The sequence below is a fragment of the Salmo salar genome, chromosome 02 (genome assembly GCF_965601325.2).
Source record: "Salmo salar chromosome 02, fSalSal1, whole genome shotgun sequence".
In the NCBI taxonomy this organism is placed as follows: domain Eukaryota; kingdom Metazoa; phylum Chordata; class Actinopteri; order Salmoniformes; family Salmonidae; genus Salmo; species Salmo salar.
Window position 1 is genome coordinate 43,225,722 of NC_138292.1, and position 274,279 is coordinate 43,500,000.

Here is a 274,279-nt window from a genome sequence, read left to right on the forward strand (position 1 = left end):
CAGTATACATGTCAATCAGATCAAATCAAAATCAAATCAAATGTATTTATATAGCCCTTCTTACATCAGCTGATATCTCAAAGTGCTGTACAGAAACCCAGCCTAAAACCCCAAACAGCAAGCAATGCAGGTGTAGAAGCACGGTGGCTAGGAAAAACTCCCTAGAAAGGCAAAAACCTAGGAAGAAACCTAGAGAGGAACCAGGCTATGACGGGTGGCCAGTCCTCTTCTGGCTGTGCCGGGTGGAGATTATAACAGCACATGGCCAAGATGTTCAAATGTTCATAAATGACCAGCATGGTCAAATAATAATATTCACAGTTGTTGAGGGTGTAACAAGTCAGCACCTCAAGAGTAAATGTCAGTTGGCTTTTCATAGCCCATCATTGAGAGTATCTCTACCACTCCTGCTGTCTCTAGAGAGTTGAAAACAGCAGGTCTGGGACAGGTAGCACGTCCGGTGAACAGGTCAGGGTTCCATAGCCGCAGGCAGAACAGTTGAAACTGGAGCAGCAGCACGGCCAGGTGGACTGGGGACAGCAAGGAGTCATCATGTCAGGTAGTCCTGAGGCATGGTCCTAGGGCTCAGGTCCTCCGAGAGAGAGAAAGAGAGAAAGAGAGAAAGAGAGAATTAGAGAGAGCATACTTAAATTCACACAGGACACCAGATAAGACAGGAGAAATACTCCAGATATAACAGACTGACCCTAGCCCCCCGACACATAAACTACTGCAGCATTAATACTGGAGGCTGAGACAGGAGGGGTCAGGAGACACTGTGGCCCCATCCGACGATAGCCCCGGACAGGGCCAAACAGTCAGGATATAACCCCACCCACTTTGGCAAAGCCCAGCCCCCACACCACTAGAGGGATATCTTCAACCACCAACTTACCATCCTGAGACAAGGCCGAGTATAGCCCACAAAGATCTCCGCCACTGCACAACCCAAGGGGGGGCGCCAACCCAGACAGGAAGACCACGTCAGTGACTCAACCCACTCAAGTGACGCACCCCTCCTAGGGACGGCATGGAAGAACACCAATAAGCCAGTGACTCAGCCCCTGTAATAGGGTTAGAGGCAGAGAATCCCAGTGGAGAGAGGGGAACCGGCCAGGCAGAGACAGCAAGGGCGGTTCGTTGCTCCAGAGCCTTTCCGTTCACCTTCACACTCCTGGGCCAGACTACACTCAATCACAGTTTTATTTGAGACGACTGTACAACCATGTAGATTAATTGTCAGATTTAACAGAAGATCTCTTTGTTTCTTGGGACCTAGAACAAGCATCTCTGTTTTGTCCGAGTTTAAAAGTAGAACATTTGCAGCCATCCACTTCCTTATGTCTGAAACACAGGCTTCTAGTGAGGGCAATTTTGGAGCTTCACCATGTTTCATTGAAATTTACAGCTGTGTGTCATCCGCATAGCAGTGAAATTTAACATGATGTTTTTGAATGACATCCCCAAGAGGTAAAATATTTAGTGAAAACAATAGTGGTCCTAAAACGGAACTTTGACGAACACCGAAATTTACAGTTGATTTGTCCGAGGACAAACCATTCACAGAGACAAACTGATATCTTTCCAACAGATAAGATCTAAACCAGGCCAGAACTTGTCCGTGTAGACCAATTTGGGTTTCTAATCTCTCCAAAGGAATGTGAGTTTAACAGTCAGATGAGAGTTTAACCTGATTAGAATAGAGATGACAATTCATTCTCCAGTAACAGTTCTACGTACAGGATGTATTTTTAGATGCCATTTAAATGAACCTAAGCATTGTAACAAAGTGACTTGCCCAAACTTGATACACAAAAATACACACAGACACACACACACACACACACACACACACACACACACACACACACACACACACACACCAACACACACCACACACACACACACACACACACACACACACACACACACACACACACACACACACACACACACACACACACACACACACACGCACATGCACACGCACACAGTGATGTAGACCCACAAGTTTATTTTCCCTTGCTTAGATTGGTAGATTTCCATGTTCTCTGTGTAATATCACTGGTACATGATTAGTTAACCGTTCATAAATCAAACGTGTCTCTCTTTCCGCTCAGAGTTGGTGTTACATAGCAACGTGGTGTGTGTGTCTGTGTGTGAGTGTCGGGAAATGGTTGGAAAGTACAAATTGTGGAAATAACGTTATGCTGGACCTGAATCAGATTTGAATGGGGAAAGTGTAGCAATAGATGTGGTGCAATAACAGAAAATCTGTCACGGAATTAAACCCAGCTGGCCATGCAGAGTTGGATCAGTAGTCTCAGTGAACAAACAAAGTGGATTTGTCACAGAGTTTGAACATTATTTGCCAACGGTCGGAGCGATCAAAGTTCTCTCTCTCTCTCTCTCTCTCTGTCACTAAACATGACAGTGCAGTTTCATGAGGTTGACAGAGAGGTTTACTACAAAAGCATGACATTGCACTTTAAGCCAAATGCTGTGTAACGGCATGGGTTTAATTGTTTTGTTTTCACAAATGAGCAGCTGCATCAATTCCACGTGTATATGCACACACACACACACACACACACACACACACACACACACACACACACACACACACACACACACACACACACACACACACACACACACACACACACACACACACACACACACACACACACACACACACACACACAAATCCAGTACTTGTCATAGAAACACACACAGTATGATGGACCCTCCTTCCATTTCCTGCCAAACTCTCCCCTCAGTTCCAATATCTTGAGAGTTTTTGCTTAAAAACACACACACACACTGACACTCACACACTCTCCTGACTTATCCCCCTGTCACACAGTCCTTCTTGCCAGAGAGAGAGAGAGAGAGAGAGAAAGAGCAGGTTTGATGCAACACTAAAAGAACCACCGGTGAATTTCTGGAGGAGCAACAATAAATACTGCTAAAAGGATACTGGGCAAACAATTTGTGGAACGGAATTGCAACTTTAACTTTATTTACAGTTAGTTACGAAGTTGGGAGATTCTGCAATAGTTGGTATTAGTAAGTTAACTAGTGATTGTAGTGAGAAGAGCTGGTGAAGAACCGAATCTTCAATCATGGAGAAGGTAGAGAACTATACCAGCCTACACGAGTTTACTGAGGATATCTCCAGCAGAGGAAACAAGCCTATCCTAAACAACCAAAGTAAGTGTTTGTGTGTGTGTGCGTGCATGCGTACTAGCGTACGTGCATAAGTGTGAGATTGACCATAACTCTAAGGACATGGTGTCTCTTTAGGGAATAGTCAGTGTGAGTTTTACAGATAGTCTTTCAGTTTATTGGCTATCATCAGTTCCTTTGGAATCCTTTAGAGCTAATCCTTTTACATATTTTTGAAGTGATTGTCACCTTATGGTTCCATGTTAGCCCACTGTAAAATTGTAGACAGTTACAGATAGATTAGAGAGAGGTTGTTCATAGTCAAAGGACTTCTGAAGCATGAAAGGTGAATGACAGGTGAAAAACAGTCAACTCTCACACTCTGATTTTCTTACTGCCACTGATTTGACAGATTGTTATTTTGAAGAAGGTTTGACTTTTTTATTTTAAATTGAACCTTTATTTAACAAGGCAAGTCAGTTAAGAACACATTCTTATTTACAATGACGGCCTACCAGGGAACAGTGGGTTAACTGCCTTGTTCAGGGGCAGAATGACAGCTTTTTACCTTGTCAGCTCAGGGACTCAATCCATGCAACCTTTCGGTTACTGGCCCAACGCTCTAACCACTAGGCTACCTGGCGACTTGCAATGACTGTTATATGTGGTTATTTTTACCTATAGTTTAATGCTAAATGACTCCAATGTAAATGAAATGTAAATGTGTCACTCTTTGCATTGAGCTGTAATCTGTCCAATCAGATACCCAGGGGCTGAAGAGGGGGTCAGAGTGTCTCAGAGGTCAGACTGCCCTCTTTGTGCTGATTGGTCTATTGGCATCCATCTGTGCCAACATCGCTCTGAGCGTGCTCTGTGAGTAAACATCAATCTCTCTCTCTCTCTCTGTCTCTTTTTCTCTCTCTCCAACCCAGCACCCCCCCCTCTCCCTTACTCTCTTCCTCGTCATGCCTTCTTTGGCATGCAGAATGGTAAAGATAGTTGTGGGAGTTGTGCAATCCAAGAGGAACAAAAGTCCAGAATTGTGAAATTTTCTCCCTCCCAGAACTCTCACTCTCTGGCAGCCCAGGCTGTTCAGTCGTTATAACACACTGAGAGCATTCACTATTTTTAAAGAAACACCAATTTGTCCCAATCTGACCTCTCAATTCTGTATATATTCCTCTTTTTCATTCTCTCTCTCTCTCTCTCTTTCTCTCTCTCTCTCTCTCTCTCTCTCTCTCTCTCTTTCTCTCTCTCTCTCTCTCTCAGTATTTAGCAGGCCGTTACCTAGTGTTCCCCTGGAGGCAGCAGCTCTGACCCTGAAGCTGAACTCAGTTCGAGGACGTTATGTCCGTCTCTGTGATGACTACTCCAAACTGGGCCAGAGTTGCTCAAAGACAGGTAAAGGGGGACTAAGTGTAATTCAGAGTGGATAGATACTTTAGACAACTGTCGTTCGCTATTACATTATTTCACGTAAGAAATGGTGCACTGTAAAGGGGTTGCCGTGAAGTTAACAGTTACTTACAGGCATCTGTCAACTATATATTTTAAATTGATGCGGCACTACTACTACTACTACATACCAGTTAAGTTGGTACAGCACTCTCACTAAAGGGTGCAACAGAAATAAAGCCAGAAACAACAATACCATGCACCCACTAGTGGTCAAAAGGTTTTTGGTGCTCCAAGAATACGGTACAGTACTGTATTCTATGGGACGGAATTACAGTACCATTCCAAATACAGCAATTCTTTCCCTGCCCACAAAATGTTCCCACAATGCAAAATATTTTACAGTATGCTGCAGTAAAACGTTTCACAGTATTTTACTGTTGATAATACCCCAAATGACCATATCAATTACAGTTTTACTTTAGTGTAAACTATACAGTATACATAAAACATTAATTACCCATGCATACTCACTCATCTGTCTCTCTTTGTCCTTTTCATCCTCACCTCTTCATCTCTTTTACCTCTCTATTCCTGTTCTCCTACTCTTCTCTTTCTCCTCTCCTCTTCTCACAGTAAGGAAGTGTAGGGAGTGTCCTGAGGACTGGATTCATGTAGATGAGAAATGTTACTCCTTCAGTAATGACAAGATGGACTGGCCGAGCAGCAGAGACAGTTGTACTTCCCTGGGCAGCCACCTAACCATCCTGCACAGCAAGGAACAGCATGTAAGATAGTGTGTTAGTGTGTGTGTGTGTGTGTGTGTGTGTGTGTGTGTGTGTGTGTGTGTGTGGTGTGTGTGTGTGTGTGTGTGTGTGTGTGTGTGTGTGTGTGTGTGTGTGTGTGTGTGTGTGTGTGTGTGTGTGTGTGTGTGTGTGTGTGTGTGTGTGTGTGTGTGTGTGCGTGTGTAACCTCATTGTAACCATAACTGTGCTTGCTTGTAGGACGCTCTGGAAAAAGAGGCCCGGAGGATTGGCGGGTTTGACTACCACTTCTGGATTGGCCTATCAGATATAGAGAAGGAAGGGGATTGGAGATGGGTGGACAACACAACACTGACAAACAAGTATGTGAAGCCCATTCTAAATAACCCACTATCACGTGTTACAATGAGAGGGAGGCAAATAGTTACTTTTCTACACTCTCATTCCCTTGCTCCCTTTCTCAATTGTTATTTTCCTTCTTCTTTCATTCTATTCTCTTGTTCCCTCTTTTTCTACCTCTTTCCCTAACTGCCTTCCTCCTTTTGTTTTTGGCCTTTCTATTTCTCTCTCTCTCCCCTACCCCTCTCTCTTTCTCTCCCTCCATCCTTCTGTCTCTCTTTCTCTCTCTCTCATCTCCTCTCTCCCTGTCTCTCTTTCAGGTATTGGAATGAGCATAGCTCTGAGCCTGACAATCATCAGTCAGGAGGATCACATGGGGAAGACTGTGCCACCTTGGACAGCCATTCGCTGACCTGGTTTGACGTGCCGTGTGACAACATCTACAAACGCATTTGTCAGATGGATGCCATCCGGCTAGACTGAATCACAGGACTAAAACCAAGCCATGAACTTCCCAGTCATCTAGATCTGCCATCCATGTATTCATAAATGATGGCAATGTTGTCTTAAATAGTTGATCCTTTTTATGTTTTTCAAGCGATTTGAGATGTTTTAGTGCAATGAAAAGCGCTTTAAAAGTGAAATTACAGTTCTTACTGGAAACATCAGAACTGGAAACTGAACTAGGTTATGGATCAGCATTTTTCAGAAACCATAAAACAAAATGGGACAGGAGAGGTTAAGGGAAGGACTAAGATATCGAATGACAAGAGGAGATAAAGATAGTTTTATGGTATAGCTAGTTTCATGAAATGTTCATTCCGTACTGAAAATAACAGATGCAAACATCTAGCAAATCTGGCACCTTCTGCAAGGAGAATTTAAATTCATGCACTCAATTTAGTAAATCAGCTACTGCAATCAAAGAGGTAGATGCTCTAATCAACTCTGCTGCTTGCCAAACTGATTGCTGTGATACTATTGAGCAATCTGTATGCCTTTTTTTTATGTGTGTGATCTGTACAGAAATCTCCGAAATATACTGTATTGCTGCACTAACCATAAAAGTGTATTCCTGAGAGTTAATGTGTCAATAAAAACTGTATTTCCAAATGAATTACTCTTCCTCTGATGTTTCTTTCTGGTTTGTGTCTGGGTTTTTTCCAATGCATGTTACATTTTACTGGAATAAAAAAAAAATGTTTGAATTGACTTTGGCGAACATCTTTTGCTTTCTCCCGTGTCTTCGCTCATCCACTGTTTTATTGTTCAATGATGTAGCCTGAAAAATGAATGCGTTTTCATGTTTTTTTTACACATTTAAACACATTTATTTGCTGAAATTATGTTTTTTCATTCGTAATCTAGAAATCATATTTTTATTTCTTTAAGACAACACTGTTTCTTACATCATATTTTGCCTTGGTGTTGTACAACAGAGGGTGGGAGGAGGGGAAACTTCCATGCAGCTGGAAGGAGGAAGTAGTGTTACCAATCCAGAAGCCAGGGAAGGACCCAACGAGGCCAACCAGCTATCGGCCAATAGCTTTAACATCACATGTATGTAAGATTATGGAACGTATAATTACGGAGAGGCTAAATTACTTTCTGGAGATCAGGTGGCTAGTATCGCCACATTAGAGTAGGTTCAGGAAGGGTAGGGGAAATATGGACCCAGTGCTCTGCTTAGAAGCAGAGGTCAGGAAGGCTCAGGTGAACAAGGAGACTGTTGTAGCTGTCTTTTTTGATGTGGAGAAGGCGTATGATATGATGTGGAAGGAGGGGTTGTTCATCAAAATTGATATTATTGGGGTAGGAGGAAGAAATTACAACTGGATAAAGGATTTCCTGTTTGGTGAGGGTGGGGAAATCTCTGTCAGGCAGCTACCTGGTGGATAACGGCACACCGCAGGGGAGCGTGATTAGTCCTCTGTTGTTCTCAATCATGATCAATGACGTTAACTCTCAGGTACGGCCGGATACTGGGAGGTCGTTATTTGCAGATGATGGAGCCTCATGGAAGAGAGGAAGAAATGTGCCATACATAGTCAGGAAGGTACAGGAAGAAATCGATGAGTTAGAATGGTGGGCATTAATGTGGGGATTCAGGTTCTCTGTAGAGAAAACTCAGTGTTTTTTTTGCCAGGAGGAAGGTGGGAGATGAGGAACGCTTGAGGTTATAGGTTATATGGGAGAAACTTGGAGAGGGTTGGGGCCTTCAGGTTCATTGGGGTATACTTTCCTTCTTCTTTCATTCTATTCTCTTGTTCTCTCTGTTTTGACTGACCTGGGTGGGTAATACCGAGGTGACTGTATGGAAGGGAGTTTAGTCCAACGGTAGCTGTTCCTGTAAATCCACCATGGCTACTCCCGCCTCCAAATCAAATCAAATCAAATGTATTTATATAGCCCTTCTTAGATCAGCTGATATCTCAAAGTGCTGTACAGAAACTCAGCCGAAAACCCCAAACAGCAAGCAATGCATGTGTAGAAGCACGGTGGCTAGGAAAAACTCCCTAGAAAGGCCAAAACCTATGAAGAAACCTGGAGAGGAACCAGGCTATGAGGGGTGGCCAGTCCTCTTCTGGCTGTGCCGGGTGGAGATTATAACAGAACATGGCCAAGATGTTCAAATATTCATAAATGACCAGCATGGTCAAATAATAATAATCACAGTAGTTGTCGAGGGTGCAACAGGTCAGCACCTGCTGTCTCTAGAGAGTTGAAAACAGCAGGTTTGGGACAGGTAGCACGTCCGGTAAACAGGTCAGGGTTCCATAGCCGCAGGAGCACGGCCAGGTGGACTGGGGACAGCAAGGAGTCATCATGCCAGGTAGTCCTGAGGCATGGTCCTGGGGCTCAGGTCCTCCGAGAGAGAGAAAGAAAGAAAGAAAGAAAGAAAGAAAGAAAGAAAGAAAGAAAGAAAGAAAGAAAGAAAGAAAGAAAGAAAGAAAGAAAGAAAGAAAGAAAGAAAGAAAGAAAGAAAGAAAGAAAGAAAGAAAGAGAGAATTAGAGAGAGCATACTTAAATTCACACAGGACACCGGATAAGACAGGAGAAATACTCCAGATATAACAGACTGACCCTAGCCCCCCGACACAAACTACTGCAGCATAAATACTGGAGGCTGAGACAGGAGGGGTCAGGAGACACTGTGGCCCCATCCGATGATACCCCCAGACAGGGCCAAACAGGCAGGATATAACCCCATCAACTTTGCCAAAGCACAGCCCCCACACCACTAGAGGGATAACTTCAACCACCAACCTACCATCTTGAGACAAGGCCGAGTACAATCCACAAAGATCTCCGCCACGGCACAACCCAAGGGGGAGGAGGCACCAACCCAGACAGGAAGACCACATCAGTGACTCAACCTACTCAAGTGACATACCCCTCCTAGGGACGGCATGGAAGAGCACCAGTAAGCCAGTGACTCAGCCCCTGTAATAGCGTTAGAGGCAGAGAATCCCAGTGGAGAGAGGGGAACCGGCCAAAACCTAGCAAGAAACCTAGAGAGGAACCAGGCTATGAGGGGTGGCCAGTCCTCTTCTGGCTGTGCCGGGTGGAGATTATAACAGAAAAGGAGGTTCGTTGCTCCAGTGCCTTTCCGTTCACCTTCACACTCCTGGGCCAGACTACACTCAATCATAGGACCTACTGAAAAGATGAGTCTTCAATAAAAACGTAAAGGTTGAGACCGAGTCTGCGTCTCTCACATGAGTAGGCAGATCATTCCATATAAATGGAGCTCTGTAGGAGAAAGCCCTGCCTCCAGCTGTTTGCTTAGAAATTCTAGAGACAATTAGGAGGCCTGTGTCTTCCATCCAGTAGTTGATCTAGAAGTGTTGGAGAGACTACAGAAAGATAGGGATAGTGTTGATCCATCTGATTTGTTCAAGAGACGTCTGGATACTGTGTTTCAGGATTCTGTGGCCATTTACACAGATGGTTCAAAAGATCAAAGGACAGGAAGTACTGGGTCAGCATTTGTAGTGCAGGAATGTGGGGTGGCAGTCAGGAAACGTATTAGAGATCATCTGGCTGTATATACAGCGGAGCTGATGGCCATACTGTTGGCCTGGCAGTGGTTGGAAGAAGTCAAGCCAGACAGAGTAGTTGCTCTGATTCATGTGCAGTGTTGATGCGTCTCCAGTCATTTAGCTCACGGAGTAGCCAAGTCCTGCTTTATACAAACCCAGTACACTAGGTGGCGGCAATGCAACATAACGTTGGATGCCAATCGCCGATTAGCCACATCGAAGAAGATAATATTTCGCCTCAAGATGGCACTACTTTAAAAGCAACCATCTGGTCCGCTCAGTCCCTTGTCAGTCAAGATAAACACTCCCCTCCTCCTTTTCACGTTTCGCCCAATGAGCAGTGATGTTCTCCTTTGTTGTCAAACGTGCACTGACGGCGGAACTGAGGGATTCGGGGGACAGGCTATCAACTTGAGTTAGCTTACCAATAAGGTAATTTGTTGCTTTTTTTCCTATGGACATATTTGTAAACTAGTTTTAAATAAAGGTAATCGCATGGTTGCCCTCGCATCATTTAGCTACGTTAGAGTTGAGTCGGTAGACAACTGAAAAACAGGAAGAGGCCTAACGTTACCGCTTTACGGTCATGCCTCGAGCTGTAGTGGTAACGTTAGCAGCAGCTAGCATGACTCCTCATAGTCATACTGCTGTAGTAAGCTAGCTAGCTAGCTCCCATGTGCTAGTTTTGCTACAACAGTTCGTCAAACTTTAGCAATCTTTTTAGTTTGTGATTTTTTTGGGGGCCAGTTTTTAAATATCATTTCTCTTGAAAATGTACCACAAAGAGCTAGTGTACTAGCTCCCTTCTAGGCTAGCATGCAATCGGTTGTTCATGACTGTGACATAAAAAAAAATACAGAAGACTGTGACGTTAGCTAGATAGCCAATGTTACTACTATTCAGAAAATCGGTCCCTGCCCTGGGACTCAGCATTGAATGAACTTGACTCAAAACACTCCACACTAGTAGGTCGAACGATGCAGATAGAATTGGTCTGACATGATTCCTTATTTTACATGTCTGTCAATATTTTCCACAACATTGTGCCCAAGCTAGCCTATAGTAGCCGACTAGTTGAGTTTAATAGGCTACCTAAATAGCTACGTTGTGAAGTAGTAGCTAAGTGTGCAAAGTCATGATTATCTTACAATGGCATGGAGTGTCCTAGTGCCCAGCCTAGGAAGGTTACTACTACGTAGCTAGCTAGGCTATTTATAAGTAATGTTGTGTCTGCCTATTATTCTCACCAAATAGCACAGTATATCAAATAGGATACATTTAAAATAATACATTCTCAGTGCTTTTAGTAGGGCCAATTTCATATTCAAATTAAGCAAGGCCTATTTAATTATGTAAAATAATAATCTGTGACTGGCTTTGACCAGAAGGGTGTTTTTCAAAGCACTTGCCTACATATCAGTTTATGAGAGGGAAAATTGAATTACTGACTTGGAGTCTTGCCACAAGGGCTATTTGTGTAATTGTTTTGGTTAGACAGAGCTACAGGCATACATTAACAAAGCATTAAAGTTGTCTTGCTATTAAAAAGAAGCTGATCAGCCTGTTAAATGTAAGATATGCTGTATTAACGGTTCATTCGAAGGTCAACAATTTTATTCAAGACAATTTTAAGTCTTCACTTTTTTCCTTTCCTCCCTCCCCTCTCTTCTACCATTATCTGTCATTATTTCTCTTATCCTCATTTCGTCTTTCTACTGACTTCTGTTTGCCTTCTGTCTTTTTTTGCTTGTTCTCTCTCTTGCACACTTTCTCTCACTCTCTGTCTCTCTATCTCACAGATGGAGGTAGAGCAGCTCCTCTCTCTCTCAGGCCCGGCGTTGGCCCAGGCCATAAGTTCTCTGCTGGAGACACCAGGCCTCTACGTTTTCTCAGACATCCTTGAGCTGCCCAACGTCAGAGAGGTAACGCACACACTCGCATGTAAGCACGCATGCATGCATGCACACACACACACACACACACACACACACACACACACACACACACACACACACACACAAACAAGCACACAAACAAGCACACAAACACAAACAAGCACACAAACAAGCACACAGTCACAGCCGTTCTCAAGGCACAGCTCTCACTGGAGGTGGTATAGCAAGAGACCCTAACAAGCCCCCCCCCCACCTTCTTCTTCTACTCTACCCCAAGCTGGAGACAGGTCCGCACGCTCCAGTGTATCAGCTGCTCAACCTCTTCGCCTATGGAACCTACTGTGACTATAAAGGTACGACAGTGGCAGGCAGCGGTGCTGTGTGAATAAGTCATGTAGTGGCCCTGGAGCTGTTTTATTATTAGCAGTATTTCTCTCCCTGCTCGTCAGCCTTGTAGGCAAGGCAACTCATCAATGTTGTTGGTTTTCACAGCCCCCGATCATTTACAGAGTCAACCACAAGACTTTATTTAATCCTATACGAGGAGCCAAGTGACAATGTTTGGCACGGCAGAGATTGCGTCCCCAATAACCTCTCCTTTCTCTAGAAGTGTGCACTTGTTCACTTTCCTTTGTGGATTTGGAATTAAATAACTGGTATATGGAAACTCCCGCTAGCATTCCTGGTGAAAAAAAATGGGGTCCCCAGAACTTCTGGTGGAAGAAATGGGGTGCCCGCTGAAACAGTTGACTTATCACTGCTCTAGCCTGCCAACACCAATCCAATGCTTTTACATTTGTGGGGAATAGTGAACAAGTGCACACTTTAGGAGGAAGGAGAGCTCATTGGGACTCAACCAGGGACAGACTTCTCTGACGTTTTGTTAGACATTCTTATTGGTTGTAAGTGGTTGCATTGTCATCAAACTGACAAATGAAATCCTGAATACCCTTTGAAATACCCGAATATGTAAAGGACTTGTCATTCTTTAGCAACACATTTAGTAACAAGACTTCATAAGAGACGAGCAAAATGGAAGAGAGAAATACAAATCTTGTTATGTCAACACATACCGTATTCACTTTCATAGTGCTTTTTAAATTGCAAAATGGAGCACAGAGGAAAAACTGTCAATACTCTTTTTTAAAGCATCCACATCCGCAGGCACACACACACACTCAAATTATTTTTCATTGTATTCCCTTGTGGAATTCAGCAGGCTGCAGCAGTTTCTGCCTGGACAGAGCCTGTACCCCTGTGTTTGTAAGGGTGTGTCCCTGTAATGATGTGTCCCTTTTCTGTTGCTCTCTCGCTGTCTGTTTTTTTTCCTTGTCTGTTTGTGGTATGTTATTCTTTCAGAGAGGGCAGCCTCTCTCCCAGAGTTGACCCCAGCCCAGAGGAACAAACTCCGTCACCTCTCCATCATCAGTCTGGCATCCAATCTCAAGGTAGAGTACCACCCATTCATCTGGTTTTAAATTCCTTACCCTGCTAGCTTTAGTACGCTCAATGGGGGTCACTCACATTATAATTATAGAAATAGTTTATAATGATATGTAATATAATGATAGCCATCATCCGTTTGCCATTTATTCTGAACGTAACGCTCTCTGGATTTATCTTGTCTAGTTTTTCTGTTTATTTTGTTATTAAATGATTGCTGGTCAAATAATACTTTTGTGCAGTATTTCCGTGGACTCTAATAGCCTACCTACAATGGTAGTCCTAACAATACTCAGCAAGCTTCAGTACCAAAAATAGCAAGTAATTTGCTGAACTTTGATTTTAATGATATGGTTATGAGACAACTTGCTTTGTAACTCTTGACACATGAACAAGATAAATGACTGTGTTGTGAAGGACTTTATTAAGAGCCTGTCTGTGATGTGGTTTAACTTTATTTATATCACATAGATGAGAATGATAGCGGCTGAGATTGAAATCATTATGAGATTCTGGCTAGATACTTTTAAGTATTCTGTCCTTTCTTCTTTGAGCTCTCTGTCTCTTTATGTATTTGTTGCTCTCTGTTGTCCATTCATCTAACTCTCATTTCGAGCCCATCCACATTTCATTTTTTTTCTCCCTCTGCCGTCTCTCTTCCTACCTTGCTTTCACCCATACCTCATTCTCTCCACTCTCCCCAATAAATAATTGATTGATTCATTTCTCTCTTTCTCTATTACTCTCCCTTTTCCCTCCCTCCCCCATTTCTCTCTGGTCTTTCTCTTCCCGTCTTATTTTTTATACTGTCATAGTATAAGTATGCCACATTGAACCTCTGTATGGGCACACCTTAACACAAAGATTCACCCATTCAAATGTTATATCGGTATACCTCTGCGCGATGTTCTGTTGATTCCCGGGGTCATTTCAGGTTTTCATGTGTATCTGAGTTATTGGCCGGCTGTATTTTTGTCTGCTTTAACGGCGAATAGCTTCGATGCACATGAAAACATGAAATGACCCCGGGAATCGACAGAACATCGCTCAGAGATGCACAAAAACATTCAAAATGGGTGAATCTGTCCATGAATTGCCTAATAAAGACTTGTTAAAGCCCCCATGCAGTCTTTGTAATTTTATTTTTAAATCATCACTCTATGTCTAATAAATCACTGTTTATTTAATGAAAATAACTACAAAATATATTTTTTATAATTTATTTCCCTGAGCCTCCTTTGGCCCTTGAAATGCTCAGTTTGATCGTGTGGGCGTTAGGAAACAAATTTTAAGATATTTACATACACCGCCCTGATTGGCTGATAAGATGGTCTAGAGCCTACTCCCTTACCCAGATGAACAGTCATTGGTCTATATAATCATATCACATTGTGACATCATGATGTGGGCCAAAAAATACATCCCACCTGAACAGGCTGAAATTCCAAGCTTTTTTTTCAAACAGCTTTTACACAAAGGTCATTATCATAATTTTCACAATGTCAGCATTTCTGACGTCATAGTGTGGAAATATATATATAAATAAAAGTTACATCCAATTTTTTTTCTTCTGCACTGTCCCTTTAAAACTCTAAACTCCCTTCTATCTCTGGTAGCTATTTTGATGTTATGGTTTTGTACATTTATGTTGACCCGCCCTCCCTTCCTCTACCCCTCTCTCTTATCTTTCCATTCCTCACTCTTACATCATCTCTTCTCTCTCCTCACTGAAGTAAAGAGCATCTCAAATTCACCATCTTTCTCTCTCCCTCTCTGGACCAGATAACTTCTATTGACCCAACATAGAAGAATTTGACATTCTCTCTTGCCCTCTCTCTGTCCCCACCACCCTTGCTCGACTCCCTCCTCACTAACGTCATAAAGAGCATCTAAAATTCAACATCTCTCTCTCTCTCTCTCTCTCTCTCTCTCTCTCTCTGTCTCTGTCTCTGTGCCTGTTCACTTCTATTGACCCAACGTAATATAATTTGACATTCTCTGTCTCCCTCTTCCCCCAGTGCCTGCCCTACTCCCTGCTCCTGCAGCAGCTGGAGCTGAAGAACGTGCGGGAGCTGGAGGACCTGCTGATTGAGGCGGTCTACTGTGACATCATTCAGGGCAAGCTGGACCAGAGGAACCAGCAGGTGGAGGTGGACTGCAGCGTGGGCCGAGACCTGGGGCCCAACGAGCTGCCCAACATAGCCAACACACTGCAGGAGTGGTTAGTTAGTGATATGTGTGTGCGAAGAGCGGTGCTAGAAGTGCCTTTTCAGTTTACTTCATGAATTGAAATGGAATTGACTCGAACCCAGCTCTCTCTCTCTCTCTCTCTCTCTGTGTGTGTGTGTGTGTGTGTGTGTGTGTGTGTGTGTGTGTGTGTGTGTGTGTGTGTGTGTGTGTGTGTGTGTGTGTGTGTGTGTGTGTGTGTGTGTGTGTGTGTGTGTGTGTGTGTGTGTGTGTGTGTGTGTGTGTGTGTGTGTGTGTGTGTGTGTGTGTGTGTGTGTGTGTGTGTGTGTGCGCGCGCGTGTGTGTGACGAAGTTAGACTTTATTTATAGAACACATTTCTTACAGTGGATGCATAATAATGACCAATACGCTTTTTAAATGAGACAAATTAAAATAGTAAACAATAAAATAACAGTGGACATGATAGATGCAATAAATAAGATGTATAGAATGGGATAAAATAGATAGTATGATCATTCATATCAGTGTCTAAATAATTATCTCTCTCTCTCTCTCTCTCTCTCTCTCAGGTGTTCAGGGTGTGAGGCGGTCCTGTGTGGGATCGAGGAGCAGGTAACCAGAGCTAACCAATACAGAGAGAGCCAGCTGAAGGTCAAAGTTCAGGTGGAGACAGAGGTTAGTACCAGTAGCCACTTTTCTCTGGGTAGAGTCAAAGATGATCTATTATGTTGACAAGATAGTTGAGTGACACCTCTAACAATGGAAATACATGTCCTCAAAGATGGAAGGCAGGCAGGAGGAGGCGAGATCAGGTGGGTCCATTCTAGCTAATGAGAGGGCAGATGCGCGTATCAACAACAGGCACAACTCCGTTATAAAGTCGTTTTGCCAAAATGCCACGTGTATCCACTTACATCAGTGCATTCGTAACAACTTAGCAATTAAATGTTTCGTTGACCAAATTTGACACTCATTAACCTCAATACAAAAATTCCTCACTTTGTGGTCTTTATTTTCGAGGACAGGTTTTGGCTGGAGTAAACCCTCACGCTAGAGGTGAAGCCATAAGAAAAACGTATACTCATTACTCAATGACCTATTTCAGTGTCCAATTTAGAGCTCTGTCCAGTGTCTTTATTGAGGCTGTAGGCCACAGGTTGCTTTTCTGTCCTCTGAGTCAGTCTTCTCCAGCTTGGGGTAGAAGTTACTCTCTAACCTCTTCTTATTAGAAATATTAACAGCACCTTAAGCTTTTCACACTACTGAGCCAAACCAGTGCCAAGCTGCATTGGGGCTGGCCTGATTAGGCATCCACCATAGCTGCTGGAAAGGACCTTGTAAGAAGAAAATATCCAAGCCATCCCAGTACATTCCCAAGTCGGCCTTAGTTTGAATCAGGCACATCTGTTCTGTCCTAACTTCATTAGTTTACCTTTCCTTATCTCTCTCTCTCAGGTGTCAAACCTCCAGAAAACGCTAAAGGCCAGCTCCGCCTTACCGTCGTCCGGCCCCGCTGCCGCTGGAGCCGCATCCAATCAGGATGCAGACCAGCCGGCCGAGCCACGGGACCCCGCCTCCTCTCAGGAACCACGGCAACCGGGCAAGAAGAGTTCAAAGGTCAAAGGGTAAGTAAGGTGATATTCCTTAGGTCAATCCCATATTTTCATTGTTTTATTTATTTTATAGGTGCTACCATTTGATGTTGGTGAGCTATCCTCAGGGTCTTGTTCATTAGGGCAAGAAACAGAAACCATTTTTTTTTAACATTTCGCATCAAACCCCAAAAATAAGTCCAGGTAATACCTGTTTCAGTCCAAGGTGCCTTCTGAGCATGACCTCGTCCTTCCAGGTTCACGGCAGGGTCACGACAGAGGTGTGGTTCAAGCCGAGGCAAGAAGAAACATTTGTGTGTTGCAAAAAATATTCCAATCGCTTCAGATGAATTCAAACGACACGGAGTCGATTATGTAACCACTGCGTTACATGTCATTTCGCAGCGTCTTCAACTCGAACACAGTAATATTTTGGTTGTTTTTACAACAAACATCAATTTAAACGCCAGCTGCCAGTGGAAGTTGGAATAGTGACTGTGTGTGTGTGTCTGCATAGCGTATCTTCATTAGCCAGAGAGGCTGTGCTTTGTAGCGGTACTCACAGCGCTACCTGGGGCCCTCTCTCTCTTCTGGGCCAATTACAACACTAATTCATCATGTGTCCTGGATTTTAAAAAATGTCACTGAAGTGAATTTTTAGAAAAAGCTTCAGGTGCTAAAAGGAAATGTTTATTTATTTTTTATTACATGACAGGATGAGTTTTTCTGTTTCAGTTAAGAGTCATTATAATTCACTTACTGGGTGACAGTAAGTGGTAGGAGAGTAGTACAGTAATATAGTCATTCGTTTGCCAACATTGTAATCGAAACATCCCTGCAATAATATGTGACATAATGAGTTGGACCAAAGGTGACAAAGGCCATCATAAACAGACCTGGTTCATAACTGTGTTGTGTTACAACTATCGTAAAACTTGAACTAAAACAGTCAGGAACTTATTTGCTTGATTTGGGAAATTGCCCAAGGATATCATAAAGTGAATGCACCAATTTGTAAGTCGCTCTGGATAAGAGCGTCTGCTAAATGACGTAAATGTAAATGTAAGTCGGAAGTTTACACACACTTAGGTTGGAGTCATTAAAAATCTTTTTTCAACCACTCCACAAATTTCTTGTTAACAAACTATAGTTTTGGCAAGTCGGTTAGGACATCTTCTTTGTACATGACACAAGTAATTTTCCCAACAATTGTTTACAGACAGATTATTTCACTTATAATTCAGTGTATCACAATTCCAGTGGGTCAGATGTTTACATGGACTAAGTTGACTGTGCCTTTAAACAGCTTGGAAAATTCCAGAAAATGATGTCATGGCTTTAGAAGCTTCTGATAGGCTAATTGACATCATTTGAGTCAATTGAAGGTGTACCTGTGGATGTATTTCAAGGCCTACCTTCGAACTCAGTGCCTCTTTGCTTGACGACATGGGAAAATCAAAAGAAATCAGCCAAGACCTCAGAAAACAAATTGTAGACCTCCACGAGTCTGGTTCATCCTTGGGAGCAATTTCCAAATGCCTGAAGGTACCACGTTCATCTGTACAAACAATAGTACGCAAGTATAAAAACCATGGGACCACGCAGCCGTCATACCGCTCAGGAAGGAGACGCGTTCTGTCTCCTAGAGATGAATGTACTTTGGTGCGAAAAGTGCAAATCAATCCCAGAACACCAGCAAAGGACCTTGTGAAGACGCTGGAGGATACAGGTACAAAAGTATCTATCTCCACAGTAAAACGAGTCCTATATTGACATAACCTGAAAGGCCGCTCAGCAAGGAAGAAGCCACTGCTCCAAAACCACCATTAAAAAGGCCAGACTACGGTTTGCAACTGCACATGGGGACAAAGATTGTACTTTTTGGAGAAATGTCCCCTGGTCTGATGAAACAAAAATAGAACAGTTTCACCATAATGACCATTGTTATGTTTCGAGGAAAAAGGGGGATGCTTGCAAGCCGAAGAACACCATCCCAACCGTGAAGCACAGGGGTGGAAGCATCATGTTGTGGGGATGCTTTGCTGCAGGAGGGACTGGTGCACTTCACAAAATAGATGGCATCATGAGGGAGGAAAATTGTGTGGATATATTGAAGCAACATCTCAAGACATCAGTCAGGAAGTTAAAGCTTGGTTGCAAATGGGTCTTCCAAATGGACAATGACCCCAAGCATACTTCCAAAGTTGTGTCAAAATGGCTTAACGAAAACGAAGTCAAGGAATTGGAGTGGCCATCACAAAGCCCTGACCTCAATCCTGTAGACAATTTGTGGGCAGAACTGAAAAAGCGTGTGTGAGCAAGGAGGCCGACAGACCTGACTCAGTTACACCAGCTCTGTCAGGGGGAATGGGCCAAGATTCACCCAACTTATTGTGGGAAGCTTGTGGAAGGCTACTCGAGACGTTTGACCCAAGTTAAACAATTTAAAGGCAATACTACCAAATACTAATTGAGTGTATGTAAACTTCTGACACACTGGGAATGTGATGAAAGATATAAAAGCTGAAATAAATTCTTCTCTCTACTATTATTCTGACATTTCACATTCTTAAAATTAAAGTGGTGATCCTAACTGACCTAAGACAGGGAATTTTTACTAGGATTAAATGTCAGGAATTGTGAAAAACTGAGTTTAAATGTATTTGGCTGAGGTGTATGTAAACTTCCCGACTTCAACTGTATACTCCAAAGCAGGATCAATGAGCTTTTTCCCCCCAGAATATTTAACCAATTTATCCAGCGCCCTATACTATGAATCTGGTTTGACGAATTAGCGAGGTAACTTTGGTCAACTCTGACTTCAACTCGGGATAACCGGTGACATGAATGTGGCTGTATTTCTATAGCCAAGAATCCTTCAGAACTAACCTGCTCTGAGGCAGACTAACTCGGGGCTAACTCCTTTTATTTGAATATATTGTCTGAGCCACGAGTTAAGGACCAATGAAATCACATTGCGTTGTCATCCCCTTCATTTGCAGAAGACGACTGATTAAAATATTTTATTAATCAATTTTGTTTTTGTACATTTTTTAAAAATGTTAAAATACCTATCACAGTACACATTTAGTAATGACAGAATGCATTTGAAACTTCACGCACAATAAAAAATTTTTTTAGACTTAATGAAAATATGTTACCGATAATAGTGGGTAAAAGGCGCTTGTTGTTTGACAAGCACACCAAAGACGGCATTACGATACGTAATAAAAGAAAGACGGCACTTCTAACAGCCTATTCCCCACCATAGCCTGCTACATTTGCAAGATAACTCTTTCCATTCTGATTTCGACACAAATGAAAATGTGACACTGACTAGCCCATGGATTGATGTTTCAGCGTTGTCGTAGTAAAGAGTTCGCCGTTCGACATGAACAAGCTCAGCTCGAGTAAGCGGCGGGTGCGCGATCAATATCCACCTTGCACCTTCGTAACATGGATAAAGCCTGAGCTGCAATGGGAAGCTAACTGAAGCTGACTGGCTTTATAAAACCCGGAGTAGATCTAGCTTGCATCGTAGTATACCCCACTTGTACAGGATGCGAACAGGGTGACTGACGTCAAGCTGACGTCATCCTCATACCCCTCTTCTGTTTATTGAACACAGGCGTGTATTGGAGATGAGCCTTTAAATGCCGTTTGAAGTGGGGACTGTGGACATGCACTACCTGTTACATAATATCCTGATCTGCTCCGACCTGTAGATTTTATTCAGACAGCGTGAAATGAGTGGGGAGACAGAGACGGGGAGATGAAGATTAACGGTGGGGTCGGGATTCATACCCACGTTGGGTCGGCGTATGTGTTCTGCAGGCCGTGGTCTTACACACTAGACCAGGCATGCATGTATTTGTAAAAAAAAAAATGATTTTGTGATTTAGGGGACTTTTTTTCCCCACTGACATTTAGGGATCAATCAAGTAAAGTATTGTTTCTCAAACTCGGTCCTTGGGACCCCCCAAGGGGTACATGTTTTAGTTTTTTTGCACTAGCATTACACAGCTGATTCAAATAATCAACGCTTACTGATGAGTTTGGGAAAACACTGATCTGGCGCGAGGTACAGTGTGCGAAATTACCCTCGGAGCAGAGCGGCAATCTGCCGTCGCGAAATTACACTGTGACACCCGCTTGTGTCTGTTAGAGACCGGCGTTTATTTGCTACAATGTGAAGCGATACCCGGCCTTTATAAGAAACGGCCGCTTGTCAGGGACGTCATCTTAGGGTAATGTAATGACTGTTGTCTGTTTGTTTTTTTTTTGTCTCAGGCTCCGTGGAAGTGGGAAGATCTGGTCCAAGTCCAACTGAAGGCAGAGAGACCCCGGAACACCCCCGCTGATCCACTGTCAGATGGACGGACTGACACACATGTTGACAGACACACAGACCCACACAGACTCATAGACCGATAACGTGACCAATGCACAGACAGACACTAAGATTTACACACACGTTCACACATCCATGCACGCACGGAAACACACACACACATATATATACAGACACTGAGTCCAGACACACTTGCAGTGAGTGACAGACTTGACGCCCATTCTGATTTGATAGGTGTGTACACACAACCAGACAGACGGACTATCTGCACTGTGTATATACACAGACCCAAACCCATTCTAACATGTACACAGAGAGAGAGAGACAGACAGAGAATAATCTGCTCTGGGAAGAGCTTTGCTGCTGTCTGTTTTATCAGGAGAAGCAGAGCCACAGGCAGTGAAACTGAATGTGTGTATTTGATGTGTGTATTCTATTGTCTTACACTTTTTGTTTGTTTGTATATTTTTTTCTGCTGAGGATTGAGTTGAAACGTATAAAATCAGGATATGAATTGTTGGTAATAAATTGAACCCCCTCTATTCATTTAGTATCTGTCAGTGTTACTGTTTTTTGTGCATGCTTTAAAGTGCAACTGGAGGTTGCATCACTAGCTAAATGTTAACTCACAGAAGGGGGGGTATCTGTGTTAGGTCAGACCCTTAATTAGGTTATCCCCAAAGAGACTAATATATTAGAGCGCTGGAACTACCCCTGTGATCAGTTGGCTTGGTTACACACACCTCATTTTCCCTGTCACATACACGCATCAGAGAGATACACACAGGGCGTTCATATTTGATATTGCTATATTTTGCCGAAAGCTTCTATTTCACCGTCAAAATTGCCTGTCGGAATTGTCTGCCCCCCCCCCCCCATCACACGCTCCACATTTAATTTTTCACATTCATCCTGTCCGTGTCTCTTGCTCGCTCGGTCTCTTTCGTTCTCTCTCCTCAGCCTCCCTCTGTTTTCTCTAAAAACCCTCTCTCTCCCTATCCTGCATGACGTTAATGGTAGCTATTAACTCCCATGGCACCCACAGAGAGAGAGAGAGAAGGGGGATGGAGAGACAGGGAAATGATCCTATTCCGTTAACCCCATTTCCTCCCTCTTCCCAACTTTCTTTCTCCCCCTTTCCGTCTCTCGTTCTCCCCCTCTATAAATAGCTGTGTTAATTTCAGTCAGTGTGATTGAGCTTTACTGTTTCACAGTTTGCTCGGTTCCTACCAGATGGGAGCTGTGAATTCTAGTGGCTGTACACCTAGGTGTCGCAGCGGTCTAAGACACTGCATCTCAGTGCAAGAGGCGTCACTGCAATCCCTGGTTCGAATCCAGGCTGCATCACATCCGGCTGTGATTGGGAGTCCCGTAGGGCGGCGCACAATTGGCCCAGTGTCGTCTGGGTTTGGCCGGGGTTAGGTCGTCATTGTAAATAAGAATTTGTTCTTAACTGACTTGCCTAGTTAAATAAAGATAAACACACTTTTTTTTCATAAAAAAAGAATGTTATGTGCACTTGGCTGTGAGAGGGATACTGTGTGTGTGTGTGTGTGTGTAAAACTTCAGATGTGACTTTGCTTGTGTATACCTAACTGTGTGTGTCCTTCCTTAAACACAGAGACTATGGAGTACTACAGGGTCAGCTGGTTGGACTCATAATCAACCAGTAGTTAACTTTGGAGTGGACTTCAGCCAATCAATTACTTTGATTGATCATTAAAATGCTCAGAGGAAATGAAAAAGGAACAGCAGACACTGTCCATCTCTGTCTGGTCTCTCTCACGCCGCAGCTTCTAATACTTCCAGGAAATGTGGGATTTTCTATGGGTACGTCTCAAAAGTGTAAAGTGGCTTGCTCTCCTGTGTCTTATTACAGAGATGAAAACACATTCAAGTTTAGGATGGTGTAGTGTAGCCCTGACAAGCATCACCTGACCTAGGATCAAATTTAGAAGAAGAGAGATGATGTCATAATTAGGAAGTATAACTCCACCAGTGCCATATATTTATATTTCAATACATGGCTCTGATATCTAAATATATGGCTCTGATCTGCCGTAGAAGGCAAATAGAACTTAAGTTAATGGATTTGAATGACACAATTAGAACACATAGCTCTCGTGTATTTCCTGGTCTCTTTTCCCCTTCTCATCCTAAAGTTTAGTACAGATGCTAGGTTGGAAATAAAGGTTAAGACAAAAGAATTCTAATATTCCGTATGTCTTTGCATAAATGAGGAAGGATTCTAAACGAAGGGATCAGGGATGCTAGTTAGCAACAGCACTGGTCCCATGAATCTGTTTGATTGTTCATAAATCTCCTCATGGAATTATTAGGTTGTCGTAATCTGGGTATCTTCAACCTAGGACAGATGAAGGAAAGGAGGCAACTCAGGACAGTTGAGATTCATCCACTGTTCTCCTGTAAGGCTGGCCCTCGCACATTGTCAATTCTATCTTGTCCCAAAGCCACTGGCTAATAAAGTCCAGTCGGATACAGTGCTAAAACACCAGTGTTGAGTTTTTATTGTTGTTCCATCGTACAGTGGAGCCACACGTCTACAGGAATGCTACTGAGAACCAAGAAACACTAGACTGCAGAAGGACACGAGTCACGTATGACGTCACAACACTATGTGTAGTGGAAGTCCAGAGGGTAATTGCTCAAAGCTGGTGGTCAAGTTGGACAGGTACATTACCCTAAGATCCTACAGTAAACACTAGTGTAAGCCTTGAAGTCGGAGCAGAAACAACAGATGATGGTAAAATGACTCATTCATTCTGGACTGTATCATTTATACCCATTATGTTTACCTGACACCACCATTGATTGTACCACATGTGTCGTTTGATTGTACTGATTGCAATATATGCAAACATGTATTGTACATTGTTTGCACCACTATTTTCATATACAACAAGGATAACTTTCCCCCAAATTCCCTGGTTTTCCAGAAATCCCAGTTGGAAGATTCCTGTATTTCCTTCCTTCCGAATTCCAGGAATCTTCCAACCCGGGATTTCTGGAAAACCTGGGAATTTGGTGAAAAAGATAGAATTTCACAACCCTATATAGAGCAGTAATATATAAATCCTGCTCATCCCCATGCTCCAGAGACAAGATAACACACTCACAAATGCACAACAGAGAGAGGTGGCAAAGAAGCAAGACAATTAAAGGAAGAAACGAAGAATACAGTTTAGGGAATAAAAACACCCAGAAAACACATTGCGAATGTGGAAGCTGCAGTGGGCCTATTTGCATTTCAAGCTTCCAAGCGGGAGTAAACAGCGATTTTTGGACCGTGTCGTGTTAAGTACATTGGCGGCTGGCGACAACATTGCTAACCAGCTTTGTGAAATACCCCCTTCAGTCCTAGGAAACAGGGATTGTTTTAACCCTTCACCAGCTAGCTGAACACCTATATTTCACTTTCAGATAACACACATATTTCACTTTCAACTAAGTTTCAATAACCAAGTCCACTATTTCATCATAGTTCAAAGTTCAGCTACACAAGATATCTGTATGAAATATTCCAAATAGCCTCATATAGCTATGCGGTTTTGGCACCGGTGGGACTAAAACGTTCTATTGATATCTAACACTGTTTGCTTGTGAATTAGTCAAAGCAGATAAAGTGGAGGGACCTGTACGTGTGTTGCTGCTACAGCCTGGGGCAGTACAGACAACGGAATATAAAACAGAGCGAAAGGTTTGCTCAGTCTACAGTGACACAGAGCCATAGAAAAGTGGAGAAAAGAGGCGCAGGAGGATGGCAGCAGGAAGGAAGGGATGAGATTGGGCTTTTCTCCTTCGGGAGGAAGGGATGGAGGGAAAAAGAGGTGTTTGCCATGGCTGGATACCTGGTTTCCTGATTTTCATTTTCACAGTCAAAGATAAATAGAAGACCACGGTGGGCCACGGTGGGCACACCCTCTGGCGGTGTTGATGTTCTCCGTCGCATCCCGTAGGAATGTGTATCAAATCGAGAACGTTCGCCTTAGAGGTTCACCACGGGGATCCTGACGGAGAGAGAGAGAGAGAGAGAGAGAGATGATATCGTATGTGTCGAACTAGAAGAAGGGGAATAGAGAGCGAGAGGGCAGAGGAAAAGGGTTAAGGGACAGGAGAAGGGTAGAACTGGAAAAGGGGAGGAGGAGAGGGAAAAGAGAACAGAATGCGTTATTAGTATTATATAACACTAGAGTAGGGAGAATTTGGAGTAGGTGAAAGAAAAGTACGAAAACGAGAGTAGGGGAAAAAAAGAGAGAGAAGTAGAACTGGAGCAGGGTGGGGGGAGAAAGAGGAAGGGAGGGGATAGAAAGGACGAGAAGGAGAGGAGAAACGAGGAGTCCAATTATCCTGATTGAAATTAACTTTAAATCCCCGGCTATAAAAGCATAATTTCATGGATTGTGCGCTCACTGCTTCCAGAGCTGTGTGACTCATAGGAGAGGAAGTTCTAAAACACACATACATCTCACATCCCTAACACTTCAGGCCTGTGTACTCCACAGAGACTAACACTATCGCCTAATTATGCACATATACCATTATTATGCTCGTACACCATACAGGGAGAGGCACCAAGCACTCCTTGACACATCATCCACTCACTGACAAACAAGAGCGCACACGCACGCACGCACGCACACACACACACACAACACACACACACACACACACACACACACACACACACACACACACACACACACACACACACACACACACACACACACACACACACACACAAATCAATGTACTAACAACTCCACACAAATACACACACAAACACTCTCCCTCTCTCCAGCGAGCTGGTGAGGCGACTCATTACCTCTCCCTGTCGGTAAAGGAGGGAGTGCCGTGCAGCGTCTGCCGGTTGTCCTCCAGAGCCAGGGAACGAGGGAGGGCGAGAGAGAGGGGGGGGGCCACGCCACGGGAAAGTGGGGGTGGGTGCTGGGAACAGCTGCGGTCGTAACTGGCAGAGAGAGAGAGAGAGACGGAGGGCGAGGCTGAGTGAGAGGAGAAGAGGGAATGACAGAGCCATTTAGCAGCGGCGAACACATTACACCGCCTCTGAGAGAGAGTTAATGCACTCATTTGACTCGTTAAAGCACTATCAGACGAGAGGGAGAAGAGGAGAGAGGTTGCGAGAAAGGGAGGGCGGGAAAGAAAGAGTGTGGTGGTTGAGGTTGAAATAGCGGGTAGAGAGAGAGAGAGAGAGAGAAGAGAGAGAGAGAGAGAGAGAGAGAGAGAGAGAGAGAGAGAGCGAAAGAAAGAGCGAAAGAAAGAGAAAGAAAGAAAGAAAGAAAGAAAGAAAGAAAGAAAGAAAGAAAGAAAGAAAGAAAGAAAGAAAGAAAGAAAGAAAGAAAGAAAGAAAGGGTAAAGAGGTGAAGGAAACAGAGGGTGTGAGAGAGAGGGTAAAGAGAAAGGGGGATAGGGGGGAAATGAAAAGAGAGAAAGAGGGAGAGATGAAACGAGAGAGCAAGAGGAAGGGGATACAGGGCTGATGTGGAGAAACATTATTCCAATTACGTGTATGAGTTATGATGATGTTGGCACAGTGAGAGTCACAGGTAACAGCTCTTCAGAGCACTCACACACAACAAAGCCTTTTTCACAGTCACAGACACGCAGTTCCAGTCAGGCAAACTATCCACATATGCATGTATACACGCACGCACACGCGTCTCTCCTCTATTCAATCCCCCACTTTTACCCGTCAAACACCTATTGAATTCCCACTGTAACCTTCCCTCCATTCCTCACCACAATTTACCCCATAGGTATATTTACAGTCATAGTGAAACGGCAACATAAGCCCACACATACACAACACAGAGAAAGATACTGCTGCTCCAATTAAGCACTCCAACAACACTTGTTTCCAGCACACACACTGTAAAGCCAGCACACACACTTTCAACCAGCGTACAGTGGAGGTTAATTAAGTTAGCTAAACACAGAAACACTTAGAGCAGGTTTCAGAGAGAGAGAGGGCGAGAGAGAGAGAGAGACAGAGAGAGAGAGATAGCGGGAGAGAGAAAGAAATAAAAGAGAGAGTGAGAGGGAGATGGGGCTTATCGTGTATCGGCATACAGTGAGCAGAGGGATTATTTGGGGATCTGGAGCTGGCCCGGGCAGCGCTGGGAGTGATAGGAGACTGGCGAAGAAGATAAGAATGCTATGTGACGATCAAGGATCAACCAGAACCCAGTATTACTGAAAGGCGATGAAGCTAAATTAAAGGATGAGGAATGGGGTTGAGAAAGAGAGAGAGAAAGAGAACGAGAGAGAAAGAGAGAGGGGGGGGGGTTGAAAAGAGAGAGGGGAGACAGGAACGAGGGAGAGAAATTAAGAGTGACAGAAGGTAAGACAAATAGAGCAGGGGAAAGAGACAAAAAGAGGGCAAGACAGAGAAAGAGATTGAGAGACCAACGGGAGAACAGGAGGAGTGAAATAGTGAGAGAGCAGGTGGAAAGAAGAGACCTCCATTGTCAAATAACTGAAGCGATTAGCACGAGCCCTGCTCTACATTCCAGAGAATACAGTTTTCATTTCATGTTAGAGTTTGCACAACACACACCCAGCTGATTGTATAGGTGAACGGTACATCAAATATCATATGAAAACAAAATAGAAAACCCTCAAACTGTTTAGATGCTACCGGCATGTAGCAACAGAGCATCATGGCTATCAAGACCTCAAGTGATTGAAATTGCGCCACCTTAAACCTCTGAAAGCCTTTAAACATTGGGAAGGTATTTTCATCCGCTATCTAGATCCGACTTTTACCGTTCCCACGTTCAAACAAATGACACCGTTGAAGTTCCCTGATGTACATAAAAAAAAAATATGCATCAGAGAAGGGGTAGAAAGAGAAAGAAAGGAGGTGGGCGGACGGGGGAAAGAGAGAGGGATTCTTACCAGAGTTTGACTGTTATGATGACAGCAGTCAGGATGAGCAGAGAGGAGATGGTCACTGTGACGTAGAACTGAGGGTCCACTGGAGGACACACACACACAGAGGAGTTACCTTTCACATGGTTGGAAATCAGAACAATAGAAGGAACAATCAAATCAGCACAACAGAAGAAAACCAGGGTCATGTGCATTAGAGCATGCAACGGAGAACGCTTTGAAATGTTTTGCAACCGGAAACAAAAATGAGCGTTTCTTATTGGACAAGTCCAGGTAGACCGTCCCTGTTTCAGTCATTTTTCTTCCGTTTGGTGCCTTATGAATATAACCCAGGTCAACTGCAATGATGTAAGAAAAAAAACACAACTCTGCTTTAAGAGAGTTACCATACTGTCAGTAAAGCAACTCAAAAGAGAATGAGCCGATGAAGTCATCCATTCCATCGCTTGGTGTGTGATGTCACCCATTTCCTTTTTGTGTGTTTTTGTGAGTTCAGAAAACTCTATTAAGCATTCTCCATCCCCAAAACGCAGCCATCCATTCACACAAAGACAGCCCAGCAGGAATTGAAGCTACTCCCTGATGCCCCCAGAGTTCTTCTGATGTCTTTATTCCAAAACACTTTGTTCTCATGCCCACCAACACAAATCCTTTCTTTCTTTAATATTTACTGATTTCTACGGTGCCCACCTTCCTCAGGCTCTCTCTCCTCTGCCTCACTTCCTCCATCCTCCACTCCCTCTGCGTCCGGGGCCTCCAGCAGGTCCAAGGGCTCCTGGGGTAAAGCGCTGCCCGGTGCACTCTGATGATGCGGCCAGGCCTCGGCGGTTGTCGTGGGGAATTCATGGCCATGGTGGTGCAGGTCTGCTTCCTGGCTGGACAGGATGTGATGCGTCTCGTCCTCCAGGGCTAGTGTGGGGGCCCCAGTCCACGGACCAAATAGGGGTGGGTGTGACCTGTCCTGGGATAGACAGCTGGGCCGAGAGGGCCTCCACCTTCCCCTCGCCCTCGTCGTCACGGTTACAGGTAGAGGGTTGCGTCACCGCGGCAACCATGAGGAAGAAAAGGCAGTGGAGGGTGGTCAGTCGTTTGACAGGAGAGATGGAGCTGAGAAAGAGAAAGAGAGAGAACGAGAGAGAGAGAGAGAGAAGGAAGGAAGGAGAGAGAGAGAGAAAAGAAGAGAGAGACGGTGGCAGAAATAAAGAGAAGCAGAAAGAGGTGGGAGAGAAAAGGAGGGAGAAAGAAAGAGAATTAGAGCACGATTAACATTACAAATGCATTGTCCACTGTCTAACTGGACTCCTCATGCAACATTCATACAACCAGAGGGTCTGACTCTGTGTCTGTCTTAACATCAGCTCACTCTCTCCATCTTACCATCTCTCCATCGCTTCGTTCTGTTCACTGAGCCCCCAATCCTCCGATCATCTCTCTCTCTGGGAGGAAAGAAAAAAAAGAAGAGAGGAAGAGCGAAAGAGAGAGAGAGAGAGAGAGAGAGAGAGAGAGAGAGAGAGAGAGAGAGAGAGAGAGAGAGAGAGAGAGAGAGAGAGAGAGAGAGAGAGAGAGAGAGAGAGAGAGAGAGAGAGAGAGAGAGAGGGGTGGGTGGGTTCACTTCTCTTCTGACACTGACTGTTATTGAAAACGTAAACAGACACTCATAGGCGACAGTACAGGAATACTCACACATCTCTCTCTCTCTCTCAGTCCTGGCTGTCCAAAATGAGCGCTTAATTATGCCACATGCTAATACAGTTGGCACATCAGACTTGCACGCACACACCTGTGCACAAAACATTCCTCATAGGCACGCATGTAGCCAACATCCCATATGCTGCTACTTTTAGCTCGAGAAAGATTGACTTCATATTTACTACCACTGTCACTCAGTCAAACACAGACAGGAACACACGCTCTATCGCTCTCTCTCTCTCTCTCTCTCTCTCTCTCTCTCTCTCTCTCTCTCTCTCTCTCTCTCCCTCCCACACACACACACACACACACACACACACACACACACACACACACACACGCACACACACACACACACACACACCACACACACACACACACACACACACACACACACACACACACACACACACACACACACACACACACACACCAGAAGACAACTCACTGTCACACCAGCACGCACACCACATTCACTCAGACAGATACCAGTTAACATGCCTACCTCTGGCTGAAGAGAGAGGGAATGACCGAGACAGTGAGAAAGGGGGAGATATAGAGAGCGAGTAGGAAAAGGCATTGGTTGCCTTAGCGACAGAGACATGTAGAGTCAGAGAGAGAGAGAGTGGAGGAGGACGGAGGGAGGGAGACTGTAGGAAAGAGATTGAAATGCTTATTACGCTTTCAACTCGTTCAATTAAATGGACAGCAAAAAAAAAAAGATGAAATGTATTTGAGGACGGAAATAACGAAAATTACATGAACACTCTCATTTTGGGAGCAGAGGAAAAAAGGTATTCTGTTATGTTTCGATAAAACTGAGACGAGCCAGAGAGTGGCAAGACAGAGAGGTGGAGGAAAATGAATATACATTCATTTACTCAAGGACAGGTTGAGTGGGGTGATGAACAAAATAACTGGTGTTCATAATAAACGAGGTGACACCACAATGTGAAGGAGAAATATTTGGAGGCAGGAAGGTCACAGTATGACAGCTTTATTGCATACATGAAACAACAACATTTACATAGAAAATGATCTGTCTCTCGCTCGCACTCACTCCCTCTCCGTATGCTCTCTTTCCACCTCCGCCACTCTCTCAATCTGTCACACTTCACTCCCCTCTCTCTCTCCTTCTCCTCTGTCCCCCTCACTCCCTTCCTCTCGCCTTCATTGCTCTTCATGCTGTGAGGCGCAGCGTCTTGGGCTTGGTGGTGGTGGGTGGCGTGAAACTGGCTCTCACTGGAGAACACAGCGAAGCCCCGACGTTGAGCCCGACTCTGATGCATCTTGGGATGTGTAGTCCTCTTCTTTGTCATCATCGTAATCGACAGTAACGTGGGGAGTCATAGTTAAACGTGTCTAAAGGTGGATGAATAATGGATTTGTGATTGATATAGATATACATTGATATAGATAATTAAGAATACAGTAGGAACCTGTTGATAGTGAGTATTTCCTTAGAGAAAATAAAACAGCAACAGCTAACAATGGACCAAGACTCTCCTTTTTCAGTTCATGCTCTTTTAATAAGTTGACATGTTCAATCTTTAGGGCTCGATTCAATCCGTAGCGCTACCGATTCAACGCTACCGTTTGAATCAGGTCCATATCTTTATCAAAGCGATCAGTCTTGAAGTTACTTAGCTATATTCTTACAGCTACTTTTTGGGATGTGATTTATATAGATTTGTCTACAGCTGGAGCAAAAGAAGACACTTTGAACCAATGGCTTCTTGCAGTAGAAACCCTTTGAGACGTGTATGTACAGTTGAAGTCAGGAAGTTTACATACACCTTAGCCAAATACATTTAAACTCATTTTTTTCACAATTCCTGACATTTAATCCTAGTAAAACTGACTTAGGCCAGTTAGGATCCCCACTTTATTTTAAGAATGTGAAATGTCAGAATAATAGTAGAGAGAATCATTTATTTCAGCTTTTATTTCTTTCATCACATTCCCAGTGGGTCAGAAGTTTACATACACTCAATTAGTATTTGGTAGCATTGCCTTTAAATTGTTTAACTTGGGTCAAAAGTTTTGGGTAGCCTTCCACAATTTTCCCACAATAAGTTGGGTGAATTTTGGCCCATTCCTCTTGACAGAGCTGGTGTAACTGAGTCAGGTTTGTAAGCCTCCTTGCTCGCACAGGCTTTTTCAGTTCTGCCCACAAATTTTCTATGGGATTGAGGTCAGGGCTTTGTGATGGCCACTCCAATACCTTGACTTTGCTGTCCTTAAGCCATTTTTCCACAACTTTGGAAGTATGCTTGGGGTCATTGTCCACTTGGAAGACCCATTTGCGGCCAAGCTTTAACTTCCTGACTGATGTCTTGAGATGTTGTTTCAATATATCCACACAATTTTCCTCCCTCATGATATCATCTATTTTGTGAAGTGCACCAGACCCTCCTGCAGCAAAGCACCCCCACAACATGATGCTGCCACCCCCGTGCTTCATGGTTGGGATGGTGTTCTTCGGCTTGCAAGCCTCCCCCTTTTCCCTCCAAACATAACAATGGTCATTATGGCCAAACAGTTCTATTTTTGTTTCATCAGACCAGATCATTTCTCCAAAAGGTATGATCTTTGTCCCCATGTGCAGTTGCAAACCGTAGTCTGTTTTTTTATGGTGTTTTTGGAGCAGTGGCTTCTTCCTTGCTGAGCATCCTTTCAGGTTATGTCGATATAGGACTTGTTTAACTGTGGAGATGTTTCCTCCAGCATCTTCACAAGGTCCTTTGCTGTTGTTCTGGGATTGATTTGCACTTTTCGCACCAAAGTACATTCATCTCTAGGAGACAGAACACGTCTCCTTCCTGAGCGGTATGACAGCTGTGTGGTCCCATGGTGTTTATACTTGCGTACTATTGTTTGTACAGATGAACGTGGTACCTTCAGGCATTTGGAAATTGCTCCCAAGGATGAACCAGACTCGTGGAGGTCTACAATTTGTTTTCTGAGGTCTTGGCTGATTTCTTCAGATCTTCCCATGATGTCAAGCAAAGAGGCACTGAGTTTAAAGGTAGGCCTTGAAATACATTCACATGTACACCTCCAATTGATGCAAATTATGTCAATTAGCCTATCAGAAGCTTCTAAAGCCATTACATTATTTTCTGGAATTTTCCAAGCTGTTTAAAGGCACAGTCAATTTAGTGTATGTAAACTTCTGACCCACTGGAATTGTGATACAGTGAATTTATAATCCGTTTGTAAACAGTTGTTGGAAAATGACTTGTTTCATGCACCAAGAAGATGTCCTAACCGACTTGCCAAAACTATAGTTTGTTAACAAGAAATTTGTGGAATGGTTGAAAAATGAGTTTTAATGTCTCCAACCTAAGTGTATGTAAACTTCAGACTTCAACTGTATATTACTTGTGCGTGTGTTTCAGCCCGCTGTCAACCCACTCCTCACTGTCCTCCTCGGAATCTCCCTCTGATTTTATCAGGGAGGCATCCAATCAATTGTCTCGCTTCGTTGTGACATCACCCCTGTGACAACATCACCATTATAAACTGGGTGGGTTGAGCCCTGAATGCTGATTGGCTGACAGACAGTGTACCATGGATATGGCAAAACATTTATGTTTACTGCTCTAATTATGTTGGTGACCAGTTTATAATAGCAATAAGGCAACTCTGGTTTGTGTCGTGGGTCTCGTGGGTCTCCTCGTTGTGTCGTGCCTAAGAACAGCCATTAACCGTGGTATATTGGCCATATACCACACCCCCCTCATGCCTTATTGCTCAAATAGACACCGACAGTCCATATTGTTCTTGTTATACTGTTGCATATATATTACTTTTAATTAATATTCTTTAAACTGTGGCCTGGGGTGGTCTAATGATTAGCACCACCCCCTCAGCACAAATATGGAATTGAATTGATTTGATAATTAAAAGTGTCAGGCTGCTCCAGACAGAGACAACATTGCATACATAAAAAATGATGGAGGATTAAAACGGGATAAAGCCTGAAGGCGTATTTCCATTGTGGCACTACTTGTGGTACTCATGTCAGTGGCCTGCACGCATGGGATCAAATCCCAGTTCCATCACTACTTCGGAAGAAACTCTCTTCTCTCTTCCCTGTTATTCTACACTGTCCTACATGTTAAACAAACCAACAACAAAAAAACACACACAAAAAAAGAAGGGAGACCCCTCTCTTTTACAAAAACTACAAATAAATATTATTCAACTGACATTGGTTTAGTGTAAAGTACATGAAGAAGTGAGGATAGGGACACATGAGTAATAGTGAACTTTTTGTCAGGTGCACCCATAAAGAAGTTCTATTAAACTGCAAATCATTAAATCATCAGATCAGTATTCATTCATCTAGATGAGTACTGACAGAAAGGTGCTTCCCGGAGCTGGGGAGCTGCTCCCACACCGTAAGGGCACGACCCCCGGTGACCCAGCGGTGACCCCCACTGCCCGTGAGCCATGCCGCAAACCAGACGATTCTCGGAGCATCAGCACAGGTCAGCGAGGCCAGGTACCGGCACTGAGGTAGAGAGAACACTGGGAGAGATGGAAGGAGAAAAGGGGGGAGAGAGAGAGAGAGGGGAAGGAGAGAAGTAGAGAAAAAAAGTTGATGAAAACCAAAATAGATTTAGGGAACGATGCATTCTACGAACAGCGTGGCTCTATAGGTTGGCAATTGTACCATAATATTGAGAGAACAACCAGTTGTGTTAGCTTTACTCACAGTTCAAGGTGCTTTCCCCATCCGCCAAATCGTAGCATGAGCCAATGAGGAGTGTCTGATGTACACAATCTGTTACTCCAGCGAAGCTGCTCTGATTGGTTAGCCTGGACACAGTGCCTGTGGTGATTGGACAGCGGAAGGGTAAACATCAGATAGTACACAGATCTGTAAGGTCTAGCACAGTACCATATTAAACTAGCTCTTCTATATAGTGCACGCACGCACGCACGCACGCACGCACGCACGCACGCACGCACGCACGCACGCCGCACGCACACACACACACACACACACACACACACACACACACACACACACACACACACACTGCTTCTCACCTATCCTCCAGTTGAGGATCCCGAGGTTGTCTCTGCTGTAGGCAACGGAGAGCCTGTCACCACGGTCCCCAGCCCGTTACCGTTGCATCCCAAGGATGTAACAGCTGCAGGGGTCGCGGTTGGTGCAGAGCCCCTCCCACACAGACACCCAACCCTCTGCCGAGCTGCTGAACATCAGGAGACCCTGGGACTGTGGAGGATAGATAGGGGGCAGTTGTCATGGAGACAGAATGCAGTGGCTGAATACAATGCATGGATACAGTGTGTGTGTGTGTGTGTGTGTGTGCGTGCATGCATGCTTGCGTGCGTGTGTGCGTGGTTTCACATGGTTTTGCATGATTGTGGGGATGGTGCTTTCACTGCTTTGGCCTAACTGTGTTGAGCCTGTAACACTACATAAATGTAAGTCTTAAAGGCCCAGGGCAGTCAAAAACGTGATTTTCTTGTGTTTTATATATTTACAGACTATGATGTTGGAATAATACTGTGAAATTGCTCAATTATGATAATGCCCTTATAATGCTGTTTGAAAAGGCCGCCAAAAATGTCAGGCTGTTTTGGTGGGATGGTGACAAGTTAGTTAACCTCACTAGGGTAGGGGGCACGCTTTTCACCTCCGGATGAAAAGCGTGCCCAAAGTAAACTGCCTGCTACTCAGGCCCAGAAGCTAGGATATGCATATAATTAGATTTGGATAGAAAACACTTCAAAGTTTCAAAAACTGTTAAAATAATGTCTGTGAGTATAACAGAACTGAAATGGCAGGCAAAAACCTGAGGAAAATCCATCCAGGAAGTGCCATTATTTTGAAATGGCTGTTTTTCCAGTGAAAGCCTATCCACCATTTAAAGGGATAGGACCCAGATTTCGTTCCCTATGGCTTCCACTAGTTGTGAACAGTCTTTAGACATTGTTTCAGGATTTTATTCTGAAAAATGAGGGAGAATGACAACTTTGAGTGAGTGGATAGTGGGATGTCCCCAGAGCTGTTTGCTGCGCACGACCGAGAGCGCACCTATCTTGTTTTTCTTTTATATTGACGACGCTGTTGTCCGGTTGAAATATTATCGATTCTTTAGGCCAAAAACAACCTGAGGATTGATTATAAACATCGTCTGCTATGTTTCTACAAACTTTACCGGTACTATTTGGAATTTTCGTCTGCCTGTTGTGACCGCATTTGAGCCATTGAATTACTGAACAAAACGCGGCAACAAAATTGAGTTTTTTTTATACTTTGTTTTTATTGTAGGAACACAAAGAAAGTACAAATAAAGTAAAATAAAAGAACAACAAAAAAGATCTGGCAGTTATAGTGCACGTCATACCTTCATCATATTAGTTACATTGACATCTTTGAATTAGACCTTTTCCAAGTACGAAACCCATTTTTCCCAGTATTCCTGACCTCTCTCAATCAAATCAATCAAATTTATTTTTATATAGCCCTTCGTACATCAGCTGATATCTCAAAGTGCTGTACAGAAACCCAGCCTAAAACCCCAAACAGCAAGCAAAGCATGTGAAAGAAGCACGGTGGCTAGGAAAAACTCCCTAGGAAAAACTCCCTAGAAAGGCCAAAAACCTAGGAAGAAACCTAGAGAGGAACCAGGCTATGAGGGGTGGCCAGTCCTCTTCTGGCTGTGCAGGGTGGATATTATAACAGAACATGGTCAAGATGTTAAAATGTTAAAATGTTCATAAATGACCAGCATGGTCAAATAATAATAATCATAGTAGTTGTCGAGGGTGCAACAAGCACGTCCGGTGAACAGGTCAGGGTTCCATAGCCGCAGGCAGAACAGTTGAAACTGGAGCAGCAGCACGGCCAGGTGGACTGGGGACAGCAAGGAATCATCATACCAGGTAGTCCTGAGGCATGGTCCCAGGGCTCAGGTCCTCCGAGAGAAAGACAGAAAGAGAGAAAGAGAGAATTAGAGAGAGCATATTTAAATTCACACAGGACACCGGATAAGACAAGAGAAATACTCCAGATGTAACAGACTGACCCTAGCCCCCCGACACATAAACTACTGCAGCATAAATACTGGAGGCTGAGACAGGAGGGATCAGAAGACACTGTGGCCCCATCCGATGATACCCCCGGACAGGGCCAAACAGGTAGGATATAACCCCACCCACTTTGCCAAAGCACAGCCTCCACACCACTGGAGGGATATCTCCAACCACCAACATACCATCCCGGGACAAGGCCGAGTATAGCCCACAAAGATCTCCGCCACGGCACAGCCCAAGGGGGGGCGCCAACCCAGACAGGAAGACCACATCAGTGACTCAACCCACTCAAGTGACGCACCCCTCCCAGGGACGGCATGGAAGAACACCAGCAAGCCAGTGACTCAGCCCCCGTAATAGGGGTAGAGGCAGAGAATCCCAGTGGAAAGAGGGGAAACCGGCCAGGCAGAGACAGCAAGGGCGGTTTGTTGCTCCAGCCTTTCCGTTCACCTTCACACCCCTGGGCCAGACTACACTTAATCATAGGAACTACTGAAGAGATATGTCTTCAGTAAAGACTTAAAGGTTGAGACTGAGTCTGCGTCTCTCACATGGGTAGGCAGACTATTCCATAAAAATGGAGCTCTATAGGAGAAAGCCCTGCCTCCAGCTGTTTGCTTAGAAATTCTAGGAACAATTAGGAGGCCCGCGTCTTGTGACCGTAGTGTACGTGTAGGTATGTACGGCAGGACCAAATCGTAAAGATAGGTAGGAGCAAGCCCATGTAATGCTTTGTAGGTTAGCAGTAAAACCTTGAAATCAGCCTTTGCCTTAACAGGAAGCCAGTGTAGGGAGGAGTAATATGATCAAATTTTTGGGTTCTAGTCAGGATTCTAGCAGCCGTATTTAGCACTAACGGAAGTTTATTTAGTGCTTTATCCGGGTAGCCGGAAAGTAGAGCATTGCAGTATTCCAATCTAGAAGTAACAAAGGCATGGATTAATTTTTCTGCGTAATTTTTGGACAGAAAGTTTCAGATTTTTGCAATGTTACGTAGATGGAAAAAAGCTGTCCTTGAAACAGTCTTGATATGTTCTTCAAAAGACAGATCAGGGTCCAGAGTAACGCCGAGGTCCTTCACAGTTTTATTTGAGACGACTGTACAACCATCCAGATTAATTGTCAGATTCAACAGAAGATCTTTTTGTTTCTTGGGACCTAGAACAAGCATCTCTGTTTTGTCCGAGTTTAAGAGTAGAAAGTTTGCAGCCATCCACTTCCTTGTGTCTGAGACACAGGCTTCTAGTGAGGGCAATTTTGGGGCTTCACCATGTTTCATTGAAATGTACAGCTGTGTGTCATCCGCATAGCAGTGAAATTTAACATTATGTTTTCGAATGACATCCCAAAGAGGTAAAATATATAGTGAAAACAATAGTGGTCCTAAAACGGAACCTTGACGAACACCGAAATGTACAGTTGATTTGTCAGAGGACAAACCATTCACAGAGACAAACTGATATCTTTCCGACAGATAAGACCTAAACCAGGCCAGAACTTGTCCATGTAGATCAATTTGGGTTTCCAATCTCTCCAAAAGAATGTGGTGATCGATGGTATCAAAAGCAGCACTAAGGTCTAGCAGCACGAGGACAGACACAGAGCCTCGGTCTGACGTCATTAAAAGGTCATTTACCACCTTCACAAGTGCAGTCTCAGTGCTATGATGGGGTCTAAAACCAGACTGAAGCATTTCGTATACATTGTTTATGTTCAGGAAGGCAGTGAGTTGCTGCGCAACAACTTTTTCTAACATTTTTGAGAGGAATGGAAGATTCGATATCGGCCGATAGTTTTTTATAATTTCTGGGTCAAGATTTGGCTTTTTCAAGAGAGGCTTTATTACTGCCACTTTTAGTGAGTTTGGTACACATCCGGTGGATAGAGAGCCGTTTATTATGTTCAACATAGGAGGGCCAAGCACAGAAAGCAGCTCTTTCAGTAGTTTAGTTGGAATAGGGTCCAGTATGCAGCTTGAAGGTTTAGAGGCCATGATTTTTTTCATCATTGTGTCAAGAGATATAGTACTAAAACACTTTAGTGTCTCCCTTGATCCTAGGTCCTGGCAGGGTTGTGCAGACTCAGGACAACGGGGCTTTGGAGGAATACGCAGATTTAAAGAGGAGTCCATAATTTGCTATCTAATGATCATGATCTTTTCCTCAAAGAAGTTCATGAATTCATTACTGCTGAAGTGACAGCCCTCCTCTCTTGGGGAATGCTGCTTTTTAGTTAACTTTGCGACAGTATCAAAAAGAAATTTCGGATTGTTCTTATTTTCCTCAATTAAGTTGGAAAAATAGGATGATCGAGCAGCAGTGAGGGCTCTTCGATACTGCACGGTACTGTCTTTCCAAGCTAGTCGGAAGACTTCCAGTTTGGTGTGGCGCCATTTCCGTTCCAATTTCTGGAAGCTTGCTTCAGAGCTCGGGTATTTTCTGTATACCAGGGAGCTAGTTTCTTATGACAAATGTTTTTAGTTTTTAGGGGTGCAACTGCATGTAGGGTATTGCGCAAGGTTAAATTGAGTTCCTCGGTTAGGTGGTTAACTGATTTTTGTCCTCTGACGTCCTTGGGTAGGCAGAGGGAGTCTGGAAGGGCATCAAGGAATCTTTGGGTTGTCTGAGAATTTATAGCACGACTTTTAATGCTTCTTGGTTGGGGTCTGAGCAGATTATTTGTTGCGATTGCGAACGTAATAAAATGGTGGTCCGATAGTCCAGGATTATGAGGAAAAACATTAAGATCCACAACATTTATTCCATGGGACAAAACTAGGTCCAGAGTATGACTGTGGCAGTGTGTAGGTCCAGAGACATGTTGGACAAAACCCACTGAGTCGATGATGGCTCCGAAAGCCTTTTGGAGTGGGTCTGTGGACTTTTCCATGTGAATATTAAAGTCACCAAAAATTTGAATATTATCTGCGATGACTACAAGGCCGATAGGAATTCAGGGAACTCAGTGAGGAACGCGGCATATGGCCCAGGAAGCCTGTAAACAGTAGCTATAAAAAGTGATTCAGTAGGCTGCATAGATTTCATGACTAGGGGCCTGTTGCACAAAACTAGGATAAGGGATTAAGCCAGGATATCTTGGTGATCCTGGCTCAATTGATCCGTAATCCGGTTGCACTAAAGATGGATAGGGGGCAGGAGGATATGTTATGGTATAAATTACCATGGAGATTTATTCTGTGGAGCTAGCCTGCTCCAGACCAGGCTAAATTCCAGGATCTATTTAATCTCATCCCTAATGTCAGTCAGCAGTCACCACAAATGGAAACCAATAGTTATTTCACTGCTCACTATACATTGTTATCACATAACTAGACCCACTGTCATTATTTAAACGTTTGTGATCATTAATTTCAATGATTTTGGATAAAAAATAATTTTTAGATTATGTTGCTATCATTAGATAATTTACAGTTTCCCATAGACTATAAGGCTATATATAAAATGATAGAATATTAGGGCCACAGAGGGGAAAAAAACACAAGTAATAATATTGTAACCGGTTGTTTTAAAGGAGGACAGTTGTTAAAATGACAGATGTGGGGCATTTCGTGAAATTGTACTTCAGTATGGTTTCATAAACAAAGACATGCTGATGTGCCAGAATATTAAGTATCACATTGTCATAAGTATCAAAACTGTAAAAACAATATGTAGCTTTTCTGCAGAAAGAACCAGCCTCATAAATTTATGACTTTATCCTTTTTCTTCAGTGTGGCCCTAGTACTCTGTCATATAAACAAATACACATTCCATATGAATATAAAAACACAATGTGTAACATTATGTTCCTTTATTGAATAAGGACAAAACAAAGCAGGTAAACCATCAGCTCCTTTCGAAACTGAAGTCACAGTGACTACAAGATGGAAAGCACAGAATCCAAGCATATTATACAAAATGATACATACACATTCAAAGGTCTGTATATAACACACCCTGCATGGCTGCACACTAAAATAAATGCAGGACAAATCCATACACATCAACTGAACAGACAAATGAATGGATGCAGTAGCCTCCCTGCAGCCTTGTATTACACACAGTATACCGCACAAACATCATAAGAGGCCAAATTCGTAAAAAAACGAACCCAAAAAAAACCCAATTCCTCTGCCACCGCAGGACATATTTAACCAAAATTGAAAGCACACATACTAACTAAAATAATTCAACACATATTGGTCCCTCAGCAGCCGACCACTGTCGTCATCAGGGAAGATTGCCGGATTGTCCCAGTCCATGGCTGGTGGCACTCTGGGGGCCCTCTCCTTCCTCAGGCAGGCCACATTGTGGAGGACAGCACAAGCCACAGTAATATCACATGCCCTAACAGGGCTGACCCTTAATTTGTGAAGGCAGTGAAAGCGTGCCTTCAGGAGGCCAAAGGTCATTTCAACTCTGGCCCTGGTCCTGGCATGGGCATGGTTGTAGGCCTGCTGTGCTTCCTGGGGGTCTGTGAAAGGTGTCAGGAGAAAAGGCTGGCAGCCATACCCCCTGTCTCCCAGCAGCACACCAGAGAATTCACCTGTCAACACAAAATCTCATCATTACTACCTCATAAACACAGTGATATTCTTGACACAGCCATGATGGTTATAAATAGGGGTTGTGTGGCTTACCTTGTGATAGGCACTGATAGATTTCAGAGGCCCGAAAGATTCTGGAGTCATGGACTGAGCCAGGCCATTTTGCCACAACATTGCTGATCACACAGTCAGCATTGCAGACCATCTGAAATCATAAGATGAGGAATATTACACCAATCAATGCACATCACTGGCAATGCAGAGTGTTCGTCAATGGACAATATCAAAAAGTTATGTTCACCTGAACATTAATGCTGTGAAAGGATTTCCTATTCACAAAATCGGCCTCATGGGCACCTGAGGGGGCTTTTATCCTTATGTGTGTGCAGTCCACTGCACCAATGACATTGGGGAAACCTGTCACACAAAGTAATGAGTATCCTACTATGTGTTAACAGTTGTCCTGTAATTTGTAGATCCTCTTACCTGCAATCCTATAGAACTCCTCTTTGATGTCACAGAGTCTTCTGTGGCCAGGGAAGGAGATGAAGACATCTGCTAATGCTTTGATAGCCAGACACACACTCCTTATTGTGCGGCAAATTGTGGCCTTGTTCAGCTGTTCTGCATCCCCCACTGAGTACAGGAAGGCTCCACTAGAAAAAAAGCGCAAGGCCACACAAACCATTTGCTCCACACTCAGTGCATGGCTCCGTGCAGTGCGGTGCTTAATCCTGGGACCCAGTAGTCTGCATAGATACCTGATGCCATCTGCAGAAAACCTGTATCTTTCATATAGATGGTCATCAGGGAAGGCCAGTGGGTCCAACCGGTCCCTGAAGACCCTTTCTCGCCTGAAGGCTCTCCTCAGCACAAGTGCTTCTTCATCCACCACATCTCGCACGAATGGGCATGCCATTGTCAGAGCAGAAAGGAACACACAATTTTGGGCCTTCATATAGGCTAGTGGCCACACCTGGTGCTGGGGGGGTGGGCAAAAGAGGGCGATGCCTTATAACGATGACTTGGTTGTACTGATTGCTGGGAAAATAAAAAAAACCTTAGAAAGATGCCACCGTCCTGTGTGCTCACAATAAGAGCTCATATGTCATGGCTCACTTGACTTTACGAGAATATACCTAATTTTTATTTTGAGCTGTGTCATCTTCTTGGAGCTGGGGGAGGAAAGAAAAATAATGATTAATACATTTGTGTTACAGTTAGCATACAGTGTACATTGAAGGCATATCTCACCTCCCTCTCAAGTTTTTTTATTTCAAGGTCCAGTTTCCTAATTGTCCTCTTTTTTATTTCGGACTCCAGTGCAAGATTTTCCATCTTTTTCTTCTTGTACTGAATGTCTATGTCTGCCAGTTCTATTTGGCGCCGGAGGTGGTTGCCATACAACTTTCTGATAGCTTGTGAGCTCTGTGAACACAATACAATTAGCGCAGCTGGAATTTGGCAGGATGTGGTGTCCTTTTATTAATACGCACTATGTTGCCAGGCTGGTTTTCCCACTGTATAGCATCTGGGTCCTGTAAAAGAAATTAGATTTTTTGATTTTGATGAGGACTCCTCACCATTGTAGAGTAAATAGTACTTTCACAGTCTTAACATGATACCTCATGCCTTCTGGAATCCAGAGAGATGGTCTCCTCCTCATCATCGTCTCCATCATGTGCTGTTGCTGCTGCACTGGGGCCTTCACCCTATCACATTTAATCGGATTCATATTGAAGCTAGTAGACAAGACATGCCAGGCCTACAGTATGCCTTTGATGGAGTACTCACTGGATCAGCATCGTCTGGTGCTTGTGCTGGTGGCTCTAACAGGAACACAGTGCTGCCAGACACTGCAAGGCAATAGGTAAACCAAAGTCAGACAGTCCAAATTGATTCAATATGAATGTGGTTGTATCCCATGTAGAGATGGAAGGACATACCTTGAATGAAGCGGGTGGCATCTTGGGAGGAACCTATGCTCGTCTCTTTCCCCCCAGGGATCCCCTCTAAGACGGGCCTGCCTTTATTTAGCTCCAAGGCCATGTCCTCTGCTGGGGTAAGGTCAGCCTTTGGTGACCCACCACCCGTGCCTTGTCTGTGGGTATTCTTTTTCACTGCTAAAACAGTACAGACAATGTGTGAGCAGGCACCTTCTGGGTACAATATATGCTTGTGCTTTGTTAAATATTAGTCAGGGACCATACCATTCTGCAGAATGTTCTTGTATTTGATTTTGACCTGCTGCCATGTCCGTTTTGGCCCGTTCATGTTTAATCTACACACACACACACACACACACACACACACACACACACACATTTAATGGAGTCACACTGCAAAAAATTACTTGGTATTTTTGTCTTGTTTTCAGTAAAAATATCAAAAAATCTATCATAGCTTTATACAGTGTGATGGAGTTACTTTACACAATTTCACTCATATCTGCAGTGCATTTCAATTAAAAATTTAACCGTTTCATAATTACAGTACAACTGCATTTTTGGAGATGTGAATTAAATATTTGAATTGTAATTGTGATGTTTCAGCGGAGCGGTGACTGTGTAATTGTGCACTACTTACGCATTCAGGCGGTCTGCAATACTTTGCCACGCTTTTTCTCTTTGCTTTATCACTGTGGCGGTGTTGCCTTTCTTATTTATTATATATTTTACCTCCTCGTATGCCTCCATGAGGATTTGTGCTTCCGACGGGGAAAAGTACGCGGCTCTAGTTGCCATGGTAAATCAGTTAATCTGTGATCTGTGGCGGGGTCTATTTGAGTGAGCCGTGAGCGCGCACCTATCCAGGATTGGTTTCACCTGGCTTAATGAATCCGTGTCTGCTCATCCTGGCTTGGTCTTTGTGCAACCAATTAAGCCTGGACGCACATGTTTTGGCTTCATTGAGCTCAGCTGAGTCATTTATCCCGGATGTCTTAATTCTACTTTTGTGCAACAGGCCCTAGAAGCTGAAAAGACGAAAACGTTGTTGTTGTGTTTTTTGTTGGTAAATTTAAATTTGCTATCATAAATGTTAGCAACACCTCCGCCTTTGCGGGATGCGCGGGGGATATGGTCACTTGTGTAACCAGGGGGTGAGGCCTCATTTAACACAGTAAATTCATCAGGCTTAAGCCATGTTTCAGTCAGGCCAATCACATCAAGATTATGATCAGTGATTAGTTCATTGACTATAACTGCCTTTGAAGTGAGGGATCTATCATTAAGTAGTCCTATTTTGAGATGTGAGGTTTCACAATCTCTTTCAATAATGGCAGGGATGGAGGAGGTCTTTATACTAGTGAGATTGCTAAAGCGAACACCGCCATCTTTAATTTTGCCCAACCTAGGTCGAGGCACAGACACGGTCTCAATGGGGATAGCTGAGCTGACTACACTGACTGTGCTAGTGGCAGACTCCACTAAGCTGGCAGGCTGGCTAACAGCCTGCTGCCTGGCCTGCACCCTATTTCATTGTGGAGCTAGAGGAGTTAGAGCCCTGTCTATGTTCGTAGATAAGATGAGAGCACCCCTCCAGCTAGGATGGAGTCCGTCACTCCTCAACAGGCCAGGCTTGGTAGTCTCAATGTCTTTCCATTTGGATTCGTATTCTGAATTGCACCAACACACCAGAGGTCTCAATTGGGCTGACACATAAAAATCTTTTAGGTTTGGTAAGGCCACACCCCCACAGTTTCTTGGTAATTGTAATGTTGTATATCTAATTCTTGGTCTCTTACTGTTCCAGATAAACCTTGATATCCGTTTGTCCCATTCCCTAAACTGTTTAGGTGGGATTTCTATGGGCAGTGATTGGAACAAATACAGTAACCTCGGCAGGATGTTCATTTTGATTGTTTCAATTCTACTACTAAGATCTAAGGGAAGTGAATTGCCTGTGCTAATGGTTCGAGGTACAAGGAGAAGAGCGTGGGTGAAAGATTACAGCCTTGTCTTGCCCCTCGCTCTAATTTTATCGTTCGTGACAAATGTCCATTTATCTTTATTCTAACGGTCGGACACGAATACAGTGTTTTGATGCACTGTATCACTTCTTTGTTGAAACCAAATCTTTCCATAACTTGGAATAGGTAATCCCATCCCACTGAATCAAATGCTTTTTCTGCATCTAGACTGATTTAATATTGCACTTGTCTTATTCTGAGTAATGTGGTCCATGACATGTAGTGTTCTCCTTATATTGTCCTGTGTTTGCCTATTTTGGATGAAACCAGTTTGATCTCCGTCAATCAATTCTGGGATTATGTTCTCCATTCTTTTGGCTATTATTGATGCATATAGTTTATAATCCGTGTTAAGAATTGCGATAGGTCTATATGAACTGCATTCCTTCTTATCTTTACCCTCTTTTGGGATTACAGATATGATGGCCTCCCTCCATGACTGTGGGAGACCCCCCTCCCGCAGAGTCCAGTTAAAACAGGCCTTAAGTAGAGGTGTTAGTTGTTCTCTGAAGGTCTTGAACCATTCTGAAGGGAAGCCATCAGTGCCTGGAGACTTGTTTACTTTTAGTTGAAATATTGCTTTATTAATTTCTTCGGTGGATATTTCTAAAGTTAGTCTATCATTTTGCTCTGTCCCAATTGAGGGGAGATCAAGTGAGTTCAAAAAATGCTCTATTGTCTGTGCATCTGCCTTCTCTGGTTGCTTGTACAGATTTGTGTAATATGATTAAAATGCATTCTGTATTTCATCTAATTTTCATGTGATCTTCTTTGTTTTGGGGTCTTTTATTTTGAAAATGGTATTCTGTGCTTGTTGTTTCCTGAGTCTCCATGCTAGTAATTTGGTTGCCTTTGAGCCTGCTTCATAATATCGTTGTTTCAGGAACCTGAGCTTTTTCTCTACTTCTTCTCTATAAATCTGGTAAATTTCCTGTTTTACCTTTTGAATCTCTCATAATATAAGAGGATCTTTGTATTGACTATGAGATCGTAATTTCATTATCCTGTAATTTCAGCAGTTTCTGTGCTTTAATCTTTTTCTTGAGAGATGATGTGGCTATGATCTTTCCTCTAATAACCGCCTTAGCTGCATCCCACAATGTAGCAGGAGATACTTCCCCGTTATCGTTATTCTCCAGATAGATGTTCAATTCTGTCATAAAGAGGGACTTTATCGAACAAAACAAACATTTGTGTAACTGGGAGTCTTGTGAGTGCAACCATACGAAGATCATCAAAGGTAAGTGATTCATTTTATTGCTATTTCTGACTTTCGTGACTAATCTACTTGGCTGGTAACTGTATGTAATGTTTTGTGTGCTGAGCTCTGTTTTGTGTGCTGAGCTCTGTGCTGAGCTCTGTCCTTCACCGCAAAGCTTTTTTGAAATCTGATATGGCGACAGGATTAACAACAAGTTAAGCTTTATTTTGATCTATTACACTTGTGATTTCATGGAAGTTAAATATTTATAGTAATTTAATTTGAATTTGGCGCTTTGCAATTTCACCGGATGTTGGCCAGGTGGGACGCCACAGACCCAAACCCCCTAGAGAGGTTAATAGCCCAATAAGAAAGACAGTTCCAAAACTCTCTAGCAATAACAGCTAGTTTTCAGTTTTCCCCTCCAGTTTTCCCCTCCTTAGACCATTGCCAGACAGAATTGTCTCTTTGCTAAGAAGCAATTTTTGTTTCTATTTCACCATTTTAATTGAAAACAATCACAGCAAGGTACTTAAATGTTACCAAGAAATGATTTGATATTGAGATAAACCAGCTGCATTGGACCTTTAAACTATGTATTTAAACAGCTTACGCCCCCAAGGAACCTTACAAAGTATTTTAGCCAAACATGTGTAGACCATTTCTGATCCTCTATCCTAGCAAATTTAACGCATTTGTATTTGAAGGTAATGAGGAAAAGAGCACTGAATACTCTTTTGAACTTCTTTGGAATCTATATATCTTCTTAATAATTTATTTTAAATAATAATTTATTTCCACACTGCCTAGAAGTGTGTAGCCTATAAGGAGAACAAGATATTTAGTCCTTCAGGCAGCATTTTTGTTTCTGCCTCAGCTAATTTATTTGGCGTGACAACAACAGCTACGTTGGGTAAAGCACACACAGATCTGGCAACAGTGCGAAAATATTTGCTTTAATTTCAGCAAGGCCTTGATGAAAACACAAGTTTATGTTCATTGGGGCGCACAACAGAAAACCAAAATGTTTGCTTGTTATTGGACCAGTTTCAGTCCCTTTTCTTCCATATGAACACAGCCATAGTCATAGAGGCACCATAGCTTAAAAGCCTAGACACTATTGGCTCTTGATAATGGCAGCCACCTGTCGGGAGGTCACAGCCTCCTCGTTTGCGTTGATTGATTGACCGTTGTCCAGCTCCAGGCCTGAACTTTACCCTCATCTGCAGACAGACAGACAGACAGAGAGAGAGAGAGGGGGGTGAAGGGAGAAGGAGTGAGTGAGAGAGAGAGAGAGAGAGAGAGAGAGAGAGAGAGAGAGAGAGAGAGAGAGAGAGAGAGAGAGAGAGAGAGAGAGAGAGAGAGAGAGAGAGAGAGAGAGAGAGAGAGAGAGAGAGAGAGAGAGAGAGAGAGAGAGAGAGAGAGAGAGAGTCTGACTACACTTACTGTCCACTGCAGGGTTTGGCAGCCCTGGTCCTGGAGGGCCACAGGCACTTCATGTTTTTGATTTAACCAACCTGGAAGACCAGGTGGATTGAATTTAGACAATCGCTGAACTGATCAATTAGCTCAGTTGGTCAGGTGTTTGGCAGCCCTGGTCCTGGAGGGCCACAGGCACTTCATGTTTTTGATTTAACCAACCTGGAAGACCAGGTGGATTGAATTTAGACAATCGCTGAACTGATCAATTAGCTCAGTTGGTCAGGTGTGGTGCCCAATTGGAACAGAATCCTGCAGTACCTGCGGCACCCCAGGAACAGGGTTGTCTACCCCTGGTCTACCGAGTACACACACACACATCCCCCCCCCCCCCCCCCACAGAAACTGCATCCACACAAACCTGATCCAGTGATGATGTAGCCATCGCCTTCAGGCACGAAGCAGAGAGCAGTCACCACGTTAAAGGTATAGATAGACTTTACACACTGGCCTGGACGGAGAGAGGGGAACACAGATTTAATTGTCCACAACACAAATACGTAGGCCCACGCAAACACGTAGGCCCACGCAAACACGTAGGCACACACACACACAGACGCATACAAGCACTCACCCAGACAAAGCTGTAGGGCTCAGACTGTGTGTGTGTGTGTGTGTGTGTGTGTGTGTGTGTGTGTGTGTGTGTGTGTGTGTGTGTGTGTGTGTGTAGTGAACTCACCAGTGCTTAAGGCCCAGATCCTCACACAGCAGTCTGCTGAGCCACTCAGGAGGAACCTCTCCTTGTCTCCCAGAGACAGATCCCTGGCTAGAGAAAGAGACGGAGAGACAGAGAGAGAGAGATTGACAGTAGGGGGGAAGAAGGGGAAGAGACAAGGGGGGGTTGAACGGAAGAAAGAGATGGAGAGAAATGTGGGGGAGTGAATAATAATTATTTTATTTGTTATCATTGTACAGTTCATAGTCAGTACGCATATAATTATCATCCACGTTGTTATTTTATTTTATTTTATTTAATATGATGTTCCCGAGTTCTCGTCTTGACAATGTAAGCCTGAGCAAAAAAACCTGGAGAGAGTGAGATAGAGATACGGAGAGGGGGAGCGTGGGACGAGAGACAGAAAGGGCAGAGACGTTGAAGTAGTGGAACGATCCCTCCTTCAGTCAGAATGAGAGTAACCCAGTGTCTGCTGCTGCTAGTTCTCTCCGTGGATTTTACCTGATGAACTAAAACTATAATTACACTGCCTGAAATCAGGATGCCTGACTGATAATAAGGGTGTGTGTGTGTGTGTGTGTGTGTGTGTGTGTGTGTGTGTGTGTGTGTGTGTGTGTGTGTGTGTGTGTGTGTGTGTGTGTGTGTGTGTGTGTGTGTGTGTGTGTGTGTGTGTGTGTACACGTTTTACTATACTTGTGAGTACTGGAAATCCTCACACAAATAGTAAACCGGTCCTCACTTGTATACAGGCTATTTTAGTTTTAGGCTTAGGGATTAGGGTTAGGGTTAGAATTAGAATCAGGGAGTAGTGGTTAGGTTTAGGGGTAAGATTTAGGGTTAGGAGTTAGGGTTAGGAGTAGGGTTAGGAGTTAGGGTTAGTATAGTAAGACATAGCTGTGTGTGTGTGTGTGTGTGTGTGTGTGTGTGTGTGTGTGTGTGTGTGTGTGTGTGTGTGTGTGTGTGTGTGTGTGTGTGTGTGTGTGTCCATTCCCTACAGTATTCAGGCGGAGGAGCAGACAGACAGGTGACTCCACCAGTGTGACCTCCGAGATTCCGCTGCTCTGTTGCCGTAGGAACGGGCCACAACTTTACTGTTGTGTCTCGACTGAGAGAGAGAGAAATAGAGAGAGAGAGAGATGGCGAGAACAACGGAGAGCGATGAAATGGGTGTGAGAGAGAGAGAGACACAGAGCGAGCCCACGAGAGTGAGAGCAGACAAGGTAGCTCAATAACACTCTGTTCAGGCGAGAATGGCTCTCAGTGGTAGGAGGAGAAAGTTAGCATGTCAGAGTTACAGAGAGAGAGGAGGAAAGAAATTGATGGAATTATTCACAGTTATGAGATCTATTATTAAATCGGAGAATGACTCACTCACCAGGTTGTCAACAGCAACCACACAGGTGATGATGTCACTGTGACCCTCCATCGACCTCAAGCGAAACTTGGCCTTCTCCCATGATGCTTTGAGAGATGTAAACTTGGCATCTGAAAAAAAAGGGACCCATCATAATCACCATGAACCCAAGTCTTGGGTGAACTTTTTTACAAAGGGACAAATTCAGACTTGTACGCCTTTCCTACGCACTTCTCAGTAGTTGGTATTCAGATGTGTGTGCGTAACGGGCTTTGTGCAGGTGCGTAACAGGCTTTATGGGTTTGGTTCCTTTGCGTGCGCTGAATCAATTTAAATCAACCGCTGAAAATCCTTCCACTTAATGGCTGACAGATTTCCCCTGGAGTTTTCATTCAACAGGGGTTTCAGTACATTTATATAAAGCCATCCCTTTAAATTTGGTGTACCTTTTAATTAGAATTTAGTCGACAGACTCAGTAGAATATATTGAGAGAACTGTTCAGAATATTAGGGATCAATGAAAGAAAGCCGTGTAAGTACACACATATTCATCTCCCTTTCAGCACCAATTGGTCAATTTAAAAATACTCTGATCTTTTTAGAGTTAGGAAAGCATTTATGAATAATAAAAAAACAGGTTTGGAGAGCCTTTACGCCAAAAAATATATTGGTGAATCAAGAATACAGTTGTTTGATTCATCCTGAAAGTTGCCATATTCAATTAATCAATCCATGAAATATTGAAAGGTGAGAAAAGTGTACAATAGGGGTTGAATAGTAGTCCTATAAATCTACCCTAATAATCCACACTAAATCATGGAACTGTGATGAGAACAGTCCAGTTGTCGTGAAGTGTGCCAGTCTCCAGGTTTAACCTGCTACATGTACTGTATGTATGGTCCACAGTTCATAATGGTTCCAATAGGCTACATGTCCCAAATGATTGCACAACTTGTAATACGTTAGCCCGATATGATCCACTATTGCTAGAGATCCTCAGGAACAACCACACCAACGTGACCGAGGAACTGACTATGTAATGGAATGATGCAAAATGTAAGGAGAGGAACACTAAAGTGACCGTCATAAATGTAAGGAAACTAACACTAAAGTGACAGTTATAAATGGAAGGAAACTAACACTAAAGTGACAGTTATAAATGGAAGGAAACAAACACTAAAGTGACAGTTATAAATGGAAGGAAACTAACACTAAAGTGACAGTTATAAATGGTAAGGAAACTAACACTAAAGAGACAGTTATAAATGTAAGGAAACTAACACTAAAGTGACAGTTATAAATGGAAGGAAACAAACACTAAAGTGACAGTTATAAATGGAAGGAAACTAACACTAAAGTGACAGTTATAAATGGTAAGGAAACTAACACTAAAGTGACAGTTATAAATGGAAGGAAACAAACACTAAAGTGACAGTTATAAATGGAAGGAAACTAACACTAAAGTGACAGTTATAAATGAAAGGAAACTAACACTAAAGTGACAGTTATAAATGAAAGGAAACTAACACTAGTGACAGTTATAAATGGAAGGAAACTAACACTAGTGACAGTTATAAATGAAAGGAAACTAACACTAGTGACAGTTATAAATGTACAGTGAGGGAAAAAAGTATTTGATCCCCTGCTGATTATGTACATTTGCCCACTGCCAAAGAAATGATCAGTCTATAATTTTAATGGTAGGTTGATTTCAACAGTGAGAGACAGAATAACAACAAATAAATCCAGAAAAACGCATGTCAAAAACATTATTAATTGATATGCATTTTAATGAGGGAAATAAGTATTTGACCCCCTCTCAATCAGAAAGATTTCTGGCTCACAGGTGTCTTTTATACAGGTAACAAGCTGAGATTAGGAGCACACTCTTAAAGGGAGTGCTCCTAATCTTAGCTTGTTACCTGTATGAAAGACACCTGTCCACAGAAGCAATCAATCAATCAGATTCCAAACTCTCCACCATGGCCAAGACCAAAGAGCTCTCCAAGGATGTCAGGGACAAGATTGTAGACCTACACAAAGCTGGAATGGGCTACAAGACCATCGCCAAGCAGCTTGGTGAGAAGGTGACAACAGTTGGTGCGATTATTCGCAAATGGAAGAAACACAAAAGAACTGTCAATCTCCCTCGGCCTGGGGCTCCATGCAAGATCTCACCTCGTGGAGTTGCAATGATCATGAGAACGGTGAGGAATCAGCCCAGAACTACACAGGAGGATCTTGTCAATGATCTCAAGGCAGCTGGGACCATAGTCACCAAGAAAACAATTGGTAACACACTACGCCGTGAAGGACTGAAATCCTGCAGCGCCCGCAAGGTCCCCCTGCTCAAGAAAGCACATATACATGCCCGTCTGAAGTTTGCCAATGAACATCTGAATTATTCAGAGGACAACTGGGTGAAAGTGTTGTGGTCAGATGAGACAAAAATGGAGCTCTTTGGCATCAACTCAACTCGCCGTGTTTGGAGGAGGAGGAATGCTGCCTATGACCCCAAGAACACCATCCCCACCGTCAAACATGGAGGTGGAAACATTATGCTTTGGGGATGTTTTTCTGCTAAGGGGACAGGACAACTTCACCGCATCAAAGGGACGATGGACGGGGCCATGTACCGTCAAATCTTGGGTGAGAACCTCCTTCCCTCAGCCAGGACATTGAAAATGGATCGTGGATGGGTATTCCAGCATGACAATGACCCAAAACACATGGCCAAGGCAACAAAGGAGTGGCTCAAGAAGAAGCACATTAAGGTCCTGGAGTGGCCTAGCCAGTCTCCAGACCTTAATCCCATAGAAAATCTGTGGAAATAGCTGAAGGTTCAAGTTGCCAAACATCAGCCTCGAAACCTTAATGACTTGGAGAAGATCTGCAAAGAGGAGTGGGACAAAATCCCTCCTGAGATGTGTGCAAACCTGGTGGCCAACTACAAGAAACGTCTGACCTCTGTGATTGCCAACAAGGGTTTTGCCACCAAGTACTAAGTCATGTTTTGCAGAGGGGTCAAATACTTATTTCCCTCATTAAAATGCAAATCATTTTATAACATTTTTGACGTGTTTTTCTGGATTTTTTTGTTATTCTGTCTCACTGTTCAAATAAACCTACCATTACAATTATAGACTGATCATTTCTTTGTCAGTGGGCAAACGTACAAAATCAGCAGGGGATCAAATACTTTTTTCCCTCACTGTATGTGGGTATAACTGACATTGGCTACCAATAGTGGCTAATATTTAACATGATACAAATTGTAAAACATACTGTCAAAAGTCTGTTTATATAATTAAAACATTCTAGAAACCATAAATCAACTCTCTAGGTTTGGCACTGTACACTCATTTGCGCATGGCTCCAGAAGCCTATTGTAACGGCTGTCGAAAGGAGTAGACCAAGGCACAGCGTGGTGAGTGCTCATCATTAACTTTTAATAGAACACTTTCAAACAAAACAAGAAAACAAACGACAGCTAAACAGTTCTGTCACGAACATGAACTAAACAGAAAGTAACCACCCACAAAACCCAAAGGAAAACAGGCTGCCTAAGTATGGCTCCCAATCAGAGACAACGATATACAGCTGTCCCTGATTGAGAACCATACCCGGCCAAAACAAAGAAATACAAGACATAGAAAAAAGGACATAGAATGCCCACCCTAGTCACACCCTGGCCTAACGCAAAATAGAGAACAAAACCTCTCTATGGCCAGGGTGTGACACCTATAGTTTGTGTCTCCAAATGTCATTCTTGCAAGTTACAAGGCTTACATTTTATAAACATCACTGTGGGAAAGTTGATATGTTGATATGCTTTAGTTTGCTGCCATATGACTGGTTTCACATTTGTCTCCAGCGATCATAAGATAAAATAGATCTGAAACAATTGTCAGTAATATTTTCAATCCCCTTATCTAAGCGGCTTACTTTACCTATCTCTTATCAATAGCTCTTATCAATTTCTAAATTACAGTGCATGGGGAATGGTTTTTTATCTATCAGAAAAAATAACAAAGATGTTGTTCCACTTGGAACCGACAGGTTGCATCAACCTTATTCATCGTTTCATCGCGAGTAAAGGCGGTGGCATTATGAGGGAATGAAGTCAAAATAGACACTGATCTAGGATCTGTTTTGCCTGTAATAAGGGGGCTCCCGAGTGGCGGAGGGGCCAAAGGCACTGCATCTCAGTCCAAGATGCATCACTACAGTCCCTTGTTTTGGTTTGTCGTTGTGAAGCGTTTTGCTTCAGTGTGCCTACAGTGGACCCTAATGAACACAAGCCAGGTGGGAAGGACAGATCGAAATGTTAACTTTTTGTGATATGATTTCTGGGAGCCTACCAAGCTGTTTCCATATTTCCTTTCCTTCAATCACAGTGCATTTGTGAGATACCAATGAGTATGAGAATGTGTCTACATAATCTAACAAACCCTAGTTTAAAGATAACCCCACCTTCCTGGTTCTCCTTGGGGCTTGTGTCAGTCACAGCTAGACAGGAGCTCTGACTGCTCTCCCCCTGCTCCTGTCTCTCTCCGTCCTCCCGTCTCCTCCTTTCTTCCTGTCTCTCCCCCTGTTACCGTCTCTTTCTGACTGCCTGTCTTCTTCTGTCGGCCCTGCTTCTCCCTTGGGGATCTTGGGGATTTGGGGGATTTTGGGGGATCTTGGTAGGAAAGGGGCTGTGCGAAGGAAGCGCCTCAGAGGTGGCTTCACTGTGCCCGAGCAACAACAAAAAACACACCAAATACCAAGAGTGAACTGACAGTGCAGTCACATTCAGTAAAACATCATGTGCACAGACATACAGGACAGTACATAGGCTAAGACACAGACACACAAGCAAGCTTACAAATAATGCTAATAATTTATTACATTTCTATAGCACTTTTCATTACAAGTATGATCTCAGAGTGCATAAATATACATTTGTAGCCATGGCGTGGAAAACAGATTGATGTTGTCGTTGTTTAACGTTGATTAACAGATTATCACTATCATGTCTTTATACTACTTTGTGATAATGACATTTCCCCTGCTATTCCCTTGATATTCCAAAGCCCTGGGAGAGTGTGCCCAGTCGTGACTGTGTGGAAGGAATCCCTAAGTGATGGCTACATGACGTACTATCCCCTCTACTACTCCAATACATTAGGATGCCTTGAAAGAAAGACTGACTGACTTTGACCTATGTCGGCTAGACTCAAGCCAGATCAAAGCATCAAAGTGAATGTTACAGCTTGTAAACAGGGATGTGAATCTCCCCTATCGCCCTCTAGCTCTCCCTCCCTCTCTCTCTCTTTCCTTACACTTTTTCATCTCCTCATGTTTTCCTTCTCCCACAATCCCCGGAGTTTGCTGGGGGCCAGAAAGCTGCAGCAGAAGTTCAGCCAATCTGGTGCGGAGCTCCGCCTTCCTGAAGATCTGAAGATGGGGAAAGGGGGGGGTTGGGCTTAGATTTGTTTGAACATCATTTAGGTTAATAATAACATGCATGACCGTAGAAATCTCCCTGGGTACGTCTCAATAGTCTAACGTCGCTCCTCCTTCATTTGGACTGATCTGAGAAGAGATGGACTGATAAAAGACAGTGAGCAGACATCCATCCATTATAGTACTGTCACCGATCCTATGTGTTTCCAGATCAGAGCAGATGAAGGAAAGGAGACAAAATGACCACTGTAGACTATTGATATGTGCCCCCTAACGATTCGTATAAACCCTGAATGGCTGACAGGGGGCGCTGTATTGAAGCCACCGCGCAGCCATCTTGGCACTCCTCAATTGTAAAAGTATATTTTGGAAGCTACAGAAATGTATTTATTAATGTCTACATTAGATTCTGACACGATTATTCTATTACAGGCATCTTAATGTATATTTTAAAATTATATTATGTAAGCTAAACATAAAAAAATCTAAATAAAAGATCTACAAAGTATATATTTTTGCGAGTACCGATGTTCCTGTCCCCACTACAACAACAAAAATACTTAAATACATGTCACTTTGTCGTAGAAATATTTAATTGTATTTAAAAAAATATGTAATAAAATGTATGCACTCTTCTGTAAGTCGCTCTGTAAGTCGCGTCTGCTAAATGACTAAAATGTAAATGTAAATGTAATTGAAATACTGTAGAATTCCATTAATTCCTATGGAGGTCTCCTGCTAGGGAGTGCCAATATGGCCAACTGGTGGCTTCAAAGCCTCTCATAGCATCAGCAATACAGGGTTTATAAATGCAACCCCCCCCCCCCCCCCCCCCCCCCCCCCTTACATGGTGATTAATTCATTGCCAAAGCCCCTATGAAAATGACACTCAATCAAGATTAGAAAGGCATGATACATTTCGACACAAGAGAAGGGTATCATGTTATGCTTACATTTGATATATTCAATTAGTGCCAGTGTAGATGAGGTTGATCTAAAACCACATCTAAAACTCGGCCAAAACCCAGTGAGAACGCAAGTTGTTTACCACTATGTTTCTAAAGATTATGATCTAGCGAGCCAATTCTCTATCTCACTTGGGTGAAATGATTTAATGATCAGCTGTTCAGTCTTGTTGTGCTCCAGCTAGGTTGCGGTGTTTGAGAGTGGCCTCAATTGAACCCACTCACGATCGAGAGTGTAATAATGTCAAACGTAACCTGCAAGATGGTATTGGGAGATTAAGGTGCTACATCAAGATCTCTCGTGGGAGCGAGTACAGTCATATCCGGGAGTATTAGTACCAAGGGAAATCTATTCAGGATTGTGGAATAAGCAACGGTGCGCTCACGACACGCCTGATATTAAAACTATGGATGAAGATGAGAAGTGAAGTCGTATTCTGTGCCTTAACTCTTTCTTCTGGAGTGAGAGATTGTGAAATGTTGATCTCCAGATGCTCAATCTGTCTCAGTTTCTTCTGGAGCTTTCTCACCTCCCCCCCATCTGAAACCCCTATTCTACAAGCACCAACAACTGTTCCAGATTATTCTGTGTACAATGTTTCACTAGGTTTGTGGGTCATGCAACTTGTATTTTTTAAGTGTTTCTACCGTGTTTCACTAGTTTGCTGTCCTTTCTCTGTACAGTCAATTGTTTCCATAGATGTGTCTCATCGCTGATTGCAACAACGGTAGATAGCAGAGGTGTGGACTCGAGTCACAAATATGATGACTTGCAACTCGACTTTAACACCAATGACTCATGACTTGATTTGGGCTTGAGCCTTATTACTCGACCTGACTTGATATCCTCCCCAAGCCCAAATGTTAAAAATGATGCTATTAAAAGAAGTGTGCAGCGCATCAACTCTTCATTTAACGGATTACAGTTTGAATCGGGCAGCAGCCAATCAAATTGGGCGTGGCAGTGCAGAGGAATGTCGGCGGGTGAATTCAGATGGAGCCCTTGGAATGATGATACCCCAAATTATTATTTTCGGATATAAAGATGACACTGTATCAACAAAAAAACGGATTGCAACTTGCAAAACATGCGGGAAGAAAATTACAGACGGAGGCGCAACAATTTAAAACTTTGTTCGACATTTCAATCTGCACAAAGAACGGTAAGTCGTGGCTAATATAGCCGACAGTGATCCATCACACGAGGTTGTGTGTTTATGAGTGTGTGTAACTTGTTTCATGAGTTTCTTTTTGCTGTTTTGTGATGTCTGGAGCCTGTATTGTTACGTGCGCTCCTCACTGCTTGCCTAGATTAGACTTGCAGATTGACTCGCCACCACGCTGTTTGGAGCTGGAAAAGATCAAATGAGCACATTTGTGGCAGAGTGCCTCCTAGAATGGTTGTGTACTCTTCCTAACCTGCTGATTACGGCGAGTGCTTGAACCTCTGATTGTGCTTATGCTTCACACAAATCCCACCATCCCCCTCTCTGCTGTCCTCCGCAGTTTTGAGCTTTCTCCATTGATAATGAATAAAGAACGGTGGCTTATTTCATCTGAGGCACCGCATTCATACACAGTTTTCCAGATAGAAATGCAATACATAGCTCTGTACTCGATTCTCTATTCTACACGGCAAAGGCTGTTGTAGGTGATTTATTTCTATGCAACCACCCCACACGACCCGACACAGCCTAGCACGCCTCTCCCGCTGTCACAGAGAGAGAGAGAGGGGGGGGGGGTCTTGACTTGAGACTTGACTCGGACTTGCCTGTCTTGACTTGGGACTTGAGTGCTAAGACTTGAGACTTACTTGTGACTTGTAAAACAATGACATGGGCGCAGATACGCTAATCTTCACCACATAATTAGTAGTTGTTTTACCCAAGATGATTTCTGTAGATCAGTGATTCTGCGCAGTATGACTGCAATGTAGTAGATCTCAAACAAGCACAGGCGCTTTATTAACTTCTTCTCTGGTCTTCCTGACGGTTACAGACATTGCTCTGGTTTACAGTGACACCAGGTGGAGAGGAACTTAATTTACTAAATCCAAATACCAAGGCAGCGTTTCATTCAAATAAATGTGCTCCCTCATTTCTACCCTCGTTCACTTCTCCCCTCCAGTGACTGATTTGATAAGATTTAATTTCTGTGCCAATGTGTGCCATTTGTTCTAGCCTAACAGTGTTTGGTGTTATAACTTAATAATTACTTATATTCAGTGTATGAGAATGGGACTTGGTCTACAATAATTCAGTTTGTGAGATAAAACATTTAAATAGTCATTTAATTCAATAACAACTAAGTGCTCAACCATAAGGCCAATATGCACCATTTGTTATAATTAGTTGTTATAACTTTATAGTAAACATGATTTCCTCGGCATACACATCACGGACAAAGTGAAATGGTCCACCCACACAGACAGCGTGGTGAAGAAGGCGTAACAGGAGGCGGAGGCGGAAGAAATTTGGCTTGTCACCAAAAACACTCACAAACTTTTACAGATGCACAATCGAGAGCATCCTGTCGGGCTGTATCACAGTCTGGTACGGCAACTGCACCACCCTCAACCGCAAGGCTCTCCAGAGGGTAGTGAGGTCTGCACAACGCATCACTGGGGGCAAACTTCCTGCCCTCTAGGACACCTACACCACCCGATGTCACAGGAAGGCCAAAAAGATCATCAAGGACAACAACCACCCGAGCCACTGCCTGTTCACCCCGCTATCATCCAGAAGGCGAGGTCAGTACAGATGCATCAAGTCAGCAGGAGCTTCAGCGCCAGCCATGTCCATGGAGGAAACCGTCGACCAACACTCCACCCTGCTCCACCGGCTGGGGAACGCCATGGATCAGGTGTTGGCGCGCCTGGAGAGCTGGGACCGACGCGCTCTCGGCCCCCTGAACGCGGCAGGCCAACAGCCTGCGCCCCCACCAGCACCCACAGCACCCAGTACCAGTGGGGTGAAACTCGCTCCCCCCAGGGAGTACGATGGAACGGCCGCTGGGTGTAAGGGCTTCTTGCTCCAGTTGGAGTTATACCTGGCGACCGTTCGTCCCTCTCCCTCGGGGGAGGAGAGCGTCAGCGTCCTCGTCTCCTGCCTCACGGGTAAGGCCCTGGAATGGGCAAACGCCGTGTGGGACAGTCCGGACTCAGCCAGGGACAACTACCCAGAGTTCACCCGCCGCTTTCGGGCAGTATTCGATCATCCCCCGGAGGGGAGAGCGGCGGGTGAGCGGCTGTTTCACCTGAGGCAGGAGACGAGGAGCGCGCAGGACTTCGCTCTCGAGTTCCGGACCCTGGCCGCGGGAGCAGGGTGGAATGAGAGGGCCCTTATAGATCACTACCGTTGTAGTTTGAGGGAGGACGTCCGCCGGGAATTAGCCTGTCGGGACACGACCCACACACTGGACCAACTGGTGGATCTGTCCATCCGACTGGACAATCTGCTGGCCGCCCGCGGACGTCCGACCCGGGCCCTGCTCATTCCACCCTCCAGTCCTCCTGCTCCCACGCCTATGGAGATAGGGGGGGCAGCAGCCAGGAAGACTGGAGGGGGAGGTCGCTCCTGCACCTCATGTGGTCGCAGAGGGCACACTGTGGACCGGTGCTGGGGAGACTCCCCTAGGAGTCCAGAGGGCAGGCAGAGCGCTCCTTTGACACCTCAGGTGAGTCAGCACCAGCCTCACCCAGAGCCCCCTGTCCGTCACATGTATGTGTCAGTGTCCTTTCCTTGTTTCTCCCCTCACTCCCGGTTTAAGGCGCTAAGGTCCCTCCACCCCCCCTGGACATCGGGGGGCCCCCGGCGTACACAGTCCGGTCCATCTTGGACTCCAGACGCCGGGCGAGGGGCCTGCAGTACCTCGTGGACTGGGAGGGGTACGGCCCGGAGGAGAGGTGCTGGGTACCGGTGGAAGACATACTGGACCCAGCGCTCATCCGGGAGTTCCACAGCCTCCATCCGGATCGCCCTGCGCCTCGCCCTCCGGGGCGTCCTCGAGGCCGGCGTCGGCGCGCTGCGGGAGCCGCGCGTCAGGGGGGGAGTACTGTCACGACAGTGACGGATGGTGGCGCCCCTCCTCGGCCGGGCGGAGCTCGGCGGTCGTCGTCGCCGGCCTACTAGCTACCATCGATCCCTTTTTGTTTCACTTTCGTTTGGTTAGGTCTAGGTAGGCACACACCTGTTTTGGGTTAGTCATTAGTAAGGGGGGGTTATTTAGGTTAGCGTAGGATGTATGTGGTTGTACGTGATTGTGTTGCTTGTCCGGGTTTTGTGTGTTCGTAAGAACGTGTATTTAGTTTTTCCTTCTGCCAGTGGTTTCTTTTATTTTGTGTACACCACCGCAGAATCGTTCAGGGCTGCGCCCCTATACCTTGTCGACCACGTACAGTGCTTCAAATAAAGAAGGGTGGTCACGAACTCTCTCTGTCTCCTGCGCCTGACTCTACCTCTCCTGTTGTTCCTCGAGCCAGCCCGTGACAGCTGGGACCGAGAGACTGTAAAACATCTTCTATCTCAAGGCCATCAGACTGTTAAACAGCCATCACTAACACTGAGTGGCTGCATCCAACATACTCACTCAAATCTCTAGCCACTTTAATAATAAAAAATTGGATGTAATAAATGTATCACTTGTCACTTTAAACAATGCCACTTTATATAATGTTTACATACCCTACATTACTCATCTCATATGTATATACTGTACTCTATACCATCTACTGCATCTTGCCTATGCCGTTTGGCCATCGCTCATCCATATATTTATATATACATATTCTTATTCATTCCTTTACACTTGTGTGTAAAAGGTAGTTGTTGTGAAATTGTTATATTACTTGTTAGATATTACTGCATGGTCGGAACTAGAAGCACATGCATTTCGCTACACTCACACTAACATCTGCTAACCATGTGTATGTGACCAATAAAATTTGATTTGATTTATATGTCGAGTCTGTGTACAGTGCCTATAAAAGTCTACAACCCCCTTGGATTTCTTCACATTTTATTGTGTTACAAAGTGGGATTAAAATAGATTTAGACTAATTGTCCTTTTTTGGCAACTATCTACATGAAATACTCTACAATATCCAAGTGGAAGAAAAATGTGATATATTTTTTAAGATGAATGAAAAATAAAACATATCTTGATTAGATAAGTATTCATCCCCTGAATCAATACATGTTAGAATCAGCTTTGGCAGCGATTACAGCTGTGAGTCTTCTTGGGTAAGTCTCATAAGAGCTTTGCACACCTGTATTGTGCCATATATGCCCATTGTTCTTTTCTCAATTCTTCAAGCTTTGTCAAGGTGTTGGGTATCATAGCTAGACAGCAATTTTCAAGTCTTGCCAAGCAGATTTAAGTCAAAACTGTAACTTTGGCCACTCAGGAACATCCACTGTCTTCTTGGTAAGCAACTCCAGTGTAGATTTGGCTTTGTGTAGTAGGTTATTGTCCTGTTGAAAGGTGAATTCCTTTCCCAGTCTGTTGTAAAGCAGACTGGAGCAGGTTTTTCTCTAGGAGTTTGCCTGTGTTAAGCTCCATCACATTTATTTTCATACTGAAAAACTCTCCAGTCTTTGTCAATGTCAAGCATACACATACCATGATGACGTCACCACAATCCTTGACAGTAAGGAGGCAGTTACTGAGTGATGTGTTGTGTTGGATTTGCCTTAAACATAAGGCTTTGCATTTAGGCCAACATTTTTATTCCTTTGCAGTGTATTTTTTTTGCACTATTACTTCAGTGTCTTGTTGCGTACATATTCATATTTTGGAATATTTTGGTCTGTATATTTGTATTATTCTTTTCACTCTGTCAGTTAGGTTAATACAATGCTGTTGATCCATCCTCATTTCTTTTAAAATCACTAATGGCCTCATAGCGACATCCCTAAGCAGTTTATTTCCTGTCCTGCAGCTCAGTTCAGAAGGAAGACTGCATCTTTGATGTGTCTAAGTAGTTTAATGCATCATCCACAGCATAATTATTAACTGGACAATGCTTAAGATATATTTAATGTCTGATTTGTTATTGTTACACATCTACCAATCACTGCTCTTCTTTATGAGGCTTCGAAAAGCCCCCTGGTCTTTTTAGTTGAATATGTGCTTGAAATTCAATACTTGACTGAGGGACCTTACAGATGTTGTATGTATGGGGGACAGAGGAAGGGCTAATTATTCAAAAATCATGTCGAGCCCTATTATTCCACACAGAGTGAGTCCATGTAACTTATTAATATGTGATTTGTTACATTTTATTTTTCTCCCCAATTTCGTCATATCCAATTACGATCTTGTCTCATCGCTGCAACTCCCCAACGGGTTCGGGAGAGGCGAAGGTCAAGTCACGCGTCCTCCTAAACATGACCCGCCAAACCACGCTCCTTAACACCCGCCTGCTTAACCCGGAAGAATGTGTCGTGGAAACACTGTTCAACTGAAGACCGAAGTCAGCCTGTAGGCGCACGGTCCGGTACAAGGAGTCGCTAGAGTGCGATGAGCCAAGTAAAGACCCCACCCAGCCAAACCCTCCCCTAACCCGGACAACGCTAGGCCAATTGTGTACCACCCTATGGGATTCCCGGTCACGGCCGGTTGTGACATATTGTATGTGTGAAAGCATTTTTGAAACCAGGTGGAGGTATTGCTGTTCATTCGACATCTTGTCTCTTCTATGTCCTGCTGTGCGTTTTCCAGCACTATCAACGTTTTGTCAATTTTTCAAGGCTAATGCCTAGCCTATCCCTAGCCCACAATATGTCATAGGCATAGTCTGCACATGGCTCCATCTATTAGACAGAGATAGAAAATATCAAGAAGAGTGTAGATACACAACTTTATTTCTGTTTCTGTATGATTATTACAAGATCATTTGGGTTAAGAATTTCATGGTGTTCAATCATGGAAACGGGTCAGCTAGGGTCTACAGTACAGGTAAATATAGTAGGCCTAGTCATTAAAGCTATTGTTATGTTGTTGCCCCCGTTCTTGCAGAAGTTCTGCAGAGTCTTGTGGAAGGAGAGCATAGCAAGTGCTACAGCAGAGTTTGAAATAAGGCAGGTGCAACCATCAGCCCCAACTGCAGCAAAAACGGAAGAGTCAAGGTGCTTGCCCCCGATGCCTACAGAGAAGATAGAGGGAAGAGAGAGAGAGAGATAAAGAGAGAGAAGGAACTGAATTTCTACACCATAAAGGGTTCTTCTGCTGTCCCTGTATGAGAACCCTTTTTGGCTCCATGTAGAACTGATGTAGAACCAATGTAGAACCCAACTTACCCAACAAACCATGGTATAACCTTATAATAACCCTTTGGTGATAAGACCCTACCTGGAACCAAACAGGGTTCTCTGGGACAGCCGAAGAACCCTTTATGGGTCGTTCTTGAACTGCAGTTGCATTCACATCCACGAAAAAAACACTTCAAAATGACAAATAGTTACACATTATACATGTTTTCTGTTTAAAAGACTGTTTATCACTCATAAAACATACTGCAAGTGCTTTATAATGCAAAACGTTATGTTTATGCATTGTTTAAAGTACAGTTATAGTGACATATTTTGGGGGATTTAAAGCTATCAATATATGTATTATTTTTGAATTCTAGAAAGAAAACAAAAGCCTTACATACAGTTGAAGTCAGAAGTTTACATACACTTAGGTTGGAGTCATTAAAACCCGTTTTTCAACCACTCCACAAATTTCTTGTTAACAAACTATAGTTTTGGCAAGTTGGTTAGGACATCTACTTTGTGAATGACACAAGTCATTTTTCCAACAATTGTTCACAGACAGATTATTTCACTTATAATTCAGTGTATCACAATTCCAGTGGGTCATAAGTTTACATACACTAAGTAGACTGTGCCTTTAAATAGCTTGGAAAATTGCAGAAAATTATGTCATGGCTTTAGAAGCTTCTGATAGGCTAATTGACATCATTTGAGTCAATTGGAGGTGCACCTGTGGATGTATTTCAAGGCCTACCTTCAAACTCAGTGCCTCATTGCTTGACATCATGGGAAAATCAAAAGAAATCAGCCAAGACCTCAGAAAACAAATTGTAGACCACAAGTCTGGTTAATCCTTGGGATTAATTTCCAAATGCCTGAAGGTACCACGTTCATCTGTACAAACAATAGTACGCAAGTATAAACACCATGGGACCACGCAGCCGTCATCAAGAAGGAGACGCGTTCTGTCTCCTAGAGATGAACGTACATTGGTGCGAAAAGTGCAAGTCAATCCCAGAACAACAGCAAAGGTGCTGGAGGAAACAGGTACAAAAGTATCTATCTCCACAGTAAAACAAGTCCTATATTGACATACCTGAAAGGCTGCTCAGCAAGGAAGAAGTCATTGCTCCAAAACCGCAATAAAAAAGACTACGGTTTGAAACTGCACATGGGGACATAGATCGTACTTTTTGGAGAAATGTCCTCTGGTCTGATGAAACAAAAATAGAATTGTTTGGCCATAATGACCATCGTTATGTTTGGAGGAAAAAGGGGGAGGTTTGCAAGCCGAAGAACACCATCCCAACCGTGAAGCACGGTGGTGGCAGCATCATGTTGTGGGGGTGCTTTGCTGCAGAAGGGACTGGTGCACTTCACAAAATAGATGGCATCATGAGGGAGGGAAAATTATGTGGATATATTGAAGCAACATCTCAAGACATCAGTCAGGAAGTTAAAGCTTGGTCGCAAATAGTTCTTCCAAATGAACAACGACCCCAAGCATACTTCCTAACTTGTGGCAAAATGGCTTAAGGACAACAAAGTCAAGGTATTGGAGTGGCCATCACAAAGTCCTGACCTCAATCCCATAGAAAAATTGTGAGCAGAACTGAAAAAGCATGTGCGAGCAATGAGGCCTACAAACCTGACTCAGTTACACCAGCTCTGTCAGGAGGAATGGGCCAAAATTAACCCAACTTATTGTGGGAAGCTTGTGGAAGGCTACCTGAAATGTTTGACCCAGGTTAAACAATTTAAAGGCAATGCTACCAAATACTAATTGAGTGTATGTAAACTTCTGACCCACTGGGAATGTGATGAAAGAAATAAAAGCTGAAATAAATCATTCTCTCTATTATTATTCTGACATTTCACATTCTTAAAATAAAGTGGTGATCCTAACCTAAGACAGGGAATTTTTACTAGGATTAAATGTCAGGAATTGTGAAAAACTGAGTTTAAATGTATTTGGCTGAGGTGTATGTAAACTTCCCGCCTTCAACTGTATATTGTACTTATCAATAAAAACAAGACAGGCTATTAAAATTACTATTATTTTTACAAATATAATACGTGTCCCTAAGTTTTATCCCCATTGGTGTAACCACCTTGAAAATCACTCATTACAAAGATTTACAAGTACCTTGCATTGACCTCCAGTGGAAAAGTTTTGCACTGGAGGGATCTATATTAAATACAATTATTAGCTAATCACACCCTTTTAGCAACTCATCAATTTGAGGATTCCATTGATCATTTGGTGTGTCTAAATAGTGTAATTGGTGTTACAAATGTTAAATGAAGGGAAATTACACTGTGAGCTAAATTATGAATCATAAACACTTTGGTCAATTATTTTTAAAGGTTTAATGACCTTAGATTCGAATGTCCTCAATTACCAAAATGTTGTCATTGGAGTTACCATCACTGGTGTAACTACTTCTGCTGGTGGCACGATGTTATCATAATAGTAAAACATTATTAAAAGTCACTAAGCTACCATATTAGTTCATTTACAATGGGAAGATATACCCAATACATTTTATTAAAAAGAATAGAGAAAAATTAAGTTCATTTTTTTCTCCAAAATGCCACACCCAAATACCGCCGCAATTCAAGAACAACCCTTATGGTAGGTAGGCCTATAGACACTTTCTTAGTTTACAATTCCCCCCTCTATCTTCAATTCACTGATTAGCTCAATCAATTTGTAAAAATATGAGAATAACTTGTTTGGGGTGTTGGTTGTAGTCACCTGAAAGATGAAGGACATAGGACCATTTTAGACATTTCACAACACTTTAGGCTGTTACCTAAATGTTAACACAATACCTGGAAACGAATCACCACAGGTTGGTGCTATTGATGATATGTATACAATTGCTGAACTCTACAATTAATGTTTAATCTCTACTTAATACTTTACTAATACTGATATGTGGGTTCTTACCTTGTCCTTTGGGGGATCAGCATTCCCCTCCATGGCCTCTGTGAACACAGAAAACACCAGAAAGATGAAGACAGCACAGACCAGAGCTTTGTTCATGTTGAATAGGGTTGAGTCTCTGAACAGCAAAAGTGTATCTGTGTCTATTTCAGCTAGAAGAGGATGGGTGTGAAAGGGGTGTGTGCACTATGACTGTATGTGCACAAGAACAGATATTTGTTTTACAGTCATGAGCAGTGTAAATTAACTTTAATAGGGCCTACAAACTATTTGGCACGAATGAAACAGATGGTTATTTTTCCATATATGCAGATAGCCTATTTATTGCACCGTGTTGCATTGTATTGTAGGTTATTGTATTGTTATGTTTTGTATAGCATGCCTAGTATGTGTTCTGATCTAGGGCTAGGTGTGTGACAACTTTTGAAATAAAAAAGTAGACTGGTGTTTGGATCCATCGTTCAATCTATGTCAAGGTTTGTCGATGGATGATTACAATGTCATACTTTGAATTACAACGTATCCCTTTGGCGTGTTCTTCACAGTGGGAACGAGGGTGCATTGAATTCTGGAACCAGCAACAAGCCACTGAAATGTCACGATCCACGTTACCAATCGCAATGAACTCCAAACAATCATTTAGTAATAATATTCCAACCTACGGAATCTAGAGCCATTCACTTGTAAGTCATTTATAAATTCCTAGCATGGCAAATAAAAGTTACTTTTGTTTATTAAGTCTAATAACTGAACCAAGTGTAGACTTTCAGGACATTTATTTAGCGTTTTTAGCTGCTATGTGCTTGCATGTAAACCATGTCAATGTCAGCCAGGTGCTCATAAATATTGTATTTTTTACGTTCATTGTTGAATCACAAACTGACCTCTGTAAACTAGTCTGCTAGCCATTTGTGCATCCTATCGACCCCAGGTGTTTTATGAATGTGAGGAGATGAGCTCACCACTTTCAATGTTGGGGAAAAACTGATGGGTTCCTCTTCCTGGGCCCATGAATCATCATGGGTATGTTCGAGAGAAAACAAAGTGGATCTTTTCCAAAACAAAAAGTATAGCAATTAGATGGATGTACATGTTTATTTGCGTTACTGATGATTGATAATTTTGCTCAAATAAGAGATGAGTGCCTTTCAAGGAGAATCCATTTGCAGGTATGGAATTAAGGTGTTTAAAAGCATATTCTTTTCTAGAGCAGATGGTCAGGGGGGCAGAACATATTGCAAATCATTTGTAGACTGCAAATTGACCACAAGAAGATATACTGTTTTACTAATCATAATAATTTCAAACCTTGTTTACATTTGTATACGATCACATATCTCTCTATGGTGCGTGGGGATACTTTGGAATAGATTTCCAAAATGAAAATCACTTGGATCTGATTTGCTGGTGTTTTTAGTCGTTTATGACCAACAACAAAAATAAAAAAACATTTTAGTATTATTTATTGCTCATAAAACTTGGATGGCCAAATAAAATCACCCACGGGCCGAATTTGTCCAGCGGGCCGCCAGTTGGGGAATCCTGCTATAGTCTAACTATGAGATATCCAATGATTTGAAACCTAAGCTGCCTCTGGATATAGTTCTTTAAAAACCTGGGGTCATTCTGGTTGTTTTTTTTCCTTTTTAAATTTTTTCTTTAGAATATGAAGCTACTCTGCTGAATGATGTATCTTCTTTGAATCACCCTACGCCTCAGACTCAAGCCACTGATATTGCCTGTCCTTCCAAATCAAAGGCCAAACAAAGGAAAAGCAACTCCTTTTGTATGTTCCTTTGATGTCCTTGCAACTTGCCCTGTGCTGAAATATTCACAACCACAACCAACGTCACATCCGTCATGTTCAAAATAAGTGCTGTGAGCACATACAACTTCGATAACACTGGAAATCTCATGCATGGTTGTTAGATTAGTATGTTGTGTGCATGGACCACAAAATAAAGTGTCTCATTTTCTTAATACAGCACTGTGGTCACAAATGTCAGTTTCTGATAATGTACAGGAACATTGAAACAGAGTGTTCTCAGAATCAGCAACAATGTATGCATCACTGTACCGTAAGACGCTTTGGAGAAGAAAAAAACATCTGCCGAGTGTCATACAGTAGCCTTTATTATAGAGGTATTACGCTGCCTGATCTAGTGAATTCTGACTGAACCCTCCAGGTGCACCCCATAGTGATTTTGAGCTGATGCCCTCCATGATACAGAGGCTGACCCTGCTGGAGACCAAGGTGAAGACCCAAGCCCTGGACGTTGACCACAAGGGGAGCCAAGTACGACACACCTTCAGACATCGAAATGACATTGTACATTACATTTGAGTCATTTAGCACACACTTATCCAGAGCGACTTCTGGTGCAATCGATGGGAGAATCGGTAACAACTCTGCATCTAGCTTCTGTGAACACCTCCAGCAAGACAAGGGTTTTGGTTAGATCTGAAATCGACCTCAACCACATCAACCTCTGTGATCTTCCGCAACACCCAATCAAAAGCATGCATTTTAAAGGAAAGCTCAACCACAGAATGCTGATGAAGTTGTACATACAGGATGCCTGTCATACAAGTGTTAAGTCTACACATATTCCTGCTACAGTATGTGTGAGCAGTAGCTAAATGGTGCCGGTAAATATTTTCTACGCAAAATCTGCCAAATGTGTGGATGTTGCATCGGTATTCTATAGTTGACATTTGTTCCTTATAGTTTGCTTGACAAGAGATTCCTTATTTAAACTATAGTTTGTATAAGAGACTTCTCATATTTTGAATGACAAGATATTTATTATAGTTTGTATGATGAGGTAATAAGAGACCTCCTCAAACAGCAACATATTTTCCAAAGTTGTGCTGTCGAGTTGAAAACAGACAGTGTTTGGGAGTAGTTCCACTATGTCATTGAAATAGTCATTTACCTACATTTTGCAGTAGCTTGGTGGTAGTTTACCGAAATTCAAATCTTCGTAGTCTTTTCAGTAGTTAGCTACACTGCAACATGGCAAAAAAGTAATTAACTACTGCAACTACCCATTAAATGTTTCGCCAAAAGAATATACGGTATACAGTGCATTCAAAAAGTATTCAGACCTCTTGACTATTTCCACATTTTGTTACATTACAGCCTTATTTTAACATTTATTCAATTGTTGTTTTTTTCTCATCTACACACAATACCCCATAATGACAAAGTAAAAAGAGGTTTTTCGAAATGTTTGTAGAAAATACTTTATTTACATAAGTATTCAGACCTTTTGCTATGAGACTCGAAGTTGAGCTCAGGTGCATCCTGTTTCCATTGATCATCCTTGAGATGTTTCTACAACTTGATTGGAGTCCACCTGTGGTAAATTCAATTGATTGGACATGATTTGGAAAGGCACACACCTGTCTAAATAAGGTCCCATAGTTGACAGTGCATGTCAGAGCAAAAACCAAGCCATGAGGTCGAAGGAATTGTCCGTAGAGCTCCGAGACAGGATTGTGTCGAGGCACAGATCTGGGGAAGGGTACCAAAAAATGTCTGCAGCACTGAAGGTCCCCAAGAACACAGTGGCCTCCATCGTTCTTAAATGGAAGAAGTTTGGAACCACCAAGACTCTTCCTAGTGCTGGCCGCCCGGCGAAACGTTGGAGAAGGGCCTTGGTCAGGGAGGTGCCAAGAACCCGACAATCACTCTTGAACTCTTTGGCCTGAAAGTCAAGCATCACGTATGGAGGAAACCTGGCACCATCCCTACGGTGAAGCATGGTGGTGGCAGCATCATACTGTGGGGATGTTTTCAGTGGCAGGGACTGGGAGACTAGTCAGGATCGAGGGAAAGATGAACGGAGCAGAGAGATCCTTGATGAAAACCTGCTCCAGAGATCTCAGGACCTCAGACTGGGGCGAGGGTTCAGCTTCCAACAGGACAACAACCCTAAGCACACAGCCAAGACAATGCAGGAGTGGCTTCGGGACAAGTCTCTGAATGTCCTTGAGTGGCCCAGCCAGACTTAAACCCAATCGAACGTCTCTGGAGAGACCTAAAAATATCTGTGCAGCGATGCTCCACATCCAACCTGACAGAGGTTCAGAGGATCTGCAGAGAAGAATGGGAGAAACTCCCCAAATACAGGTGTGCCAAGCTTGTAGCGTCATACGCAAAAAGACTCGAGGCTGTAATCGCTGCCAATGGTGCTTCAACAAAGTATTGAGTAAAGGGTCTGAATACTTACGTAAATGTGATATTTCAGTAAAAAAAAAATGTTTTATACATTTTCTACAATTTCTAAAAACCTGTTTTTGCTTTGTAATTATGGGGTTTTGTGTGTAGATTGATGAGGGGAAAAAAAGCAATTTCATCTATTTTAGATTAAGGCTGTAACGTAAGAAAATGGGGAAAAAGTTATTTCAGCCTATCGTATATCTCATACAGTTCTGGAACCACAGAGCTCCAGTCACAACACACGTAGGTCTAGTATTCATATATTTCTAGAAATACAGCCCCATGTAGGCCTATTGTCACAGTATCCACAGAAAATGGTGCCCCTCCTCGGCCGGGCGACGCTCGGCGGTCGTCGTCGCCGGTCTACTAGCTGCCACCGATCTATGTTCTGTGTTCGTTGTGTTTTGTCTGTTTAAGTCCGCACCTGTTTCCGTTTCTGTAATTAGTAGGGGGGGTATTTAGTTTGTTCCTTGTGGTTTGTGTTTTGTGCGGGATTGTTTATTCGTCAGCGGGCAGGTCTGTGAACGTTTTATGTTTTTTGCACATTTTTCCCCAGCGGATTCTCGCTAGAGGGATGTTATATTTGCCGGGCTGCGCCCCGTGCGTATCTTTGTTTTCTCGGGGTTAACTGTGTTCCCGTGTGGTCTCTGGGCACACCCTATGCCCTTTTGTTACGCCGAGTGTTTTTTTCGGTGAAATAAATATACCGTTCTACGGCACAACTGGACTACGTCTCCTGCGTTTGACTCTGCCTTTTCCTCCTGCCTTACGGAATCGTGACAGAATCCCGCACCAAATAAAATATGGAGTCAGCAGGAGCGGAAGCACCGTCAGTGGCCGAACAGGTGTCACAGCACTCCAACCTCCTCCACCGCCTGGGCTCGGCGATGGACCAAGTGCTGGCCAGATTGGAGAACTGGGAGATAGGGGCTTCAATCACCAGACCAGCTCTGGTTCCTCAGCCGGCGCCTCTACAAACCCCACCTGAAGCGGGCGCGAGCGGCATCCGGATTACGCCACCGAGGGAGTTTGACGGGACAGCTACGGGATGTAAGGGGTTTTTACTACAGATTGAACTCTACTTGGCGACCGTTCGCCCCTCTCCCTCCGACGAAGAAAAGGTGAGCGCCCTCGTCTCTTGTCTTACGGGTAGAGCCCTGGAATGGGACAACGCGGTTTGGGATGGCCCAGACTCGGCTCGGGGTGACTACCTGGAGTTCACCCGCCGCTTCCGGGCGGTATTCGATCATCCCCCGGAGGGCAGGGCGGCGGGTGAGCGATTGTTTCACTTAAGACAGGGGACGAGAAGCGCTCAGGACTTCGCCCTGGAGTTCAGGACTCTCGCCACGGGGTCGGGGTGGAATGAGCGGGCCCTGATGGATTCTTATCGCTGCAGTCTCCGAGAGGATGTCCGCCGGGAGCTGGCCTGCAGGGACCACGCCATCACACTGGACCAGCTGGTGGATTTATCTATCAGACTGGACAACCTGCTGGCTGCCCGGGGACGTTCCAGTCGGGGCCTGTTTGTTCCACCTCCCAGCCCTCCTGCTCCACAGCCCATGGAGATAGGAGGAGCTGCATCAAGGAGGACCGGGGGGAGGGGCCTCTCCTGCACCCACTGCGGGCGCAGAGGACACACTGCGGACCGGGAGTTCGGATGGCAGGCAGAGCACTTCATCGACCCCCCAGGTGAGTCAGCACCAGCCACACCCAGAGCCCCCTGTCGACCATCTGTACATTTCAGTTTGTTTTCCTGATTTTTCCCCTCACTTCCAGTATAAGGCACTAGTCGATTCAGGTGCAGCTGGGAGTTTTATGGACCGTGGGGTCGCTAAAAGGTTAGGGATTCCCCTGGTTCAGCTGGACCACCCCTTCCCTGTGCACGCCTTAGACAGTCGACCACTAGGGTCCGGCCAAGTGGGGGAGGCTACTGTACCACTGGTTATGGCGACGTGGGGGGGGGTCATGTGGAACATATCAGCCTCTTCCTCATTGACTCCCCGGCGTTTCCAGTGGTACTGGGTATCCCCTGGCTAGCCACTCACAACCCTCAGATTTCGTGGGGACAGAGGGCTCTTAAGGGGTGGTCGAGGGAGTGCTCAGGTAGATGTATAGGAGTTTCCATCGGTGCAACCACGGTGGAGAGTCCAGACCAAGTCTCTACTGTGCACATTCCCTCTGAATATGCCGATTTGGCTATCGCCTTCAGTAAGACGAAGGCGACCCAATTACCACCCCATCGACAGGGGGATTGTGCGATAAACCTCCAGGCTGACGCGGTCCTTCCTAAAAGCCACATGTATCCTCTGTCTCAGGAGGAGACAGTGGCAATGGAAACATATGTCGCTGAGTCCTTGAGACAGGGATACATTCGGCCATCTAAATCCCCTGTCTCCTCGAGCTTCTTTTTTGTGAAGAAGAAGGAGTGAGGTCTGCGCCCGTGCATTGACTATAGAGGTCTAAATTCGATCACAGTGGGGTTCAGTTACCCGCTACCTCTCATTGCTACGGCGGTGGAGTCATTTCACGGGAAGTGCTTCTTCACCAAACTAGATCTCAGGAGCGTGTATAACCTGGTGCGTATCCGAGGGGGAGACGAGTGGAAAACCGCATTTAGTACCACATCTGGCCATTATGAGTACCTCGTCATGCCGTATGGGTTGAAAAATGCTCCCGCTGTCTTCCAATCCTTTGTGGACGAGAAAATAAAAACATGGGGTCGCCTCGTGCACGCGCCTCAGTCTCATTGTCCTCTGATAGACCACTTACCAAAGGCGCTAATGTTTTTCAGCCAGGGGCTGCAAAGACATCGTTCATCTTTTTCCCGCCTTCTGAGAGCCTATGGGAGCCGTAGGAAGTGTCACGTTACAGCAGAGATCCTAAGTTTTCAATAAAGAGAGTCAAGAAGCCCAAGAAGTTGTCAGACAGGCCACTTCCTGTAAGGAATCTTCTCAGGTTTTTGCCTGCCATATGAGTTCTGTTATACTCACAGACACCATTCAAAGAGTTTTAGAAACTTTAGGGTCTTTTCTATCCAAAGCCAATAATTATATGCATATTCTAGTTTCTGGGCAGTAGTAATAACCAGATTAAATCGGGTACGTTTTTTATCCGGCCGTGCAAATACTGCCCCCTACCCCCAACAGGTTAATCGATAATTCTTTGAATGACAATATTATATTTGACCAATGTTTTCGAATAGTAATTTTGAAAATTGTAGCGCTGATCACCGGAAGCATATGAGGGAAAATATTTTCTGAACGTCACGCGTCGATGTAAAATGCTGTTTTTATATATAAATATGAACTTTATCGAACAAAAAATGCATGTATTGTGTAACATGATGTCCTAGGAGTGTCATCTGATGAAGATTGTCAAAGGTTAGTGCTGCATTTAGCTGTGTTTTGGGTATTTGTGATGCATGCTAGTTGCTTTGAAAATGGCAGTGTGATTATTTTTGGCAGGGTACTCTCCTAACATAATCTAATGTTTTGCTTTTGCTGTAAAGCCTTTTTGAAATCGGACAACATGGTTCGATTCTGGAGAGGTGTATTTATAAAATGGTGTAAAACAGTCATATGTTTGAGAAATTGAAGTTATAGCATTTATGAGGTATTTGTATTTCGCGCGACGCGATTCCACTGGCTGTTGACTAGGGTGGGACGCAAACGTCCCAGGTTCCCAGACAGGTTAACCGATGTTACTGAAAAGTTTTTTTTTTAAACTCACAGTGAGTTTTTTTAACCACTCAGTGGTTTCTGAATGACTACCGCATGGTCTGGGTGGGGTGTGGAGAGGAGCTCGACACAACAGGAAGTAAAGGAAGCTGAGCAGACCCAGAGCTCTGAGGGAGGGGTGTGGCAGCCAGGTAAAGAAACCAGGGTGGTTTTCAAGGCTAATGCCTAGCCTATCCCTAGCCCACAATATGTCATAGGCATAGTCTGCACATGGCTCCATCTATTAGACAGAGATAGAAAATATCAAGAAGAGTGTAGATACACAACTTTATTTCTGTTTCTGTATGATTATTACAAGGTCATTTGGGTTAAGAATATCATGGTGTTCAGTCATGGAAACGGGTCAGCTAGGGTCTACAGTACAGGTAAATATAGTAGGCCTAGTCATTAAAGCTATTGTTATGTTGTTGCCCCCGTTCTTGCAGAAGTTCTGCAGAGTCTTGTGGAAGGAGAGCATAGCAAGTGCTACAGCAGAGTTTGAAGTAAGGCAGGTGCAACCATCAGTCCCAACTGCAGCAAAAACGGAAGTGTCAAGGTGCTTGCCCCCGATGCCTACAGAGAAGAGAGAGAGAGAGAGAGAGAGAGAGAGAGATAAAGAGAGAGAGAGAGATAAAGAGAGAGAGAGAGATAAAGAGAGAGATAAAGAGAGAGATAAAGAGAGAGAAGGAACTGAATTTCCACACTCTTATAAAAGGGACTATCTAGAGCCATAAAGGGTTCTTCTGCTGTCCCTGTATGAGAACCCTTTTTGGCTCCATGTAGAACCGATGTAGAACCGATGTAGAACCCAACTTACCCAACAAACCATGGTATAACCTTATAATAACCCTTTGGTGATAAGACCCAACCTGGAACCAAACAGGGTTCTCTGGGACAGCCAAAGAACCCTTTATGGGTCGTTCTTGAACTGCAGTGGCATTCACATCCACGAAAAAAACACTTCAAAATGACAAATAGTTACACATTATTCAAGTTTTCTGTTTAAAAGACTGTTTATCAGTCATAAAACATACTGCAAGTGCTTTATAATGCAAAACGTTATGTTTATGCATTGTTTAAAGTACAGTTATAGTGACATATTTTGTGTCACGTCCTGACCAGCAGATGGAGCTGGTGTAGTAGTTTGGGGGTCAGGACGTGGCAGTCTTGTGTGTGTCTTGTGACTCCTGATCAGGAACAGCTGGGAATCGTTGTTCCTGATTGGGAGTCATATATGTAGGAGTTGTTTGTCACTGGGGTTTGTGGGTGGTTGTTTTGCACTGCGTTTTTTTTTTTTTTTTTTTAGCCTGCAAACTGTTACTGCTGTCACGTTTATTGTTTCCTGTGGATGCTTTACTCCTTTTGTTGGGTAATTAAAAAATGAGTATTCACATACCTGCTGCGCCTTGGTTCATTTCAGAAGACAGTCGTTACATATTGGGGGATTTAAAGCTATCAATATATGTATTATTTTTGAATTCTAGAAAGAAAACAAAAGCATTACATACAGTTGAAGTCAGAAGTTTACATACACTTAGGTTGGAGTCATTAAAACCCGTTTTTCAACCACTCCACAAATTTCTTGTTAACAAACTATAGTTTTGGCAAGTTGGTTAGGACATCTACTTTGTGAATGACACAAGTCATTTTTCCAACAATTGTTCACAGACAGATTATTTCACTTATAATTCAGTGTATCACAATTCCAGTGGGTCATAAGTTTACATACACTAAGTAGACTGTGCCTTTAAATAGCTTGGAAAATTGCAGAAAATGATGTCATGGCTTTAGAAGCTTCTGATAGGCTAATTGACATCATTTGAGTCAATTGGAGGTGCACCTGTGGATGTATTTCAAGGCCTACCTTCAAACTCAGTGCCTCATTGCTTGACATCATGGGAAAATCAAAAGAAATCAGCCAAGACCTCAGAAAACAAATTGTAGACCACAAGTCTGGTTAATCCTTGGGATTAATTTCCAAATGCCTGAAGGTACCACGTTCATCTGTACAAACAATAGTACGCAAGTATAAACACCATGGGACCACGCAGCCGTCATCAAGAAGGAGACGCGTTCTGTCTCCTAGAGATGAACGTACTTTGGTGCGAAAAGTGCAAGTCAATCCCAGAACAACAGCAAAGGTGCTGGAGGAAACAGGTACAAAAGTATCTATCTCCACAGTAAAACAAGTCCTATATTGACATACCTGAAAGGCTGCTCAGCAAGGAAGAAGTCATTGCTCCAAAACCGCAATAAAAAAGACTACGGTTTGAAACTGCACATGGGGACATAGATCGTACTTTTTGGAGAAATGTCCTCTGGTCTGATGAAACAAAAATAGAATTGTTTGGCCATAATGACCATCGTTATGTTTGGAGGAAAAAGGGGGAGGCTTGCAAGCCGAAGAACACCATCCCAACCGTGAAGCACGGTGGTGGCAGCATCATGTTGTGGGGGTGCTTTGCTGCAGAAGGGACTGGTGCACTTCACAAAATAGATGGCATCATGAGGGAGGGAAAATTATGTGGATATATTGAAGCAACATCTCAAGACATCAGTCAGGAAGTTAAAGCTTGGTCGCAAATAGTTCTTCCAAATGAACAACGACCCCAAGCATACTTCCTAACTTGTGGCAAAATGGCTTAAGGACAACAAAGTCAAGGTATTGGAGTGGCCATCACAAAGTCCTGACCTCAATCCCATAGAAAAATTGTGAGCAGAACTGAAAAAGCATGTGCGAGCAATGAGGCCTACAAACCTGACTCAGTTACACCAGCTCTGTCAGGAGGAATGGGCCAAAATTAACCCAACTTATTGTGGGAAGCTTGTGGAAGGCTACCTGAAATGTTTGACCCAGGTTAAACAATTTAAAGGCAATGCTACCAAATACTAATTGAGTGTATGTAAACTTCTGACCCACTGGGAATGTGATGAAAGAAATAAAAGCTGAAATAAATCATTCTCTCTACTATTATTCTGACATTTCACATTCTTAAAATAAAGTGGTGATCCTAACCTAAGACAGGGAATTTTTACTAGGATTAAATGTCAGGAATTGTGAAAAACTGAGTTTAAATGTATTTGGCTGAGGTGTATGTAAACTTCCCGCCTTCAACTGTATATTGTACTTATCAATAAAAACAAGACAGGCTATTAAAATTACTATTATTTTAACAAATATAATACGTGTCCCTAAGTTTTATCCCCATTGGTGTAACCACCTTGAAAATCACTCATTACAAAGATTTACAAGTACCTTGCATTGACCTCCAGTGGAAAAGTTTTGCACTGGAGGGATCTATATTAAATACAATTATTAGCTAATCACACCCTTTTAGCAACTCATCAATTTGAGGATTCCATTGATCATTTGGTGTGTCTAAATAGTGTAATTGGTGTTACAAATGTTAAATGAAGGGAAATTACACTGTGAGCTAAATTATGAATCATAAACACTTTGGTCAATTATTTTTAAAGGTTTAATGACCTTAGATTCGAATGTCCTCAATTACCAAAATGTTGTCATTGGAGTTACCATCACTGGTGTAACTACTTCTGCTGGTGGCACGATGTTATCATAATAGTAAAACATTATTAAAAGTCATTAAGCTACCATATTAGTTCATTTACAATGGGAAGATATACCCAATACATTTTATTAAAAAGAATAGAGAAAAATTAAGTTCATTTTTTTCTCCAAAATGCCACACCCAAATACCGCCGCAATTCAAGAACAACCCTTATGGTAGGTAGGCCTATAGACACTTTCTTAGTTTACAATTCCCCTCTCCATCTTCAATTCACTGATTAGCTCAATCAATTTGTAAAAATATGAGAATACCTTGTTTGGGGCGTTCGTTGCATTCACCTGAAAGACGAAGGACATGGGACCATTTTAGACATTTCACAACACTTTAGGCTGTTACCTAAATGTTAACACAATACCTGGAAACGAATCACCACAGGTTGGTGCTATTGATGATATGTATACAATTGCTGAACTCTACAATTAATGTTTAATCTCTACTTAATACTTTACTAATACTGATATGTTGGTTCTTACCTTGTCCTTTGGGGTTTTAGTATTCCCCTCTATGGCTTCTGTGAACACAGAAAACACCAGAAAGATGAAGACAGCACAGACCAGAGCTTTGTTCATGTTGAATAGGGTTGAGTCTCTGAACAGCAAAAGTGTATCTGTGTCTATTTCAGCTAGAAGAGGATGGGTGTGAAAGGGGTGTGTGCACTATGACTGCATGTGCACAAGAACAGATATTTGTTTTACAGTCCTGAGCAGTGTAAATTAACTTTAATAGGGCCTACAAACTATTTGGCATGAATGAAACAGATGGTTATTTTTCCATATATGCAGATAGCCTATTTATTGCACCGTGTTGCATTGTATTGTAGGTTATTGTATTGTTATGTTTTGTATAGCATGGCTAGTATGTGTTCTGATCTAGGGCTAGGTGTGTGACAACTTTTGAAATAAAAAAGGAGACTGGTGTTTGGATCCATCGTTCAATCTATGTCAAGGTTTGTCGATGGATGATTACAATGTCATACTTTGAATTACAACGTATCCCTTTGGCGTGTTCTTCACAGTGGGAACGAGGGTGCATTGAATTCTGGAACCAGCAACGAGCCACTGAAATGTCACGATCCACATTACCAATCGCAATGAACTCCAAACAATCATTTAGTAATAATATTCCAAACAAAGGAAAAGCAACTCCTTTTGTATGTTCCTTAGATGTCCTTGCAACTTGCCCTGTGCTGAAATATTCACAACCACAACCAACGTCACATCCGTCATGTTCAAAATAAGTGCCGTGAGCACATACAACTTCGATAACACTGGAAATCTCATGCATGGTTGTTAGATTAGTATGTTGTGTGCATGGACCACAAAATAAAGTGTCTCATTTTCTTAATACAGCACTGTGGTCACAAATGTCAGTTTCTGATAATGTACAGGAACATTGAAACAGAGTGTTCTCAGAATCAGCAACAATGTATGCATCACTGTACCGTAAGACGCTTTGGAGAAGAAAAAAACGTCTGCCGAGTGTCATACAGTAGCCTTTATTATAGAGGTATTACGCTGCCTAATCTAGTGAATTCTGACTGAACCCTCCAGGTGCACCCCTTAGTGATTTTGAGCTGATGCCCTCCATGATACAGAGGCTGACCCTGCTGGAGACCAAGGTGAAGACCCAAGCCCTGGACGTTGACCACAAGGGGAGCCAAGTACGACACACCTTCAGACATCGAAATGACATTGTACATTACATTTGAGTCATTTAGCACACACTTATCCAGAGCGACTTCTGGTGCAATCGATGGGAGGACCGGTAACAACTCTGCATCTAGCTTCTGTGAACACCTCCAGCAAGACAAGGGTTTTGGTTAGATCTGAAATCGACCTCAACCACATCAACCTCTGTGATCCTCCGCAACACCCAATCAAAAGCATGCATTTTAAAGGAAAGCTCAACCACAGAATGCTGATGAAGTTGTACATACAGGATGCCTGTCATACAAGTGTTAAGTCTACACATATTCCTGCTACAGTATGTGTGAGCAGTAGCTAAATGGTGCCGGTAAATGTTTTCTACACAAAATCTGCCAAATGTGTGGATGTTGCATCGGTATTCTATAGTTGACCTTTGTTCCTTATAGTTTGCTTGACAAGAGATTCCTTATTTAGAATTTAGTTGGTATAAGAGACTTCTCATATTTTGAATGACATGATATTTATTATAGTTTGTATGATGAGGTAATAAGAGACCTCCTCAAACAGCAACATATTTTCCAAAGTTGTGCTGTCGAGTTGAAAACAGACAGTGTTTGGGAGTAGTTCCACTATGTCATTGAAATAGTCATTTACCTACATTTTGCAGTAGCTTGGTGGTAGTTTACCGAAATTCAAATCTTCGTAGTCTTTTCAGTAGTTAGCTACACTGCAACATGGCAAAAAGTAATTAACTACTGCAACTACCCATTAAATGTTTCGCCAAAAGAATATACGGTATACAGTGCATTCAGAAAGTATTCAGACCTCTTGACTATTTCCACATTTTGTTACATTACAGCCTTATTCTAAAATTGATTAAATTGTTGTTTTTTTCTCATCTACACACAATACCCCATAATGACAAAGTAAAAACAGGTTTTTCGAAATGTTTGTAGAAAATACTTATTTACATAAGTATTCAGACCTTTTGCTATGAGACTCGAAGTTGAGCTCAGGTGCATTCTGTTTCCATTGATCATCCTTGAGATGTTTCTACAACTTGATTGGAGTCCACCTTTGGTAAATTCAATTGATTGGACATGATTTGGAAAGGCACACACCTGTCTAAATAAGGTCCCATAGTTGACAGTGCATGTCAGAGCAAAAACCAAGCCATGAGGTCGAAGGAATTGTCCGTAGAGCTCCGAGACAGGATTGTGTCGAGGCACAGATCTGGGGAAGGGTACCAAAAAATGTCTGCAGCACTGAAGGTCCCCAAGAACACAGTGGCCTCCATCATTCTTAAATGGAAGAAGTTTGGAACCACCAAGACTCTCCCTAGTGCTGGCCGCCCAGCGAAACGTTGGTCAGGGAGGTGCCAAGAACCCGATAATCACTCTTGAACTCTTTGGCCTGAAAGTCAAGCATCACGTATGGAGGAAACCTGGCACCATCCCTACGGTGAAGCATGGTGGTGGCAGCATCATACTGTGGGGATGTTTTCAGTGGCAGGGACTGGGAGACTAGTCAGGATCGAGGGAAAGATGAACGGAGCAGAGAGATCCTTGATGAAAACCTGCTCCAGAGCGCTCAGGACCTCAGACTGGGGCGAGGGTTCAGCTTCCAACAGGACAACAACCCTAAGCACACAGCCAAGACAATGCAGGAGTGGCTTCGGGACAAGTCTCTGAATGTGCTTGAGTGGCCCAGCCAGACTTAAACCCAATCGAACGTCTCTGGAGAGACCTAAAAATATCTGTGCAGCGATGCTCCACATCCAACCTGACAGAGGTTCAGAGGATCTGCAGAGAAGAATGGGAGAAACTCCCCAAATACAGGTGTGCCAAGCTTGTAGCGTCATACGCAAAAAGACTCGAGGCTGTAATCGCTGCCAATGGTGCTTCAACAAAGTATTGAGTAAAGGGTCTGAATACTTACGTAAATGTGATATTTCAGTTAAAAAAAAATGTTTTATACATTTTCTACAATTTCTAAAAACCTGTTTTTGCTTTGTAATTATGGGGTTTTGTGTGTAGATTGATGAGGGGGAAAAAAGCAATTTCATCTATTTTAGATTAAGGCTGTAACGTAAGAAAATGGGGAAAAAGTTATTTCAGCCTATCGTATATCTCATACAGTTCTGGAACCACAGAGCTCCAGTCACAACACACGTAGGTCTAGTATTCATATATTTATAGAAATACAGCCCCATGTAGGCCTATACAGTGTTCTCATCGCCATGGTGATAAAACGGAGCAATGTTTTTGTTGCAATGTTGTTTTTGGTCCTCAGCTAACAGTTTGGTACGTTGCACAGACATGGATGGACCTCACTGTATTGAAAGCCATGGAAGCACTAACCTGTGTCTGTGTGATTCACAATATATCTTAAGAAGTCAGTGCTTGTCCAATTTAGACTTGAACTTTTCTACATACAGTATAACATAGAAGTTGAGTTGTGGTGGTTGACTCATCTTTACGTCTGTTCTAAATAGTTTAGTTCACTTCTTTAAAACCTGTTGGGGCTAGGAGCAGTATTTGCACGGCCGGATAAAAAACGTACCCGATTTAATCTGGTTACTACTCCTGCCCAGTAACTAGAATATGCATATAATTAGTAGATTTGGATAGAAAACACTCTAAAGTTTCTAAAACTGTTTGAATGGTGTCTGTGAGTATAGCAGAACTCATATGGCAGGCAAAAACCTGAGAAGATTCCATGCAGGAAGTGGAAATCTGATTTGTGGAATCACCTTCAACACTTTGCCTATGAAACACACCGTGAGTTAGGATTCATTTAGCACTTCCTAAGGCTTCCAGTAGATGTCAACAGTCTTTACAAAGTGGTTTGAGTCTTCTCCGGTAAAAACTGACCGAACGAGAGGCCTGGAAAGTTGGTCATAGGGGGAGGGCCATTACTACTATGACGCGGGCGCCCGTGGGTACCCTCTCGTTCCGAAACGTTTAGTAAGACAATGCAATCGTCCGCCTTGAATATTATTGAAGCTCTGATTGAAAAAGGCCCTAAAGATTTATGTTATACAACGTTTGAGATGTTTGAACGAACGTAAATATATATTTTTTGCACATTCGTGACGACAAGTCCCGCGCGCCTCGTACATTTTGAGTAGCCTTCGGAACGCGCTAACAAGAAGGAGCTATTGGGACATAAATTATTAACTTTTTCGAACAAAACTACATTTGTTGTGGACCTGGGATTCCTGGAAGTGCCTTCTGATGAAGATAATCAAAGGTAAGTGAATATTTACAATAGTTATTTGATTTTAGATGACTCCAAGATGGCGCTAACCTGTATCGCCTAGCCTATTTTTCTGAGCATAGCACCTCGTTTACTGCAAAGTGTGATTTCCCAGTAAAGTTATTTTTAAATCTGGCAATGCGGTTGCATTCACGAGATGTTAATCTATAATTCTTTGAATGACAATATTATATTTGACCAATGTTTTCGAATAGTAATTTTGAAAATTTTAGCGCTGATTCACCGGAAGCATATGAGGGAAAATATTTTCTGAACGTCACGCGCCGATGTAAAATGCTGTTTTTATATATAAATATGAACTTCATCGAACAAAAAATGCATGTATTGTGTAACATGATGTCCTAGGAGTGTCATCTGATGAAGATTGTCAAAGGTTAGTGCTGCATTTAGCTGTGTTTTGGGTATTTGTGATGCATGCTATTTGCTTTGAAAATGGCAGTGTGATTATTTTTGGCAGGGTACTCTCCTAACATAATCTAATGTTTTGCTTTTGCTGTAAAGCCTTTTTGAAATCGGACAACGTGGTTCGATTCAGGAGAGGTGTATCTATAAAATGGTGTAAAATAGTCATATGTTTGAGAAATTGAAGTTATAGCATTTATGAGGTATTTGTATTTCGCGCGACGCGATTCCACTGGCTGTTGACTAGGGTGGGACGCAAATGTCCCAGATTCCCAGACAGGTTAACCGATGTCACTGAAAAGTTTTTTTTTTTTAACTCACAGTGAGTTTTTTTAACCACTCAGTGGTTTCTGAATGACTACCGCATGGTCTGGGTGGGGTGTGGAGAGGAGCTCGACACAACAGGAAGTAAAGGAAGCTGAGCAGACCCAGGGCTCTGAGGGAGGGGTGTGGCAGCCAGGTAAAGAAACCAGGGTGGTATTAAGTGCTGAACCTTATGTTGCAGATAGAAATTTAACCAGGAAAGGCCCATTGAGACCCAGAGTCTCTTTTTCAAGGGAGACCTGGCCAAGAAGGCAGCAACAATTAATACATTACATAATTAAATCTTACAACAATACAGCACAACATGATCCAGCCTAAAAAAAAGCATTTACACTCCTCTGTAACAGTCTCCCGTCAATATTTTACATTTGTTCAGTGGAACTAACATATCTAGATGAAGCAAGGATTGTAGATTAATCCATGCGTCTGGTGCACAAGAAGAGAAGGCAGTCTTGCCTAATACTGTGAATTTCCTGGGGACTTTAAGTAGCAACCACCTAGCAGACCGGGTATGGTAACTGCTGGTGGTGAAGGAGACCAGACTACAGAGGTAAAGAGGGAGTTTACCCAAAAGGGCTTTGTAGATGAACACATACAAATGTATCTTTCTGCGCATATAAAGTGAGGTCCAACCTACCATTTGGTACAATGTGCAATGGTGGGTGAGTGACTTGGCATTTGTAATAAAGCGCAAGGATGCATGATAAACAGAGTCCAGTCTCTGTAATACGGAGGAGGTTGCATGCATATACAACAAGTCACCATAATCAATTACAGAGAGAAAAGTGGGCTGAACAAGCTTCTTTCTAGCCATAAGCGGGAAGCAAGCCTTATTACAAAAATAAAAACCCAATTTCAATATAAGCTTTGTCACAAGATTATCCACATTAACTTTAAAGGACAACTTGTCATCCAACCAAATACCTAGGTATTTGTAGGACGACACTTTTTCAATGGATAAGCCACCAGATGTGACAATGCTAACATTCTCTGGCAGAGTTCTAGCTCTGGTAAATGTCATGAATGAAGTTTTTTGAACATTCAAGACCAGTTTGAGACCATAAAGGGAAGCCTGCAGTGACTGAAAAGCAGTTAATAGAGCTGCTAAGATTTCCTATTCTGACAGACAATCATATTCTTTCTACATGATACATTTCTATCTGAACATGCTGTAACAGTACACCCTCCTTAAGAGGCAGCCCCAGCACTCAGTAACCCTCTAAACCTCACCATAGGCCTGACTTTCAATTTACACGTGAAGTGAAATCTAATCAAATCCCATCTTCAAACTGTCATTTCCAACAGTACAAAGCAACTGCCAAACAACACCGAAGAGTGGTTTCTTTCACGACTTTTATGTTTTTTCAATGCAGCAGTAAAGTTTCGCAGAGCTGTGCTCATGTGATGCCCGGATGGTTTTCAAACAGAACATCTTTAATTATGCATTCACTTATTATGGTGGCCTGTGTTTTGCAGAGACCTCTGTGGCCAGGAGCAACATCCTGGTGAACTTTGACCTGGTGCTCCAGAACGTCCAGCAGTTGAACTCCTGGCTGAGGAGGGAGAGTCCTACGTCAGGGTCACGTCCAGAGAGCACAGCTGGCCCAGCAGCACCTCATTCCACTAAGACTCTACAGAAATGGCATCTTCATGTTCAATGGGCCCTTTCGCTCTTACCAGGAAGCCAGCACACAGGTACAGACAGAGACTGTATAGGGAATACTCTCGACACTCTAACTGGCTAGTCAGTACATAGTCTCAGCACCCAGAACCAAATCAGCTACTGTTAAGGCTATTACGAGAGTACAACATACCAAGACCAGGCACTGAAACAGACTAGATATTAGAACCAGGTATGGCTTTAGATACATTTTCACTAAAGATTCTTTGATTTCAATGTTTCCATATATTGACTCTCTCTCAGATTGTAGCAGACAGAATAACTAAGTACAGAAATCTCTGTTTGTATTTCAGTCCAATGTGTCTGACACCCTGCCGCTCATGACTTTACAGCAGTGCGTGCAAGACCTGATGGACGGATACTTCCCTTCTGAGCTACAGGACAGGTTTGCAGATGGGGTGCCCTTTTAGGTGTGTGTGTCTGCTTTGTGTGCATGCGTGAATTTCAAATGTGCTTACTGTAGGAAAACGGACTACCTGGACAATGTATTTCCTGTTTGTTTTGTGGTGAGTAGTGGCACGTCGTCTTTTGGCGTACACAGGTTCACGACAGGCGAGAGGAGGCGTTCCAAGAGAGGTGACCGTGGGTGGAGCTCCCTGGGAAGGGGCAGGCTGTTGTTGGATGCACAGAGGGGGAGAAATCAACAGACAGCCTAGAACACGCGTACTGTGCCGTCTCCCAGATACCCGGTTGGTCCCCTCTGTATCGCTTCAATTTGTTCCCAAAAACATGTGCTACACTTTACACTCTAATTGAACCAACTGCAGGGGAGGAATCTCAATTGTATTTTTTGGATTCCTCGAGTCCTCTCTCCTCGTCTCCTCCTGAACATGCATGAGATGGGAAGAAACCTTAGATCTTCTTTGAGGAGGCGAGGAGAGAGGACGCAAGGAATCAATGAAATAATAGAATTTCATACTTGAAGTTGGTTCAACTATATGCATGTCACTTGAGATTCACCCCAAGCCTATTTTGCTCAAACTTGAACATTGAGTTACCCACAGGCAGAACACTGACAATGTACCAATTGATGAACAGGCTGCCCAGGGTGTTGGTGAAGGCTGGTAGAGTGATTGACATCAGGGACTCCGTGAAAGCCAGTCTGCAGGTGAGACTGAGATCTGTTGCATGTTTCTGCTTATACCTGTAGATGATGAACGCGAGTATACTATATGTTAGTACATGCCTGTGTCTTGTGTTTAGGGCTCTTCTGATGCTCCAAACAGCCATGCTGTGACCCTCATAGACACACCAGTGCTACAGGCCTTGAAAGAGAGGTATGGAGGTGTCTAGAACTATGCATAATACTTTCACTTCCACCACTAGGGGGCCTTGTGGGACCTTGTGACAGAGGAGACCCTGGAAGAGGGACACACATTTGCTAATGTGAGTTATGAACCTGTTGTCTCCTACTCTAACTCAGGTTGGAGTTGCATGAGACTGATTCCCTCCCCCCCCCAACTTGGCCCGTGATGTCACCACACTGAGGGTGAAGTCAGAGGATGGCGAGCACACCTACATCATGAAAATGCACTTCTCAGAGACCATAGGTCACCTGCACCAGTATCTGGACAAGCACAGGTGGGTTGGGAGCCATTACCACAAAATGCTGTGCAGAGTATTTTGCCCAGGAAGTCCATCAGGTTCACAGTACTTCATCTTAGTCACAGTGACATTTGGGTCATGTTAATCTCAGACACCCAGAACTAAAATCAGGCAAATGGAAGGGGGAGAAGGTAAGGAACTTGTCTGTCGACCCTGCATTAAAAACCAAAATAGGTTAAAGAAAATTGTGATGAATAAAAAAAGTGTACCAGTTTCATTTAAGGACCAACAAATTGACAGCTGTGCCATACTGATTGCAAAATAGTTGAAGAGATTTGATGTACCTGGCACATGGTTTATGAACTGATACACAAAACGACACCAGATTCAAAACTTACAAGTTTTTCAATTTAAATTATACAAAATTCTTGCAACCAATAGAATGTTATATACAGTGCCAATCGATCAACTGTATAAAATAATACTCTTAGCAAAAATGTTTATCTTTGATTTACAATCTGTAGAAACTATGATAATAGAAATGTTCAGAACTTTTGTTGAAACATCACAGCACAGTTGAAAAATAGATGGCAAATAGATGGTGTTCAAATATTTATATTGGGAGGGGTTGAGGGGAGCTGAATGGTGGGACTAAAAATAACAAAAAAACAAGAAAACTAATGTAAAATATACTGTGTCCGTAAAATGTATATAGGTTCAGAATTTTTGTGAAACATCACAGCACAGTTGAAAATATACAGTACCAGTCAAAAGTTTGGACACACCTACAGTTTACATACACCTTAGCCAAATACATTTAAACTCAGTTTTTCACAATTCCTGACATTTCATCTTAGTAAAAATCCCCTGTTTTAGGTCAGTTAGGATCACCACTTTATTTTAAGAATGTGAAATGTCAGAATAATAGTAGAGAGAATGATTTATTTCAGCTTTTATTTATTTCATCACATTCCCAGTGGGTCAGAAGTTTACATACACTCAATTAGTGTTTGGTAGCATTGCCTTTAAATTGTTTAACTTGGGTCAAACGTTTCGAGTAGCCTTCCACAAGTTTCCCACAATAAGTTGGGTGAATTTTGGCCCATTCCTCCTGACAGAGCTGGTGTAACTGAGTCAGGTTTGTAGGCCTCCTTGCTCGCAAACGCTTTTTCAGTTCTTCCCACACATTTTCTATGGGATTGAGGTCAGGGCTTTGTGATGGCCACTCCTATACCTTGACTTTGTTGTCCTTAAGCCATTTTGCCACAACTTGGAAGTATGCTTGGGGTCATTTTCCATTTGGAAGACCCATTTGCGACCAAGCTTTAACTTCCTGTCTGATGTCTTGAGATGTTGCTTCAATATATCCACATAATTGTCCTTCCTCATAATGCCATCTATTTTGTGAAGTGCACCAGTCCCTTCTGCAGCAAAGCACCCCCACAACATGATGTTGCCACCCCTGTGCTTCACGGTTGGAATGGTGTTCTTCGGCTTGCAAGCTTCCCCCTTTTTCCTCCGAACATAACGATGGTCATTATGGCCAAACAGTTCTATTTTTGTTTCATCAATCCAGAGGACATTTCCCCAAAAAGTACGATCTTTGTCCCCATGTGCAGTTGCAAACCGTAGTCTGGCTTTTTTTAATGGCGGTTTTGAAGCAGTGGCTTCTTCCTTGCTGAGCGGCCTTTCAGGTTATGTCGATATAGGACTCGTTTTACTGTAGATATAGATACTTTTGTACTTGTTTCTTTAAGCATCTTCACAAGGTCCTTTGCTGTTGTTCTGGGATTGATTTGCACACGCACCAAAGTACATTAATCTCTAGGAGACAGAACATGTCTCCTTCCTGAGCGGTATGACGGCTGCGTAGTCCCACGGTGTTTATACTTGCATACTATTGTTTGTACAGATGAACGTGGTACCTTCAGGCATTTAGAAATTGCTCCCAAGGATGAACCAGACTTGTGGAGGTCTACATTTTTTTTTCTGAGGCCTTGGCTGATTTCTTTTGATTTTCCCATGATGTCAAGCAAAGAGGCACTGAGTTTGAAGGTAGGCCTTGAAACACATCCACAGGTACACCTCCAATTGACTCAAATTATGTCAATTAGCCTATCAGAAGCTTCTAAAGCCATGACATAATTTTCTGGAGTTTTCCAAGCTGTTTAAAGGCACAGTCAATTTAGTGTATGTAAACTTCTGACCCACTGGAATTGTGATACAGTGAATTATAAGTGAAATAATCTGTCTGTAAACAATTATTGGAAAAATTACTTGTGCCATGCACAAAGTAGATGTCCTAATCGACTTGCCAAAACTATAGTTTGTTAACAAGAAATGTATGGAGTGGTTGAAAAATGAGTTTTAAATGACTCTAACCTAAGTGTATGTAAACTTCCGACTTCAACTGTATGTGTGTGTGTATATATTTATTTATTTTGAGGATAACATATACAGTACCAGTAAAAAGTTGACACCTACTCATTCAAGGGTTTTTCTATATTTGACATCAAAACTAGGAAATAACATATGGAATCATGTAGTAACCAAAAAAGTGTTAAACAAATTTAAATATATTGTAGGTTCTTCAAAGTAGCCACACTTTACCTTGATGACATCTTTGCACACTCTTGGCATTCTCTAAACCATCTTCATGAGGCAGTCACCTAGAATGCATTTCAATTAACAGGTGTGCCTTGTTAAAAGTTAATTTGTGGAATTTCTTTCCTTAATGCGTTTGAGCCAATCAGTTGTGTTGTGACAAGGTGGTATACAGAAGACAGCCCTATTTGGTAAAAGACCAAGTCCATATTATGGCAACAACAGTACAAATGAGCAAAGAGAAATGACAGTCCATCATTACTTTAAGACATGGTCAGTCAATATGTAAAATTAAAGAACTTTGAACATTTCTTCAAGTGCAGTCGCAAAAACCATCAAGCGCTATGATGAAACTGGCTCTCATGAGGACCTCCACAGGAAACGAAGTCCCAGCGTTACCTCTGCTGCAGAGGATAAGTTCATTAGTTACCAGCCTCAGAAATTGCAGCTCAAATAAATGCTTCAGAGTTCAAGTAAGAGACACATCTCATCAACTGTTCAGAGGATCAGGCCTTCACGGTCAAATTGCTGCAAAGATACCACTACAAAAAAGACACCAATAAGAAGAGATTTGCTCTGGCTAAGAAACATAAGCAATGGACATTACACCAGTGGAAATCTGTTCTTTGGTCTGATGAGTCCAAATTAGATTTTTGGTTCAACTGCCGTGTCTTTGTGTGAGACAGACTAGGTGAACGGATAATCTCCGCATGTGGTTCCCACCAAGAAGCAGGTCGTGTGATGGTGCGGGGGTGCTTTGCTGGTGACATTGTCAGTGATTTATTTAGAATTCAAGGCACACTTACCCAGCATGGCTACCACAGCAATCTGCAGCGATACGCCATCCCATCTGGTTCGCACTTAAGTGGGACTAGCTTTTGTTTTTCAACAGGACAATGACCCAAAACACACCTCCAGGCTGTCTGTGTGTGTGTGTATATATATATATATATATATATATAAAAAATGGAAATGTAGACAATTACATTGATAGAAGCCACAATTTATTTGCAATATTAAAGCGGATCCACCTACATTAAATTTTTTTAATAATCTCGCATACTTTCATCAGATGCTCGATTAAATTCTCGGGGGAGACGTGGTAGAAAATGTACTAACGAGGCTAGTGAAGTATCCACTCCTCTAAATGGGGAATCGCGATTTGTCCAAATGATTAGTGACAAAATCTGCATACCAGAACTAAGTCTCATCCCAGTCTGTTGGACATGTTATGAAAGCCCAGTCCTGTGCCATCACTATCAACTCTCTCTCCACCCTCACAATTTCAGATGGACAGATGCCCCTGTAACAGTGTAGGTTCCGTCCCTCTCGTCGCCCCAACCTGGGCTCCAACCAGGGACCCTTGCACACATCAACAACTGACACCCACGAAGCATCGTTACCCATCGCGCTACAAAAGCCGCGGCCCTTGCAACGCAAGGGGAACAACCACTTCAGGTCTCAGAGCGAGTGACGTCACTGATTGAAACGCTATTAGCGCGCACCACCGCTAACTAACTAGCCAGTTCACATCGGTTACACCCCAGCATATGACATCAGTGCGTTCCCACAGCGCTGGTACAAATGCTGCTCTGCTGCTCAGGACTAGGCCAGGCCCACCTCAATGACAAAACAACAATCGCCCTGTTGCTCTCCTCGCGGTTATAAAATACTGTATTTACTTTCATAACCATGTATATTCAGATCTGATAGGGATGTCACACTAGGGGGTGCCAACACTTAATCAGAACTATCCTTTTCAGGATCATCATGACATGGGAAAAATCCTAATTTCCATAGGAATACTTGCATAATTATTGATGCTGATGCAGATAACTCTACCTTGTAAGCAGTCATGGTTCAAGGTGAATTAACAAAATAACGGTGCACGAGCAGCACCGCAGATATTGCAATGAGCAAGATGCAAGACTTCGCTCTCTCAGTCACACACAGTATCTGCACATGGGCATGGATTTGCTTCACTCTCTTATGTGGTAGCCAAGGGATCAAAACAGCGGAGACGTTTAGCCTCCAATGATCTTAGTTGTGGAAAATTGACCCACTGCATCTACGTTATATCGCTGACTACCTTTTAAAATGGAAAGATTTTAAACAAAGTAAATTACAATTCATCATGTGGAGATCACCAAGCCAACGTATTGAAAACAAACTTTATTTCAGTGTAATTAAGGATAAATTCAATATAAAAATATGACAAGTTGTCTAACTTTGTTCAAGCTCAAATGAGAACTCAGTCTCATCTAGACAAGTCTGTCCCAACTTAGTGTCATGTTCGTCAACTGAAGGAAAGCATTTGACGTGACATTCCATCAATAAATTAACTCTTCGTGCTCGTCGACCACTGAAGCAAAATAGAATAAAGTTAGTGTTCAGTCATGTCGTACATTTTTTTAATGACAATACTGACATCCATTAGTTAAGTTATTCATTTGAAACCAAACATTTCTTGCTAGTACAGATATGGGCACCAAAGTGAACAGTGTATAAGGACAAAGTAGGCACAGGGACCCACCTGTTAGATTACAGTATGTTTCTCTGCAAGAGTGAACAGACCCATAACAACCAGTCCCACAAATACTGTTAAGGAGTGTGTAAAATGGCTTCAGTCCACATCGTCACAGACCGTTATTCCCCCCCATAACTAGCTGTGACATTTATTCTTCGAGGACAACCCATGAAGCAATGTTTAAGGAATGTATTGAGTTGCTCTGTCGGCTGAAACACCAAAATAAAGTACATTTTTGAGAAAGAAAGCTACTAGCAAATTTTCCTGGGAGTATATTGGCTTGCATGGTGATGACAGCAAAAGCACAGACAGGCACGATTGAAGATCAAAGCAAGCCCACTACCTGAGAGAAATATCTGCTAACATGAAAAAATATATAATAATTTACAGACGGGACAGATGTCTCTGAACAATATCTCAGTTATAATGCTGACAGAATGTATTTTCAGTATTAGCCCTACCACTGTTAAAAGCCACCCACACGCCAATGCTACAAATATGCCATAAAAAAAAAAAAAAAGGTTTAGTAACATTCCCTGTTGAATCACTCAAACAGATTTCAATATTTTCAGTTGATTGTCAACCACATCCAACATTATTTCCCCAGAGGGAAGATTTAAATAATAAAATAGTGTTATTTATTGAAAAAGACAACAACCCCATCCATGTGTGTCACTAAAAGAGGGGAGGGCCTCTGACAACACAAAGACACAAATGTATCAGTAAAACATTTATAAAAACAAAAACACACTGGTTTGAGAACAGTTCTTTCACCGTAAGCCCTTTGACTGAAATGCATGACCTGATCAAGGATTCCATTCCCAATGGGCCAACATGAGATTCCATTTCATACTCAATGGAGTATGGAAGAAGCAAGGCCAATATAGAAGCCTTACCCAATTAGCCTGATGGTTCAGTCTGTTTTAGAGACAGGCTAGCAGCTGGGGCTACTGGGTAATGCAGTTCTCTCCCATGTCCTGGGCGTAGCGGTCTGAGACGGTGGTGCGGAGCTCCTCCACGTCACGACGCAGCTGCTGGGCTTCGGTCAACTTCCTCTGGAGGACCTCAGGACTCAGCCAATCCTCCACCTGCTCTGCTATGGGTGGGGGAGCTGGGGAGAAGAAGAAACAGTTAATACACACTATGAAAGTTACTTTTTTCCCCCTCTTCAGAATGTAGCCTTTTAAAAAAAAAAAAATGTTACTTTAGGCTTTTGAATGGTCTTCAAAACAAAAACATAAGGCATCTGGCTGAAGTAAATTCATCAACCAAAAAAAACACACACACACACCTTAAATAACCAAACACTTTCAGGAATTTGATTATACAATCATCAAGCCCATTCAAAAGATTAGGTGACAGACCTGGAAGTATGACGTAGGGCAACAACGTAGGGCAACAACGTATTACAACGCTGGAAGTATTCTCCGGCTACAACACTTAAATTGATCAAACATTCATCTTTTACCATTGTTCAAGCTACAACTGATAAGCGTTTCAGGATTAAGTGAAAAATAGCGGCAGCCTTTTTTTAATGCACGGTGGTCATCACTCACATGTAATGCCAAGCAGCAGCGAGAGGTTGGGGTCTCGGCCCTGTGACCGTTGGGTCAGGACGTTGCAGAGGGAGCGCAGGTCACAGAGGCACGAGGCCATCTCCCCATGGAGACGCTGAGTGAGGCGGGCCCCGGCGGGCCGCAGCGAGGACGACGTCCGGTCCAGGTTCACCCTCTCCGAGTCCTCCAGACGCTCATGGAGGGTCAGGTTCTGCTCCATTAGTTCCTGGTTCTGGGCCGAAAGCTGGAAATACGCAGAAAAAGCATGATTAGGAATTACAGAAATAGGCAACATATTCAACTCAAGTTTTTTTACACCTAAAATTGTTGGGTGCTGGAGAATCATCATAGATACTCCATGTAAAATAAAATGGACAGTTACAGCACTCTAAAAGATTCAACTTCAATACGTATGTGCATGGTTAATGAATAAGCATTGAAATGTAACCTAGTGTCCAGTTCATCATTTTATGCATTAGGACAGAACATGAGCTCTGGGGCTCTCAAGATGATTCCCATCAGAACATTAGTTCCAGTAGTGGTGAGGTCCTGTCCTACCATCTCACCTCCTTCATGGCTGTGCGGAGCTGGAGCAGCCCCTGCTCTTTAGAACAAACCTCCTCTCTCATAGCGTGGGAGCTGCTCTCCTCCTGAGACACCTGCTCCTCTAGGGTCTACACACAGGTCAGAGGTTGGACATGGGTTAGGCATGGCTACTAAGTCCATTTGGTTACTCAGAGATATCCTCCAAGGTGTGAACTGATTGAATTCGTATCACTTACTACAATCTGGGCGCCCAGTTTCTCCATCACCCTCAGCTGCTTCTCTAGGACCTGGAGAAGAAGAGGAACGTTTTAGAACCAGCACAAGACGACAACCACAAAAAGCAGAGCAACATTTTAGAATGTAACGTACCGGGTGAAAATGTCAATGTAAGGAAGGAACGAGATGAAAAGACTGACCTTTTTAAGTCTCTGCTGTTCCTCTCTCAGGCTGCTGTTCTCCCCTCGGAGTACTTCCACATCCAGGGAGGGTAACCTTGCCCCGTCCTCCAGGCCTTCCTGCACCCGCTCTTGTAAACTGACACACAAAAAAAACGAATTACCAAAACGGGTCATTATACAAACAACGGAGGTTATACGAGTATTCGTGCGTGTTAAAATACGTGTGCGTGCACACCTGGTATGCGATCATGTCAGAATGAGTGCATAGCTGTGTGTGGGGTAGTAAAATACTTGGCCCTGGTTGGATAGCTCAGAGTTTGCTCTTTTCTAACCATAGCGTCGAGCTTAGATTGGTGTGTGTGTGTACCTGGTGACAGTGGTGAGCAGCTCCCTCTCCCTGCGTCTCTGCTCCTCCAGCTGGGTGTCCTTCTCCCGGGTGTGTGAGCGACCCTCCTCCAGACACACCTCCAGCTCTCTGACCCGGCCCTGCAGCTGGGACGCCCGCTGCTCCGCCTCCGACAGCTAAAACACACACGTCAGCACTAAACTCAGGGCATGCTCGTGTGTGGCTTTTGCGGTGGAGCTGCGCATATCAGACGATTTAAACATCTTATTAATGTGATTCCTGAGACAGTGAACACAAAATCGCCAGACAGCAATAAAAAGACGACCTGGAACGTGACCATAAACATAAAGGTAGGACGTAATTGTGTTGAGTGAGATGAAGGTATGTGTGTGTTTAATGCAGTCTGTGCTGGTTTTGACCTGTTTGCTCTGGCCCTGGTAGTCCTCCATAGTGGGCAGGTCAGCTAGGTAGCGCTCTAGAGTCTCGATGCGCTGCTGCTTCTCTCGGTTCTGCTCTGCCTCCTTCTGGCACTTCTTCTTCAGGCTGTTGATGTGCTTGTCCCGGCTGCGAATCTACACACACACACACACAATGTTAAGTATGGCATAACGGTCACTTTTTATAAATAGAAAAATTCCGACTGCAACACTACACACACCCAGTTATTAAGTCACATGAAATAACTGACGTTATGCAATTTGAAAAGGGAATCCGTTTTTGTAATTAGCAACTGGACTATCAATGTAGCAGTGTGATGTTGTGGCCCAACACTCAGCATCTCACCCTCTCCTCCTGCTTCTTCAGCTCCTCGGCGTGCCTCTCGCTGGTCTCCCTCAGCGCATCGTTCAGGCGCCGCGTCTCCGCCTCCATGGCACCGAGGCGGCGCTCTGCCTCCGCCTTCTCCTGGGCGGCGCAGTCACCCCGCTCCGCAAACTGGGCCCGCAGGAAGGCATTCTCCCTCTGAGCCTCCTGGAAGACACACAGGAAAGACTTCGAGGTCATCCGTGGTCGTGTGGTTTCAGCTCAATGAAGCGTGTGTGGGGCTCTGGATAAGAGAGTTTGCTAAATGACAAAATGTGAAAGGACGTGCGAGTGTGTTCAGCTCACCTGCAGTCGAAGCAGACACAGGTCGCCGTATGGAGCGCCGCGGCCGAGCAGGGCTCCGTGGACCTGCAGCTCGCTCTCCCGCAGCCGCTGCTCCAGCTGAGACATCTGCTGCTTCTGTCTACAACAACACAGACCAGAGTAAAACACCAGTGACATGGTCAGATACCACACACACAGCGGGCTGTATCAGGGGAAGTGTAGAATTATTTAATTTTTTTCCCCAGGTAGGGCATTAGATATCCCTTACCCCAGGACACTTTAAAGGAGCATCTTCATGGATCAGAGATTATTTTCAGCCTAACCAAGGCTCTGATAAAGGCGCGCTACGCCAGAATGTAAGCCTGTTTGTCCCCCAGATCTAGGCACGCACTTTTCCCTTATATTCCTGGATAGTCACCAGTTGCAGTGTCCTGAGGTAAAGAATACTTTCTTGGGATTATCCCGCAGTCGCGCAGCTGATTCTTTTGTTCAAGCAAGGCCAAAGTGAGTTTGGTTAACCTTTTCAAATCTGAAGTAATAGGTGTGTACCTCTCGATGACTAGCTCCTTCTCCTTCAGAATGCTCTCGTTGGCTTTGATCGCCGCCTCCCATTTCCTGGTCTCTGGTGGCATGGAGGGGGTGGAGTAGAGAGCAGGGTACTGGCCCACTCCAGCAGTCATCATCTGCACACACACACACGATGTATTGGACATGTCCGACTCAACTATAAAGAATACCCAACAGCCTTATAACCAAGGAGGGGTTGAATGGAGCTGAAGGTTGTGACTAATAACAACTAAATAGCAAGATAACTCAAATGTAAAACATACTGTGCCCATAAAACATATACTGCTCAAAAAAATAAAGGGAACACTTAAACAACACATCCTAGATCTGAATGAAAGAAATATTCTTATTAAATACTTTTTTCTTTGCATAGTTGAATGTGCTGACAACAAAATCACACAAAAATAATCAATGGAAATCCAATTTATCAACCCATGGAGGTCTGGATTTGGAGTCACACTCAAAATTAAAGTGGAAAACCACACTACTGGCTGATCCAACTTTGATGTAATGTCCTTAAAACAAGTCAAAATGAGGCTCAGTAGTGTGTGTGGCCTCCACATGCTTGTGTGACCTCCCTACAACGCCTGGGCATGCTCCTGATGAGGTGGCGGATGGTCTCCTGAGGGATCTCCTCCCAGACCTGGACTAAAGCATCCGCCAACTCCTGGACAGTCTGTGGTGCAATGTGGCGTTGGTGGATGGAGCGAGACATGATGTCCCAGATGTGCTCAATTGGATTCAGGTCTGGGGAATGGGCGGGCCAGTCCATAGCATCAATGCCTTCCTCTTGCAGGAACTGCTGACACACTCCAGCCACATGAGGTCTAGCATTGTCTTGCATTAGGAGGAACCCAGGGCCAACCACACCAGCATATGGTCTCACAAGGGGTCTGAGGATCTCATCTCGGTACCTAATGGCAGTCAGGCTACCTCTGGCGAGCACATGGAGGGCTGTGCGGCCCCCCAAAGAAATGCCACCCCACATCATGACTGACCCACCGCCAAACCGGTCATGCTGGAGGATGTTGCAGGCAGCAGAACGTTCTCCACGGCATCTCCAGACTCTGTCACGTCTGTCACGTGCTCAGTGTGAACCTGCTTTCATCTGTGAAGAGCACAGGGCGCCAGTGGCAAATTTGCCAATCTTGGTGTTCTCTGGCAAATGCCAAATGTCCTGCACGGTGTTGGGCTGTAAGCACAACCCCCACCTGTGGACGTCGGGCCCTCATACCTCCCTCATGGAGTCTGTTTCTGACCGTTTGAGCAGACACATGCACATTTGTGGCCTGCTGGAGATCATTTTGCAGGGCTCTGGCAGTGCTTCTCCTGCTCCTCCTTGCATAAAGGCAGAGGTAGCGGTCCTGCTGCTGGGTTGTTGCCCTCCTACGGCCTCCTCCACGTCTCCTGATGTACTGGCCTGTCTCCTGGTAGCGCCTCCATGCTCTGGACACTACGCTGACAGACACAGCAAACCTCCTTGCCACAGCTCGCATTGATGTGTCATCCTGGATGAGCTGCACTACCTGAGCCACTTGTGTGGGTTGTAGACTCCGTCTCATGCTACCACTAGAGTGAAAGCACCGCCAGCATTCAAAAGTGACCAAAACATCAGCCAGGAAGCATAGGAACTGAGAAGTGGTCTGTGGTCACCACCTGCTGAACCACTCCTTTATTGGGGGTGTCTTGCTTATTGCCTATAATTTCCACCTGTTGTCTATTCCATTTGCACAACAGCATGTGAAATGTATTGTCAATCAGTGTTGCTTCCTAAGTGGACAGTATGATTTCACAGAAGTGTGATTGACTTGGAGTTACATTGGGTTGTTTAAGTGTTCCCTTTATTTTTTTGAGCAGTGTATATAGGTTAAGAACTTTTTGGAAAGAGCACAGTTTGAAAGATGACAAATAGAAACCAAACCAGATGGACATCAGAAATAGATGGGAGAGGAAGACCAGGACTAAAAACAAGCAAAATAGAATTGTGTCCATAAAATATATATAGTATGTATAAGCTGGAAATACAGGGTCTTAGCATTGTTGTTCACTAGTTTGCTCCAGTTGGGGGAGGGGTGGTAGGGTAATAAACACACACACACGTGTGGAAAAAGTACTCGAGTCACTGTAGTAAAGATTCCTTTATAGAAAATGTCTCAAGTAACCCAGTAAAATACTACTTGAGTAAAAGTATTTGGTTGTAAATATACTTAAGTATCAAAAGTATTAATTTCAAATTCCTTATATTATGCAAACCACACAGCACTTTTTTTTTTTATGGATAGCCAGGGGCACAATACATTAATTTACAAACAAAACATGTGTTTAGTGTGTCCGCCAGAGCAGAGGCAGTAGGGATATTCTCTTGATAAGTGCGTGAATTTTACCATTTCCTGTCAAAATGTAACAAGTACTTCTAGGTGTCAGGGAAAATGTTTGGAGTAAAAAGTACATCATTTTCTTTAAGAATGTAGTGAAGTAAAAGTAGAAGTTGTGAAAAATATAAATAGTAAAGTACAGTTACCCCAAAAAACAACTTAACTAGTACTTTAAAGTATTTTTACACCAGTGTGTGTACACACACACACACACACACACACACACACACAGTGGGGGGAAAAAAGTATTTGATCCCCTGCTGATTTTGTACGTAGACAGAATAACAAAAAAATCCAGAAAAACACATGTCAAAAATGTTATTAAATGATTTGCATTTTAATGAGGGAAATAAGTATTTGACCCCTCTGCAAAACATGACTTAGTACTTGGTGGCAAACCCCTTGTTGGCAATCACAGAGGTCAGACGTTTCTTGTAGTTGGCCACCAGGAGGGATTTTGTCCCAGTCCTCCTTGCAGATCTTCTCCAAGTCATTAAGGTTTCGAGGCTGACGTTTGGCAACTCGAACCTTCAGCTCCCTCCACAGATTTTCTATGGGATTAAGGTCTGGAGACTGGCTAGGCCACTCCAGGACCTTAATGTGCTTCTTCTTGAGCCACTCCTTTGTTGCCTTGGCCGTGTGTTTTGGGTCATTGTCATGCTGGAATACCCATCCACGACCCATTTTCAATGCCCTTGCTGAGGGAAGGATGTTCTCACCCAAGATTTGACGGTACATGGCCCCGTCCATCGTCCCTTTGATGCGGTGAAGTTGTCCTGTCCCCTTAGCAGAAAAACACCCCCAAAGCATAATGTTTCCACCTCCATGTTTGACGGTGGGGATGGTGTTCTTGGGGTCATAGGCAGCATTCCTCCTCCTCCAAACACGGCGAGTTGATGCCAAAGAGCTCCATTTTGGTCTCATCTGACCACAACACTTTCACCCAGATGTTCATTGGCAAACTTCAGACGGGCATGTATATGTATTCTTGAGCAGGGGGACCTTGCGGGCGCTGCAGGATTTTTGTCCTTCACGGCGTAGTGTGTTACCAATTGTTTTCTTGGTGACTATGGTCCCAGCTGCCTTGAGATCATTGACAAGATCCTCCCGTGTAGTTCTGGGCTGATTCCTCACCGTTCTCATGGTCATTGCAACCCCACGAGGTGAGATCTTGCATGGAGCCCCAGGCCGAGGGCTATTGACAGTTCTTTTGTGTTTCTTCCATTTGCGAATAATCGCACCAAATGTTGTCACCTTCTCACCAAGCTGCTTGGCAATGGTCTTGTAGCCCATTCCAGCCTTGTGTAGGTCTACAATCTTGTCCCTGACATCCTTGGAGAGCTCTTTGGTCAGCAGGGGATCAAATACTTTTCCCCCCCACTGTGTGTGTGCGCGCACGCACGCACATATATATATATTACCAGTCAAAAGTTTGGACACCTAATCATTCAAGGGGTTTTCTTCACCAATAAGAAGAAGAGACTTGCTTGGGCTAAGAAACAGACGAGAATTGGACATTAGAATAGTGGAAATCGGTCCTTTGGTCAAAATTTGAGATTTTTGGTTCCAACCCCCGTGTCTTTGTGAGATGCAGAGTATGTGAATGGATGATCTCTGCATGGGTGGTTCCCACCGTGAAGCATTGAGGAGGAGGTGTGATGGTGTGGGGGTGCTTTGCTGGTGACACGGTCAGTGATTTATTTAGAATTCAAGGCACACTTAACCAGCATGGCTACCACAGCATTCTGCAGCGATACACCATCCCATTTGGTTCGCGCTTAGTGGGACTATAATTTCATTTTTCAACAAGACAATGGCCCAACACACCTCCAGGCTGTGTAAGGGCTATTTGGCCAAGGAGAGTGATGGAGTGCTGCATCAGATGACCTGGCCTCCACAATCACCTGACCTCAACCCAATTGAGATGGTTTGGGATGAGTTGGACCGCAGAGTGAAGGAAAAGTAGCCAACAAGTGCTCAGCATATGTGGGAACTCCTTCAAGACTGTTGGAAAAGCATTCCAAGTGAAGCTGGTTGAGAGAATGCCTAGAGTGTGCAAAGCTGTCATGAAGGCAAACGGTGGCTACTTTGAAGAAACTCAAATATCTTTTCATTTATTTAACACTTTTGGTTACTACCTGATACCATATGTGTTATTCCATTTTGATGTCATCACTATTATTCTACAATGTAGAAAATAAAGAAAATCCCTTGAATGAGTAAGTGTGTTCAAACTTCTGACTGGTAGTGTGTGTGTGTACGTATGTATAAAAAAATATGGGGGATTGGAAGTGATGCAGACAATTACACTGATGGAAGCTACAATATTAAAGCTAAAATAAATACCAGTTTTTTTTTAGTTTTTTTTTTAAAAGGAGGCCATCTTCTCTAAATTTGGCAACATTCAACCACTTTACTCACTTAAAATGTTTTCCGTTGTCCTAACATGGGCATTTTGAGCAGGTCTAATGTTTATCTACACTGCGTGCACAATTGTTAGGCAAATTGTATTCCTCGGGATTAATTTTATTGTTGAACAAACACAATGCTCTCAGTCAATCCAAAATGTTATTGAACCTCAAACCTGAATGTTTAACAAAGGAAAAGTGAGTTTTGTCTTTCTCAGGGAAATATAAGTGTGCACAATTAATAAGCAACTATTAGTGTGCAGAATTATTAGGCAACTAAATTACAAAAATAATTACTCTCAACTCACTTGTTGATTCTCAATTTTTAGAGTAAGTGTAACAGATAAGTAACACAAAATGACAATTATAACATTTTTGGCCTTTCAAAAATATTCAGTGACCAATATAGCCACCCTTTATTTTCAAGAACTTCCATGAGCCTTCCATCCATGGAGTCTGTCAGTTTCTTGATCTGTTCACAATCAATTTTTCGCTGAAGCAGCAACCACAGCCTCCCAAATGCTGTTCAAAAGAGGTGTATTGTCTTCCCTCACTGTAAATCTCACGTTTGAGAAGGGCCCACAAGTTCTCAATAGGATTTAAGTCAGGTGAGGAAGGGGTCCAGGTCGTTATTCAGGCATCTTTGAGGCCCTTGCTGGCTAGCCATCAGTGGAGTACTTGGATGCATGTGATGGAGCATTGTCCTGCATGAAGATCATGGCCTTCTAGAATGCTGAGGACTGCTTCCTGTACCACTGTTTGACGAAAGAATCTTCCAGAAACTGGCAGTAGGTTTGGGAGTTGAGTTTCAGTCCATCTTCAACCCAAAAAGGTCCAACTACCTCATCCTCAATGATAGCAGCCCATACCAGTACCCCTCCTTCACCTTGCTGGCACCTGACTCAGTGGTGCCCTTTGATCCAGCCACGGGCCCATCCATTTGGTCCATCAAGAGTCACTTTCATTTCATCTGTCCATAAAACCTTTGAAAAATCTGTCTTCAGGTATTTCTTTGCCCAATCTTGAAGCTTCAACTTGTGAATCTTATTCAGTGGTGGTCTTGTTTCAGTCTTCTTGACCTTGGCCATGTCTCTGAGCACTTGACACCTTGTACTTTTGAACACTCCAGGTAGGTTGCAGTTCTGGAATACGGTGGCACTGGAGGATAATGGGTTCCTAGTAGTTTGACGTTTAATTCTTCTCAAGTCTTTTTCAGTTAATTTGCGCCTTTTCTTCCCCATGTGTTTTTTGCGCCCCAGTTGACTATTCGCAACAAAACGTTTGATTGTCCGGTGGTCACGCCTCAATAGTTTAGCTATTTAAAGAGTATCGCATCCGTCTGAAAGGCATTTTACATTTTTGGCTTTTCAGTGTCAGTTAAATGTCTTTTTTGGCCCATTTTACCTGAGGTAATGAGGCTGCCTAATAATTATGCACACCTTCATATAAGGTGTTATTCACTTTCGCCACACCCTCCCTCATTACACAAATACATATCATCTGAAAATGATTAAATCCAATAAGCATTCAGGTTTATATGGTTTGGAGATCGAAAATGTGAATACAAATAATGATAAGATCAGAATACTCACTTGCCTAATAATTGGGCACATGTGTACTCCAGAGTGAAATGGGTCAGTCTTACGCTAGCTGTTCTTATGTCTAAATGCTCAGCTCACCTGCATCTGCTCCACTTGCACACGGAGACTCTCCAGCTGCTGCTTGTGCTGCTGTTGCTGCTGCCAGCTGAGCAGCTCGCTGCATCTCTCCTGCAGCATGGGTTCATAGGCCTTGGCCTCCCTCAACAGAGCCTGGGTCTGCAGATACAGAGAGCTGGGGAACACACCTGCTGACCCAGCCCCAGTTCCACCAGGCTGGCTGCTCCTCTGGCTGTAGGGGTCTGGAGCTCCGGGGACCCCTGGCCTTGTCTCGGGGAGAGCCTTGTACGAGTGCTCCATGGCGCCCCTGTAGGCCTCCCCGCTGCACTCGGGAGTCACCCCCAGGCTGGTCATCTGGAGCCTGAGCCGGACGTCGGGGCAGTAGCCCGCCAGCAGGGCAGATTGGTTCATTGTGGGCTCCATGGCGGGCATGTCGAACCTCTGGCCCTCTTCCATGCAAGAGTGGTCCCCCGAGGGGAACAGAGAGTGATCTAGTCCGTTCACGAGGCTGCGGTAGCGGCTCAAGCAGTCTGGCTTGGGCCCGGCGGGGTCAGCTCCCCCCATGCCGTCTTGTGCCATGTCCAGGTTGGGGGAAGAGGCTGATTTGGAGAGGGAGGACGACTTCGAGCTGGATGTTCCACTGGAGGTTCGGGAGCCCGAGGAGGGCCTGTGTGCCTCGGCAGAAGCCTGGGAATCTTCTTGGGAGCAGGGCTGGGGCTTGGAGGCCGGTGGTTCGGCCGTGGAAGGCATGACATGGGCAGTGGGGATGGGAATCTGACTGCGGATGGGCTGGAACGAGGGGCTGCTGCTGGAACTGCAGAAATCTGGAGGGGTAAGAGAAAGGAACCGTTGGATTTGGGTACGAATTTGAAGCAGCATTCATTCAGTAACAAAACTGCCACTTGGGTGGCATTGAATTCAATGAATGGCCTTAGAGTACAACTCTTCCTTTCTCCAAACAATCTCTGGCTTAAGATTCCTTTACAGAGAGCTGGTATGATGTACCTACCCAATACCAGCCACACTATTTTCTGATGGTGATGTGAAGCATACTACACACCATGACTGGGGTCAGTGGGTGGCCCACTTTGCCTGTCAGGTGACACCACTAGTACTGACAGACCTAGTAAGTAGACCTTAGCCAACCCAACTTAAAAGTAACATGTCTAGACCATGCGTCTTAGGGGGTCATCCCTGGTCCATTCCAATGCATTTTAAAAAGGGCTGCGTCTAATTCAAATAAACCTTAACGAGACAGTCATGTTTGCTTTTATTTCATTGCCAACAGAAAGACCATTCATTCACGAACCGAAAAACCCATCACAGCCTTCTTACCACATGCAAGAACAGACAGGCAAATAGCCTAACCTCAGATCATGAGACTACACACCAAAGAAGCACCTCATTTTGATTGTGTGATAACGGCTACAGAGCTATATTTTGAAATGGAAACCGTTAGACACATTGGTTTTCAAATGAAGAAACATCAGTGTTTAAAGCACTGGAAACTAGTAAAAAACAACTTGGCCTGTGTGACAGCAGACCCCATACACAAGCCCTATTTCATTACAGCTATTTCAAGAGAAACCGACAGAGCACTGCTCACCTGGCACTCACTCCGACACTGGGAGAAACGTCTTATTAACCGTGACATTTAACAGCCCAGTGGAAGGGCTGAGCCGCAGCAGCAAGATGTTTAATGCGGTTGCCGAATTCTTTCCAATGCATTTTTCTGGAGGCTCGAAGGTTCTAGGCTGACAGCAGTGTAGAGTCGCGGGCAGGAAGGCCTTGTACAGCAGGGAGTATTGTCCTAGACAATAACCAAGCCAGGCTGCCCTGTACAGCGCTCGGAGCAACCACACACAAACAGACACAGGCAGGAAAGGTTAGGGGTATTTATAGCCCCACTCTCAGGTTACAGAGAGCTGGCTGCTTATTTAAGCACCTAGCCCTCTCCCACCTTCCCGCGCACGTCACATGTGTACACCCCAAAAGCGAGACTAAAAACAATGAGGGAGGCTAAAAACCTCCCCCCAAAAGACATGGCTCATTTTGTACAGAGCTGTGCTTAGCAATGGCTAGGGAAAATAACAATTAGTGAGCACACAACGGGAAGGAACTGGCAAAGACAGAGGCTCTTCCAGTGAAAACATTCTTCAAATTAAACGTTCAGGTGCCCTCAAGGCACGACTGATTCATGAATCAGTCTGGCTAGGACAAGTCCAAACTGCTCTGACGCTTTGAGGGAGAACAAACTAGGCCGATGTGGAATTGAAGTTGAGAGTTAATTCTCCAGCAGGTAAATGGTTTGTGAACTCACTCAAAACATAATTCGGCAACGATCTAATATTAAAACGCTACTCCAGCAGTACGGGAATAACTGTGACCAAAACATAAATAGAAACAAATAGAAATAGACAATTGGATAGTAGGATACAATCAGGTGCATTCAAAGACCAAACAACTTCATCCAGGGCCCCAAAAACAACATATCAGTGCCTATGAAGGATGACCTGTCAGACTGAACTTTGAACTCTCTGACACGACACTATGTCCACACTGACCCTTTCCTTTGACAGTTTAGACTGGAGTAAGGGAGTTGAAGGAGTCAAGAGACTCATGTTGCTAAGCACCGTTATCAGTTACAGCACGGGGGGGGAAATCAGCTGCACTAGCATGCTTGACAGTTGGGCCCAAATAGAAATGTCTCGTTAAATGCAATTCTCCTTTTAGGTGTTCAATTGTGAATGCAGATGGCATGGCGTGATTACAATAGTTTAATGGACTCACGCCCAATTATTAGGAAATAAACTATAGAATCACAAGTAGGCTTACCACAGGCGCACACACACACACAACTAAAGCACTCCAGTCTCACCTTCAATAGGACATCCAGACAGTACATACACCTCCAGTCTTAGTACTTCCAAAATGATGTTCTCATTTAAACCCCATCGGGTGCAGCTAATCTGTGAGCATTACATGTATCACTCAGCAAAGGGGGCGAGGGTTCAGTGTTTCCATTTAGCTGTCCAGTCCTGGCATTCCACCCCCCCCCCCCCCCCCCATCCCTCAATTAGGTTGGCAGAGCCACCTGGTAAGGAATATAATCTACCCCTGTAAATCTCCTGAGCACATCACCCTGCCTATAAATAGGCTGTACTCAACAACAGAGGATGCTGACCTCCGACCCCTTGTTCCAAACATAACAGTCGCAGAGAGAAACAGCAAGCTGCTGTGGATTTCTCCTTTTCGTTCACATCGACTGCTCTCAAGTTGATATGGTAGGGTAGGGCGGCAGGTAGCCTAGCGGTTAAGAGTGTTGGACCAGTCACCTAAAGGCCACTGGTTCGAATCCCCCCCCCCAGCCAAATTGTTCCTGTAAGTCGCTCTGGATAAGAGCGTCTGCTAAATGACTTAAATGTAAGTCTAGCGAGTCACACATACCTTGAGATTGTGGGCTGATCTGACAACAGCATTGTGATAAGCCAATAAACCTGACAATCACCTCATACACCGGATAATCGTTTTCCAACTCTATGAATGTCTGGCATCTCTGGAACTAAGGCATTTCAAATTGATATTCACCGAGGTGGATCTGAACAAAAAGCTAACTTTTATAAGACATTTAACATGTGAGCTAGTCAGCACTCAGCAGTGTAACTAACATTACTCACCATGGTGAACAGAGAACAGTGTGAACCGTGTACGGCTGTGTGGGGGGTGTTACAGAACTGAGCTATACCACGTGTTGCATAATAACCATGGGTGTTATGGTAGTACACGCCAGGAAGTCAGAGCAAGAGGGAACGTTCTCACCTTCTGTGCTGTCAGATGGGGTGACGCCTAGCCCCGTGTCCCCACTGTCCGCTGTCCCAGGCCGGCGGCCAAAGCGGCTCTGGAACTTCTCAGATACAGCTGGCGTCTGCCACTCCATGTCAGGAAACCCAGCTGAAACACATACATGTGTGAAAAGCACAACCAACATCCACAAGGTGACACTAATAGCATTTCACGATAAGCAGGTATTCCCCCCCCCCCTTCATTTTGATGGTGGCTAAAGACGAGAAGGCAATATTGTTGTTTGTCCCACTTGAGCCACCGTAGCAACAACATTGCCAGAAACACTTTCTCAAAATAGTCTTTATTAATCTAAGATAAATCAAGAAAACTGTCATTCATTTTGACGATTTTTCTGAGGACATCTTAGTCATATTTTTTTGGTGGGGTGACAAACACTTCATGTTCCCACTCCTACTAGGAGTAGTACTGTTGACCGATCACCAACGAATGGGCGTAGACTTCGGCTACAAAACTTAATTGCTACATTTTTATTTTATTTTTTATATTGTGTGCACAAACAGCTGGGGAAAAAAACCTGCCAAAGACCAAAATGTCATAATATAGGGGCAAACTGTTCAGACTGGGAAGCATACGGTAAGCTTTACCTGTCAGCTTAGACTCCAGGTATCTCGGAGGTGGTCATTCCGCTCACGTCAGGCAGGTAGCCTAGTGGTTAGCGCATTGGGCCAGTAACCAAAAGGTTGCTAGATCGAATCTCCGAGCTGCCAAGGTAAAAATCTGTCGTTCTGTCCCTGAACAAGGCAGTTAACCCACTGTTCCTAGACCGTCATTGTAAATAAGAATTTGTTCTTAACTGGCTTGCCTAGTTAAATAAAAATAAATGTCACCTGTCAAGAAAGGAGAGTGATATTATGAACATCTGTGTGAAGTTCTGGGCCACATTCAGTTGCAGATAGAAATGCCAAAATATGTTCTACATAATATATTTATATCTGAATGTTTCAAAATGTTGTGTCCTGCTGAACATGCTCCTTGAGTGGACAAATAACACAGATTGCTCTAGGGCTAGAACAATGTGAACTGCAGAACAGTGAGAGAAAAGTAAAGGAAGATACAAAACACAAGCCCTTCCCTCCCCCTCGTTATATAATATCACAGCAATTGCTCAAGAGACCACAAAGTAGAGCCACAGGAACATTAGGAATTTCAGGGAGTATTTCTGGGCAGACACAGATCAACTGTGCTGGCAAGAACAAACACCTCGAAATTACATAACGGGAGCTTGAGTGGTTTAATGGAGGGGTGTGAGAGAGTCTAAACTGAATTTAAGAGCCAGGGGGGCGAGGGGAATGTTACACAGTTGTACCAGAAACACTCAATGTCATCAGCTGACGAGCCCATATTCCAGTTGAAGTTAGTCCAAATGACTGGAAAACAGATGATTCTCGCTGTGATTAAGTTAGAAAGTGAGACCTGTGTCGCTAACTATCTACTAGATATAGCTTATGCCAGTTAGCCACTGGTCAGCTAAATAACGTTACCAAGCGAACACGGTCAGTGCTATCCGGGATTCTTGGGACTTGTTTTTACTAAACCCTACCCGTAACCATTTAAGATGTTAACTTCAATGCGGGGAGGGGGGAATAGCCACGGACCCCAACTTGAACTAACGAGATAGCTAGCTACCTAATGTTACCTAACTAACGTAACTGTAATATAAATTCGATGGCTAACTTACATGTCAATTGTGTTTGTTAGTTATCTAGCTTGTTTAATTAAAAAAACGAAGTTAGTCGGCTAGCAAATTAGCTAGCTAGCGCAATACAAATAACGTTAGCTAGCTAACAAAGTTGCGTTAGTGACATAACATTAGCAACCCATAGCGACGGCGTAAGAGAACTTCGTCACCTAAACCTACCTTTTCTGCAATACTTGAAAATGAACTCCTTGAGTGTACCGAGATTAGCACATGTGTAATTTCGGTCGCTCTCAAGAAATCGTTAATTGCCAGCTGCTGTTCTAGAGTTTAGCTAGCTAACCGTCTCTGATTTGACTCAAACAACACCACAAGCTGTTAGCAACTTCAGAGTCCCGCCCATTTTAAAATAGAAGGGAGACATGGGAACGTTCCATTTGTCTGGCCTTGTCCTTCGATCTGATTATGATAGAATTGGTCGATTGTGCAGTAGAATTATTGAACATAGAGCAAACAAACTTAATTTGTTGTCTTGAGACTCAAGTAAATGACAACAGAAGTCATGTATGTGTCTTTATAGCATTGTGGGCCTGAGAAACAACATAAGAAACACATAGGCATGTAAACATTTCAGAAAGTACAAAACAACTATGCATTTGGCTCTGCGAGTGAGTGATACTTTTTACTCTTGTCTATTGGATTACACTTGTCATCCGTTTACACGACTCAGATTGGCATTTGAAGCAATTATCTCAAATAAGCTTTTGGCGTAAAACATAGTAGACTATTTAGCATTTGGAGGACATGTCAGTCACAGTGTTGACTTATTATCAGTCACTGCAGAACAGTAGTTCAGATTTCACAGTCCGGGAGCTAGTCTTGTTCACTTTGGCATACAGTGGTGAACGTCTTGATGAGTTCGAGCAAACTTTGGTTTTGTTGACTTTGGCATAGACAGGGAACGGAATTTCCCCCTTTTCATCTTCCTCCTCCAGGTGGTTGCTGCAGTCTGCTGTCTGTTGTTGAGAAGCCTGGTTGTCTGTAGTGGGCCATGGAATACAAACCTCTGTGGCCACAACGTCGTACACTACGGACCCAGTGTAGCTGCTGTGTCGTCGGACACTGCTCTTCTCCAGCTCAGGTAAGGGAGGCAACTGCCTCAAAGCCTTCTTCACCGGCCTTGGGGTATCCTGCCCTGGGAAAGACACTGCACAGAGTGAAACATAAACAGTGAGCTGAGTGATGTGGGGAAACATGTCCAACTGCAAGTGTGATGAACAACTGACTCTGACCTCTGTGTTCTCTTTGGAACTGGGTTGACTTTCTTTTTGAGGATGCTGGTCCAATGATGTCCTTCCTTAGTTCTGAGGTCGTGACCTCAATTGAATCTGGAGGCTGCAACGAGCAATCACATAAGTACCAGCAGAGGGAGCCATTGGTTTCAGTTCAGTTTGATTATTCCATACATTTGAATTCCAGCTTTACATTAAGTTTGACTATTTTCTGGAGCAGGACATCCACAAACAACAGCAAATGGTAATGTAAATGAATTGGTAAGGTGAATGGTACATTCCCAGGTATTTTGTACACTGACCCTTTCACCAGAGATCGGTCCCATTTCAGCCAATGACAACCTGGACGTCTTTCTACTAATGGAAAATGCAGACAGGATGTCAGCAATACCTGAAAAATGCTCATAAAGGGCCATAATACAGGAAGAATTATTACCTTTTAGAACGGATCGCACATAATAGCATTGATACTATGAGAAGCAGGAGAAGGGATAAAAGACACAGACTCCACTGCACTGGTGACAATAGTCTCCACACAGTCTCCAGAACCATGGCATTGACTTCTTGACATGCACAGAAGAAGAAAAAAACAAGTTTCAGTTTATGGCACAACAAATCGATCATGGAATTAGAGGCAGAGGCTGCTGCCTGGGTGAAAAAAGGTGTACAAACATTTTGAAGGTGGTCTTTGGATTATTCATGATAAAATGTTCATATTTGAAGAAATACCATGTCACTCTTCATTTTTGGTGCAAGTTAATGCCTTTATGATCTTGTCATGTCCACAAGCATAATTAAAATCACATACGTACGTGTTTTGGCTACTATGCCTTCTTCAGAGTGTGTGTAGAAGAAGCCTCTGTGCCAAGCTTTGCCAAGGGTTAAATAACACATTCAGAATTTCTCTAAGAAAGAAGTTGTACATCCATAGAATGGGTGCTTACCCTTAGATGCCTGTTTCCAGCTTGTGAACTGAACACTTTGCCTCACCAAGACAGACCACTAGCTGTAATAAATAGAAGCTGCAAAGAAGTTTGGGGAAATTCATCACTACCTCTTTGGTTGTTATGTTAATTGCACAAGCAGCAAGGTTCACCTGTGACTTCCACAAAGCCGAGTTCTTTGCTTCTCTATTTCAAAAAGTCAATACTCGAAAGCAGCTTCCTCTCATCTGCACTGATCTGATATCATAATGTAGATACAACAGTGAGCAATGGTGAATGTCTACAGGTGCTTTCCACTTTGAGACAATTGTCCATTTAGTTATTATTATTATTTTTTAATATCACCTTTATTTAACCAGGTAGGCCAGTTGAGAACAAGTTCTCATTTACAACTGCGACCTGGCCAAGATAAAGCAAAGCAGTGCGACACAAACAACACAGAGTTACACATGGGATAAACAAACGTACAGTCAATAACCACTGGACCAGTCCATGCCACTGGACAAGTCTCACTGACATGCAGTAATATCATGATTGAAAAGTAATGAAAGACCATGTACATACATATGTATCAGGATATATCTATTATTTTATTAATTATTTCAGGATTAATTTATTATTAATTCATTATTTTGTCCCACAGGCCACACTCCTTCATAGATCTCACCAGGAAAACAGTGCTGAATGTCACTGGTGATCTCATATTAGGTTCATATTAGGTTAATAAGTCGAAAAATACAGACATGGAAAAAGTATCCAATTTTCATACTTGAGTAAAAGTAAAGATACCTTAATAGAAAATCACTCAAGTAAAAGTCGCACAGTAAAATACTACTTGAGTAAAAGTCAAAGTATTTGGTTTTAAATATACTTAAGTATCAAAAGTAAATGCAGTTGCTAAAATATACTTAAGTATCAAAAGTAAAAGTATAAATAATGTCAAATTCCTTATATTAAGTAAACCATATGTACAATGTTTATGATGTTCTTATTTACGGATAGACAGGGGCACTCAAACACTTAGACATAACTTACAAATTAAGCATTTGTGTTTAGCGAGTCCACCAGATTCGAGGCAGTCGGGATAACCAGGGATGTTTTTTTGTCCTACTAAGCATTCAAAATGTAACGTAAATGTATGGAGTCAAAATTATATAATTTTCTTTAGGAATGTAGTGAAGTAAAAGTTGTCAAAAATATAAATAGTAAAGTACAGATATCCCCCCCCAAAAATACTTAAGTAGTACTTTAAAGTATTTTTTACTTAAATACTTAACACCACTGGAAAAAAATTAAAACATTCGAAGGAACTTTGTAACTTTTTCATGTGTAATTGACCTGTCACTCAACAGTACAGTCGTGCAACGAAAAAAAAAACAGCGGTGCAATTCACAGAGCGGTGTACTCATAATTTTCTTCCTAAAATTCATAACCAAAGGCTAGTTCACGTCAGTTAGTTCACGTAAGGGTAGTGGGAGGGTTCAGTCAGTTGATAAACCCAAGTAAGTAAGCAGTGACAGTCAACACTTGTAAATTCTTACAAAAATATTTAATATGAAGCGCTCATGTTACAGTTTGACTTTCATTGGTAAGGACTAACTTAAGTGCTAGATAGAGAACTAGAGCATTGAGAATTCCCTGTTTGTTGAATAAATCATCTCACGTTAGCTCAGCTAGCTAGCTACTGTAGCTCAGTAGCTGAGCTGACTCTCGTTATCTGGAAACTTGGGCAAAGATTGGGAACGATTTCGAGTTGAATGCCAGACGACACAGGTACAACGCTTTTTTTTTAGGGAATGTCAGAAATATCTAGTTACGGTGACAGAGCTGTATGTCTGTCTTTTTGGGAGGCCAACCCAGCCTGCTGTCACTGTGCGTATACGGCTTGTTATTATTGGCTATTGGTAGCTAGCATCCCAGCAGCTAATCCAGCTAGCTACCGTTAACGTTATTTGGCTAATGTAAACATCACCAGTCGCAATGGCTAGTATTAGGAAGGAATTGTGTGCACATGGCTATCTGAAGACCACCACTTGGCTAGCTGAGATATAACCAGTTGTTGTTCTAGTTAGCTAACAGTTATGTTTCAGTATTTAAACCTCAAACACTTGGGAACCCCTCATCAATTTAGCTGTAAATTACTCCAGTGTCCATTGACTGGTGTACCTAGTAGAGAAACAAACATCTCTGTTTACATATTAAGCCTATCTAAGTAAGCTTGTTCTTTGTGTGATGTCAGTTCTATTCTATTTCTCAAATTGCAGCCCATTCCTAGAGACTGCAGATGCCATCTGATCTTTGACCCTCGGACCCTGCACCTCTAGTCCTTGCTCTATGACTTGCTGTAAGGCCATGTCTGCTGTGAACATCACCAGAGACATCTTGCACAGGCAGATCAGGGTGGGTCCAACGTTTTAAGACCGTGTTTTTATGAAATACTGTACTCTTTTACCCAAACAAACTGCCCTTGCTAACAACCCTGACATGCAATCTGCATTGCAATCTATTCAATAATGAACACTAGTATTCACCAAAAATGCTTTATTTATGTTGGACAGAGTGAGACAGGAGATTTTGGAGAGAGACAGGTGATGTTTTGCCTTAATGTCTGCAGGACAAGAGAGCATTGGGCTTCCAAAGGCAGTATCATGTCACAGACCCCTTCATCAATAGACTTGGACTGGAGGCAGAGTTGCAGGTGATGTGTGTGTGTGCGTGTGCGTGTGTGTGTGTGTTTCTGCGCACATACAGCATTAACGTCTTTGCCAATCTGACAGCCTGTATCTGTTGTGTCAACAGGGCCACACTGGGTGTGTGAACTGCCTGGAATGGAATGAACGCGGAGAGTAAGTCCTGAGCTGAAAGCAGGGTTCTATGTAATGAACTTATATATGTAACTTCTCACAGTTGGCCTATCTGTAATATTTGTTCATGTTCTATTCAGTCTGCTGGCATCGGGCTCAGATGACCAACATTGCATCATCTGGGACCCCTTCAAACACAAGAAGCTCACCACTATGCACACAGGGCATGCAGCAAACATCTTCTCTGTGAAGGTAAAAGCAGAAACTGCTTGATGGAAAACTCTATGTGTGTAGAAATGAAGCTTCTTTCTTATTGTTTCTTATTTTATCCTCTTGTTTTTCCCGTACCCCCTTGCAGTTTCTCCCACACTCAGGTGACCGTATCCTCGTGACGGGTGCAGCGGACACCAAGGTTCACGTGCACGACGTGTCTGTCAAGGAGACCATCCACATGTTCTCCGACCACACAAACCGCGTCAAGCGCATCGCTACGGCCCCCATGTGGCCTAACATCTTCTGGAGTGCTGCAGAGGACGGCATCATCAGGTCAGAGCCCCAGTAGCTAGCTAACCATTGGCGCATCCTTGTCGCAGCCAAAGATGTTCATTGGTTAAGGTGACACTGTGTGAAGATACATTGTCAGATGCACCATGTTATTTCTACTGGCTTGTAGTAGAATATCGAAGGTGAAAAGATGACATGAAAAAGTAATGTTGGAATGGAAGTGTTATGCCATGGGCCCCTTTCTTACATCAAGCTGTATTCCCTATCAGTTCCTTGGCTCTCCCAGGGACCTTTTCTCTGGGTCTCTGAGGCCACATGCCTCCAGCAGCACGTACAGAGTATAGTAGTTGTTTATTTTTGAGCAAGCTGGCTCTGGACACAAATTGCAGTGTTAATTCAACCTTGCAATTAAACCTTGCCAAAAAGTTTAGTATTTGATTAGAATTCAAAACAATATTTTAAAGAGCTGACTCTCTGGAAATGATTGATGTCCTCATGATGTGCTTTCTTCTACTACTACTTTAGGCAGTATGACCTGAGGGAGAGCAGTAAGCGTTCAGAAGTGCTCATCGACCTGACGGAATACTGTGGTCAGCTGGTGGAGGCCAAGTGTTTGGCTGTCAACCCGCAAAATAATAACTACCTAGCAGTGGGGGCCAACGGGCCCTTTGTACGCCTCTACGACATGCGCATGATCCACAACCACAGGTGTGTAGTAGTCAGGCTCGAATCCTAACTTGAGATCGACGCTTGTGGCTCATGTTTCCATTGACATCAATACATCATTTACCTGAAAGTCCAAGACATCTGAAATCGGATGTTAGGATTTCACTCTCACTGCTTGACTGTCAAATTTGATTTTTTTAATTGAATCGTTTTTCATTTTGTATCACATAAGGAATTTGCACGACTACTGGATAGAACGTCCAATATGTCTCCCTACTACTCTGGGCTATCATAAGTTATACCAATGTTATTTTCTCAGCTTTGAGAGTTTTTGGTAATCATTTATGTTTCTCTCCTCCACACCCATTCACAGGAAGTCTGCGAGTCAGAGCACATCGGCAGGAGTGCACACATTCTGCGACAGGCAGAAGCCCATCCCAGACGGAGCGGGGCAGTATTATGTCGCAGGTGTGTGTGTGATCGTATGGTTTGGCTTATTGCACAAAATGTATTCATAAAAAACAGCTGTGAACACTTTCTATGAAGCCCATACAGTATCTACAATGTATTATAAACAGTAAAAACACACATGGACAATGTGTGCGTTATAACGCAGTCATTTGCAATATATGGATCTAAACTAGTGGGACAGTTAAGGTGATTCTGTATGCCTCTCACCCAACTTCTTGTCCTTGTTTCCGTGACATCAGGGCACCTGCCAGTGAAGCTCCCTGACTACAATAACCGCCTGAGGGTCCTAGTGGCCACCTATGTCACCTTCAGCCCCGACGGCACCGAGCTGCTAGTTAACATGGGAGGAGAACAGGTAACGGAGGCTTTAGAAGTTAAACTCTTATTTTAGGTTAAACCTCCAGGTCAGCCCACTAGGCAAAAATCCATCTCTTTCTCAGATTGTCAGGTTTGAATTCCAAAAAGCATACTACTTTAACTCTCAAAGCAAATCATTAAAGTTGATGATTACCTGTGGTTGGTTCAAAAGGGTAACTTTGCCAAGAATGTGTTTTCTCTTGTCTGCAGGTATATCTATTTGACTTGACGTTCAAACAGAAGCCGTACACCTATCTGCTTCCCAAAAAGTGTCAATCAACAGGTATTATGATTATGGAAGTAGCCCAAAGCTTACGACAGTATTTGGTCATTAAAATGACATATACAGTATGTATTATTTATGACCAATGAGTTATATGGAGGGGTGTAGTTGCTTGCTAAAAGTCTGCCCATAGTTTATATACAGATCTGGGCATTACAAATTGCAGCAGCAATGTACATCAAGGTACATTGTCTGTGACAAATTACTCTCTTGGAGGGTGACATCAACCACCAAGGTCATTATCAATCACTTGACAATAACCCATGTGATGAAATGCATTTTTGAAAAATGTTCCTGACAGTGCAGTTACATCCACTTTGCGGCAAACGTTCTTTACTGTGCTGCAGTACAACTTTGTAATGCCCAGAACTGTATGGGGTGATATCCCAACAGATGTTCAGAATGGAAAGACAACCAACGGTGTGTCAAATGGAATTCACTTGCCGGCCAGCCGACTTCGATTCGCAGAAAGCAAAGTCTTCTCTGGGTAACCTTTTTCTCATGTTTCATTTTAATCGTTCATTTTCACCCACATATTACATTTAGCAACAGCCTAGCCCAAGTGTATTTATAGAAACACCACTATGGGGAGTGACATCCCTAGTTTCTCTCTTATCACTCTCTCATTTTGTCCTCCACTCATCGTTCTTCCCTAGTTCTGGTGAGCTGCCGCCTCACTTGGAGCGGATAAAGCAGCAGGCCAACGACGCGTTTGCGCGGCAGCAGTGGACTCAGGCCATCCAGTTCTATAGTCTGGGCATCCACGAGGCCAGCCACAACGCCATGCTCTACGGGAACCGAGCCGCCGCCTACATGAAGCGCAAGTGGTAGGCAGCTAGCTAACCCCTAGCCCCATTCACTCTCCTTCTGTGTTTCTCCTATTACAGAACATGGCATACTGTAGCAAAATGTTTTGCAGCGAAAAACAAAACATTTGAGTTCAGGTATAACGTCCTTCTTTCATTGCGTTTAAAACGGTTTACCACTATGCTGGTACACGTGTGTGTGTGACTGTGTGGTATATACGGTTGTGTGTGTGATGTGTTCTCTCTCTCCCCCAGGGACGGTGACCACTATGATGCGCTGAGGGATTGTCTGAAGGCCCTGTCCCTCAACCCTGGGCACCTGAAGGCCCACTTCCGGCTGGCGCGCTGCCTCTTTGAGCTGAAGTATGTGGCCGAGGCTCTGGAGTGCCTGGATGACTTCAAGGGCAAGTTCCCCGAGCAAGCCCACAGCAGCGCCTGTGACGCCCTGGATAAGGATATCAAGGCCGCCCTCTTTTCCAAGATGGACTCTGGTGAGAAGGGGTTAATGGTGATGCTGGATTGGGTAATCGTCTGTTTCTCCCAAAAAATAAAGTGTTGATTTTGGCTGACCTCTTACTTTTCCATCACCTTTCCACGTTGACTTACAATATGTTTTTTACGTGTTGATTCAATTCAAAATACCTTATATATTCCACAAGGGCAATTATGCAAATGAATACAGTGTTAATTAGTGTATGGATTTGATATAATACATTGTTTAATTCATTTTTTTGTTGTTTATTTCCATGTCGTGTCTGTTTGTAGCTGAGGACAAAAAGGGCAACAGCTCAATCCGCTTCCACACGTTCAACAGGAAGGAGTCCATCCCGGAAGACGAGGTCATCTTGAGAGAGCGCAGCTATGACTACAAACACCGCTACTGTGGTCATTGTAATACCACCACAGACATCAAGGAGGCCAACTTCTTTGGCAGGTCAGTGGAGCATTTTAGACACACATATCTTATACATTCTAAAAACACTGTTAATATTAGTTGTTGACCTGTAAGGGAAAAGTAAAAAGCATGCGCTGACGTACACATTTTTTTTGTAGAGGTACTGACTAAACGTATAGTCAACCCTGAAGAAGACACTGCATTCTGAAACGTCGGTTATGTTTCCCCATTCCATTTTTGGGAGAGTACACTGCGTTCGGGAAAGTATTCAGACGCCTTTACTTTTCCACATTTTGTTACGTTACAGCCTTATTCTAAAATGGATTAAATAGTTGTTGTTTTTTTTCATCATTAATCTACACACAATACCCCATAATGACAAAGCAAAAACAGGGCTTTAGATGCCTTTTGGCAAGCGGGCTGTCATGTGCCTTTTACTGAAGAGTGGCTTCCATCTGGCCACTCTACCATAAAGGCCTGATTGGTGGAGTGCTGCAGAGATGGTTGTCCTTCTGGAAGGTTCTCCCATCTCCACAGAGGAACTCTGGAGCTCTGTCAGAGTGACCATCGGGTTCTTGGTCACCTCCCTTACCAAGGCCCTTCTCCCCAATTGCTCAGTTTGGCCGGGCGGCCAGCTCTAGGAAGAGTCTTGGTGATTCCAAACTTCTTCCATTTAAGAATGATGGAGGCCACTGTGTTCTTGGACCTTCAATGCTGGAGAAATGTTCTGGTAACCTTCCCCAGATCTGTGCCTCGACACAATCCTTTCTCGGATCTCTACGGACAATTCCTTTGACTTCATGGCTTGGTTTTTGCTCTGACATGCACTGTCAACTGTGGGACCTTATATAGACAGGTGTGTGCCTTTCCAAATCATGTCCAATCAATAGAATGTACCACAGGTGGACTCCAAACAAGTTGTAGAAGCACCTAAATGATGATCAATGAAAACAGGATACACCTGAGCTCAATTTCGAGTCTCATAGCAAAGGGTCTGAATACTTATGTAAATAAGGTATTTCGCTTTATCTTTATGGGGTATTGTGTGTAAATTGAGGATTATTTATTTAGTCCATTTTAGAATAAGGTTGTAACGTAACAAAATATGGAAAAAGGAAAGGGGTCTGAATACTTTCGAATGCACTGTATATACATTACCGTTCAAAAGTTTGGGGTCACTTAGAAATGTCCTTGTTTTGAAAGAAAAGCTATTTTTTTTGTCCATTTAAAATAACATCAAATTGATCAGATATACAGTGTAGACATTGTTAATGTTGAAAATGACTATTGTAGCTGGAAACGGCAGATTTTTTATGGAATATCTACATAGGCGTACAGAGGCCCATTATCAGCAACCATCACTCTTGTGTTCCAATGGCACTTTGTGTTAGCTAATCCAAGTTTATCATATTAAAAGGCTAATTGATCATTAGAAAAAACTTTTGCAATTGTTAGCACAGCTGAAAAATTTTGTTCTGATTAAAGAAGCAATAAAACTGGCCTTCTTTTGACTTGTTGAGTATCTGGAGAATCAGCATTTGTGGGTTTGATTACATGCTCAAAATGGCCAGAAACAAATAACTTTCTTCTGAAACTGGCTCTAACTAGAATAGAAAGAGGAGTGGGAGGCCTCGGTGCACAACTGAGCAAGAGGACAAGTACATTAGTGTCTAGTTCGAGAAATAGACGCCTCACAAGTCCTCAACTGGCAGCTTCATTAAATAGTACCCGCAAAACACCAGTCTCAACGTCAACAGTGAAGAGGCGACTCCGGGATGCTGGCCTTCTAGGCAGCGTTGCAAATAAAAATCCATATCTCAGACTGGCCAATAAAAAGAAAAGATTAAGATGGGAAAAAGAACAGGCACTGTACAGACGAAGATTGGACAGAAGAATCTAAGTTTGAGGTGTTTGGATCACAAATAAGAATATTCGTGAGACGCAGAAAAATGAAAAGATGCTGCAGGAGTGCTTGACGCCATCTGTCAAGCATGGTGGAGGCAAAGTGATGGTCTGGGGGGGGTGCTTTTGGTGGTGGTAAAGTGGGAGATTTGTACAGGGTAAACGGTATCTTGAAGAAGGAAGGCTCACTCCATTTTACAACGCCATGCCATACCCTGTGGACGGAGCTTAATTGAAGCCAATTTCCTCCTACAACAGGACAATGACCCAAAGCGCAGCTCCAAACTATGAAAGAACGATTTAGGTAAGAAGCAGTCAGCTGGTATTCTGTCTATAATGGAGTGGCCTGCACAGTCACCGGATCTCAAACCTATTGAGCTGTTGTGGGAGCAGCTTGACCGTATGGTACGTAAGAAGTGCCCATCAAGCCAATCCAACTTGTGGGAGGTGCTTCAGGAAGCATGAGATGAAATCTCTTCAGATTACCTCAACAAATTGACAACTAGAATGCCAAAAGGTCGGCAAGGCTGTAATTGCTGCAACTGGATTCTTTGACAAAAGCAAAATTTGAAGGGCACAATTATTATTTCATTTAAAAATCATTATTTATAACCTTGTCAACGTCTTGACTATATTTCCTATTTATTTTGCAACTCATTTCATATGTTTTCATGGAAAACAAGGACATTTCGAAGTGACCCCAAACTTTTGAAAGGTAGAGTAAGTGTGCAGCATAATTTTTTTAGACGTTTGAAGAAAAAACACGATGATGTTCTATATAAACGCCGGGGCCTCCTGAAGAACTTCATAACGCGTGAGCAGTTCATAAGGTGTCAAATTGGGGTAGTTGATATAAGAATGAAAGAATGCTCATGTACTGCTTATGAACGTTTTGATTATGAATGCGTTATGAAGTCCTTATTTAAGTACCCTTCAAATGAAATGTTACAGAAATGTCTCTGCCACCTGTGTGCAGTATCAAACAAGGTCTAATAGTTGCTTCTCTCTCACTCCCTCTCTCAAAAATATGAACGCAACATGTAAAGTGTTGGTCATGTTTCATGAGCTGAAATGAAAGATCCCAGAAATGTTCCATACGCACAAAAAACGTATTACTCAACAACCAAAAATTGCACAAATATATTTACATCCCTGAGCGAGCATTTCTCCTTTGCCAAGAAACTCCATCCATCTGACAGGTGTGGCATATCAAGAAGCTGATTAAAACAGCATGATCATTACACAGGTGCACCTTGTGCTTGGGGACAATAAAAGACCACTCTAAAATGTGCAGTTTTGTCACACAACACAATGCCACAGATGTCAAAAGTTGAGGGACCGTGCAATTGGCATGCTGACTGCAGGAATGTCCACCAGAGCTGTTGCCAGAGAATTTAAATGTTAATTTCTCTACCATAAGACACCTCTGTTTTTGAGAATTTGGCAGTACGTCCAACTGGCCTCACAGCTGCAGACCATATGTATGGTGTCATGTGGGCAAGCGGTTTGCTGATGTCAACGTTGTGAACAAAGTTCCCCATAGTGGCGGCAGGGTTATGGTATGGGCAGGCTTAAGCTACGGATAACAAGTACAGTTGCATTTTATCTATGGCAATTTGAATGCACAGACCTTGAGATCTTGAGGCCCATTGTCGTGCTATTCATCCGCCGCCATCACCTCATGTTTCAGCATGATAACGCACAGCCACACGTCGCAAGGATCTGTACACAATTCTTGGAAGCTGAAAATGTCCCAGTTCTTCCATGGCCTGCATACTCACCAGACATGTCACCAATTGAGCATGTTTGGGATGCTCTGGATCGACGTGTACGACAGTGTTCCAGTTCCTACCAATATCCAGAAACTTCTCACAATCATTGAAGAGGAGTGGGACAATATTCCACAGGCTACAATCAACAGCCTGATCAACTCCACACGAAGGAGATGTCGTGCTGCATGAGGCGGTCACACAAGATACTGACTGGTTTTCTGATCCACGCCTCTACTTAAAAAAAACGGTTGTGACCAACAGATGCATATATGTATTCCCAGTCATGTGAAATCTATAGATTAGGGCCTAATGAATTTATTTCAATTGACTGATTTTCTTTATGTGAACTGTAACTCAGTAAAATCTTTGAAATTGTTGCGTTTTTTATATTTTTGTTCAGTGTATATATAACCCCCCCCCCCACCCACAGTAAAGGCCAGTACATTGTGAGCGGCTCCGACGACGGCTCCTTTTTCATCTGGGAGAAGGAGACTGCTAACCTGGTGCGGATCCTCCAGGGGGACGAGTCCATAGTCAACTGCCTGCAGCCTCACCCCAGTTACTGCTTCCTGGCTACCAGTGGCATCGACCCTGTGGTGCGGCTCTGGAACCCCAGGCCAGAGGTCATTAACATCATTATTCAATTCTATTCAAATAACTTCATTTTCCCCACGAGCAAACTTCTTTTGTGTGGAATAGTAGGCTATATACAGCAAGAAACAGGATGTAAAAACACACCTCAGCACCAAGGACACTATACGTAGAGTAGATGCATTTAAAAAGCAATCCAATCACCGACATGATTGAATCTTTGATTGAATGTATTTGACGATAAAATTGTTTACTGCCAATACATGCATTAAAAACTATCAAGGATTACGCAATAAATAAATAAACACAATTGTACATCTGATTATTGGATTGTCACAATTGAGGCTGCACTATGACCTATCCTTTCCTATGGCCTCCTGTGTAGTAGTCTGATATAAAAAATAAAAAAAATGTAAGATGTAAATAAAACTCTGACTTTACAAAACACCAGAAGTTAACCCTTTTTTTAACCTTTCTTTCTCTCTATCCTTTTCCCCTCTGTCATCCAGACGGAGAGTGAGAGTGGGAACGGTCGCGTGGTGGAGGACATGGAGGGCGCCGCTGCAGCCAACCAGCGGCGTATGAATGCCGACCCCCTGGAGGTCATGCTGCTCAACATGGGTTACCGCATCACGGGCCTCAGCGGCCGCGGGCCAGAGGGCTCAGACGATGAGGACAGCTCAGATGGCCAGGTGCAGTGCCGGCCCAGCTAGACTAGCAGGCCCAACACCACATACAGTATGGAGGCAGCAGGATGCAAGGCACTCCTCCCCTACCCCCTCCCAAACCCTGAGGCTGTCTCTGTGTGTGTGTGTACGTCTGTGTGTGTGTCTGTGAGGAGGGGGGAAAAAAGCACCGTAGATATTCCGTTTGTCAATGTTTCATTCGCCCCTCTAAAACGAAAGCAACATGGAGTGAATGTCATGTCACAGCTCTGCACTATGCACTGCCCTCCTCCTTCACATCCCGAGGCAGGATTGGAGGAAACCAGTTTGGCGAGGGGACTCCACGGGGGGGTGACGACGACGACCTTTCACCCCTTTTAAGAACACCAACGACATCACCTCGGCCTCTCCCTCCGTTGCTCCAATGCTGGATGTATTGGGCCTATACGGTAAAGAAGAGAGTACTCCATCACTCCCTAATCTCTCACTATGAGCTAGGAGTCAACCACTTCTAAACCCTCCTCAAGAGGGAGCGCGTTGGAGGGAAACACTACAAGCAGAAGCCCCAGGCCTCTGGTAGTGTAGCCTGCAGACGGCTCAGAGGTTAGAGGTCAAAGCGAGGACGCAATAGTCAGTGTCCTCATTGGAGGATGAGACTTGAGGCCACAGGAAGTTGCTTTGTTTAATCTCTAGTGGGCTTTTCAATTGGAGTATAAGAGGTCACTCTCAGCCCCTCTCCAGCTCTGAAAGTCTCTACCTAAAGTTTTTGATTTACAAAAAGTTGTTGGAATATTGGTCAACAGGAAGAGGGCACAAGAAGACTTGACTCTTAAGTGTTACCCAGTCTTGAAGTGTTTCTCCAACTCAAATTAAATGTGTTGATAGGATTGTGCACCTTGTTTCTTTTAAACTCGGTCTGGCAAAAGAAAAGTTTCTCTTAATTTGTTCAAAGTTTTAAGAGTAAATAATGGCCAAGGATCCATGTTGCATTTGCTTTGTCTGTTGATGAGAAGTTCTTCTTGTGGCTCTATATGCCTATTTTATTGACAGGTATGCAAAATGTTTCCCTTTTACTTTTATTATGTAGGTTAAGACAAAGCTGTCAAACTGAAGCAGTAGCTTCTCACATTTTCTCCAACACTTAGACATTTGCTCCTCTGTCATTTGTTGATAACAATGTAGAGCCGGAAGGGTTGTGGGGTTAAGTTTAGGGGGTTTGATTTAATTGATAGTCAGGTGTTGATTGGTCAGAATCTGTCGAACTTTGTTGTACTAAGGTTGCAAAATTCTGGTAATTTCCACAAAATTCCCCGTTTTTACGAGATATCCCGGTTGGTAGATAACCAGGATCCGGATGGAATAAGCATGAAATCATGAATCTTCCAACCAGTATTTCTGCAAAAACTGGGAATTATGGGAAAGTTAACCTATGTTGGACTGATGCTCTGAACAGAGAGAGGGGAAGTGATGAAGAGAGAAGGGTATTTCACTATCCTAGGGCAATACCACCAGTCCTAATATCACTCATGCATGGCATAGAGACAATTTTGTAGACGCAATCCATTTGGTGGCTTTTGGGGTTCAGGATCCCTATACAAGCACTTTCAGCTTTCCCCAGAACATTTTGGGGAAAGAATGGAATAGGGATTTTTCCCTTCCTGTAGCTTTGGACCCAGCATGAGTCCTCTGCTGCAGTTGGAGTTTTACTTATGAGGTTTTGTCTAAAGGTAACATTGTAAATGGCAAATTTGGACAACGAGCCTCTCGGTCCTCTAGCCGACCAGCAAACCACCACCACTGATGACATGTGGGTTCAAAGAAAACCTAAGGAGGGAGTCCTCTAACACTAGGCTTCCATGTGTAATTTCTTTGTTAAAAAATAATTTAAGAAATGTTTTACGTTTATTTTTCTTTGGGAAAAATCCAATGACAAAGTTTGCTGCAAGAGAAAAATAAAAGAGGTCTAATATTGTTGAACCACTTGTCTTGAGTTTGTTTCACCTCTGTGTATTTAACCAGGGTAATGATTTGGATTGTATTCCTAATGTTTTCCACCTGCACACTGTTCCAGGTGCAGAAATAGGCTACAGACAGGTCCACAACTACCCATTCAGCAGTGGTGTAAAGTACTAATTAAGTAGTTGTTTGGGGTATCTGTACTTTACTATTTTTACTTCACTACATTCATAAAGAAAATAATGTTCTTTTTACTGATTCCTAAAAGTACTATTTTCATTTTGACAGGAAAATTGTCCAATTCACTTTTCAAGTGAACATCCCTGGTCATCCCTACTGCCTCTGATCTGGCGGCCTCACTAAACACAAATGCTTAATTTATAAATTATGTCTGAGTGTTGAAGTCTGCCCCTGGCTATCCGCCAATAAAAAATTCACATTGTTCCGTCTGGTTTGCTTAAAATAAGGAATTTGAAATGGTTTATACTTTTACTTTTGATACTTAAGTACATTTTAGATATTCCATTGACTTTCAATACCTAACTATATTTAAAACCAAATACTTTGACTTTTACTCAAGTAGTATTGTACTGGGTGACTTTCACTTGTCATTTTCGATTAAGTAATATTTCCTTTTACTCAAGTATGACAAGATGCACCTTGTGCTGGGGACAATAAAAGGCCACTCTAAAATGTGCAGTTTTCTCACACAACACAATGCCACAAATATTTAAAATTTAAGGGAGTGTGCAATTGGCATGCAGAATAAAGGAATATCCACCAGAGCTGTTGCCATGGAATTTAATCTTCATTTCGCTTCTATAAACTGCCTCCAATGTCGTTTTAGAAAATTTGACAGAATGTCGAACCGGCCTCACAACGGCAGACCACGTGTAACCATGCCAGCCCAGGACCACCACATTCGGCTTCTTAACATTGGACCTTTGAGAAGTAGTTTTTTGCCTTCAAAAGCCATCTTCCCATTTTAATTGAAATCTAAGTAACTTAATTGTTATCGAGAAATGATTTGATATTGATATAAAAACGTCTGCATTGGGCATTTAATTAATATCCAGGCTGGCTTTGTGAGATTTGGTGCGTGACTGCTTTGCAAACGGCTTGGAACGCGGCCGCCATACGCGCCTACGCATTTTTGCGCTGTGAGTTTAGTAGCCATAGGCTACGTCAGTGTCAAAATTACTAATGGCGCAGGGGGCGGACGAAATAGATATAATGATTAATTATCACGGGGGATTCGAAAAAATAGACCGGAAAAACAGCCGTTATCCTTATTGTATTGTTTGGACACCTATTCCAATATTGTCGTGAGTAGCCACTTTTCCTGTTTTCTTTTGCTCTCACCATCAGAAATGGAGACACTATTTACGTGACAGATCATGTTGATAAACATAAATGGTCATGTAGGCCATCACATCTTTTGGACATTTAAATCACTAGCTTGCATTATAGCTAGTGAATTTCCAAATACTATGTGGGCTGGAATTAAAATGCCCATACCGTTAGATGCCTTATACGCGCACTCTTTATTCCCAGGACGCCCCAATACATTTACATTACATTACATTTAAGTCATTTAGCAGACGCTCTTATCCAGAGCGACTTACAAATTGGTGCATTCACCTTATGATATCCAGTGGAACAACCACTTTACAATAGTGCATCTAAATCTTTTAAGGGGGGGGGTTAGAAGGATTACTTTATCCTATCCTAGGTATTCCTTAAAGAGGTGGGGTTTCAGGTGTCTCCGGAAGGTGGTGATTGACTCCGCTGTCCTGGCGTCGTGAGGGAGCTTGTTCCACCATTGGGGTGCCAGAGCAGCGAACAGTTTTGACTGGGCTGAGCGGGAACTGTGCTTCCTCAGAGGTAGGGGGGCCAGCAGGCCATAGGTGGATGAACGCAGTGCCCTTGTTTGGGTGTAGGGCCTGATCAGAGCCTGAAGGTATGGAGGTGCCGTTCCCTTCACAGCTCCGTAGGCAATCACCATGGTCTTGTAGCGGATGCGAGCTTCAACTGGAAGCCAGTGGAGAGAGCGGAGGAGCGGGGTGACGTGAGAGAACTTGGGAAGGTTGAACACCAGACGGGCTGCGGCGTTCTGGATGAGTTGTAGGGGTTTAATAGCACAGGCAGGGAGCCCAGCCAACAGCGAGTTGCAGTAATCCAGACGGGAGATGACAAGTGCCTGGATTAGGACCTGCGCCGCTTCCTGTGTGAGGCAGGGTCGTACTCTGCGAATGTTGTAGAGCATGAACCTACAGGATCGGGTCACCGCCTTGATGTTAGTGGAGAACGACAGGGTGTTGTCCAGGATCACGCCAAGGTTCTTAGCACTCTGGGAGGAGGACACAAGGGAGTTGTCAACCGTGATGGCGAGATCATGGAACGGGCAGTCCTTCCCCGGGAGGAAGAGCAGCTCCGTCTTGCCGAGGTTCAGCTTGAGCTGGTGATCCGTCATCCACACTGATATGTCTGACAGACATGCAGAGATGCGATTCGCCGCCTGGTTATCAGAAGGGGGAAAGGAGAAGATTAATTGTGTGTCGTCTGCATAGCAATGATAGGAGAGACCATGTGAGGATATGACAGAGCCAAGTGACTTGGTGTATAGCGAGAATAGGAGAGGGCCTAGAACAGAGCCCTGGGGGACACCAGTGGTGAGAGCGCACGGTGCGGAGACAGATTCTCGCCACGCCACCTGGTAGGAGCGACCTGTCAGGTAGGACGCAATCCAAGCGTGGGCCGCGCCGGAGATGCCCAACTCGGAGAGGGTGGAGAGGAGGATCTGATGGTTCACAGTATCAAAGGCAGCAGATAGGTCTAGAAGGATGAGAGCAGAGGAGAGAGAGTTAGCTTTAGCAGTGCGGAGAGCCTCCGTGACACAGAGAAGAGCAGTCTCAGTTGAATGCCCAGTCTTGAAACCTGACTGATTAGGATCAAGAAGGTCATTCTGAGAGAGATAGCAGGAGAGCTGACCAAGGACGGCACGTTCAAGAGTTTTGGAGAGAAAAGAAAGAAGGGATACTGGTCTGTAGTTGTTGACATCGGAGGGATCGAGTGTAGGTTTTTTCAGAAGAGGTGCAACTCTCGCTCTCTTGAAGACGGAAGGGATGTAGCCAGCGGTCAAGGATGAGTTGATGAGCGAGGTGAGGAAGGGGAGAAGGTCTCCGGAAATGGTCTGGAGAAGAGAGGAGGGGATAGGGTCAAGTGGGCAGGTTGTTGGGCGGCCGGCCGTCACAAGACGCAAGATTTCATCTGGAGAGAGAGGGGAGAAAGAGGTCAAAGCACAGGGTAGGGCAGTGTGAGCAGGACCAGCGGTGTCGTTTGACTTAGCAAACGAGGATCGGATATCGTCAACCTTCTTTTCAAAATGGTTGACGAAGTCATCCGCAGAGAGGGAGGAGGGGGGGGGGGGGGGGAGGAGGATTCAGGAGGGAGGAGAAGGTAGCAAAGAGCTTCCTAGGGTTAGAGGCAGATGCTTGGAATTTAGAGTGGTAGAAAGTGGCTTTAGCAGCAGAGACAGAAGAGGAGAATGTAGAGAGGAGGGAGTGAAAGGATGCCAGGTCCGCAGGGAGGCGAGTTTTCCTCCATTTCCGCTCGGCTGCCCGGAGCCCTGTTCTGTGAGCTCGTAGTGAGTCGTCGAGCCACAGAGCAGGAGGGGAGGACCGAGCCGGCCTGGAGGATAGGGGACAGAGAAAATCAAAGGATGCAGAAAGGGAGGAGAGGAGGGTTGAGGAGGCAGAATCAGGAGATAGGTTGGAGAAGGTTTGAGCAGAGGGAAGAGATGATAGGATGGAAGAGGAGAGAGTAGCGGGAGAGAGAGAGCGAAGGTTGGGACGGCGCAATACCATCCGAGTAGGGGCAGAGTGAGAAGTGTTGGATGAGAGCAAGAGGGAAAAGGATACAAGGTAGTGGTCGGAGATTTGGAGGGGAGTTGCAATGAGATTAGTGGAAGAACAGCATCTAGTAAAGATGAGGTCAAGCGTATTGCCTGCCTTGTGAGTAGGGGGGGAAGGTGAGAGGGTGAGGTCAAAAGAGGAGAGGAGTGGAAAGAAGGAGGCAGAGAGGAATGAGTCAAAGGTAGACGTGGGGAGGTTAAAGTCACCCAGAACTGTGAGAGGTGAGCCATCCTCAGGAAAGGAACTTATCAAGGCGTCAAGCTCATTGATGAACTCTCCAAGGGAACCTGGAGGGCGATAAATGATAAGGATGTTAAGCTTGAAAGGGCTGGTAACTGTGACAGCATGGAATTCAAATGAGGAGATAGACAGATGGGTCAGGGGAGAAAGAGAGAATGTCCACTTGGGAGAGATGAGGATTCCAGTGCCACCACCCCGCTGGCTCGATGCTCTAGGGGTATGCGAGAACACGTGGGCAGACGAAGAGAGAGCAGTAGGAGTAGCAGTGTTATCTGTGGTAATCCATGTTTCCGTCAGCGCCAGGAAGTCTAGGGACTGGAGGGTAGCATAGGCTGAGATGAACTCAACCTTGTTGGCTGCAGACCGGCAGTTCCAGAGGCTGCCGGAGACCTGAAACTCCACGTGGGTCGTGCGCGCTGGGACCACCAGGTTAGTGGCAGCGGCCACGCGGTGTGAAGCGTTTGTATGGCCTGTGCAGAGAGGAGAGAACAGGGATAGACAGACACATAGTTGACAAGCTACAGAAGTGTTGTTTCTTGTATTATTGTCTCTTGTGTCTTTAGAGAACTGTTTCACTTTGATATCCTTTTTCTTCTGTCCTGATTTTCTCTTTCTTTTCTTCTGTTAACTAGATATTCTTTGTTGTTCTTCGTTAGCTAGCTAGCTTCTTCCAAAAGAGTCCCTAGCAACTGCTTAGCAACTGGTAAACAATTCAGCTAGCTAAGATAACTACAATTTTATGAAAAATAGTTATTTTTCAAAAGCCTATCTTCTTTGTTTGTTGCTTGTTTTTTCTCCTATTCAGTCTTGCAGTTTTCTTTTGCTTTTTCCGATGTACTTCACTCTAAAAACCATGTAAATTTCAATATTTGTAGGAGCTCATTTTTCAGCTGCTGCTGCTCAATTCAGTGCTGTACCTCTGTTTTGTTCAGGTGGTTGCTCCCCTTCATTGGTCACATGGGGATATGTACTTCTGCAGGCGTGATAAGAGACTTCGCTGGATCGTACTTAGTGTCTGTGAGTATATGCAGATCATGCATTATGACAGTAGGCCTACAGCATTATGTGCATAAGCCTAATATTATTGGACCATCTGTTTCGTGATAGTTCCACAACGTTTCCCATCTTTCCTTTCAGGAAGATAATATGGCCTTTGGAAGACCAACAAAGTAAGTTGGCTTTGTTCGTTCAATGCTTGGAGCTATGCCTGGCATATTGTGCTCAAAATTGACATGCAGAATTGCAGTTATGTAGTAAGGTATCTGCAGCATTGCTTGTCTCTTAACAGATACTGGAAGCTTGATGTTGATAAGGTGTGTGGCACTGGCTCAGCTGCCTGGGACAAAGCAGTGCACAATGCATCGGAGGAGTACAAATGCAGGCCGGTATGAACATTGACAGTGTCATAATAAGACAGACTGGAAGGTCTAGTAGTGGAATTATATATCCTCCCTACGTTCTACTGAACATCTTCACTAAAGGCCTATTGTAAAGGGTGAAGGTATTTATATGTACATGTTTTGTACAGTGATTGTAAAGGCCCATTGTAGTGATATTGACAAAAATGCCTAGAGTTAGACTTGACTAGCCTTCTTCCTCGTCTCTTGTAGCACAACCTCTGCTGTGATAACTGCCACTCCCATGTGGCCCGGGCCCTCAACCTCATGCATTACGACAACAGAACGTCCTGGAACATGGTCAACCTATGCCTGCAGACCTTTATCCATGGCAGGCATGTCAGGTGAGATACCATGCAATGAAGAGGTACTCTACTGTATATAACAGAGTATGCTCATTCCTCTCCTAACCAAGGCGCGAACACTGAACCTTCTGTACAACAATACTTGCCACTCACAAAGCATCATTCTGACTGACCAATCACTCTGTGTGTGTGAGTTTCCTCTGGATCATTTGACTAACTGGTGTGGAAGGACCAGAATCAGACATGCTGATGAAATGGGCAGAATCAAACTATGCAACACCGGTCTGTATTGCAAAACAGCATCACCGAGTCTGAACAAGCAAGCATGCACCTGCCAGCAGGCAACGCTCTGCAGGAGGGACAGAGGAGCTCCAGACACAGGGAAACATATGCTGTTGAGAAACCCCCTCATTATTCTCCCCTGACCCACATAGGGAGCTGGCGTCACTGCTTTGTGCAGCCTCCACATTATCGTCCGAGGGCACTACGTCCTTCAACAGTGGGGCAGCGTGTAATTCATCATTGCCAGATGCGGGCCCCCTCATCACCACATCAACTCTTTGCTGGGGCTCCCACTGCTGGATCGGTGGAGGACAGGGTAGAGGACAGGGAGGGAGTGGGGTAAACCTCTGGGAGATAAGGGAGTTGGTCTGCCCTCAGTGTCCTGTGTAAATTACCCTGGCTTCGGGGAAATTGAACCGACGGCACGTCCTTACCTGTCCCTATAATACTGCCCTGCAAAGGCAACCCTCAAACATTTTTCCCGCCATAAAGTAAGGACTGTTTCATCACAGAATGTTTATATCTAAATAAAAAATATTTGACTGTGTAGATTCTACAATCTAAATGTGTTTATCCAACTCTTGTTGTTTTTCTGTTTGACTTTGAATGGTCATTTATTTGACTTAGGGGTCATAGGTCAAATCAGTGGTCATGGTTGATATGCATAAAAAAATATTTCAGAATAAGATACTACATCAGTGCATTGTCACTTATCTACAAACAACATATTTGTCTGGACAACAAATAAAACTTTAAAGCCATTTTTCTCAGTTTTACTGTTGCGTTGAGTTTCACTGCTCTTTGTATGGCATGGTGGGTAACTGCAGTCAAAACATGGTGGAACAAAGCCAAAGTGACTTCAGTTACTGCTGTTTTTACTTGGATTTTGTAGTTACTGCAAATTTCTAACTCAAACTTTCTATGAAACAGAACATAATTGATCCAGGTCACTTTGTCGCAAGATAAAACAGATACTACAAAGCCTGATTTCAGTCTTAACTAAATTCTGACCAAAAGTTGTAGTTCCTGCATTTTGCCTTTGTAGTGCAGTATAGATTACAAATGTCTTAGAGTATGTGTTTTTGACCAACAGCTGAAATGTGAAGATTTAATGACTGTCATTACTACTCTCACTGTGCTTTCTCTCTCTCTCTCTCTGTCCTTCCCTAGCTGTGTGTCGTTCCTCAAGACCTGGCTGCCCTTCCTCATGCTGACTGGAGCCCTCGTCACCTTCATCCTAACGCTCAACCTGCACTGACCACACCAGGGAGAGGGAGATGGAGGAGTGGAGAGATAATACAAGGGATTTTCCTGCTCAGTTGTAATCATAAAAGTGAATGAAGAAGAAGAATGTTCCGATGGGACACTTCTTTGTGTCGTACTAATATCCACACTCTCCGACATCCATCAGAAAGGTGTCTCATGAGGGCCGTTGTGTCCAGCTGTTCTGGCTTGTTTCGAAGTACCTTTTACTCGATGCAGAAAGGAATGTCGTATAAAGGAATGTTTGGCTTGGGATAGTCATAACCATAAATATAGAACTGATATAGTGTCTGCTAAATGACAAGAATTTGAATGTAAATATATTGTCTATGGTCATAATTTTATACGGGTCTCTTTTACTGACCCCTGAACCCCATTTAACCAGTGTAATACCAGCTCAACATCATTTTACTTTGTAATTGTTTACTGTATTTTATCAGACAGTATTCTTTCATGCAATACTGTAAGTTCTCTGAAGCAACATGCTCAGGAATGTTAATATAATGTACAGTAGTAGTACATTATCATGACCAAGCATTCGATATAATTACAGAAATGATGGGCAATAGGCTATACCATATAGGCTAGTAAAGTTAAAACAAATTGTATTTGTCATGCTTCGTAAACAACAGGTGTAGACTAACAGTGAAATGCTTCCCATCAATGCAGAGAGAAAGAAAATATAGAAATAATAGCAATGTAATAATAAATACACAGAGTAACGCTAACCTTGCTATATATACATGGGGTAGCAGTACAGAGTGGATGTGCAGGGGTACGAGGTAATTGAGGTAGATATGTACATATAACTAGGAATAAAGTGACTAGGCAACAGGATAGATAATAAACAGTTGTAGCAACGTATGTGACGAGTCAAAAAAGTGTGTGCAAAAATGGTCAATGCAGATAGTTAACCAAATAACTACCCAGACTATTTAGCTAAACTATTTAGCAGTCTTATGGCTTGGGGGTAGAAGCTGTTCAGGGTCCTGTTGGTTCCAGACTTGATGCATCGGTACCGCTTGCCTTATGGTAGCAGAGAGAACAGTCTATGACTTGGATGGCTGGAGTCTTTAACTGCCTGTTATTGAGGGCGGCACGTAGCCTCGAGGTTAAAGCGTTGGGTTCGAATACCGGAACCACAAGGTGAAAAACAAATCTGTCGCTGTGCCTTTGAGCAAGGCACTTAACCCTAATTGCTCCAGGGGCGCTGGACAATGGTGACCCTGGCCGTGACCCCCACTCCCTGCGGGTGTCTCAGGGGAGTTAGCAAATGCCCCCCCCCCCCCCCCCCCCCCCCAAAAAAAAAAAACATTTATATTACACACTTGTATGTAGCAGGACAAATATAAGCACCGCCCAAATTATTATATGTAGCGGGCCATCCGCACTACCCTCTGTTTTGTGTTGTCATTTATTGGAACAAATATAAATAAATGTACATAATATGCATAGCCTACTTGTTCATTGTTTATAAACTGTTAAATCATATCACACAAAGACACCACAGAGGTCTACTGTTCTGTTTAGTTTAATATTATTAGCGTCTGTGCCTTTAAAAAACGTTCACCGTTATTCCTCTCCTTGATTCTGCGCCGGTATTTAAACTCAAGCTAACAATTCGCCGGTCCTGCTGATCAGCGGATGAAACATCCTTCTCACTCACTCAATGCAGAAACAAACCATTGGGCCGGAACCGGAATCATTCGGCAGCATCTAAAGAAAGGCTAACACCTCATACCGGAATCTGAGTTTGTTTTTACTCATTGATGTGCATGATACGGCGTAATATGACTCACCATCACCTTCTGCATATTCTGGTATTTATCAGTTTATAACTTTTCTGTTGAGTTATGCATAATTTGGTGATCGTTGTACTTTTTGGTGCGCTACTCTGTGCGCTCCACCAGTGCTTGGAGTGCCCATCTGGCTGCCGATGCTTTGCTGACACGCGCACAGTGAAATGCGTCTCCAAGGATCTTCGTGCCATACCACAAGATATTCCAGGATACACAAGGAATGTGATCATCACAGGAAATAATATATTCAGAATTGGATCAGAGACGTTTCAAGAACTGAAAAATGTCACCACCATCATTTTGAGCAACAATAGGTGAGTAAATATTCTTATCAAAGAGAATTGTTTTCTGAAGCGTCGCTACAGACCCGGGTTCAATCCCGGGCCGTGTCACAGCCGGCCGTGACCGGTAGTACCATGAGGCGGCGCACAATTGGCCCAGCGTCATCCGGGCTAGGGAAGGGTTTGGCCGGCCGGGATGTCCTTGTCCCATCGCGCTCTAGCGACTGCTTGTGGTGGGCCTGGCGTCTGCAAACTGACTCTGGTCGCCAGTTGTACAGTGCGTCCTCCGACACATTGGTGTGGCTGGCTTCCGGGTTAAGCGAGCAGTGGGTCAAGAAGCAGTGCGGCTTGGCAAGGTCGTGTTTTGGAGGATGCATGGCTCTCGACCTTCGCCTCTCCCAAGTCCGTACGGGAGTTGCAGCGATGGGACAAGACTGTAACTACTAATTGGATATCACAAAATTGGGGAGAAAAAGTGGTAGAAAAAATATATATAAATAAAGAGAATTGTATTCTTGCTGTTTCAGAGATTCAACATTTTCAACCATTGAGACATGCATTTGTATTTACTAGCCTATACATTTCTGAAGCTTTGAGTTAAGATTCTAAACTACAACAAAATTATTATTCCATGTTCTCCTGAATGCCATCACACCAACTTATGAAATATTTAGATACCCCTATTTGAGCATGACAATAATTCCACAAACATTACTTCTGAGTCCAATAATCGGTTTGGGGACTGTAAACATGGTACATCTGTCTTCCCAGGATCACAGAGGTTGCGTCCCACAGCTTCTCTACCCTTTCTTACCTGCGCTCCCTGGACATGAGCTGCAACCATCTGGCTCTCATCCACCCTGAAGCCCTCAACATCCCAGGGAGTCCTCTAAAGGAGCTCAACCTCAGCCACTCCCTCTATAACTACACCTCACTAACTGATCTCACCACTGCACTGCGCTGGGGAGGCCTAGGAGGGCTGCACAGCCTAGACCTCTCCGGGAACCGCCTGGTCTTCCTACCCCCAGGGATGTTCTCCCATCTCCCCAGCCTGCAGCACCTCCTCCTGGGTAACAACTCCCTAGCATCGGTCTACAACGGCACCTTCTTTGGCCTGCGCCGCTTGGAGCTGCTCGACCTGACCCGCAACTCTTTCAGGGCGTTCGGAAGCGATGCTCTGGGGGAGCTGGAGAGGCTGGGGCAAGTCCCCCGCATCCTGCTGAGCCACAACCCCTATGTCTGCACATGTGAGATCCAAGACTTTGCCGTGTGGCTCAAGAGCTCCCGGGCTCAGGTGGGGGATGCAGAAGCCCTAACCTGCGCCTCACCCTGGGAGTTTCAGGACAGGCCCCTGCAAGGGCTCGGCGTCCAAGTTATCGGATGCCATGTCACTTCACCACCTCTGGTCGGAATCAGAGACGAGGGGGACAACCTCTCCCTGCAGACCTCCTATGTCCTCCTGGGTCTGGTGCTGGGCTTTGTGGGTATGGTCTTCCTCTTTGTGCTCTACCTCAACCGGCAAGGTATTAAAAAGTGGGTGGTGGAGACGCGAGATGCCTGCCATGACGTGTTAGAGGGGTATCAACACCGCTATGAGATCGACACTGACCCACGCCGGGAATACCTCTCAAAAGACGTCAGAGTCGAAGAGAAGCAACCGACAAACGGTAGTTTTGGACAGGCTCACTCCGATAACCGCTTATCACAGCTACCCACTGACACCTGTTTAGTTCAGATCCCCTCAGACACACAGCTCAAACCAGGCTCCATCTCAGTGGATTTGTGATTCCTCATTCCCTGGAATGGAACTGGACTGGAGTGAACTTGCATTCAGGGTTGGGTAGGTTACTTTCTAAATGTAATCTGTTACAGTTACTAGTTACCTGTCCAAAATTGTAATCAGTAATGTAACTTTTCGATTACCCAAACTCAGTAATGTAATCAGATTACTTTCCCCTTATTAGAAGTAGACAAAAAAGGATCAACACACACACATGTGGTCTCTGACTTGTGGTCAGACTCGCTCAGGTGGAACAAACTTAAACCTGTGCTTTTATCAATGCTCAATTAAATGTCATTGAGAAAACAGCAAACATCCTTTCTGAATTTGAAAGTAATCCAAGAAGTAATCATCTAGTTTTTCAAAAGCATCTGTAATCTGATTACAATATTTTTTTGCTGGTAACATAACTGATTACAAGTACATGTTTTTAAATCAGATTACATATAATCCGTTTCTGCCCAACCCTGCTCACATTTGTGAGGGACTTATCTGTATCATACATTTCTGTACAATATGTTGAATATAATTACATCACTTATGTAAGCATAAAACTGCAGAACAGTTATGCTATTTAAATGGAGAGCCTGTTTTAAGTGTGAACAGCCGGGCTCATTGTACCTGCATATCCTTGATACCTCTTTTACTGTGGCCACATTTTTACTAACTTGCATAGATTTAACCAAGTTGCCATCTGTCTTTGGTGTTGTATGTATTATTATATTCTACTTTGTGGGTCTAATTGACACATCTATATAGAACCAAAGCAATATTGCCTATCTGAAGGGTCTTGACTGCAAAACTAACCTTGAATGTCTACTCTTTTGGGAAGATTGAATGATTCCACGCAGCACTAAGTCATCTTTTCATCCTTAACTGACTTTGTAACCAGACGTGACAGGGTAAGAAAGAAAGGGCACATATTTCCAGAGTGCAGAAGTGATATGGTATTGAAGTGATGAAGCAGGATCTAGTGTGGTGTATAAACTCATGTGCATAACTTACCAGTTGGTAGAGCATGGTGTTTGCAATGCCAGCATGGTGTGTGCAATGCCAGGGTTGTGGGTTCGATTCCCACGGGGGGCCAGTACAAAAAAAAAATGCATGAAATGAAATGTATGCATTCACTACTGTAAGTCGCTCTGGATAAGAGTGTCTGCTAAATTACTAAAATGTAAAAATGTAAAACCCCTTTGTGCTGCTCAATAAAAAATGTTTTCAAAATGTTAACCAAATCACATTTGCAGTAAGTTTCCATTTAGTCTTAAATTAACTTTACAAATCTACAGGGAACTCTTGGGAAAGACACTGCTCCGTTGCCCCCGTCTGTTACTAAGTGTAGGGCTAGTGTGATTCTCCTGCTTATCGCAGATGGGGAAAGGGAGATGATTAAGTGCGTCTGTAGGGGGAAAGTGGGACAAGATGAAGGATGCTAGACAGAGTTGCACCTGCTGGCTCTGCAGGCAGCGGTGAATCTCTCTGTCCTGTGTGTGAGTATATTTTCAGGACTTTCTAACTAATGATCGCTATTGATCAAAGCAGCACTGACAGTAGATATTCATCCCCACCACAATGCAACTGGCTCTGGTCTGTGTGAGTTGATCTATTCAGTAAGCACATTTGAGTGACCTTATGATGTAGCACTAAATGATGTCTGATGTGTTGTTGTAGTAACGTAAAGTGCAAATCGTTTTACAGATTGATTGCTTGCTACACACCTGTAAAGTATGAGCATGTTTTCAAAGGTGACATGTCCATCTTTTAATTAGTCATTTATTAAGCGGTATCCTCAGCTAAAAGTACACATGCTCAGTCATCCCAAGGCAGGTGACGGATTGCACTGATACCCTAGTGACACAGGCCTCAGTTGCTGTCAAAATGATGGAGGTGTACGGAGGACGTGGTGCGCACAGGCAGAATTTCTACAACACCTGGAAACGCTGGCGATCATCAATAACCCCAGCAAGGTCTGCATGCACTCTACTGAAGACAGTAAATGGGCTGGGATTCACCAGGCACTGAGTAAGGTCAATGCAAGTCCTCTGATTACATGCACTTGGAGCAGAAGAGGCAGCGCATTCCTCCCGGCTCACTCATTATTTGTTGGAAGAGAGAGGCATAACCTACAGAAAGTCAGCACAAAAAAAAGGAGAGGAGATAAAAGGTTCGTATGCTCGAAGCAAACGTGACCAGGAAGCGTTTCAATGGTTTTACGTGACTGATGAGCCCATGTTTTGCTCAATGCTTTTTGAATTGAAAACAGAAATCTATGACATAGACACTGAATGTGATATAAACAGTTCCTTTTCACCCTTTTACCAAGGAATAAGATCGCCTCACCACACCAACTACATTTGCCAGGCAGCTGTTTTACACGAGCAAGCGCCACTCTCATCAGTTATTTAACGCAGTAAAGTGAAAAGTATTACAGAAGTGATGCCACTTTTAGGCTGAGGCATTGCTATTACTGTGTGACTCGCTCCTATAGTGGGTTTAGGCCAGGGTAAAAAAAAAATGTACTCTTCAGGAAACCAACCCATTTGGGTCAAATCAGTCAAATGTATGAGGGTGCCCTCTACTGGCATGAGTCTACTGTGTCTCTGTTAGACATGACCATAGAATTAGGTCACTAATTCTATGGACATATCTAACAAAGGGATGACATGTTGCCTTCTGTCACACCATAGGCCACTTAATTGCAGCACCACAACAACCCAATTCCAAGAGTCCAATCAATCAAAAGGAACATCACAAATGACCTGGGGGAGGTTGCTTTTTTTTCAATTTGTACTTCGCTATTGACAAATTACTTTGAAGTTTATCTCCGAAATGAAGTTTGTCAATATTGTTATCTGGATGGGTGTTTTTTTCTTTACAGATGTTTAGGCAGTTTGTGATACCCTGATGCCCCCCTTGATCCTGAAGCAATGGGCCAGCACCCCTCCTATCAACATAGACACACAGCCAGCTCTGAGAAATATCTACCAACACTGGACAATGACACAGGCCACCACTGGACAAAGATCTCACCATACCATCAGAGATGTGTATACACCCTGGTTTGGAGCCATGTTTGGAGAACCTCTTACCCGACTAACTGAGCTTGGGAGTGGGGAGAGCGCAGGATCGAGCGGACCTGTCTGGAGGAGGAAGGTTGGAGTGGTCAATGGGAGTGCTGAAATAAGGAAGGAGGCTAAAATATGTGTATTTTGGGCCTCTCTGTTCATACGTTTGGACAGATCTTCTGTGTGTTGGGTGGCATAGGCCTGACCAGCTTCAGATGGCTTCTACAGGTACAGTGATGTGAAGGGCACTGGGGGTATGAGGAAGTCTTCGAAAGGCTATAAGATAGCACAATACTTAGGTAGCAACCCACTGGGGACACACTGGTTGAATCAACATTGTTTCTACTTAATTTCAATTAAATTATGTTGAACCAACATTGAATTGATGTCTGAGCCCAGTGGGAAGGCAACGAGATAAATGAAAAACTGCACTTTATATATAGTTTTGTTTTCTACAAAGACTTAAGCCATGCATTATTCTTCACTTCCTAAGATATTGGACGTGTCAGAGTTTGATGGACAGGAGAAGCAGGATAGAGTTGATTGGGAAGTCAAACCAGCATCAACTCCCATTGCTCCATAAAGAAGAGTGGCCCCACAAAGAAGGGAAGGCACTCACCAACCTACTGATGATTGAAAACCCTTAGATATTGAGGGTCAGAATTTCAAGACCTTCTATACTAGACAGTATTTTATCCAGATTACCAATATGGGGCATCATTCATTGTTATTTGACATTTTTGTATACAACTTTTGCTAATAAAATACACTTTTTTTCCAATTGATCGGTCTAGGCTATTTATTTATTTTTGTGTTGCATTTTCAATTTATCTATTTAATTTCCACGTTTAATTATTTCTCGACTGATATGTATTTATTTCAAGTGACTCTGGGCATTCCATATCTCTGATGCTACTCATATCAGTAGATCTCTGGTCAGATACTTTGCAAATTGCGCCGACTACTGGATGATAAATATGTCATATGAATAGATATTTGCCTGGTGGCCGACACACGGCGGAAATGGATGTGGAGCTTGAATACGAGGGTGGTGGGAAAAAGGATGAGTGGACTTTTGTCCAAAAGAATGGAAAGGGGAGCAATGTTGTTGTAGTAAATGTGTTTAGTGCTGCAGATACCCCATCGTATCTAGTAAGAATGCGTTTTGGGGGTAAACAAGACATCCCAACTTAGTGGATCTGTGTGGACCCCAACTTAGGGGTCCCGTGTTGCTCAGTTGGGAGAGCATGGCACTTGTAACGCCAGGGTTGTGGGTTTGATTCACATGGGGGGCTAGTGTGGGGAGAAATGACAGAAATGTATCCCGCCACTACTGTAAGTTGCTTTGGATAACGGTGTCTGCTAAATGACAAATATAAAAATATCAAAACTAGTGAAGAAAGCAATGGGTAAAATCACAAGAAGTGGACTTGTGCATCTGTTGATCTCACTGGAACTGATGAATATCATGTGTCGTGCTTTGATCTTCGAAACAGGGCACCTGCCATTTCTGGAGTAGCGGAAGAATATGACACTGCTCAATGGTAATAAGATTCATGGAGTGGTCGATGCACGTAGAATTAATTGCGTGGTAAATGGCAGGAAGGAGAAGAGTTTCTGTTCTTGTGTTTTTTTTATGAGTTTCTCCCTATCCGAGTGCAGCTGGGATAGACTCAGTCGCTATTAGATAGAACATTGTGACCCTTCCCACCCCTGGGGAAACAACCTGTGGTTACCCCATTGGTTCACAGCAAAAACTTGACTTCTTTCAAATGCAATTTTCTTGTTGTCTGCTTGTTTTAGTCAATTATAAAACTATACTGATCAAAAATATAAATGCGACATGTAAAGTGTTGGTCCCATGTTTCATGAGCTAAAATAAAAGATCCCATAATTGTTCCTTACACACAAAAAGCTTATTTATTTCAAATTTCTTTACATTCCTGTTAGTGGGGTGCTGAGGAGTATTTTTTTAGTAATAAAGCTCTTTTGTGGGGAAAAACAAATTCTAATTGGCTGGGCCTGGCTCCCCAGTGTGTGGACCTATGCCCTCCCAGGCTCACCCATGGCTGTGCCCCTGCCTAGTCATGTAAAATTCATAGATTAGGTCCTAATGAATTTATTTCAATTGACTGATTTCCTTTTATGAACTGTAACTCAGTCAAATCTTTGAAATTGTTATATGTTGTGTTTATATTTTTGTTCAGTATACATTTAAGAACAGTATAACATGTCTAAAGATTACTTTTCAACATTGCCTGCTCCCTAGTGTTCTCACTACTTAGAAAAACATAATATTGTAGGTCAGGGATAGTCAACTAGATTCAGGCGCGGGCCGACTTTTTCTGGAGCGAAGGTCGGGGGGGCCAGAACATAATTACAAATATGTTTGTAACTACCGCACGGCAAGCGGTACCGCAGCTCCAAGTCTAGGTCCAAAAGGCTTCTTAACAGCTTCTAACCCCAAGCCATAAGACTCCTGAACAGCTAATCAAATAGCTACCCAGACTATTTGCATTTCCCCCACCCCCCTCTTTTACGCTGCTGCTGCTCTGTTTATTATCTATGCATAGTCACTTTAACTCTACCTGCATGTACATATTACCTCAATTACCTCCACTAACCGCACATTGACTCTGTACCGGTACCCCCTATATATAGGCTCGCTATTGTTATTTTACTGCTGCTCTTTTGTTATTATAATTTATTTATTTTTTACTTAACACTTATTTTTCTTAAAACTGCATTGTTGGTTAAGGGCTTGTAAGAAAGCATTTCACTGTAAGGTCTACACTTGTTGTATTCGACACGTGACAAATAAGATTTGATTTGAGACTGCAAATTGACTGCAAGAACATCATGATTTCAAACCTAGCTTACATTTGTAGACAATCACGTGTCTACAAATGTTAAAATCACTTGGAGCTGATTTACTGGTGTTTTTACAGTCTGTTATGTCCAACAATGAAAATTCCACACACATTTTTGTAATTTTATTTTGCTCAGAAAACATGGAGGGGGGCCAAATAAAGCCAGAAAACAGGGAAATGGTTCCAATCATTTTTCCACATAAATTTTTTTCTCATAGGGGATTTTAGAAATGCTTAAAATGAGTGCTGTGTTTCATGTAGGCTTACCCTGGCGTGACGTTTTGATTACCATGCAAATCTCTCTTGGACAAGGTGACTTATCAATATTTCCGTCTTTCTGTACTCTGACTCAAATGCCGATTTGCGTCAAAGTACACATCATGCAAAAGTACACATCATGCAAAAGTACACATCCCTGCAAGCTCCTGCACGTCATCTCTACCTGACACCTTTGCTAACAGGTATTGTGTCAATTTATAACTTGCACAAGACAGTTAACAGAATTGTAAAAATTGTAAGAAATTTAGCCAATTTATTCTTTACTACATTTAGCTAACATTAGATAGTTAATCCAGAGATTCTTACTTTTGCCTTGATTCGGCAGTCTCGTCCAGATCATCATGGCATTTGTAGTTTATGGTAGCCACATTAGAAGCTAATTAGCGTTTCATTTTTGGCAGGGAAATACAGGCAAATACATTGATAAAAGTAACCTTGTCCTAGAGAGATTGACACAGTTATCAAAACTTCACACCATGGTAAGCCTACAGGAAACACAGCCCTTATTTTAAGTGTTTATAAAATCCCCTATGGGAAAAATGAATGGTGGAAAAACAATTGAAACATTTCCCTGTTTGACCGCTAGGTTTATGGGTATTATGACTCATACTGTGGACTTCACCTCATTAGCGCAAAGACTACAGTATGAAGATAGGCTAAAACTGCTTCTCTAATAGAAATCCATGATCACACTTGTAGGCGACGTCATGGCGATGTTGGCTAGCTAAACTCCTGCATAGAATCACATCATCAGGTCTGTCGTCTGGCACCAAACTGCGCATGTGCAGGTCGTAAAAGACACTCCTTAAATATAAAGTCGTTTTTGACAAAAATGACAACGTGTCAGTTTGCCACTTTCACGAGGTTGTAGTAATAACATGTCCAACTACTACAGACGTTGGCTCAAATCGAGTTTGTGCCATTAGATTTCAATAAAATGAACAACTAAGGAAGAATGTTTCACTTCTCTCATTGACTTCACAATGCTGCACCTCTGGGTTTAGAAACTCCATGATTAACATCATGGCAGCAAAACTAGCTTGAGACGATCCACGTTTAGACTTCCGGTTTTCTGAATTTGCCTTCAAAATAAAAGTCCATGATTTCCATGATCAAATCAAATCAAATCAAATTTATTTATATAGCCCTTCGTACATCAGCTGATATCTCAAAGTGCTGTACAGAAACCCAGCCTAAAACCCCAAACAGCAAGCAAAGCATGTGAAAGAAGCACGGTGGCTAGGAAAAACTCCCTAGGAAAAACTCCCTAGAAAGGCCAAAAACCTAGGAAGAAACCTAGAGAGGAACCAGGCTATGAGGGGTGGCCAGTCCTCTTCCGGCTGTGCAGGGTGGATATTATAACAGAACATGGTCAAGATGTTAAAATGTTCATAAATGACCAGCATGGTCAAATAATAATAATCATAGTAGTTGTCGAGGGTGCAACAAGCACGTCCGGTGAACAGGTCAGGGTTCCATAGCCGCAGGCAGAACAGTTGAAACTGGAGCAGCAGCACGGCCAGGTGGACTGGGGACAGCAAGGAGTCATCATACCAGGTAGTCCTGAGGCATGGTCCTAGGGCTCAGGTCCTCCGAGAGAAAGACAGAAAGAGAGAAAGAGAGAATTAGAGAGAGCATATTTAAATTCACACAGGACACCGGATAAGACAAGAGAAATACTCCAGATGTAACAGACTGACCCTAGCCCCCCGACACATAAACTACTGCAGCATAAATACTGGAGGCTGAAACATGATACGAAATCAATATTTTTTGCAGCTTTGCATAGTGCATAATGTAAAATTATAACTACATGGGGGAAATATAAACTAAAGAGAATTACTACTTTATATAAGATAAAGAAAACTATAAGGTGGAGCACATTAAGAAATGGTTGGAGCTTAAGTAAATTAATATCAAGAACATAATAATAGCCTACTAGTAAATAAATCTGAAATGTAAAAAATATAATTTTTATAGTATTATTCTAGTTTATTTACTGGTACTATTGTTGAATAATGCAATTTTAAAATGTGATGTTTAAGAAAAGTAACAGTATTTTTTTTGTATTGTACAAACAAATTGCAATGTACAGAACAAACTATTGATTGGTCCAGTCAACTTACCAACTACAGTCCCTAGAATACAAAACAGATGAGTTTGAACAAACAGGTAGGTTATAGGAAGTGTTGCTGGACTTTTACTATGGTCAGCTTAAAATGGTGTGCCTGGATACTATATGGTACATATAAAGCAATGTACAGGAAAAACTATTATTTGTGCCGATGTAAAAGTGGGGTTGGGAGTACTCGGTAGGGTCTGTAGAATCTATATATGGTGTTATTTCATGGGGCTCTGAATAATACGGGGTGTTGCTGGACTTTTCCTCCACGCATTTCATTGGCCACAATGTGCATCAATGTATATGGAATACATATTGGCCTATAGAGCAAAAACTATTCTTGGTGCCACAGGAAAAGCACTGTAGGAAATAATCAGTAGGGTCTGTTGAAAGTATATACAGTTGAAGTTGGAAGTTTACATACACCTTAGCCAAATACATTTAAACTCAGTTTTTCACAATTCCTGACATTTAATCCTAGTAAAAATTCCCTGTCTTAGGTCAGTTAGGATCCCCACTTTATTTTAAGAATGTGAAATGTCAAAATAATATTAGAGAGAATGATTTATTTCAACTTTTATTTCTTTCATCACATTCCCAGTGGGTCAGAAGTTTACATACACTCAATTAGAGTTCGGTAGCATTGCCTTTAAATTGTTTAACTTGGGTCAAACGTTCTAGGTAGCCTTCCACGAGCTTCTCACAATAAGTTGGGTGAATTTTGGCCCATTACTCCTGACGGAGCTGGTGTAACTGGGTCAGGTTTTTAGGCCTCCTTGCTTGCACACGCTTTTTCAGTTCTGCCCACAAATATTCTATGGGATTGAGGTCAGGGCTTTGTGATGGCCACTCCAATACCTTGACTTTGTTGTCCTTAAGCCATTTTGCCACAACTTTAGAAGTATACTTGGGATCATTGTCCATTTGGAAGACCCATTTGCGACTAAGCTTTAACTTCCTGACTGATATCTTGAGATGTTGTTTCAATATATCCACACAATTTTCCTCCCTCATGATGCCATCTATTTTGTGAAGTGCACCAGTCCCTCCTGCAGCAAAGCACCCCCACAACATGATGTTGCCACTCCCGTGCTTCACGGTTGGGATGGTGTTCTTCGACTTGCAAGCCTCCCCCTTTTTCCTTGGAACATAACGATGGTCATTATGGCCAAACAGTTCTATTTTTGTTTCATCAGACCAGAGGACATTTCTCCAAAAAGTACAATCTTTGTCCCCATGTGCAGTTGCAAACCGTAGTCTGGCTTTTTTATTGCGGTTTTGGAGCAGTGGCTTCTTCCTTTCTGAGTGGCCTTTCAGGTTATGTTGATATAGGACTTGTTTTACTGTGGATATAGATACCTTTGTACCTGTTTCCTTCAGCATCTTCACAAGGTATTTTGTTGTTGTTCTGGGATTGATGGGATTGGGATGGCACTTTTCGCACCAAGTACGTTCATCTCTAGGAGACAGAACGTGTCTCCTTCCTGAGCGGTATTGTCAGGTTGTGTGCTACTGGTATAGAAGTCAGGTGCAGGAGAGCAGAGAGTTGTGATCAGGCGCACACTTTATTTGGCAGAAGCAACAACAGACGGACGCAACTGTGTCAAAAAACCTCCAGCCAATGGCAAAAGTGAAAAGTGCGACAACAGTCACAATGATGCAAAATGTTTAACAATTAAACATACTTCGGGTTAAACATGGTACCCAGGGAAAAACCAGCCTGGGGCGTCACACAAAACACGTAACAAAACAAGTTTACACAAAGACATGGGGGGAACAGAGGGAATATATATGTAGTGTGATTAGGGAACGTAAACCAGGTGTGCGGGGAAACAAGACACAACACATGGAACAATGAAAAATGGAGTGGCGATGGCTAGAAGACCGGTGACGTCGACCGTCGAACGCCGCCCAAACAAGGAGAGGAGCCGACTTCGGCGGAAGTCATGACAGTACACCCCCCCTTGACGTGCGGCTCCAGCTGCGCGCCGACACCGGCCTCGGGGACGATCCAGAGGGCAAGGCGCAGGGCGATCCGGCCGGAGACGGTGGAACTCCCGCAGCATTGAAGGGTCCAACACTGCAGTGATGGTCCGCGCTGTTTTTTTTGCGCAGCGCAGCCCACTGGAGGTGAACATGGGCGGCTTCCCATGTCTCCACCGCGTGCCTGAACCAGTCGTCCACCGCAGGAGCCTTGGTCTGACTCTGATGCCACGGCGCCAGAACCGGCTGGTACCCCAATATGCACTGGAAGGGGGAGAGGTTGGTGGAGGAGTGGCGCAGCGAGTTCTGCGCCATCTCTGCCCAGGGCATGAACGCCGCCACCGCAGAAACCTGCCCACATCCTGGTTCACTCTCTCCACCTGCCCATTACTCTCGGGGTGAAAACCTGAGGTAAGGCTGATCGAGACCCCCAGATGTTCCATGAATGCCCTCCAGACTCTCGAAGTGAGCTGGGGACCTCGATCAGACACTATATCCTCAGGCACCCCGTAGTGCCGGAAGACGTGCGTAAACAAGGCCTCCGCAGTCTGTAGGGCCATAGGGAGACCGAGCAGAGGGAGGAGATGACAAGACTTAGAGAAACGATCCACAACGACCAGGATCGAGGAAGATCGGTCAGAAAATCCACCGACAGGTGTGACCAAGGCTGTTGTGGAACGGGTAAGGGATGTAGCTTCCCTCTGGGCAGGTGTCTAGGAGCCTTACACTGGGCACAAACAGAGCAGGAGGAAACATCAACCCTCACGCCCTTTGCCAAGGTAGGCCACCAGTACTTCTCACTCAGACAGCGCACCGTCCGACCGATCCCCGGATGACATGAGGAGGGTGACATGTGGGCCCAATAGATCAACTGGTCACGAACAGCAGACGGAACGTACAGACGCCCGACGGGACACTGGAGGGGAGTGAGTTCTGTATGTAACGCCTGCTCAATGTCCACGTCCAGCTCCCACACGACCGGCGCTACCAGGCAGGAGGCCGGGGGTATGGGAGTCTGATCCATGGGCCGCTCCTCTGTGTCATACAGCCGGGACAGTGCGTCTGCCTTCACATTTTGGAACCTGGTCTGTCGAACAGGGTGAATACAAAACAGGTAAAAAACATGGCCCACCTTGCCTGACAAGGATTCAGTCTCCTCGCTGCCCGGATGTACTCCAGGTTGTGGTGGTCAGTCCAGATGAGAAAAGGGTGTTTAGCCCCCTCAAGCCAATGTCTCCACGCCTTCAAAGCCTTAACCACAGCCAACAACTCCCGGTCCCCCACATCAGAGATCCGCTCCGCCAGGCTGAGCTTCTTCGAGAAGAAGGCACGGGGCGGAGCTTAGGTGGCGTGCCCGAGCGCTGAGAGAGCACAGCTCCTATCCCAGCCTCGGACGCGTCCACCTCCACTATGAACGCCAAAGAGAGATCCGGATGAGCCAGCACGGGAGCCGAGGTAAACAGAGCCCTTAGGTGCCCAAAAGCCCTGTCCGCCTCAGCCGACCACTGCAAACGTACAGGACCCCCCTTCAGCAGTGAGGTAATGGGAACCGCCACCTGGCCAAAACCCCGGATTAATCTCCGGTAGTAATTGGCAAACCCTAAAAACCTCTGCACCTCCTTTACCGTGGTGGGAGTCGGCCAATTACGCACGGCTGAAATGTGGTCACTCTCCATCTCCACCCCTGAGGTGGAAATGCAATACCCTAGGAAGGAGACGGCCTGCTGAAAGAACAGGCATTTCTCAGCCTTGACGTACAGGTTTCTCTAAGTCTCCAACAGTCGTCCAAGCACCCTGTGCACCAGGGACACATGCTCGGCTCGTGTAGCGGAGTATATCAGAATGTCATTGATATACACCACTATACCCTGCCCGTGCAGGTCCCTGAAAATCTTGTCTACAAAGGATTGGAAGACTGATGGAGCATTCATCAACCCGTATGGCATGACGAGGTACTCATAATGCCCTGAGGTGGTACTGAATGCCGTCTTCCACTCGTCTCCCTCCCGGATACGCAACAGGTTGTACGCACTCCTGAGATCCAGTTTAGTGAAGAAGCGCGCCCCGTGCATTGATTCAATCGTCGTGGCGATGAGAGGTAGTGGGTAACTGTACCACACCGTGATTTGATTTAGACCTCAATAGTCAATACACGGCGCAGACCTCCCTCCTTCTTCTTCACAAAAAAGAAACTCGAGGAGGCGGGTGAAGTGGAGGACCGAATGTACCCCTGACGCAGGGATTCAGAGACATATGTCTCCATAGCCGCCGTCTCCGCTTGTGACAGGGGATACATGTGACTCCTGGGAAGTGCGGCGTCTACCAGGAGATTTATCGCACAATCCCCCCGTCGATGGGGTGGTAATTGATTCGCCTTCTTTTTGGAGAAGGCGAGAGCCAAATCGGCATATTCAGGGGGGATGCGCACGGTGGAGACCTGGTCTGGACTTTCCACTGTGGTAGCACCAACGGAAACCCCTACACACCTCTCCAAGCACTCTCGCGACCACCCCGTGAGAGCCCTCTGTTGCCATGAAATAGTGAGGTCATGACGAGCTAACCAGGGAAGGCCTAGTACCACGGGAAACACAGGAGAGTCAATGAGGAAGAGACAGATTCTCTCCTCGTGACCCCCCTGCGTCACCATGCCCAGGGAGATGGTGGCTTCCCTAACTAACCCGGACCCTAATGGTCGACTATCCAGAGCGTGTACCGGGAAGGGTCTAACCACAGGAACAATGAGCGCACAAACAGGTGAAAAACAGAGGGCTCTGGATGAGAGTGGTGCAGACTCGCCTTGGGTGATGCCAGAGAGCCCTGCCTGCTGCCTCGACTCCCAGAGGCACCAACCCGGCACCAACCAGCAGTGTGCCCTCTGCGGCCACAGATGGGGCACGTGAAGGCCCCCCTTCCGGCCTCCCTGAGCGCAGCCCCTCCCAGCTCCATTGGCACCAGAGCGGGGGTGCTGGAAGCGGGAACCGACAGAGCCCTCTCTGGACGTTTGCAGGTGTCCAGGAGGTTATCCAACCGAATGGACAGATCCACCAGCTGGTCAAAGGTGATGGTGGCATCCCTGCAGGCCAACTCCCGACGGACATCCTCGCGCAGGCTGCATGGGTAGTGGTCGATGAGGGCCCTGTTGTTCCATCCTGCTCCGGCGGCCAAGGTCCGAAATTCCAGGGCGAACTCCTGGGTGCTCCTCGTCCCCTGCCTCAGGTGGAAGAGACGTTCACCCGAGGGGCAGGTTTCGGGTCGAGAGCCAGACCCGGTGGGATGCGGGATGCGTCTCGCCCTTCCCAGGGAGTATGATGGGACAGCAGCACGGTGCCAGGGGTTCCTAATACAGCTGGACCTATACCTGGCCACCGTTCACCCGGCTCCCTCAGGAAGGGAGAGGGTGTTCGCACTCGTCTCGTGCCTCTCGGGTGAACTCCTTGAAGTGGCCCAATGCCGCATGTCCTTCTCCCCACACGGTGTTTGCCCACTCCAGAGCTCTCCCCGAGAGGCACGAGATGAGGGCGGACACCCTCTCCCTTCCTGAGGGAGCCGGGTGAACGCTGGGAGAGACTCCCTGTCTCTTCCAGTGGTCCATGGTCTGGACAACGCGATCCATCATGGCGCTGAGATGTTGCAGCATCGCCGAGTGTTCACGGACGCGCTCCTCGACCCCTCGGACCGGGGTACCTGCTCCTGCTGACTCCATGGTTGGGTGTGGAATTCTGTCAGGTTGTGCGCTACTGATATAGAAGTCAGGTGCAGGAGAGCAGATAGTTGTGATCAGGCGCACACTTTATTTGGCAGAAGCAACAACAGACGGACACAACTGCGTCAAAAAACCTCCAGCCAATGGCAAAAGTGAAAAGCCCGACAACAGTCACAATGATGCAAAATATTAAACAATTAAACATTCTTCAGGTTAAACACGGTACCCGGGGAATAATACGGAATAATACGGAGTGTTGCTGGACTTTTCTTCCACCCATTCCATTGACCACAATGCAAATCACTGTATATGGAATACATATTGGCTTATAGAGCAAAAACTATTCTAGGTGCCGCAGTAAAAGTACTGTAGGGAATACTTAGTAGAGTCAGTAGAATCTATAGGGTGTCATTTCATTGGCTCTGAATAATACGGAGAGTTGCTGGACTTTTACTGTGGTCAAACAGCTTAGAGTGGGTTGCCTGGACACTGTATGGTACAAATATAGCACTGTACAATGATTGATCAAACCAGGGTCCAGTCTACTCACTACAGTCCCTAAAATACAATACAGGTGAGTTTGAACAAAAAGCCAGGTCATAGGAAGCTTTATGTTGACATTTGAACAGTGAGACACATATCAGCACCATGGACAGCTACCCTTTTAGCATGTTATGTTGTCACTGTCAGCCAAATATGTGGCCTAAAAGCATATTAATGTGATTTCATATTTTAGTCATTGCTAGACCACACACTGGTAAAGAGATAACGTTATTACTTGTCTCAGATAAACTTGGGTGGAAGACACTCAGTTGGGGTTCTACTAACCAAATATGTTCCGTTTTCAGGGGGCTGTGTCGAACAGCCTGCTGGTTATTACTCTGTCTTTCTTGTAATGCCTGCATGTTAAATTAATTCCAAAATAATAAATGAATTTACTTTTTTTGTGTTGAATATCAGTTGGAAAACTAAAACCCTGAACACTTTTTGTTGTTGTTTACCCTAGCGTGAAATAAAACACCATTCCATACACGACTTTAATGCACTCTTACCTTGCGCTAATGGTGATGGGCTGTCATACCTGTATGATTGTGACACATGTATACATTCTATTGCTAGTGACAACAAGCTGAGATTGAACAAAATAGTACAAACAGAGAATGTAAATGAGGCTCAGGCTCAAAGCCTATTGCCTGTGGAGAGTTTAAATGAGGCGAATGTCAACTGCTCAGAGAAGACCCTCAGACTACCAACTAAATATGCAAAGGGCTGTAACAATATTCGTCGTGTGAAGAAGATGAATCATCGGACCAAAACGCAGCGGGTAAAGTGTTCATGCTTATTTTAATAACTGAACACTAAAACAAAAATAACAAAGAGAATAATGAAACAGTTCCGTAAGGTGCAAACACTAAACAGAAATTAACTACCCACAAAAACCCTGTGGGAAAAGGCTACCTAAGTATGGTTCCCAATCAGAGACAACGATAGACAGCTGTCCCTGATTGAGAACCATACTCGGCCAAAACAAAGAAATACACAAAACATAGAAAAGGGCACATAGAATGCCCACCCTAGTCACACCCTGGCCTAACCAAAATAGAGAACAAAACCCTCTCTATGGCCAGGGCGTGACAAGGGCACAGACTTTTGAGGGTAAAGAAGTTGCTTCTGATTTTCATACGGATGTAGCCAAGAGTTCGTGTGAGGAAGTGTTAGTGGTGCATCTCAATCAAATCTCAGACACCCAAGATATTGGGAATGAATTGTACCACTTAGAGATAGAGGATGGGTTGCACCAACATGGTTTACAGTGGCTTGCGAAAGTATTCACCCACTTTGGCATTTTTCCTATTTTGTTGCCTTACAACCTGGAATTAAAATTGTTTGTATCGTTTGATTTACACAACATGCCTACCACTTTGAAGATGCAAAATATTTTTTCTTGTGAAACAAACAAGAAATAAGACAAAAAAACTGAACTTGAGCGTGCATAACTATTCACTGCCCCAAAGTCAATACCTTGTAGAGCCACCTTTTGCAGGAATTACAGCTGCAAGTCTCTTGGGGTATGTCTCTATAAACTTGACACATCTAGCCACTGGGATTATTGCCCATTCTTCATGGCAAAACTGCCCCAGCTCCTTCAAGTTGGATGGGTTCCACTGGTGTACAGCAATCTTTAAATCATACCACAGATTCTCAATTGGATTGAGGTCTGGGCTTTGACTAGGCCATTCCAAGACATTTAAATGTTTCCCCTTAAACCACTCGAGTGTTGCTTTAGCAGTATGCTTAGGGTCATTGTTCTGCTGGAAGGTGAACCTCCGTCCCAGTCTCAAATCTCTGGTAGACTGAAACAGGTTTCCCTCAAGAATTTCCCTGTATTTAGCGCCATCCATCATTCTTTCAATTCTGACCAGTTTCCCAGTCCCTGCCGATGAAAAACATCCCCACAGCATGATGCTGCCACCACCATGCTTCACTGTGGGGATGATGTTCTCGGGGTGATGAGGTGTTGTGTTTGCGCCAGACATAGTATTTTCCTTGATGCCCAAAAAGCTCAATTTTAGTCTCATCTGACCAGAGTACCTTCTTCCATATGTTTGGGGAGTCTCCCACATGCCTTTTGGCAAACAGGTTTGCTTATTTTTTTCTATAATCAGGAAGTGCATCCTGATCTCTCCTTTAACCTCTCACTTTGCAATGCACTAGAAGGTCCTGTGGCTTAGACCTGTGTAGTTTGACGGCCCTCCATTATTATATGGCCTCCATCTTATCTTTATCTTTCTTTTATCTTTTATGCCCTTAATCAGGTGTATATATAGCCCATTTCAGTGTTGTTTGCATCTTGGTTATCAATCAATGCGTTACACTTATCTTGTATTCTCATCACCATTCTTAAATGGTGGGGTCCTGTTTTCTGAACCCTTTCACTATTGTGGCCCTCTTGCATGCACCTCTTATCCAAACTCCCTTACTGCTCAGCCTTCCTGACCTTGGGTAAACCACTTGTAGTATTTTGTGGTGCCCTGGCCACTTATTCTTGTTTACAAGATTTCTTGCCCGCTATAATCACCATCTCTTAATGGCAAGGCCCTGTTACCTGGACCTTATCTGAGTATTGGCCTTCTGACCTTCCGTCTCCTTTACTTTGGGGTCACCTGCTAACAGGTGAATCTCAGGGTAGGGGTTGGAAGAGCCCTTCAACTAGGCTATGGTCCTCAACTGTTGAGGTGCTCGATAGTAGATAAAGGGAAGAGCGTGTATAAAGTTGGCCTGTGTAAATATTGTGAATAGTTCGGTGAACAATGAAACATAGGAGGGAAAGAGGTCCCAATGTGAGCTAAGTCATGCAGTATGCACTTCCTATTTATGGAAAAATAAAAATGAAAGAAAAAAGGTGCCGCCAGTGGGTTCGGAAGCAATGGCTTTTTTTCTGGCCACTCTTCTGTAAACCCAGCTCTGTGGAGTGTACGGCTTAAAGTGGTCCTATGGATAGATACTCCAATCTCCGCTGTGGAGCTTTGCAGCTCCTTCGGGGTTATCTTTGGTCTCTTTGTTGCCTCTCTGATTAATGCACTCCTTGCCTGGTGGGGGGCCCTCTCTTGGCAGGTTTGTTGTGGTGCCATATTCTTTAAATGTTTTAATAATGGATTTAATGGTGCTCCGTGGGATGTTCAAAGTTTTTTATATTTTTTATAACCCAACCCTGATCTGTACTTCTCCACAACTTTGTCCCTGACCTGTTTGGAGTGCTCCTTGGTCTTCATGGTGCCGCTTGCTTGGTGGTGCACCTTGCTTAGTGGTGTTGCAGACTCTGGGGCTTTTCAGAACAGGTTTATATATATACTGAGATCATGTGACAGATCATGTGACACTTAGATTGTACACAGGTGGACTTTATTTAACTAATTATGTGACTTCTGAAGGTAATTGGTTGCACCAGATCTTATTTAGGGGCTTCATAGCAAAGGGGATGAAAACATATGCACGCACCACTTTTCCGTTTGTAAAATTTTTTAGAATTTTTTGAATTAAGTTATTTTTTTAAATTTCATTTCACCAATTTGGACAATTTTGTGTATGTCCATTACATGAAATCCAAATAAAAATCTATTTAAATTACAGGTTGCAATGCAACAAAATAGGAAAAACGCCAAGGGGAATGAATACTTTTGCAAGGCACTGTAAATGTTTATCAACACCGGCCAGTGTAGTGCAGTGTTAACTTTTTGCACTCCTCAGTTTTGAATCAACACTAGAAATGTACCACTTTTTTCAGTGTACTTTTTACTCTGTGTAGAGTGGGACCATATGTACTCACTGACAGTGTTAAATTTAACACTTTACGTGTTGATTTAACACTTTCAAATTTACTGTGTATAATGCACGTTATAACTAACGTTAATGCTACTTCACTACAATCTTACCGTTATCAGGCCCGTTACAGCATGTTGCATAAAATCATCATTCGTACCAAGGCTGGGCATATCATGAACTCCAATTCAATTGTTATACAAAATGGACACGTAAATAGCCTACTAATAATTAGTTAATTATCATAAAACTCAACAGGATTAAACCTTTCTCTAATTATTCTCTGAGGAACTCTCCACAGTAGATATGCTGCCATTTTATCAGTTAATCCACCTCAAGTGGCAGTTTAGAATTAATCGCCAATCTAAGTTTATATATATTTTATGATTCATTGAGCAACAGGCTTAAAATTAATCTAGGTTTAAAGTGAAAACTAAACTTAGATTAGAGGAAGGATTTAATTTAACTAGGATTCATTTAAAACTAGGTTTAACATTTGGTGCAACAAGGTGAATAGATAAACCTTGATTTAACCCAGTTTAAGAGTTAATCCATGTTGGTGCAACCCACCCAGAAAGTTGTGGTAGAGGTTTATCAGATGAGGAAATATTAAGCTCTATGACAAAACTTAATTAGATGAGCAGCATGTAACTGGAGAGGTTGACGTCGAAGTAAGCGAGGATACACTGAAATGTGTTTTGTCAGATGGAGGGTTCAGGCATACCACTCCAAATAATGGTGTGTTTACATTGACTCGTGATGAATGGGAGAGGGTCCATTCGGAGGGAAGTGGCAGGTATTTCAAAACGTTCTCATGGGTAGGCCTATTTGTAGGAAAGATTAAAGAGTAGAATCCTTACTGTGTAGTACATTTTCGACATCATACATTTTCAGACACACACACATATATATATATATATTTTAGCTCCATAGAGGGTGAAACTTGCATTGTCATTTCATAATACTGCTGTATATAAGGTGTACAACCTCCTCTGTTTGGCCGCTCACAACAGAAGTGGTAGATAAACCAGTGTTGAGAAACATAACATCTGAACAACGCACAAATAACTTTTGGGATTCTGGTGAAATCAGGTCACTACAATTACTGAAATAAAAACTTAAAAATGAAACATCGGCACAAATAATCGTTTTTCCTGTACAGCGCTATATTTGTACCGTATAGCGTTCAGGCAACCCATTTTAAAATGTTTGACCACAGTAAAAGTCCAGCAACACTGCATATTATTCAGGTCCCCATGAAATGATACCACATATAGATTCTACAGACCCTACTGAGTATTCTCTACAATACTTTTATTGCGACGTCTAGAAATAGTTTTTGCTCTGGTTTTCTGTTCTACCTGATAATTAATTGCACCCACCTGTTGTGCCAGGTCTAAATCGTTCCCTGATTAGAGGGGAACAATGAAAACAAGCAGTGGAACTGGCTTCGAGGTCCAGAGTTGAGTTTGAGGGCGGAGTGAATCTTATTGTGGGCAATGGAATGGCTGGAGTAAAAGGCCAGCAATATTCTGTATTATCTAGTGCCCCATGAAAAGACACCATATATAGCCTACATTCTACAGACCCTACTGAGTGTTCCCTACAATATTTTTTACTGTGGCACTTTGAATAGTTTGTTTTATACACCAATAATATTTCATGTACAGTATTTTGCATTGGGGGTATTTATTTGACCTTGGAACATGTTTTAAAACACACGTGTATTGCAAATGTCACTTAAATATGAACAAATATGAATATTGTTCATGTTTAGACAAATATTTTGATATAACAATAAGAAATACAGGTTATTGACACTTTTCTACTATTACGTGAGGGACTTTTATTTTGAACATTTCTGGTTGTCACGTCTTCCCTGTGGGTGGGTGTTGGAGAATTTGGATTTACCTGTAGCCGCAGGTAATAACCTACACGGGAAGACGAAAGAACAAAACACTGGAATTTACCAAAAGGAGTTTAGTCTTCACTGGGTAGGGTTGGTAGCTAGCAGTTGGTGAGTTGAGAAACCGATACACACAAACTCGACCCAAAGAAAGAACGTTTTCCCGTACGGACTTCCGTAATTTAATCGGCGTCAAGAGTTAACAAAAGTAACCCGAGCGATTTATGCGGTAAGTTAACTTCTCAGGTGTTCACCGTATGAAGAAGCTTATCCTAATTTCGGACAAGCTTGACTCTAGCCTGACAAAGTGATCTTTATAGATGACATGTTATTTGTGTTTTGAAAAGTCATATTTAAAACTTCCCAATTTCTTTACCCTTAAAAAGGTAGCCTACCCGATCAAAATAGACCGAATGCACGCACGGAAAATGTAACCAAAACAAAGTCCTTGTGACAGTTCCACAGGCCAAATTGATAAGCGATTTAGATTGACTTGAAAGATATCAGAATTTGACTTTTTCCTATGGCATTCTCTCCAATTGCTTGATTGTTAAAACATGTATCTGCAAAGTAGCCTACAACAAACTATAGGCTGTATCTCAAAATACAGTATTAGTTCAACGTTTGGCGTCAATAGTCTACTTGTTGCAACAGGAAATGATTAATGTGACTGACTGGCAAAGAGATGATAAGTAAGCATAATAATTACTGTGTTTAGATATGACTATTATAAAGTGTATATATTCCATTGTTCCCATCACATTGAAAGGTCCCGGGAGCTTTGAGCCATGCCTGGCCACAGCACAGGGGCTCCTCAGAAGTCCCGCCACGACAAACAGCACTGGGGACACAGCACCAGGGCTGACGGCTACAAGCAGGGCCGCACCATCTCTAGAGACCGCACCGCCAGCCAAGAGTCCTACAAGGACCCCCATGCTGACCACAACACACGGGAACAGTACAATGGCGACCATACCCGTCACTCTGAGGGCCAGCAAGGCCGCAGAGGAGCCCCCTCGACACGACACGTCAACGGGCGGGGGTCAGAGACACTGGGCTTCATCCCTGGCTCAGCAGACTCTCCCCAGAGCACAAACGCATGTGGGTCCTGTACCTCTATGGGCTGGAGTGGCTGTAAGGCGCTCCTTTGCTGTGTTCTCACCTGTGGCTTCTGTGGCAGCCGGGATCTCTGTCTGCCTGTCAACAACGAGAGCTCCACGGACCACCCCAGCAAGGCCGACCCTGAGCAGCCCCACCCCCCCAACGGCATGCCCGTGTCCAAGCCCACCTGCGGCATCCCTCTGGAGTCCAGCATCAAGCCTTCCAAGCAGCCCTCCAAGCTGCCTCCCAGTGACAGCTTCCGCTACAAGGACGTCCGCATCGGAGGCCAGACGGTGGTCTATCCCACCTCGTCGTCGGGCCCCAAACGGACGCGTACGGGCGGCAAGGGCGACAGCCAGCGTCCCGTCAGCAACACCAGCACCATCTACTCCCGAGAGGACCTGGATCTGGACGACCTGTGCGACAGCGGCACGGACATTGACTCGCTCATCACTAAGAAACTTCTAGAGCTCTACGCGTTGCACCAGATCGACCAACTGGCCAAGTGCACGTCTGACTCGTCATTCTCAAGGAAGACCAATGAGATCAGCGAGCTGATCTGCAGCATTGCTCAGGACTACAACCTGGAGCAGCGGGAGGCAGAGTGCAGGCTGGTGCACGGCGTCATCCGCATCAGCACGCGCAAAGGCAAGAAGAACAAAAACTCCAACTCCAACTCCCAGGCCCAGGAGCCAGTGCACCAGCAGCCGCGAGCAAACGGGGGGAACGACCGAGGGACCCTCCTTCCTGACAGTGGCAATGAAACAATGACGTACACCTTTAACAGCAGTGAGAGTAAGAGAGGGTTACTACATTTGTGTATCCATTCAAAATAACTAGCGCATTTCAGGTATTGAGGGTCTTGCGAGAATAAATGTGACAAAGTTTTGTTTCAATTTAAGTCAGAAAATCCAACAATGAATTCTATTCCACATTATTTTCCCATTTAACCTCCCAGTTTTCCCCTATTCTTACTTCATGTTTATGTTGCATACCAATACCATAGATGACTCTGCTGAAATGCTTTTGGTGCGCTAGTGTCTGTTGTCTCACCTCTTCGGTATCATTGAGTCTCCATTTTCTATTCATTCATATACATCTATGTTTGAGTAACTCTAAGTTGTGTTTTTACCACAGTGGAGCCTGAGGTGAAAGTGTCAGAGCTGACACAGTCGGACGAACTAGCCAGGCAGATGAGGTACTACAGTGGAAGAGGTAAGTACTTCTGGACTTGAATTCAGTCTCACAGTAGGAGTGCTGATATAGGATCAGTTTAGTATTTTATATCATAATGAATGAGATTATATGGAAATGGCGTACCTGATCCTAGATCAGCACTCCTCTGAGATGCTTTTTCAAAACGTGCCCTAGTCTAGGTCAAACCTGCTTGTACAGTAACATTGTTTGGCACTTATTTTACAGTATTTAGACTACTACTACTATATCAAGACCCTGTACTTCCCCATACCATAGATGTTGTACTGTATAAGATGCAGTGCATTCGGAAAGTATTCAGACCCCTTCCCTTTTTCCACATTTTGTTACCTTACGGCCTTTTTCTAAAATGGGTTAAATACAATGTTTTAACTCATCAATCTACACACAATACCCCACATTGACGATGCAAAAACATGTTTTTAGACATTTTTGCAAATGTATTATAACCAAAAAACATACCTTATTTACACAAGTATTCAGACCGTTTGCTATTTGACTCATAATTGAGCTCAGGTGCATCCTGTTTCCATTGGTCATCCTTGAGATGTTTCTTCAACTTGATTGGAGTCAAGGCTCACACCTCTATATAAGGTCCCACAGTTGAAATGTGCATGCCAGAGCAAAAACCAAGCCATGAGGTGGAAGGAATTGTCCGTAGAGCTATGAGGCAGGATTGTGTCGAGGCACAGATCTGGGGAAGGTTACCAGAACATTTCTGTAGCATTGAAGGTCCAAGAACACAGTGGCCTCCATCATTCTTAAATGGAATAAGTTTGGAATCACCAAGACTCTTCCTAGATCTTGCCGCTCATCCAAACTGAGCAATCAGGGGAGAAGGGCCTTGGTCAGGAAGGTGACCAAGAACCCAATGATCATTCTGAGAGAGCTCCAGAGTACCTCTGTGGAGATGGGAGAACCTTCCAGAAGGACAACCATCTCTGCAGCACTCAACCTATCAGGCCTTTATGGTAGAGTGGCCAGGCGGAAGCTACTCCTCAGTAAAAGACACATGACAGCCCGCTTGGCATTTGCCAAAAGGCACCTGAAGACTCTCAGACCATGAGAAACAAGATTCTCTGATCTGATGAATCCAAGAATGAACTCTTTGGCCTGAATGCCAAGCATCACATCTGGAGGAAACCTGGCACCATCCCTACGGTGAATCATGGTGGTCCCAGCATCATGCTGTGGGGACTGAGACTAGTCAGGATGGAGCAGGGACTGAGACTAGTCAGGATGGAGGGAAAGATGAACGGAGCAAAGTAGAGAGATCCTTGATGAAAACCTGCTCCAGAGCACTCAGGACCTCAGACTTGGGCAACGGTTCACCTTCCAACAGGACAACAACCCTATGCACACAGCCAAGACAACGCAGGAGTGGCTTCGGGACAAGTCTCTGAATGTCCTTGAGTAGCCCAGCCAGAGCCCGGATTTCAACCCGATCGAACAACTCTGGAGAGTCCTGAAAATAGCTGTGCAGCGACGCTCCCCGTCCAACCTGACAAAGCTTGAGAGGATCTACGGAGAAGAATGGAAGTTATTCTCAAAATACAAGTGTGCCAATGTTTTAGCGTCATACCCTAGAAGACTCGAGGCTGTAATCGCTGCAAAAAGGTGCTTCAACACAGTTACTGAGTAAAGGGTTTGAATACTTTTTTTATAAATTAGCAAACATTTCTAAACAGTTTTCTTTGTCATTTTGGAGTATTGTGTGTAGATTGAGGGGGAACAATCGAATCGATTTTAGAATAAGGCTACAACGTAACAAAATGTGGAAAGTCAAGGGGTCTGAATATTTTCTGAATGCACTGTATAACTTGAATCTGAGGCAGCATCTATTTACACTTTGATGGGTTCTGTAGCATTTCAGTGTAATTGTTCTACACTGGAAATATTCTCCCATATCTGATCCGATACATGTTTTTAGAACAATAACACATTGTTTCCTTGTTGTGGCTCATGGAATGGTTCTTTACTTGTCCTGGGCAGTCTTCATTTAGGCACCAAACGGAATAAAACTGACTGGAACAGGGAAGGACTAGCTAGACTTGTCCAATTAGAAACGCTCATTTTCCGTTGCAAAACGTTTCTATCTGCGTGGCCCAATGAACACAACCCTGGGTTCTATGTGGCAGCAGAGGTAGTAGGCCTAACCTCTGGACTGACTGTTCCAGTAAGTCATGGTAGCTGAGGGGCTCTGTTCAACGCAGCTGTAGTGCCCAGTGCAGCTGCAGGCGTTTTCTAACCTTCTCTCTGATCACCAGTGGCTTACCGTGCTTTGATGTGACTCCTGGAGAAGGAAAGCCTTCGCATTCCTCCTTTTTCGGTGTGTTTTCTCCTGGCTATTACACCACCTCCCCCTCTCTGCCACCCTATACACCCCTTGCATCCCATCTCAGTTTCCCTATTTGCTCTGGGTAGGTGGCGGTGCATATCGCCCCCCCTTAGGCAGCGTATCAGGTGACATTAAATACCTAACGGTCGACGGTTTATGGAATTTGGGGAGTAACCCTGATTACAGCTTTTTGTTGGTGAGAATGGAAGGTGAGGGGGAGTCTTGTTACAGTGCCTTTTGAATGGAGGAACATTGCGGTGTTTTCACACCATATGCATCTCTGAGAGTGTGCCAGGATATCAGCTGTCAATGTCATTTTTCTATCTTTTATTTGATGAAGGGACAGTTTACTGGAAACAGATTTAAGCCTAGTCCTGTAAATAAAAATGCTCAATGGAGAATCTGTAGCTTTTAAATCCAGGATTAAGCTTAATCAGTGTCCAGGAAACCTGTTCCATAAGGTATTGTGTGGTTCAGTAACCATTTTTAAAGTGGTAACTTCAAATATTTCTATCCCTTGTAGTCTCTGTCCATTTGAAATACTGGCTGGTAAATGTCTCTCTCTATTCTGGCCCTCCTAGCTCACTCCTCCAGCTCAGCTACTGCCTACTCTCCCTACCAGCATGACACAGAGACTGACTCGTCAGGGGTCCCACTGCTGCACGTCCTCTGAGCGTCATGACAAGGTCAACACAACGTCCAGGGCACAACGTTCTCAAGGGCCTCAACCGAACTGGGGCCGGCTGTTGTGTGATAGTGGGGCATATTTTTGTTGATCAGCCTATTGTTCCTCCAACACTGTCATGCTTCCCTGGAACTAATAGAAGGACATCCTATAGTGACAGAGAGGATGTTAAGTGTGGGACTATTGAAGCCGTCTCTTCTCTCTGGTGTGGAATCAGCATGTCCTTCCAAACCATGGAACCGTCTGTGAGGGAGGCCTGCTTGGAAGGGCGAGATGGTGGCACCAGTCTACGGGTGCCCAATTGGCACATATCTGAACATCGGAAAAACAAGGGGATTTCTTTTTTTTTTTAACGGGAAAACTAGATTTCTATTGTGTATTTGCATGCTATATTGTAAGTTGTTTTTATACCAGTTATGTTGTTGCCTTGCCACTCCTAGCAGAGACACCAAAATCACTCCATGCATTTTTAACTCCGGGTTCAGTCACTTTACTGAGAACTAACGCATAACCGTCCCTGTTTTAGTGTGTGTGTGACAGTGCGTTAGGGCAAATTGACACCCTACCATTTGGACCCAGTAGCAGGTTTATCTTCATACTTTCAGTGTCAAAGGAGTTACTTTGTACAAAACTTTTTTCCAAGTGAACGTTGCTTTTTTTGTCTAAACATCTCTTTCGACATTGACAAAATGCCAATGTATAGGTAATTTTTTAAATAAAAATAAAAAAAGCAATGAATCCCCTTGCCTGTTTATGCCAACTTGCTACTGTTTTAATTCAACTCCGTTGATCAAAAATATATGATAATATAGTTAAGTCTAATAGAGTATGGATTCGGTATGCACATTAACTTGATCTGTGCATATGATTTCCATTGACACCAATGCTTGAGTTAAACGCAGATCTCAAGGATGGATTCAGTCCATTGGGTGTTCAATTACTTTATGCTGCTTATGTTTACACAGATGTATTATTGGGGAACACTAGGGATTTTGTGTTTTTGATGTTGGGTTGGGCTCTAATTTGTCATTTGATCAATTTATGTTAATGTCAGCTATGCAGCAGGAGGAGGGGGGAAAGATCTAATGTAGTCTACTACATTTAAAAAAAGCTTGTACTGGTAATTTATTGTCAAGCTTTCAGTTTTTCCTTCCCATGTAATGTGTTAACGGGCATCGCTGTATATTTCAACACTAACTGCTCCTACACTCTAGTTTTGCCTGCTCTCCCTGTCACAGCAACATGTTTGTGCAACGTTGTTGGGCTACTTTATCAGCACCTCTCTTTCTCCCCGTCTCTCAAATTACTGTCAGCCCCACCCCCCCCACCCCGGTCAGTGTGTTGTCAGTCTATTTCCGCCCTCAGCGAAAAAGGAGGAACTCGTTTGACTGGTTCTGACAAAAGGATATCAAATCCTGCTGTCTGTCCTGAGTAGTTCATCGCCGAGGGGAGCACTACGAAAACCTGCTTTTGAGAATTTCTGTGTCCCGATGCTCTGTTGAGATTCATTTCTGTTTTCCCTGGCTTCGCCCCCTCTGTATTCCAGTTCTACCTGTGTGAGGCATCATGAAATTGTAGTTTCACAATTAACACCTCACACCCGGTCACATGACATTATACGTACCTTCTCTAAACCGAATGGCACAGAATGTCTCTTCTTTTGGATGTTGACATGCATGGTGACATTTCAATAAAGACAAATGGTGACATATTTCAATAAGCATTCAACAAGCCCATGTTTGTAGTGGATAACAGATTTGTGTCTATCTTGATTCATGTGTGCATGATTGTTAGGAAGAATTAAATTGTGTTAACATCAACCGAATGCAGGCTACAGCCAAACCCTTCTTGCCCTGGTGTCAGTTTAAATGACCACCACAGGAGGGAGCAGCGTACCACAATAACTGAAAATTGTTGCCCTGCTCCAGCTTAAAGGGGAAATGCACTTGCTGATCTGGCCTTGTTTTTGGCTTGCTCCTCAAGAGGTGGTGGCGGCCGTGACCCAAGCCAAACGCGAGTTGGTATGGGTGTTTCTCGGGTCTGTCCTTGCTACACCGAGACACACCTATCTGTCAGAACCTTGCCCGTAGCCATTTCTCCCCACGCAATCGCAAACAAACCTCCTGCAGGTTGAGTTTAATAAATACAGCCATATGAATGGTGAGGTGCCGGAGGAAGCTTTGGATAGGTTAGTAGCTTACAGGGTAATATGAGAAGAATGCAATTGCTGAATTTAGGTTGATATTCTAAACTAAGTGTTTTGATAACTTTCAACTGTATGAACAGGTCCATGTAGAATAACAACCCTTTACATAATACCATAGAAGCAGTGTTCTAATATAAGTGTGCATCTTTCGTTGTCATTCCCAGCCAATACAGGTACTGTGCCTATCGACAATTTTGTCTGGTGGTAATGGGGCTATCTTGGCAAGCATGTCGGAGTGGTCATACCTTCCTGTGTGGTATCCTATGTACAACAGGAATTTCCTGATCCTGGTGCAGAACACACAGGGTTTCTCCATCCCCATATTGACTGATACCATTAAATTTCATAAAAACAAGACAATTAAAAGTTGTGTCTAGTAAAATGTTTATGCCAGGTCTCGCCCGTACATGCATGTCAAATCCTCTTGGAAGTCTCCATGTGCTGGCTCCATAGATGTTTCTGTGAACACATACACACACACAGTCACTTCTATTACCAATGTGTTGAGAAATGTAATGTTTTTAATTGTATATAACTGCCTTCATTTTGATGGACCCCAGAAAGAGTAGCTGCTGCTTTGGCAGGAACTAATGGAGATCCATAATAAATATAAATACAAAATGACAGTTAGGATAGGTAATATCTTGACAACACAGTGCAACGCAATATTAGGAAGGTGTTCCTAATGTTTGGCACTGTATATATTATTATTTGTATTATTGTTTCATTCACTCCTCTTTTTGACCTGCACTGTTGTAATTACATCTGCCACCCTGTGCATGTGACTAATAAACGCATCTAATCTATAAAACATTATTTTTTTTAAAGAGGTGAGGCTGGAGGTGAGGTCTTTATCAGAGGTCCTGGGTTCGAGCTTCGGTTTGAGCCGAATCAGGAGGAAGTGGTACTCGCTAAGCAGGCAGCGTGACGTCCTTTCTTTTGACGCCAAACCCACCACTGGTGTGCGTGGCCAAAGAGCTCTATTTTCAGGTAAAACAACAAATGTAAATGTCTGGAGTTTGCAAACGACATTGGAACCTGTGCCATGCTCAGACTACATGAAAATAGAGCTCCATAGCCATGCACACCAGTGGTGGATTTGGCATTGAAAGAAAGATGCATATGCAGAAAATAACCCCATTCCTACTGTAAAATATGGTGGTGGATCTTCAATGTTTTTTGGGCTATTTTGCTTCCACTGGTCCTGGGTCTCTAAGGTCAAAAATAACCCCAAGCACACATCAAAATTCACAAGGAAATGGTTAATTGACCACCAAATCAACATTTGGCAATGGCCATCTCAGTGTCCGGACTTGAACCCCATTGAAAACCTGTGGTTTGAATTGAAGAGGGCAGTCCATAAGCACAGACGAGGATATCAAGGTTCTGGAAAGATTCTGTATGGGGGAATGAGCAATTTCAAGCTCTCTGTTTTTCAGGGTGAAATCTGAACTTGAGATCCACAAGTGGGATTGCATGGAAATACCACTGACCCAGTGAAGCTAAGATCTTTTCTGAGTCTGGGGTGATTTTACGTCTAGGGCTCAGGAAGCTACATGAACTTAACTTTGTATAAAATCATACTTTGATGTCAATGAAATAGTTGATTTTGTATCATAGGATTTGGGCCTCAGTGTGTAAAATTACACTGAACAAAAATAAAAATGCAACATGTAAAGTGTTGGTCCCATGTTTCATGAGCTGAAATAAAAGATCTCAAAATGTTCCATACTGACAAAAAGCTTATTAAATGTTTTGCAGAAATTTGCTTACATCCTGTTAGGGAGCATTTCTCCTTTGCCGAGATAATCCATCCACCTGACAGGTTTGGCATGTCAAGAAGCTTATTACAGCATGATCATTACACAGGTGCACCTTGTGCCGGGGATAATAAAAAGCCACCCTAAAATGTGCAGTTTTGTCAGACAACACGATGTCACAGATGTCTCAAGTTTTGAGGGAGTGTGCAATTGGCATGCTGACTGCAGGAATGTCCACCAGAGCTGTTGCCAGAGAAACGAATGCCAATTTATCTACCATTTTATAGAATTTAGCAGTAAGTCCAACTGGCTTCACAACCGCAGACCCCATGTAACCACACCAGCCCAGGACCTCCACATCCCGCTTCTTCACCTGCGGGATGGTCTGAGACACCTGAAAACTGTGGATTTGCACAACTGAAGAATTTCTGCACAAACTTGTCAGAAACCGTCTCATGGAAGCTCATCTGCATGCTCGTCGTTCTCACCAGGGTCTTGACCTGACTGCAGTTTGGCGTCGTAACTGACTTCAGTGGGCAAATGCTCACTTTCGATGGCCAATGGCACACTGGAGAAGTGTGCTCTTCATGGATGAATCTCGGTTTGAACTGTACCGGGCAGATGACAGACAGTGTGTGTATAGCATTGTGTGGGCGAGCGGTTTGCTGATGTCAACATTGTGAACAGAGTGCCCCATGGTGGCTGTGGGGTTATGGTATGGGCAGACATAAGCTACGGACATCGAACACAATTGCATTTTAAGCGAGGCCAATTTGAATGTACAGAGATACCATGACGAGATCCTGAGGTCTAATGTCGTGCCATTAATTTGCCACCATCACCTCACGTTTCAGCATACAATATTAAGCAACCTCTCACAACCATTGAAGAGGAGTGGGACAACATTCCACAATCAACAGCCTGATCATCTCTATGTGAAAGAGATGTGTCACGCTGCATGAGGCAAATGGTGATCACACCAGATACGGACTGGTTTTCAAATCCACACCCCTACTTTTTTTTTTTTTATGCATCTGTGACCAACAGATGTATATCTATATTCCCAGTCATGTGAAATCCATACATTAGGGCCTAATGAATTCATTTCAATTGACTGATTTCCTTATCTGAACTGTAACTCAGTCAAATCTTTGAAATTGTTGCATGTTGCGTTTATATTTTTGTTCAGTTTATATTGTGGAAAACCTTGTAGTACTTCATAACCTCAATAATGCTCAGGTTTTAATAGTCAAAAGTTACCTGGAGTCCATACCATTTGCACCAGGAGAAATCTGCAGGCCTAAATCCAAAATGAATGAGTGATGCTGCCAATCTTTCCCATTCATTTGGAAATGTGGCCTTCTGAACACATTGAGCAGGATCCACACAATGGATGGCATGAACATCAGACTTAAATAAGTAAGGTTTGAAATATGTCACTGCCAACCAGCCAAGTGTTACATCTGCTCCTGCCACGCCCTCTACTTCTCGTCCTGTGTCTCCCTAACCTGCGCCACTCCCCCAGTGCTCTCTGTCTCTGTGTGTACATGATTATGTGAGCGGAGACAGGTGTGCTGGAGGCGGATCAGATCCCCACCAGCTGCAACCAGTTCCATAATCAAGGACTCTAGGAATACTCAGCCCTGCCACTTCAACACTGCCAGTTTGTAGCCTCTGTTCAGTCAGTCTGTGTTTGTTCCTGCATAGAGCTTGTTATCCTGTTGTGCCTGTTTCTCCCTAGTCTGACGCTGCTTTTCTCTCTGCTACAGTTCTGTCCGCTCTGACTGGTCCCTGTCTCCAGTCCCTCGTCTCGTCAGTCCTGCTTTCCTGCTCTGGACCCCCTTCCCCCCCGCTTTTCAATAAACACCTTAGTTATCTTATCCCTGTCTCCTCGTCTGAGATTGCACTTGGGTTCACCTGCTCCGCGTAACATCAAGAGCTGTCGAAATTACAGCTGTGATAAGTCCATAAAGCACAATGCATTTATGGGGTTTGTGTTTAGCCAGTTGAGTTTGCATTGGTCAAAGCAAGAGAGTAAGCTCACGTGCCAACCTTTAATTAGAAAACATCAGGGGGCTGTAGAGAGAGACATGTGGTACAACTACACTCAGAGAGCACAGAAAGATCATGGCCGGGGATACATTTCACATACTGTGCTTCTGATGGAGCTACTGATCAGCACTGCTCTTCTTTGGACTGATCCTACATGGGACTTTGGGTATAGTGGAACACCCAATATCGCTCCAGTGTGGGAGGTAAGGTCAGCCTGCCATGTGCCACTTTGCATGCCAACGGTGATTGTTCCTCAACTAAGTGGCTGTTCCACAGAGCTGGATCTCAGAGTGTTATTGAAGTGGACTCCTACGGGAAGATCAATGTTGAAAATACAGAAAGAGCAGAGAGACTGAGTAGGGCCTGGCTGCGCTCTGGTTGTTCATAATATCAAAGCTGAGGATGCTGGATGCTACATCGGTCAACATTACCCTACGGAATATGGCCCAAAATATGGGGATGGTCTGGTTTTTCTCTCTGTCGTTTTGATCTCTTCATCGACACGAGCGCAGATCTACAGGCTCTCCCGACCTTCCTTGACTTCACCCGAACATTCTCAGACCAAAGTCGCCTCTCTGTGATGTCAATCAGTTGCATAGGGCTCTGTGTGGGACTGACCTTAATGGTTGTCATAGTTGGTGTTTACACCAAAATGAGGGACCTCCTAAAAGCAGAGGTTTCTTCAGGCATGGAGGCGACAGAGCACCAAGTCTTGGGCTGATGTCCTGCTCTTCCTCACTCTGAGTTCTCTCTTAAAGATGCCATGTTTTCCACTGTCAATGAATTGATTGTGTAAGTCCTTTACTGATTGTATTACTTTTACTGTTAGCTACATTAAATGATGTTAGGAAGATTTGAACATGCATGTATTATATATATTTTCTATATTTTCTGGAGACATATCCCTAGGCTCCAAAGCCTTTTTCTTGGTTTGCGACATAAGGTTTTGCTTTTGTGAATTGCTCTGTAAAAATGTCTGTACTAATTTGTAAGTACAAAGGAATAAAATCATGTAGAATGTATCTTTGAGATCTGATAGATCTGTCTTTATTGCAGCATAAATAAACACTCTGTACTGTTTATTCAAAGAGCAGTAAGAGACTTATTTTTCGGTAACACTGTACTTAAATACAAAAAAGGTCAGAATAATTTTTTAAATATTTTATCACACATTTTCACCTTTATTTTTGTTGTTGTTGTGAAAAGTTGTTCACGTGTCCAGTCTACGGAAACTAAATTACAACCTAATGTTAGACGGTGACGCTCTACATATGTAGAGATTGTATTCTTTATTTAGATATATAGAACACTGTGACATTTCGTTCAAGCCCGACCTTGGCTTCATTAGACTGAAAATATTATTCCTCATATCTTATTGGTATGATAAGGGGAGCTTAGTGACTGTTATTGACTGTTGAGACAGTCTCTATGCAGTTCCGTTGAGGCTGTCTCTCGTTGCTTCGGTGAGCCACTCGTGAGAGGAGGGAGGCAGCAAGATGACGGTACAGGGCACCCAGCTGGTAAACCACCTTCCAAACTGCCCTCTGTACCGGTGAGGTAATACAGATAAAGCTTACTGTTCAAACACAATACGAATCAACAGGAACTGGAGCAGGAAGTTGTAAACTTGAGGAGTACTCTCACACTACTGTGATAACCTTGTCTATGTACATCACTGATGCTCCACTCATTCCCAATTCCCAACACAGATTCACTCTAACCTAATGGTTAGGGGGAAGAATGTGGGCTGTTGAATTCTACACATTTTTCCAGTGCTCTGCATATTAGTAGTTACTTTAGAAGAGATATGTTTAAATTGAGCTTGAAGAGCTCCTTGAATGGCAATGCCTGCTGTAATATAGACCTCTTGAACAAGGACGTTTAATCTACTTTGGCTTGGCTAATGCTGTTAGTATTCTTGCCTCACAAACCATATTCCAAATTGTAAAGACATAACACAGTAATTGTATAAAAATATATTTATAAAAAAATATTCTGGAGGCAGTCCCAGAAATGATTTACATTACTCATGCAAACGTTACACAAAACAAACAATGTATCTCAACAGTATTCTGCACAATATCCATGGTTTTAAGGAATGTGTATTGTAGACCATAGTGTAGCCTGTCTGATATAACCAGTAAAATGTCTGTTATAACTACCAGCCATTGTGACCTCAATTTTCTACCAAAAATGTTGCTAATATACAGTAAATGTTGCTCATTCATAGTTGGATGTAAACAATAGCAAACTGTTCTCATATTTTCGATTAAAAAAAATATTTTCCAATTTGGTCAGACATGAAAACCTAACAGGGATAGTGTTACTGTGAATAAAGAATATACATGTATTTTGTTTCCCCTTATGACGAGCACTTATTTGTCAATCTCTTCACCACATGACCAGACACTTCAACTAAGTCCTGGGGACTCAATATCCCTCACAGCGGGAAATGATATCAGGTCTCTGTACATCAGCTCTACAGTAAGCTACCTACTGAAGAGCATATCGACCAGGAAGTCCAGTAGATCTGCTTGGCCAATGACAGGACGGAAGAAGAGCTCGGTGATGAGGTTGGGTGTGATGGTCTTGAGCGTGGAGGCCGCGAGCAGGATGCCAGCGAAGCGGCCTAGGTCCGCGGGGTGGAGCGGTTGGACCACCTCCCTCAGAGCATGCTGAGCCTCCTGCTGTAAGTCCTCCACGAATTGAGCTGCCTTCAGGTCTTTCACATCTGTTGAGGAGGACAGAAATGTATCATGAGTGGACAAGCTATATTTTATGCAGTTGTTCAGTGCAGTACTTTTCAGTTGTATATGACATTGCAATTGATTTTTTGTAACCCTACTGATCAGCTGGATTCACTGAAGTTATTTTATGTTTTGTTGCGTTGAGTCGACATTGTGGACAAGCCCTTAACAAGTCTTATTTAAGGTTTGAATTCTGTATGTAGGGAGGTTTATTCGATTATCAAGCAGCGGTGGGGAGGTAAAATCCCTACCGAACAAGCACTTCCATTGACTGGTTGATATATTGAAGCTTTAAGGCAAACCTTACCTGGGTTAAATATCATGGTGCCCTTGAGGTATGCGTACTCCTTTGGACTTAAATCCAGACTCCAGAACTTTTTGAGGCATGACTTGAGTTTGTTCACACCAGTCAAGGTGGGCTGCTCTCTTTCCATCTCTGAGCTCTCTTGAGAATTCAAGAGGATTCTTTTCAGCATGCTATCGGCAGGGGTGTCGATGATGTCAAAGTTCATGCCTTCCTGGGCCAGACCCAAAATAAAGAGTGGCACCCAGCAACTTTGGAGGAGCGATAGTTGATCGTTCAGTGGGAGTTGGTTGAAAGCAGGTAAGTTCTTCATAAAGTGAATTGTTTTCACCAGTACTCCCGATGCCCCTTGGCAAATGTCTGCTGGACTTTTCAAGCACACTGTCCGTCGCATCTCACAGTTGCATCTACGAGGCATTAAGTTGTAGTTCAGGTTGTTGTGGCTTGACTTGTAATTTTCTCGATTGAGGATGTTGTAAAGGATAGCATTTGACTGCCTATCATAATCTGTACATTGACATACGTTATCCATTTTGATGAGATACAGAACAAACTCTCAAAAATAAAATGAAAAGCTGAAATACATTCAAATGCTCTTGTCCTACCAAGACAGGCTCTTGTTGAGGTTGTGTGTGGTGGTGCAGATGCCTTGCACCATGCTTCTATTTATAAGGCCAACCCACTGAGCTAAACTTGTGCACCTTGACCTGTCAATACTCCCTCGGTGAAAAACAAAGTGCCTCTAAAGAGCAGACAACTCGACTGACGGCGTCCCCTAAAGAGCAGATAAGGTTTTCTCAATGAAAACCAATGGAAAGACCATATCCATATTGGGCGGGGTGAGCCTAATCTGTGTGACTGTCATTACCCCAGGCTGTACCAAGCTACCAAGGACTGTGGGAGTACTCAACTGTATATAGCTCCGCTCATTGCCAGCTCACACCTACGTTGAACACGGGCCAATGTAAACAGGTAAGGGAGCACTGACCTGTCAGCTAAGTCCTTGAGCAATGTACCCAACCTTAACTTTTTATTTTACTAAGTTTAGTTCAGACTTACAAAGAGCTAAATATTCCTAAACCAATAGGCCTGCATAACCGAATGGATTTCTAGGATAAAAATGATGTTACATTACATCTTACATTGAACAAAAGCTTAAAATGTTGTTTTGTACAATGCCAGACGGAATTAGTGAAGGAAAATAATAGTGAAACATGTTGTAATTCAGTGTGGATTTGGTAGCTACAGCCCTTCTGCCCTAAACTCTGATCCCAGACATGTGTCCCCACCATATATTCCACACTGACTCAGAAGCCTGTCTCATCAATAATGTGTTTTCTGGGCAAATCTGGCCAGCAGACTTCTCGATACCCAGACCCAAATTAATACCAGACCCCGACCAAACCAATACACAACCTTTGGCGACACACACCAGGAACCAAACTCTCGAGACTGAAACCCAGACCAAGTGTATCGAGAACCTGACAAGCCCAAGACCAGTTCAAATGTGGAAAAACAAGATCCAGAACGAGACGCAGAGCAAGACCAATCTGAAGGCATCCCATCCAGCTTCCACAAAAAGCACGGTGCCCTGACTGTAACGGTTGTCGTCTGGAATGGAGGACCAAAACGCAGCAGGAATGTGGATGCTCGTCTTGTATTTATTTGAAAATAAAGTGAACACCAAAATAACAAAAAAAACGAAGAACTCACGAACAACAAAACAGTCTTGTCAGGCTCACACACGCAAAACAAGAAACAACCTCCCACAAATCACAAACAAACACACCCTAATATATAGGACTCTCAATCAAAGGCAACTAGACAACCCCTGCCTCCAATTGAGAGTCCACACCCCAATTAACTAAACATAGAAACAGACTAACTAGAAAGAACATAGAAAAAGACTAACATAGAGCAGTGACCAAAAAACCCGGAAATAATAAATCAAACACCCTACTACATAAACCATCACCTCGAAACACATAAACAAAATACCCTCTGCCACGTCCTGACCAAACTACAATAGCAAATAATCTTTATACTGGTCAGGACGTGACAGTACCCCCCTAAAGGTGCAGACCCCGGATGCACCTCATAAATAAAAAATAAAAAAATAAAAAAAAATCCCCCTAAACTAAAGGGAGGGAAGGGAGGGTGGCTGTGCTACCCCCCCCCCCCCCCCCCGGATACTCTGGACCGCACACTCTGGACTGCACACTATTGCCGAACTCTCGAGGCTGGGCTGACGCACTGGAAGCCTGATGCGTGGTACTGGATGTGCCAGTCTGGGATCACGCACCTCAGGGCTAGTGCAGGGAGCGGGAACAGGCCCGAGTCGGACTGGGTTGATGCACTAGAAGCCTGATGCGTGGTGCTGGTACTGGAGGTATCAGCCTGGGAACACGCACCTCAGGGCTAGTGCAGGGAGCGGGAACAGGCCGAGTCGGACTGGGTTGACGCACTAGAAGCCTGATGCGTGGTGCTGGTACTGGAGGTATCAGCCTGGGAACACGCACCTCAGGGCTAGTGCGGGGAGCGGGAACAGGACGAGTCGGACTGGGCTGACGCACTGGACCGTAGAGGCGTACTGGCGGTCTCGAGCGCAGAACTGGCATCGCTCTAACTGGCTGGATGCCCACTTCCTCCTGGCAAAATGCAGGGCGCTGGTATTGCGCGTACCGGCCTAAAAATACTTGGCCTCGCCACAGTACACATTACCCTGAAGCACGGGACCTGTCCATTCACTGGTTGCCCAGAAAAGGTACGGGGATTTGGCCTGGGGCTCAAACCTCGCCCAGCCAAACTACCCATGTGCCCCCGCCAATTTTTTTTTTATTGGGGCTGCCTCTCGGGCTTAAACGCCAGTCGTGTTCCCCGGTAGCGTTCCCGGTCCTCACCAGACTTCCTCCATGGGCCCTCTCCGGCCAGAATCTGCTCCCACGTCCATTTCTCCCGCCAGTCCATATTGAATTCCCCTTGCTCCTTACTCCGCTGCTTGGTCCATTTGTGGTGGGAGGTTCTGTCACGGTTGGCGTCTGGAATGGAGGACCAAAACGCAGCAGGAATGTGGATGCTCATCTTGTATTTATTTGAAAATAAAGTGAACACCAAAATAACAAAAAAAAAATAAGAACTCACGAACAACAAAACAGTCTTGTCATGCTCACACACGCAAAACAAGAAACAACCTCCCACAAATCACAAACAAACACACCCTAATATATAGGACTCTCAATCAAAGGCAACTAGACAACCCCTGCCTCCAATTGAGAGTCCACACCCCAATTAACTAAACATAGAAACAGACTAACTAGAAAGAACATAGAAATAGACTAACATAGAGCAGTGACCAAAAAACCCGGAAATAATAAATCAAACACCCTACTACATAAACCATCACCCCGAAACACATAAACAAAATACCCTCTGCCACGTCCTGACCAAACTACAATAGCAAATAATCTTTATACTGGTCAGGACATGACACTGACACGTTTGTGTCGCGTCACTACTTTTAGTCACATAACTCTGACAAGAGATATCTTGACCACATGAGTTGAGAGACAAACTATGATCTGGGACCATGAACTGAGATCCCGATCTAGACCTGAACATTGATGCTGGGACCCAGACCCAGTGAAAAGACCACAACCACACTTATCGTACGTGGCATTGTGTGATCTCAAGACCAAGACAACAAGATCCCGTCTCTGGTTTCAACTAACTCAACCACTTAAGGTATGTAAATATATTTAAAGAGCTTTGCAAAATAAAAAACAGAATTATTTGACTCTCTGAACTTAAATAATCAAGTGATCGATTTTATACATGTCATTGAAAAACTCCATGCCATGATTTAATTAATTAGTGAAAAAACACAAATGTGAAAAATTGGTGAATATGGTTTGTTATCTTTGTCGTGCCTAGCACAGAGGTCTGAACCAGATAAGCTGATTACTTTATTAGTCTGATAAATTAACAGTATGTGAGCATGTGTCATACAGTCCATTTGGAAATTATTCAGACCCCTTGAATATTTCCAAATTTTGTTACGTTACAGCCTTATTCTAAAATTGATTAAATTGTTTTTTCCTCATCAATCTACACACAATACCCCATAATGACAAAGCAAAAACAGATTTTTAGAAATGTTTGCATATGTATTAAAAATTCAAAACCCTTTACTCAGTACTTTGTTGAAGAATCTTTGGTAGCGATTACAGCCACAAGTTTTATTGGGTATGACACTACAAGCTTGGCACACCTGTATTTGGGGAGTTTCTCCCATTCTTCTCTGCAGATCCTCTCAAGCTCTGTCAGGTTGGACGGGGAGCGTCGCTGCACATCTATTTTCAGGTCTCTCCAGAGATGTTCGATCGGGTTGAAGTCCGGGCTTTGGCTGACCACTCAAGGACATTCAGAGACTTGTCCCAAAGCCACTCCTGCATTGTCTTGGCTATGTGCTTAGGGTTGTTGTCCTGTTGGAAGGTGAACCATTGCCCCAGTCTCAGGTCTTGAGCGCTCTGGAACAGGTTTCATAAAGGATCTCTCTGTACATTGCTCTGTTCATCTTTCCCTCGATCCTGACTAGTCTCCTTTTCCCTGCCGCTGAAAAACATTCCCACAACATGATGTTGCCACCACCGTGATTCACCGTAGGGATGGTGCCAGATTTCCACCCGACATGATGCAGTGCTTTAGTTCCAAACTTCTTCCATTTAAGAATGATGTCGGACACTGTGTTTTGTGGACCTTCAATGCTGACATTTTTTTGGTACCCTTCCCCAGATCTGTGCCTTGACACAATCCTGTCTCGGAGCTCATCGGACAATTCCTTCGACCTCATGGCTTGGTTTTTGCTCAGACATGCACTGTCAACTGTGGGACCTTATATAGACAGGTGTGTGCCTTTACAAATCATGTTCAATCAATTGAATTTACCACAGGTGGACTCCAATCAAGTTGTAGAAACAACTCAAGTAATATAAACGAAAAAGATGATGCACATGAGCTCAAATTTTGAGTCTCATAGAAAAGGGTCTGAACACTTATGTAAATAAGGTATTTCTGTTTTTTATTTTGAATAAATAAGCAACCATTTCTAAGAACCTTTTTTTCACTTTGTCATTATGGGGTATTGTGTGTAGGTAAAAAATGTAATCCATTTTAGAATAAGGCTGTAATGTAAAAAAAAAAAAATTAGGAAAAAGACAAGGGTTCTGAATACTTTCCAAATACACTGCATGTGTTTGGGTAAGGAGGCGTAGTAGGGGAACACTATTGCTTCAACCACAACACTATTGCTTCAATATCTTTTATACTTTTTATAATATTTTATCAAGCTAGAGTCTCTGATACATTGTTTCAACTGTCAAATACTGTTTCATAGCTATCAAAATATCTAAATCAGAGATTTCCTGCTGAAAGGAGTCAAGGTCAAGGTCATGAGCTGAACGACTGCAATAAAGAGATTGCAGGTACAGGTCGCCGATGGCATCACCAGTCCCCTGAATGCTTGCATGACTTCCACTTTTAGTCACATCATTCTGACATGAGATGGTACCCATTGGTGTATTTTGAGTAGTTTATCCTAACAGATGAAAAAACATCACCATGCTACGTCTGTGGGATATGAGGGTTATGAAGAACTATTCTACCGGTGTACTGTCGTCTCCTAGGGCTCTTTTGTAATGTATCTGTATTCTCACGGGCCTAACTAGCTAGTTTAACAAAAACATGGGGATATTTTACCAGATACATTCTCTACAGGGAAATAGTCAGACATGCAGGTCTCCACTTCCCAGGGCAAGCATCCAGGTATTGTAACTTGTGAGGCATGCTGGCAGTTGTAAATGCCTTTGATAAGGCTTGTTTTTTTATTGAGGTGAGGAGCAGTCTGAGACGGGCACGGAGGACAGACGCTTATCACCGCAGAGATAGTAAAAAATAAAAATAAATCAAACACTGTCCTTCATTCTGGAAGAATGTCGTAAGGGCTGCATTCTTCGATCTTTGGAGAACAAGACCCCTAAAGTGCTACATTTGCTCTGAGGCATATGACACAATGGCCATCGCTGTCACCTGCGGAATGTCCTTGCAACAAGTTGTTGACATGCTTCATTGCTCTCACACTGCTTTTAATACACCCCAGCCAATGTCTAACGCCTCTACTTTCAGCGTGTTACACTGTTTATACTGTGTTGGAAAAACAAACATCTGATAGTAACAGCAATCATTACTGGAACGTTTTCTAGTGAGGAAGTTTATTGCGCAGTTCAACCAAGAATTCAATTATGAACTTACTATACAACTGTAATTATCGTGGTATATTTCTTTGTCATATTCAATTTCCCCTGAACAATATCCCTTATTAAGCAAAGGGATAGATAGGAGAGATGCTGCAGGTTACTCTCTGCTACCAGGGTCATTGAGTTCTAGAGCGGGAAATACCATCCTGTCTGACTCTGTGTGTGATGGGCACAACTCTTATTGGCCTTGATCTACTGTGCATGTCACAAAGGTTCACATGAGTCAACGTTCGTATGGGCACCAGACCCGGTCGGTGACATCGCCTCCTCGTGACAGCATGTCGAACTCCCAACACGGCACGCTCTCTAGTTATCTGAAGGATCTTGTCCATGGACTTGGTGCGCCCTCAAACGTGTACAGTAGGCCAATATCAAATCAAATCACATTTTATTTGTCACATGCGCCAAATACAACAGGTGTAGACCTTACCAACAATACAGTTTTAAGACAATAGAGTTACTAAATAAAAATAAAAAAAGGAACACAATAAAATAACAATAATTAGGATATATACAGGGGGCACTGGTACCATATCAATGTAAACAGGAATCAACAGCAGTGTAAAAACAAAGGGGGGGGGGGGTTGGGCCTAGACTTGTCGCTCTGGTACCGCTTGCCGTGCCGTAGCAGAGAGAACTGTCTATGACTTGGGTAACTGGAGTCTTTTGGGCCTCCCTCTGACACCGCCTAGTGTCAGTATGTCTATTCGTAGATCATGACGCTTGCCAAAAGGATGTGATTTTCATTGCTTTACTGATTGGATGTCTACTCTTTTTTTTAGCTTTTTCTTATTTTCACTATTAATTCAGTTTTATGGGAAAATACAAATATTTGTTTTAATTCCTTAAGAGTTTGCTGTAGTTTTGGAGACTTATATGTTGCCACCATTTTATTTCTCCAACTCTATTTAAATTTGATCTGTATTCTAAACTCTTACTGAAGGGTTCTGAATTCAAAGTTGAGTGACCCTTGTGAAGAGCACATTTCATCAGCCCAATGATCTATACTTTTCAGGCTGAAGTGGATTTGTGTCACTTGGTGTCAGCACCCAGAAGCCACCTATATTTCTCATTTTATTGTCTCCAATTCCAAAATACTGCCATAAAAGCAGAGTTCAAGGCCAAGGAGAGGCCTTCCTCTTTGTCGTCTCCAGGTTGCTGAACTGTGATAACCTACAGGTATTCTACGATAGTTGTGTCTACAGCAAGACAGTAGTAACAAGGAACTCAGAAAGAGATTGATTTTCACTGCATTGCATGACATATGTTGTTACGTTTTATACAGAGCCTCCTTAAGGAAAATAAGGTTATGATTCATGGATTCAAATAACCTTATGGATTATTAGAAATATGCCAATCTGTAATAGTTGTTATTATTATACAGTAAGCAACCTGTTGTTTTAAAGTCTACGTTGGAGGGACAAAACCTGTAAAATATGACCATCTCATCAAGACTGCTCAGGGTTCTGGGTAGGGAATTTGGGTGCAGCATAAAAGCCTAAGTGGGGTCCTCTTCTCATCTCAATTTCTGCACTGATCTAAAACACCTGGACATTTGATCGCAAATCAGCTGGTGGCCCCTTCAGTATAAAGGAATGAGAAATGACGAGACGACACAACCCTGGTAGCAGTACTGCACACCATCCATACTGTATCTAATCCAGGCAAATACCTAAATGCAGATATTATGGGTTCTGTTATATTACATGTATTACTAACCATGGGAACATTTTAGCGCCCTCTAGTGTTATTCTAGGAGAAGCATGGTCAGCCTTTCAAGCAGTGTTTTTTAAAATTATTATTTGCAATGGGTTTACATCAAAATGTATATCAAGACGTCGTTGTTAAAAATCCATAACCATTTGCTACTTTCTACTTGCAATTATATCATGCTTCTTTGAGATAACTAATCAAAAGGACCAAAGAGCAAATGCTAGTTTGTTGCGTGAAATCTATTTATTGATGATGACCAGGCATCCTGCAAGGAAGACGGGCAGAGTTTCAGTCAGTGTCCAGCATAGCCAACCCTTCCTCTCTTAGTAAAGACAGCTAGGTACAAATGACTAATGAGCGTAATGAAAAAATGGAGATGGGGGCTGCGTTTCTAACCATCCATGTCATATAATGTTGACTGTGATGAATTAAGCAAAATTACTGGGAAAGTAAACGGTGTACTCAATGCACGGGCATCATTTATCATCTCCTGACCTGATAGACTACCGTATCAATTAAGGCACATGCATTAATCAATTTTCAAACTTCACCAACGAACAGGGATGTCACATGGCTACGGTGATTAATCACTGACCAATGTTAATTGATACATTGTGTGTCTGTCTGGAGTGATGCTCCCACTTGTGGGCTGTATACAATTGCCAATGAAACAGAGCAGTGGAATACAGGGACAGTGCAAAAGAAGTCTAGGGTCGAAGGTGAGTTACAGTGAGAAATAGTGCATGTTTGAGATCAACAACATTGCAGTCAGACCGTCCAGAATCACTGATCTACAAATCACCTTGCGTCCCAAATCTACTCACTATGAGATTGGGATTCTGCCTTCCTTGCCTTGCTGGAACTGAGCCCCTGATCACAGGTGTGATCATTTGATACCTGTTGTTGAGCATCTCAATTGTCTAAAAAGTAGGCTAGTTTCCTGTCTGCCATCTAATTTCTTTCATCTGCAATTATGTGTAAGAATGTAGGCCTACAAGTGAAAGCCTGGTTATCAGCCTCCATATTTCACCCAGGCTATCATGTCTTTGAGGGCCGATTTTCGAGCTCCCAGTTGTTTTGAATCTTGGTCAGTGCTATCTGTTATCCTTGGGATGTTCCCACCATAATGCCGCGTTCAAGTCCTAGTCGGAACTAGGAAACTCTGAAAAAGTTATACACGTGCTGCGTTCAACGAATCAGCAAGTCAGACATTTCTGAATTTCCTAGTTCCGACTAGCTTATGAACGCGGCATTAAACCCCAATCCATCATCTTTCCTTTTTTTTAATCGCAAAAAAACTCCAGGATAAATACAAGAGGTATACAAACAGACAATGATAACACATGCTAGGCTAGGGGGTACAACAAACTACAGATTATACAAAGATGAAAATATACAAACCTATTGATTGTTTTAACAGCTTTCTTATTAGAATAATGTAGAATGTTCTTACTGTACTGCTTGAATTCCTTATAGAAAAGAAGGAAGAGTGTTTTTTTATTCGTGAATTTACATTTATGAATATGACATTTTGCCATTAGCACAATTAGATTTGAGGTAAAATTGTTTTTCTTTATCCTTATTATAGTTAAGGAAACCGAGCAGCACATTCTCCCATAAAAAAAGAATATTAACAATTATAAAACTATCAATATCTTGCCATAATTTCTTTACATGTAGACAATGCCAAAATAAATGCTAAACTCTTTCTGGATGCTCAACACAAAAAGTACAGTGAATGTTAATGTATTATTTGAGTTTCTTCAGGTAATCATTTTCAGGGTAATACTTATGGATCATTCTGAAAGAGACCTCATTGACCTTGTTAACGAGCAGGTATTTGTGCGGTAATAACCATACTTTCCCCCAATATATATTATTGACAAATGTATTCCAGTAACTTGTGACATAAGGAATGGATACAATATCCCTTTGAAATAAAGCAGGTATAGATCTGTTGTTCTGAGTAAGCAAGGAGAAACATATTTTCCCTATTGGAGAGTCAACAGGATCAAGCGAGGGTAGGTCAAGAAGGTGAGGTCTGGTTACACCTCTAAACAACATGAGAGTTCCAGATGGAATAGCATCAAAGACTATGGCGAACTCTGTAGGTGTAGCCGGGATATTGTAAGGAGATAAAACAAATTACTCATAATTGAGTAACAATCCTTCAGCATTAAAAAGTTGACTCACAAGCAGGATATGATTATTAAACCAGTTCTTAAAAAATAAAGACTGGGTTCTGTACAAAATATCCTTATTGTTCCAAATTAAATACATATGCGGGAAAAATGGTTTATATATTAATGACCACGCTAAGAAGTATTGTCTATGAACAGCAGATACTTTTGTAGGAATCTTATCAATGTTATTGTTACAAAGTAACTTAAAATTGAAGCCACCAAACGGGAGAAGATATAATGACGGATGAAATTCCAAAATGAAGCGTCCATCATCTTTCTAAAGCGGAACTTTCCGAGTTGTCCTGAACACGGCATCAGCTTGCTAGAGTGACGTATGGTACGTGCTACGGTACGCCACTTGTGACCAAGGGGGAAAAGCGCGGACATTGAGAATACTGGGGAAATTGTAGGTAAGCTGTTAAAACTACCATCATATGGATTACTTAAATACGGTTCTGTAATTCCTAAAGCATTATGGATATTTACAATTTATGTACGGCAACTGTTTAGCTTACAAACACCTGTATTTCAAAGGTCGACATTAGCTTCCTTTTTGGGCCTCTGTGCTGCCGTCGTTTTTAGAGCATAAGAGCAAACAAGTCCCACCTCTATGCCGTTATCTGATAGGACTGGCTTCACGTAACTTAAATTACTGGCTCTTCTGTATTTTCATGAATATTTTGAACATATCGGAATTGGATTGATGGTTGACACAAATAGGAACCAGTCGAAATCAAAAAGCTACATCCAAACCGAGTTTGACGCTAATTTCCCAAAAGTCGATTATTACTTCATACCCTTGTTCTTAAATGATTAGAAATACGTTTGGAAGGATGACCCATAAATTGAGAAGTTTTGCCGCACCTAAGGTTACTTTAGCTAATTTTGGCAGCACTCTGGCATTGGTAGCAACTAGCCAGTGTGATAGCCGACCAGGAGTGTCGTCAAGTTAGCTGACGTTAGTCATTTTGCTGCCAATTTAGATGCAGACCGTCGACATTAACTATCTCGTACATGCATAACCACCAGACCAACCATGCTAGCTAGTTAGACCCGCGTGGCTGTAACTGGCTAACGCAAGCTAATGCTAAGCTAGTTAACTAAGGAGCTACTAGGTAGGAAAGCTGGACTCCCAGTTGCAAGAGCCTAGCTCTGCTTAACATTCCGCTGTCCAGGGTAACGTGGAGAAAGGGACTGAAAAACGAGTCTTCAGCAGGAAAATAAAGTTTGAATTCGTGTAGTAATATGTGAAATGTACCTGGTTGGCTGTCAAGTGATAAACACAGTTCGTCAGATAAATGTACTCCCTCACTGATTAAACATGCCCTTAATGATTCTACTTTAGTACGGTATTTACGGTATTTTCTCACTCCAGTAACCACCTGACTTTCGTCAAGTCTTTAAATTACACTGAACAAAAATATAAACACAATGTTAATTGCTGGTCCCATGTTTCATGAGTTGAAATAAAACATCCCAGAAATGTTCCATATGCACAAAAAGCTTATTTCTCTGAAATGTTGTGGACAGATATGTTTGTGTCCCTGTTGGTGAGCATTTTATCCTTAGTCAAGATAATCCATCCATTTGACAGGTGTGGCATATCACAAGCTGATTAAACAGCATGATCATTACATAGGCGCACCATGTGAAGGGGACAATAACAGGCCACTCTAAATTGAGCAGTTTTGTCACAAAACAATGCCACAGATGTCTCAAGTTGAGAGAGTGCAATTGGCATACTGACTTCAGGAATGTCCACCAGAGCTGTTGCCAAATAATTACATGTTAATTTGTCTACCATAAGCCACCTCCAACATTGTTTTAGAGAATTTGGTAGTATGTCCAACCGACGTCAACCGCAGACCATGTGTAACCACGCCAGCCCAGGTCCTCCACATCTGGTTTCTTCACCTGTGGAATATAGCTCTTTTTTGGGGAAAAACTAATTCTGATTGTCTGGGTCTGGCGCCCAGTGGGTGGGCCTATGCCCAACCATGGCTGCGGCTCTGCCCAGTCATGTGAAATCCATAGATTAGGGCCTAATTTATTTATTTCTATTCACTTATTTCCTTATATGAATTGTAACTCGGCAAAATCTTAGAAATTGTTGCATGTTGTGTTTATATTTTTGTTTAGTATTCATACCATGTAATCTCTCATCAATTTGGACACTATCTTGAGATAAATCAATACTTTGAAGACGTGTCCTGGCAAGGCATGCGAGAGGGTGGCTAGACTGGCTACTGGAACAGGTGAGAAGAGGTGCAGGTCAGGTTTAGTTAATTTCGATTTTTTTTTAAATAAATCATTGCCTACTTTTAAACCAAACTTGACCACGCATATAATTCATTTGACGTAGTATCTAAAATTTTGAGGAGAGTAGTCATACAATTTGATGGGGAACAAAAATGAGTTAATGTAATGTCAAGGTGGGGCGAAGTCCCATGTAATTGGGAATTATATTTTTGGCATCAGGTTGAAAAAGATATTGCATAGCAATGAGATTTTGATCAAAATTCACACAAGTGATTGGCACCACATCCAGAGAGATGGTGCCTAAATGTAGACTACAGTAGATATTTCACTCTCCCTTCTAGTGACCTATCTTAGCCGGCTAAGTTATTTTTAGGAGACTCGTCTGTGTCAACCATCAGCTGTACAAAGTCTATTGTAGAATGTTTATAAATTAGGTATCTTTTGAAGTTAAATAGATTTAAAAGGGAGAGGTAAATAGAATCTAGGCCTAATTAATTGTAACCTATTTCAATCTATGCTACTGACCACTCACTGTCTTTCCCTGGGGTTTAGCTTCTTTTTTTATCTAGATTTAGTTATTTGATCACATGCAAATATCCAACATCAACCACCTTATCATTGAACAGTTTCATTCTTAAAGCACTAGATGGCGACCGATAGCTACATTTGGCCTACTTCATTTTTATACATGCAGAATGATCTCTGAGTAGCCTACTCCAGCTATACAATTTGAAACACCGTTTTGTTATATGAAACAGTATTGTTATGTGATTATTATTTTGTTCAGCTAATTTCACAGTCAATTATATGAGGCTTGCCCATCTTAAATGTTACTTTACAGGAACAGGATCATAACTTCATTGATTGCTGGACCTGAGTCCAATTTCCTCTTCTCATGTAAAGGCATCAGGAGGTGTCTAACATGGACAGAGAATTAAGGTCAGGGAAGGAAATTAATGAGGACAAGGTGCCTCATCATGGTGACACAGGAAGTGTCTCCACAGAGGAAATGGAGAGTGGAGGAATTCCTTCCCTAGCAAAGAGGCCCAGACTTGATGATGTCACAGCTGACAGCACAGGAGAGATTGAGGAGGACACCGGCAGTGAGGTGGCTGATGGGAAGGAGTCAGACCAGCCCCCTCGAGCTGAGGTGAACATTACCCCGGAGACATGTTACGGCTGTGCCTGTCCCATCTGTGGCTTTGTGGCCAAAACTCCAACTTCCTTGAAGATTCACTCCAAGAGGAAGCACACCGGTAGAGGAAAGACCAGGGGTGTGAGCTCAGCTGAGGTACTTGTTGAAATAGATGGCGCCACAACCGGAGCAACAGCACGGAGTTCAAATTACAAGACAGGTGGAGACACTGAGGGGAAAGTGAGCAGCAGTGAGAGACAGCAGGATGCCACAGAGAGTCACGGCACAGAGGCAGGAGGTTCTGAGGGGGAGGTGACTACAATAATAGCCAAAGAGGAAATTGCTGAGAAACAAGGGACAGGGAGAGATACTTTTGACAGGAAGGTGACTCCAATAGCTACGGAGGAGATTGCAGAGGAGGAGCAAGAAAAGACCCCCGGTAAGAAGATGGTAGGTAAACGGGGCCCCAAGCCAAAGACTATACATGCTTGCAGCTACTGTGGTCACGAGTTTAAGGACAAGCCGAGCCTAGATACACACATCAAGAGACGCCACACCAAGGAGATGAATCACTTCTGTGAATTCTGCTTGTACGCCTGTGTGGCAAAGTGCGACTACGAAAAGCACTGTCTTAGTAACAAGCACAACAAACGAGTCGCGGAAAGCAGGGAATCCTCTGGCCTCTCGTCACCCATGGACAAGAAGACAGCCGAACAGGCTCAAATCTTTGCCTCCACGACGACTCAGACCCGGGCGTCCAAGCGTGCGCTCGGTGCCAGGTTCCAGCTGCAGTGCGGGAGTTGCGAATTCAGGGTCAGCAACTCTGCTTTGCTGGAGAGCCACGCTCGGCTAAAGCACCATGGCGAGCATCGCTTCCTCTGTAACGTCTGCCACTACTACACCGCTACATCCGAGTGGATGGACACACATGTGTCCTCGGAGAGCCACCAGCGTGTGGCTGAGGAGAAAAACGCAGGGTCCTCCTTTGAGGACTGCGTTGAGAAGGTGAGCATAGATGCGGTCGGTGACGACATGCTAACAGATGACGTGGCAGTAGGGGTCATCGGACATGATGGAGAGCTGCACCCTGATGTTAATGAGGAAGCTGTTGAGGCTGCGAAAGCTGTGTTGGAGAACATGGAAGAGCACATGGATGAGAGAATCCCTCCCAAGAGGAGGAGAGGCAGACCAAAGGGGCCCGCTGCAACTACATGTGAATACTGTGGACTTCTCGCCTCCAATAGTACCAATCTAAACGTGCATATTCGTCGTAAGCACAGCCGGCAGTACAGCTACACGTGCAGGCTTTGTTCTTACAACTGTGTGACGAAAGGCGACATGGACCGCCACTGTGTCACAAAGAAGCACCTTAAACGCATGGATGATGCTAGCAGCGATGGCCAAGTGGACCTGGATACATCAGTGCAGCTTGTGAGTACAGAGTCAGCCTCTCAGGCCAGCGAGGGTGAGGCTTTACATCAGAATAGTCCAGTCAGTGGAGGGTCCAAAGGAGAGGGGGGGGCCACAGACAAAGAAGGGGAGCTGTCGCAAGACGACGACAAAGCACAAGTGAGCAGCCCGAAAAAGAGCAAGTACGACTTGGTCAACTCCTGCAGCCACTGCAAGTTCGTAGCTCATTCGATTCCCTCCCTTGACCTCCACGTGAAGAGGAGACACACCCGGGACTTTGAGTTTGTGTGCCTGGCGTGCAGCTACTATGCCGTCACGCGTCGAGAGATGTCTCGCCACGCCTCCACGGACAAGCATAAGCAGAAGAGTGAGGTCTACCTAGAGAACCTGGAGAGCTTTGTGGAGAAAGACCTGGCGCAGCCGGAGGAGGAGGCCACGGAGCTGGGTAACAGAGCTGACCCTGATGCTGACAACAATGCTCGCACTAAGGATCCTTCCCCCTCAGTGCCCCCTGACACAGACATGGAGCAGCCCACTAACACAGACACAACTACAGACCAGCCTAACATTATAGACACAGACCAACCCACAGACACAGATACAGACCAACCCACAGACCAGCCCAACAACATAGACACAGACCAGCCCAACAACACAGACACAGACCAGCCCCATATCATCGATGCAGAGCAACCCACAGACACAGATGCAGACCAACCTACAGACACAGACCAGCCCAACGACACAGACAAGGACCAGCCCCCTTGCACTGATACAGACCAACCCACTAACACAGATACAGACCAATCCAAAGACATAGACCAGCCCAACATCACTGACATAGACCAGCCCAACATCACAGACACAGACCAGACCCCTATCACCGATACAGAGCAACCCACAGACACAGCTACAGACCAGCCCACAGACACCGAGCATGTTACCACTAACCCCACACAGACTTCTGATGTTTTGAGCAACGAGCATGCAGCCCCAATAGTGGAAGGTAGTGGCACTGTTGTTGAGGAAATCACGGAGATCCAGGTGGCTGGTGAGGCGTCCGGTGGTGGCTCGGAACAAACCAGCAACGAAGCCCCAGGTACAATTGAGCCTCAGGAAGCACCAGCAGAAATCACCATAACACCACCAGAGGAAGGCCAGAAGGAAGGGGCTGAGCCCGAGGCGGAGCCAGAGCCAGTCTGTTCCGACGACGACATTGAGATGGCAGATGAGGAACCTGACATCTCTTCCCCAGAGAAACAGCTCACCAGGGCGCTGCCGTTCGACGCTTGCATCGTACCTCTCAAGTCCTTGACTGAAGCCGAGCTGGCTCTGCATGAAGAACGGATGGCTCACTCTGTTGAGGGCCACTCTGGCCCGGCTGTAAGTGGCCTGGCCGGGGCGGGCAGTTTTCAGAAGATCAAAAGAACCAAACATGTAGGGGTCTCAGGTCTGTCCAAGGGGTTAACTCCCAACCCCCGCATCCGCTGCGAGGACTGTGGCTTCATGGCGGACGGCATGAGCGGCCTCAATGTGCACATCTCCATGAAGCACCCGTCCAAGGAGAAGCACTTCCACTGCATGCTGTGCGGCAAGTCCTTCTACACGGAGAGCAACCTGCACCAGCACCTGACCAGCGCCGCTCACCTGCGCAACGAGCAGGCCAGCATCGAGGAGCTTCCAGAGGGCGGTGCCACCTTCAAGTGCGTGAAGTGCACGGACCCGTTCGAGACGGAGCAGGAGCTGTTCGTGCACATCAAGGAGAAGCACGAGGAGCTGTTGCGCGAGGTCAACAAGTACGTCCTGGAGGACACGGAGCAGATCAACCGCGAACGCGAGGAGAACCAGGGCAGCGTGTGCAAGCACTGCGGCAAGGTGTGCAAGAGCAGCAACTCCATGGCCTTCCTGGCGCACATCCGCACACACACAGGTACGTTGTCTCCCAAAACACATATTTGAAAACCTTCACTGCTATTGTTTTTTTGAATGATACATACTTAGGTTTTTTTAATGAGTTATTATGTTGTCATTGATAACTGCATCGCTCATATTCATAGGTGTTATTATACAGTGTATACCCTACTTAGAATTTATCAGCAGTGTCAATCATTGCATGCGTTGGACATCAGGTTTTGAGATACTGGGGTCTAGCCTATATAGCGGTATCAGGGCCAGGCCAGGTATCAGAGGAGAGGCATGGTTCATGTAGTGGTGTGAGCTTAGGCAACGCGTTGGAGAAAAGGAGAAGGTAAAGACTGAGCTGCAGGAGGAGAGATGCTAATGGACCACGGATTAGGATTCCCTGTGCACCGCCTGGTCAAAGACATTTGCGACTCATAATTGATGTGTCCATTACCAAGACTCAGTTGTAATTATAGTCAATAAGTCTCTGTAAATGTGTTAAAGCTTAGGCTAAAAGCATTGGAGACCCAAAGAGAGGTGGGCTAATAATTTAAAATAATCAATGCAGGCGTATTCAAAGCCCTTAATTTCCCTTGTGTGTGTTTGTATGTGTAACTTGTGTGTGTGTGTGTGTGTGTGTGTGTGTGTGTGTGTGTGTGTGTGTGTGTGTCAGCCTACATGGTGAGCTGATTATCCTCAATCCATTAAGATTTATCTTGTCATTTATAATGCAAATCAGGGTTCGGCTGGTCGGGTCTATGACTGGGGAATGTCCGGCGGGTTAAGAATAGAGGGCTCTCCATTACTCTTCCTTGACCATGTGTATTAATTGCTTTTAAAATCAACTTAATGTAGGAATGAGAAGTGAGGGCGCCATCAATAAATGCCCTTCTCTGCTTCCTCCGGTCCGGCCCCCTTTCAGCCCAAACTTTAATGGGATTTTAATTGGAGTACAGGCAGAGCTCTATGGTCGTTCTGGGTGGATTATGTGTCTGAGGTTGTGTGTGTGTGTGTCTGTGTCTCTCTCTGTGTGTGTGGAGTGACTGACTAATGGCCGAGGAGTGTTAAGATGTGTGGACCGTCTCGGAGAGTTGACGGAGAGGTTGCCAGTAGCAAAGTCAATGAGAGTGCTGCCACGACGCACTATGGTAGCCTGGTCATGTGGGTCAGAATACTCACATACTCAGGCTGCTGCTGCATTCTCTTAGTGTGTGCCCTCACCCATCACTGAGACGACATGATTAGGCCTACTTCTGTTTGTGATGACCTCTCAACTTCTAATATAGGGGAAGAGTCACCGTGGTCTCACCATTGCAAACTGGTTCAGGTTGGCAAATGGTTTGTTTTGCTGGGGTACGTCCTACTATTGATTGATTCCGCAAAATAAAAGCATACGAGCAGAGCAACTAACTGTCTTTACTTTGGCATTCCCCTTATGTCTCTATGGCTCAACAAAACCACACTTTGTGGTTACGTGGTATGGGGAGACATACTGTACAGTAAGACTGAATTGAAATTCTGTTTGTTGTACAGTCGAGTAGTCTCAAAGGACAGACAACGTGAATAAGAGAAGGATTATGAGGCCCAATGATCAACATTTTGATGTATCCTTTGTGTGGTATTTGTTGAATCTGTAATATCCGTTTATGAGCCTACTACAGCATTTCATGTTGCCATGTGAACAACGCCATTACCCTGGGTCCAGCTGAGGTAAAGTGTTACTTAAGCAAATGAAAACGGTGACACTTTAATCAAAGTCAAGGGCACATTTGGAGGTCTCGATCGAGGATTGTTGTTATTTTTTTAGGTGGCTTTTTCAATTGAATTATCTCTTTTATTTATGAGTTTGCACATTTTTTTTTGTTGCCTATTTGTAGAATGCACCTATTTCTTAGCATTTTGACAGCTTATGCTAGTTATTATTATTGCTAAGTTCCCTCATAACATTGAGTTATTCTCTATTTGTATGTGGTCATTTATCGTGTACACTTCTTCCAGTGCTGTGGAGCAGGACTGTGGGGTCCGCCAGTGTTTGGACTGGGAGCACGTCCAGATCGTTTTAATTAAACCAAGATTTTATTTACTTGATTAATCAGTGAAATCAGGAGATGGTGGGAGGCTGCACGCATATTTGTCAATTTGTCCCCTGAAAAAAAAGACTTCCATTTTGCCAATGAGGATGCAACTGGATTTGCATTTTGAGCTAAATTGGTCACTTTTTCACTTGAGAGAGCTGTCTGACCATCTGAGGCCTGTGGTGGGTTGAAGTAATGGGCACACACACATAATCACCCCCCCCCCCCACACACACACACACACACATAATCACCACACACACACACACACACACACACACACACACACATAATCACCACACACATACACACACACACATAAAAAAGTTTATCCTGGGGTGGTAGACACATATGGATATTATGTTCCCACGATATTTCATTGAATATTCAACACTGGAAAAATAAGATGTCCCTTTAAATATGTTTTAAAGCGGGGTTTGCCGTTTTCAAAGCGGTATTTCTGGATTTTGGCAACGATGCCCTTTATCTACTTCCCCAGAGTCTGATGAACTCGTGGATACCATGTTTATGTCTCAGTGTCCAGTATGAAGGAAGTTAGAGGTAGTTGTGCAAGCTAATGCTAACTAGCGTTAACGCAATGACTGGAAGTCTATGGCTATCTGCTAGCATTGCCAAAATCCTGAAGTATCCCTTTAACATTCTGAAAATAAGGCTAACAAGTAAGGCTTTAGATATGGAAGAGGTGAGGATGAGGGTGGATAGAGTGAGAGAGGGTTAAACATTGCGGGAGGGTTCTCAAGGAAATGAATTAGTCATTACCCATCTTATCTGGGATGTGAGGGAGCCACATTGTGGTTGGCAATATTAATTTAACATGACACTGCATTGATGGTCAATTTCAGTTTCATGGAGGCTGTTTAAGTGGAGTGGTGGTGTATTAATATGATGAGATGTGGGAAGGGAGGAATACTACATCTCTCTCCTCCTGCCATACTCACACAGCCATCTGGCCAGATCCTCTCCCTCTGCGCCTGTCTCTTGCTTCACCTCGGCTTGGGCGCGTGTCTGTGTGTGTATTTGTATGTTTGTTTTGGGTGCGCATCATAGGGGTGTGTGTGTCGAGGCTAAATGAAGAGGCCCGATTCACCGGCGCTCATGTGTTAACGCCCCTCCCTCGTCTGTTTGCAGGCCTTGTTAGCACGCGCTTGCCTTTCAATCTTCGTTACAAGCTTAAAATTCAACGTGTCGTACTTCCAGCTCGCGGCAAGTGAACCGTGTATGAACGAATTAGTAATCTACACAAAGTGCTTAATCAAATCAGCGGCTCCCCCTGAAATAAATATTGCAATGCGTCTTGGGATATTCACTGAGAGAGCGGATTGTAAAAAAAAAAAAAAAAAATGCATAGCGATTATTTTATAGGAGGTTCCCAGTCAGATTGGTTTGTCATACTGGAGAACTGCTGCTCTAGTCTGTCTGCATGGGACCTGGCCCTATTCTGTCTGCATGGGACCTGGCCCTAGTCTGTCTGCATGGGACCTGGCCCTAGTCTGTCTGCATGGGACCTGGCACTAGTCTGTGCGGCACCATCCACATGAATGGCCCTTACTTGTAGTTGCATACACATCTTGTGTATATTGTATCTACACAAAGAAATAACAATGGCTGGGGTTCAATTCATTTAGGAAAAATAGCACTGTTGTTGCAATCATGAATTGACTTATGCATAAATGTTATCACTAGTCAAACTGAAACAGCATTGGATTGTTATTTTGGGGCATATTTACAATGCTACAGTACTATTCGCGGCATGCTGCAGCGCTTGTTTGATTGAATAGGCCTTCCCCAGTCAGTGTGTTCTATTAGCCTAGGGTGTGGTGTCCCTTCTAGCCATCATGGGCGCTGACGATCCATAGCAGCCCCCTCTCTCGCTCTGCTGCTCTTAAATGACAAATGGCGGGCAGAGACTGTGCCCCTCTCTCAAATGCCAGCGCCACCCCACCCTCCCCATTTATTAATGACAATGATTAGAAGGAAACCTCCCTGCAAAGCCAGGCAGAGTGATTAGCGCTTTTAATGATGGAACGTGGTAGTGAGTGCACACAAAATTGATTTACGTATTCTGCCTGACCTTTGGTATCCAATTTATGCATCCAGAAGCAAAAGAAGGAAGAGTAGGTAAGAGAGATATGGAGAGAGTGACGGAAAAAGATAGAGAGGAGATTGAAGGAGAGAAAAGTCCATAATCCAAGATGGCGTAGCAGTCAGACGTCTTTGTCCTGTCGTGTCCCTTGTATATATCTTTTTACATTTTTTTAATCTCATATCTTTTTAACATATTTTCCTAAACCTCAACTTCTAAATACTCTCCTGCAACTCGCCTCACCCAATGTGGCGTGGATCTGTTATTTTTTTCTAAAGTATTTCTATTTACTTCGGATCTGGAATCCCTCAACTGAAGCTAGCCATCTAACTACCTACCAGCTATCAGTCAGCAAACTATTGCTAGCGGTCATCAGCTAACCTTTAGCTCGGAAAGCTCTTGCCAGTTCGAACAACGTGACTCAAACCAGAGCATAATGGACCTATTATTATTATTATTATTATTATTATTATTATTATTCATTTTTTTCCCCATATCCCCGGATTCCTACCGCAAACTCTGAACATTTTCATCTGGATCTTCGCAACTAGCTAACCGCAATCCCGGGTGACTACTCCTGGCTAGCATTTCCATCCCGAAGCAAGCACCAATTAGCCTGAAGCTAAACCGGCCAGGGCTCCTGTGCTACCACCGAAGCCCACTCCTGGGCTACAATATCCAGACCCCTTCTACTGCCGGTACGGGGCACGGAACCCCGCCGATCCTCTACGACTGGAATACCGACATAATCTGCCCGAGGATTCCAACAGGCCCCTCAGGCGCGACGTCCGCTGAAGGCCCATTCTGCTAACCGCGGCCTACTAGCTACCTAGAGCTACTTGGAACCCTACTAATTCCACGACTGGTCTATCGACGTCACCGCACGAAGAGGCAAAAACAGACTTACCCCCATCGCGACGTCCCCCAAAGGCTAACTTGCTAGCACCGGTCTGCTAACTGCTAGCTTGCTTGCCCCGGTCTGCTAACTGCTAGCTTGTTTAGCCCCGGCCTATTAACTGTTAGCTTGTAGCATCGGCCTGCTAACTGTCTGAATCGCCGTGTCCCCAGTCAGCCCAACCACTCACTGAACCCATATGTTCACTTGGCTACTCATGCCTCTCTCTAATATCAGTATGCCTCGTCCATTACTGTCCTGGTTAGTGATTACTGTCTTATTTCACTGTAGAGCCTCTAGCCCTGCTCAATATGCCTTAACCAACCATGTTGTTCCACCTCCTACATATGCGATGACATCACCTGGTTTAAACGTATCTAGAGACTATATCTCTCTCATCATTACTCAATGCCTAGGTTTACCTCCAATGTACTCACATCCTACCTTACCTTTGTCTGTACACTATGCCTTGAATCTATGCTATCGTGCCCAGAAACCTGCTCCTTTTACTCTCTGTTCCGAACGTGCTAGACGGCCAGTTGGTATAGCCTTTAGCCTTACCCTTATCCTACTTCTCCTCTGTTCCTCTGGTGATGTGGAGGTTAATCCAGGTCCTGCAGTGCCTAGCTCCACTCCCACTCCCCAGGGGCTCTCATTTGTTGACTTCTGTAACCATAAAAGCCTTGGTTTCATGCATGTTAACATTAGAAGCCTACTCCCTAAGTTTGTTTTACTCACAGTTTTAGCACACTCTGCCAACCTGGATGTCTTAGCCATGTCTGAATCCTGGCTTAGGAAAACCACCAAAAACCCTGAAATCTCCATCGCTAACTATAACATTTTCCGCCAAGATAGAACTGCCAAAGGGGTCGGAGTTGCAATCTACAGCAAAGATAGCCTGCAGAGTTCTGTATTACTATTCAAGTCTGTACCCAAACAATTTGAGCTTCTACTTCAAAAATTCACCTTTCCAGAAACAAGTCTCTCACTGTTGCCGCTTGCTATAGACCTCCCTCAGCCCCCAGCTGTGCCCTCGATACCATATGTGAATCGATTGCCCCCCCATCTATCTTCTGAGCTCGTGCTACTCTGTGACCTAAACTGGGACATGCTTAACACCCCGGCCATCCTACAATCTAAGCTAGATGCCCTCAATCTCACACAAATTATCAATGAACCTACCAGGTTTAACCCCAAATCCATAAACACGGGCACCCTCATAGATGTCATCCTAACTAACTCGCCCTCCAAATACACCTCTGCTGTTTTCAATCAAGATCTCAGCGATCACTGCCTCATTACCTGCATCCGTAATGGGTCTGTGACCAAACGACCACCCCTCATCACTGTCAAACGCTCCCTAAAACACTTCTGCGAGCAGGCCTTTCTAATCGACCTGGCCGGGGTATCCTGGAATGACATTGACCTCATCCCGTCAGTAGATGATGCCTGGCTATTCTTTAAAAGTGCCTTCCTCACCATCTTAAATAAGCATGCCCCACTCAAAAAAATAGAACTAGGAATAGATATAGTCCTTGGTTCACTCCAGACCTGTCTGCCCTTGACCAGCACAAAAACATCCTGTGGCGTTCTGCATTAGCATCAAATAGCCCCCGTGATATGCAACTTTTCAGGGAAGTTAGGAACAAATATACACTGGTAGTTAGAAAAGCTAAGGCTAGCTTTTTCAAACAGAAATTTGCATCCTGTAGTACTAACTCAAAAAAGTTCTGGGACACTGTAAAGTTCATGGAGAATAAGAGCACCTCCTCACAGCTGCCCACTGCTCTGAGGCTAGGAAACAATGTTACCACCGATAAATCCACTATAATTGAGAATTTCAATAAGCATTTCTCTACGGCTGGCCACGCTTTCCACCTGGCTACCCCTACCCCGGTCAACTGCCCGGCACCCTCCACAGCAACCCGCCAATGCCCCCACCATTTCACCTTCACCCAAATCCAGATAGCTGATGTTCTGAAAGAGCTGCAAAATCTGGACCCATACAAATCAGCCGGGCTAGACAATCTGGACCCTCTCTTTCGAAAATTATCTGCCGAAATTGTTGCAACCCCTATTACTAACCTGTTCAATCTGTCTTTCGTATCGTCTGAGCTTCCCAAAGATTGGAAAGCTGCCACAGTCATCCCCCTCTTCAAAGGGGGTGACACTCTAGACCCAAACTGCTACAGACCTATATCTATCCTACCCTGTCTTTCTAAGGTCTTCAAAAGCCAAGTTAACAAACAGATTACCGACCATTTCGAATCCCACCGTACCTTCTCCGCTATGCAATCTAGTTTCAGAGCTGGTCATGGGTGCACCTCAGCCATGCTCAACATCCTAAATGACATCATAATCGCCATCAATAAGAGACATTACTGTGCAGCCGTATTCATCGACCTGGCCAATGCTTTCGACTCTGTCAATCACCACATTCTTATTGGCAGACTCGACAGCCTTGGTTTCTCAAATGATCGCCTCGCCTGGTTTACCAACTACTTCTTTGATAGAGTTCAGTGTGTCAAATCGTAGGGCCTGTTGTCCGGACCTCTGGCAGTCTCTATGGGTGTGCCACAAAGTTCAATTCTCGGGCCGACTCTCTTCTTTGTATACATCAATGATGTTGCTCTTGCTGCTGGTGATTTTCTGATCCACCTCTACGCAGACGACACCATTCTGTATACTTCTGGCCCCTCTTTGGACACTGTGTTAACTAACCTCCAGACAAGCTTCAATGCCATACAACTCTCCTTCCGTGGCCTCCAACTGCTCTTAAACTCAAGTAAAACTAAATGCATGCTATTCAATCGATCACTGCCCGCACCTGCTCGCCTGTCCAGCATCACTACTCTGAACGGCTCTGACTTAGAATACGTGGACAACTACAAATACCTGGGTGTTTGGTTAGACTGTAAACTCTCCTTTCAGACTCACATTAAGCATCTCCAATCCAAAATTAAATCTAGAATCGGCTTCCTATATCGCAACAAAGCATCCTTCACTCATGCTGCCAAACATACCCTCATAAAACTGACCATCCTACTGATCCTCGACTTCGGTGATGTCATCTATAAAATAGCCTCCAACACTCTACTCAACAAACTGGATGCAGTCTATCACAGTGCCATCCGTTTTGTCACCAAAGCCCCATACACTACCCACCATTGCGACCTGTACGCTCTCGTTGGTTGGCCCTCGCTTCATACTCATCGCCAAACCCACTGGCTACAGGTTATCTACAAGTCTCTGCTAGGTAAAGCCCCGCCTTATCTCAGCTCACTGGTCACCATAGCAGCACCCACTCGTAGCACACGCTCCAGCAGGTATATCTCACTGGTCACCCCCAAAGCCAATTCCTCCTTTGGTCGTCTTTCCTTCCAGTTCTCTGCTGCCAATGACTGGAACAAACTGCAAAAATCACTAAAGCTGGAGACTCATATCTCCCTCACTAGCTTTAAGCACCAGCTGTCAGAGCAGCTCACAGATCACTGCACCTGTACATAGCCCATCTGTAAACAACCCATCTATCTACCTACCTCATCCCCATACTGTATTTATATATTTATCTTGCTCCTTTGCACCCCAGTATCTCTACTTGCACATTCATCTTCTGCACATCTACCATTCCAGTGTGTAATTGCTATATTGTAATTACTTTGCCACCATGGCCTATTTGTTGCCTTAACTTACCTAATTTGCACTCACTGTATATAGACTTTTTGTTTTCTTTTCTTCTACTGTATTATTGACTGTATGTTTTGTTTATTCCATGTGTAACTCTGTGTTGTTGTATGTGTCGAACTGCTTTGCTTTATCTTGGCCAGGTCGCAGTTGCAAATGAGAACTTGTTCTCAACTAGCCTACCTGGTTAAATAAAGGTGAAAAAAAAAAATATATTTTCTCACTGTAGGAGCTTATGTTTTTTATACAGTATTAGTCAAAAGTTTGGACACACCTACTCATTCAAGGGTTTTTCTTTATTTTTTACTATTTTCTACATTGTGGAATAATAGTGAAAACATAAAAACTATGAAATAGCACATATGGAATCATGTAGTAACCCAAAAAATGTTTTAGATTTTAGATTCTTCAAAGTAGCCACCCTTTGCCTTGATGACAGCTTTGCACACTTTTTGGCATTCTCTCAACCATCTTATTTCATAGTTTTAATGTATGTCTTGGACTCAGGCCGTCTGGTTGTTTTACAGTCAATCTTGGGCAGTAAAGTATTACAGTAGCTGTTAACAATATTCCAGATTTCAACAACCTGACTAACAACAAGAATTCACCACGTCGTCATTCACAGTGTCACCATCTCTGCAATTGTGCAAAGATCTTTCTGTTTGAATGTTATTAAAGAATGTCCCCCCCTGGCGTTATAGCTCATCTCTGTCTACAACCACTCCTTTATCTTTATTATACTGTTTTATAATCATTTATGTATTTTTTCCAATACATAAAGTAGGATAAATTGACTTCGTTTATTGTTCTGCAGGATCGAAGCCGTTCAAGTGCAAAATCTGCAGCTTTGCCACCGCCCAGCTGGGTGACGCCAGGAACCACGTGAAGAGACATCTGGGCATGAGAGAGTACAAGTGCCACATCTGTGGGTGAGTACCACAGTCAGAGACTAGTCACTGCCTTTTTAACTGGGGATGCCCGGGTTGTGTTCGTTAAGTTCCAAACGGAAGAAAAAAGGTCCGAAACGGCAAGGTACTATCTGAACTTAAGAAAGAAACGCTTGTTTTCCTTTTACGTTGCCACGGTCTTATTGGGTTTTTAAAACATTTTTTGCCATTTAGATTGGATCACAAGAAAAAGATCCTCTTGCTCGGCAAACCATTATTTCTTCTCTTATTGTGAGATGTTTCAATATAATCTGTCATATCTCACCATAGTCAACATTATAGCGCAACAGCTTAGGGCTAAGCCCATAAACTCAACGTAAAATGCTTCTGCATCTCTTTCCTACGGCCGCAGAAGCACTGCATTTAGGCCAAGTTCAGTTCAGTTCAGTTTCGTTCCTATGCTTGATCTTTCTACCATCTTACTGTGTTCAAATGGACACGTAGGAGTGTTTCTGTGTCACTTGGAAATGGACTAAATAGCAGGATCCTCGGCTTGTACCACGTTCTCTGCGGCTATGCGATACATAGACGAAGACGTGTAGTTATTCCGTCTCCCTCGACGCTTCGGTGTAAACGGTTTGTTTCAACGTGTTCCGTTTAGTTCGGTTGCTATGTTTTTTTTCTTTCTGCCACGGTCGAGTGGAATGAACGTTGTTTATTTGTCGCCGCCGTTCACAAACGTTTTACAGAAAGGCAAACAGATTTTGTTAAACACAGCTACCTCTAATGAGGGAAAAAGGCTCATGTTTCACAAGCCCTCCAGCTAAAGCCTTATCCCCAAGTGCTATGAATGTGTTTGGGCTTTGACCAAGAGAATATGGACACACACACACACACACACACACACACACACACACACACACACACACACACACACACACACACACACACACAGACACAGAGAGAGAGAGAGAACGCAGTTCTCCAATGTGCCTGACTGCCTGTAAATGAGTGTACTAAATACAGCTTCTGGTTTCACAAATCATGCGGATGGAGGAGCTATCTCCTGCCTGAGCCAGACACTGGTGACAAATCGGCCCTGTGTGTGTGTGTGTGTGTGTGTGTGTGTGTGTGTGTGTGTGTGTGTGTGTGTGTGTGTGTGTGTGTGTGTGTGTGTGTGTGTGTGTGTGTGTGTGTGTGTGTGTGTGTGTGTGTGTGTGTGTGTGTGTGTGTGTGTGTGTGTGTGTGTGTGTGTGTGTGTGTGTGTGTGTGTGTGTGTGCGCGCGCGCGCGTACGCTACTGACTGATCACTGGGGCAACTTTCCTCTTGACTAAAGAGCAGCAAACAAAGAACAGACCAGAAACACCCTCATTAAGGCCAAAGTAACCACACTCTCTCTTCCTAAAGTATTCAGACGAGATAATATAGGCCTACGTATTGGTGGTTAGTCTGAATGCAGAGCTGTTGCTAATGGTTGTTCATGTCTCAGTTAATGCAATTTCCCTTTTTGGGGTTTGGGCTGACCTAGAAAGTGAGATTACAATGTAGGCTTGCCATTAGGCATTCTGTTACACACACTGGGTGAGGTGATATTTTGCGAAAACAAAACCCTCTTTATCTAATGAAATCGTTTCTCGTTATTACGATTTATCATCTTGATTACAATAGCTGAAGCGTTCGTTTAAGTTCACTCGACCGACGTTTCTGGCACTACAAAATTGAAATTCATACGTTTAGCAAAATGGGGGGGTTTTACACACAGAGATACAATTACTGGAACGTACAAAGCCCCTCAGACCATGGCAATTTGACTGGAACATTTATCAGTAATTCTATTTCTATGGTTTTACATGACTTCCCTGCTTTGCGAGACAAGCCAATGTAACGTTAACCAGTAGTCTGTTCATTCATTTCCCATTGCTGTCACAGAGCGAGCTCATCCTGCTCTCGTTAGAATGTTGAGGAGGAGCAGCAGCGTTGTTTAACTCAATCTAAACACGTGTGTGGTCTTTCTCCCTGCGCCATCGATTGGTGCTCCCGCCCGGTGAACTCTGTGGCTGCGAATATTACCCGCTTTTGACACTGTGCGCTAACGATTGAGACGCCCCCAAATGGATGTGGTGCCCCTCTACTGTCCACCTCACTTTAGCTGAGCCGAGAGCCGCGGAGGGCTGCTCGTCTCCGCAGAGGACTCTGGGAAGTTGTTCATAGTTAAAGATCATATTGTTGTGGCATTTAATTAACAAATGCAAATCAAGGCCAGGACAGATAGGCACCTCTGACCCAGCTGCCAATCAAATGTGAGAAGGCTGTGAGAGGGCTGTTCAGTATAGGTAGGCTGTGTTGTGTGTACACCATGCCTTTACACTCTCTCTCTCTCTCTCTCTCTCCCTTCTTTTAGCTAACAGTTACTCTGTCTTTTTTCTGTTTCGGTTCCTCTCTCTTTCGTTGTGTCTTTCTTGTCCTTCAGAGTGACACGTCTCTTAGCTGATATCCTCTGCTTTTTACAGCAAGCTTTTTAAAATTGTATTTATTTTGTACCCCCCTTTCTCCCCAATTTTGTGATATCCAATTGGTAGTTAGTCTTGTCCCATCGCTGCAACTCCCGTACGGACTCGGGAGAGGCGAAGGTCAAGAGTCATGCGTCCCCCGAAACACGACACTGCTTCTTGACACACTGCTCGCTTAACCCGGATGCCAGCCGCAACAATGTGTCGGAGGAAACACTGTACAACTGGCGACCAAGTCAGCGTGCACTGCGCCTAGCCCGCCATAAGGAGTCGCTAGAGCACGATGGTACAAGGACATCCCGGCCGGCCAAACCTTCCACTAACCCGGACGATGTTGGGCCAATTGTGCGCTGCCTCATGGGCCTCCCGGTCACGGCCGGCTGAGACACAGCCCGGGATCGAACTCGGGTCCGTAGTGACGCCTCAAACACTCTGATACAGTGCCTTAGACCGCTGCAACTTGCCATTTATGAAAGTGTTATTCAATGCATTTCTATGGGCTGTAGTAGTAAAGACCAAATTCAATATTTAAAAAAAAATAATTACATATATTTTTTGATACCTAAAGGCCCCCCCCCCCCCCCCACACTGGCTTAGACTTTTAAGAATTAAAATACTGAATCTTGCAGCAATGACATCTCCTAACTGATTGATGTAGCCCGAAGCTGGCCATAAAAACATAACCTGCAAAACAGCAGAAAAACACAAATTGCCTCCCTAGCACATACAGTACGGCAAGATTCCTCATACTGTATTTAATTGGAAAAAAAGCCTTTAAAACACAAGGCTGTTTCTTGTCTTTTCTCTGTGTGTGGTGTGTGTCGGTCCACAGTGGGCCTAGGCCATTTAATGAGCACTCCCTTCCTCTCCTCCATCATGTTCTCTCCTCCCAAAAGACCCAGGTTTCAGCATTTCAGCATCCCTTACCCGTACCGCTTCCCCCCCATTGCCCCACCGCTCTCGCCTCACCCTCCCCAAAGATGCCGTGGCTGGCCAGTGCTGTTTGTAGGTGTTAAATTATGCATCAGGAGTCTAAACGCTGTGAAGCATTGGTTTAATATCTGGGGGCCAAGTCGTTGGAAGTATTAACAACATCCTGGATGGTCCTCCCATTGGACCTGGTTCTATGATATCATATCGGCCAGACGGCCACTGTAGTTGGAACTATCTGTCAACTAGCTCTAGTTTAAACTTTAACGCTTTCTCTCTTCATCGCTCCAAAAAAGTTGTTCGTCTTTTCGGTATCTGAGAGGTCTTTTTCCCCCCTCTCCCTCTGTTGACTTAGTAGCCGAGTCTGGAGTGAGTATATTTAGTCATCGTTTCATGTTGGTGTCATGTGATTTGAATGGAACAGGATAGGGTTGGCTCGTGTCAGGCTTTTGTGTCTCCCCGTCTGTGAGTGTGTCTTCTGCTGGTCCCAGAATAGCCCCATCAGTTCAGATCCGCCTTCCCCTCCCTTCCCCAGCTCATCCTCTGTAATATGTCTTAATGCCCAGGCGTGTGTGTGTGTGTGTGTGTGTGTGTGTGTGTGTGTGTGTGTGTGTGTGTGTGTGTGTGTGTGTGTGTGCGCGCGCGAGTCCGGGCCTTGACAGGAGAGGAGCATCTTAGCGCTTTGCTTATCCAGAGAAAGCCGTCACTTAACTCAGCCCCTCCATTGTGTGTGTCCCCCCCCCGCACCACCACTCCCACCCCTCTTCCTCCCTGACGTGATACTCTTTAATCCTCAAACAGAATCTGGTTTTAACTCTGACTATTTTTCGGTGTTAATGGTTGGGATCCCGATGAGGAGGGTTACAATGTCACTCCCCCCTGATCTCTCCGCCGCCCCCCAAAATAATTGTACATCATCGCTTCATAACGTGTCAGAGGGGTGTTGGTGGCGTGCAATTAAAACCGGTGAATATAATACAGGAAATTACGGCCTGTCAGGTCGGTGAACAACACAGTCGGTATTTGAGTTACACTTAATCATCATGTGCATTAGCGACTTCATCGGATTTCCACTCTGGTGTGAAGCAGTCTCTCTCACTATTAAGGCTTTGAATTGTGTCTGAAAGTACAACACCCAGGCTATAGCTCTGTACTTATGTGAAGAGACGACATTTGAAAGCTCATTGCCTTAGTAAATTATATAGGTTCATGTGAACGAAAAGGATCACCCACCCATGTGCACGCGGAGCGAAATGGTATGCAAAAATACTGAATTAATTATCACACAACAGATGTAAACATTGAATATTTACTCCCAACAAGCCAGAAACCACGAGTTGCGGTATGTTTGCATAATTCATTTGCAACCGCTCTGAAAAAGTTCTAAATGAGCTTGTATCTTGATTGAATAGACATTTCTCCTCGCCTATACCAAACTCAGGATTTTTTGTGTGCTTTTTTAGGTCATGTTGTCCTTTTTTTATATGAGACATAATTCCTTCCCTCCCATCAGAAACACACATGGCATTTATCCACATTAAAAGAAGTATCACTGTTTACTGTTTTGCTACCCATCTTCCCTATCACGTCAGTTAGCGTGCACGATCCTTATCGACCAAAACAAACACATTTTGCTTTGATTCGCTTAACTTTATTTAGTGCGGCATTATCCGGAAATGAAATAAGTAGCGCTAAAGGTCATTTGGAAAAGAATGCAGAAAGGCTGGTCTAGAAAGGTTAAATATGTGACAGAGCTGTTTGGATGATAACGAGGAGGGGTCCGTCTGCTCGGCGAGCTCGGGGTTCTGTTTCTGACTTCACTGTGTGCGCCGCGATCGCTCTTTATGACCGGGACAGCTTTACAGCCCGTTAGCCCTCCATAACATGATAAAGCATGCCCTAATAGATTGGATGTGTTTAGTAGCCTTGGGCTGATGTTTGTAAAATTAATGTTTTCGCAGAAAGGAACACAAACACACACACACACACACACACACACACACACACACACACACACACACACACACACACTAAAGCCACGACTGGGCAGTATCTTTAATAGTCGTATACAATATGCAACACAGTTTGTAAATATTTCACAGTCAGTTTGCGTTAGATTCTACAGTATATTCCACTGACCTATATGCTGGTATAAGGCATGCAGTTATTGAGGAAATATTCAATAATTTAATGAGCATCTTTTCCAATACTAGATGTATACTTCAAATTACACTTTGTGACAACTTTAGGTGTAAAGCGTTGTGTCAGACTCATATTTGTGAGTATGTTTTGGTATTGGCTGAATGGGCCCAACTGAGCATCTCTTTTGTATCCAGCAAACGTACCCTCTCTTTCTGAGCTTATCCATCCTATTAGGCCTACCTCTTAGTAAAATCCTCAGACACTTAACGGTCGAGGTCCTGCTTGCTCTTTAGTGGCCTCGAAATGTGGGCTGAGTGGCTTTAAAATCAAAACATTCCCCTTTAATCAAACAAAAACAAACAAACAAAGCCAGACGCGATAAATGGCAGGATCAGTGTTTTAGCTAAAGCAGCTAACTCAGCACATACACTCTGGAGGGCTGGCTTGGTCATCACATCAGCAAAAGAGGCTACATTGTCAGTTGCTGAGTTTGGATGGGCCTGTTGGAGTCAATTGGCCTTGCTACACTGTACCGTGTTGTACAATGAACACTTGCGTAGAAATCTCTAATGGGTTATGATTATGATAGAGATTTATGGAAGGGGTTTGTCTGATCGCAGCCTTGTTGTACGGTAAGCACAAAATGCTCCCCTCTGAAATGCCATGCTTTATTGGTTCACTTAGACATTTTGGAAAAGTCAGTTCAAGATATCCTTTAAATATCCAGACAATTCATGATTGTCGTTCTCTTCTGGCCTTCACTCTGAGTGAAAGGGAGACTTGGCTAGTTCCCAAAGGCTCAATGCCCTTGTGAGTATGTCGTCATCCCCCCCCCCCCCCCCCCCCCCCCCCCGCGTGGTGCCTGTCTGGCACACGTCACTCCTAATCACGACACACAGGGACCTCCATCTCACCAGGAGAGACGAGTGGACCTGATGTCTCGATGTAGTTTTATACACAACAAAACACCTCCTATGGCGATGTCTGGGGTGAGAGAGAGAGAGAGAGAATGTAAGATAGATATCACCCGTGCATTGCTCTCTTTGTGTGTTGGTATCAGGGGATAGCAAATGGCACACAATAACACATGCCCTTAGGCATTATGGGGATGTCTGTAAGTTGAACGAAGGCGTGTTTAATTGCAACTCCATCAAAGATTTTAAATGCAGTTAATGCAAAGGAAGAACAAACATCTCTGCTGTGGCTCAGAATCAAATCTCCTAGTTTAAAAAGGAAGAAATCCCTTGTTCGAGAGATAAAAGCCAAGCAGTTGATTCCATTGAGCTAATCCTGTCGTAGGTAGATGTTGGAGTTGCACACCAACGGGGGGGAGAAGTTAATGAGTGATTAACAACAGCAATTAAAAGATGAGGAGGAGGGAGGGAGAGAGAGAGAGCGAGCGAGAGAGAGGGAGAGAGAACGGAGAGAGAAAAAAGTGTATAATTAAAATATCAGTCCCTCTCTTTGTCAAAAGTGCGTGTGTCATCCATTGTGCACTTATTAAAAGCCGGCAGGGGAAGGAGAGAACAGTGCTTAATTCCAGCACTCCTGAAGTGTCTGGTAATATGCCCGCGGATGGAAGCTGAGGAAGGCTGTAACTCATGTTTAAGTGTGCGGCCGTGTCATTGCAGGTTCACATTCATGCATTTCTATGTTGACACCCATTGGGGCAGGGGATATTTGGCAGTCAGGAGTAATTTAACTTAATTAATGGGATGCATATTTGATGGAGGAATAAAATATCCCGGCTCAGCAAAGTGGAAAAGGGGAAAGATTTAGTGGGAGTTAAAGGTGGAGGGGAGAGTAATTTGTGCATTCAGTTACTGCTGCTTGAGAGACGGAGAGACAGAGAGGGATTGGGGGGGGAGAATGAGGGCGGTGGGAGTGAGGGGAAAGAGGGCAAGAAGGAGATGGGTTGATAAAGATAGAGGGAGTGAGAGTCGGTAGGAGAGAGAGAGAGGAGGGGAGGATGAGCGGAAGTGTGAGAGATGGACGGCACTGTGTGGGTTGACACAAAGCTGAGTTGAAGTGTAGAGGGGAATGGGATGTCCCTCCATTGAGAGGGCAATCAGAGTGACAGCGTTTGAGTTAATTGATATCCGGAGCGAGCCCCCCTCTCAGTACAAGCAGGCACATTACGCTGGTTTGCAAACTTGTGTCGTAGCTGCTGGCTGCTGAGGGCCTTTTAAATATGCATGAGGGGGCTTTTAAAAGGGGGTTCAGTGATGCCGGAGAGCGGTTGGTCCCCCCACCATGCGCACGCACACATATATACCCACACACACACCATGGTGCCACCAGGTGAACCAGTGGCCCAGTGAAAAGCTTGTCATGCTGCTTTTAATCTCCCCTGACACTTTTTAATTGACTTCCTGTAGGTATAGATTATTTCATGGCGAGTTCACTGTGGAGATGTTTGATACCATCCAGGAGACATCTGGGATGCTGTTAGCTGGCTAGAGATGAGCCACCCATCCATTGCCTGTCTCTTCCTCTCCTCCCTATCTCTCTCTCTCTCCTTCTCACTGTCTCCCTATGTCTTTACCTTCTCTCTCCCTCTCGCGCTCTCTTTTTAAAATTATTTTTACAATTTATTTCACCTTTATTTAACCAGGTAGGCCAGTTGAGAACAAGTTCTCATTCACAACTGCGGCCTGGCAGTGCAACAAAAAGCAAAGCAGTGCAACAAAAACCAACACAGAGTTACACATGGGATAAACAAAAGTACAATAACACAATAGAAAAATCTATATACAGTGTGTGCAAATGGAGTAAGAAGGTAAGGCAATAAATTGGCCATAGTAGCGAAGTAACTACAATTTAGCAAATGAACACTGGAGTGATAGATGTGCAGATGATGATGTGCAAGTAGAAATACTGTTGTGCAAAAGAGCATAAAAGTAAATAAAAACAATATGGGGATGAGGTAGGTAGTTGGATGGGCTATGTACAGCTGCAGCGATCGGTAAACTGCTCAGATAGCTGATGCTTAAAGTTAGTGAGGGAGATATGTCTCCAACTTCAGCGATTTTTGCAATTCATTCCCAGTCATTGGCAGCAGAGAACTGTAATGAAAGGCGGGCAAAGGAGGTGTTGGCTTTGGGGATGACCAGTGAGATATACCTAGAGGAGCGAGTGCTACGGGTGGGTGTTATGGTGACCAGTGAACTGAGATAAGGCGGAGCTTTACCTAGCAAAGACTTATAGATGACCTGGAGCCAGTGGGTCTGGTGATGAATATGTAGCAAGGGCCAGCTGACGAGAGCATACAGGTCGCAGTGGTGGGTGGTACATGGGGCTTTGGTGACAACACGGATGGCACTGTGATAGACTGCATACAGTTTGCTGAGTAGAGTGTTGGAGGCTATTTTGTAAATGACATCGCCGAAGTCGAGGATCGGTAGGATAGTCAGTTTTACGAGGGTATGTTTGGCAGTGTGAGTGAAGGAGGCTTTGTTGCGAAATAGGAAGCCGATTCTAGATTTAATCTTGGATTGGAGATGCTTAATATGAGTCTGGAAGGAGAGTTTACAGTCTAGCCAGACACCTAGGTATTTGTAGTTGTCCACGTATTCTAAATCAGAACCGTCCAGAGTAGTGATGCTAGTCGGGTGGGCGGGTGCGGGCAGCTATTGGTTGAAGAGCATGCATTTCGTTTTACTAACGTTTAAGAGCAGTTGGAGGCCACGGAAGGAGTGTTGTATGGCATTGAAGTTTGTTTGGAGGTTTGTTAACACAGTGTCCAAAGAAGGACCAGATGTATACAGAATGGTGTCGTCTGCGTAGAGGTGGATCAAGGAATCACCCGCAGCAAGAGGGACATCATTGATAAATACAGAGAAAAGAGTCAGCTCGAGAATTGAACCCTGTGGTACCCCCACAGAGACTGCCAGAGGTCCGGACAACAGGCCCTCCGAGTTGACACACTGAACTCTGTCTGAGAAGTAGTTGGTTAACCAGGCGAGGCAGTCATTTGAGAAACCAAGGCAATTGAGTCTGCCAATGAGAATGCGGTGATTGACAGAGTCGAAAGCCTTGGCCAGGTCGATGACGACGGCTGCACAGTACTGTCTTTTATCGATGGTGGTTATGATGGCTTTTAGTACCTTGAGCGTGGCTGAGGTGCACCCGTGACCAGCTCGGAAACCGGATTGCACAGTGGAGAAGATAGGGTGGGATTCGAAATGGTCAGTGATCTGTTTGTTAACTTTGCTTTCGAAGTCTTTAGAAAGGCAGGTCAGGATGGATATAGGTCTGTAACAGTTTGGGTCTAGAGTGTCACCCCCTTAAAAGAGAGGGATGACCGGGACAGCTTTCCAATCTTTAGGGATCTCGGACGATATGAAAGAGAGGTTGAACAGACTAGTAATAGGGGTTGCAACAATGGCGGCGGATAATTTTAGAAAGAGAGGATCCAGATTGTCTAGCCCCGCTGATTTGTACGGGGTCCAGGTTTTGCAGCTCTTTCAGAACATCTGCTATCTGGATTTGGGTGAAGGAGAAGCTAGGGAGGCTTGGGCAAGTAGCTGCAGGGGGTGCGGAGCTGTTGGCCGGGGTTGGGGTAGCCAGGAGGAAGGCATGGCCAGCCGTAGAGAATTGCTCATTGAAATTCTCGATTATCGTGGATTTATCGGTGGTGACAGTGTTTCCTAGCCTCAGTGCAGTGGGCAGCTGGGAGGAGGTGCTCTTATTCTCCCTGGACTTTCATCATTCTCTCTCCTTTTCTCTCTCTCCTTCTCTCCCTCCATCTCTCCCTCCCTCTGTGATGGCCCAGACTTATTAAAATGGGTGAGAGACTAAATGCAATCACTCATTGCCGTCATCATAATTGAGCTGATGTACCTGCTCTGTGATGGCCCTATCCTGACAGGAGAGAGGAGTGGATGGGACGCGTGTGTGTGTGTGGAGCGCTTTGTGTCTGAGAGTAGTCCTGGTTAGGATGGGACAGAGTCTGATCCCCTCTCACTCTGTCACACACACTCTGGCCCCGCGTCTGTCACACTCGGGAACGGACCTCCGTTTTACTAAATCGACTCATCCTCCCTCACAGAAAGTACACTTGCAGTGTTTTTATTTGACTGGGGGAAGGTGAACTGTCTTGTCAGGAATCATAATGTCAGTTTGTTGTCTGTGAGGAGAGACCGACGTTCGGTGAGTCTGTCGTTATCGTGAGCCGGTCTGGTGCTTTGTTGACTAGCCATCTAATAGTCCCCACTGGGTACAAACTGGTTGCATCGTTGTTTTCACATCATTTCAACAACAAAAAATACATTTTGGGAATTTTTCAACTTAAATCCAATGACATGGTTCAAATGTATATCGATTTCACATTGAATTCACTTTATTGACAACTTCATCAAATGTAAATCAGAACTAGATGTTGAACTGACGTCTTTGCCCAGGTTTTGTGTCCTAACTTGAGGACCTTGCATGAAGTCAAGAGTTATGTGTGCTATTCTCAAGTTAGGATTCGGCTGGTATTGCTTAGGTGAGTGTGTGAATCAGGACTTAGCCTAGTTAGTTGGTCAGACAGTCCAGTAGACCACATTAGGCCCTAGTTCTCTTTAACATGAGCGTTTTCAGGAATTATTTAGGTCAGGAGTGTCAAACTCATTCCACGGAGGGCCGAGTGTCTGCGTTTAAAAAATGTTCCCTTTCAATTAAGACCTAGACAACCAGGTGAGGGGAGTTCCTAACTAATCGGTGACCGTAAATCATCAATCAAGTACAAGGGAGGAGCGAAAACCCGCAGAGGCTTGGCCCTCCGTGGAATGAGTTTGACACGTGCTTTAGGTCATATTTTACATTCAAGAAATCCAGCCGATCCTCAGTTTTGTTTGGCAATATCCACCATTTTCTTTGAAAAAGCCGTTAATATTCGATAATGATAAATGGGATCGATATTAGAAATGAGATTACACGCCAGCTCAAACAACCAATCAGAGATACATTTACTACACCAGCCAGGTCACCTGTGAAACAAGTCAGGATTGGACGTCTATCAATGTCTGAGGACGTTGAGATAGGACTTGGAAACTGGCCACTAGGGGCAGCTGTTACCTTCAGTAGGTTTCAGTTGTGGGTGGGCATAAGCATCTGCCTCTGATTCCAAAGGGTGCAAGTTCAAATCCAGTATTGGAAAGTTTTTTTAAATATATTTTTGTTTTAAGCCTATCCCAAACCTTAACCATTCAGAGTTAATGCCTAACCTTAACCATTCAGAGTTAATGCCTGAACTTAACCGTAAACACTTAGAAATTCGACGTTTGGAACAACTTTGAGACTGATGTTTGAGAAAAAGGAATTAACGTCTAATTCTGACCTGTGACTGTGAGAGCTGGTAGACTACACGACCATCTTAGCCCGGTGCTTTCTATTGTCCGCTTAATTGATTCATTAAAGTCTTAGATTTATTGTATTTCTACTGTACCTACAATAAATGATTGAAAGTCAATCGTAAACACGATCAGTAGACACCGTGGCCCTCGAGGCTAGTATCCCTGCCCCGCTCCTTATGGCGATTCCTTATCCATCTCTGACAGCAAAAATATTCTGCCATAAAACCTGGCAACGCCGTGCCTGACATAGAATGCCCTCCGTCACTTCCACCTCCCAGCTCTCCTTTAGCTCTCTCAACACACCCTCGGAGCCTGAAATCACCGGGCCTCCCTGCCAGCCTCGGCTCCCTGGACGGGTATATATGGCCCCCCAGGTAGCCTCACAGCCTCCGTCTTTTAAATACGAGGAAGTAATGGTGGGTGAGTGATGTTGTTTGTGTCCTTGACTGGGATCCTCTGTGAGCTATAGCTACAGCCCCCTCAATCCAGGTCCCTCAGAAGACCTAAGACCAGGAAAACTCCTCCAAGGCTTGTGGATGTGGATGCAGCAGTGCAATGTCTGTTTTTTTTCTACTGTGTGTGTATTTGTATAGCCTATGTGTCTGTGCTTGTATGCTTGTGTGCGTGATGTGTGTACTCTATGCACATCACTAATATCTCACACACATTGTTTTCCTATGTGCCTGTGTGTTTTGTGGTAAAGGCATCATCTAGTCCTATACATGCGCTTGCCTGCCTGTTGTCTGGCTTTATCCCCTCTAGCCTGAAGGCTGATGTGGGAGTTTAGCGGGTTGGAGGACCCTGGTCACTGAGAGGTTACAACAGGCTCTGTCTACAGCTCCCTCTAAAATCTCCCCATCATCACAACTGCCACCAGATTGCCCTCCGGCTCCTCACAAGGGGCGAGGGGGCTAAATTTGGGACATGGGGAAGTGTCAAGACTGTGAGGGTGCTGGTCAGCGACAGTGGCCGAGACGCACGTTCCCCCTCGGACATCCACAAGTGTCGGACCTGGTTGGCTTCTCCTAAGGGAGAGGCAGACACGGGTCAGTGGGAGGTGGCGCGTTCTGCCAGAGTTCCGCCACAGCGAGAGTCTGCTATACTGTCTTCCTCATTCCCTGCCGCGTTAACCCTTACCAAGCGGGCTACGGGCTGAACCCTGCAGCCGTCCGTGAAAACGCTGCCACATCGATTACCAGACCTGGAACGCAGCAGCACGGGGTTGGCGACGAGGGGGGATCACGCTCTCTGTGAAGAACTATTTATTTATTAATTCAGTTTATTCAGTCAACTAACATAGGTCAGTGTTACAGTGGAGCACTGATAACTATTTGTCTCATACGTTTACATTCCAAATGAAGTTCCACGTGGCCAAACTCCCTCATTTCACCAGCCCCCAATATTTATTTTCACCGACGATAAAAGACAGCATGTACAAAAACATTTCTTTGAGAGTTTTATGTTCTCAAATATCCTTTTCTTGGGAGTCAGTAGGAGAGAGAAAACTGTCGATGAGTTGTATGTAGTCTGTAATGGACAGTAGATGGCGCCATTTTACTTTTTAGAACGTCAAGAGAGCCTCTAATGTTATGTCTGAGTTGTGCTAAATGCATAATGTGTCATACGTGTAGGTTTTAAGGTATACATGTGATGTATCCTCTAACAGTTCAAGAAGTAGCCTATGTGTATCGGCTTGGTTTTGCTTCATTTTATGAATACTAAAATAGCGATCTATATTTGTTACATTTTAGCATTCAAGTGAAGTAAAATAGCTGTACAATTTAGCAGTACAATTAGTAGAAGTGTACAGTTGAATGGTTTACGTGCAAATGTATTTATATATATTTTATTTTTCACCAAAATTACGATACCATTTTATATCACGCCCACATGAAAATATCAGTATGCTTTCATACACAATTGAATTCAGCAAAAAAAACATCAACCAAGATAATGAAATGCAAATTGATATAAATAAATGCATTAAAAAACACGCATTAATACTTAACAGGGGGCCTAGTTTCAATATGGTACATTTTTCATGGACTCAATCCCTGGACTTTTCCGATCCACAGAAACAGAAGTGAGTGTAGGTGGAGAGAGCGGGAGAGAGGCTGGGCGCAGGCAGTGGTATCTGTCTCAGTCTGGGTGTCTCTCCTGGTACTGCTTTAAACTAGGACACGCTCCTCTACACTGGCGGACCTCAGGGGCCGATCAGCAGGTCTCAGGAGAGTCCCCCCACTAGAGCGCCGCGGCGGGCTGTCACGAGGGGGCTGACGTTGGGTGGGTGGTGGGGGGGTGGTGGGAGGCGACATACCGAGAGGGCAATTACAGCAAGGACAAAGACTACACAGTGATAAGTCCCCACAGGGGCACCCTAATGAAGAGAGCAGGTTAGCCAACTACAAGGAGTGGGGAAATGAGCATTGGTCAGTTGTGTGTGTGTGTGTGTGTGTGTGTGTGTGTGTGTGTGTGTGTGTGTAACCCTCCTGGGGATAATTTTTCTGAGGTCGTATTGTTACCATTCAGGCCTACCTCACTGACTGTTGCCTCCTTAACCTGATCAGTGCCCTATAATACAGGGAAGCCAAACACTGCCGGTGTTCAACTCAAAACCTGCTCATCGTTAGGGACTCATTTGACCATGACCGTAGCCAGGGGGAAAAAAAATCTCAATCCAAGATTTAAAAAAAACAGATACCATGGATTACATATGCCACTATATGTGGCTCATTGTCGCACCTTAAAATACATCCATTTTATGTGTGAACACATTTAATTAATGAGGATTTTATATTCATCTCTCCCTTAATAAAATCTAACAAGTCCTGTCTAAATGCTTGTGATCTAAATTATAAATGTAACACATTTTTTGTTGTTGTTGAATGCGATGAACAAATCAGTGGAAGAAAGTGAAGTGAATCATTTTCAGAGAGAGGCATTGCATCCTTTTCTTAGTTTCTTGGTCACTTTGCATTTCCAGCCTGTTTCTGATTTATGCTCCGATTCTGTTATCAGGGCAACAGATCCCAGATGCAGTAGAGAGAGATGCACTTGATACTGCTGTGTTTGCACACAGGTCTGTGATCAGATAAGCGAGCTGCTGGTGCAGTGCTTATTCAAATCAGTGCATGTTCAGAGTGAACAGGACCAGGTAAAAGAAGTAAGATACAATGTGATAACCTTTCCAGGAGAGGAGAAGAGAATAGTTTACAGTCTGATTCAGTGGGATTCACAGTGGGTGCATTGTGCAATACATGAACAGTTTTCACAGCCTCTAACAGATTTCTTCTCTTTAGATGTTTTAAAAACTTTTGCTGAGAAATACCACGTTGACCGTGGGGGGGGGGGGATGTCATGTTTTAGATGGTTGATATTGTTTGTTTTCCTGTATGGCATCACTGTCTGAGACATGCTGGGGATTTTTTATTATGCTTTGTAAATTGTTTATTCCTTACCATCCTTGTTAACCAGGTTTGGCTGGCTACTCCTTTCTCTCTTGTTGTATGTGTGTGTTTGTGTGTGTGTGTTTGTTGTGTGTGTGTGTGTGTGTGTGTGTGTGTGTGTGTGTGTGTGTGTGTGTGTGTGTGTGTGTGTGTGTGTGTGTGTGTGTGTGTGTGTGTGTGTGTGTGTGTGTGTGTGTGTTTGTATGTGGGCATGCATGTTGGCTTGCATCTGTATCACAACTGAAATTACACCTTAATACCTTAGCTAGGGTATTTTATCCATAATTGTTTTGCCATTTAGTTTTGTTATTGCCATTTAGTTTTGTTATTTTTTTACTGTGATGAAGACATGCATGATTTTGAAACATTGGTAAGTGTGAGCATGGAGAGCGGGAGAGAGTGGTAGGCCAGCATTCTCAGGGGCAGAGGGGGTTGAAACATATGTTGCGTGCACTCAGTGCAAGGCTCAGCAGTGATAGTTAAACATTAGGGTGAAGTGTACCCTCTAAGGGGCTGTGTGTTAATGTGTTGGGCTTGTTTTAAACTCAGCCACTGCGGTCCTCACCAGTTAAAACACAAATGCCCTATGTATAACACAGGGTCAAATGGTGCTGAATGGCACACATATTGTGGGTAGATTATACTAATACTACTAATGATGATGATAATAATAATAATTCATAATAGTGGTGGTGCAGTTTATGTTAATTTGTTTACCCATGCATTTTAATAACATAGTAATATTTATGCTGGCAGTATTAAATGTCAAATTATTGTAATTGGTTTAACACGTTAACAAATAAGGCTGTTTTGTCATGTTTTGTCTTAGGGGTATAAATACATAACTAGATGTACATAATGAATGTAAATATGTGTATATACACAGGACATCTTGACTACGAGAACGATGTGATATGGACATCCAGAAAGATGCCATATATTTTTTGTTTTATTTTAAAGGAATCGCTATAGATGCATATTGAAAATGCCAGCCAATACTGATATGTTCAAAATGTATCATCTATATACTGTATCATTTGGAGATGTATATTTATTCAATATCCTTTAATTAATGCAGAGGAGAGGAGCAATATGATATGTTGTTAATTCTATTGATAGCCTGTTTGCTGAAATATCTGACACCTCATAAATCTGCAATGTATAGTAGGCGATTGCAGTCTTTCGATAAATGATCTCTTCATTTATTTCTATGTCGACTGACACAGTATGCAGCCTCCAAACTGAAAATAATAAAATATACCCCCCTTTGCAACCGAACGCGACTCATCTAATATATTAGTCACCCGCGTTTGTACATGAGTGAGAAATGATTGTAAAAGGTTTCCACCGCGTAAAGGGGTGACAAAGGGCGGGGGCGTTGGACACGTTTAACGGCTGCTTCATGACGCTGATGGGCCAAAACTTTTACTAATCTGGACCATGATGGCTTTTTATAAGAGCACACAGCAACCATGAGAACTCTAATAAGCAGACGTGACGGAGAAAGTTGTATATTTACCGGTAAAAACAGAGGGGAAGGTGTTCTTGTTTTTTGAGCAGAGAGATGAATTTCAGGAATCTGAGATTGGATTTGTTCGTGAAAGAATGTCAGCATTAATCAAGGGGTTTCGGGACACGGTCGCACGGGTCCTTCTGCGGCAGACCATCCCTCGTCCTCTACCCGGTCTGTTTCTGGGTTTCTAGACTGGCAAACATGAGAAGTTGTCTTCATGCACATATGGTAACCGACTAGGCCTATATGTTTGGCCCATCAATGTCTGAGACCTCACTGCAATTAATATTATTTTTTGCCTTTTTCAGGACAATCCTGGTTTGAAAAAAATAAAAAGGAATGATGCTTTGAGGATATAATTAAAGATATCGTTCAAAGAACAACTTTTTGCATATTTGAATTATTACTGTCATTAAAACCACACAAAATATGGAAATATGATTGCCAGAAGCACATAAATCAATGATCAGCAAGGCCTCAGAGCCCAATAAATATGGGGAGTTAAATACTTTAAAATGCAAATCACGTCTCAAAATTTGCATATGGGTGAATTTAAAGGAAGTGTGCTTCCCAAGACCCTCTGAGGTAGAACAGGGTTGGTGGGAAATCAGGCAGTTATTTTTATTTTAAAGACTCATCCCTGGTCAAGTAGGATTGTTATAAATGATCGCTAGACGAAGTGGGTTGACAGACACGGCTGCATCCGCTTTTGTGGATCCAGAAAGTGCCTTAAGTGATCTGAATAATTAGCAGTTAATTATTCTTCATCCATCTAAATCAGAAAAGAACAGATTATGGGGGACAGAATTTATAATTTTTAGCCTGGCGTCCTGTCTTGTCCTAATGTGGTAAACTAAAGTGACTGTGAATAATACCTAGTGACCTTACAGTAATTACGCTTCGCCTAGCAATTTGGTTGCAGTTGCTAATTGAGGGTATTGATTCAGGGAGTTTCATATTAAAAATACATATGTTTTATGGCTGGGATTTTTTCCCCCACCTTGTCTTTAATGTATTATTCATTATTGTTATTTTTACAATAATTAGCACACAGGATGTGCAACACCAGAGGGTGAAGTGGTTTCTTTATCCTATCCCTCTGTTGTAGGCAGGTGCATTTGGCCAAACTTTGTGCTGAATCTCAAATATGGTTTGTTGTTAAACGTGTATGAGAGTCTCAAGGCAGATAAACATGGTAAATCATTTTTCATAAAGTTATAGTAAGATGATGATGATGATAATAGTAGTAATTGTAGATCAATTGATCAGATATAAATCTAATTTAACCGTATTTAATATGCAAGCGAGCTAATAGAAGTTTCCGTATCATGTACATGTATTTGTATCCACAGAGGCACCGACCAGTCCAGAAACATAAAAACCCCAGTGTTGTTGTCCCTAGGCCATTTAAAGACACACAGGCACCAGTGGATCAATGGACATGATGTCTCTTTGAGCATTAACACACGGGTTAGAGTGTTGGGTTAAAGACCTGCCGAGGAGCACCTCCGTGGGAAAAAATACAATGTTTTTTGTTTTTGTTTTATCTGTGGAGTCTGATGGGTAATTGGTTGGTCGTGAAGGCATCCCTTTACCCGTGCTCTGTGTGTGTGTGTGTGTGTGTGTGTGTGTGTGTGGTGTGTGTGTGTGTGTGTGTGTGGGGGGGGGGGGGGGTCTGTCACTGTGTGTTTGTTGGTGTCAGTGCTCTTCTTGTGGCGCCGCCAGGTATTGACCAGCAGTGAGGATGAAGTGGCTTACTCTGCTTTTGTATTTTTAGCATTTCTGTAGCAGAGATACACTAACAGCTTGCAGTTGCGTTGCATACTGCCCCGGATATCCCCGATTGAAACGGACAGTGCTTCTTGTCGTACAGACACTCGCCCTGCCTCGAATATGTAAACCCGATTTATCATTTATTCCCAGTTTAACTTCACACGTTGCTGAAGAGGACACTTACTTTGAGAAATTTTATAAGATAATGTGACTGTTCACTGATCTGATCTAGGCTCAGTTGAAAAGACACGGCTTTAGCTCTTTGCATGAGTTTTCCCTTCCATGTTTTGACGGAGTCCGACTCCTCTATTTTATTTCTGTCAGACCGATTTAGCTCGTAGTGGAATGCCAGGCTTGGCCCTACCCTTCCACAATGGACGGAGCCTGGTTGTGGGCATGTGTGTGTGATTGTGTTAAACATACCAGCACTCAATTAGACGTACCGGTTGTTGATGGGCCTCTCTGTTCTCTATGTTAAAGCCTGCTTGGATGCTTCAGAGCAAATCCATGGTGAAGGACTCAATGGCTGCCGTGTAATCCCATTTACTGTACAGCTAATGGCATAGGGCTGCACTGGAAGAGAACACTCCTTAGAGCGAAAAGGCTTCATTCGGGTTTAATTCAGACTGACCAGTTAGTCTGACCGCTTACACAGCACATATGCGTACTGTATGTGATGTCCAGCACCCCATGTGCAGACAGAGACGCACACATTGGCCAGAGTGGCCACACACAGGCCCGTGAAGCACTGTACGTTCAATCACCAAACCCACGTATCAGTGTAGGGTATATTTCTTTTCTTTTTTTATTTAACATTTATTTAACTGGGCAAGTCAGTTAAGAACCATTTCTTATTCACAATGACGGCCAACCAAAAGGCAGAAGGCCTCCTGCGGAGACGGGGGCCTGGGATTATAGATGTGCTTTGTCTAGGGAAACTTTGACGATGGCACATTAACGGAAACATTTTCTTTAGGATAAAAATGTATAGTAATTTTGACGAGGCAGGAAAAGCAATTTGGGAGTAAAAATTAAGTAACATTAAAACAGACCTCGCATTCTTGTCACCCACTCCAGCACACGTTTACCACGGTGTATGAAGTACAAAGGAGAGAGAGAGAGACCCATTTCAGACAGAATACGTGGTATATTTATTACCTGTAAAATAATATACGCCAATGTTTATATGAGCCCCTTTCAAACAGCCCCGTATTTACCACTTTATTGCTGGTATACCCCTTTTATAAATATCAGTGGGTAACTGGCAAATTGGTAGAGAATGGGTGGGGGGCATAGAGGTGTGGTCAAACCGTCGGGGCTGTTTGCATTTCAAATTAGAGAGGTGTTTAACAATGGTAGCAGAAAACCATTCACACAGACCTGTATTTTGGTTACAGGGTCTCATTTACAACTGCGACCTGGCCAAGATGAAGCAAAGCAGTGCGACAAAAACAACAACACAGAGTAACACATAAACAAACGTACGGTCAATAACACAATAGAAAAATCTATGTACAGTGTGTGCAAATGTAGAAGAGTAGGGAGGTAGACAATAAATAGGCCACAGAGACTAAATAATTACAATTAACATTAACACTGGAGTGATAGATGTGCAGATGATGATGTGCAAGTAGAGATACTGGGGTGCAAAAGAGCAAGAGGTAAGTAATACTATGGGGTAGTTGGGTGTGCTATTTACAGATTGGCTGTGTACAGGTACAGTGCTCTGACAGCTGATTCTTAAAGTTAGAGAGGGAGATATACGACTTCAGCTTCAGTGATTTTTGCAATTCGTTCCAGTCATTGGCAGCAGAGAACTGGAAGGAAAGGCAGTCAAAGGAAGTGTTGGCTTTGGGGATGACCAGTGCAATATACCTGCTGGAGCGCATGCTACAGGTGGGTGTTGCTGTGGTGACCAGTGAGCTGAGATAAGGCGGGGCTTTACCTAGCAGAGACTTATAGATGAGCTGGAGCCACACTTGGGCAAGTTGCTGCAGGGAGTGCTGAGATGTTGGCCTGGGTTATTGAAATGATCGTAGATTTATCGGTGGTGACAGTGTTTCCTTTCCTCAGTGCAGTGGGCAGCTGGGAGGAGGTGCTCTTATTCTCCATGGACTTTACAGTGTCCCAAAACTACAGGAAGAAAAATCTGCCTGAGTATATTGGTTCCTGACTTCCCTGAAAAGTTGCATATCGCGGGGGCTATTCGATGCTAATGCAGAACGCCACAGGATGTTTTTGTGCCAGTCAAGTCTGGGGTGAATCAAGGGCTGTATCTGTTCTTAGTTCTACATTTTCTGAATGGGGCATGCTTATTTAAGATGGTGAGGAAAGCCCTTTTGAAGAGTAACCAGGCATCCTCTACTGACGGGATGAGGTCAATATCCTTCCAGGATACCCGGGCCAGGTCCATTAGAAATGCCTGCTCGCTGAAGTGTTTTAGGGAGCGTTTGACAGTGATGAGGGGTGGTCGTTTGACTGCGGACCCATTACGCACGCAGGTAATGAGGCAGTGATCGCTGAGATCCTGGTTGAAGACAGCAGAGGTGTATTTAGAGGGAAGCTGGTCAGGATGATATCTAAGAGGGTGCCCATGGTTACGGATTTAGGGTTGTACCTGGTAGGTTCGTTGATAGGGTGGGACGCTTGCGTCCCACTAGTCAACAGCCAGTGGAATTGCGTGGTGCGAAATACAAATACCTCAAAAATGCTATAACTTCAATTTCTCAAACATATGACTATTTTACACCATTTTAACGACAAGACTCTCGTTAATCTAACCACATTGTCCAATTTCAAAAAGGCTTTACAGCGAAAGCAAAACATTAGATTATGTCAGGAGAGTACCCTGTCAAAAATAATCACACAGCCATTTTCAAAGCAAGCATATATGTCACAAAAACCAAAACCACAGCTAAATGCAGCACTAACGTTTGATCTTCATCAGATGACACTCCTAGGACATTATGTTATACAATACATGCATGTTTTGTTCAATCAAGTTCATATTTATATCAAAAACCAGCTTTTTACATTAGCATGTGATGTTCAGAACTAGCATACCCACCGAAAACTTCCGGTGAATTTACTAAATTACTCATGATAAACGTTCACAAAATACATAACAATTATTTTAAGAATTATAGATACAGAACTCCTTTTATGCAATCGCAGTGTCAGATTTTAAAATAGCTTTTCGGGGGAAAGCACATTTTGCAATATTCTGAGTACATAGCTCGGCCATCACGGCTAGCTATTTTGACACCCACCAAGTTTGGGGCTCACTAAACTCAGAATTACTATTAGAAAAATTGGATTACCTTTGCTGTTCTTCGTCAGAATGCACTCCCATGACTTCTACTTCAACAACAAATGTTGTTTTGGTTCCAAATAATCCATAGTTATATTCAAATAGCTCCGTTTTGTTCGTGCGTTCAGGTCACTATCCGAAGGGTGACGCGCGAGCGCATTTCGTGCCAAAAGCTTCAAAATATTCCATTACCGTACTTAGAAGCATGTCAAACGGTGTTTTAAATCAATTTTTATGCTATTTTTCTCGTAAAATAGCGATAATATTCCAACCGGCCAACGTTGTATTCATTCAAAGGCTGAAAGAAAAAAATTGAGTAGTCTCGTGAACACGCATCTCAGTCTCACTGTCCCCAGGCTGACCACTCACAAACTCTGCTGCTGTTCTTTGCCCAGAGACAGCAGACACCCCATTCCACTTTCTGGCGGCTTTAGAGAGCCAATGGAAGCCTTAGAAAATGTCACGTTACAGCAGAGATGCTGTATTTTCGATAGAGATGCAACAGAAGGAGAACAAATTGTCAGACAGGGCACTTCCTGTATGGAATCTTCTCAGGTTTTGGCCTGCCATATGAGTTCTGTTATATTCACAGACACAATTCAAACAGTTTTAGAAACGTTTGAGTGTTTTCTATCCAAATCGACTAATTATATGCATATTCTCGTTTCTGGGCAAGAGTAGAAACCAGTTTAAATCGGGTACGTTTTTTATCCGGCCGTGCAAATACTGCCCCCTAGCCCCAACAGGTTTTAACAGTAGAAGCTCGAATTGCTTGGGCACAGACCTGGATAGTATGACAGAACTCTGCAGGCTGTATCTGCAGTAGATTGCAACTCCGCCCCCTTTGGCAGTTCTATCTTGTCGAAAATGTTATAGTTAGGGATGGAAATGTCAGGATATTTGGTGGCTTTCCTAAGCCAGGATTCAGACACGGCTAGGACATCCGGGTTGGTGGAGTGTGCTAAAGCAGTGAATAATACAAACTTAGGGAGGAGGCTTCTAATGTTAACATCCATGAAACCAAGGCTTTTACGGTTACAGAAGTCAACAAATGAGAGAGTCTGGGAATGGGAGTGATGCTGCAGGCCTGGGTTAACCTCTACATCACCAGAGGAACAGAGGAGGAGTAGGATAAGGATACGGCTAAAGGCTATAAGAACTGGTTGTCTAATGCATTCGGAACAGAGAGTAAAAGGAGCAGGTTTCTAGGAGCGGAAGAATAGATTCAAGGCATAATGTACAGACAAGGGTATGGTCATACAGTGGAGGTAAGCCTAGGAGTTGAGTGACAATGAGAGAGGTTTTGTCTCTGGAGGCACCATTTAAGCCAGGTGAAGTCACAGCATGAGTGGGCGGTGGAACAAAAGGGCTAGCTAAGGCATGTTGAGCGGGGTTGGAGGCTCTACATTGAAATAAGACAATAATCACTAACCAAAACAGCAATAGACAAGGCATATTGACACTAGGGAGAGGCATGTTTAGCCGAATGATCATAGGGTCCAGTGAGTAGCTAGGTGAGCTGGAGACACGGTGATTCAGACAGCTAGCAGGCCGGGGCTAGCAAGCTAGCAGATGGGCCTCAGGGGGACGTCGCAACGGGAGAGCCTGTTGAAACCCCCTCGAACGGCTACGTCGGCAGACCAGTCGTGATGGATCGACGGGGCTCCGTGTCGGCAGCAAAGGGTCCTGGCCAATTGGCAAGAGGTATTGAAGCCCAGGAAATGTCTGATGGGTGGGTTTTATGTCTCCATGTTTTTGTTTTTTTTACCACCTACCCCTTTCAGATATACAACAAAGCAGGCAAAAAGAAGCAAGCATGGTACATGAGAGAGAGAGAGAGAGAGTTCCTAACCTCCTGCCAAATGTATGACCACATTAGAGACACATATTTCCCTCAGATCACACAGACCCACAAAGAATTTGAAAACAAATCAAACATTGATTAAATCAATCAGTGTGCCGTCACAGCAGCAAGATTTGCCATGAGAAAAGGGCAACCAGTGGAACAAAAACAACATTGTAAATACAACATATATTTACTCTTGTTTATTTCTATTCCCTTTACATACTTCAACTATTTGCACATTGTTACAACACCCTACATAGCCAATAATATAGCATTTGAAATGTCTATATTCTTATAAGACTTTTGTGAGCATAATGTTTACTAATGTTTCCCTTGTTTATTTCATTTTGTTTATTTCATTTTGTTTATTGTCTATTCCATTTGTTTTGGCAATGTAAACATATGTTTCCCATGCCAATAAAGCCCTTTTGAATTGAATTGAGTTGAGAGATAAAGACAGAGAGGGAGAGAGAGAGAGAGCAGGAGGACAAGAGAGAGAGAGCTGTGCTTTCGTCACTGGGTGATGTTTGGTGGTGGGCTGGTAATTAGGCGTCAGAACACTTAGGCCTAGAGTCTCGCGCAGCGCCCAATTCTCCCTGACGCCACCCGAGACGTGTGAGCTATTTTGCTCTGCAGTTCCTTCTGCTCGGGCTGGTCATCTGTCTGCTCCAGGCCCCTTCAGCCAGTAGTGCAGCCTCTCGTCTGACCCAAGCCCTGGGGGGGGGGTCAATACTCAGACCCCTGCTTACTAACTGGACAGACAATAAAGATTAATAGATGTAAAGGAACATATATTTTACTAATTACTCCAATAATTAAAACTGTCTTTTGCGAGTGAAAAAAATCAGTACATGGTAAATTTTCCCAATGGGTTTGGACACAGTGGACTAATCCTGTTTAGGCCTTGTTGCTCCCTTGTCATAAAATCATTTAAGAAAACAACATTAGCAAATGTTTTTTTTTTTTTTTTGGGGGGGTGCAGTTTGATCATATAGGCTCACTTAGTGCCAATGTGATCCATTGGAGTGCCCTATTCTGATTATTGGGCTAATAGCCTTCAAAATGATCATTAACTGGGGCTAAAGAGACATTTTGGTGAGATTTCACTTTATAACCAATTGTGAACTGAAGGGAAACAAATACATTGAAAGGCCGAATGAAGAAGTTTGAGTATAAAAAAAAATATTCAGAAGAACTAGGCCTAGTCGTTAATGTAATTGCACAAAGTGACAATTGGTCAAGGGAGGATGTGCGTGTGTGTATTATGTGTGGCTGCCTTATGAACAAATACAATAATCCTATACAACAAAAGGCTTTGGGAGTATGAGAGAGAGAGAGAGAGTGAGAGAGTGAGAGAGTGAGAGTGAGAGAGTGAGAGAGAGAGAGTGAGTGAGTGAGTGAGTGAGTGAGTGAGTGAGTGAGTGAGTGAGAGAGAGAGAGAGAGAGAGAGAGAGAGAGAGAGAGAGAGAGTGAGAGAGAGAGAGAGAGAGAGAGAGAGAGAGACGAGAGAGAGAGAGAGAGAGAGAGAGAGAGAGAGAGAGAGAGAGAGAGAGAGAGAGAGAGAGAGAGAGAGAGAGAGAGAGAGAGAGAGAGAGAGAGAGAGAGAGAGAGAGAGAGAGAGAGAGAGAGAGAGAGAGAGAGAGAGAGAGAGAGAGGAAGAGAGAGAGAGAGAGAGAGAGAGAGAGAGAGACTCTTTTATGTCCGAAGGCATGTTCACGTTCCACTAAAGAGTATTCTTCTTTTTCACATGGTAGGCCAGTTTGGGGACTAGGCTCTGTACGGAAACAAGGCATAAGAAGAATCAAAGGATGCTCCCCCCGTTAATAATGTAACAAATATTCTAATTTCTAAAAATATAACAACTTCATCCTTCCTGCTAATCTGAGCTATAATTTATTCCCACCCAGGGCCATATTAGTATGCTCGCCGGGGGCAAAGTGATTATGACAAGACCAAGTTCCCTCAAAACTTAGGACACAACTCAAAAGAAAGAACGAGAAATAACGACGGTTAGTATTTGGTGAGAAGTATTTAGCGTTATTTTGTTTTGCACAGATGCGCGCACACACACAAGCATACAAGCATACACACACACTTGCACGTATGCTCACACATACGCGCACACACACACATGCACACACACACACACACACACACACACACATACGCACAGTTGAAGTCGGAAGTTTACATACACCTCAGCCAAATACATTTAAACTCAGTTTTTCACAATACCTGACTTTTAATCCTAGTAAAAATTCCCTGTTTTAGGTCAGTTAGGATCACCACTTTATTTTAAGAATGTGAAATGTCAGAATAATAGTAGAGAGAATGATTTATTTCAGCTTTGATTTCTTTCATCACATTCCCAGTGGGTCAGAAGTTTACATACACTCAATTGGTATTTGGTAGCACTGCCTTTACATTTTTTAACTTGGGTCAAACGTTTCGAGTAGCCTTCCACAAGTTTCCCACAATAAGTTGGGTGAATTTTGGCCCATTCCTCCTGACAGAGCTGGTGTAACTGAGTCAGGTTTGTAGGCCTCCTTGCTTGCACACACTTTTTCAGTTCTGCCCACAAATTTTCTATAGGATTGAGGTCAGGGCTTTTGTGATGGCCACTCGAATACCTTGACTTTGTTGGCCTTAAGCCATTTTGCCACAACTTTGGATGTATGCTTGGGGTCATTGTCCATTTGAAAGACCCATTTGCGGACCAAGCTTTAACTTCCTGACTGATATCTTGAGATGTTGCTTCAATATATACACATAATTTTCCTCCCTCATGAAGCAATCTATTTTGTGAAGTGCAACCAGTCCCTCCTGCAGCAAAGCACCCCCACAACATGATGCTGCCACCCCCGTGCTTCACGGTTGGGATGGTGTTCTTCGGCTTGCAAGCGTTCCCCTTTTTCCCTCCAAACATAACGATGGTCATTATGGCCAAACAGTTCTATTTTTGTTTCATCAGACCAGAGGACATGTCTCCAAAAAGTACAATCTTTGTCCCCATGTGCAAGTTGCAAACCGTAGTCTGGCCTTTTTATGGTGGGTTTTGGAGCAGTGGCTTCTTCCTTGCTGAGCGGCCTTTCAGGTTATGTCGATATAGGACTCGTTTTACTGTGGATATAGATATTTTTGCACCTGTTTCCTCCAGCATCTTCACAAGGTCCTTTGCTGTTGTTCTGGGATGATTTGCAACTTTTCGCACCAAAGTACGTTCATCTCTAGGAGACAGAACGCGTCTCCTTCCTGAGCGGTATTGACGGCTGCGCGGGGTCCCCATGGTGTTTATACTTGCGTACTATTGTTTGTACAGATGAACGTGGTACCTTCAGGCGTTTGGAAATTGCTCCCAAGGATGAACCAGACTTGTGTAGATCAACACATTTTTTTCTGAGGTCTTGGTTGATTTCTTTTGATTTTCCCATGATGTCAAGCAAAGAGGCACTCAGTTTGAAGATAGGCCTTGAAATACATCCACAGGTACACCTCCAATTGACTCAAATGATGTCAATTAGCCTATCGGAAGCTTCTAAAGCCATGACATCATTTTCTGGAATTTTCCATGCTGTTTAAAGGCACAGTCAATTTAGTGTATGTAAACTTCTGTCCCACTGGAATTGTGATACAGCGAATTATGCTAAGTGAAATAATCTGTCTGTAAAGAATTGTTGTAAAAATGACTTGTGTCATGCACAAAGTAGATGTCTTAACCGACTTGCCAGAACTATAGTTTGTTAACAAGAAATTTGTGGAGTGGTTGAAAAACGAGTTTTAATGACTCCAACCTAAGTGTATGCAAACACACTCACAAACACGCACACACTCATTAATAATTTGGTTAAATTGCAACTAGATTACTGTTTGTGTGTGTGTATGCATGTCCTGTCTCTGTGTGTTTCATTTCATAAAGGCACTTCTGTAAAAAGACTGTACCAACCATCTAATAGACACTTCATTATCGGCGCCGAGATAAGAAATACATTGTGTAGGATAATGATTGCAGTCATTGGTTCATTATATATCTGTCTGTTGTCAGAGAGCAGCTTGAATAAGTGTGTGTGCGCGCCCCTGTGTTTGTTTGTCATTTTACAAATGTATTTCCGCAAATTAATGTCTGTACCATCCGAGAAATCACACTCGATCATTTTCTAACCGTGACAAACGCTTACATTTTGGATAATGACTACAATTTCATATATTGTTCCTTTATTCATGAACATGGGGTACGGATTCCCACGTAACAAGCCACAACGAACAGTGATCGTTACAGCAGTCACTTTGAATACCTGAGTATGGAATTTGTCTCACATGACAGTGACACATTTAACACATAGAAGACAGACAGTGGCTCACTCAAAGTGTATATTTACGTACAATATACGCATAGTCTTTACTTCAAGGCTTCGATGAATATTGGGACACCTTAATTATATCAGTCCGATGACATATAGGGATGTATGATGTGTGCTGCTGTGTGAATGTGGGAGACCTGCAGCATTAAGAGGGAGGGAGGACCCCTGTCTGAGTATTTTGGGCACTGGACTGAGTCGCAGCCTGTCACAGCCCATGTCACGCTCTCTCCTGATGAGCCCTCTAGTTTTGCAATCAACACTATTATTCCTATTCTCCGAATACCCGAAATGTACAGTATATATTTAATTTGTGGAAACATTGACAGTTTCGCTTGATTTAACGGTGCGAGCCCAACTTTAATTAGTTGAAGAATGCATATTACCCCGTGTGCGACTTAATTAATAGCTAATTAATCAATTGTTTCAGTGTTTTCTTTGGAGGCACATTTCTGGTTGTCTGACACCCTCACTTGGATTTACTCCCGCGGTTATTTCAGTGTGAGGTCATGCTTTTCTTCCTGAGTGGCTGTGGGAGTAGATCTGGGTTCAAATGGTATTTGAAACCATTTCAAATACTCTAGCTGGACTTGATTTAGCTTGCCTGGTGCAAAGGAAATCAGAAAATAGTTGCAAATGTGCACATTTTGCCCATCTGGCACTCCAGGTAGGCTAAAGCCAATGCCAAAATAGTTTGAAAGATTTACAATAGTATTTGAACCCTGCTGTAGAGATGAAGGTAGCCCGTATAGGGCCTCTGGTAAAGTAGGACTGTGATGCAAGCATCTCAGGTGAAAAAGACAAAGAAAGTCAAATTTTGTGTTTTTTTTTTAAATAACTTGGCATCATTATATGGAGCTGAAAATGTGTCAAAATTGGCACACTGATTTAATTGCAGACAGAGCAGTAGGTTTCAGTGCAGTACGTACTGGGTGTCTCGAGTTTGGATTTGGTGGGAAATATCGTTGAGGGATATTCGATATTAGCTGCTGGTGTAAATTATCGCAGCAGTAAAGGTACTATAAAATCCCCACTCTCTGTCAGGTCAAGTCATTACACTCTTTAACAGGCAGGCTGGTTGGACTGTATAGTGTGTGAGTGTGGGTGGATTTGGTTTCTGCACTGGGGCCGGCCTCTCCAGTTCTTCGACTGGGACCGTGTCTAAACACTGTCCAAACACACTGAGAGAGATCCCCACACTGCTTCCACACCCACCAGCCTCTCTCTCTCTCACACACACACACACACACACACAGACACACACACACAGACACACACACACAGACACACACACACACACACACACACACACACACACGCACAACATGGAGGCGAGAGGGTGAGAAACAAAACATGTAACCTATACCCCCCCAGCGTGGCATTAGACCGGGGTAAATGACGTGGGCTTACCGTATGCACTGACATAGTAAAGGGAAGTATTCATATCACCCCATGCAGCCATGGGAGAGGCAATTTGACAAGGTGGAACCTGATACTATGGTCATGGTCAGAAACGGTGAATAAATGTTTCAGTGTTGGACATTAGCTACTTTACCTCACGCCAGACTAAAGGTTTTTTTGTTCGCTAATGGACTATACACTATAGAGGGAAGACAAACTGTATCTTATAGGATTTTCCCATATGTTGTAAGAGCAGGTCCTTGAGGTCTGCTATGGAAATGATAGGGGATGGGTGCTGCTATAGAAATGATAAGGGAGGGCTGCTGCTATAGAAATGATAGGGGAGGGCTGCTGCTATAGAAATGATAGGGGAGGGCTGCTGCTATAGAAATGATAGGGGAGGGCTGCCGCTATAGACATGATAGGGGAGGGCTGCTGCTATGGAAATGATAGGGGAGGGCTGCCGCTGTAGAAATGATAGGGGAGGGCTGCTGCTATAGAAATGATAGGGTATGGGTGCTGCTATAGAAATGATAAGGGAGGGCTGCTGCTATAGAAATGATAGGGGAGGGCTGCCGCTGTAGAAATGATAGGGGAGGGCTGCTGCTATGGAAATGATAGGGGAGGGCTGCTGCTATAGAAATGATAGGGGAGGGCTGCCGCTATAGAAATGATAGGGTATGGGTGCTGCTATAGAAATGATAAGGGAGGGCTGCTGCTATAGAAATGATAGGGGAGGGCTGCTGCTATACAAATGATAGGGGAGGGCTGCTGCTATAGAAATGATAGGGGAGGGCTGCTGCTATAGAAATGATAGGGGAGGGCTGCCGCTATAGAAATGATAGGGGAGGGCTGCCGCTATAGACATGATAGGGGAGGGCTGTAGAAATGATAGGGGAGGGGCTGCTGCTGTAGAAATGATAGGGGGAGGGCTGCTGCTGTAGAAATGATAGGGGAGGGCTGCTGCTGTAGAAATGATAGGGGAGGGCTGCTGCTATAGAATGAGAAGGGGAGGGCTGTAGAAATGATAGGGGAGGGCTGCCGCTGTAGAAATGATAGGGGAGGGCTTGCCCGCTGTAGAAATGATAGGGGAGGGCTGCCGCTGTAGAAATGATAGGGGAGGGCTGCCGCTTGTAGAAATGATAGGGGAGGGGCTGCCGCTGTAGAAATGATAGGGGAGGGCTGCCGCTGTAGAAATGATAGGGGGAGGGCTGCCCGCTGTAGAAATGATAGGGGAGGGCTGCCGCTGTAGAAATGATAGGGGAGGGCTGCCGCTGTAGAAATGATAGGGGATGGGCTGCCGCTGTAGAAATGATAGGGGATGGAGCTGCTGCTGTAGAAATGATAGGGGAGGGGTGCCGCTATAGAAATGATAGGGGATGGGCTGCTGCCTATAGAAATGATAGGGGATGGGCTGCTGCTATAGAAATGATAGGGGATGGGTGCTGCTATAGAAATGATAGGGGATGGGCTGCTGCTATAGAAATGATAGGGGAGGGCTGCTGCTATAGAAATGATAGGGGAGGGCTGCTGCTATAGAAATGATAGGGGAGGGCTGCCGCTATAGAAATGATAGGGGATGGGCTGCTGCTATAGAAATGATAGGGGATGGGTTGCTGCTATAGAAATGATAGGGGATGGGCTGCTGCTATAGAAAATGATAGGGGAGGGCTGCTGCTATAGAAATGATAGGGGAGGGCTGCCGCTATAGAAATGATAGGGGAGGGCTGCCGCTGTAGAAATGATAGGGGATGGGTGCTGCTATGGAAATGATAGGGGAGGGCTGCTGCTATGGAAATGATAGGGGAGGGCTGCTGCTGTAGAAATGATAGGGGATGGGTGCCGTTATAGAAATGATAGGGGAGGGCTGCTGCTATAGAAGTGATAGGGGAGGGCTGCTGCTATAGTAAGTGATGGGGGAGGGCTGCTGCTATAGTAATGATAGGGGATGGGTGCCGCTATAGAAATGATAGGGGAGGGCTGCCGCTATAGAAATGATAGGGGATGGGTGCCGCTATGGAAATGATAGGGGAGGGCTGCCGCTATAGAAATGATAGGGGATGGGGTGCTGCTATAGAAATGATAGGGGAGGGCTGCTGCTATAGTAATGATAGGGGATGGGTGCCGCTATGGAAATGATAGGGGAGGGCTGCCGCTATAGAAATGACTAGGGGATGGGTGCTGCTATAGAAATGATAGGGGAGGGCTGCTGCTATAGTAATGGATAGGGGAGGGCTGCCGCTATAGAAATGATAGGGGATGGGCTGCCGCTATGGAAATGATAGGGGATGGGCTGCCGCTATAGAAATGATAGGGGAGGGCTGCTGCTATAGTAATGATAGGGGATGGGCTGCCGCTATAGAAATGATAGGGGAGGGCTGCTGCTATAGTAATGATAGGGGATGGGTGCTGCTATAGAAATGATAGGGAGGGCTGCTGCTATAGTAATGATAGGGGATGGGTGCTGCTGTAGAAATGATAGGGGAGGGCTGCTGCTATAGAAATGATAGGGGAGGGCTGCTGCTGTAGAAATGATAGGGGAGGGCTGCCGCTATAGAAATGATAAGGTATGGCTTAAATGATAGGTGCTATTGAGACAACAGTTATGGCTGTACTAGCCAGGAAGATGGCTACATTATGGATGACTGAAGGGCCCCACATCACCAGCCCACCTCCATAACTAGCTCTCCTGACCATCTGCCTCTGACACCGGTAATGGTAAGCGTTTGAATCCATTAGAGGTGCTGTGAAAAAGGCCTGTTTGAGCGTGGTGCTGTCAGTCAGAGACGGGAAGGCGGGAGGAGGGGAAGCGGTGGGCAGGGGGGGGGGAGAGAAGCGATGCGGGCCTGTCACAGCTGTCACTCAATGTGGATGAGAACTGTTTGGCCTTAATGGATTCCTTCAGGCGGAAGGGCTTACGCGGCGGGCAGAAGTAAAATCGATGCGTTGTCATGAGCGAGTGAGGCATCATCAAACGGCCAGGTGGATAGGCAGGCAGGAAGCAGCGAGGCCCCACTCGGGTAGTTACGTCTATATCGCTCCACCACCACAACCGTGTGTGTGTGTGTGTGTGTGTGTGTGTGTGTGTGTGTGTGTGTGTGTGTGTGTGTGTGTGTGTGTGTGTGTGTGTGTGAGAAAGAGACAGACAGATGCTCTGCTCAGTTTTACACGCCCAGTGGGGCCTCTGCTGTGATTGTAAGCATGAAAGAGGGCTCTGAACCCCATCCTCTCTGTTGCTTTTATTTGGCGGTCCTTTTGGAATCGGATAAATACAGTAGTACACGTACATGTGTTGGTACGCACGCTGGACGCAGGCACACAACGACACACACACACACACACACAGACGCGCACATTTTGAACTGGTATTGGCGGACAAAATGAAAGACAAACGTCCTGTCACATCTGCCGAATTCTAGATTTCTAGGAATGCCTTTGCTTTCAATGTTGACACGGCAAGAAGACGAGATGATTCAGGCTTATACCTTAGGCCCCCCCCATACCTGACTGAGATTACTTGGTCAACTTCACCCCTCTCACCTTCTCAGAACCACAGACAGGCAGGCAGACAGACAGACAAGTGGTATCATTAGCCTAGTTTTGCTGCCTTTTCATATCCCCGTTTAACACCGTTGGGGGCGGGCCTCCTTGGATACCAGGGGCACCCTCTGGAACCCCTGACTGGCCCTGGAGGAGAGGGCAGGGGGATGAGTGACAGGTAGAGGTGCTGGAGATTGCTCCAAGCTGGGCTTCTGATACTGAGCAGGGCTGTAGTTGTCCAGCTCCCTCACTTTGCCCCTCTCTCTCTCTGGGCTCATTCCAGCCAGAGGTTGCCCCTGTCACCGCTCCTGTCCTGGTTACTCTCTCCTCCCGTTGGAACTTTCCATTCATGGGATAATGATGTAGGTCTAGCTGGATCGAGGGAATTATTGACTTATGCTGGTTGTGTGTTAGATGTTTGTTCGTGTTAGATTATTATTCTTTAAAATCAACTTTTTCATCCCAACGTTGGGTGAAATGTTGAAGCGATAGGCCCAAACCCGTTTAAATTCTTTTTTGTCACAGCAGCAAGGGATGTCTTTCTTCTGACTGAAACATGAAAGAGTTTATGTTGATTAAATAGCGCTGTTTAAAGCTGGGAGGGACCCAAAATAGGTTTTGTCCTTTGGAAGATGGAAAGGAGTTTTAAATAAATGCACCTGCCTTGGCTCCTCTTAATGGTGTGACCTCTGGGAGAGAGACTCACTGAAGCCCTCATTTTCTATGTAAATGTCTCCGCTTTTTGCTTGTAATTGTGCCCCAGTATCCTCTATGTCTGTCTCTGTCTCTGTCTGTCTCTCTTGCTCTCTCTCTCTCTCTCTCTCTCTCTCTCTCTTTCTTGCTCTCTCTCTCGTTCTTGCTTCCTCTTTCTCTTGCTTCCCCCTTTCTCCCTATCTGACCCCCTTCCTTCTTCTTCTTTCCCTTTTTCCTCTCTCTCGTCCATTGCTGATGGAACAGTTTGCACGTAAGCTTCTCTGTTACACGTTGTCATTTTAGAGTATGATCTGTACAACATGTGCAGGTATCTTTTGTATATCAAATTAAATTGTCTATATTTCATCCTTATCCTACAACTTGAAATTAAACCAAAAACATCTAGTTTTTACACCAACTACAGACCCTATTAGACTGCACACATACAACAATACAACAACCTGGGCCTATAGATATTAGATCCATAGGTCTAGTTTGTTGTTGGAGTGTGTGTCACGACGACCACACACACACACACGACGCGTCATCGGCAGTATTTATTTTATCTCGCTAATGTGGGTCACCCTGTATGGCGGCCATCAGCCAAGGCAACACTCAAATAACTCTGTCTGAGGCGTACCTTTGGCAATGATCTATGGGCCGCGGCGCTCGTCTGGGCTCCTAGTCTGAGAACGATCGCCATTGTCCCACTAGCAACCCTCTAACTCAACGCAGGAGAGCTTTGTCTGTGTTGAGCCAAACCAGACCCCCGTCTTAAAAAGAATCAAATGATTTCATCATGTTGGAAATGAAAAGACGTAATTACTTCTAATTACACCCCGTTTTTTTTTCTCCCTCTCTTCTCTCTCTTTTTGTATTCCCGAACTGGGGGGAGAATTCTTTTCCAGAGGTTTCGGAGATTGCTTCGAATCAGTACTTTTTGGAAAGTAGGAAACAATTTTCTGTTACAATTTGAAATTGAATAATTTGGGCTCTTGACAGCTTCTTGGGCTTTGATGTTTTCAGAGGAGTAGATATTGAAGTGGTGTGATGATACTGTAATGTTTTCTTAAACGTTCTACCTATCAGGGGCTGGGGACCGGTATGTCAGGAGATTTCACGTTGCATCGGAAAAATAAGGCACAACACATACCATTTGTTTGAGCGTGCATGTGTTTGTGTGTGGGCAAGTATATGTATGTATAGCCTAAGTGTGTGTGTGTGTGTGTGTGTGTGCGTGTGTGTGTGTGTGTGCGTGTGTGCGTGTGTGCGTGTGTGCGTGTGTGTGCGTGCGTGCGTGTGTGTGTGTGTGTGTGTGTGTGTGTGTGCGTGCGTGTGTGCGTGTGTGTGTGTGCGAGCGTGTGTATGTCTCCACATCACACACGTGTGAGGCCTAAACCTAGCCACTCATTTTAATGACAAGCAACCACAGTGTGTTGTGTAGCCTCTCTTTGGGGATACGGGCCGTGTAGGATTACTCCCCCAATAACACGCCTCTGTGTCGGAGTGCTCCTGCTAATGGCCCACTATCACGGAAAAAATCATTAACTCCCTGTCAACTATTTACATGTACCTTTACCACACAAGTCTTGTCGTTTTAGGCGGCGTAACAATTTGCTAAACAAATCCACTCGCCATGTATCTATCAAGGGAAGACTGTGTGTGTGGGGAAAGAGGAGGTGGGAGGGTAGGGGTGGCAGGAGGGTGGAGGGGGAGGAAAAAAAGTGAATATTTTCTCTGGCCCGGCGACAGAGCAGGGAAAACACGCTGGGGGTGCTGATGTGTAATAGAAGTGAGGCGGGTAAATATTAGTGGTGTCTTAGTGCTGGAGTGGCAGGGTTGGGGATGTGTCACGTTGGTAACAATGATTCGGGAGACAGGCGCAGGAATGCGTAATCGTTTTTTTAAATGATTCCCCAAATTATGGGCTGTCGTGTAAAGGCACGGGGACGAAGACCAAACAAACGTGTATCAAAAACACAGGGTTGAAACCCAAACAAAAGAGCGAGGACTACCTGTAATAAATACACACGCGCACAATGATTAACACACGGGACGAGACCCGTAATCATCTGGCAATCCACAAGGGGCACGAAAGCCAACACACACAGTACAGGTACTCACACGCACCAACGGACATTGGAACAATAATGGTCAGCCCAATGTAAACCAAAGGGCACATATATACAAATACTAATCAGTGGGAATAGGGGCCAGGTGTGCGCAATGAAAGTTCCAGAGGGATCCAAGATCCGGGTGGGGGGGGTTGACATGCTGCGATGCCACACGAGACTGGCACTTGGGTGCTTCTTGCTCAAGACATACTGTATGAACCTCGTCATAATATAGTAGATGCTTAAACATACGCCGTATGACTCTTGCTGTTCCGTCGGAGAAGAAGAGAGAAACAGGTTGAATAGAATTTCCATCACAGATTGCCACACTGTGTGAGGAAAGAAGGTGGGTAGAGGTTGCTCCCCTTTAAATGTAAGACTGGCATGCTTACTGTTCACATTCCAGGCTGGCACCCCTCTGCTACACTGCCAACGTGGCAAACACAGAGTCCCACTACTAACAAACAAACTTACAAACACACCGTTAACACACGGGTGCGTTTATTCAGCGGGGGTTATGTGCTGTTCAGGTCGATTGCCTTATTCAAGGGCACAGCAACACTGCACAGTGCCGGCCCCACCCACACACACTTCCTCAGTCGTCCTAGCTACACTTGTATCATAGCACCTCCTCTTTATAAATATCTAATTTAACTGTACTGTATACAAGAATATGAATATGTACTGTATATATGAATAGTGGGTAAATAGTATTTTTTATTTCTCTTGGTTTCTCGCTTTCCTATATACTCTCCAATATACTTTCCTATATACTCTCCAATATACTCTCCAATATACTCTCCAATATACTTTCCTATATACTCTCCAATATACTTTCATATATACTTTCCTATATACTCTCCAATATACTTTCCTATATACTATTTTTTCATAAATTGTTTAATTTTTTATTTAATGTTAATATCTTATGTTGTTCTTGTCTATTACTGTTCTGTACTTTGTCACGTATGTGTGTGTTTTATGTGGAGCCCAGGAAGAGTAGCTGCTGCACGTGCAGTAGCTAATGGGGATACTAATAAACTAAACTAGCTTGGCATGAGAACCTGTGGTTGTTTACTGAGCGTACGGTCATCTGCCAACATCAGAGAGCGAGAGCGCGAGAGAGAGAGAGAGAGAGAGAGAGAGAGAGAGAGAGAGAGAGAGAGAGAGAGAGAGAGAGAGGAGAGAGAGAGAGAGAGAGAGAGAGAGAGAGAGAGAGAGAGAGAGAGAGAGAGAGAGAGAGAGAGAGAGAGAGAGAGAGAGAGAGAGAGAGAGAGAGAGAGAGAGAGAGAGAGAGAGAGAGAGAGAGAGAGAGAGAGAGAGAGAGAGAGAGAGAGAGAGAGAGAGAGAGAGAGAGAGAGAAGAGAGAGAGAGAGAGAGAGAGAGAGAGAGAGAGAGAGAGAGAGAGAGAGAGAGTGAGAGAGAGAGAGCCGAGAGAGAGGAGAGAGAGAGAGAGAGAGAGAGAGAGAGAGAGAGAGAGAGAGAGCAGAGACAGAGACAGAGACAGAGACAGACGAGAGAGAGAGAGAGAGAGAGAGAGAGGAAGCGAACCGACCGGCTGCCTGGCTGTTTGTCAGAGTGCACATCCTCTATGAGAGAAAGGAATGTGACATAGCGCTGGAGGAGGTTTCCAATTCCATTTCCTCCTCTTGTCTGTCCACATCAGACCCTGATGGATCTGCTGGTTCTTATTGTGCTTCGTTTTTGGTGCTGGGAGGGGGGCGACTGGTTCTGCGACACACGCACAAAATGATGCATCTGCCTTGATCATCTCCACTTTAAGCCACATGAACAGTTCCCGCCGGCGAGCGCATGCAGCAATCCCACAATTCGGCGGAATGCACTTCTTATATCCCGGGTTGTGTGTGCGCTGATGCCTTGTGCTGGCGTGTGTGTTTGTGTGTGTGTCTTTTTCTGTGGCAGCTTTTTTTAATAATGTTTTCTTGTGTCGAAAATATTTGGAATCATTCGATAATGGGGGGAACTGGCCCTTATTAGTTCCTTATCTGTCGCTAATTACCCATTTAAATCATCACACACTCATATATTAGCTGCTGATTAGTAATCAGCTAATATCATGAATATGCAATTTTTTAAGACTACTTGAAATGCTGAAATATGAATTCATTCATTATCGCCGTCTTGTATCCTGCAGTTAGTCTGCTCCTGATGATGTCGAGGTACACTACCAGTCAAAAGTTTCAGAACACCTACTCATTCAAGGGTTTTTCTTTATATTTACATTGTTAAATAATCGTGAAGACATCAAAACTATGAAATAACACATATGAAGTCATGTAGTAACCAAAAACATGTTAAACAAATCAAAATATATTTTAGATTTGAGATTTTTCAAATAGCCACACTTTGACTTGATAACAGCTCTGCACACTCTTGGCATTCTCTCAACCAGCTTCACCTGGAATACTTTTCCAACAGTCTTGAAGGAGTTCCCACATATGCTGAGGACTTGTTGGCTGCTTTTCCTTCACTCTGCGGTCCGACTCATCCCAAACCATCTCAATTTGGTTGAGGTCGGGGTGATTGTGGAGGCCAGGTCATCTGATGCAGCACTACATCACTCTCCTTCTTGGTAAAATAGCCCTTACACAGCCTAGAGGTGTGTTGGGTCATTGTCCTATTGAAAACAAATGATAGTCCCACTAAGCCCAAACTAGATGTGATGGCATATCGCTGCAGAATGCTGTGGTAGCCATGCTGGTTAAGTGTTCCTTGAATTCTAAATAAATCACAGACCGTGTCACCAGCAAAGCACCCCCCACATCATCCTCCATGCTTTACAGTGGAAAATGCACATGTGGAGATCATCCATTCACCCACACCGCGTCTCACAAAGACACGGCGGTTGGAACCAAAAATATCCAATTTGGACTCCAGACCAAAGGACAAATTTCCACCTGTCTAATGTCCGTTGCTTGTGTTTCTTGGCCCAAGCAAGTCTCTTCTTCTTATTGGTGTCCTTTAGTAGTGGTTTCTTTGCAGCAATTCAACCATGAAGCCCTGATTCACACTGTCTCCTTTGAACAGTTGATGTTGAGATGTGTCTGTTACTTGAACTCTGCGAAGCATTTATTTGGGCTGCAATTTCTGAGACTGGTAACTCTAATGAACTTATCCTCTGCAGCAGAGGTAACTCTGGGTCTTCCTTTACTGTGGAGGTCCTCACGAGAGCCAGTTTCATCATAGCGCTTGATGCTTTTTGTGACTGCACTTGAAGAAACTTTCAAAGTTCTTGGATGTTCCGTATTGACTGACCTTCACAACTTAAAGTAATGATGGACTGTCATTTCTCTTTGCTTATTTTAGCTGTTCTTGCCATAATATGGACTTGGTCTATTACAAAATAGGGCTATCTTCTGTATACCACCCCAACCTTGTCACAACACAACTGATTGGCTCAAACACATTAAGAAGGAAAGAAATGCCACAAATGTACTTTTAAGAAGGCACACCTGTTAATCGAAATGCATTCCAGGTGACTACCTCATGAAGCTGGTTGAGAGAATGCCAAGAGTGTGCAAAGCTGTCATCAAGGCAAAGGGTGGCTACTTTGAAGAATCTCAAATATAACATTTGTTTAACACCTTTTTGTTTACTACCTGGTTCCATATGTGTTACTTCATAGTTTTGATGTCTTCACTATTATTCTACATAGTAGAAAATAGTAAAAATAAAAAATAAACCTTGAATGAGAAGGTGTTCTAAAACTTTTGACCGGTAGTTAATGTGTGAGAGAGGATGTGCAGTGTGGCCTTGAACATTCAGCATGATATTCTGGAGCATCTACGGTACAGTGCAGTTGTTTGTGTTGGTTGCAGTGGGCCCAAGTTCAGAGAGCCTTGGCTCCACCCCTCCTTCATCCCTCTTTCATCCATCCCTCCATCCCCTTTGTTTTCCTTGCTGCTGTGTGTTTGTTCTGTTTTCCCCTCTCCTCAGTGTTGGTGGTGCCGGTGGGCAGCTGCCCTGTTGTGTACCGGCTGCTGGGAGCAGAGCATGTCACATCAGGTGTGTCAGCCGGCCTGTTAGCGAGGGGAGGAGGACCGGACCCCACCTCGGCCAATCAGCTGTCGGCACGCTGACCTTTCTCCGGTGCGCTGACCCTGATGGAGGTGAAGTGTGTGGCTGGTAGCAGTCAGGACTGGCACAGCGCGGGGAAAGGGGCGAGGTGGGCTCCACTGACCAGGGCTGGGGGGGGTAGATTTCTCATCCAGGCACCAGTCACGCCCCCCCCCCCCCTTCTCCCCTCCGCTCACTCCAACCCCGACACCTCCCCAACCAACCACCAACCCTCACGAGCTGGAGAGTCATGACAGCTCTCTCAACCAGTTTGCGCCATGCTTGCTCCCTATCTCTCTCTCGTTCTCTCTCTCTCTCTCTCTCTCTCTCTCTGTGTCTCTCCAGCTTTCTCTGTCTGTCTCTCCCTGGGTCTCCTATTACAGAGACGGAGGCAGACTAATCACATGAAATCTTCCCAGACTGCGTGTGTTTAGATAGGAGCTACCTTTCACAGAGTGACCCGGCTCGTCTTCTTTTCTCGCTCGCCCGTTCTCCCTCCCGCCTCGAAGGTGCCTAGCAACAATCTATCCCCTCGGAAAGAAAACAAAAATCAGAGGACGCTCATTTCAGAAAATGTCTGAAATGCATTAATGAATATTTTAGCCATAAAAAGGGGCCACTCTCGGAGCCTCCATGAGACTCCATTTGCAAGGCTCAGTCCTCCAAAGCACTTTAAAGTCAAGTGATGGGGGTTAAGTTAATTATGCATATTTAGGAGAGCCTGTGTGTTTCGTGGCAGTGGCTGGGTTTGAGCAACTCTGGCTTTAATTAAACACAGGCTGCATGGAAGGAGAGACTGTCACACACACTTCAACAGCCACAGTCTCCCCACACATCCCATTGAAGGAGATGAAAGATCCTTAACACACTCCGTGTGTTTGTGGATAGCAAATAGCATTTTTTGGGATCGGAGAATGGGTGTGTGGATGCGTGCGTGTGTGTGTGTGTGTGTGTGTGTGTGTGTGTGTGTGTGTGTGTGTGTGTGTGTGTGTGTGTGTGTGTGTGTGTGTGTGTGTGTGTGTTTGGATAGGAATTAATAACAATCAAAATTAGAGAATGAAGCCCTATGTTGAATTTTAAGATGGAAATGACGTTTGAAAAGCCAACATATCTGGCTGCTAGAAAGGACCATGACACTAACTTCCCTGTTGCACAAGAGGAGAATGTTGGAGAACATCTTGGCAATAACATTGAGATGGCAAGACACCATATCTCATTGCCTAATTTAATGTAGATTTACTATTTCAAGACTCACTTTATGTTTCCCAATGTCCACAAATGCATCCAGATAATTTATCAGTCTACTTGATGTCCGTGCCCTTTCCATGGTACAGTAACATATTATTTTCTGTCCTCTACTACTCATTCAGCTGGTTCTAGACTTTTAAGCTTAAAATGCACACAACACGTACAACTATATTGCAAATGTTGGATTAAACAACTTTACTGTCCTCCTTAGCTTCGAAATACTTTTTCTTTTGTCTTGCCAGCTTAACTGACTCTCCCATGCCGCGGCTCCAAACCTAATTTTTCATTAGGCCATCATCCCATTATTTCATTTCCTGTGATAAAATGACAAAAGATTACTCACCAGAAAATACTAAATACAGAGCCGGCGCGATGGGATCTCCTCTCATATGTGATGTTGTGGGTACGGGCCGACGGCGTCATATTTCCTATTTTTCTTTCTGTTAAATACGGCTGTAATGTTGGAGTCAGATAGAGGCTGTACAGTATTACATCTAGAATGAGTCTGGGTGTCACAATCGGATATGACGCAGCCCACTGGTCAACAACCCTTCATTTTAGTTTGGGAAACCCTATTTTAAAAGGATGTGTGTGAAAAATGACTTTTCTGGTGACAGGAGTGTCAGGGAGGGTGGAAAGAAGAAGTTATTTGAGGTCTTAAAAGAGAGAGAGGCGAAGGAAGGAAAGCCTGAGAGGCGATGGCTAACTGTACAAATCTCTAGCGAGAGGAGAATTAAAAGAGCCGCTCGATATCTTTATCTAAGATGATTCATATTTTATATCCACACAACGCCTCCATTGGTCACATTTTTCACAACAGGATAATAGAAAATATAAAGATATGGCGATGAAATATGAGTTGGTTTTGGGAGGTAAGAAAGTAGAAAAGATGAGTTTGAGATTAGACTAGAGATATTGTATGAGTCCAACGGAGTCTTGGCATGATGTGAATGTTGTTTGGGAAAAGCTAGTTTGTTCTGCTTCTTTCCAGCGTGCGAAAGTGTAATTGCACACTCTCCCGTCCTGCTGTTCTCTCTCCCCTATCTCTCCTCCTGTGCCAGCGTGCATGGTGGCGGCTTTGACCAACCCACACAGCTACACTTACACCTGCCCACTCAAACCTTTGATTTGGATCGACCTGCCACAGCCTACACACTTTCACAAACATATGAAGAAGTGCCATCGCCATTGGAATATTCATGAATCCATTTTTTTGAAACGGAATATGATTTTTTAAATTTTATTAGTCAGGACCGAAAAGATTCTCTGAGTGGATGCTTGAGCGGACATGTTGTTTTTAGGATTTGTTCTCCAAACAATGTTGAAACAAAGTATTCTTTAGCATTTTAAGAGTTTTTCTCCTTCTCTCTTTGTTGAAGGCCACTATACCTGTAAATGCCAGTTCTGAGGAGGGAAGAAGAGAGTGCGAGAGAGAGAAAGTGTGAGAGAGACAGGGAGCAAGATAGTGAGAGAGAGACAGGGAGCAAGACAGAGAGATAGAAAGTGAGAGAGAGACAGGGAGCAAGAGAGAGAGAACAAGAGCGATAGAGAGAAAGTGAGAGAGAGACAGGGAGCAAGACAGAGAGAGAGAGCGAGAAAGTAAGACAGAACGAGAGAGACAGAAAGAGAGCGAGACAGAAAGAGCTCTTGCCAGGCATTAGCATGAACAGGTCCTGGGAGAACTGGTGGGTCAGTGGAAAGTATAGATGAAACCGTCTCCAGTTACCACTGGGCTTCCACTCTGTTTATCACCAGTAGCTCAGGGAATGTGTTAACTGGCTAAACTAACACAGCCATCACCATCACTGCAAGGCTATTTTTTTTTAATGAAAGCCTCTAAATGCTGTTTTTAAGACATTTTCCCTCCTCTCCTTTGAAAGTCTCTCTTCCACCTCTTAATTCTTTCTATTCCCTCTCCCTACCCTCTCTCTTCCTCAACCTCCTCCTCGTTTTCTTATTTAGTTAGCAACTCGAATCCCCTCTTATTATTATACCATTCTCTCTGGTGCAGAAGTGACATGGTTATTAGCGCCAGTCTTCAAGACTGTTTTTTTTTGCCCTGGACTGAGATACGTTGTGCAACTTTAACTGACGTCCCTGAAAGAAAATAAAAGTGCTTTGGAAGCCCAGGCTGAAACGGGCGTCTCCCTTTTCAAAGAATGACCATTTTGAAAACGGATTCCTGCAAACATGATTGTCACGACGCATTACGCATCAGCAGTTTATGTTCAAACGAAACCACTTTTTCCCCCTCTGCTTTTAGCATTGATTTCTTGTTCTGGTAGTGTGTGTGTGTGTGTGTGTGTGTGTGTGTGTGTGCTGTGTGTGTGTGTGTGTGTTTTGGCCAGGCTAGTCTCTGAGGGCCTCTGTGAAGGTAGTTGAAAGACGTGCTGGTCTGTAAACCATCACCAAAGTGGATGAAAAAATTATCCATGAACCGATGATGATCAGGAGTAGTAATGGAGTTTGTTATCAGCTAATTGAAGTAATAATCCTAGATTTATTAGCAGAAGCAGTGAAATTAGCAGTACTTAGTAGTGGTGTCAGAATTAATGTCCCATTCTCCTGGTCGGGGACCGATGAAACCCGAGAGCAACTGTCTAGAATCAGAACGTAAACCATGGTTACCGAAAACACTGACACAATGAACGATCATCAAAAGAATCGTCTCAATCTCGTCCTTTCTGACAGAGCGTAATCTGTTCAAACAATAATCAGGGTTCAGCCACAGAATGCTAGACGCTTGCCCATGTGAAAACCCCTCTATTGTTTTTGTCATCACCGTGCGACGTTTCCCCCTCTCTCCACTCTACCCTCGGATGGCATCTGCTTTGCTTTAGACAGGCACCGAGTGATTCAGAGAGACTGACGCGGTCTACTTATCAGGCTTAATTTGCGTAAATGTTTCAGCCGCGTTTGTGTTCCTTCAGATCTGTCTCCGGGATCAAATTGGCGTTGCTATGTATTCAGTGGTTTTGTTTGGAAATAACAAAGCAAAATACGACGGGTTTGGACCAGTTGCGGAGGGCGAATGGTTTGTGACAGACATACGGCCTGTTGGTCGGACAGGTTTGGCAGAGGGAAAGGAGCGCGGTGCGTGTGTTGAATTTTTTGGACCGTACATTGTCATGATATAAAGAGGAAGTCGGTTTTTGCAATTTGAGTTCCCCTCTAAATATAGTCTCTTCTCTTTACTGTCTCTACTAGTCCTATTGTTTTCAACGACTCATTAAAGCCCAAGACAAGGCTGAGCTGTAGTGAAGGGTTGCGTGTTCTTACGATCTGTTAGTACTGCATAGCCCAAACATGATGTTCGACATGACAATGACCATTGTTGGCAATTTGGCAAGACAACACTTAACAGATCTGGGATCTGGCTTGTGTAGTCTGGCTTTAACTTTGGAATATTTTGTTAGTAAGTCTGGCTGGATGTTCCAATGTAAATCTACAAGGGATTTAAATCAACCAAGTGTTTCTACTGTGTAACTCTACAGTAGAGTAAAACCTAGGTTAGGTCCAGTGGCGTGTATTCATGAGTGCCAAGGGAAGCCAGACTTTCCATAAATAAATATATTTTTTACATTAAAATAATAATAATTTATCTTTCGTCTCTCTGTGTTTAATAATTTTCCTTCAATTCACAAGAGGCTGAATTGAATGTATCTCACAGGATAAAGCATCCGAGCGAGCGAAACAGCGCCCCTCTGTCTCTCTACGTGTAGACCATCTATCTGATGCTGTCTGGCCCAAACGACAAGTATGACATTGTAGCCAAACGACACGTAGGAAATTGTAGCCAAACGACACGTATGAAATTGTAGCCAAACGACAAGTATCTACGTGTAGGCCAGCAAGCATTTGGCCTTCCTTGATTAAAAAAAAGTATTAAAGAAAATGTGCCAATCAGCATGGAGCTAAACTGAGCGAGCTCAACTGTGAATGGTCCTGGCACACCAAAGAAAAGTGTTAAGGGAAGCCAGCTTGGATATTGGCGTCACTCCTATTTGAGAGCATACGTCATTGACAGAAACAACTTGAATTGTTGCGTCTCGTTGGGATGTTGTTGTCCTCTGGTGGATAGCTAGCTAGCTAAAATTGGACCTTTCCTAAATTAGCCATGGAAAGAGAGAGCGATTTGGACTTGTTGTTTTACTTAATTCTCCGTACCGGCGTTTCTGATCCAACCGTTAATTCAGACATTGTTGTGCCCCTGACCTGAGAGGATGGAAGTTCAATATGTAGCTGGATGTAGAAGGCTAATGTTAACTAGCTAACGTTGCCCATGAATGGAAGTTAGGCTAGCGAGCAAGCATTTTAGCCAGGTAGCCTAGGACAACAAAACACACACACACACAGGCACACAAATCAGAACCATGGACAGCCACATCGTATTTAGCTTACGTTGGACTAAATAGTTTTTGGTATCTTTTAGTTGTCACTGTACTAGACTAAGCAGAGGTAATTTGATGATGTTGATGTTGAAATGGTGCTGGAATAGTGGAGGCAGCTCCTGTTTTCTTTGAGACTTGCGGTAACTCTCCGTGGTTCTAAATCAATAGTTGTTTAGTGATCCGAAAATGTGGGAAACATAAACTTGCTTGACTATGCTGTAGGTCATGTAATTGTCTGTTACATGCAATATGCTTTGTGGACTTCACCGGACAGACGTTGCTATTCCGGTTTTGTGCTATAACAAACTTGCGGTTGAATTTATTCTGCTACTGTGTCTTCTTATTGTCTCGGCCTTTATATCACGGTCACAAGGCATATGAACTAACAGGTTAAAGAGCAAACAACGCAATTATCACAACACATAGGTTGTAATATGGCTTAACATGAATGGATTATGAATGTCCTAATGTAGGTAGGCTAAGTCCTAATGTAGGTAGGCTAAGTCCTAATGTAGGTAGGCTAAGTCCTAATGTAGGTAGGCTAAGTCCTAATGTAGGTAGGCTATGTCCTAATGTAGGTAGGCTATGTCCTAATGTATGTAGGCTACCGTTCAAATAAGAGTTATCTGTTTTCTTCACATACAGTATTTTACCTACAGTCACTTTTTCTCCTGTCAGGCATTCGATGGATGTAAATTATATTTATTCTCGCTGCCTAAGTCTTTCACTCGTCTAATTACATGTGTTGTGTCATTATCGTCCGTCTTCATCAGTAATCACAGGGATGTGATTATTCCCTCACCGTCGCCATTTGATATCTCTCTGTTGACGAATGAAACGCGATAGCAGCTTTCCACATTGTGGCACGTAAACTGGGGCACGTTGTTTTGTTTTCAGGTGCTGTCAATTACCCAACAGCCACCGCTGTAGCGCTGCCTACCTGCCTGGTTGACTCGTCTCCGGGAGGTTGTACAATTTACATTCTGACCACGTTGTAGCAACTCCAGCCCACGGTTCTGCATATCCTCCAGTGTTTGTGATGGTTGGTTGTACCTGTGCCAGCGGGAGCATGGAGTAGGCATCAGAATTTTTGCATTTCCGTGGCTGAGCCCAGGGTCAGGTGCAACATCTGGTTGAGCGAGTGGTGTGTCTGTTTGCCTCCGATGCGGTCCTCTGTGTATACATGCATGCACGGACGCACACACACACACACAAAGGCCCACCTGTTGCTGTGTGCAAACGTGTGTGCATAAGCATAAACCACCACACACTCACACAAAAGCACTCCTCCTACACAGACAAACACACCTGCTGCTACTCCCGGCGAGTAGCTTTGACAATCAGGAGTGAAGGAAGCAAACGAAACAAACACTTTAATTTACATGAGGGTAGATCCCATTAGCCTTACTGTGTCAATGATAGAGTGAGGTGAGGTTTCACCGCAACAGCCGGTAATGAAAAGTGATAGAGAAGTGAAGAGATTGTCAGCCGAACCAGTCACAACTAATGGCAAGAGAGCTGTGCTGCGTGGCGGAGACCGTTCTTTGGCGTGTTAAAGACGCCTCTGGATTCCGGGTGCAAATACCACATATTTCAGTGTTGGAGACTATTCTGTTCTGTTGTGGTGATATAATGTGAAAAGGAGGACTGTGAGTTGTTTTAATGCGTGTTTTTAGACATAATGTTCTATTCCTCTCAAAGCGTTCTCTTAGACGAGACATGACAGGTCGACGTTTTTGTGGAAGAATGGGCATGCGTTTTCTTTTTGTGAGCAAGTAAAATAAATAAGTAAACAGTGTATGTTGGTTTATGTGTTTGTTGTTATGTGTTTGTTTGTCTGTGCATATTTGTGTAGTTTTGTACAAAGGTTTCTGTAGATGCTGTACACTGTACAGTATGCATGTGTGTGTGTGTGGGGGGGTGTTGCACTTCAAGCGTTGAGATTTCCTGGGGTGTGGTTCTGCGATTAACACTATCACACTCTTTAAATAGGGATCATGCTCCTTTAATTGGAATCAACCTCAGCCATGACATGCAGACATATTTCTGTATGTACATGTGTTTGTGTTTTTTTGATGTAGCCTAGCGTATTTGAGTGTGTGAGTGTGCGGTTTCTGTGCCCTGGCTCCAGGGGTCTGCTCCCTGTGTAAAGAGAGAGCGTCTCTCCACAACAGATCAATAAGGGAGAATGGTATTACTCCCACCCCTCCTCTCCACAGTGAGGGATTGTGGGTGATGACCGGCAGGCCTCACCAGCTCTGACACCAAGCCCTCGGAGACCCCTGTGGCCCGGGGAGTTTTGGTCGGGGGGGGGGGGCGGCTGAGGTGGGGGTCCGGTGACTGTCTTTCTCTCTTTCTGCTTCACCTCACTGGTGTGTGGTGTAACTGTAACTGTGTGTGCTGAGGGGTTGAGGTTAGTGTGTGTGTGGTGGGGGGGGGGGGGGGGGGTGAAGTTAGCAGCCCGTAGTTATTGGCATATTGTCAGACTCAGTGGAACCATAGACCACATTTAGTGTTTGGTCTGTTTCTGTGCTGCACAGTGCTCCCAGCATTGATTGAGTGTAATAAAGAGTACAGCCTTTGTGTTTGGCTTTGACCTTTTGTTGCATTTCCCCCCCCAGTGACCCAGGTGACCACCGTCCATCGACACCCTCACCACAAACGCGTCGTGGAATTATTATCGAAATATTAGGACCGTAGTGGTTACTTCCCTCCACTATAGGGGCACACGCAGTCCCTTCCTCAACTCTCTCCCCTTCTGCCTCATGTTCTGCTCTGCAGTAAATTGTCCGTAAGGGATCATGAGGATTTATGGTGCCAGATATGGTTATTTGATATGTATTTTTATACAATGGACACATTTTGCAGGCAGAGCCCTAAGTGGGAGCCTGTAGTCATTAGTGACTGTAAAAACATGGCAGTATTAGAATAGGGCTTCATGTTTCCTCACGACGACCAACGGAGCACCTTGGCAATTAAGGCGCCCACTCAGCAAAATATTTATATAAGATTTTATAGAATGTCTGTTCATCTGTTTCATTTAAAGGGCTGTGTGTTAAAAGACAGTGGAGGATTTCAGGCATTATTTCAGTAAACCTAGTTCCGAGTGACCGGTCTTCTCCCTGCGAGGGGATTGAAAGTGAAGTTGATTGAAGCTGTCATTCATTGCACATGTCGTTACTGGGTTGTTATAGTAGAGTTATTATGTTTTTCGGTGTATTTTCTCAGTCAAGTATAGTAGTATCTAATTACTTGGCACTCCCCAAGGTTCAGTTTTGAGGCCATTGGTTTTCACTGTTAAAGAGACACGGAGATTCGGGTTTGACATGCACACTGTGGGCTTTGCCATTTGTCCCAGTGTCTTCTATGGAGGAAAGTTGATTTAGTTTGTTGTTCGGATTGTGGTTGTGAAGAACTTCATAAATGTTGACTGATAGGTAAGAGTTAGGGCTATGTACATGTGGCCCACACTTCTGATTTGATGATATTTTCAGGCCATCTGAAGCCCAGGTTTTTCAGTCATACTTTGAGTCCCCAGACATGTTTTGCTCAATTTGTATTCATGTTGTTATTCATTTGTTAATAATAATTTGTTAGTAACACTCCCCTGTATATGTGTACACACACACACACACACACATTTACGCTCAAAGTAGGCTAGAGGGTGAACACACACACATTTCAAGGTTGTTCTTTCAGACAGAGACAGGTCCAACTCCTTTTCAAATGACTAACATAATTGTCAATAAAATTGATATTTTTTTCCTCCCTCTCATATTTTCCATCCTTCCCTTTCCCCCCACCCCCCCCCCCCTCTTCCGCTCTCCCTCTGTCCTTCTCTTTTCATCTTAGCCTGATAAGTCTGCCCTCACTGCCAAGAGCGCCGAGTATCACTGCTCGCTACTTTTTTCTTCTTCTTCATGTTCTTCTCACAGTGCACTGAAGCCATGTCACAATTTCTCAGGGAGTTTTGATGCCTAGATGTCTCCTGTCCGGGGCAATCTCGTCTGGGCCCGAGTGCCGGCCCTATCCGATCTGAACTCTGCTGCCTAGCTGCGGGTCAGCCTTCACGGCCGATTAGTGTTGGAGCGCCACTTTGGTCACAAGTTGTCCGGAACGCTTATCGTGAAGATCAACAGCGATCAGTCTTGCCGCTCGCTCTGCTCCTCTCTCCTCCCCCCCTCCCTCTCCTGCTCTTTCTCTCTCTGAACCCTCTCTATCTCCTCCCACGTTCTCTAGTGCTGTCTCTCTCCCTTCGCCTCCTCTGTCTCCCCTCCTCCTCACCCTCTCCCTTTTTCCTATTTTTCCCTATTTTTCTCACATTCGACTATCTCTCCATCCTTCTCTCTCTCCATCCTTCTCGCTCTCCCCATCCTCTTTCTCCCTCTCTATCCCCTCTCCCCCCCTTTCCCTCTCCTCTCTCTCTCCTCCACCCTCTCCCTCTCTCTCCGTCTCTGTCTGTGTGTGCCGTCAGGGCTTGTCTGAGGTTTGTCGTGTTTGGCCTGTCAGAGGGGGTAGTGTCAGTAACGGGAGCGGCTGGTTCCTGTGACAGCGCCGGAGGGGCGACTAGTCCTAGCAGAGTGCAGCCGTCACCCTGTGACACGCTCAGTGTCACCGATCCCCCAGCCTGGTGACATGGCATCCCCCTAGTCCTCTGCTGGCCTTTTCTCCGTCTCCGGGTAGTCAGTCACTCGCCCATGCAGTCATTCAGTCCTTCACTAGCTTACACAGTCACTAACTCAGTCTCTGAGTCATTCACGAGTTCACACGCTAAGTCCGTCACTGAGTCACTCACTAAGTCACTCACTCGCTTTTGAGTGAACGTGGAGGGAGAGGAAGATGTGTTTTTTGCAGGATCAGAGCCATTGTTATGTGATGTAATCAGAATGGTTATTGAGTTAGCTATTAATGGAGAGGAGACAATCAAAGGTTTACAGACAGGAAACCAAAAACATGTTATTAAGTGGATCTAATGTCAAACTGAGCGACATGACTGAACGGATAGATATGTAGATATCTAGATAGATCGTAGATGAAAGCTGGCGTACTCTGCGGGACTAAATATGTGTGTAATTCAATCTGGCCTTGGCGAGTGCGCAGCAGTGACAAATAGATGCGGCGTCTGAAATCCCCCATCCAAGAGACGGTATCAGTTTTTGCTTTAATTACCAGCCCCAGTAATGTTTCCTATCCATAACTGTCAGCCCAGTAGAATGCTTCCTGGCAGAGGGGTGAGGGCCTTGTCTCCTCTCTCAGTGGGCCTCCTGTCTCCTCTTCCTCCCATCCGTCTATCCACCCTCCTTCCCTCCTCCCCTCTGCGCCGAGCGCATCTTTCATTTCAGTATTTCTGCATCAACTGGGAAAGTTCAAAGTCATGGTATGGTGGCATAACTTTCTTCCCTCCCTGCCGGTTCGCTCCTCCTGCCTCCCCGTCGACAGTGTTGGACCCCGCTGCCCTGACTGCCTGCTTCCTTGGTGATAGGGATGGTCTCTCTGTCTCTATGCCCCGGGTAGGGCCTCTCTGCAGCAGGGGAGATGGGGGGGACAGAGAGGGGACCTCAGTTGGAGAGTCACGCTAGGGTGCGGCGGCAGTGGCAGGACTCCCACCCAGCCACCCATCAGACCAACCCCAGCAGGGGGATTCAATCGTGGGCCAGGGGGGTGAGGTTGGGGGGGACAGGAGGAAATGTCTAGTCTGGATCTAAATCCCACCGACCGACTATCCGACCATCTATCCGTTCCTCAGAACGAGCGCAAATAAATAAAGTGTCCGACAAGTGTGTCCTACGCCATAAAGAGAAGGTGTGACAGGCAGCGTACGGTAATAGATTAGCCTAATTACAGTGTCTCAGAGTTCCAGGTGCCCACAGCGCGACGTCACGTACGCTAGCCACCCTCTCCACTCGCTGGTATATAAATGTAAAAGTCGCAGGAAAGCAAACGAAAAGGTCGTCCTCATTTGCATGTCAGCGGCTTCATTAGAATATGTGAATATGCTAAGGACGGGAGCGGACGCTTTGCATGTGCCGGTTGATTAATGGCTGGCGCATCACCGAACGGGCTGAGACCGCGCCTCCGTCACCCTCATTTGCATGTCATCCTTTATTTACTTATTTATTTATTTATTCATTTACTTCTGAGGACCCGGTGTAACATATTGCATTCTGTATGCCGGTGACTGAGGAGGACCTTTGCAATTTAAATGGGGCCCACTTCTTCTTAAGACCCCAACGCTGGGATTGGCTTTTTAAATGGCCATGGTGGCAGAGCTCACTGTTCCTCTCAAGGTTTTCTTCATCTCTTCAACTCAGTCAGAAATGTAAACAGGCTACTGTTGTTGTGCGGTGGTTAAAACAGACTTCTTTCTATCCATGTTGGACTTTATTAAGTAAGGTGACATTTAAACTACCCCAAGAGAATAGTGTTGTTTATTGTGCGCTGAGTCAAAGCTTAGACCTAGACTGCTAGCTAGCGAGATAGTAGCTACACCGCATCAGTGCTGTGAGTAGTGTGACGTGTAAATGTGCCTGAGACCGTTCAATTTAATGAGGGTGTTTTAGGCTGAGGGCACATTTCTAAACAGACACTTCACTCTGTTCTCTCTTGCGACTGTTAGGACGACACCAACAATAACCTAACAAAGCCTGTGTGTTTGTAAGGTGTGTTGGTTTGTGACTGAGTGAGTGAGTGAGTGAGTGAGTGAGTGAGTGAGTGAGTGAGTGAGTGAGTGAGTGAGTGAGTGAGTGAGTGAGTGAGTGAGTGAGTGAGTGAGTGAGTGAGAGAGAGAGAGAGATAATGGGTACATGAATGTGTTTGGAAGTGTGAGGGTTCAAGCCTTGAGTGGGAGGCAGCATCCACTTCATAATATTGATGTATCGATATATTGTGCAGAATCATAAGCGATACTTCAACCTATAGAATCCCACTATTCTGTGAAAGAGAGGAGACATCTTTATACTTCTATAACTTGCGGTTAAAGATCGGAGAGTCATAATAGGAACACAACTTTCACCTTACAAATCTACACAAACTGTATGACCTCCATTGACTTTGCTATACAGACTTGACTTTCAATATGTGATAAGACTTTCTCTCACGGAATAAGTGCATATTTGATGAGTGCAATAGTTTATTTTCCTCTTCCAGGGAGTGACCTTAGCTGCCCTACAGCGCAGCGGTAATGAGAGTGGTAGCTAGCGTTACACACACACACACACACACACACACACACACACACACACCACAGAGACACACAGAGACAGGCAGGCAGCTCAGCCAGCTCTGACATCAGTGCATTACCCTTCACTCAGGCCGGGGTAAACGTCAATATGGCCTTATGTTTTATGGATTATCTGCTTTAGGAAAGCTATTGTGAGAGAAACACAACTCTCTCTGTCATGTTCTTTCCATTCGTTTTAATGTGCAAGATCACTCTGAAACAACAAGGTTGACATTAGAGGGGCTTTTCTCTCTTTCAAGATCTCTTGACTCGTCCAAATTGAGTGTGGCGTGTTCATATCCTTTGATTCACCGAGAACTCTGATGGATTATTCCGTTGTAGAGCACTGTTTCGGTTTGGAACCTTTATTTGATTTGATATATTGTAGTAAATCTGCTCAGTGAAATCCACACGCCTCTGTTCTGTTCTTAAGGTGTGGTAAGAACAAAGCCTTCTGTGAAAATATATTTTTTTTTCCTCACTCACCGGGCTTCAGGAATTCTTCCATACCATCGGGGTTTAATTATTTATTTACCTCTCTCTGTTTTCTACGTTTAATTTGTTCTCTGAGGACTGGCAGATAGAGTGTACAACAGTAAACAGACTAAATAAGTCCATGTTTCTTGGTCTCATCAAGGGTTGTGTTTGTTTAAATCCCCGGGAGGGGGAGAGGGAGGTCTGGGTAAACGGATCTGAGTGCCAGACCCAGCCCTTGTTAGCCCCAGGCAGCCCTGGGTCATGTTCATCAGGCACCAAACGGGGGGGGGGGGGGAGGAGGAGAAGAGAACAGGGAGGAATTACATGGAATGAATGGTCCAATAAGAAACACTCATTTTTGTGTTGTTTTGCAAAGTGTTGTAAGTAGTTTCCCTAATGAACATGACCCTGTTATTCCCTCGCATCCCTGTTAACCCTGGTTTTGTAATCTGCTCACTGGGGCTAGGGAGGTGGTGTTCTCTCTCTCTCTCTCTCTCTCTCTCTCCCTCTTTCTCTCTCTCAAACTTTAACAAAGATTACCCCCATTCACTGCTCCTTATGGGACAGAGATTTAGAACTGCCTGCCTGACACTGAGCCAGTGTTCATAGGTGAATGGTCAGCACACATGGAAGTAAAATTCATCCACTCCAATCCATCTTTACATTTGAGAGCAGATGGATGGACGAGGAAAAGCAAGAGACACACACAAAATGTTGCAGTGGTATGAAATTCAGCTACACTAGCCTACGTGGACACACATGTTGATATAGCAATCCTATGTGTAGGTTTATGCACACCCTTGCGTCATAAAAAAAACAACAACACAAAACGTGGCTTTAAATAACATTCACAGGCTAACTCTCGAACGCTGAAAAAACACGCAATGCAAAATAGCGTTGTTGTTTTTCCTTCACCACCCTTCACCCCTTATACTGCACAGATACCTGCAGAGAGGCCAACGCAACATAAACCAACCAGCGTTACAAATGACGCTACATCATAGAAATTGTGCAGCAAGCTTTTTAAAAGGCCGACACGACCAGCGAGGCGTGGCGTAATTTATCCCTTCACGGCTGTTAGTGGCGCTGCTCGTGATTTATTTGGTATAAGAGAAGTTTTGTTTCGAAATATAATGAGCAGGACTCCTGCTTAACGATTTAACACGGACGGAGGAGAGGAAGGAAAGCCCATGTGTTTTTCATATCTCTAACGGCGCCGCGGTGAGGAAGAGAGAGACAATAAGGACGTGATGAAATGAGTAAGGGACGACTAACTGCCTTTAACAACCAGCCGTTTTGATACGTTTCTGCTTCTTGAAAATGGGGCTTGTATGTATTCTCATACGAGGGCGGAACTTTAGTGTGTTACTTATTATTAGGAAGTGGAGAGGCCGGTTCTCTCCTCTTATTATTAGGAAGTGGAGAGGCCTGTTCTCTCCTCTTATTATTAGGAAGTGGAGAGGCCTGTTCTCTCCTCTTATTCTTAGGAAGTGGAGAGGCCTGTTCTCTCCTCTTATTATTAGGAAGTGGAGAGGCCTGTTCTCTCCTCTTATTCTTAGGAAGTGGAGAGGCCTGTTCTCTCCTCTTATTCTTAGGAAGTAGAGAGGCCTGTTCTCTTCTCTTATTATTAGGAAGTGGAGAGGCCTGTTCTCTTCTCTTATTCTTAGGAAGTGGAGAGGCCTGTTCTCTCGTCTTATTATTAGGAAGTGGAGAGGCCTGTTCTCTCCTCTTATTATTAGGAAGTGGAGAGGCCTGTTCTCTTCTCTTATTATTAGGAAGTGGAGAGGCCTGTTCTCTCCTCTTATTCTTAGGAAGTGGAGAGGCCTGTTCTCTCCTCTTATTCTTAGGAAGTAGAGAGGCCTGTTCTCTTCTCTTATTATTAGGAAGTGGAGAGGCCTGTTCTCTTCTCTTATTCTTAGGAAGTGGAGAGGCCTGTTCTCTCGTCTTATTCTTAGGAAGTGGAGAGGCCTGTTCTCTCCTCTTATTATTAGGAAGTGGAGAGGCCTGTTCTCTCGTCTTATTCTTAGGAAGTGGAGAGGCCTGTTCTCTCCTCTTATTCTTAGGAAGTGGAGAGGCCTGTTCTCTCCTCTTATTATTAGGAAGTGGAGAGGCCTGTTCTCTCCTCTTATTATTAGGAAGTGGAGAGGCCTGTTCTCTCCTCTTATTCTTAGGAAGTGGAGAGGCCTGTTCTCTCCTCTTATTCTTAGGAAGTGGAGAGGCCTGTTCTCTCCTCTTATTATTAGGAAGTGGAGAGGCCTGTTCTCTCGTCTTATTATTAGGAAGTGGAGAGGCCTGTTCTCTTCTCTTATTATTAGGAAGTGGAGAGGCCTGTTCTCTTCTCTTATTATTAGGAAGTGGAGAGGCCTGTTCTCTCCTCTTATTATTAGGAAGTGGAGAGGCCTGTTCTCTCGTCTTATTCTTAGGAAGTGGAGAGGCCTGTTCTCTCCTCTTATTCTTAGGAAGTGGAGAGGCCTGTTCTCTCCTCTTATTATTAGGAAGTGGAGAGGCCTGTTCTCTCCTCTTATTATTAGGAAGTGGAGAGGCCTGTTCTCTCCTCTTATTCTTAGGAAGTGGAGAGGCCTGTTCTCTCCTCTTATTCTTAGGAAGTGGAGAGGCCTGTTCTCTCCTCTTATTATTAGGAAGTGGAGAGGCCTGTTCTCTCGTCTTATTATTAGGAAGTGGAGAGGCCTGTTCTCTCCTCTTATTATTAGGAAGTGGAGAGGCCTGTTCTCTTCTCTTATTATTAGGAAGTGGAGAGGCCTGTTCTCTCCTCTTATTATTAGGAAGTGGAGAGGCCTGTTCTCTTCTCTTATTATTAGGAAGTGGAGAGGCCTGTTCTCTCCTCTTATTATTAGGAAGTGGAGAGGCCTGTTCTCTCCTCTTATTATTAGGAAGTGGAGAGGCCTGTTCTCTTCTCTTATTATTAGGAAGTGGAGAGGCCTGTTCTCTCGTCTTATTCTTAGGAAGTGGAGAGGCCTGTTCTCTCGTCTTATTCTTAGGAAGTGGAGAGGCCTGTTCTCTCCTCTTATTCTTAGGAAGTAGAGAGGCCTGTTCTCTCCTCTTATTATTAGGAAGTAGAGAGGCCTGTTCTCTTCTCTTATTATTAGGAAGTGGAGAGGCCTGTTCTCTCGTCTTATTCTTAGGAAGTGGAGAGGCCTGTTCTCTCCTCTTATTCTTAGGAAGTGGAGAGGCCTGTTCTCTCGTCTTATTATTAGGAAGTGGAGAGGCCTGTTCTCTTCTCTTATTATTAGGAAGTGGAGAGGCCTGTTCTCTCCTCTTATTATTAGGAAGTGGAGAGGCCTGTTCTCTCCTCTTATTCTTAGGAAGTGGAGAGGCCTGTTCTCTTCTAGTATCAAACCCTAGCTTTTCTTTATTTTTCTTTTTGTAACGTATATTGTTCCTTCTGAATATAGGGAGTTTTAAAGGGACAATACCAGATCATTCAAACGTGAAACTGCCCTCGCAAGTTTTATAAGCTGCTCTTCAGATACCATGTATGAATAATGATCTTTTTATTTATTTATCTTGGAACCAAATACAATATATTCTCTTTCTTCCTCCTTGTTCAGCATTTTCAAGTTTCTCTTTCTTTTTCCTACTTACACATTAAATCGGTTAATTAGAATACATAATGATGTCGAATCGCATATTATGCAAACAGCGCTCCTACGACGCTCAGAGCCAGGGGCTCTTTAACGTTTAAACTGCCACTGGCAACATAACGAGGATATCAATAATAGATGATTTTATATCATATTGGCATTCTCTTAAAAAAGAAGCCAGATCAGAAAATCTGCTGTTGGCGGAAGAAGACAGGATTTTTTATTTTTTTTCTGTCGCCGAAATAGTTTCATCTCGCATTAGTGAGCTGTAGGGTCGTCTGCAGGTAGAACGTTTCTCCCCCTAAATGTTTCTTTAATGGAACGGTGTGCCGCGGAGCTGTGAGCTCTGTGGGGCGCTGCCACTGTCGATGAGGACGGCTGCTCAATCAATCCGTCAGGGCCCAATACCTGTCTCGGCAGCTGATCCGAAATGCAACACACACACACAGAGACACAGACAGACAAAGAGAGAGAGAGGGAGAGCTCTTTATGTAGGTTACCACAGAGACACACGCAAGTGCACTCGCGCTCTCTCTCTCTCGCACGCACGTAAGTATGCGCGCACACAAACACACACACACGCATTGTGCCATTTTAAATGAGAGGTGTCTGTTTTAGTGAACGTCTTGACGGGGATTGACCATCAAAGAATCATTTTAGTTCTTATTTGAAGTGTATTAAAATCATCTCGGAATAGATCAAGTACACCAGCAGTGGTGTAAAAAAAATCAATTCAGACATTTTATTTATTTATTTAATGGCTGATACATTATGGCATATTTCCATAGACGGATCTTTAAGAAGCCAGAGCAATATTGATGTGAAGTCACCCTTCCTCCCGTCAAACGAAGTGACAGCACTGCACTTCTTTTTCTCTCGCTCTCTCTCTCTTTATCTCTTTCACTCTCTTCCTCTTATTCCCTAGTTCCTTCTCTTCCTCCATCTCTCTCCCTCTCTCTCCGCAGAGGTATCCCACTGCCTTAAGATTTTCCTCCGTACTCTCCCGCTCTCCCTCCTATTTTTTTTGTCGATTTTGAGGGGCCTTTTCTCCCCATCAAGCGTACGGCTTCCATTAAACACCTAGACGAGCTATAGATCCCCAGTCACTAATCTGGGCTCATTCTTTGCAGAATGCCCCTTCTCCATCCTCCGTCTGTCTGTCTCCTGTGATTGCTCTCATGTCTCCTCACGTCTCGACACTCCACACTCCTGTCAGGGGATGTGTGGCAGGATCCTTTGTCAGTTTACCGGCCCGTCAAGCCGTCAGAGTTTAAACATGTCAACTTACCTGTGAGATGCGCTACAGGCCTTTTGCTATTTCCCCCCATCACTCTGTATTTATATGAAAAGGAAAAGATTATGTTTCCCCAGTAGGGTATAATTATAGAGTGAATGAGATATGCTGTGTAATGTGTGTGTGGCTATGGCTTTTGTTTATTTATTTTTGTATTGGTCATATAATGGAAGTCTCTTTGACCCATTGTTTCTGTGCAGAGATTAGCCTGGACAGGTGTTAGTGAGCTTTATGAATCTCCAATTTTTTCTGGTAATACACTTGTAATACACTTGACCCCAGTAACCGGTTTGTACTTAAAACGTTCTCCTTTCAGGCTGCAAAGTCTTTGATTAACTCCTTCACTTTATTTAATGGCGCAAAGGCAGATTTTTTGGGGGGGGGGAGGGGGGGTGGAAATATGCGTACTTTCTTTATGAACCCCCTAACCTAATGTAGCAGGCGTAAAAGAAAAGGAAACCCTAGTTAGGGTGTGGAAAGGGGAGTTGGAGAAAATGTGAAAGGAGGGAAAAGGGACGTGGAGAGGGGAGATAGAGGGAGGGAGATTAAAATAAAAAAAATGTATATATTTCACCTTTATTTAACCAGGTAGGCCAGTTGAGAACAAGTTCTCATTTACAACTGCGACCTGGCCAAGATAAAGCAAAGCAGTGCGACACAAACAACAACACAGAGTAACACATAAACAAACGTACGGTCAATAACACAATAAAAATCTATGTACAGTGTGTGCAAATGTAGAAGAGTAGGGAGGTAGACAATAAATAGGCCACAGAGACTAAATAATTACAATTAACATTAACACTGGAGTGATAGATGTGCAGATGATGATGTGCAAGTAGAGATACTGGGGTGCAAAAGAGCAAGAGGTAAGTAATACTATGGGGTAGTTGGGTGTGCTATTTACAGATTGGCTGTGTACAGGTACAGTGCTCTGACAGCTGATTCTTAAAGTTAGAGAGGGAGATATACGACTCCAGCTTCAGTGATTTTTGCAATTCGTTCCATTCATTGGTAGCAGAGAACTGGAAGGAAAGGCGGCCAAAGGAAGTGTTGGCTTTGGGGATGACCAGTGAAATATACCTGCTGGAGCGCGTGCTACGGATGGGTGTTGCTGTGGTGACCAGTGAGCTGAGATAAGGTGGGGCTTTACCTAGCGAAGACTTATAGATTACTTGGAGCCAGTGGGTTTGGCAACTAATATGTAGTGAGGGCCAGCCAATGAGAGCATTCAGGGCGCAGTGGTGGGTAGTATATGGGGCTTTGGTGACAAAACGGATGGCACTGTGATAGACTATATCCAGTTTGCTGATTAGAGTGTTGGAGGCTATTTTGTAAATGACATCGCCGAAGTCGAGGATCGGTAGGATAGTCAGTTTTACGAGGGTATGTTTGGCAGCATGAGTGAAGGAGGGTTTGTTGTGAAATAGGAAGCCGATTCTAGATCTAATTTTGGATTGGAGATGCTTAATGTGAGTCTGGAAGGAGAGTTTACAGTCTAACCAGACACCTAGGTATTTGTAGTTGTCCACATATTCTAAGTCAGAACTGTCCAGAGTAGTGATGCTAGTCGGGCGGGAGGGTGCGGGCAGCAATTGGATGACTTAGTTTTACTAGCATTTAAAGCAGTTGGAGGCCACAGAAGGAGTATTGTATGACGTTGAAGCTCGTTTGGAGGTTAGCACAGTGTCCAAAGAAGAGCCAGATGTATACAGAATGGTGTCGTCTGCGTAGAGGTGGATCAAGGAATCACAAGAGCGACATCATTGATATATACAGAGAAAAGAGTCAGCCCGAGAATTGAACCCTGTGGCACCCCCATAGAGACTGCCAGAGGTCTGGACAACAGGCCCACCGATTTGACACACTGAACTCTGAGAAGTAGTTGGTGAACCAGGCGAGGCAGTCATTTGAGAAACCAAGGCTATTGAGTCTGCCGATAAGAATGCGGTGATTGACAGAGTCGAAAGCCTTGGCCAGGTCGATGAAAACGGCTGCACAGTACTGTCTTTTATCAATGGCGGTTATGATATCGTTTAGGACCTTGAGCGTGGCTGAGGTGCACCCATGACGAGCTGGGAAACCAGATTGCATAGTGGAGAAAGTACGAAATGGTCGGTGATCTGTTTGTTAACTTGGCTTTCGAAGACCTTAGAAAGGCAGGGCAGGATGGATATAGGTCTATAACAGTTTGGCTCTAGATTGTCTCCCCCTTTGAAGAGGGGGATGACCGCGGCAGCTTTGCAATCTTTGGGGATCTCATACGATACGAAGGAGAGGTTGAATAGGCTAGTAATAGGGGTTGCAACAATTTTGGCGGATACTTTTAGAAAGAGAGGGTCCAGATTGTCTAGCCCAGCTGATTTGTAGGGATCCAGATTTTGCAGCTCTTTCAGAACATCAGCTGTCTGGATTTGGGTGAAGGAGGGGGTGCTGAGATGTTGAGAAATTCTCGATTATTGTAGATTTATCGGTGGTGACAGTGTTTTCTATCCTCAGTGCAATGAGCAGCTGGGAGGAGGTGCTCTTATTCTCCATGGACTTTACAGTGTCCCAAAACTTTTTGGAATTAGTGCTACAGGAAGCAAGTTTCTCTATGAAAAAGCTAGCCTTAGCTTTCCTAATGGACTAGGTATATTGGTTCCTGACTTCCCTGAAAAGTTGCATTTCACGGGGGCTATTCGATGCTAATGCAGAACGCCACAGGATGTTTTTGTGCTGGTCAAGGGCAGTCAAGTCTGGGATGAACCAAGGGTTATATCTGTTCTTAGTTCTACATTTTATGAATGGGGCATGCTTATTTAAGATGGTGAAGAAAGCACTTTTCAAGAGCAACCAGGCCTCCTATTCTGACAGGATGAGGTCAATATCCTTCCAGGATACCCAGACCAGGTCGATTAGAAAGGCCTGCTCGCTGAAATGTTTTAGGGAGCGTTTGACAGTGATGAGGGGTGGTCGTTTGACCACGGACCCATTACGCACGCAGGCAATGAGGCAGTGATCACTGAGATCCTGGTTGAAGACAGCAGAGGTGTATTTAGAGGGAAAGTTGGTCAGGATGATATCTAAGAGGGTACCCGTGGTTACAGATTTAGGGTTGTACCGGGTAGGTTCCTTGATAATTTGTGTGAGATTGAGGGCATCTAGCTTAGATTGTAGGATGGCCAGGGTATTAAGCATGTCCCAGTTTACGTCACTTAACAGTACAAACTCTGAAGATAGATGGGTGGCGATCAATTCACATATGGTGTCCAGGGCACAGCTGGGGGCTGAAGGGGGTCTATAACAAGTGGGAACAGTGAGAGACTTGTGTCTGGAAAGGTGGATTTTTAAAAGTAGAAGCTCAAATTGTTTTAGAACCGACCTGGATAGTATGACAGAACTCTGCAGGCTATCTCTGCAGTAGATTGCAACTCCGACCCCTTTGGCAGTTCTATCTTGTCAAAAAGTTTTATAGTTAGGGATGGAAATTTCAGGATTTTTGGTTGCCTTCCTAAGCCAGGATTCAGACACGGCTAGGACATCCGGGTTGGCGGAGTGTGCTAAAGCAGTGAATAAAACAAACTTATGGAGGCTTGTAATGTTGACATGCATGTAACCAAGGCTTTTATGGTTACAGAAGTCAACAAATGAGAGCGCCTGGGGAATGGGAGTGATACTGGGGGCTGCAGGGCCTGGGTTAACCTCCACATCACCAGAGGCACAGAGGAGGAGTAGGATAAGGTACGGCTAAAGGCTATAAAAACTGGTTGTCTAATGCATTCGGAACAGAGAGTAAAAGGAGCAGATTTCTGGGCACGGAAGAATAGATTCAAGGCGTAATGTACAGACAAGGATATGGTAGGATGTGAGTACAGTGGAGGTAAACCTAGGCATTGAGTGACGATGACAGAGGTTTTGTCTCTGGAGGCACCATTTAAGCCAGGTGAGGTCACCGCCTGTGTGGGGGGTGGAACAAAAGGGCTAGCTAAGGCATGTTGAGCAGGGCTGGAGGCTCTACAGTGAAATAAGACAATAATCACTAATCAAAACAGCAATAGACAAGGCATATTGACACTAGGGAGAGGCATGTGTAGCTGAGTGATCATAGGGTCCAGTGAGTAGCTAGGTGAGCTGGAGACACGGCGATTCAGACAGCTAGCGGGCCGGGTCTAGCCGATGGGCCTCTGGGGGACGTCGCAACTGGAAGAGCCTATTGAAGCCCCCTCGGACGGTTACGTAGGCCGACCAGTTGTGATGGATCGGCGGGGCTCCGTGTCATCAGTAAAGGGTCCAGGCCAATTGGCGAAAGAGGTATTGAAGCCCAGGAATTGCCTGATGGATCTCTTCGGCTAGCTGGGAGATGGGCCTAGCTCGAGGCTAGCTCCAGGCTAACTGCTGCTTGCTTCGGGACAGAGACGTTAGCCAGGAGTAGCCACTCGGATAACAGCTAGCTAGCTACGATGATCCGGTGTAAAGGTTCAGTAGGAATCCGGAGATGTGGCAGAGAAAAAGCAGTCCGATATGCCTTGGGTTGATATCGCGCTGTGCAGACTGACAGGAATTGACCGGGCTGAGGCTGGCTGATGTCCGAGTTAACGGTGATGTCCGCTAGCAGTGGCTAACTGACTACTAGCTAGTAGCTAGTTAGCTGGCTAGCTTCTGATGGGGGTTCCGGTTCTGAAGTAAAGAAAATAGCAGATCCATACCACATTGGGTGAGGCGGGTTGCAGGAGAGTATGTTCAGTCCGTAGATGGAAATTGAGATTAAACATTTAAAAAATACTGTATATACGAAATATATACGAAAGAAAACGATATATACACGGGACGGGACAAGACAAAACAGACGTCCGACTGCTCCGCCATCTTGGAACAGATGAAGAGAAGGTGGAAGGGGGAGATGGAGGGGAGGTAGAGGTAGAGGTCCTCAATCTGTCTGTCTCCTGTGATTGCTGTCACGTGTTGTCGCTCCACACTCCTGTCAGGGAATGTGTGGCAGGATCCTTTGACAGTTTACCCGACCGTCATGCCGTCAGAGTTTAAACATGTCAACTCACATTCCTATTTACCCCCATCACACTGTATTTGTATGAAAAAGGAAAGATCATGTTTACCCAAGTAGGGTATAATTATGGAAACAGAGTGAATGAGATATAATGTATGTGTGGCTATAGCTTTAGTGTAGCATTTGCATGGTTTATTTTGTATTGGCCATATAGTGGAAGTTTGTTTGACCCATTGTTTCTCGCTCTCTCTCTCTTTCTCTCCCTCGCTCTCTCTCTCTCTCTCTCTCACTCCCTCTCGCTCTCTCCTGGCACAGGGGCCTACTGTGAGGTTCTGGCTTCCTGGTACAGAGGACCTCACAGTTCATCTGAGTAATGGGGTGTGAAGAGGAGCTGAGGGGGAGATGGAGCGGGAAAGTAGGGTGTGGCAAGGGGGAGTTGGAGAGAAGGTGGAAGGGGGTAAAAGGATGTGGAGAGGGGAGATGGAGAGGGGAGATGGAGAGGGGAGATGGAGAGGGGAGGTGGAGAGGTCTAAGAAGTGAGGGTTAGGTGGGAGGGCGAAAAGGAGGCGTTATGTAGAGGTACCTGCCGCTAATGCTGGAGTCAGTGAGGGATGGCGGGCACTCCAGCTGTGACATTAAAACAGCAGGTGGACGGCATCGTTAGGACTGGCACACGAGGCAGGATGAGGCCCAGCGGCCCACTGTAGTAGCTCTGTCTCAGGCGGCTTCACCCCACCGTGAGAAATGATCCGTAGCTCCATATAGCTCCATAAGGAAACGCAGACCCCTCTAGAGCTCTCTCTCCTGGGCACGCTGCTTGGTTTGGTGAGGGTTGAGCGACTCACACACCTGGCACCTCTCTCATTCTGCCTAATGACTCCTTGGTCACCCTTACCATTTAGGAGAAAGACTTTAGTTTGACTCGAGTAACAAACAAAAAAATCCTCTCCGTTTTTATCGTGGTTCACCTTCCTGTACGTACCGTTGTCAAGGCCATCACACAGGTGACATTGATACTTATAATACAGTCAAATGACATGATTTCTGTTTCTGACACAGATGGCAGCAAAGTGCTATTATTTTTTGATGAATAGGCCCATGGCCCATATTCATAAAGCATCTCAGAGTGCTGATCTAGGATCAGTTTGGCCTTTTATATACAGTAATAATGAATGCGTTTATGGACACAGGACCTGATCCCAGATCACACTCCTACTATGAGACTCTTTATGAATACAGGCCTAGGTCTAACTCTACTAAGTAAAGCATGCCATGTGTGATGTGATAGACCTCTCGCTCTCTCTGTCTTTCTCTTTCTTTCTCCGTATCCCAGAATGCTTTGTATGTTCTGCACAGGATGTAGCCATTTTGCGCCTCACTGATGCCAGAGGCTTCTCCTTAGATCTCCCAACATCCCTTCCGGAATTGTAGATTGAGATTCCCGACCTGAACCATCCAGGAATACTGTTCGGCAAATGAAGTTGTTTGGATCCCATATTGACATGTTATCTCTTCATCTGGTGATGGAGGCAGGAGGAGGGAAGAGAAAGAAGTGTAACTTGGGTAATTGAGCCGTGTCAACGCCGCTTATCGGTAAAGCTGCGGCGCGTCACGGAGCTAACGAGGTGTGGCGCGGCGATTAGTCTAACGGGAGTGGAACGTGAAACTCCTCAATTTAAAAAAATTTTATTTCTTATTTTTTAAATTGTATTATCTCCCTTTAAATTAAGAGCCTCCCTCGAGGCTAAAATAAGGCTTTAATAGTTAAATTAATCTGGGGAAATATTGATATGGATGAATGGCATGGTGGAATGTCCCCTTTGTTGCAAGAATGACGAAGGCAACAGTCGTTTGAGTAAAGGATGCACCCTCAAAGCTGTCGGAGGTAGATCCTAACCTGAGATGACCTATGGAGAACAGTGGATTAGAAACCTGTTTCAACAAATGGTTTTACTGTTTTACCACTTAGCCTTGCCCTTCATTTGAACCTGCCATTTGTGCGGCGCGTATACGCAAGCTTGTCTGTGACTTTCTATGTGTGTGTGTGTGTGTGTTCGTGTGTGTGTGCATGCGCGTTTGTGTCTGTCGTCTCACTTTAGCAGGCCATTGCCAGGTGCCTCCATCAGGCCTTGCCAGTCATGCCATCAGTGTTCGCTGCCATGCTCAGAATAAGCCAGTGGAAGAGATAATCATCAGAGTGAGCGATGCAAATCTCACAACATGCCAGTTTGATTTGTAACCCTCGCTATCAAAGAATGCTAATTAAAATCATATTTTTGCATGTCTTCATGTCTTTCATCCACATATGCAAATCGCCCCCATTGCCTTTCAGCACTCTGTAATTAGGTTTATGAAGGACAGCTGTAATCCATAATTAACAGAAATGTTTGCAAGCTCTCTCCCCCCCCCCCCCCCCCCCCCCCCCATGCGGCAGTGACTTAAACAACCTAGAAAAAGCTAGAAAATGCTAACTTAATTAGCGTGTTTGTTTATTTATAGCTAGTTGAAGCAGTCAGTCAGTCAGTGAGTGCTGTGCCACTGCCACTGCCTCCAGTCACCCAGAGTGTCTCCCTCCCCTGTGTTTGATCTTGTCATTCTCCTTCGGTGGAGAGGAGGGTGGTTTAGTTACTCCCAGGCACCATTCTGGATGGATGGATGGAGAGATGGAGCTAGAGAGGAAAAAAAGAGGAGGGAGAGAATGATGATAACAAAACAAAACAGCGGAGCCTGTTTGAATATTTATATGGGGTGTTAGTTAGCATGGGCTGCCCTCGGGGGGGGGGGGGGGGTGATGATGGATGTGGCTCTGGGGCGATGGTAGGAGAGCAGAAGGACGCGTGTGTGCGCGTGCGTGTGTGTGTCCAGTAGTGGGGGGAAGATGCCATTGTGATATGAATGAACGGTGAAATGATTAGGCTATACGCTCTTTACAACAAAATTACCAATAAAGAGAGTGGAAGTCAGAGAGGCAGATGGAGAGAGACTTTTTGAGAGAACGAGAAACAAACAAGCCGGGGGGGGGACCGAAAGTGAGAGAGCGAGAGAGATAAAAAGAGAGAAAGTCCAGGAGTCCACAGTGAAGACCGGTGTCTGCAGTAACACTCCAAACCACACAGCCGCTGGCTCAACTCTTTCTTTTTCTTTCTTTCATTCTCTCTCTCTCTTTACTTCTTTCTTGTTCCTCAGTAATGTCGTCTTAGATGTGGTCGTTGTCTGTCAGCAAGAACACTGTAATAGGATCTGATTACTGGTGAATTCAATGGCCAGAGGATGAAACGAGGCTGATCCCTGACTAGTTAGGCCTGTCATCCCACCATTAGGGCTTCACAAACTGTTTAGGGAATGGAACAAACTCAGGGCTTTGAACATGGTCAGGACATTGTGGCGGAGTCTTGAAATGACGTCCCAAATATTTCCCTGTGTGTGATATTGTGCGTTTCTGTCTGTGTGAGTGTGCGTTCGAGGGGGTATGAGTCCGTGTCACTGTAGATACACTCTCTACACACTCTATTTGATGTTGAACCACTGTAATGACAGGATATCCAAGGTCCTGTTCAGTAGGCACTCAACGGGAACAAAACAGGGAGTTACTACCAGACCAATAAGAAAGCACATTTTCTTTTTCCATTGCGAAGCGTTTGAATATATATATTTTTTTTACAGTGTGGCCTTATGAACACGGGTTAAACCCATTGCCTTAGTTAACCTGCTGCATCCTAGTGGCTTTGTCCTGACTACAGTTGCAAACTTTTCCCGAAATCCCAGTTGGACGATTCCCAGAATCAGGAAGGAATAAACAGGAAATATGGAATCCTCCAACCAGGATTTCTGGAAAGGCAGGGAATTTCTGGAAAGATTTACAACCCTAATCCTGGCCATTTATTGTAAAAAAATTAAATCTCTGTCCGCTCTGTCCGCTCCCCGGTTCACCCTTTCATTGACTGTGGTAAAGAGGCCCTCTTTGTTAACCCTTTGCCCCCTGTGTTCTCTCTCTGACCAGGTGGGCCTTTGTGATGAAGAAGCACCTGAGCACTCACCTGTTAGGGAAACATGGACTGGGCCAGCCCAAAGAGAGGTAAGACTGATTACTTTTGCCTCGCTTTGTCTCTCTCTGTATTTCTCTCTCTCTCTCTCTCTCTCTCTCTCTCTCTCTCTCTCTCTCTCTCTCTCGCTCTCCCTCCCTTGCTCTCTCTCTGTCCCTCCCCCCTTGAACCCCTCTTTCTCTCTCCAGTATTTCTATCACACCCTCTTTGTCAATCTGTTCCTCCCTCTCTCTCCTCCCTCTTTCTTCTCTCCCTCTCTCTGTATGATTGGGAAGATGTGATGTCTCCATCTCTCTCCATGATGTTGCGTGTAAAACTTTCCCGGTGTGCCCCTGTCTGTCAGCGACGCGGCCCGGCTGTCAGTCCTCGTTGTGTGATGAAGACGAAGTTGCGAAGTCCCGGTGGCATGCGAGAATGAGACGTTAAACACCCCTCAACCTGTCAAACAGACCCGCTAAGAGAAACCAGACGTCTTCTTAAAAAAATAAATAAATTGGGCGTCATTTGAAAACCGCCTTTCAAATTGATACTTTTGACAATATGTCGTATTAGATATGACAAGTGGCTTGAGATATTAGCAAAGTAGGCGCGCCGTATGCTGCCCTGTAAATACACACTCATTATTGACTGGATTCAGACTGGCAGCTGCTCGTTGGGATTAGTTGGGAGAGTTGGAAGAGAGAGTCTCATATCCCACAACTATTTCACTTGTCTGCCTTATTCTCGTAAAGAGCACGTGACAAACTAAGGCGAAACAAAACTGTCCAGGGCGGAAATGTTTGTACCACATAGATGTTATATCAAGATGAATTGCCACATATTTTTGTCCGCTTGGCTTTTTCTTTGTTTTACGTAGTTTGAGGATGCTGGTTGGTAACGTGAGTGAAATCACAGTGGGGCTGGTCCGTGTATTGTGTCTGAATGACAGACCTCTGTGCCCTTGGCTCGGTATTAGAGGGCAACATTACAGCAAAGGTCGGCGAGAGCACGCCCGCAAACGCGCGCGCATGTGCGCAAACGCACCCGCTCACACGCCAGCGGCAGGCATGAATGGAGTGGCCTTGTGGTCTGTGTGTTATCTGACAGCGTTTACCTCAGAGTGTGTCTCTACCGATAGCAACTAGAGTCACACTGCTGCCCCATAAAACATACCGCAGTGCCATACAACACCATTACATCACACGCAAACATACACACACAAACGTATGCACGTATGTGCACGTGAGCGAGGCAAGTGCATGTATGCATACAGATATTGGTGTTGTACCATTATTTTCTCTTGCTTTTCTCTATTAAACACACACACACACACACAGCGAGAGGCCATGAGGTTTGTTCTATTTAAACCTGTAAAACACTGTGTCATCATTTTTCTGACAGTCCTGGAGACAGAATTTATCTCATCATTAATTAACCATCATATTTCCAACACAGCAGTGCTTAATTAGCACAAGGTCATTGGGGAGGGCTTATTAAGTGGAACAAATTTGAGAGAGAGAGAGAGAGAGAGAGAGAGAGAGAGAGAGAGAGAGAGAGAGAGAGAGAGAGAGAGAGAGAGAGAGAGAGAGAGAGAGAGAGAGAGAGAGAGAGAGAGAGAGAGAGAGAGAGAGAGAGAGAGAGAGAGAGAGAGAGAGAGAGAGAGAGAGAGAGAGAGAGAGAGAGAGAGAGAGAGAGAGAGAGATGAAAAGGGGAAAAATATGGCGAACGTATGATGACAGTGCTGCCCAATGATTGATAACTGCACCGGTTTGAAAAGCCCAGACTTGGAGACTGGAGGGGTAGCTGGTGACGTGAGGGGAGAGGGGACTGGAGTGGTAACTGGGGACCAGGAGGGAGGTAGGGGAAGGGACCGGGGGCTGGCGGGAGTGGGGGAGCCAATTGCAAACATATGCTGCCTGGCAGGCAGGGGGAGGCAGGGGAGAGATGGATTGCAGCAGGACAGTGTCAGAGAGGCTGTTTCATCACCATCTCCACAGCCCTATTCACCTGGTATTTTTAGAACACTGGGGAGATCTGTTAGTCAAAGGAAGAGAAGAGGAGGAGGAGGAGGGGTGAGACCTGACTAGCCGCAGTGCCCAGCTCCAGTTTGCTTGGTTTGTCTGGGCTCTGGAAAAACAGGTTATTTTGGGTGGGAGAAATGGGATGGGCAGTGGATCTGTGTGTGTGTGTGTGTGTGTGTGTGTGTGTGTGTGTGTGTGTGTGTGTGAGAGTGAGAACATCTGGGTCACGGTTTCATTCACCACTATTCTTCACTGTAAGGCACTGTGGGTAGTTTGGAGGTCTGCGTACTTCTGGCTGTACATGTGTCTATTTACGTGTGAATATACAGTGGGTCTATAATTATTGGCACCCTTGATAAAGATGAGCAAAAAAGACTATTAAATAGATAATGCAAATACTGAGCTATAGGTAACTGCCAAAATAATGGAAACACTTGAGTAACTGAGGGTTACTGTGGTTCCTGAGTTAATTAAGCAATTAACATCCCATCATGCTCAGGGTCATGTATAAAAATGGCTAGAAGATGAGATCTCAGTGACTTTGAAAAAGGGGTCTGAAAGGAGCATTGGGGGTTTAAAGTGTGTGTCTCAGTCGCCAGATCTCAACCCAATTGAACACTTATGGTAGATTCTGGAGCGGCGCCTGAGACCAGTTTTTCACCACCATCAACAAAACACCAAATGGTGGAATTTCTGGTGGAAGAATGGTGTAGCATTCCTCTAATAGAGTTCCAGACACTTGTAGAATCAATGCCAAGGTGCACTGACGCTGTTATGGCAGCGCAACCCCCATTAAGTCACTTGATATTAGTGTTTCCTTTATTTTGTCAGTTACCTATATATATTTTATACACAGCATTTTGGGGAACAATTCTATTATCTTGTAAATATAGTTTAACAAGTACAACAACAAAAAAAGCCTAAAAAAGAAAGTGGTCAAAATACCTGACACCCGTGTTTACTCCGCCACCCTCCCCTTGAGAGGATATTGGCACCGAACCTTTTTCTAGAATGTTTTATGAGATTGGAGAACACAGACCATTAGACCATTCCTCCATACAGAATCTTTCCAGGTCCTTGCTATCCTTCATCTGCTCTTCAATTCAAACTACAAAGTCCAGAGACTTTTTGTGGTGGATTTGTCCTTTTGACAGTCATACAGTGAGCTCCAAAAGTATTGGAACAGTGACACATTTAGTTGTTTTGGCTCTGTACTTCAGAACTTTGGATTTGAAATGATAAACTGACTATGAGGTTAAAGTGCAGACTGTCAGCTTTAATTTGAGGGTATTTTCATCCATATCGGGTCTGTTTAGAAATTACAGCACTTTTTGTACATTGTCCCCCCATTTTAGTGGACCAAAAGTCTTATGTCTGTTAAAGTAGTCAAAAGTTTAGTATTTGGTCCTATATTCCCAGTACGTAATGATGACATCAAGCTTGTGACTACAAACTTGTTGGCACCATTTGCTGTTTGGTGTGCAGATCTGGAATATATCATGTATATGTCACAGCGACACACACCGCCCTGTATCTCGGGAGTACTTGAGGAAGACCAAGAGGTACACCACCGCCAGGTAATATATAAATTACATGAGATGGTTGCAGGTCCCTGAGGAGAGATTTAATAAGCTCTGAACTATTTGTTAATATACTAAACCAAGGTTGGGTGTGTGGGGTTCTGTGCAATTGTCATTTTATACGTTACGCTAACTTTTGTGTAGCATTTGTGGCTCCAAACCAATACAAGATGTGTATTTTGTGTCCATATCATCATCAAGTGTCTAAAAGAATGTGTGTAGCTCGCTGAAGTGCGAAAAATGCTAATATCAGGAATATTGACTTGCATTGATTTTTGCCCACAAATGCGACAACATTAGCATTTGAAGACAGTGGCCAGCGATACAAAACCAAGGCATGGTTTGTTTTCTTACCTTCCCCATAGGCTGCTTACAGGGTAAGGAAACCAATAAGTCATTTTATCATTTGGGTGAACTATCCCTTCAATTTGACAAAGTGAAATTTGTGAGATAAATGAAGAAATAATAAAATATATTCCTACAATTCAATAGCTTGATGGAATAGGCCTAGGTCTATGTGCGTGTCAAATCAAATTTCATTGGTGATATACACATGTTTAGTAGATGTTAGTGCGGGTGTAGAGAAATGCTGGTGTGTGTGTGTGTGTGTGTGTGTGTGTTGCTGGTTTGAAAGATGTAAATGCACCTAAACCAACAATTTAATGAGGCAGACTTCTGCTGTAGTGATTGACGGCTGTGACCTCGCCTTCATTTAACGTAATTTTGAGCCATTTAAAAACAAAGTGTTCAAAGATGGCTGCCCTGTCTCAGGTATCCATGTTTTTTAGGCAATTGTAAAACTACCCCCCATTTTCACATTTACAATAATAAACAGTTTGAACTAATACACTCTTCACTCATTAAATGGGCGTGTTGACAGCCAAATGAGTCCAATTTATTTAACTGATAAAGTCGGTGAAAAGGTTTTCATAAGAACTATCAATGTGGGTCAATAACATTGTGAACAAAAAACTGACCATGACAGAGAACAACCATTACTTTTGCTGAGTAGGGCATCATCTCCACTTACTGTATTTTGCCAATAGGGCTGTCCCCGAATCACAATTTAAAAACATATATTTTTTTAATTATACTTTGTTTTTATCAATTTTTTTATTTTAATCAGATTTGTCCTTTAGATTCAACTAATCTGCAAATATGTAAAAAAAATAAAAATAAAAAATAACACTATGACTGATCAAAACTCTTATGGCTTTGTCCTGTCCCTCTGCAGCAGACACATTTGGGGGCTTTCTTGGCACTCTGGTATGTTGATAGACTTGTGCCCGTGGCTCGTGCTCCATGATAAAACGGGACAGTAGGGTAAGTTAAGCCAAAGGGGTACGTTGAGCCACCCTTGTTTCTAGGAAACCATACACAAAATGTATAATTTTACCAAATATTTAGGAAGAGGTCATCATTTCATGGAGTCTGTGAAGGAAGCAACCACAATGAAAAAGTGGTAAGCAAGTTAGGTCCAAAAAACACATTTATTGTGTTACAGGTTTCATGATGCTTGTATCTAAACCAAAGTAGATCATCTTAACATCAGTTGGGGTATCTAGAAGCTTCAATATGAGGTCCTAAACCTAGCATGAAAGTGCATCCTTGTAGCTGTGTGGGCCAATATAGACAAAATGTTTGCCTTGGGGTAAGTTGAGCCAAAGTCCATGGGGTAAATTGAGCCAACGGTTGAGCCAATGGCAAATCAAAGCGTTTTCTTCCCAGGTGTAATACAAGGCATTATCGCTGGGATATGAGGTAACAGAGTACAACGTTTTTTTAGGCGTTAAGCCTGTGTTTATAGATGCTTAAAATGAATAAAAGACAGAAAAGTGATTTTGTTTCATTGTGTTTGGGAAATAACATGGACATGGTTTTAAATAGAGGTAATATTTCATTCAGTACAGAAATTTGTAGGCAGCTTGATTTTACCCTGTCCAGTGGCTTAATTTACAACGGGGTAAGTTGTGCCAATAGATTGTTTGGGACAAGCTTTGTTTTCAAAACTGTAGTGTTTGCCTGAATTCTGATTTATTTTCAGGGCCTCTTGCCTCTGGCATAACAGCCTGAAATATATCTCGATATCTTTCTTAGAAAGAATACTATATTTCCCTTGACGGAGTGATGCTGAATGTAAAAAATGGCTCAACTTACCCCACTCTAATCAGCTACATGTGAGTAGAATCAGAGTAAAACTGATCAAATCCTAACTATTCAAATCTTTGGGGTCAGCCCTAGTAGCCAAGCCAATATCACATACAATACACACAACGCCAAGGAGAGAGGGAACAAATAATGAATTAGCCTAGCTAACATGAGGTATTAATACTGCATGATGGTTCAACAAAGACATGTATGTGCGTGTGTCCACAACCACACTCTACTATAGTGCTGCTCAGGTACAAGCAGCTTGTCTGTGCCAGAGGCCGTGGGTGGCAGAGCGGGCATCTGGCTTGGCAGCACCAGGTTCTGGGCTCACAGCCGTTTCCCAGTGTGCCGTACGGTGCGGCCATATTGCCCGGTCGCTGTGGACTGGGACGGGGCAGGCTGGACAGGGGCAGAGGGGGCGGAAGAGTCCTGCAGGGTACCAGCATGGTGGCAATGTGGACCACACAGTCCAAAGCCCTGCCACACTCACAGGGGTCCAATTACACTAGAGCGTGTGCGTGTGTGTGTGTGTGTGTGTGTGTGTGTGTGTGTGTTTACTCTGCAGAACGGTGCTGTAGAGAGAGGACGAGGTTAAGAGGGAAATATTGTGGCCCTTAATTATTTGGAATAAATCCATCCTATTAATAATGAATCCATCTCCCCCTCTCTCCCTTACCTTTCGGTATCAGCTCTGAGTTGTTGTTACCACCTAAGACTAATGGTGTCATGGTTAGGCCTGCACTGCTTACTGTACACAGACAATGGCCTGTCATATCAGAACAAGTATGATATGACAGTCACAGCAGGGCCATGTTCATTAGGCACCAAACGGAGGAAAGAAGACTGAAACAGGGAGGGACTACCTGGATTTGTCTAATACAAACACTAATTTTAGTTTTTTTGTAGTAACACTTTTCTACAACGTTTTCAGTTGAGCGCCCTAATGAACACAACCCAATCATATCCTATATTACGGCCATAGAGGCTGAATGCACAATGCAGATATTTGTGCATTTTAAAAGGCTTTGAACTGCAGCAACAGTCACTGCCACTGTGGTAGTCAGAGTCTCCTGTGGCTGGTGTGTAGTAGAGACCTTAGTGGCCCATTGCTCACCTTTGTGTTGCTGTGTGTTTGTTTGAACAGGCGCCAGTGGACACGGCCTCTGTTTACCCTACTCAATATTTCATGAGGGATGAATGGTCGGCGGCGAATGAGGGATCGCGTTAATATTGCTGTTGAAATTAAACGATAATTAGAAATGTGTTAGTCTAAAAGCCATTGCAGTCTATAAAAGTTTGATTACTGGAAAATTAGGTGCATTAAGTTTTTATGGGTTGGCCTGTGCGATCGCTGGAGAATGGTTTTATGCACTTGTCATGGGCATATGATGCAGGCTGGCGACGTGTGTCCCGTGTGGCTCAGTTGGTAGAGCATGGTGTTTGCAACGCCAGAGTTGTGGGTTCGATTCCCACGGGGGACCAGTACGGGGGGAAAAAATGTATGAAATGTATGCATTCACTACTGTAAGTCGCTCTGGATAAGAGCGTCTGCTAAATTACTAAAATGTAAAATGTATGTGTGTGTGTGTGTGTGTGTGTGTGTGTGTGTGTGTGTGTGTGTGTGTGTGTGCACGCAGGGGTGAAAAGTACTTAAGTAAAAATACTTTCAAGTACTACTTAATTAAGTAGTTTTTTGGGGTATCTGTACTTTACTTTACTATTTATATTTTTGATTACTTTTACTTTTACTTCACTACATTCCTGAAGGAAATAATGTACTTTTTACTCCATACATTTTCCCTGACACCCAAAAGTACTCGTTACATTTTGAATGCTTAGCAGGAGAGGAAAACGTTCTAATTCACACACTTAAAGAGAAAATCCCTGGTCATCCCTACTGCATCTGATCTGGCAGACTCACTAAACACAAATGCTTTCTTTGTAAATTATTGTTCCCGTGGTTATACGTAAATTAAAAAAACAAGAAAATCGTGCTGACCGGTTTGCTTAATATAAGGAATTTGAAATGATTTACACTTTTACTTTTGACAATTAAGTATATTTTAACAATGACATTTACTTTGGACACTTAAGTATATTTAAAACCAAATATGTTTTTTACTTTTACTCAAGTAGTATTTTACTGGGTGACTTTCACTTTTACTTGAGTCATTTTCTATTAAGGTATCTTTACTTTTACTCAAGTATGACAATTGGGTACTTTTTCCACCACTGTGTACACGGCTGTGTTCTGAAAAGCTGAGGTCCTCATATGCAACAACTCTTCCGGTGACGTAATCATCTGAATATTGTTATCAGCCAGACAGACTAGTTGGCCTAACTACCAGCAGCAGTTTAGTCTAGGTATAAACTAGCTGTATTGGTGATGGTCTTCAGCTAGTACCCAGTCACAACAGCATGTCTTTGTGGAATGAGACCGCTGGTCTCAGAGTAGGAGTGTGGATCTAGGATCAGTTTACCTTTTAAATCCTAATGAATAAGACTACATGGACAAGGGGGACCTGATCCTAGATCAGCACTCATGATCTGAGAGACTTTATGAATATGGGCCTTGTTCCAATATCCACACTAGCACTTTGTATGAAGCAATGTAGAGCGTTGGGCCAGTAACACAAAGGTCGCTGTTTCTATTCCCCGGGCCGGTAAGGTGGAAAAATCTGCCGTTCTGCCCTTGAGCAAGGCAGTTAACCCCCAACAACAACTGCTCCCCGGGCGCCAATGACGTGGACATCGAACAAGGCATCCCCCCCCGCATCTCTCTGATTCAGAGGTGTTGGGTTAAATGCAGAAGACACATTTCGGTTGAATGCATTCAGTTGTACAACTGACTAGGTATTCCCCCTTCCCCCTAGTATAGACATTTGAACAGACCAGTAGTCGAGCTACTCTCTGCCAGACCTCCAGATCCATCTCCCAAGCCTCTAACTTTCAGTCTAGGAATGATGTCATCAACTAGCATTGGAACACAAGTCACATTACTCAAACCACGAGAGAAGAGAATGTGCTCAGCTCAGCCTCCATCTAATTTATGACAAGAGCACAAGTGGAAGAGCTAGCATTGTGTGGCTAATTGACGACAGGTCAGAGTTCCCTCCCTCACTGCGACTCCCTGCAACTCTATGTGGGCTACTTGTTTCTGCCTTTCTCAATTGAAACATCAGACTGTCACTGCAAGGAAGGGATGTTGCCAGGCCTCACTAATGAACCAATGAATCAATGAATTAGCTAAGCAGCGATTGAATTAATGCGAGCTGAACGGAGGAGCAGGAGCCGTGGACATATCCCGGAGAAGGTGATTAGCGTTGAAACAGATACAGACCCACACGAACCAGTCACGGCTGCCAATATCAGTTATTACAAGTTTCTCCAACTTTGGACGTTTTCCTCGTTTATTAGCGCAGTAATGGATTTCTCATCACTTTCTGATGTTGTATTGATGTTAAGATGTTTGTTTTTTTAATGCCAGTGTTGTGCCGAAAATCTCCCCCTGCCTGAATCCCCCCCTTCTAATTTCCTTCATTTTGTGGCTAGAGTCAAATACTTTCTGTGGCACACATCAGAGTCAAATACTTTCTAAATAACAAACTTCAAGTCAGGATAGGCAACCAAAATTAATAATTAATGTATGTGTGTTATATTAAACATATTGGCAACCAATAAACATTTCAGAACAACTATGGCTGAATTATTATCCTTACACTTTCTAAAATACTAGTCGAATAAGACATGGGAGAGATGACGAATTTTGGCAAAGAGATGTATTTATAGACTAATACAAATCAGTAGCAGATTTAGGTACGGGAGCCGCCCAATGGCGGCATCTTCCCGGGGGCGGCACGGAGTGCCCCCGGGTGCAGGCGGGCGCTGAAGGGGTGTTCGCCCAGGGCGCCATATTGAAAAAAATAACCAAACCGAAAACTGCAGACCAAAATTATTAATCAGTGAAATGTAGGCTAAACTGACAATGGAGTGAAGAGCAGAAATCTCAACTAGCAAGCAAGTCGCAGCAATGAAGACCGCGAAGGGGGGGGATTCTGGCAGGGGGGAGATTTTCGGCACAACACCGGTCCGCCCACACGGGCACATAGGAGGTACATATGAGCATGTGACACCTGTGTTCAGGCTGGTTAACCTTTAGTGAGAGACGGTGGTTAAGATCTTTCACCCAACGTTCATCATGCATGTGACTCTTCACT

At 44.0% G+C, this 274,279-nt stretch overlaps 10 protein-coding genes, 4 long non-coding RNA genes and 1 pseudogene across 21 annotated transcripts in view; 7 read left to right on the top strand and 8 right to left on the bottom strand.

The window, feature by feature from the left end:
- The first annotated feature begins 2,832 nt into the window (after window positions 1-2,832).
- On the top strand, window positions 2,833-6,878 carry LOC100136446 (C type lectin receptor A). The gene is given in 6 exon segments (NM_001123579.1): window positions 2,833-3,213; window positions 3,931-4,041; window positions 4,438-4,569; window positions 5,200-5,351; window positions 5,568-5,689; window positions 5,987-6,878. Coding segments are annotated over 6 exon segments (768 nt in total). The 5' UTR covers window positions 2,833-3,125; the 3' UTR covers window positions 6,150-6,878.
- Window positions 6,879-10,082: 3,204 nt separating this feature from the next.
- On the top strand, window positions 10,083-21,723 carry csn7a (COP9 signalosome complex subunit 7a). The gene is made up of 8 exons (NM_001140817.2): window positions 10,083-10,141; window positions 11,509-11,631; window positions 11,882-11,957; window positions 12,964-13,052; window positions 15,066-15,268; window positions 15,805-15,910; window positions 16,691-16,860; window positions 21,118-21,723. Exons 2-8 carry the CDS (start codon window positions 11,509-11,511, stop codon window positions 21,155-21,157), a joined length of 807 nt encoding a protein of 268 aa, NP_001134289.1. The 5' UTR covers window positions 10,083-10,141; the 3' UTR covers window positions 21,158-21,723.
- A 4,294-nt stretch (window positions 21,724-26,017) lies between these two features.
- LOC106583440 (PILR alpha-associated neural protein) lies at window positions 26,018-29,557 on the bottom strand. Its single transcript, XM_014167605.3, is given in 5 exon segments — window positions 26,018-26,165; window positions 28,115-28,193; window positions 28,799-29,027; window positions 29,029-29,215; window positions 29,486-29,557. Coding segments are annotated over 5 exon segments (654 nt in total). The 5' UTR covers window positions 29,497-29,557.
- A 1,196-nt stretch (window positions 29,558-30,753) lies between these two features.
- LOC106581746 (ribosome biogenesis protein BOP1-like) lies at window positions 30,754-58,350 on the bottom strand (annotated as a pseudogene).
- Window positions 58,351-63,358: 5,008 nt separating this feature from the next.
- On the bottom strand, window positions 63,359-66,945 carry LOC106583450 (uncharacterized). The gene is made up of 2 exons (XR_001323525.3): window positions 66,723-66,945; window positions 63,359-63,657 (listed from the first exon to the last, which is right to left on the bottom strand). It is a non-coding gene; the product is annotated as an uncharacterized LOC106583450 (long non-coding RNA).
- A 7,989-nt stretch (window positions 66,946-74,934) lies between these two features.
- LOC123729550 (uncharacterized) lies at window positions 74,935-78,889 on the bottom strand. Its single transcript, XR_006761171.2, has 3 exons — window positions 78,724-78,889; window positions 78,502-78,528; window positions 74,935-75,233 (listed from the first exon to the last, which is right to left on the bottom strand). It is a non-coding gene; the product is annotated as an uncharacterized LOC123729550 (long non-coding RNA).
- Window positions 78,890-86,064: 7,175 nt separating this feature from the next.
- LOC145864332 (uncharacterized) lies at window positions 86,065-90,016 on the bottom strand. The gene is made up of 3 exons (XR_014382894.1): window positions 89,738-90,016; window positions 86,585-86,726; window positions 86,065-86,193 (listed from the first exon to the last, which is right to left on the bottom strand). It is a non-coding gene; the product is annotated as an uncharacterized LOC145864332 (long non-coding RNA).
- A 1,872-nt stretch (window positions 90,017-91,888) lies between these two features.
- Window positions 91,889-109,115, bottom strand: LOC106583455 (centrosomal protein of 85 kDa). Of its 3 annotated transcripts, XM_082963281.1 has the most exons (14): window positions 108,921-109,111; window positions 107,647-107,889; window positions 107,018-107,149; window positions 103,220-104,022; window positions 96,740-96,873; window positions 96,212-96,329; window positions 95,888-96,073; window positions 95,524-95,676; window positions 95,126-95,280; window positions 94,777-94,894; window positions 94,597-94,647; window positions 94,381-94,488; window positions 93,815-94,058; window positions 91,889-93,369 (listed from the first exon to the last, which is right to left on the bottom strand). In XM_082963281.1, exons 3-14 carry the CDS (start codon window positions 107,133-107,135, stop codon window positions 93,206-93,208), a joined length of 2,352 nt encoding a protein of 783 aa, XP_082819407.1. In that variant the 5' UTR covers window positions 107,136-107,149; window positions 107,647-107,889; window positions 108,921-109,111; the 3' UTR covers window positions 91,889-93,205. The 3 variants fall into 3 exon arrangements, with proteins under 3 accessions (XP_082819407.1, XP_014023126.1, XP_014023142.1); XM_014167651.3 differs by lacking the exon at window positions 107,647-107,889 and having other exon boundaries at window positions 108,921-109,115; XM_014167667.3 differs by lacking the exons at window positions 107,018-107,149; window positions 107,647-107,889; window positions 108,921-109,111 and adding an exon at window positions 104,805-105,063.
- Window positions 109,116-109,258: 143 nt separating this feature from the next.
- On the bottom strand, window positions 109,259-111,071 carry LOC123729551 (uncharacterized). Of its 2 annotated transcripts, none has more exons than XR_014381041.1 (5): window positions 110,935-111,071; window positions 110,427-110,553; window positions 110,293-110,347; window positions 109,991-110,093; window positions 109,259-109,905 (listed from the first exon to the last, which is right to left on the bottom strand). It is a non-coding gene; the product is annotated as an uncharacterized LOC123729551 (long non-coding RNA). The 2 variants fall into 2 exon arrangements; XR_014381040.1 differs by having other exon boundaries at window positions 110,803-110,975.
- Window positions 109,732-124,627, top strand: LOC106583467 (WD and tetratricopeptide repeats protein 1). Of its 4 annotated transcripts, none has more exons than XM_014167686.3 (16): window positions 109,732-109,839; window positions 113,199-113,334; window positions 113,549-113,632; window positions 113,734-113,780; window positions 113,879-113,990; window positions 114,097-114,284; window positions 114,768-114,950; window positions 115,282-115,376; window positions 115,619-115,734; window positions 115,947-116,019; window positions 116,413-116,506; window positions 116,676-116,846; window positions 117,081-117,316; window positions 117,591-117,759; window positions 121,825-122,017; window positions 122,495-124,627. In XM_014167686.3, the coding sequence occupies exons 2-16, from the start codon at window positions 113,269-113,271 to the stop codon at window positions 122,696-122,698; spliced, it is 2,031 nt and encodes a 676-aa protein (XP_014023161.2). In that variant the 5' UTR covers window positions 109,732-109,839; window positions 113,199-113,268; the 3' UTR covers window positions 122,699-124,627. The 4 variants fall into 4 exon arrangements, with proteins under 4 accessions (XP_014023161.2, XP_014023172.2, XP_014023182.2 ...); XM_014167697.3 differs by lacking the exon at window positions 109,732-109,839 and adding an exon at window positions 112,377-112,436; XM_014167707.3 differs by lacking the exon at window positions 109,732-109,839 and adding an exon at window positions 112,385-112,522.
- Window positions 124,628-125,760: 1,133 nt separating this feature from the next.
- LOC106584656 (transmembrane protein 222-like) lies at window positions 125,761-132,246 on the top strand. The gene is made up of 6 exons (XM_014170159.3): window positions 125,761-125,931; window positions 129,693-129,777; window positions 129,898-129,929; window positions 130,049-130,145; window positions 130,371-130,501; window positions 131,915-132,246. The coding sequence occupies exons 1-6, from the start codon at window positions 125,810-125,812 to the stop codon at window positions 132,000-132,002; spliced, it is 555 nt and encodes a 184-aa protein (XP_014025634.1). The 5' UTR covers window positions 125,761-125,809; the 3' UTR covers window positions 132,003-132,246.
- Window positions 132,247-133,636: 1,390 nt separating this feature from the next.
- Window positions 133,637-136,984, top strand: LOC106584664 (trophoblast glycoprotein-like). Its single transcript, XM_014170169.3, has 2 exons — window positions 133,637-134,120; window positions 134,859-136,984. The coding sequence occupies exons 1-2, from the start codon at window positions 133,861-133,863 to the stop codon at window positions 135,871-135,873; spliced, it is 1,275 nt and encodes a 424-aa protein (XP_014025644.1). The 5' UTR covers window positions 133,637-133,860; the 3' UTR covers window positions 135,874-136,984.
- Window positions 136,985-156,101: 19,117 nt separating this feature from the next.
- On the top strand, window positions 156,102-162,192 carry LOC106583484 (keratinocyte differentiation factor 1). Its single transcript, XM_014167720.3, has 4 exons — window positions 156,102-156,344; window positions 156,885-158,011; window positions 158,354-158,431; window positions 161,351-162,192. The coding sequence occupies exons 2-4, from the start codon at window positions 156,904-156,906 to the stop codon at window positions 161,440-161,442; spliced, it is 1,278 nt and encodes a 425-aa protein (XP_014023195.3). The 5' UTR covers window positions 156,102-156,344; window positions 156,885-156,903; the 3' UTR covers window positions 161,443-162,192.
- A 7,251-nt stretch (window positions 162,193-169,443) lies between these two features.
- On the bottom strand, window positions 169,444-171,139 carry nr0b2 (nuclear receptor subfamily 0 group B member 2; the record flags this gene model as incomplete). The annotated part of the gene is given in 2 exon segments (NM_001140650.2): window positions 169,444-170,203; window positions 170,527-171,139. Coding segments are annotated over 2 exon segments (771 nt in total). The 3' UTR covers window positions 169,444-169,961.
- Window positions 171,140-181,045: 9,906 nt separating this feature from the next.
- Window positions 181,046-274,279, top strand: part of LOC106583495 (zinc finger protein 407) — a 176,074-nt gene continuing 82,840 nt past the window's right edge. The window contains exons 1-4 of one of the 2 annotated variants that reach the window (XM_014167742.3): window positions 181,046-181,140; window positions 183,831-187,464; window positions 197,009-197,123; window positions 264,289-264,363. In XM_014167742.3, coding sequence (XP_014023217.3) covers window positions 183,912-187,464; window positions 197,009-197,123; window positions 264,289-264,363 — 3,743 coding nt within the window. In that variant the 5' untranslated portion in view covers window positions 181,046-181,140; window positions 183,831-183,911. The remainder of the gene's footprint in view (window positions 181,141-183,830; window positions 187,465-197,008; window positions 197,124-264,288; window positions 264,364-274,279) is intronic. The other variant, XM_014167750.3, reaches the window with a different exon arrangement.

Excerpts from the sequence above, each read along its gene's own strand:
- LOC106583455 (XM_014167651.3), bottom strand. The coding sequence starts at position 107,135 with ATGGAGTGGCAGACGCCAGCTGTATCTGAGAAGTTCCAGAGCCGCTTT. Across the intron at positions 96,874-103,219 it reads TGCAAGTGGAGCAGATGCAG|ATGATGACTGCTGGAGTGGG; the intron begins GTGAGCTGAGCA and ends GTGTGTGTGCAG. Across the intron at positions 93,370-93,814 it reads GCTGCTGCTTGGCATTACAT|CTCCCCCACCCATAGCAGAG; the intron begins GTGAGTGATGAC and ends TCTTCTCCCCAG.
- LOC106584664 (XM_014170169.3), top strand. The coding sequence starts at position 133,861 with ATGCATAATTTGGTGATCGTTGTACTTTTTGGTGCGCTACTCTGTGCG. Across the intron at positions 134,121-134,858 it reads ATCATTTTGAGCAACAATAG|GATCACAGAGGTTGCGTCCC; the intron begins GTGAGTAAATAT and ends CTGTCTTCCCAG.
- LOC106583467 (XM_014167686.3), top strand. The coding sequence starts at position 113,269 with ATGACTTGCTGTAAGGCCATGTCTGCTGTGAACATCACCAGAGACATC. Across the intron at positions 113,633-113,733 it reads GACTGGAGGCAGAGTTGCAG|GGCCACACTGGGTGTGTGAA; the intron begins GTGATGTGTGTG and ends TTGTGTCAACAG. Across the intron at positions 116,020-116,412 it reads CAAAAAGTGTCAATCAACAG|ATGTTCAGAATGGAAAGACA; the intron begins GTATTATGATTA and ends ATATCCCAACAG.
- LOC106583484 (XM_014167720.3), top strand. The coding sequence starts at position 156,904 with ATGCCTGGCCACAGCACAGGGGCTCCTCAGAAGTCCCGCCACGACAAA. Across the intron at positions 158,012-158,353 it reads CACCTTTAACAGCAGTGAGA|TGGAGCCTGAGGTGAAAGTG; the intron begins GTAAGAGAGGGT and ends TTTTTACCACAG. Across the intron at positions 158,432-161,350 it reads GAGGTACTACAGTGGAAGAG|CTCACTCCTCCAGCTCAGCT; the intron begins GTAAGTACTTCT and ends TGGCCCTCCTAG.
- csn7a (NM_001140817.2), top strand. The coding sequence starts at position 11,509 with ATGGAGGTAGAGCAGCTCCTCTCTCTCTCAGGCCCGGCGTTGGCCCAG. Across the intron at positions 15,269-15,804 it reads GCCAACACACTGCAGGAGTG|GTGTTCAGGGTGTGAGGCGG; the intron begins GTTAGTTAGTGA and ends TCTCTCTCTCAG. Across the intron at positions 15,911-16,690 it reads AAGTTCAGGTGGAGACAGAG|GTGTCAAACCTCCAGAAAAC; the intron begins GTTAGTACCAGT and ends TCTCTCTCTCAG.
- LOC106584656 (XM_014170159.3), top strand. The coding sequence starts at position 125,810 with ATGGCGCAGGGGGCGGACGAAATAGATATAATGATTAATTATCACGGG. Across the intron at positions 129,778-129,897 it reads CTGGATCGTACTTAGTGTCT|GAAGATAATATGGCCTTTGG; the intron begins GTGAGTATATGC and ends CTTTCCTTTCAG. Across the intron at positions 130,146-130,370 it reads AGGAGTACAAATGCAGGCCG|CACAACCTCTGCTGTGATAA; the intron begins GTATGAACATTG and ends CGTCTCTTGTAG.